The sequence below is a fragment of the Adelges cooleyi genome, unplaced genomic scaffold, assembly GCF_023614345.1.
Source record: "Adelges cooleyi isolate 19-005CV unplaced genomic scaffold, UGA_ACOO_1.1 ACOO_flye_CR_arks_rails_tigmint_CR_PRNA_651, whole genome shotgun sequence".
NCBI lineage: Eukaryota > Metazoa > Arthropoda > Insecta > Hemiptera > Adelgidae > Adelges > Adelges cooleyi.
In genome coordinates this window covers 12675991-12887379 of record NW_026096352.1, presented here as the reverse complement: position 1 = coordinate 12887379, position 211389 = coordinate 12675991, and the positions used below count along the sequence as shown (strand labels likewise).

Below are 211389 nucleotides of genomic sequence, written 5' to 3'. Positions count from 1 at the left end.
CTAACCACCGGCTTATAAATTGTTGAGAAACCGTCCCCTTGCGGAAGGAATTGTTAAATGAAAAATAATTGGCGGATTTATAGGTCAGCTATTTTTTTTTCTGACATTTGATCTGATTATTTTGTAAATATCGTCTGGATCTTTTCGTTCGCGAATCACACATCTCTTGTTGAAGTATGCATTATGTCTCAATATTAACTCAATGACACCTATGGGTGCTGGCCATTTTTTTGCAACTTTTTCCAGTCAAGTACGATGATATTTTTGTATTTATCACTGGTCTACACTGGTTTTAAATATAAGTATATGTAGTATTCTCATTTGATCATTGCCCATTGGTCCACGTATTAACTTACACCCTCGTTGGATTAATTCCATTGGGTAGCTAGCGAACCCTCCTCCACATGGAAGAAAAAAGTTTCACCCCTCTGCATTTAGTCGATGTCGAAATCCTTTGTTGGGCGTCATTTCCCTTTGTTCGAAGTTCGTATAGTTTACACTTTGCATTGGGCTTATCTTTTTGGAAAGTTGCCAATTGGAAAACATATCGTTGCACGGTACACAACGCGGTATACAGCATTATTGAATCGACATAAATTAACGACCGAATATTACATAGTACAGTGATCAGTGCCATAAGTTACCAGTCAATATGTTCTCATTAGCTCAACTTTCGTACTTCACGTGCTCAGAAAAAGAACAAGAGTACTTCGACAGTTTCACAGCATCGAATTTCAATTTTAAACTTTGTTGCCGGCTCGTGATGGATTATATGACAGAAAAATCAGACGAATTGGACGAAATCCACGGTATGATTTTTGTCATAAAAGATCCTCACGAGAAGTGCCTTGATTACATCAAAAAGAATGTGCAAAAACATAGCTATTCCTATAGTCCTATATTAGGATTACCACACTCATCGAATCCACCATGGCTGTTGAAATTATTCAAACATGCAAAGAAAACGGTGAACCAATAAAGTAGGTATAGTGAATAGTGATATCGAATCGGTGTTAATTACTTAAAATATTTTTAACTAGGCAGTTGTAATATTTGTTTTATGTTTTCATACAAAGAATGGGTTATATTATGGACAGGACAGACAGTAGGTTTACATCATTTGTGGGTCCAAGTTACGACCCGGGGTATATACTTTTGTAACCAATTAAATGTATTATCAAACTTTTTATTTTTTTACTTTGATTAATTCAGTTGAAAATTCTAGTCAGTATTGGCAATGATGAATGAAAAAATGAACAAATATTGGTTTTACAATTATTATAACTTGATTTGTTATAATAATCAGAAATAGTACATGATAAGATAAAATCATAAGTTAAAGAAATTCATCCTCTGTGCAAGTTGTCCCCTTTTTCAAATGTATGAAACAATCAAAATACTCTTGAGGGGGATATATAAGACGTTGAAACTTTTCCTATTTTTTTTGTGAAGTTTTGGACCTGATGTATGACTGAAGGTGGTGTGTATGTGTACCTTCTGTTATAATGTATAAAAATAAAAATAACAAGTTAGTTTTTTTATAATTGAGGTAAAATTAAAAACCAACAACTTATTTTCTTGACATTTATTATTTCTATAATCATCAAATTCGCATACAAGCGTTTTTTCAAAGTAAGTTTGTTACTTTTAGATTCTATCATTACTACAATCACTATGCCAAGTCCAATTGCCTTTATTAAAAATTATATTGAGTTTGTCATTTTGTTGATCAAATTTACCAATTATTTTCTCAACAGGAGGATATACATTAGAATTGTAAAATATAGATCCATAAAAAAGGGGGTGGGTAACCCAGTTTATCTCTACTGTAAGTCTCCAAAAGGACTTTTTTAATAGCACTACCCGTAGAAAAAGTCTGCCACGCCTACAACAAAAATATGTAATTCTGAATTATGTGTTTTTATATATAATTTATACATATATGTTTACCTTAAATTGTTTGTATTTTTATTTAAATAGAATAAATCTTTATTGATGACTTAAAATATTTTCTGATTGCAGTGTTTGTTTGGAAGAAAAATCCATCTACAGCTCTATAACCTCAACTCGATTTTAGATAACTAATTAGATGTTTTATTATAACTGATAGATTCTGTGCTCTGTGTTCTTATTTATATCAAGTGTGTTAACTCTTCCACCTCTTTGTCTCTGCTCCATGGTTCAAAGAATCATAATAGGAAAGCATTAATTTAAAAAAAATGTAGAATGTAGCTACTGTAGTTCATATATTTAACTCTTTTTAGCTTTGAATTTTGCCTATTTGTTTAAAACACTTAAAACCAATTTTTTTATTTATAAGAGCTATTTATAAAATTAGTCTCCAAATTGATATTAAAAGTAATAGATCATAGTATAAATGTTACGCTAACATATTCGTTTTTTTGTTCTTGTGAATATTTTAATGAACTTAAATAGTAAAACATAGATAGAAGTGTTTATCTAGTTATATACCACAAAATTTGGATTACTAATAGTCTTATTTAATTCAAATTTTCAATTTAATAAATGTTAAACACATTTTTGATACCTATTGAAAAAAAATGTATTATATAAAAATTACTTATACTCTAGTACTTATTATATTTCTTTTTATAACTGTTAAAATATAGTTAATTTAATCAAAAATTAAATTTGTTCGCATTTTTTGTCCATTTAATAAAACTATGATAAAAACAATGTATGTTTTATTTATTTATAAAACATGGTTAGTCTCATGCGAGAGTGATGCTAACATAATGCCGGTGCTGTGGAGTTTGACCGATCATAATACCCACAAATAGACGTTTACATTTTTTTTTTTTTTTGTGTAATATTATATTAATAAGAGGTACATTTAGTTTTAAACAATCTATAATTATAAAAACAAGTTGTTTCGAGTATAAGTTTAATGTTAGCAAGTTTATATATTATGTTATAATATTATACCTTTTTATTAATTTTAATGTTGCTTACGATGTGTGGGTAACATCCGCAACCAACTATTAAGGATAGGAGATCAACCCTATATCCACCTTAAAACTAAAAATATAATATCATGCACATTATTGTCATAAATGATTTTTTTTGGTATTAAATACTTGTACCATCGACAGATCCGCATCAAAGTATTTATTGATGCGATTTTGTCGCTTTCACTTATAATAATTTCTAAAAACATGTTACCTTCATGATCTCAATATGGTATGTCCCTACTATGCTTCGACTCCATGTACTGGACTTTTTTTTAGTAAATAGCCATTTTACTGCAATAATAATCAGTTATAACTCTTGAGGTGACATTTGTCGGCAAGAATAAGCTACTGGATGTAAAATCCCATCATCTCCTTTTTGCATAATAATACAGGCAACACCAACTTTAGATGCATCAAAATGAGCTAGTTTTAGTAGGATCATAAATGCACAAGTTTGGATAATGGATTAAAGTATCTTTTAACTTATTAAACGTATCTGCTTTCAAAGACAAAGTATACAGTTTTCAATAGTCAAATTAGGTATTTAATTAAAAATACATAATAGTTTTAAACAAATATGATAAGTAGTTTATCTATGTACGTCTTTATAACTTAATAATAATGAACTAAATCAAAAGCTTATCCAATTATTTTCTTCTACATTATTTTAACATAGTTTACTTGGAAAATATAAAAAGAAATTAATTTCTATAAAAAAGAATATTGTTATAATAACTTTAAAAAACACAATTCACTTAGTTTATCCACTTACAAATTAAAGTAAAACATTATTAGGTTGAACACTAATTATAGATTAAGTATTTGGAACTAATTAAATATAATAATTAAAAGTAGCAAACATTATCATTATTTATAAATATAATATCATCATAATTAAATAATGTTTGAAATTTCAAAAATAGAAATATTAAGTTATTTTAAGATTAAAATTTTAATTATTAATAATGGGAATTCTCAAAAACCATTTTAAGTTTAAAAATTATAATAACAGACCCCTTTTTAAAAATTGTTTAACTATATTGAGTACCAATAAATTGGTAAAATAGTTTTATATTCAATAACTTTTAAAACACTGCTTATTAGAGAACTTGATAAATACAAATTATAAAATACTAAAACTATAAATTATAACAAATAAAATAATTATTTAATTGGCGTTCAACATATTTTAGTTACAAAATTTTCGGAAACTATTTATAATTATATTTTATAATGCACACAGAAACATAATTCAATTTTCCTCTACTCCTCTTTTAAGCACTTTCCTACACTTTAAAATATGCAATTGAATATATAAGAGAAAAAATGTATTTATATATATATATATATCTTAGCACAATGTTTCTGATCAATCTAATATTATTCATTAATAATGGCTTTATATTCTGTATTAAGATATACCTAAATGAAAAATCCATCCCACGCTCTTTATCCAATCATTATTGAATTCAAATTAGATACAATCAATAGTAGAATTAACTCTTATAACTACAAGAGCGTCTGCCTAGTGATGGTTGCACTTCTGCTTGCTGTGCAACTATTGCATCCGAAGTTAATCTTGGTCTTGTTTTAGTCTTCAATTTATTTGTTTCGTTTTGTTTGTTAATTGAACGTTTAGGCTTTACATCTGCTGTGGATGACTGTTTTTCTACAGTTTTTATTTCTGGTAAAATAGGATCAGCATTCTGAAGCTTAACAATTTGCTTATCAACTCCAGATTTAGATTTAAGATCTCCTGATCTCAGGTTCGATTTTCTATTTGTCACATCGAGAGTTACAGATTGGTTTCCAATGTTACTTATCAAGTTTTCTGGAGTCACTGATCTGGAAGAACTATCCGATACATTAGCGTATGTGGTAGTATTTTTATTGTTGTTGTGTTGTTTACTAGTATCAGAACTAAAACTAGATTCTGACACATTACGGTTTTTCCTCTTTCTTCCTCTATTACTAGGAGTTCTATCTTCAACCTCAGTTTCCTTTGATTGATTTATTGGTTTTATGCTAAGAACGTTTGGATCTTTTGGCTTGGTAACTTCTGGTTTGACACTTAAGCGTAATTTTTTCTTAATAGTAGTATCTTCTTCTTCTGGTTCTTTATCATCAGATTTATCATTAGTGCGTAAAGATCTTCTTGTACTGGGCCCAGCTTCTTCATGATCAATTTCAATGGGTTTAACTACTGGGATTTCTGGCATAGCTGGAGTGGATTCCCCAAGACCATCTTTAGAATCGACTGAAGATATAGAATCAGACTTTGATCTAATTTTACCAGCACCACGAAAAGATTTTCTTTTTTTCATTTCTTCTTTTTTTGCAAACAACTGTGCCAACTCTTGTTGAGCTCTCAATCCTTTAAATACATTTTTATTAATACAATTATTTATTAACATTATTTTAAATAAACATACTTGTTTGATCTTCATGTTGCCTCCTAAAAGTTTCCCCTTCTTCAATTATGAATTGACCATATTCTTGATCTGCCAAGTCAAAATCATCTGGAGTAGCAGAAAAGGGTATCCCTTCAATTTTATCCTAAAATAAAAAATAAAAACTATAGGACATTTAATAAACTTTTTCTGTATTTTATTACAGCTTCTTGCATATCCCATTTTGAATGTAAGTATTTCCATATACTCTCAGATGGTATGTTCAATTTTAATTCTTTACTAATTTTTTCTCTGATAAACATCATGCTCAAATGTTTATTAATTCCTAAAATAAAATAAAATTTATTAATTAGGTACGTGTAATATAAATACATTATTTTAGGATCTTGATTAAAAAGTACATGTGAAACATCGTTAAGCACAATACTTTTTACTGTGTTACACAGCATAACATTAAATCTACCCCCTTTTGAAATATATGAGACAGAAACCTTCAGTGCTAACTTCACTTTTTTGCATATCCTTCTCCAATATTTTCTATATTGCTAAATATTGTCCTTTTTTTAGTTATAATAGTCATGTTAATCGCATTTCAAGCTTCTACGATAATCTAGATTTGAGAAGTTTGAGTCAAAAACTAAAGAAAGTACAAAATAGAGACAGGTTTAAACCAGTACAGTCCAAACCAAAGACAGTATAAACCAGCTCAGTAAGAAAGTATTTATATTATACGAAGTGAGTAGTAGTAGTAGCAGTAAGTGAGGGTGGTCACAGATAAAAATACAAATATTGATAAAAGCATTATACCTAATGATAATAATGTGCTTAAATATTTTTAGTATAAGAGTGGATATGGTTAGGGTTTTAGTAACCATCTCGTGATGGCAGGGTTGGCCCTAAATGGCCAGTTAAGCTCGCATGATAATGATGACAATTAGGGTTGATTGTCTGTCTATAAAAATATATTGCTATACCTATATTTATCCATACACCAAAGTTAACAATATAATGAAAATATTTTCATTGACTGTTAAATTCACTCACACAAAGCAACCAGAAAAATAACAACGATCAAAGTATAATTTTTCCTTTTTTTTAGTTTTTCCTTAATAAAAAAAAAGGTTGACTACAGAGTTTTAGGAAAATTGCACTTAGTTCATTCTAGATCTACCTTCAGCCTAATTTTCAGACCTAAATTTCTAAAACTTTGCTTGAAAAAGTGAAAGAAAGAAAAAATTTCTGTCTTTTCTAAGTGAAGGATGATATTTTTTTGTTTGTCAATTTTTATCGGTAGTACTATGTTTAAAAAATATTTCATACATATTTGGAACTAATTAAACTACTTAAAGTTTTAAGCATAGTTATTTAAAGTTGTAAAATTATGTACATATTTTATGTTTTCCTCGATTTTGAAGGGGTGACTTTTTTTATTTTTTGGCCCAATTGCGTAGCTTTTGTACTCAATACTATAACAAATCCGTTCAGCAGTTTAAAGAATAAAAACACACATCATTGTAAACACAATACAAGACTTTTTAAATAACAACACTTTTTAGCTCTGCATCGAAGATAAAATGAAAAATACTTTTTTTTAAATAAATTACTCAACTAGCCATGAATTTCTTAATATTATCTTAACAAATTTGACAGCAATCCTTCCCTGATACTTCCCAAAAACATAATTTTCAAAAGGACGATCATTGCTTCTCTGGATTTTTTGGTATAAATGCACTTTACTGGGCACCATTGGATTTTGAAATTTTTTTTTTGTTACCTTGTAGTATTTTTACATTGATTAGGAACCTGAAGACAGGAATCTTCTAGTTCAAAAGTAATGACTACTGGAACGGAACAAAATATTATTGTGCAAGACTCCCGCGCCTCTTGTGTCACCATCCAGTTGTAGCGAACTACGTGATTAAAAATTATAGCAATTTGTTTGATAATAATATATATTCATTTTCAATTGTTTTATCACAATACATTATTTTCTGTATCTATCACAATTTTATGTCTACTTCTAAAATTTTTTTATAGTTATTTTGAAGGGTTAACCGGAAGTCACGATGCAGGCGTAGGGAGTCCTTTAATATAGTATACATACTCCTACGCTTACATGTTCCTATAACTCAACAGTTACACTACGACTGGATTGCGAATAGCTGGTCTCACCAATGATAATTCATAAAGTTCTAGTAACTATAACTTCTAAACTAGAGAAGTCAGCATATTCCTGACTTCAGATTCATAACCAGAGTAAATAAATACTGAAAGATATAAAAAAAAAGTATACAAAAATAAGGTTGCCTGTAAAGTGTTTTTGTTCTCATTTTTCAATATGTCCAAAGCAACACTGAACCTCTAATGTAACTGGCCAATAACATTGGCAATACCAATTTACTATTATGGGACCCTTATTTCTTACCGGCCGGTTTCAAATTGATCATGTTAAGCAACAGACTTAGTTCTCGTGTTAGATTCCAATGGAACGTCTCTGGGTCGACTTCTGCATAGTCTTCGCCACTGTCATAGAATTCTGAATCAGTTCGCGAAGCAGAAGTGGTTAGCAGCACATTTTCTTCTCCCGACATAATGGCCGTTCGAAACGCAACAACGAGACAAAACCGAATGGGGATATAGTCCGTAGTTAATTAAGTTAAAGTTAAGAAACGGTAATTGAAATGCAAAGGAAACTACCACAACACACTAGACAGAACGCTTGCACACGCAAGTCGTACAAATGAGGGTACTGGGTAAAGCAAAATGCCAATGCGGAATTGTCCGTAAAAACGATTAATAATACAGCAAATCTTGAGCCTATATTAAATGGTCTACTGTGTGCTGTGTAGTATTATATACTACCGACTACATACAAATTATTACAATGACTGGACTCTAGAGCTGGAGGTAAACACTAAACAAGTAAACAACAACAACCGCTATCAATCGACCAATATTATTTTCTTTTCCAAGTAGACATTATGGCGCCAGTTAAATTAGTGTTTTAAATTGATGATCACTCAATTTTAGCTGTTTAATTTTCAATAATCACGTAGTCTACGAGTGAGTTCTATTAAATACAAAACAATAGTCAACGTCCAAGCTAATATTTAAAAAAATATATATTAAATACATCTATTATTTCCCAGTTTGCTTTTGTCGTAATCGTTCACCCTGATAACAGCTTGTCGACGATAAATATTTACGGCCGATGTAGGTACTTTGCCTCCGAAGCCCCACTGAATTGAATTTTTTGTCTCCCTAATTTATTATTCTAAGCAATAATAAAGTGATAAAATCATATTATTACAATGTACATAATTTTGAAATTATGATAACGAATGTAGTGGCGTGTTTAAAATATTGTAAGAGAGGGTGTATACAATCAATTATTTATAGCAGATCTAATACTCGAATACGATTACAAATTACATCTACATTCCAACTTTATTTGGAGCAAAATCAAAATATACACATTATATAGGATTTTTTTGTTGATCCCGAATATGGACTCGGAATTCCAACATCTAGCAACTCATTTTTTTTTCAATTTACCTTGAACATTTTAAACAACGTACAAAATAACATAAATAAAAATGTATTTCTAATTTTTTTTTTGCGAAATAAATTTTAGACAATCATTCAAAATTGCAAAATGTGCTGGATAGTTTCTAATAAATATATTATATTCAAACATTATTTTAAAGTAAGTTACATTATAAATCTCTCCAAATTAAACTTATCTACAGCGTAATTTCTTATTGTTTGCCTCCTATAACTTAAAAATTAAACAAATTCCCCATGTTTACTCTCAAGTGTCTATTCACATCTGTGCTCTCTCGTAGACCAGAGTTCAAATGCAAACCTTTTTTCCAAAAACTACTTTATGGAGCCACAGATTTTCCTATCCATCTTGCGGAAATTAAATGCATGTCCGGCCCATTGTATTCTTATACCTTTAATAAATTGTACAATATCTTTCTTGTTTAATAAGTTTTCCAACTGTGCATTCGTTCTCAATTCCCATTGTTGTGTTTCGGTATTAAATACTGGACCATGTATTTTCCTTACAAATCTTCTTAGTTTCTCTTCGTCACCTTTAGTTGTGGACCACGTAGCCAGCCCGTTATATAATAATGAATAAGTGAATAACGTTGGTTATAATTGTTTAGAATACATTTTATTACAGATTTCCATTTAGTTAACTACCGTAGGATTTTTGGTACAATAAAGAATTACAATAATTTGGTGATTACTGAACGGTGGTCATGTAGCATTAAGTGTATAACATGCAAGTTCTAGGGTTTTAAACATGTTAATAGAAGTTATATTAGAAAAGAAAATATCAAGTAATAATCATTTTTTTTTTTTTTGTAAATTTAATATTAAAACAATTTGTAAACTTAATTCTAGAAAAAAATAATTTGAAATGCACGTTGATATGATATGTGAATAATTTAAATAAAATATTTTATAAAGTATACATAACATTTCGATAGGCTGTGAACAAATGTCAGTATTTACTTATTATAATTAATTCAACAAAATTGGTAATTTTAAGTAAGAAATATGGTTTGTTTCCCATTATTATTTTTTGGTAAGAATTTGTTCATAATTATTCTAGTCAGTCCATTCTGTTACGTTACATCCAATATAATTTGTATTTGCCTTAGCTTGATTCAGTACTTTCTTCCAATAACTGTTTGCTAACATGTTCGTTGGATTTCCAATAATAATTAAGAGAGCTTTAGCTCTTGATAAAGAAACATTGATACGTTCCTTTGATCCGACAAAACCAAGACCAAATTTGTCGTCCTTCTCACTTCCAATTTTGGATTTACTTCTGACTATGGATATAATTATAACCATTCTCTCTTGACCTTGGAACATTTCAACAGTGCCAACCTTAGGCAATGTGATTTCTGGATGATACGTTCTTAATAATTCGTTGATCTTCCACACCTATATACAAAAATTAAATTAATTAAAAGTTGAATTAAAACTGTATGATAAAAAAAACTATTTTGCTCATAATAAATCACTTATATATTGAAAAATTAATTTTTTTTTAAAAGCGTGTTTTGAAATTCAAAAATTTACTTGCATAAAACTAATTACTGAGTACTTAATAATTTAAAAGAAGTGATCTGGAATTAGTTCAAACCAATGAATTTTTGACTATCTTTAGTATTCGCTTTAGAAAATTACTGGAGAAACGAGTCAAATAGGCATTAACTCTTAGCCCCGTTTTAAAGTAAATAAAATTATGATATCTATAAAATATTTAATTTAATTTAATTACACTGGTCTGTAAAAAAAATTGTTTAAGCTTTTAAAATTGTTTTTGTTTTTTTTCACCCTTGATATTTTTATCAATTACCTGAGCACTATATGGAGTGATAATACCAATATCTTCTCCCGATATGCCTGCTTTTAGTAATTTGGTAGTATATAACAAGACTTGAAAAGCTTCATGAGGGTTAAACCATGATGGACTAGAGGGCTCCTGAAAATCTTCACCTTTAATTCCATGCACAATAACAGGCCCTTTACAATTAATATTCCAGTGAGCGTTTTCATTTACACTATTAACCATTATTTTTTCTGGTACGTTATCGCTTAATTTCTGTTTCAAACAAGTATATTGATTATTTTTAAAAAATAGTACAAAATAATTTTAAGTAAATATATATTTTTTACTTACATTTGCTGTAAGCAACGAGTCATAAAACAATTTATTAAAAACATCAACAATTTCTGGTAATGAACGATAATTACGAATCAAGTGAGTTATAACTCTAGGATTGTAACCATTATTATGAGGAAAAAGATCTACATCTCTTTTATATGACGGATAATGAATAAAACGGGCTAACATAGATTGTCCTAGACCAGATCTCTTTGCTAATGTTGATAAAACAACAGGTCCCAACTGTTTAGGATCACCAGCCATAATAACTTGTCCATCTCGTAAAGTATCTAAAAATGCTTTAAACCCATAAAATTAAAGAGAGAAATAAAAAAAACAATACCAAAAATGGACACTTACAAATAGGTAATAATATTTCGGGTTCAGTCATTTGACCAGCTTCGTCAACAAATATATGAGTAAATGTTCCACTTGGAATTCCCATCATGTATAGCATCGAAGCTGATCCTGCAGTAGTAATTATTAATTTCAATTTGAGAACATCATTTCTATTAATAGTTTTAACTTCTGAAAAAAGGAGATATAATGTGTAATTATTGTTGTATATTGTAACACATTTAACAATTAATTTACCTGATGAACTATTATAATTGACTGCATTCTCAGTATCAGGCAAAAAACAATATTTTTCTATTTCTTCAGTGTAATTGGAAGTTGAAAAATAATTATAACCAACTAAACGCTTCATTATATTTGTATCAAACAATCCAGTTTCCACGAGTTTAATTAGCAATAAGTCAGCTGCAGAATTTGTTGGAGCACATACCAATAATCTAAAATGATATATAATGGTTAGGTTAGATTATAATACAAAATAAAACATTTTGTTGATGTTACATCTTTAAGTTAAGCATACTTGCTTTTGTGGACTTCTTTGTAAACTTGAATTATAGCTTCTGTTAATGTTATGGTTTTTCCTGTACCAGGTGGTCCGAATATGACATATGGCATTGGTCTGCTTTCGCCTTTCAGTATGTTTATGACAGCACATTTTTGTTCGAGATTTAGTTTTTGGTTAAACCACTTAATTTCCTGAATAACCTTAGGTTGCGGTAACATTTTATTTTTGTTTTGATTATTATCATCGTCGTTTCCTTGCTCATTTTCTTGTTCTTCATCATTTTCACATTTCATTATTATTTTAGGTGGCTGATATTCCATGCTTTCTTTGTAAGGAAATAAAAATTCCTCGCCTAAACTTTTTTTTTTCCATACAGCTTCGATGATTTCATGTTGTCTTCGATATAGTGTTCTTGAAAGGAAAAATGTCACGCTGAAGTCCCAGTTACCACATTTATTATGAAATTCTGGATCAAATTTTAACAATAATGAGTCAGCAGTAACTTTGTGTATAATACCTTCATATCGTCCAATTTCACCTACAAAACCAAAATAAATATATAATCCAAAATTTTCATATATTATGAATGTTTTAAGCATATTTTTTTTTACAAAAAAAAAAAAAAATCAGCACAATTCATAAATATAAAATACATCATCCACTAAGCATAAAATTAAAAATATTTATGATGGAAAAATGGCAAACGAGGAAATCATTTTAATAAACAAAGAAGTTTTAGACAGTAAGAGATGAGGAAACACAGGTTAAAAATTCTAAAAAGATAGCTCAGTGGTCAGAGTAGCCACTTATCTGGGTTTGATTACCTGTTAAGTGTGCAATTGTTTATTGGTTTTTCGCATTTCTAATAGTCAGGAGTAAGATTGTAAGCTGGTGTCCACTGGTGGGAGATTTCTGTAGGCGCACATTTATTATGTTCCTTCTTTAAGGGTCGAAGAGGATAACCAAGTCGAACATTCTAGAGGACTACGTGTGAAATTATGTTGCCTAGTAGATGGAGTGGGCCACAAAAGAACGATCTGATCAGAGAAGTCGGATGGCCGAACGTTAGTAATAGTTTAACAGGTATATGTATATTTTAAATGGTATATTTATGTTGGAATTTTTCAAAATGCTACCAACATTTTTAGTTAGTTTTAGTTGTTAAAAAAAAAGCCTTATATGATTCACTACTTTATATTAACCCGTGCCCGTAAGGTGGTGATGTTTTCCATTTAAATAACAAATTAACAGATTTAATAACTAATCATCTCTGTTGGATGTGGATATAATTTTTTCATTATTTTTATCATAGCAGAGTATATTGGTACATTTCAATTATAGGAATCAATAATTGTGACAACAAGAAAACGATAATTCTACTTACATGTTACGTAAAACAAATTTATGTGAAAAAACTTGAAACTGACCTTTAAAAACTCAATAGTTTCACCCTGTGGATGAATAAAGTGGCCAACTAATTTATAATTGGATTTGTTGTTTAAAGTATGTATCATACATAAGCCACTTCCATTAGCTCTATACTTAAACATTTTTTTTTTGCATCTTTTGAAAATATTTTAAAAGTTTCAATACTCACATATAATTTAAATGGAAAAATTCACAATCTAACTAGCATGGGTAAATATTGAGATGTACCAGTAAAACTTACAGGGCATTTTATTTTTACAAACTAGGATAGTTTGAAACCTTGAGTATTAAATTTTGAAAAAGTACAAAACAAGAGACACCCTTATATTTATAAATATATATTGTTTATGACTTTATTTTAATAACTAGAATAATAATTACTTAATTACCTAATAACTTAGTACAGTTTGGAGGGTCTGTTACTGCAACAAAATCTCCACACACTAATGAAGGTCGTTGTTCTGCGAGATCAGGTATTTTCAATGATAAATATTCACCACATTGTTCAAAATGAATTCTCTCCTTTGCATACTTTTGTAGTGCTATAGTAATCTAAAATGAAATAAATAATTAAAAAATAATTTGTAAGTGATTATATAAATAAAAAAATTCAATATACTTCAATTTCTTCCATGAATAAAAGTATGTGAAATTTTTGTTTATAATTTTGGTAGCACAGCGACTCAAAAGCAGCAGGATATAGGTCCTGCACTTTCTCTTTGATTTCGTGTATTTGGCTAAAAAAATAATTTTATAACTTTGAATTAGACGTGTGCAAAATAATGGACGAGCCTATGTTGATTTTAAAAGTTTTAACTTATTATTTTTATTGAACTACATGATTCATGTCTAAAATTATTATTAACTGAAACATATTAAGTTTACTTTATATAAGGCAGCACGTATTTTTTACGTCTTAGAGTTTTAATTTTTTTGTTTTATAATACTGTAATCAACAATATAATAAATATAGTTGTCTCACACCTTTTGACATAGCAAACTATAAATTTACTCTATTTATAGTCTAGTGTAGTTCCCCTTTCTTTGTTGATAAAACAGGGGGGGTTGGCTAATCTACAGATTTTCGAAAAATAAATTGGCTTTCCTCCTATTCAGCTCTAGATCAATGATAAAAAAAAATGTATAAATATCATTATTTATTATCTTACAAATTAGACTTTCCATCATCTGTCCAAAAACATTTCATCAATTCAGGACTGATGTTCCATTGCCCAATTTTAACTCTATTAAATTGTGATTTTTTCCCTGGACGAATCCCTGGAACGAATGTCTCATTTTGAATGTCAAGTAAAGCCCTGAATTAAAATAAAATATGTTAACTATTTACAGTTTTAAAAAGGCAATTGTACATACTTCATATCAACTTGGTGTCTTGTAAAACCTTTGGTATCTAATGGAATAATTATTCTTGAGTCCACTACTTCGATTTGTATGCCTACTTTATATATAATGTCTTTAAAAACAAATTCTACTTTTTCTGTTGATCTTCCTAGAAATCTGGATAAGAGTTAAAATGTAGATATATACATGTTAATATGTACTATTTAAGTAGAGGAAATAATTAAAAAGAGTAGAGTGATATTTCCTGACTCTGTCCATCTAGAATAGTGAATATTTAGACATATTTTTGTTCCAATGTCAAACTAATTCATACTGGTCATAGATCAGTATAAAAAAGAATCTGAAAACAGATTTGATTTTCTCAAAATCTTTACTAGGGGATAACTTTTCTACTTTTTAAAATTTTTTATTTTAAATTGTCCGCTCTTCAACTAAAAAATAAATATGTTAATAAAATATACACTAAGATAAAGAAAAATTGGAAAATTGTTCTTCTGAATAACTGAAGGTTTCATATTTCTTATTATCAATTCATATGTACAAAACGAAAATTTATTTAAACATCATACTGCGCTTTAGATGGGTAGAGACATGTAATATCACTGTCCAATCTTCTTTAATGCATTTGATCATTTTTTTCTTCAAGCACAACAGTCATACTCATTACTTATATTTTATTATAAATGCTGAATAACTTTTTAAAAAATTAATACTTTAATTATAACAGTATTATATTAGGTATAGAGTTGAATATATTTCTGTATGTACATACTTTATGAAACACTATTCTGACAATTGTTTAACAATAATTCAAAGAGTAAGTATAGTTTTTGTAAATTTGATTTTATAGCAATTTTGTACGTAAAAAACTACATTAATAAAAAATATAATTAGAAAACATAACTTTTTGTAAGTATTTTTTTTAGTAATTAGTAAAATATTATGAGTTTTGGTTTTTCTATTTTTTAGATATAAAACATAATTTAAAAAAAAATAGATAATAAAAGTAATCCAAGTTTATGATCTCATCTTGCACAATCCCAACTCACTTATGAATTTAAATAGTTTAAAAAATATGTAGTACTATACTAATATATGTAAGTAGCAATATAATAGAACTTACTTTCCTTCCAAGTTTATTTCAAAAATATATTGAGATTGAACATCAAGAATAATTGGTAACTTGGGTTTAGTAACAATTGATAACTGAGATTTGCTTCCAACTGTTGTGTAATAGTCAAGCACTTCTTGCTTTTCAACGTAACTGTTATTTCTAAATAATATCTAAGAAACTTGGTTATAATTTGATTAATTTTGTAAGATATCAAAACCAACCTGTACTGTTGATACTTGTTCAAAACCAATGATTTTTGGCATTTCCCCAATCACCTCAATTGTTACATTAGAATTTTCTTCTTCATCATCATTATTATTATTATTGTCTGTGTCATCATTTTCAACAGGAGGTTCTTCAGACTCTACATGAACTGATTTGTGAGCAGCCAGTCTAAAAGTAAAAATAAGATTATATAATTGTTTTTTTAAGTAAAATAAAGGTTATTACTTAACCTATTTGCTTGATTGTGGGATCCATTTTTCGATAAAACACAGCTAGCAACTTTCCATTCATCGTTTGAATTTTTTTTTCTATACATTGATACTCTGACATGGTTATTAACTTCAATATATGGGAAATTACGGATTTCTCTATCAGTTTTAGGCTGGTAATGATATATGTCATTGATTAAACATTTGTCAGTGTCCAATAGTTTTGTTACAATACCATTGACATATTTGATTTCTAATGTCGGATCCAAAATACAAGAAATCTAAACAAATATACAAAGGAGATTACATCTAGTTTGTTCTAGAAAATTATAGTAAAAACATGATGTAAATAAACCTTTGTAAAAACAATACTAACCCAAAAGTCGTTTTCCGATGATACGTCTTTTTCAAAAAATATATTGGACGGAAGCTCAACTATATCCGGTTTTCCTGTAATCCAGTTCCAGATTGCCCTTAAAAAATCCATAGTGATTTTAGGACAGTAAGGATCAGTATACAAAAGAATTAGAAACAAAACTGAATGTTAACAACAAATATTTAAACTCACAAAAAGCAATAAAAAAGTATTGTATAAGTAATAAGTACTTATTTAATATAGTATTACAACTACTTATTAGTCATACTACTGTAGACGATATAAAAAATAACGGACATTTACTCATCACATATATGGTGCCCGGTGCCGGTGGATAGGTTCGAACAACATCATGACTCAGCGCTGCAGCTGTCTGGTGTTCTTCAATGTCATTGGCCAGTATTTTATTGATTGTTTCGTTTGTAGGGGAAAAACAGCAGCTGTTAACCTAGAAACCTAAGGGACAATGACTAAGGGTAATTGATGTATACAGTGTACCGGCCACTATCGTCATTCCCTTTGAGTTGAGTGCGTGCATAGGTACTACCAACCTCGGTCGATAGAAATTATTAGGTACTCTATGATAGATTATAGAAATGGAAAATGCTTTTGTACTGGAGTAAAAAGTTAAAACGGCAACGAAGCCTCATCATATGGATAGCCGGGAAATGACCGTGGTTATTTACTTCGTAGGTTAGATAACCGCGGTAACAACGAATAGCCAATCGATTTTTCATTTATATTACCAATGTCTCTGAAGCGGGCAGTGGAATTTCGTTTTCATTAGAACGTCGAGCAAGTCAAGGCGCGTATAAGGATGTATTCCAAGTTATTTTGGACGCAAAATAATCTATAAAAAGAAAGAGCGCTAGTGAAGCTATTATTATCTACAATCTAGGAATTCGGGTTTGTATCAAAATGTATTATTATACCAACCATGTATACACTATAGTCTATACATATATATATATATATATATATGTAGAATGTTTTGTTACAAACATGGTTTTATTATGTGATTATTTACATTTTGTTTAACATTACATTTATGTATCAATTATTTTACAGAATTTTCAATAAATATTAAGAAGCAACAATATATTTTTTTTTTAATTCAACTATTAAAAATGAGCAAAAGAGGCTCAACGAGTAAAAAAACAAGCAAAGCACAAGCCAAGGCACAAACCAAGTCACCAACCAAGTCACCAACCAAGACACCAACCAAGAAACCAACCAAGACACCAACCAAGTCACCAACCAAGACACCAACCAAGACACCAACCAAGACACCAACCAAGTCACCAACCAAGACACCAACCAAGTCACCGACCAAGAAACAAAACAAAGCACCACCCAAGGCAGAACCAAAGGTAAATTACAACCCTAACTATATTAGTTTCGGTTTGTGATTAGTAATTCAAAGTTATAGGTATACTACTACACTACCTTTTACCCATATTATATAGTTAAATGCCTTATCTCAATTTCAGAGGGGATGGCTAGATATACTCAAAAAATCAAGTTTGAATTAGTAAATATATTAAATTAGTCATAATCAATAAATCTTACATAAGGTTTAGGCTTTAAATACAGTTTTAAGTGATTTAATATGTCTAATCCCCTAAGATTGCTTTAATGGTTAAGACATGCCGCTATTTTTTAAATAAATTCTGGATGCATATTTTACTTAAAATTAAATAAATACACTAATATTTTGAAAAACTTATTCTAAAACAACCTCAATATTTACAATTGATTATTACATTAATAACCTTAAACAATATTTTATTCGTCAAATACCTAATATACTACACTTTTTTTAAAAAACTATTAAAGTTATACAGTTACTTGATTTATATATTTTAAAGATTTTCATATTTTGTTTATTAATGGTAAAAATATTTTCAAAATTAACTATCAAATCAATAAATTTATGTATTTATTATTTAATATAACTATTGTTAAAGAGTAAAATGTATTTATAAATACACAAGTCTTTACTAAAAATATCATATAGTTAAATTAAAATATATAAATATATGTTTTATTGATGAATACTTAAATAAAAAATCATAAGGCATCATGATATGAGTTATTCAGAATAGAAGTTGAGTTTAAAATGGAAAAGGCCTTTATACCATACCGTGTTGTCCTTTGTCCAAACAATGAGAAATACTACAGTATTGTTTTGTTTCTCAAGCAGAATCAATGAAGTCAGGGACTTGATAAGTAATTGATAAGTCATAGCACATTTTGATCTAAAACCAAACTGGAAGTTTGGGATGTTATTGTTTGCATTTGAAATTGCTAATAGGTAATGCAAGAACTATTTTTCTAATATTTTCTACAAAACAGGAAGAATGCTAATTGCTCTATATGATGAAGGATTTTAAACCTAAAAAAAAAATAATAACTTTTATATTTTTATGCTTTAATAGGAAAATGTTCCAGTCTTTATAGATAAATGGCCTGAAATTCAACCAGTTGTACTAAAGCTTTTAAAAAAAGAACCTATAACACACAATGAATGGCAAGATTTGTTTTTTAACGTTTTTATATTATGTTCGTGGGATACTAAATCACCACTTAAGATGAGACGAGCTTTGAAATGGGAAATAGTGGAGTTACTTAGAGAAGTGCACGAAGTAAGACAAAGTATTTTTCAATATACAATGAACATTAAACTTAATACTTGTGTCCAAGGCAGTCCCTAGGGCAGCGCAAACTGCCCAGTTTAAGCTCAACATCCTTAATCTAAGCTCTGTTCTATTATAAAAACATAATATTTTCCTAACCAAAGTGCCTTGATGACAGTCAAAAACCTAAAATAGGATAATTAGTTTTTTATTAAATAATTAGGGTATGCTGTAAAAAAATAACTTATATTATTATAACTTGTTTTATTGGTAGTTTGGTGGAATGAGTGAAAATATCTAACTTAAGTATTTGAAAATTTAAAAAAACAATTCATAAATTTAATTAAAAATTATTTGAATTTACTTTTAATTTTTTTTAACCACTCAAAAAATGATATAACTTTTGATAAATGCTTAGGTTCATTATTATTATTTTATTTGTTTATTGTGGCAATCCTCAGCTATAAATAACTACAATTGTCCTGTTAAATTTTGCAGATTATAAAAATTACAATTTTGTTTGTATGCACTGGATGTTTGAGCCTCGTCGCTAATTTTGTCATGGCTCACTAGCTGTAGGGACGGCCTTGCTTGTATTCTATTTTCATATTTCAGGGGACGTCACACCACCGATTATTTAAAAACGCCCATGTCAAAATCTAGATAATCTTGATTTATTTAAATATATAATATATATGTACTTTTATGCTAAAACACTTAATGCATATTTAACTGCGGAGATCTCAGTGATATTTTTACTTGATGTGGCTCTTTTAAAGTTACCTAACTATTAACTAATTTTTAATTTTATTTATTATTAGCGAGTAGTAGTTCACCAAGAAGGTTATGCTTTACTTAAAGCATATATAACAGAATGGAAATCATTTTATGCTCAATGCAGTTACCTTCCAGCTCCTTTTCTGCATTTAGAATATGCATTATCTGGATTGATTGCTGCGGGTAGAAGTGAACCTATGAGGAACTCGGTTATTTTTAAGGTATAATTTATAGAATAATTTGTTTTGTTAATATTAATAATATTCTGCTTAATAATAGTGGCAGATCAGCCAGAGAACTTTAGAAGCCCTAAAGTTTTGTACATATTGGAAGCTCTCAACACAAAAATGCCTTGAAAATAATAGGTGGTTTTTAGCTTCTAATTCCATGTTCCTTTTCTATAAAATTGCAATATCCTCATAAAAAAAATATATATTTATATTTAGGCAAACCTAATTTTTTATATAATAAACATTATGATACATATAGTGAAATATATTTCATAATGATAATAATAATACAAATTTACTCGGTTGTATGTTTACAGTAAAAGTCAACTATAGTTAGATAGGTATATCATTTATTTATCAATGTCAGCAGAAATTGGATCGAATGCAGTGTAATATCAGTTTTCAATTACAATTATATTCTCACTTTTCGCAGTATGCCATAATATTATCTTATAAACTTAATGTAGATACTAGATATTCATATCATGACCACATTTAAAGTGAGTGTTTTTATTTTTTATGCTTTAGAAGCTAAGCTGATTAGCGGGTTCCATTAATGTTACGGTTAGGTGGTGGTTTTAGGTTTGGAAAAATTTATTATTGGAATACTTGGTGTTGGTTACATTGCTAAAAACTCGGTTGATCTAATTAAGTTGTCCTACTAGTAATACTGAACGCTGTAATATTAACTATATTGACAACAACACATGAAAACTATGGCTGACCACAGCGCCACACTGCATGCCCACAGTACTTTTTTTTTAATAATAATAAATAAACTTGTGTTTAATTATAAATGCATACCTTACTATTGTCTATCGCTTCTGATTGGCGTCATGTCTCTTGGGGACTTAAGAAAAGTCGATGCACCATTACGTCTCAAAGGAACCTTAATTTCTTAAAAAAAAAATATATATTTAACAATACTTAACATGAATGTTGAAGTGATATTTTTATTATGTTATTTAAAAATAGATGTTGTTGGATAGCTGGAGTCAAACTATATTTAATGATATAAAGCAAAAACTTCATGATTCGGCTATGGACCTTCTTTATCGAGAGCGAAATGGTGAAGCCTTTGACTCTCAACTTTTCATTGATTTAAAAAACTCATATGGCAAGTTTTAATTTGTTACCTATTAATATGTTATAAACTTAACAAGTTATAAATATATTAATAACATTTTTTTTTTCAGTTAATCTTTCCACTGATCCTAATAATAAACTTAATATATACCGTAAACATTTTGAAAAAGCTTATATGATTTCAACCGAAGCATTTTATAAAGTTAAAGCTCCCGAGTATTTAGAACTTCATGGTGCTCACGATTATATTAAGTATGCTTGTGCTAAAATTCGGGAAGAAGAAGTCAGAGCTCAAAAATATTTAGAATCAAGCACTGGGTTTTCTCATAAGGTTTGTTAATTTATTTTTATTTTTAAGCATTATAAAACATTTAATGTTTTGTTTATATTTATTTTCGAAACAATTTTTCTTTAGATAACAGACTGTTGTGTTACTGTTCTGGTTTCAACATTTCAGCATACTATTTTAGCAGAATGCACAAACTTGATTAAAAAAAATGATACTGAAAGTAAGTATAAAATATAAAAACGTTTAAACACCTTTTAATATTCATATTATTTAATTCAGTGTTGAAACATTTATTTAAACTTGTGGAACACCTACCCGATTGTAATGAAATAATACTAGAAGAGTTAGAGGAACATATTACCAGTGAAGGTCTTGCTTATATGGTGTCATCAGCTAACATAATAACTCAGGTAAGTTATATTTGCCATAAAAAAAGTCAGTGAGTATAGTAGTAGTAAGTTAAAAGTGTGATCGGGATCACTACAGGTTTCAGATTTGGAGGTACTGCTTAAGTGTTAGCCAAAAAATAAAATATATTTTCTTTGTTACAGGATTCAGAAAAATATGTTGAACAACTGCTATTTCTATACCGTAAATCGAGTAATTTAATTAAAACCGCATTTAATGATGACCCTAGATATCTTACTGCGAGAGACAAAGCTTATGAACAATTGGTCAATGATATTACAGTATTTCGTTTAGAGCTCCCTGTAAAACAGGCAAGTCTAATAATAATATATTTTTCTTAATGGGCGAATTGCATTATTCAGTTTTTTAAATATAAAATACATTAAAAAAGCAATCGAGGTATGTAGTATATAATACAATAATTAATAAGTACAGTACAATAAATCAAAATAGTTTATCCCAACTATTTTGCGTCAGCCACCCTTATCCGTTTTGGATACCTATTAATGCAATCTTTTGAATTATCATTTATCATGGACCTCCCAAAAACATTAACAAAACTAATTCTTTAAATTTTAGACACCCAAGATAAATGTGATAATTGTTTGTAAACAGTATATTAAATGGACATCCATTACGAAATAATTTTTAAAAAATAGTTATCATTTACAATAATTGTCTAAGTCCTAATAAAGGAAATAATACCATCTGTAACTTTTTTCGTGCAACAGCATTCTATATTTCTTATGTATACATATAATATTTGTTCACATATTGCCAGTCTCTTACAATGTGTATTATTTATTGTAAAAAAATGTTACAAAAAGGACAACATATAATTTTTGTTTATTTAAATTTATAACACTTTTTACTAGAGTAGACTTCAGGTGTTCAATATCAGCCGGAATCAAAGTGTCCAGAAATGTTAGCAAATTACTGTGATATGTTACTGAGAAAAACGTCTTTAAGTAAACGGTTAACTTCTGATGAAATTGAAGCTAAATTAAAAGATATAGTATGTATATAATTTAGTAAAATTAATAATATACTATACAATAATATAGTATAACATTATTTATAATGTTATATAACATTATAATATAAATTTATTATAAAATATTGTTTATTTTTAGTTGCTTATATTAAAATATATACAGAACAAAGATGTATTTATGAAAATTCATAAAGCACATTTAACAAGAAGATTGATATTAGATATTAGTGCTGATTCAGAAAAAGAAGAAAATATGGTTAATTGGTATTGTTATACACACTGTATATATTAAAATTGTATTTATACATATTAATACTTTTAAATTTTAGGCTTCGGGAGATTGGAATGCCGGCTGATTATATAAATAAACTAGCAAGAATGTTTCAAGACATAAAAGTCAGTGAAGATTTAAATCAGGAGTTTAAAGAATCCTGTAGCAATCTCAAGGGTAAAATTGCAGGTACAATATTTTTACTGTAAAATAAAACAAGATACTTTTTAATAGTGCACTTATTACTGTGTTAGTATTAACCTTACATGAAGTTTATAATTATATTTGTAGTAAAGAAAAGTAATTATTTTATAATTATTTATTATTTATTAGTTACATCATTATTTCCACAGCAGAACTCCACGAACAACTGTTTCTTTTTATGGGACGAGAGCAGTAAAAATTGTCATTTGTCATTAAAGAGCAAATATTTTAGTAGAAACTGTGATTACTGTAATTAGTGTTAAAATCAAATTAACCAACAAATATCACAATTAGACCTTCAAATATTATTGTTTCAATGTTAAAATTGAATAACAAATCTCCTTAGAGCAGTGATATCTTCAAAAAAAATGTTTAAAACTTCTGGAGTATAATTAATAGTAACAATATGTAATTAATACAATATAATTCAAGTCCTTCTCTTTCTAACACAAATTCTATTTAGTTCATTGAAATCTAATTAAAACTTTAATACTTATTTATGAATAAATACTAAGAGTAATTAATTATATAATAACAAAAGATACGGGGTACCCCTATTTGATTTTTTTACATTTTATCTTTATTTTTTAAAGGTTCATTAAATATTAAAATACTTAATGCTGGAGCATGGTCACGAGGAAGTGAACGTGTGACAGTCTCACTGCCAGTAGAATTAGAAGATTATATACCAGAAGTAGAAGAGTTTTATCGAAAGAAACATACGGGGCGTAAACTTCAATGGTACCATCATATGTCAAACGGAACGGTAAGGGTTGCATAAATAAAAATACCTATACTTTGTCCCACGTAAGAAAGACAGTTTGACATGACATAATCTGGTCTGTCTCGTGATCCCGCAGCCTAGTTCTATTGATATCAGTATTAATTAATAAATAGGCACGTAGAAGAAGTTTGAGGGCAGTGTTAAATGCCTCAATCGATATGTGCAAAACTCTGGCTTTCTTACGTGGGACAGAGTACATAATATCATTTTTTTTTTTTTTTTTATATATAATAAATCTTTTTAGATAACATTTAATAATGAAATTGGCCAATTTGATATTGATGTCACAACATTTCAAATGGCTGTGTTATTTTCATGGAACCAAAGACCAAAGGGCCATATTACCTATGAAAATCTCAAGCTTGCTACAGAACTGCCTGACCCAGATCTTCGAAGAACTTTATGGGTATTACATAATTCATTAAAAACTAATATAATTTATTTTGTAAAATGGCTATTCATTAATGTGCTTCATTATTATTTTGTTCATGTAAATTTAATATTTCAATCTAATTTATCTTGTTTTAGTCTTTAGTAGCTTTCCCAAAGTTGAAAAAACAAGTCGTAATGGTATCACCAGACGCATCGTCTCCAAATGACTTTAGCGACAGTACAACCTTTTGGATAAATGAACAGTTTTCAATAGTGTAATTAAAATTAAAAACCAAAAATTGTATTTTGTATTACACAAATAATACATTAATGTTTTTTTTTTTAGGAAAAATGGTAAGATCCAAAAAAGAGGAAAACTAAGTATGATTGGTAGATTACAGCTATCAACTGAGCGCAGTAAAGAAGAAGACAGCGAGAGTATTGTTCAACTTAGGATATTTAGAATTCAAGTAATAATTGTAGTATTAGAATGCTAATTGTGTTGAAAAATTATACAACTAATTTTACATTTCATTCTTTCATATTTACAGGAAGCAATAATTAAAATCTTAAAAATGCGCAAAGAAATCTCAAATTGGAACCTTCAAACCGAATTAGTGCTTATGTTGAAAAATATGTTTATACCAAATAAAAAGATGATTAAAGAACAAATTGAATGGCTAATTGAACAAAAATACATTAAACGTAATGAAGACAATATAAATACTTTTGTATACATTTCATAAATTTCTACTTTGCTGACAGTTGCGTTTTAATGAGTAAGTCGTTAACAAAAAATAAATATAAATTTGCCATATTTCTTAGTATTGATGCCAACTGAACGTAATGCATTATTATAAATGTTTTTTTTATTAAAATACTTGTTAAGAGGACACTGCACTACATTAGTATAACACAAATAACATAACAAGAGAAAAATACCAGTATTGGTATTTTATATTTGTTTCCAACTTTTACAATATAGTCGTTTTTTTGCACAAATATATGTCTCAAACGTGATGCATTTATCTGATTAACGATCAAGACTCGAGTACATTTATACTAAATTTAATATCAAGATTGTGCCTATAGTCACACTTGAATTATTTTTGATATAACATATGTAAGCAATGATATAAACCTAAGCAAAATAGTAAAATTAAATGTCCTATAATAATTAAGATTCAAATCTGTAATTATAAAAAAACACTCATGTCAAAATTTTAATAAAAAAAAAGTGCTTATTTTGAAACAAACACTGGGGAAAATTTGTGTGGGTCCTCTATAGTCTTAAGTATAATTTACGTAAATTACTGACTTTTTTTTTTTAGTGTGAATAATATATTGTATTTTTTGCCTTAATATACTACATTAATCAAGTATTAAAGATGTAAAAGTGGCGCCCTGTTGAAAGTGTAACATATTTTGAACTTGTATTAATTTGTCAGATAATAAATGTTGAAGGATAACGAGTATTCTAGTACTCGTACTACTAGTAAATTAAACTATACTTTAAATTTACTTACTAGTACAACTGGCGATTACACAACAAAAAAGGGCTTTTGTATAATTATTACATAATTTTGATTACTAAATCTGTTATGGAGTAAAATTATTGTAAATATTATTATTGTAATTAAAAGCTATCTTGAAAAAAAGTTTCTCTTTAAGAATCATTTACTTTTATTTTTTAAGAATGTAATATATAAACTATTATAATTATTATCGTCTTTTTTAATAATATATTGCAACACTCATTTCTTAATAAATAATATAATCTGTTTGTATATGTGATGTATAAATAAAAGGACCTGTTATTGACGTAGTTGATTTGAGAAAAACGGCAATCCATTCGCCAAGTTCAACAACTTGTCATTTTTTTAACTACAGAGAAGTGTACCAGGTCTCAAATTGTTCAAAACCAGTCTTGATTCAGAAAAAAGTACTAACTTAATTTTGAAAAATTCCGATTAAAGAAATTTGCATCACAAACATTGATGATAGCATAACGAATAGTACCTATTCATTAAAAATCGACAAATATTGTAAGTGTATGAAAAATTCATTAGGTATCCCTCAATGTGATTAACAATAACAATTTGTTTTTTCAAATTATTAAAATTATTACTTTTAAATACCTTACATTAAAAAAATCACAATATCATTTATGAATATTCAGTCAAATCTTATAACGTAAAAAAAATAATTTAACAAATCATTATAATTTTTTAAACACTTAATATGTTAAGTAGGTTAATTGTAAGAAAATTTTTTTTTTTTTTGATCAATTAAAGAAAATTTTTTAAAAAAAAAATTCTAAGAAAAAAGATGGGCGTTTATCAAAAGTACACATTTTATTTACCGCAATAAAACAATAAATACATACTGGAACATAATATAAACAAAAATGTAGTACCCACCTAAATATTTATTATTATGGCACTGTATCTTTTTGCGTACAACAATGAAAATAAAAAATTAAGGGAGTGTATTTTTTTGGATACAATCAATAATTCTGGTATGTGCAAATAAATATAAAAGCGGTTGGCTTGGTTTTAATATGGATAAAATATTTAGATGTACCTGATTACAATCCATTAGCTTTTTTCAGTATATCATAGTTTCAATTTATAAACCAAACCCCAAAATAGATTTATAAATTCACCTTGTTTAATTCGTAATTCGTATTGCTATAAATTAGATAGTAATTCGTTATATGAAAATCTTAAATCAGTCGAGAGAAAAATAATAATGATATGAAAATGAATGCTGATAGGTAAGTGATAACATGGTTTTAGATACCTACGGCGCGAAAATCTGTACATTTTTAACAATAGCCATATTGATAACTCCACAGAGATTAAAGAATAAAAAATATAAAAATTCCATAATATTACATCTTTAATATTTTCACTGGAATGACTTTTCTAATACTGTGTAATGTGTATCTTTAAAGATACTTTTGCCAGTTTGCCGAGTTAAACCAAGTCAACGGTTAATAGCAAGCTACACAAATGTAGTTTTTCAATTTAAAACCTAGGTATAGCATTCTGTTCACAGCTTTACATTAGTGGTCCTTATATTTTTTAGAAAATTGAAGTCGACGCCCTATATAAAGGCTTCAAGTTGTGAAAACATATTCTTGCTTGAATTTTCATCTTTCTCCCTTCGTCTCCCTATTTCAACGAGAGGTTTTACTTAAGAGTTAGCCACGAACGGCATTAAATATCTTGCCAGCGGACAAGCAAATAAGTCCTAACAATATTTCAAAATATTCGTTTAAAAATCTATAGCTAAATGTTAAAATCAACTTATTAATTTTTTTATGATAACTACTTATAAATAAGCTGAAGCAAGTTCTTAGTTCTGTCAATTGATGTATGCTTCCAATTTTAAGTTAAGATAAGTTAAGGACGTTGCAACTCGGTCTGCGCGAACTCATATCACAAAAATGTTCTTTTTTTCCCGAAACTGTAAGTAGGTGCCTGACAATCATCAAAAAAAAAAATAATATTAGAAATATTACACACATAAATATCTATAATACACTGTAAATTGTAGGGTTAAACAAACTAAAGGGATTCGATACCGGCTGTTTTTTTCAGTCAAAACATATCATTTTTTGTCCATCGCACAGGCCGAACCAGTGATCCGATTAGTAATATGAAAAAGATTTGAATTCGTTATGAAGTTAACTTGAAATCCTACGAGGCACTTTTTTCAATTTTTAATATCAACCCTTTACAAATTTGATTTTAAAATTTGAAATTGTATAAAATGTTCATAGTAAGAAAAAGATATCAAAAAAGTACCTCTTAGGATCCCAAGTAAACTTCATAACGATTTCAAATGTGTTTTCAGATTACTAATCGGATCACTGATTCAGCCTGTGCGATGGACAAAAAATGTACTATTTTATTTACTAAAATGGCCTTTACTTATAGACAAAATGATTTAAATTAAAAATAATACCACGATGCTTATACAAATTAACCTATAAATTAATTGACATGGTCGAAATTTATTAAAACCACTTTTTTATTAAATATTGCCTACACAAAACTCCTTAAAAATGGTCGGTATCGAATCCCCTTAAGAGGGCGTCGCACCTGTGATTTTCAGTAGTAAAAATATGTTTAGACCAACTGAAAATAACTCGCTTAACTTTATTTTTAGAGTAAAAGCACCCACTATAAAATTAAAGAGAACAATATTCCAGAGGGCAAGACGGTGCGTTTTTTTAAAAAATATCATTTTTTGAAAAGTTACAGTCATTTAAAAATGTTAAAATAGTCGTTATTTCTAAACTATGTATTGAACGTTATACTTGGAATAATGAAAAAAATCGCACCGCCTTGACCTCCGGAATATTGTTTTCATTTAATTTTATAATGGGTGCTTTTACTCTAAAACCAAAATTAAGCGAGTTATTTTCAGTCTGCTTAAACATGTTTTTACTACTGAAAATCACCGGTGCGACGCCCTCTTAACCCAGAACGGTTTCTAACCTATCAAGATTATATTTACATATTTTACAGCCAAATATGTTAGAAAAATAACTCAAGTAAAATGTCAAAAAACGTCGAAAATTGCGTGTTCTTACGTCAACCGGTTTTTAGTAATGAAACAATACAAAATTCATTAATAATTATTGTTAATTTGGCTTCCTATAAATTTTGTTTTTATTATTAGTAAAAGTATGGGCAGATAGCCCAATGGTAAACGTAAAACGATTACAATGATATACCTACAGTGAAACTCATAATTTACAAAATAGAGTATAAATAAGTACATACAGAAACAATATTAATAATATTGGAAGGAGGGTTGAATATTGACAATCAGCATCAGTATTAAGGGCTGATAGCGGCATAAAAGTAGTGTATATAGGTAAAAATAATGAATAATATTTGCGTGAAAAGTAAGAAGGGACTTTAAAATTGGTGTGATTAAGAATAGACGGCGAATATATTTTACCTGAGAGTAACTTGCCAAGGAAACCTATATTGGCTTAAACTCTTCAGTCAGCTAGTGAGCACAATTTTAAAGAAGTAAGAAAAGGAGAATAATCATGCTTATCGCAGGAGAAAATGAAATCTTTAGAGAGACCGTTAGGACCAATAGACTTAATATTACGTAACGGGGACAAAATATAACGCTTAGCATCACCAATGTCAAAATTACAACTATTGAGCGTCATAAATTAAATGGGTGGAAATACAGCTGTATTTGTATAAACTGACATGTTATCATACCTAGATAGAATTAAAGTGTTTAGGGAAAAATTAACTGTATCAAAAATTATTTTTCTTAAAAACTAAAAAAAATTATTACTATCTGAAATTGTAAGGTGTAAAGGATTCTTTAAAAAAAAATTAATGAGTTAATGCTGTATTCTGTAGTAGTCTGATAAAAATTAGCAATCAATAAAGAATCGGTCTATATAGGGTACTACCTTAAGGCTTTAAGTCTTATGTAATAAATATTATAATAATTAAACAAACAATTCTAGCTTTTTACTATGTTTTTTGTGAAAAATCGCCCACACTGAACGCCGTTTTTATCGACTAAAACGGATAATTAAAATAATCTCTGCTTCAAAGATAAAAACGAGTCATGCGTTTGTTTAACTTTAACATGAATAATAATAACAATAAATTGTTGCATAATTAAATTTTTAATAATAAAAAGAAATTTAGACGTTATCATAGCGGTCAACTATTGCCTATATAATAATATATTTGTTTTCCATCCTTGAACTGCGCTAAACCTAAAGATAATAATATTGCCTATTGGTTCATTTACCCGTGGTTTAATTACATTCATTCACCATAAAAATTACGTTATTTCAATGTGGCAATATTATAATAATTATTATAAATTTATTATAATTAATATTTTATAATTTATGCAAAGACTTCGGACGTTCACGCCCTGCTTTCTGAATGCCTTATGCCGAGTGGTTGCCAAATGACAAACAATATCACTATTATAATTACAAATTATAACATTAAAATGTAATATTAATAACAAATAATAATCAGTATTCACTTGTCGTAGTTCGTACCGTTATCTGTTATCACTGAATAATTATCAGTGACAATTTACAACTCACACGTCTAGTATACGCGATTCGCGACCAATTACAAGACTACGTCGTAATATTAATTACACGGTAATTTAATTTTGGTTATTATTATTATTTTAAACATAATCTTAATTATTTTTATTATTATTGTACATTCGTATGATAATATGTACGTATGACCACCACGTCACTTCGAAAAATAATTAAATACACTTATATAAACACTCGTAGCTAGTAATAATAATAATAAAATTACTACCGACGGTCTTTGTCATTGTTGGTCGAGTGAAACTTATTTGTCTTCGTCTAGCCGCCGTACTCCGTCGTTAGTATTTTGTTAGATAAAATATTTTGTTTTACTTCTATTGCTGTGTAAAATTGTATGCATAAATATAGGTATCGCTTATGCATAAAAAAAGCAACACTACTTAAAAAAAAAAAATTATAATCTTGGTTGTATAACTTTTTTTGTGCATTAGTGATAAACTGATTTATTTATATACTTAAAAAGAAATAATAAATTCTATAGCTGGTAAAATGTCAGAGTTGTCCATCGATTTGTCTGCCTCCCCGGCGATCAGTCCACTTGGTTTCACGAGTGGATCCACTAAAAAGTATTACCGGAAAACAACTCATAGGTATGTTTTTAAATTTGTTTTTTTGTGTGTTTGTAATTATAGTATATTTTAATAGGTTTGCTGTTTTGTTAAAATAAAATCTTTTAAAACCGAGTTAAATATATTTGAATAATAACATAATACTTACCTATGTATTTGCACACATTCATATTATTAAGGCTATCAACTTCTTGATAATCTTTAAATACTAGTATGTGTATTATTACTAATATTTAGTACTGATATTTGTTATATCCAAGCATAGGTACAAAAAAAAAAAATAAATATCATTTTAAAACAACTATAGGTACGTATGTATTTATAAATCTATTATCTGAATGTTATGCATTTTATAAAATTCAATGAAATCTACTTAAAAAAGGAAACAAGCTCATAATTATAAAGAAAGTTGGTAAATAATTAAATTGGCTTTAAATTAAAATAACTTATTATACTAGTTTACATCAATTGTTGAATAATAGCGAAAAAAATGCTCAATTTATTTAGTAGATCATATAATTATGTCTTTAGAATAAGATGAAATACCTTATTTATTTGTTCTTATTTCACCATAAGTTGTCTTACAGAAAGATAACTTATCATGTGTTTAAGTTCTGGAATAAACAAGTAAACATTTATTTATGAAAAGTTAGAATAAACTATTCGTTTACATGGAGATTTAAAGACTAATAGAAATTAAGTTATAAGTAGTATATCAATGATAGCTAGCTAGACTATTTGTTCTTTTAAAGGTTTGACATCAAGTTTAATACTAATAAATGTATTATCATCAAAACATTGGCCACAGCAATTCAACTATTTTATATGTATACTTATAGTACTATTTCTTAGCTATTCAGTATTGCAATCTTTTCTGATTATATTAACACGTTAGCTGCCAGGGGCCCAGTACTATTACTAATGAACCATTTGAACTGGGAACCCATTACATTTAATGGGTTAAATCTAATGGGAAATATAACTATCGATAATTATAATGTACCTATCTATCAATTAAAAAACACTACTACTTATAATTACTATTAATTTTTTTACTTGTCTAATTGTCTGTACTTGTATACCTACAATACAAGCTAATTATAATTTCATCAAGTACTGTATTACTCAATTATTCTATTAAATATTTGAAAAAAGTTTGGAACACAATAAAAATAATGAACTTAAGTACAATAGAATTGGTGAAACTATCTAAAACAAATATGTTACACGAGGTAGATCTGTAATAAACTATATAAATAAATCAATATTATAGTTTTAACTTGAATTTCTTCATTGATTATTTACTTCTAAATTTTGAATAGATATAGTTGAAAATGATTATAATGATATTAAGGAAACATAGATCTAGTAAACACTAAAATATCCAAATTATAATATACGTGCGATACGTATAATAACAATATTAATTATTTATAACATTTAAGTTAGTCACTTGGAAAAATAAATTTAATATTATTAAAAACTCTATTCACAGTAATCATTTACTTTTACTTTATCATGCATATTTCGGCGTTTACATTGCCATCTTCAGCGTTGATAGCAGACTGCTGAACATAAATTTTGTCCTAAAATTATAAGAGAGGGATCATGAAATGTCACATTTCATATTTTAAATTTGTAAGTACCTACCCAATTATCTATTGGGTACTGATTTTTTCCTTAAAGTACTGTTTTGAACGCTATCTGGATGTTTTTGTTTATATGAACAATATATAAAATATGCATTACAGTTTGTACATACAAAAATGCTTGTACGGCATTCAAAATGGTTGTACCATATTTTTCATTGTACTAAATTCGGATATTTTTAAGTTGGTTAAAGGTGTAATTGAAGTATTTAAGATGACGTTATACCCCCTATTTATTAAGGAGTTAGGTATAGGCAATTTTTTTGTAAATTATTTGTTTAATTATTAGTTAAGTAATCTTGACTCTTTTTTGGTAGTTAATTTATTTTTCGAAAAGTCACAGCATCCTTGACAGCGATTTAAAAAAAATAAAAATGTCATCTAAACTGGCTACGCATATTCTCTCTTAACAAATAAATAACAATTTATACAATTTTCTTACATATTTAAAATAATAAGAACTTTTTCTAGGTTCTCTGGTCGGCTTTTTTGGATATTATTAACCCAACATTCATAATTTATATTTTAATTCTGACATTTTTTAAACTTTTTTAAGTGCTTGTATTTAAGGTAAAATTAAAGTTTTCCATAAAACCGACGAGAGAACCTAGTTAAAGTTCTCCTCTTTTTAATTATTAAATGTGTGTACGAGTACAATGTCTAAGTAAAATTGTCAAAATAGCATGAGAATCACTGTAAATAATATAAGTATATTGGTGTGTGTGACGTATAAAATACATTATAAATGAATGTTCAGGGTTAATGTGCTATTTTAAGAAACCTTTTCTATAGAAAAAAAAAAAATGATATATTTTGTAATTTGTATAAATATTGGATAGTGTACAGCATGTTTGAGTTTGTTAATTTCACGGTTGGCTGTGTCTGCTCATTTGAAAAAGGATTTCTAAATTTAAAAACAAATAATGGATATATTCTGCTTGAAGTAAAAAACTATTATTATTGATTTCCATTCCAATGTTATGGCTTCCGCATGGTGTTATTTTTAAGGGGTGAATTGTAGTCAAAATATTATGGTAAACAATTACGGTTAATAAATTTCAATCATTTTTCAACATAATTTCAATAAAATCATAACCTAGAAAATTGTATGTTTTTTTTATCGAAATTTTGTAAAAAAGCAATTATCTTGACAATTATATAAATTGAATATTCTATTATTTTTATGGTACCTATATTATTTTATTATTTTTTCAAAGTAATTTTAAATAATTAAAATATGTTAAATCTTTTATTAAAATAAAACAACAAATTTTTCTTCAGTTCGCATTACCCTTCTAATTTTTAAAATATAAAAAACAATTTGTGAAACTCTTAACTAACATTTAAATTAAATTTTCAGTTAATATCTATTAGCTGCAAAAAGTGTGCCTCTAAAGTTAAATAATAATAAAATTAAAATAAATCCTATTTCTCTTTGATGAATTATTTTATTATATTATGTGTTAACTCCAATGTATTAAACATTGTTGTAACTGTTGTCACAAACGCTATGAAAACTGCATAATTATTATTTATTTTTCTATAGTACCCATAATATTAATGAAGTTTATCTAACAAATTTTCCGCTTTGTGAATTAGTGAAACTTATTGTTTGTACAAGATATACATATTATAATGATAATTTCAATTATAATAGGTGGATTTCACAAGAGTATATTGTTGTAGATAAATTACGCACTGAATTCTGTAGTAGGTAAAAATCTTTGATCATTAATTTTGTGTAAATATCTTTGGAAAATTTACTAACTGCGATCATTAACCGATAACTTATTGACCTATAGACTAGCAACGAGTTCACTGAATACCACTTGTCAGGTAAACCGGTATGAAGCTAAGTATTGTTTTAAAATAATTGCATTTAAAATAGATTCTATGTATAAATTACGTAAAAAAATCCAAATTTTCTTTAAACATTTTCTTCCAGTAACATAAAAAAAACATTTACTTTAGTTTGTAGAGAAAATCGTAATGTAATTGTTATGTTCTATTTTTCAAATGAGATCAATGTAAGTAAAAATATTTATACAACATCACGGTTATCTATTTAGATGATTGTAAATCTCAAATGAATCCAATAACTCTCTACTATAATGTTAGCTGCTCAATGAGCAATATCTTGAATATTTCCCTGAATATTTAGTGCGTATATTAAACATTTTTTAAAGTATCCGCCATCCGGTATATAGATATTATGATATAGGTATTTCATTGCCCATAATATAAGTCTAGAATACAGTACATTGAGAGTTTTTTTTTTAGGTATCTATCTTTGTCTAAGGTGTATCGGTATGTTTTATAATCCTTAACAGGTAGCAGAATTTTGATATTGACAAATAAAAATGTTTCCATAAAAAGCTAGTTTTGTATTTTTAATATATATTAATGAATTAATAAAATATTTTGAGTTATGCATATTACGTATTATAATAATTATAATACAATAAATTATGTATTGTGTTGTATTAAAATCGGTTCCACACTAAAACAATCGTGATAAAGTAAATATATTATGCCAGTTAATACATGATTTATACTCGTTTTTGGAATAATTAATTTAGTTTATTTAAAAAAAATATATATTTTATTGTTATATATTTATAGTCTTACATAGTAATGGCTCATTGTGGTAACGTATACAATTTAACTGGGACATTGAGGAATAATGATTGGAATAATCGGCTATTTAATACAATACATACTTGTCCGACTAAATAGGTGTTGCATGTATGGTTTGGTTTGTTACGATATAATTATAATCAAATGATATCGGCACCAATTGTTGTAGTAAACAATTATCGTTAATTATATAATATATATTCGGGACGCATCTGGCCAATATGTCCACTTTAATGCTTAAACGTGATCGCAATTAAAAATTGATTGTTTCGCTTGCACGGTCGAATCGTGAGTCAAGACGAGTACTCCGTTTGCATATTATTTTCACTTTATATTGAATAAATTATTAGTAATTGTAACTTTCAAGACCTCAATATTTGTTGATTGTATCAAGTTGTTGCCATTCAAATGTGCTATATGTATAATGTGCTGTTTTATAGAAAAAAAAATTCACACGTTTTTACCCATGTGGGAGAATAAACATTTCATCGAATTTAATTACAGAGATGCTGAATAAGTGACATTTCCAAACAAGTAAAACGTTACTTAAGGGGTTTCTATACTAATATTTATTAAGGGCCATAGTAAAGGCAATTTTCAATAAAACAAAATTAAGCTAAACTCATATATATATATATATAATAAGCTATCGTATTTATTAGTCGAATTTAATTAAAACATGGTAAAAATGTAACATAACAATTAATATATTGTATAATATTGTAAAGATAGAATAAAAATTGAATTTAAAATATAACTATAAAAGTTATATGATCAATAATATCACTTTTTTTTTTGTTACGCACTATAACAATTAGATCTTCTAAAACTCTTATAGGTTACGCCATGTTACATATTATCACAAATTTGAAATTTAAAATGAGATAATTAATAAAATATTTGAATTTTGTTAAAATTAAATTTTTTTCTTCTTAAGACTCATTTTAGAATAGAAAAAGTATTATTAGTATGTGTTTTGCTTATACTTATAAGGTAACAATGCTTTACAACAACCTCACAAATGAAAATTCAAGGGGGGGTCTATGATTTTAAAATGGATTTTGAATTTAATTTTTTGTAACTTGCAGAGGAGTTAAGAAGAGGGGGAGCTGTTAGAAACGCTAATCATTTTTTATAATTTGACAATCGTCGGTCGGTCGATGACCGATGTCTGAAACGATTTAGAATATTTATTTTTATCGGTCTGTGGGCATTTGCTAATTATTATTCACTTGTTGATTTTACTGCGGTGTTTCCTTTTGATCTCTCTATTTATCAGAATTTAAGTATACACCAGCCGCTAATTAACGTAGGTATTCGCTCCATTAAGAAATTACACATTGATATAGAAGTAACACATACATTAATCTACCGACTGATAATAAACTTAGGTAAGGTGTATTATTGTTATAGTTTAATAAACAAGGAAACAAAATGTTTGTTTAATTAACACAATGTATTATTGATAGATGTGACAATCCATTGCTTGACCTTATCTCAAAAACTAACTGGCGATATTATGTTGGATAATTTCAAAACTATTAGAAGAGTCCCAAGTGCATTTGAAACGCATGCTCGTGTCGATCAATGGCTAATCGAAACGAATACGATGAGTAGTTATTTAAAAAATTAAAATTACCGTTAGTTTTTTTTTTAATTTAGGTACATAGGTATAGGCAAATAATATTAATTATCGTTGTAAATACCGCATGCATATTTTGTAATAATTTTATCGAAATAAATTCGATATAACCTGTAAATTGTAATCTTCTGTACGCATTATATGGTCACAGAGTACACAGACTAATGCATATTTTAGTTTTAATTTTCACTCGTAGGCTTCATCGTAATGGTTTAAACCGTAAAATAAATATTATACAATAGAGATTTATAAACCAAAATTGGTTACTAATGTATTGGATTCCATTATCAATTAATGAATGCAAACGACTCCCATTATTACCGATTTCAAAGTATTTTTTAACGATTGTACCTAAACATTTTAATATTGTAACTTTCACTTTAAATCAGATAACTTGTTCCACTTTAAGGTCGGGTTTACACCTAGCCACCGATGTGTCTTGTAAACAAAGTACCTATCTAATAATTATTATTTACAAATCAATATAATTCCATGACAAATTACTTATTTTTATTTACTAAGTTGTTAAACGGCAAGTTATTTATTTAAGAAATATACATTTTAGAAAAAGGAAATTATTACATTACTCAAGTTATAAATTATAAAGTTGTATCAACTAAATTATGTCTGTACCTACTAGCATAGATTAAATATTATTTTAATAATATTTTAGTCTGTGGTACTATACTAAACGATACCATAATATACGATTTAATAATAATTTTGTTTTCGGTAAGGAATATTTTGTTAACATAAGTTTGTATTTCCGCAAAAAGGCGTTTCTTAAATGAACCACATTTTTATCCAATGTCAAACTTGTATGACTAATCTCGTTATGCGGTTTTTACGGAACATATTATATAATGGATGAAACAATGTCCATTCGTTAATAGTTAATATAAATTAATATCTGTTGTCGTTACAACGGGTGTAAGGTGGATTGTAGTACAGCTAAAAATTATTATGAATTTTGCAACAAGAATACAAAAACAATAAATGTATACGTTTTCCTGTTGAATCCCATCTAGTTCCAAACTTTATATAACACGTTAGTAACTTGCTTTTAAAGTCAACTAATTAATAACAGTGTATATTTTATAAATCGTTTTTTTAATTGGTTTGTTTTAAACAAAAATTTAAAAAACAAATTTCTCTTCTAAATTCTGAATTGCTTTTCAAATAATTATGTTCAGTGAGATCGTAAAATAAAAATAGTACGTGACTTCTGATTTCAACAGTAATGGGAGGTATAAGATACTGAATATGTTATAGTGTTACTTTTTAAGAAATTTTTTTTATTTTGAGCCAGTTTTGGATTCACTAAATCACATCTGCATTCCTTAAATAGTTGAAATTTGGTTCTTGTTATAAAAATAGCAAACTTTGCTGTACAGTTTTATTTTATTTTATTTTTTATAAAATAATACCTTTTTGAATTGGAAACAAAGGTCGGTAAATTAAACCATTTGTCAAAAATTAATTAGGTAAGTCAATAATTACGGGTTACTATTTTGAATTTAATGACTTTTGTAAAATACTTAGACCCTAATATTACTTCATGTACCTAACTAAGAACTATTTATGCATTCGGTCATTCTAAGCAGGTTTTAAAATGATTGTATTCGATGTGGTGTATATTTTCGTTTCGTTAACTTAAAAGTTACTTTAGTGTACATTAATTGTTTAGTACGTTTCTGTATATGTAGTATAAAAAATTGAATTGAATCGATTTTTAAAACTTAGTAAAACATTTTAGATTGAAAATCTAATGAAATTTAGATTCGAAAAAAAAGTCAATTTTTTTACGTATTGGACTGATATTGATTATCAATACAGCTGTGTCAATTTTTTTTATCATCAATCTATACTAGAACTTGTGCTTAAAGATATTTTTGTTAATGATAGTACGTTGTTAATATTTTATTGGATTTTTAAAGTTGAATCCTTGTACGAGGATGTCAGTACCGAAAGGGTTAACAATTTTGGTGGAATTATATTGTCCTAGAGTATTTGAAAATGTAGATAAGTATGTTCCTGGGTTGTGGTCTATAATTTGTTTTTTTATATATACTGAACTAATGGATGCACATGCACCCATGACCTGTCAACACTTGTGTTAGATGGAACGTAACCACGAGGTTCTGTCTCTTCGTTCATCTAACGAGTTTTGGTAAGATCCGTCCGGTTAGTCCACCTTTGGATGAAGAACTCCCACTTCCTACCAATCGCTAATTATCGTTCTATTCCTTTCCTCAGTTTTAACGGTAAAAAGTCGAGTAGCAGCCTTCTGATTTGGGAAACTTAACCCTCTCTTAAGTGAATAGATTCTACCGGATCATAATAGATTTTAATAGATGATGTAGGCCAGTATTAGGGCCCGTCGACAGACATCGGGCGGTACGCTCAGAGTTCCTATTTTTTGTCGTTTTAACCGGGTGTTACACCCATATTGGTAATGCGTGGAATCTTTTTTATGCACTAAAGAAATCTATTCGATTGGGACGTCTATATAATTTATGTATGTGTATGGACAGGGTTAAAAAATATACTCGGCGAGAAATCCTGAGTGTCAACGTCTAGAATTTTTATACGGTCGAAATCGATTTTTTTTTGTCACGCCGAACGGCGTTTAAACGGTTAATAATTAATAGAGACAATTATATAACACGTAGTATATATAATTAAAGTCCAGTGAGAAGCCCAGTGCTCCGGTCGTGTCTTCGAAACAAATACGGGCATGAGATCGGGCGAATGAATTATTCAACAGTCGGTCGTTCGTGACAAATTGGTGTTTATTAATTTTAATCGTGAGACAATAATAGTTATTGTACACGCTAATCGTCTGCGAAAAAATTGAATTGTTGTATGGAAAAAGGACAAAACGTCGCCGGGTTCTGATTTAGACGTTTTGAACCATAAGGGAAAGTATTTTGGGGGGCCCTACCCATAAATTAAATAAATACCTCCACCCGAAATTGTTTTACCCGTTCTATGTAGGACATTCATGATTATCCCCACTCCAATAAACAGGGCATTGGCCTCATGTAATAACATCAACAATAATGACATTCTTTACATAAATAGTGATAATCGGGATAATCTTCTAAGTTTTAACATTTATTGTTTCGATATTTTTTTTAATTTGTGTGTTCCCAATTAGTTTATGTGTTGGTAGTTTTATTTTATTATTGCTTACGTCTGCGTATTTATAGTAAAGTGTACCTTATGCCTTTGCCTGTTTATTAAATAAATTATAAATAATATATTGATAGTCATAACAATGGTATTGTTATGAATGAAATATATGAAAATGTACATTTGACGGTTTGCCTTGGGTTTAAATTAGCATTTTAGGTAATGCAATATTTTAGCTATCAAAAAGTCACAAATTTAATTTATTCTAATTTCAAAGTTATACAAATAAATTTGTATTGTATTATTAGGTAGATAATAAGGAAAACTGCTACTTAAATGTGTTACATTCATTTACATATTTTACCAGGTTACTTATACCTGCATCCCTATTTCCTACATATTTATAAAATGCAATGTCTCGCTGGCTGTTCGTTAGTGCGCTTATACATAACCAGAAAACCACTGAGCATTACACATATTTTTATTTTATTTTATAAATATGTTCCCTATAGTTTGTTATGTGAATACATTTTTTTGTGGTCCCTGTTTGATACAAATGTATTGTAAATTCCGAAAAGGGCCCATCTCGAGCTCTGATCAAAATTGAATTTTCCGCGTTTTTTCATTTATACATATAGACCGATATTTTATGAGCGAAAAGGGCCCAATTCTGTTTTCTATTGTGATGAAGAAAACATCCTATTTAACATAATTAAAAAGAAAATCAGTTTTTTGCATTTTCTGAAAATTTTTAAATTTTCGATATGAGCCCAATTCAAATAGTGTGTAATTGAAGTGAGGCACCTTTAATTTTTGGGACCACGGGCACGTGCCTACCTTGCCTAAAGGGAAATATGTTCTTGAACGTCACGACGGGTTGGTACTCAATTTTGTCGGCCCTAGGCCGTTTGTCTACCGTTTTTGGATCAATTCTGGAACTTCGTTCTCGCCTCTTGCGCGTTATCACGGCGTAATTATAACACAAATGTAAATTATAATATTGTATTTGTAGAGGTATTACCTATGTATAATTGAAAAAAAAATAGGGAGATTTCGTTGGTACTACGCTCAGTCGTTATCAATCGTTTTTTTTTTTTTTTTGATTTGTCCGACGGACTAACACACATACACACAAGGCTCAAAGTTCACAGTTGCCGTTTAAACAGAAGCCACAATTCGGTAGCGCGTTGAATCGCATTGGTGTTGTGTGCGGTGTCGGCCTGGACGAACACGTATGTCGTTGCGCCCGTTTGTTTGTTTGTTTAATAATAATATATTATTGATAATTGATTTTTATTTTTTGGCGGTATGCGCTCGTTACTGTTATAAACATTAATCGCACGCGCTCGCGCGTGTGTGTATGTGTGTGTGTGTGTGTGTGTGTGATTGCATTACAATGTCAAGAAATCGTAAACGCATACAAAACGTCGTGGACGAAACTGGTTGTCACTTGCGGACCGTTCGCCACGGCCGACGCTCTACCAATGTTCCTCGTTAACATACCTACTCGTGCACAGAAAATAGTTAATACCTACTAGAGTTTGAATTCGCGAAACCTTCGAACATATAATAATAATAATAATAAAAAAATATTCAATAATTTGCCGTCTTCTACGCGCTCACAATAGTGTAATATATTGTTATTAATATTATTATTTAATTGATTACCGAAATACTCGTCCGACCCCCCCGGAACCATGTCGATGAGGAAGTCGTCCAGGGAGGAGAGATCCCGTTCGGCTTACCGCACGCCTAAGATGTCTAGGTGCGAACTGTCCGACTGTGAGCTCATGTGTTTTTTCGACATGCACGAGCACAGCAACCAAGCAAGGGAAAATGCGCACAGGTACTTACCACCTTGTATCATGTATAGATACACATTTAATTTTAAAATACTCGTTTATATACATAGGAGAAGTTTTTTGGAAAATTATCCAATATTTGTATGAAGCATTTAAAAGTCAAAAAAGTCCTAAGCATTGTATCGTTTTTACAATTACTGTACCCGATATTCATTATTATTTATCGGTTGAATATTGTAGAAGATTTCACCCCTTAAAATTCCATCGACCACTGTCCAAATTTATTACAAAATACGCTGCTCCGTTACCTTCTCTAATTTTCAAAAGCCACGTCATAGTTTATATAAAATACAATAATCTTAATATAAAAATTAAATTATACTTGTTTTATACATTGTATTAACTGGCATTTACAATGGTCCAAAATAAAAATTGCCTTTTATTAAATACAAATACCTATAGCAAACGCCATACAATTTTTGAGTGTATTGCTAATTTTCTTCACATAATATTTTCCTGGAAAAAACGAATTCTTTAATGTAATCGACAATTTTATTTTATTTTAAAATTTAAAATTAAATTAATTGTGCAGTGTAAAAGCTATGCTAAGTTCTTCATTAGAGAGAAATGAATTTGCAAGTTCATTACTTATGAACGTGAAATTAATTGGTTCGGTTATAATATTAGGTAGGTACATAATGCGGACTAATGAATAAGGCAAATAAAAAAAAATAGTTCGCCATTAATAATGTGGTCAGAATCAAAATTAAATGACCCTGTCTAACCGATATAGGTAATTTAAATTTTATAGATTATTATTATAGATTAAACCTTGATCTTCCATATAATGTAGAAGTAATATTTAATGTGTATAAATTGTTAATAATTATTTGACGAGTGTAGTGTTTTATTGCTTAGATAACTAGGCGTGCTAAGAATCGTAGAATCGTACATATAATATAAAATAAAATACCAAACCATATAAGATAGTTGATTTATAAGAATAGCTCTTTTAGTAAAGCATACAATAATTATTCGTTAACAATTCATACTTGTGAATTATGTAAATTTTACAACAAAAGGAAATGTTTTATTTAAGATTAATTATAAAATAAAGGTTGTAATTATTACTAGTAATTTTCTAGACTCATTATATAAAGGGCCATTTATTTAACAATAATTCAAAATTTTACCTTAATAGTTGGATAAAATATTATGTTATTAATATAGTTTTATATCCGCACAAAGACTTCAATACATATATATAAATAATTTTGTTTTTTGTGTAAATTTGGATCTTATTTTTATTTCCGACGCCGTTTTCTATATAAAAAAAGATATTGTCTTTGGAAAAGAAAAATTTTTTTCACATTTAATTGAGTGTACTTCTATAAAAACATTATACAGATTATATTAATCATTAAAACCTAATTATTAGATATATCATTTAATTCATTACTTAATTACATAATTTAAACAGTCATTCTTATGCTATCACCGTCCACATTGTTTTACACATTCTACAGAACAAAAAATATTTTTTAAATCTATAATACGACTGTTAATATAACTTACGATTAATGCTAGAATTGGTGGAAGGAAAGAAGAATGCTTTTTAATTTATTTGTTGATAATTTCTAATTTATATTTGTACGATAAGAAAATATTATTGTACAGTGCAAATTTGTATTTTAGAATGGTTTTGCACGCATTGATTCGTTTTTAAAGAAAATATAAATGTATTATTATCTATAGGATAATCCATTTAACGCAGGCACTCATTTTTTTTGAAAATAATTATAATTTTGTAGTTTTTCTTTTAGAATATAATATTTTAGTTTATGCAATTTGATACTATTAGAGAAAATTTAAATTGATATCTTTTTTAATAAATTCTACAGGTCCATCAATTTTTAAAACTCAAGTGATAGCGTGCATACAGGGTGACTCTTTTATCATGGGCCACTCAATATCTGTTTTTATAAAATGTAAATATATAAAAAGGTTTTTACCTTTTAAGGTTTTTCAAAAGTAAAAACTAAAAAGTTGCAATTATTTTCCGAAAAAACGAGTGTCTTGCGTTAAATTGATCATCCGGTATATATTTTTGAAAATTTATCTAGGTATCAAAGCTATTGTTAGAACATAAAATATTTGACAACATTTTCGTCTACAGTTTAATAGTATACATACTATAATAGTTCAATATAAAAGTATACACTATTATATTTACTGGCATATTACTGTTAAAATTTGAAAACTGTTATTAATTAGAGAGACTCATGTTCAGTGGTGATCAGTGTTTTTTACGTTTATTAAAAAAAAAAACAGTGTTTACTGATATTTTATCTTACCTTTATTACATACAACAGAATTATGTGTAATTTGTTTATCAGGATGCAGTAGAGTACCTAATCTTTTAAACCATTCAGTAGAATAGTGAACTTGTACCTTTCTTGCGATTATCGTGGTTCGCTTACACATGGGCAGGGTTCTTTATAATTTCGGCGTTACACTTAGAAGATATTATAATGGTAGATAATATATTTATTAATTTATAGCAATGTTGCCAGCTGAGGGCGAAGATGAACAGGACAGGTTGTCCAAGACTGTTTATGTACACGGTCATTTAACACGTGCATTTGCATTTCCGACAGAGGTCGAACAACTTTTAATTATTATTGTATACCGGTCACGACGCGTTTGAGTTAGATTAATTGGCCAGCGTTATCATACAAATATCGTGTGTACACCATTTAAACATTTTTTTTTTAAATATTAAAATAATACTTTAAACTACAAAAATGAACAAATAAATGATAAAATCTTGACTGAATAGGTATAGATCAATTCATAAAAACTACATTTTACACAACAAACTACACATCCAAACGAGGCAGGTAAAAATGTATGTTATTATTATTACTGCCATCAAATACCAATTATTTCAGATGGAATGATTCATCACTATTAAATACAAAGTGATTTACTGACATTTAATGAACCATTTTATATGCAGATTTTTTGTAGCACTACACTGTTTCATAGTTAACTAATCACTTTCTTTATTGTTTCGATCATTTAATTGTTTATTAAGCATTATAGATGTGCATTAAAGCTTAAATGCGTTTAATAACTTCATTATTAATTTTTATATCCGCTTCTGACAATGCTACCTATGGATTAAATTATCGGCCTAGCCCAGAGACCTTTGGATTCTACTTTACACACAGTAAACTGTGCGACGTAACATTAAAGATGTAAACGCTTATTCGCCAAAGCTTACATAATATTGGCCGTTTTACTAATCTGTTTTGTGGTTTTGCACCCTAAGTACATTTTATAAAATATACCTAATGTGTATACCAATGTATGGTTGTGTTGCGGCTTTAGTTTAAAGAGGTCACAGTGCCTATAGTACTCAGTAATTTCTGTATACAAGTACATGTATAATGATGGACCATATTCATGTTGCTTAATGTGAAAAAAAAATGTGTAATTCATTAATTAGAGGAAGAATAGTCGGTGTTAAAATAATCTGTAAAATATATAAATTGTAGATTTACACTTATAATCTATTAAATAGCAGAGAAATTAAAAAAAAATTATAATATGTATTTTTTTGTTAACGGTAAAAATAACAATTTCTTAAATATTTAATCGTTAACAAGGTCAAAACTTCTAAACATTTATTTTCTTGTTTGTTTTGTCGTGTTGTTTTATTTCATTATCAAAACGTTTTTGATAATTAATTCACAATAGTACATTCTATGTTCAATATAGCTCGCTAATAGAGTGCACACGCGTAATACTGACCTATCGAGTACCCTAACACTTGGGATTAGATAACGCGAATCTTTTTATTCTTCATAAAGTCGAATTTGTCCCGTATTGTGTCGTGGACATAGCCGTGTGGTTAGTAAACATGTATTGTATAATATAATATGTTTTATCAACGTCTAGTTTAGTGTAATGCCCATAATAAGGTCAAAATTAAATGTTATTCATACTACAATACCTACGAGTATGAATGAAAACATTAAATTTACATCATCCTCTTGTTTCCAGCTTCATATTATTATGGAATGTGGCTGATACAATCACGTGATTCCCAATGGTAGTTAAAAATACCGTTCAGGAAATCGTTAAAAAAATCAATAAAAATATAATTTAATGGAACAATTTTAATGAGGCCAATCGTTCGAATTCTGTACTCGATAAACCACAATTGTTTAGCAATGCCAATATTTCTAGATCATAGAATTTATAAAATCATCGTAGTCATAATTATTTTGATAGTAATACTTACCTAACTTTTAGATTAATAATATTCTTACATGTTAAAAAACTCAAAAAAAGCGTTTACCAATTTAAAATGTTGATACCTTATTTCATGTAATTTTTATTTTGGACTGAACCACCGCAACGTCGTGATATAAACTTAAAACAAATAATTTATAAAGATTTTTTTTTTGCAATTTTAAATTGGCCGTTTCCAGCACATGTTTATTTTAGTAGATATTTACTTTTTTTTGCTTTATCAAATCTCGGAATGCCGAATGAGGGTAGTATGTATAGCAAACAAAAAGATTGATGAAAATTCAAAACTTAACAATTTTTAAAATCTTTTGTCTACGTATTAATGGAATTAAAAACATATTATTTTAAAAAAACGTTCATACTTCTTTTACGTATAATCGTTGAAGGTAAAAATCTTCTAGGTATCGAAAAACATGGTAAAATATGTACTTAAAGTATAGGTAAAAAAGTTGTTTTCAAAATATTCAGTTTCAACCTTTCAGGTTGAAGCCTGATGGAAATATTATTTAATGGCAATGATGATCAATAACTAATAATGCGGTCTTGTACTTTACACTAGATAACAACCTGAGCATAGAATACATTGGTAGATAGTAGAATTATTATATGATTCAAGTCTAAAGATAAAAAGGAAATAGTTAATTATAAATTGTAAATTTTATTATAAAATTGTTCTATTTAGGGCAATTTCTGGACTGAAAATTAGACTCTAGATCTAGTGTTTACCTAAAAATACACAACTAACAATGTGTTATATTATAAATATATATATGCTGCCGGTAGTCTGTGAATGTTATGCGCTTATATGGATAATACTACGGTAATTAACAGATTAGTCAAGTTCACGTTCGAGGTCTTAGTCGAGTATTTTATTTATTCTTTCATTTGCTTCTACATATAAGTTATTTACGGTAGCTAGTGCTCATTATTACCGCGGTAATAGCATTGTAGTTTACCTTATTCATAATTGTATAATATCTTGTATGTACAGTACGCGTGTATTATGATTATGTATTCCAGTTGTAATCAATATAGTTTACAGAAAAATATATTAGTTCAATCAAATTTTCGGTGATTAGTTTTTTTCCTGATAAACGAGAAAAATAATTTAAAAAAAAAGTATCTGATGAACAATTAGTTGAGAGTTTGTGTACAAAAGTATAAAGATCTAAAAAAATCAATAGAAGGAAATTTAATCTAGCCTTGAAAATAAATAAATGTTATTTATATAATGTATTAATGCAGTGATTTGGAGGTGTATAAAGTGTACATATGAGACCGCATCAGGTGGCTGTGAAGTATGAAGGGCAATGATTAGAGTGGCCATCCATGCTGGTATGATATATAAATATAAAATTGATAATTTATGCAATTTGACTTGCAAATTAGTTTTTTCCAACAAAATGTTAAATTGTTTGTATTTGTTATACTTAGACAATGTCGATTGATTATAATTATGAACTTGTTTAAAGTAATTTATTTTGGAACACAAATTTAAAAATCTACTAACGTCAATTATTGTTTATTGTTGAATAGGTTATGGTATTTCGTGCTAATCAACAAAACCTAATATAAGCCAATGTTTCATTTTTGGTTACATTGTACCATTTTTGTTGTTGTAAAAAATGTTATTTTTATTCTCAACGCTTCAGTTTTCAATTAAATCATTAGAAATTAACTCATTTTTATAACAATTGTTTCAGTGATATTGAAATGTATTTTTAATGTATGTATTATGGATAATGTAATGATTATTTTTAAATGTGTTTAATTGTTTAACTTAGCGATAAAAAAATTAAGTGAGATAAAAATTAACCAAAATATTTTCTTAACACGTTCACAGGGTAAGCCAGTTTATTATAGACAATTACACATTTATCCTTGTATTAAAACAGCAAAGGAAATTGTTTAAAACTAAGTGGTTGGAATTTTTTTTTTTAAATAGGCCATACTTCTTAGACCAGAGGCGTGCCAAGGAGGTGGTTTTAGGGGTTCAAACTACCCCCAAATTGACTGGCTTATTTTTTTTCCAACTTATGTTATTACAAAATCTGTTTTGTTTTTAAAATTAATATAGTATATACTTACATTTATTTGAATGATGTTATTCTAAGTTTTGATGTTTAACTTTAAAACTTTAAGGTTACACTAAACCACCCCTAAAAAGAAATCCTGGGCACGCCCTTGACCTAGACATTAGACTTACCAGTTAGCAAAAGTTAAACGATAGTAGTAGTATGTCGATGGTAAAATTTGTTAATCTTAAAATACGTGTTGATGCCGAACGCCGATAGATTTTTGTCGCTTATAGTATAAGTTAAAGTGACCTATTTAACTTATAGTCTATTCGTAAAAAATCAATGTGCTTGACGGCCTAATTGTGTCAGCTAAAAAATAAATGATGCGTGATCGCTGTATCCACCTTGAAGGCTGAACCTTATTGGGATCAGCGTTGATAAATTTGATAAACGTTTTTAATATAATATTACATTTTCAATTATATTTCAATACGTTTTGAATGTTTGAATCTTAAATATCTGTTCAGTTTTACGTTGTTTAGGAGAAAATGGTAAATGTGATACAATATGAATATTATAAATTACAACCATGCTATATTATAATTTTACTTAACACTTTTAAACGTTTACAATTATCATAATTTCGGATAGATCATTATAAATATTTAAAGTTTAAATTCGACAATGGCCTAACTGATAAGTATAGTTGGAGGTGACAAATAACGTATTACGCTTGTTATAAATGAATTTATGATAAAGATAACGTAAAAGCTAAATAGTGTTCGGCTTAATAAGACAAAATGAGAGCCATTTCCTTTATGGTGGGCCGAAGCAAAAATAATAATTTGGTACCATTTTAGATAAAATACAATTTAATGGGTATATTATTTTGAACGAGACAATTAAAAAATACCTGCTTGGATGGAAGTAATGATTTTAGATAATAGGAATCGAGTGTGAAAATTAGGTGTAAAATAATAAGACAAATTTGAGATGTGTTTACATTAAATATTTTATCAGGAATGTTCAAACAATAATTGTTTTTAGCTTGAAAGTTTACCAATAGCCAAAAATTGCGACTGAAAAGATTTGGACACACAGAATGAAGAGAGTAGAACGATGAAAAATATATTCTATTTTTAATATAATAATATTAGCTTTTTTCGTTTTGTTTATATGTTATTTTAGTCATTAACTGAATGACCCTGTCAGTCAATACATAAATGCCTAAACAATCATACATATTTCTAAAATACTGCCAAGTCTTGACTACAATTTTAAGTTATATTAACTAAGATTTGGTTTTACATAGACTTAGGCTTTGATGGCTTAAATCAATTTGGAAACATTGATTAGGTGTTCATAAATCATCCACTGTACCCAATATATTCAATAAATAAAATAATTTACACTATAATAATATAATAGCATACTTACTTTTCAGTATAACGGTTTTAATCCAAACTTATGATATTTGCGATTGGGTGAATCCCAAAATTTTGTTGCAAAAATGAAATATTTGATGTTTAATAAATTGATTCGCGTTCCTCTAACATATTCAGTAATATTTTTAAAAGTCTGGCAAACACAATCCGAAATAAATGCTACAAAAACGGTGCCAACTAAGTTTTACTTTCAGAATCACCCAATTTTTGTATAATTTTAATGTCTGACAATTGTTTCAGTCTTCACATTTCCTGTGGGTTGCTGTCCTACACTCAATCCTTATGTACGTGTTGGGATTTGTTGATTTTATTCGGTAAAACACTTGGCGTGATGAGATATCGGCACAACGTGCACGCGATCAGACTTGGCAGTTGTGTGACTTTTTTATTTGTATATTACCTATATCCATACTACGGTGCAGTGTTGTATCGAGTACCTGAAAAAAAAACATAGGCGCGTCCACGTATCGAGCGCAATATTTTTATCGGCGGCGTACAGTGTTTGTTAGTGTGTTAAACTTAAAATCCATTCTAGTCAACGCAAGAACTCGAGTGTATACTGATGGGTTTTGCTTGTGCTGTTTTACATTACGTTAACTGTAACGGTAGAAAATAGTATTATGAGTCTGAATAGAGATACAGAACCCGCCAATAGGTATATAACAGATAAATAATATTATGTGTATAGATTATAGATGTGCTTAGTTATAAAGTGCTTGTTGTCTTATATTCGGTTTTTTTATAACCCGGTAGTTAATAATTGATATCGAACATTTTTGTTTCAGAATTTTCGTCAACAGGAGTTTACACTTGGAAAACATAAAATTCTATGGATTCGATATGGACTACACGTTGGCCGGTGATTATTAGTTATTCTAATTATATTAGTTAAAAAAAACTGTTGAAATAATTAAATGTTAGTTTCAATTATAGCCTACTGCTATTGTATTTAAATTTTCGGCTTAATTTTTTGTGTTTAAAAGTCTAAAAAAATCCACATAAGCGTTTTAAAAACTCTCTTAAGTGCGATAAGTAATGTAAGATTTGACGGTTTTTTCAGAATACAAGTCGCCAGCATACGAAAGACTGGGATTCGCGTTGGCCGTGGAAAGGTTGGTTTCGCTCGGTTACCCCACGCAAATACTTCAGTTCGAGTACGATCCAACATTTCCTGTGAGGTAAGTCTGTGAAAGGTTTATCGCAGTAGCACTTGAGATAAGCCCAAATACTTGTACTTTTAGTAATATGACGTTTAGTAATACACGTTTCAACTAATATTAAAAACGTGGTCTACTCTGGCATTGCTTTAAGTACTCAAAAAAAAAAAAAAAATTGAATAATGAGACTTAACTTTGATGAAAGTTTGATTAAGTATAAGAAATATCAGAATTATTTATCAATTATATTATATTTACATAAATATATCAAATCACTAATAATATGTACCTACATTGTATATTATGTAGTATTATAATAATAAAGTTAGAAAAATATGTTATAATTGTTAACACAATTTCCATTTAACTATTTTCATTTCTATAAAATGGTTTTAGTTAACATTAAGCTAAAATTTTTAAACATAAATTAACATAGGAAAGAAGGATCTATTTTGATATTACATTTTTTTTTCAGTTTTTATAACGTAAAATCTATTTTTGTACAAAAACATATGTATCTACTTCAAACGTACTGTTCCTGAGATTATTTCGATTTAAGTTTTGATAAAATATTGGAATTCTTCATATAATTTGCAAAGCATCGATCTTGGTACAATTTTAAAACGTTGATTCCGAAAACCGCACACTTGTGATAAAATACAGGGCAAAACCGCACACTTTTTTAAATTGCTGTATTCAAAAATCGCACATTTTATAATCACGTATAAACTATTATTTATTTATATATTTATTCAAAGAACATTTTTTTAGGTACAATTTATATATTGAAAAATTAAAAATATAAAATCAAATCAAAATTTTACTTGATTGCTGACGTTTTTTAAAAATGTTAAACGATCGCCGTCCTTAAAAAATTCTTCCCAACATTTAAACAAGTGTTCCTAAAAATAAACTAAATTTAATTAAAAACCATGTATTAAAAATATTGAAATGTGCATATTAACCATATTTTGTTGGCAGGTTAAAATATCGCAATTTGAAACAAAATTTAGAGCATTTTCTGAACTTTTCGGTAATTTTGATAGAAGTTTCCTACTTTCATAATACATTGATTTCTTTATGAAGCTTACGTGATTACTTCCTATTATCGTATTATTTTCTATGGATGACATCTCTTTGCGTATTATTTTTCGCGGTGTCTCATGAATGTCATTAGAAGCCTTGCGTTTACATTTATGACGTACCTCTTGTACCTTTTTTTACCCAATAAAGTGTACGGTATTTGGCTGCAACCTTTTAAAATAATTTTTAGTTAATTAATTATTTCACTTTAAAAAAGTTAAATATTGCAGTTTCTTACATTGAAATAATTAATTAACTAAAAATAATTTTAAAACTGTGCCACGATCGATGCCTTGAAAATGTTATGAAGAATCCAAATGTTTTTTCAAAACTTAAATCAGAGTATTCATAGGAACAGTACGTTTGAAGTAGAACGAGTTGTTTTAGACCAGAAATGCGCAAGTGTAGACGCTCCTAAAAATATGAAATATCATTACGGTAAAGCTCAATCTCCCCCCTCTCCTTATGCGTTTTATGAAGCTTATTGCACCAATAACGTCATCACGATTTGATACAAAGTTGTTAATAATTTGTTGTTTTGCAGAGGTCTGTGGTTCGATTCGCTGTATGGCACTCTGCTCAAAGTGGATTCCTACGGTAACATATTGGTGTGTGTGCAGGGTTTCGAATTTTTAAAACAGTAAGTCTTCAACAATGTTTTGCAATAAACAACATATTGTAACCTCTAATCGATTCTGCGTGGTGTTCGTGTTGTAGTTCACAAGTATACGAATTGTATCCAAACAAGTTTCTTCAGTTGGACGAGTCCCGCGTTTACGTGCTCAACACGCTGTTCAACCTTCCAGAAACATATTTACTGGCGTGCCTCATGAACTATTTCACTACTTCGCCCAACTACATTAGGTAAGTACTGTATAGCGTGCGCACCAAATTCGGTCTTACTTATTTTGTCGAGTACTCGTCCCAGAGAGAAAACCGGCGTGCGCAGCGGAGACCTGTTCATGTCTTTCAAATCGATTTTCCAAGACGTCAGAAACGCCGTCGACTGGATACACATTCACGTGAGTCGTGTTGTGTTATTAGCACCGTCAGAAACATATTAATCGGGGTTTTTTTTTTTATACAGGGTGATCTGAAAGCGAGGACCATCCAAAATCTGTCGGACTACGTCAACAAAGATTCGAGACTGCCCATGTTCTTGGACCGTATTCGTCAGAGCGGCGCCAAAGTGTTTCTGTTGACTAACAGCGACTACTGGTTCACCAACATGATCATGACTTATCTGTTCGACTACCCTCATGGCGCTTCGGTAAACCACAGTTTTGCCCTTACCACCGACGGACTCGATTTCTTAACGATGACAGCTAACAGCAATGGTTTTGAATATTTTCAGCCGAACGAGCCGCACCGAGACTGGCAGACGTACTTCGACATAGTCGTCGTGGACGCCAGGAAACCTTTGTTCTTCAGCGAAGGCACGATACTGCGGCAAGTCGACACCAAATCGGGAGCCTTGAAAATGGGCACGCACATCGGACCCCTGCTCAAGGGTCAAGTGTACTCTGGAGGTAAAATTTGCCTCTCGACACTCGTCCGCAACGGTTTTAAGGTATCGTTTGTCCGTTGTAGGTTCGTGTGACGTGTTCACCAAGCTGATCGGCGCCAAGGGCAAAGACGTGCTGTACGTGGGCGATCACATATTTGGCGACATACTCAAGTCTAAGAAGATCAGAGGCTGGAGAACGTTTTTGGTCGTGCCCGAGTTGGTGCAAGAGCTGCACGTGTGGACCGACAAGTGTCAGCTGTTCGCGGAGCTGCAGAACTTTGACATAGCCTTAGGCAACATGTACAAGTAAGTGTGATCCATACACGCTCATACAGGATCACAGTCGTATTGAGCTAACGAACTGCGCTTGAGGAAAATAAGAAGCCTTATAAGGGGATTTATCGTGTTTGTGGTTCATTGACTTTTCGATTGAGTGCATATTGTGTCGCGTGTACATCAGTGTATTGTAATCTTTTTGCCCACAGAAACTTGGACAGTAGCACCAACGAGAAGCCGGACATATCGAAATTGCGCATAGCCATGCGGGACGTGACGCACAAGATGGACTTGTCCTACGGCCTGATGGGCAGCCTCTTCCGGTCGGGCTCCAGGCAGACGTTCTTCTCGTCTCAAGTCACTCGGTACGCCGACATATACGCCGCCTCGTTTCTCAATCTCATCTACTACCCGTTTTGCTACATGTTCAGAGCGCCGGCCATGTTGGTAAGCCATCATCATCTTACTTAGGCACAAACGGTAATTGTAGGATTCGTACGTTGGAAATTGTCGGACGATGCATAATATTTGTTATCGGTTGAACCGACGACCTACTAGTTCTTTTATCGTTTGTTTTGTGCGCCAACAGACGGTGCACGTGTCGAGCTTATACACTAGACGTGTTTGAGATAAGCCATTACTACTTGCAATAATTGTAGTGCGAATATAGTTAGTAAACTGGTTAAAAACTTTGTGCACGAGTACACCGCTGAGATTTGCTGCACAATATCTTAGGGTTTCACGTGAACCGAAACAATGCGGCCGTGGGTCGCATTAGAGATAATAGTAATACACTGCTCTCGAGTGGTCGGTTGAAGCAACTGTCCGGGCCCTACAATCAAACGACCTTATATACAATTTATTCAAAATTAATTCACATAGGTATTCACTACCGTATTTCCTATATCTAGATTTTGGTTTGATGATGATGTCATTTCGTGTTTCGAGCGAGCACGTCTAACTGTGTAGTTGTGCATGTTGTCTGATCCAATACTGACCTGTAAATATACCGGATGTACTACTGTCTTGATTTGCCCTTCGACAGTTTTTCATGCATAACGAGCATCACAAATAATTAAACTTATTATGGTTATACCGAATCGGCGTTTTCCGTTGTCTCGTGGGACGTCTAGCTCAAAAACATTTTTGGTTTTTTAAATGCACGAATTTTCAATCGAGTTTATCAATTATTATCGACGTTGTTAACCCCTGCGAAAGAAGTTCAGGACTATTTAACACACAGTCGAGAGTTATTAGACTAAACAGGACATATACATAGGCGAGATACGACAACGTGGAATAGGGTGCGCACAACGGACCTACGGGCTTCAGGTCTGTAGTACATGGGCACGTCCTGAGCCCACCCACTATAACTAAACTCTGCAAGTTTAATTTACCGAAAACTGTTCTCGAATAAAGCTACTAACTCGATTATAGGGGGAAATTGAACTTTGAGAAATTGGCTATGATGAATTTATCATCTTATATGTATCATACAAATACATTATAAAAAATTCAATTTCTTCTAGTGGATATTCTGTACTTTGGTAGGCATTTTAACTTGTCGATCGTGGTTCTCGGTAATTTCTCCAGGGCAATTATCCTTTTCCGTCAAAAATAAAATCTAATTCAAATTAATCGATAAATTAAGTATAAGTAGCCTATTTCCAAAACTAATTATCAAGACTTTTTGAAATTTTGGGAAAATAAGAAAAATTTGATTAGACATTTCTAAAACAACTAGAGGTATAACATACAATTATTTTTAATTGTTCTATATTTAATGTTATTTTTCTAATTATGTTCAAAATTTTAAAATTAAGCAAAGTGGAAAAAATCAAATAAAGATGTGTTATTAACTTACTAAACATTAATAATTTAGTATTGTCCTTTATTAAAGTAAAATTATTTCTTACTTGAAATATGAAATTCGTTATATTGATAATATGTACATTGTACACAATAAGTTCTGACTCAACAAATGAATAGTTTATTATGTTATGTTTATTACTGCTGATAATAACTTTTTAAATAAATTTCAGTCAAAGCTGATAAAATACTTAAGCCAAACAAGTTTTTTTTTATTAAATCGTAGTTAATAATAAAATAATAATAATTAAAACATTAAAAATAGATAAAACAGCCATATACTCGTATTATCAATTTTGTTTCCTAACTTTATAATGACTAATCATATTTTATTGAAGTCTTTAAAAGTAATCATAAGCAATTTAACAATACAATTTTTTGTTTGAAAAAACGTAAGAAATGTAAAATGTAAAAAATGTATAAAAACCATATAACGCAAAATATTTTTAAAACATATCTTGACTATATTTTTAAAACAATGAAAAAGTTTAAAAATGTGTAAATATGCACACGTAAAGAAACATACTAGATTAAGCAACACAATAAAAATGTCACATGAATTTATGTTGTAGATAACTTGTATATACTATATTATACTAGTGTAAAATAAAAAAACTGTGTTTAAAATATGTTTGAACTTTTGTGTTGTTTGGCCATTGATACATATTATTATTGCACGCTGTGCTATCATTCTTAATTTGTCGATTAATTTGAGTTAGATTTTTTTTTTTTTGGCGGAAAAGAGAAAGGTGCGGTTTTGCGACATTTGCTGTAAAAGATAAAAAAAAACAATTCGCTCTTTCTTGGACTTGGAAGTTAAGTAAACGGACCTTGGCAATGCCACGTGTTCTTCGAATACTTATGATCTAAGTGCTATCCATTTGCATTGTATTATTAATATAAAGTGTATTTTCAGATGCCGCACGAGTCGACTGTAGCGCACGAACACGAACAGAGATTAAGCAAAGAGGAGGCTTCTTCGATTAATGCTATTAATGAAGAAAACACAACTCAAAAACCAGAGCTTACAATGAAACCTCTGGATTCCGCGTTGGATCAAGTAATATATTAACAATATACAATTCAATGAATTCCAAATAATACCTGTTTTTTTATTTTTATTTGTCAACATATTTTGTGTTATACATTTTAAAAGTTTATTTGTCTATTCGTGTCAGATTAGGTTAGAATTTTGCAATTAAAGACTATACTTCTCTACTTATTAAACATAACTATTAACTTATTGAATAATTACAGTATTGAGTTCTCAAATAAATAAAAGTGTTATGTTAAAAAAAAACATGAAATCACATGAAACCCATTTATTTTGTTTTAAATAGGTTTCTTTGGTTATAAAAAATCAGACCATAACACACCAATTATTATATTGTACTATCCCTATGTTTTGTTTCATTGGAAACATGTTTTAGAACGCGTTAGCTATGCTGTTAGCTTAATTTCTAGCGTTAAAATTGAATCGGTTTTTTGTCTTGTAGATTCAAAATGCAAACACTTTCACGACGTCTAGGCCCGTTTCAGTGACGCACACCCACGACGAAGACTGTTCGGACGACGAAGATATAGGTGGCCAAAAACAATAGGTTTAAGTTTTTAAATATATATGGTACTTATGTATACACATACTCGAATACATAATATATGTATATATATATATATATATATATTAACTAACTGTCATTTTCATGTAAATCATAAAGTTCACGTCATGACAAAATATGTTTTTGTCACAGTGATTAAAAAAAAAAAAAAAAACTAATCTAGTTATTATAAGGTATTATTGTTAATACGGTACAACAAGGTTTTTATTTGTGATGACAATAAAACAGTGGTTTTTTATTCATTTTACAGTATTGACTATAATTTTTTCAGCAAATATCAATTTTAATAAGTACTTGTCGATATAATATGTATTATTGTTGTTATAAATAAAAGTTTTACTTCGCTAGTCTCTACTATAAAGTGATGAAATTTTACGAAGAAAAACATACATCGTAACATTTTGAAGAAACCTTATTAAAATATATTATTATAAATAGTTTATGTTACGTGTATAAACTTGCTCATAACAAAAAAATTTAAAGATAATCATTTTTTTATCGGTCGTCCAACAATGAATTACAATATTGTAGCAATACCATCAATGAACAATATTATACTGTATAATCAATATTTTATTAAAACAGATTATTTTATATTTTAAAGACGATTAACAAGACGAGTAGTGTATGGAGTAACCTTTGGACATTTTTTTTAGCATACCTAAAATTATTATGTGTACTTTGTATATTGAACGATTAGTTTTTATGTAATTTACCTAAAATATTATTATGTATGTAATTATATATATACTTTTGTTTTTTAACATACTAATTTTTTTATTTTTTTTCCTTTTTACTAATAAAATAATCTTACCCGAAGTAATATTGTCGCTGTATTTATTAGATGCTAAAAGTTCTAAGTGAGATTGTACTTTCGAGGTCTACTAGCTATTTTTCAATTACTTCAATGCTAGTCAAGTTCCTTAGATATTACTCAACAGCGTATAGCACGTTTTTCAAAATATGTGTAGACAATTAAGCTACACTAATGCGTATTAATTGATACGAGTTTTTAAAAAAATTTTTTTTAGAAAAGTAAACTTAATGTGCAACATTAACAATTATTCAGAGTCGTTATTATGTAAACTAGAACTGGGTGGTTACTATATCTGTCAATACTATTTTATGCTAAGTAGATGGATTATGCTGGGTGTCCAGAGCGTTTTGTCTAATCAATTACAAAATAATTTTTGTGAAATTACACTACACTCCTTAATGTTGCTAATATAACTATTCGTCTTCAATATTTCCAATATAGTATTTTTATAAAATATGTTTTGAAAAAAAAAACCAACACAGTTAGGAGACAACGCTATCAAGTATTAAAATATATTTATAAAAACCTTGATCTATGATCTAGTTTTAAAACATTATTTTTCTTATGTACCTACGGTAATTACTGTTTAGATTCCTTAATATTATGTATATAATTAATAAAATAAAGGTTTTTTTTAAAGGTCAATAATAATAGTACAAACAAAGGTTAATATTATTTTAAAAATTTTACAAGATTTCTTTATTTTCTTAAGTTATTACATATGGGCACTTTACACGGAAAACGACAATAAATTATAACACTATGTGCGACGTTGAGTGAGCGCTCTAGTGTAAGATTGTTTTAACAAAAATTGAAGAAAAAAAATCACAAAGTAAAAACAGAACAGCACGGTTAAATAATAAATAAATATATATATATGTATAGATATAAAAAAAAATCATTTAAATATACCTCTTATAAATGTCGAAAGTTATACATTTTTTAACTATTGCAAATGGAATTAAAATTTTTTTTTTTTTAAAAAGAGAAAAAATTACTACACAAGAGATCGTTAGACGTGAAATAATAAATTAAAAAAATATATATATAAATATTAGTAAATGGCAATCTTATAATACATGATTTGGTATAGTATAATGTGCATTTACCATCAAACACAGGAAGAGTGGAGAGTGATTTCTTTGATAAAATTTTCACAATAATAATACTTATAATTAGTAATAGAAAAAGAAGAAAAATAAATTAATTGAACCTTATCACAATTTAAGCGAACAAGGAGTACAAAAGTGCACAAAACGTCAGTCTAAGTTTCCAAATAAAACGATTAAGTACACAGGACGGAATAAAGATAATAAAAAAATTAATGTTTAAGTAACAAAATAGAAAATAATAAAGATATATCTAATAATATTAATTATATATTTTTTTGTACTTTTGAACACGGTCGCAACGATGGTTACATACCGTTTGTGTTCTAATACTATACTAACAGCTAATCCTAATAAAAATATATTTTACGCATTTCTACAATGCACGTTAAAAATAATATAAATATTCTTATTTCATTACTTCGTCAACCCTGTCAGAATATTGAGCTGTGTTGGCAAACATTGTCATTTCCTATAAGAAATGCACCATTCAAAGACGTACGCTTTGCATTTCCGATTCTGAAAGATAAAATAAAATAACTTTCATTAGTTAAACAAAAAAAATATGGCCTTTAAAAACTAAAAATACAGTTGCTACTTTTTTCAATGGTTGCTATGAACTGTACATACAATACAAAATATGAAAAATTAGATAATTATTTTAGCAACATTAAAACGAAATTATTCAGAATTAACATAAATAACTATAGTTCGCAATAATTTAAGAATATAATATAGCTAAAATCTATAAAATACTGGTAATCTGTTTTATGATATAAACTACAAAAAATGTATTGTTTTAGGAATTCTAAAAACCTTGGCTTTTATTGTTGTAAAATAAAATTGATTAACTCCAGCTAATATTTCACTTAATACATTTAAGAAATATTTAAGAACAAAATTATTGTATTATAATCAACAGCTGGTTTAATCAATAAATACTAATAATATGGCTTTATTTCTTTTAATATATCTGCAATAGTGTATTCTATAAGAAACATGTATGGATTTAAAGCGTATAAAACAGTAAAAAATGAAAACAAAAATATTATTTTAGTTTTTTTTTCTATGATAAAATATTTAAGAAACAAGTTATTTAAACAATAATTTTATAATTATACTTATTTTCACCACACAAGCATAATATAATGTAATATTCAAACTACAATAGTTTGTATTAATTAATTAATATAATTTATAAATAATTAAATTGATATTTTTTAATAATTTTATTGTAAATATTTATATCAAATAGAGTAGAAGGAAAACTAGTGGGTTAATAGTAAATCATAAAAATATGATATGAGTTTACTTCAAAATAATCCAAATAACTGTTGTTTTTATTTAAATTATGGGTAATAATTCTAGCCCTAAGGGCTTCAATAGTAGAATAATAATTATGACAAAACACATGCAATTAGCTATAAAAAAAACGTTAGACTATACTCTATTCCAAATAAGAATAAACAAAATGCGTTACTTCTGACTACACGAATGCAATAAAGCACAGCCGTTATTAGTTGTTGCGCTGGTTTATTCTTATTTAAAATATAAACTACATGCATATGTTTAACACACATCTAAAAACAATTTATTTGTACCAGTCATTTAAATTAATCTATTGCATTTGGTTCTGGTGAGAACTTAATTTCTTGTAGGGCCTAGGAGATATTCCGGCTGAAATCAACATATCCATATCGGCCCCATTCTTCATTGACCAATCTATTGACATACCTAACATATTTTGTACGTTTAAGAACTACGCTTGTCTAATACTCTGTCCACTCGTGTGTAAAACCACCGGGTTTTAAATATAAAATGTTACCTTTGGTACTCCTACTTCGGTGAGAGTCTATAAGTGCGGAAGCCAAATTGGATGATGACGAACCGTCATCAGATTTGAATTTGTCGACTAAAAATAAATAAATGTTGGGTATACATAAAAAAAAAAACTGTGCATTTCTTTAATTAGCTACCTGAACCTCTTGAAGTTGTGTATGGCTGTTGGAATGGCGATATGGTTTGAACTGGTGAATATACATTACATATAAACTCTTCAAAAGTACTCGAGTGTTTGTAATTTTTCATTACCATATCTAACGACCTCCATCTTTCTTCATAACTATATTTTATACATGAATGTATTAGAAGGCTAATGATAAATTATTAAAAAAAAAAAACTTACTACTGTTGGTAAAATGGTATCATGCTACGCTTAGCACATGATGCATTTATTGCTGTACACCTAACGACATTGGCCAGTATAGGCTTCTGAACTATTATTTCATTATACAGTGGTCCAAAGTAAGGTACCTAAATTTGTATTTTTTTGTTAACATGATTATCATATTAAAATATACACCATTTTACCAAACGTATAGGACTTACTTCGGGTTTTCTAGAAACCTGTATTCTGAACAAATCATTAGGCAATGGATATATCACAATCAAAATGTCACAAAATTCTGTGGGGATTATGCCACGTCTGTAATCTTTGGAATGCTCCGACCAGACAATGTGTACCTCGTCATTTCCCAAATGTCTCGCCTGTTTACACAAAAACATGCTGTTATGGCACCATTAAAAATGATCTGGATAATTTATCATTTATCATAAACTTTGAAGTAACCTTTTGGATATACGCCTCTTGATTAGTCGTGGTAGGCATTCGAGTGGCTACGTGAAACACGACTTCCAGGAATGATGTTGCGTAATAAGGAGTTGTAGTTCCAGCATTTTTGTTACGCTGCAGTCCGCCCATGAAACCGTTATGGGTTTCTAGCTCCACCTATGTATTTAAATAGACAAACCAATACTTTAAGAAGCTTTCAAAAATTATAAAAAAATCAAAAATCAATGAATTACCTCCCAAGCTAGAGCCGAAATAAAATCTTCATACGCTTGACTTCCACCAGTATTAGATATGATAGACACCTTGTCTTCTTGTCCGTCGGCCACATAAATAATTGCTATTTTGTGAGTATCTCTGCAACACTGTGCATCTAGTACTCTCAATTCTCTTAAAACTTTCTCATTGCGCTGAAGTTGATAAATTTGGCGTCTTTGATCCCAGCTAGTAAAACCCAGCTCAGAAAACAGAGCTCGGCCATTTTGGAATGGGGATTTATGCACACTGCATTGGGGTCGTTTCTCCAAACTTGAATAAAACAAAGACATTTTTTTAATTTAGCGTTCTATTACAATCAAATAACGCGTTAGTTTACCGGTTATAGTAAGAACATAGAAGTTTTTCAGTGTAATTATTATCCATGATTTGCTGCCCCAAAATGGTGCTCATTACATCTTGCTCCAACTGAGAAGACATAGGAGATTTTGATGCAGGATTATTCAACAAGACTTCCATGTCTTCTAAACATTCTGAACTCGTGTATCCAATATACTGTAAAAGCTAAGGTTCCCGAAAAAAAAAAAAAGTTAAAAAAAATCAGTACAAATAATTGATAATTACATCTATTACAAATAACTGATAATTACATCATCTAAATTGTCAAGATCATCTGCAGAATTTTCAAAAGTTGGTAATACGTCAGGAGCTCGATGACGCATAGTGTGTTGTGTTTGAAAATTTGTGCCGCAAGACACCATAATTGATTCTTGGTTTCCACTATTTTCACGAATTGTGTCTTCCAAAAACGTTTCACTAAAATCTTTAGTCAAACATAAAATATGATAAATAATTAGTCAGAATGGATATCTAATTTTGTTCATTTACCTTTATCGGGATCAAAGTTTGGTCCACAGTACAAAGGAGAAATATCCCAACAAGACTTTCCAATTAAATCTCTTTGTAAAATGCGAACCTGATTCAGCCCAGTTCTTAGTCCTGCCGTAATACCACCGCCTGGCACTTCTAACGCGGGAAGTTCAATTATGGATGTAAGCAGCATATTAGTCACAGACATGAACAACTATAATCACCAGTTATAAAGAGTTAATTAAGATATTGAACAATGACAAACAAGTTTAATGTATTGTCGAAATGAATCAAGGTATAAATTGCAAAAATATATATTATATGCAGAAAAAAAATAAGATAATATATTTACACTATAAATTGTCAATGAATACTTATAAAAATGAAAAATTTTAAGTATGAAAAAATACGCATTATAAAATAGTTATAATCGGAATCATTAAAGAGAAATAACAATTTGTTTAGTCATGTATTGGTTTGGACCTTATGGTAAAAACATAGAAACTTCTGGGCCCTATTCATAATAAAAATGTTACCTGTATGTTGGGTACAGCAAAAATGTCAATAGTGAGTTGATCAGTGATAGAGTTTAATATGTCATCGTGTTCCGATACCATAGAACATAATCGAGCAGGACCGATCAACATAGGAAATTGTCCCAAATGATTCAATAAATGATTAATTATCTATAAATTATAATTGAATTAATTAATTTAGCGTTTTATACATGAGTATAATAAACGCTAACCATCCTCGAAGCAATTTGAAGGGAATGTCGACTGCTGTTCAAATGCGTAGGTGCCATGTTGTGTTCACTAAACATGCTGTTATTTTTCAATTCTTCAGTTTTTAAATTGTCCAACGTTATGTCAAATAAAAATTCATTAGAATATTCCAAATTAATTTCTGTAGCTTTTCTGAGATTTTCAATTGTCTTGTCATTACAGTTTCTGCTCATGGCGTCAATGATCTACGGAAAATAATAAAATAATAAATAGCCAAAATTTAAATAAATTGATATAACTGATGTAGATAATAGTATAATATTTATCATACCATAAATACAGTCATTGATAAACTTTGTTTTGGCCGTGGTTCTAACAACAGGGGTATTGGTATTTGCATGGTCCATTCAGCTAAACAAAATACTAACGAGGTAAGCAGCCTTTTGTTCCCATCACCAATTGGTAGCATATTTGCTAATGTTGCAGACAACACCTTCAACATTTAATAATTAGTTATTCTGGTTGTAGAATTTAAAAGAAAAACTAATGTTAAACAAATACCTCTAACACTTTTGGTGGGATATCTGGATAATATTTGAGTAAATGAGGAATGTAATCGCGTAGTAGCATTACAATGTCACAAGCTACTTGAGATACTTTCTCATTCTTAAACTAAACAGAAATAATTGTTAGTAAAATATTGTTTTTTTTTTTTTTACAGAATATAATATAAATTACTTGTAAGGCAAGCAATAATGTGATGATTGCTTCTTTAATGCAGGGGTGCTTGCTGTTGTTGCCCAATTCTTGACATAAAAACATGCCCAAGTTGGACAAAGTGATGCATCTAGCTAGCCCTAATGGTTCTCGTTTAGCTACTTTCAACATGATCATTATTACTGTATCCTAAAAAAAAAAAACAAATAAGTTCAGTATTTTTTACAGTTAAAATAATATTATAGTCATATTACTTTGATATCGGGACAATAAGTTATGTCAAACTGATGACAATCCGGTTTCAGATAAGGCACTTTAGTCAGGTTTGGCGGAAAGCTTAATATTGATCCTAATATGGAAGCAGCTTCGGCACGCGGAGCCTAAAGTAAAATATTGTGAAAAACGTATAAAGGAAGTTAATAATAACAATAATAGTAATTAAATTAGGAGTTCTATACCATAACTACATTTGTGCTACTTAAGACTTCGTTACATGCATGAACAAAATCCAAAGTTAGCAAAGTGAAACCAGGAAGCTGATGAGAAAAAAATTCAGGGCCAGTATTTTTTAATATAGTATTGACAATCTCCTAAAAATAAAAAAAAATAAAATAATAGTAACACAAAATTATTTAATAAACAATAATTTAAAATACCTGATCACTGGATGTCAATCCATAATGCAACACTTTAAAAAACTGAGTAATATATTTTTGTCCTTGATGTGTTTCCCTATTACTCAAAGTCATTTGGCACAATAACTTATAAGCGTGAAGCTTACCATTTCTATATGCTTTTGGTAATGTTAGAGCCTATGAAAATAAAACAGATTAATAATATTGTGTACCTACCATTTGATATTTCTTTAATGGGCGTTTACAAACAGAGTCAATTAAACAGTCCAACTATAGGAAACATTAGATTTTAACTGTTTTGGATTCAGAAAAAATCAGATTTAAAACTGTTAAAACAGTCTTAATTTTTGTTAAAATTTTTAAACAAAATTGCTAAACTTTGTATATTTACCTGAAAACACCAAGGGGAAATTATTGATATGGGTGGTACTAATTCTAACGATACAGAATTTTCTTCTTCTGCCATGCCTTGGTTTTGATAAATCTACAAATAACAAAAAAAATGAGGTTATGATTTTTTTGGGTGGTCAATACATGTGACGATGGCTAATAATTACTTTGGTCATGGTAGCGTTGAGATCTAATAAATACTGGAAAACTTGTTCATGGAGAACAGGGTTTTCTAATGTATTTACATCTCCGAGAGCTCCAAGCATCCTGCGCCATAATATTGCTGCTACATCTGGCGTCCACCCTCGTACGTCCCCACCAGACATGATTGATTTTTTATTTGTTACTTTTTCTAAGAACAAATAAGAAATATTTATAGTTTTATACATTTGGTTACTGTTGTACCAACTTACCAGTAGAAGGGTGCTGGGAAGACATAAGTTCAATTTGCATGTGAGCTTCTTTAAATAGGCTACTTTCCATTCCAGTCGATGGTACAGGTGAAGGCGATCTTGAATTACTGTCTCGCATTCGCAGTACTGTATTATAACATAAAACATTAAAATAACATAGTAATACTTATTGAACAGCCACAAAGTTATAAACCAACACTTACTTAAAAGCTGAGTTAAATTTTCTAATGAATGACATTTTCGGACATTAAAAAAACATTTTGATGACGACACAGTATCTTCTTTCCAGTTAAATTTGTTATTATCATCAGCTGTTGGAGTTTCTTAAAGAAAAAAGAACATTTTGGTAAATTATACATAATTATAGATTAAATTCTAATCACCTGTAATATTGAATACTGTATCAGCTTCAGTGTATTTTTGAAGTGAAGAATTATATGATATGTCTGTATCACTATTAGATCTTTTTACAAATTTTCGTTTTTTGTTCAAGTTATTCAATCGTGTTTCTACATCTAAAATCAAAATAGATAAATCAGTTTATATTTTATTCTCATTCATCATACCTAAGTCAACTACATTATATGTATATTTAGCTTTATACCTGCTACTGAACCCTTTTGCTCACTAGTTCGTGACGACGACAGATTGCACATGTTGTTTCCTAGTTTTCTTCTAGATTTTTTATCTGCTACCCGGTCTAACGGTAAATCTGCTAAATCTAAGTTGTAAACATGCCTTGCTAGTACTCGTGTTAAGGTTTCCAATGTTTTCTAAAAATAAAAATAAAACACGTGTTAATTAGTAGCTGATAAATATTGCACATAAATGTCGAGGAATTGTATGCGACCTTAAAGCTTCGTCTAGACATTTTAATTTTACTTAAACAAATTTTTTCTACAGATTTTAAGTATGATAATTTTTTTGTCATCTTACTGGCTTATTGAATCACGACCACTACTAATGTTGTAATTTTTATATTGCATATTTAAAAACAATTGTTCAATTTAAGCAAATTGTGATTTGTTTTATTTTGTCATTTTGTATTATTTTGTATTCCATAAATCATTGTTGATAAAAAAAAAAAAACAAATAATTACATAAAAAAAATCAGATTAATATGCGGATTTTTAATTACCATAAATTCAATGAATGTTGAATTTTCCATGGAAAACTATTGTATTTTTATGTTGTTATTATTATAGTGATAGTGAATTATAGTGTTTACACAATAAAATAATAAACAATTTGAATTACAGTGAACAAATATTTTTTTTTTAAATTGTACATGTTAAGAAAACTGCATCGTGTGTGATAATACAGTTTCATACATGGATTACAAATTACCAGAAATAACAATTATATTTAATTCACAATTCATATGCTATTACTGATAATATAACTAGTAAGTATTTAGAAATATATTACACACACACATATACTTATACATATTATAATTATTGATAATGCACCTAAACGGTATTTGTTATGATCAAAATTATTTAAATAACACTAATTTTTATAAGAAATTATTAGCTGATAAGAGTAATGCTTAGTGAAATATTTTTTAAGTTGTGTCTGAGAATACAACGACAAAATACTTTGGTAGGACAAGTAATTTATACATCCACATCCACTGTCGTTCAGTTTGTGATTACAAATAATTATTATTACTCTGCAATGCGAAGTGCAAAATTACTGTATATACCAACAGTTACAAAGTGGTCGTTTTTTGCAATATACTGTCAAGTTAATATTAAAATAATTTATGTTATATTATAATTATTTATTTGAAAATTATAAAATTGAAAATTATATTGGCATCTTTAAAAAGTTTTAAAAACTTCTTTCAAATTGGTGCTATATTCTGTAAGTATTGGGTTATAATATTATTTTCATCTATCATAAAACAATTGATTTCATTAGTTATGTATTTAGTTGGTTGCATACAAATTAAAAAAATAACTATAGAACTTATACATGAGAAAATTACTTGTGTGTTAATTTTTGATTTAGTAATTATGACATATTGGTTACCATTAATTATACTCACCGACCATTCCTTAATAAGTTCTTCCCATTGTGTAAGAGAACATAATACAGTCAAAAATTGGTCCCACAGTTTTTCCGTAATTGGAACGTTCAAATTAGCTTTTATCCAGGTTACAATTAAAGTCTATAAAGAATAAAAACATGAGTGATTAATAACACATTTGAATCTATAAATGGCCATAGCATGCTCAAGTTCTTATACATTACAATGTAAATCTGTACCTTGGGTCTAAAGGGGCCAATGTCAATATTTGGTTAAAATGTGTTACACTACTAAAAATGTAAGCAATTTTTATGTTTTGTACAACATGGTATTCCTGCGACAAGTTTTAGATAATTAAAAAAAAATTACATGGAATCAGAAAGCAACAAAAATCGAGATTGGCTTTTTAGACCCAAGTTACACATGTTCATTTATTAATAATACAGTATACACGTTGTACTATAAATAATACATTAATCATACACACATCACAAGCAATCACTTATAACTAACCGTGTTACACACAAAGATCATGCTTTTGTGTAAGTGTCAAAAAAGTTTTTAATTTTTGTTTTTTTTTATATATGTTATTGACACAGATTGTTCAATTATGAGTAGTTATAAATTTTGTTTTGTCATGCTACAATTACAGGCAAACTTGTGTTAGGCTTTGAATGAGAACGCGAATCAATCAAATGTAGTTAAGTCATATACTAGGTTAACACTATATTAATCTTAGTAATGACTTTAATTAATTTTACATTTAAGAGGTAAATGGGTGAAGTATAAAAAATCAGAAGTTAAACAAAATACCCTCTTTTACATACTTAACAAATACTTTCATGCTCTGGTAACATTAATTAATCATTGACAAAACATCTTTACAACATCCAAAAAATGAAGGTTGAGCTACCTGAGAAATGGTTGCCTGCAATGGTAATTTCCAGCAAAAGTTGTCTATCAAATAACAGTATTTTTATGCCTAAAGAAATTTGTAAACTGATACAGTCAAAATTATGATACGTTGGATTAATTATTATTTAATCGAATTACACGTATTCTTAATAATTTTTTTTTTTTATCAAGGTTAACGTTTCCAATTAATAAAAAGTATTACTAGACTCGTTAATCGATAATTGTTTATAATTTATTTATTTGAAGTAAATATTCTAGAATAATAATTGAAATAAAACCAAATTACGATTGGTTAATTACTTGAAAAATAGCAGGTGACAATTTTCCAGATAGCGTGTCTTCTTTTCGTCTAGGCGGTTTTTTATTTAACACGAGAGTGGTTATCCTTAGTAAAACATTTAATAATTGTTCCCTGAAAAAATATAGAACAAAATATGTCTAGATGAATAAAAAGTAATATTGAAATAATATAGTTGACATTGTCAACTGTGCATATTCATTGTTTAAAATAAATATGTATGTAACTTTTTTACTAAATATTCTTACCATGTTTTTACAGACATGTATGTATGCATGACCATATATCTATAAATGTTTAGAACTCTTTTGCAGGTATCAACTTGTTCTTCTAATAACATAGGGTATTCAGTTCCACTTTGTGCCACAAACACATGGAGAGCGTTTGTCATGAATAATTGCAAAACATTCTAACAATAAATAGTATGTTTCAAAGATTAAAATAACTGTACAATTTATACATTATGAAATCACACTTAAGTGATAACTTTTTTTTACCTGAAATCCAGCTCTTATATCACCAATTTTAGGCTCATACTTTTCGGAATTATGCTATAACATAAATATAATTAACATTTCATTAATGATTAATACATAGTTTATATGTTATATCTTATTATTAGTTCTTTGAACTTCTACATAACTTGGATCAACAATATAAATTAAAAAATATAAATAAAAACTCAATATATATATATATATATATATTTTTGTACATACATCTAAACTTGACATGGAAGGTCCCTCTGGTTCCAACATAAACGGTGGTTGTTGGGGAACCTACAAAAGTTAAATAAATGAAAAAAGAGTTAACTTAAATTTTTTGAACCTTTTGGTTATAATGAGAAATCACATAAATAGTTAGTAAAAAACAAAATAATTGAGTTATAATAAAAAAAACATGTACATTTTTTTAAAGATGTTTAAAATGTGTGTAATTGAAAAAAAAAAATCTAATATGAAAACAAAAATCTTACACTTAGTTGAATCCAATCTTTGTATACAGCTATGGTTCTTCTGATTGCCATTGCCCAAGTAAAATTTAATAAAAATGCTTGTCGGAAAACTTCGTGAATTAAGTTTACATTTTCTCTTGATTTGTACAAAGTATCTCTGACAATTTCAAAAGCCACCAATTGCGATTTATCCCTTAAAAAATTTAAATGTATTAATACATAAGTGTAAGAATCATAATATCTTATAAAACTAAAAAACTGTATTTTTACAGTGTATCAAACATTTTAAACATTGTTATTTGTTTGTATTTAATCTACATGTATGTATAACATACCCAATAAGTTTTGATATCATAGAGATATTTGGATAGTTAGAACTTTTTTGTTTTATGTCTTGAGTAAATCCTGCAAGCCATTTTATTACACAAACTCGACAACTGCTATACGCATCATTTCTGTTTTGAGACAAACAATTGGGTAGTTCTAAAAACAAGGAATAATACATTACCTTTGATACTAAATTAATTAAATAGTTTGTTATGACTAACCAGCTGTAGGTTTATACACATTAGTAGATGTTGAGTAATCGGGAAAAATAACAGGTAAATAATACTGTTTAAATTTTTCAAATAAATAGTTAAAACATCGTCTTTGACAATTTCTTTGGTCTTTCCAAATTATTCGAGGAACCTGCAATTAAAAAAAAAATTGTTTTTATCTTGAAGGAAACAAATTGGATCATGAATATATCTTATGGTATCTGTAAGAATAGATTCATGTTCATTTTCCTTAATAATCTCTTATCAACCGATTCTTTTATCAATAATCTTCTCTGTTCTCCTCTCTTCTTAGCTCTGCTCTTATCCATCTATCACTTTTCTCTTTACTCTTTTTTCTCTTTCCCCTCCCTGCTCTTCCTTTGATGTCGAAATTCAAGTTAGGTCAAATTTATGAAAGAAATTTTACGACCAGCCATAACACATATTCATGTCAATAAATAACAATACAGTATACAGACAATATTAATTAGTAGAATATAACATAACTTGTTTAATAATATATAATTAATAATAATTTTTTGATTAAATTAATGAATAATTATATTGAATTTATTTCATAATTATTTAAAGTTCAAATTATTCAAAGGAAAAAAAAAATTGTACAGTAATTTAATAAAAATGAAATAGTAATTAAATATTTGAAACATTTACCTGATTAACCATAAGTTCAAGTAAAGATTCCAAATAGTATTTGATCGTGTCATCTGGTTGCTTTTCGCCAATTTGTGGACCATACAAAGGTGTTGTTTCCAAAGGTCCAACAGGGTCTTCATTAATGAAAAAACATTTTATAATAGATTTATATAATAAACTTTAAACTTAATTGTGTAGTACTTGGATCCTGTGAACTAGTTGGGTTTGACTGGCTTGCCCATAATGCAACCAATCCTGGGTGTTCCGGTATGGGACTAGAAAAGCTTGGGACAAGAGTGGCAAACATTGCATGAACAGAATCTGGAGCATTGTGTCCCAAAATTTGATACCACAGAATAAAAAACCTATAAGTTCACATGTATATGTAAAATAACATTTAGTTTGTAAAAATATATTTTTCAATAATAATTACTTGATTCCTTCACGTCTTAAACGCCATGAATTCTCTGGGTGCAACAATTTAGTAATGATTATACACATACTGTGGCACTGCCATCGCTGTGCTACAATTTCTGGACATAATGTCAACACTTTTTCTAAAATTATTAGTATCGTATCCAACTCATCTCTATGGATTTTAGTAACTTAAAAAAAAAATATATATACATATATAAATATAAATGTAAACTGTCAAGTTAATTTACTATTCTATACAATATGCTGTACAATGATTGTAATAATTCTTATTGTGCAGTTCAAAATTAGACATGCACGCTTTTTTGTCAATAAATTTAATGAACAAAAAAAAAAAAATCAAGTAATTTTTAAGTATTTGAATAAATAAAAAATTAAAATATGGTAATAAACAGTAAGCAATAAAAACTTATAAACACAATAACATTTTTTTTTTTAATAAGTACTCACCTCTTTGTTTTAAATTTGTTTCAATGGTCGTGAAACTTTCATAAAATATTTGGTATACACTGCTGTAGTTACTTTCGAATAAATGTTTTGATTCGTGATCGTCATTGTTATCTAAAAGTCGGCAAATGGAAACAGAAAGCACAACGCCAAAAATTAATTTACAGCCATCGGGAAATATTGTAATATTATAAAAGTACCATAGATTAAATATAATACTATAGACGTGCAACACTAATGCAATGACTGGCAATACCATACCATACCTACATTTTTGCATTTTAAGTGCAATAAGACTATTATGTAATGTGAAAAGTTTATAACTTTTTTTACGTACTCCCAACTATGCTATGTATATTTAATCTATGATAGTATGTACTCAATTTTGGTGTAAACTACCACATTACACACTTACCCAGTAAAAATTTGAGATGTTTAAACCTAGTGGCGGCATCTTTTTTGGGATCCAATATTTTATGTGCCGATTTCTTCACGTCCGCCTGCACTTTCTTGCTAAACATTTTCCCGGACTCTACATGCGAACATAGCTGTTTTCATCTGTCTCGTCTTTGCTGGTCGGATGTGGACCCCGACACGAGTCCATTTGGGGAACACGCACGGTCTCGCCGTTTCGACGCAGTAATTGTAAACGCCAACACCAGCTAAATAAACATGTATGTCAATAATAATTTATGTTGTATACTACGCACGGTTCGCGGTAAAAAATGGTTTACAGTATGATTTTTATTTAAAAAATATTCTAACTCACGAACACACACCTACGGACAATTTTATTATAATTTAATAGTTTGGTGTGTGTTTTTATCAATAGTGGCTGTTGTGGAAATTATCATTTATCAGCCGTGTTATCAACAAACGAAATGAGATCAGTGCCAGACGTGGGTACTCGATCAACGTTTGTGTCCACCGACCGCAACCGCGTTCATCATAACAGTATACCACGCAATAGATTAAATCTATTCCGTTATTATACAAATAATAGTATATTTTGTTTTGCTTGAGTTTGGCCCACGATGTAGAGAAGTGACGCCACTCCAACTAAATTAGCGGGCCAAGAAACGGTATTTTGGTAGTACCATTTTGTCACGTAGATAGCGCCACCATTCGCCCGGAGGTCGACTTTTACACGGAACCACAGATATATAATAACTAGATTGCCAACTAGCGATAAGATTTGAAGCCGACAGTCCGCCATTCTGGTGGGATTTTTGTGTGTTATGAATGCATATAATATATATCGGCATATATTATTATATATATATATATATATATGTGATTGTTATACACATATATTATTCTCGCGTGATAAGGTTCTAATTCCCACCAATATGGCGGAAAGTGGCTGCTTCAATTTTCTCTATTGGTGGTATATACAGTTAGCAATCTAGTTTATTATATATTATATATCTGTGCATGGAACTAATAGGGTTTCTTACATGTTTTATACGGTACTTTCATTTTTATTGTTAAATAAAAATATATTACATATAATTTAATTTTAATACAGGACTATAGATTATAAATTATTTTAAAAACCACAATATTCGTATATGTAGTCTAATTAAATGTATTATTTATTCTAATTCCTATTCGACAAAAGACGTTTTTGGTCGAACGATGACTCCTTTTATAACAATATATATAATATAATAATACGTATTATATACAAGAAAAAAAGTCCTCAACAAGTACCCCCCCCCCCCCCCTATATCGAATTTTAAGCACTAGAGAAGTTTTTCAAATTGAGTTTATAGTTATTGAAGGTCTAAAGAATAATTGCACATAACTTGAGCATTACTTAAGAAAAATGCAGTTCACTAAAAACTCTAAGTGAAACTAGACATTTTTACAAGATAAAGCTTATTATATGGTAATTAAATGGGACTTATAAAGTAGGGTATATTTAAACGGGGATCGGAGAGTTATTTAGGATAAAATTATTTTAATACCTCCGACTTAATAAACGGAGCCTTATCCATTTGAGTGAACACACTTTAGTACTCTTTTACATAACAATAGACACATTTTTTCCGATTATTTTAATTTCTCCCTGAAAAATAAGTATCGCTTGTGTAAGGTGGATATTTATTACATTAATAAACCCCAATTAAGTGTCTCCAACAGCCCGACTACCGTGTAATTCAAGCCCAACCATACGTGCAATTCCTAGGGACGAAGCAGAGATATATTCTCTACATTGTGTTCCTAAGGATGATATTTGCATCACTAATAATTGTTTATATTTTGTGTCACGGCACATATAATTATATAAAATACTGTTGTTTTTATTCATTTTTATTGGTGCCTATGCCTTATGAACTTAACTTACGTTCATCATTTAAGGAAATTATCGAATACTAAGTTTTATTAAATGGATCCACGACGTCACTGATTAATTGTTCTATATAGTTAGACTTTAATATAAAGACTGGCGTTTCAAAGTAGGAAGAAAACTAATATTCGAAAATTAAATTTATTCCCTTTTGAAACACCATACCTCATATACAGTATGGATAATTCTTATGAATGCTACTATAGTTATTAAAATGTATTTATATATATATATATATTTGAAGTACAATAATATACTTATCATTAATTGTTAGAACAATTCTACACATATTTATTATTATTCCTAATATATAAAATTTATAATTAAGTGTACCTAATGTTATGTTCAGGCTATTGAAACCTCTTTTCTTTCACTATCAACATTTTTCAATTCCTACTTATTCCTTATTCGATTTAATTAACAACTATACATTTATCCTAATATACCTATTAATAAATTATATTCAGATTATTGTGTAATTAGTTCTTAGTTATTATATATTTTACAAATAATTAACATAAAAAAAAAAAAACGTTTATCGCCCATAAGCCGCATAGAAAATATCGGCCTCCGGTATAGCCTTTCTTTACAAAGATTATACGAATAGTACAAACGATGCCTTTACGCAGTTTGCTGGGTATCTTTCAGAGCCTTATTTCAATTATTAAATCATTAATCTTGTTCATTTATTAAGTAATTATTTTTGTTATTTTTACAGTTCCTTTGCACGCCAATTTAAAACGAATAGTCGGTTGATAACATAGAACAAGAAAGTCAAATTCAAAATGAAAATATAGCTATGAAACACACTAATCCAATTCACTTAGGAGGGGAAGCTGAGACTTATTCTGGAGATCTTCATTTATTACCCAAAAAAAAACGTTCAAAGAACCCAGATAAACGGAAGACAAATGTGAAAAAAATAGCAAAAAACCGCGGTGAAAAATATGTAAGTGCATCAGGGTTGATTGTCAAGTCAAAATCACTCAAACCTTCTTGTGAAAATTGCCGTTCTAAGTGTAGCTCTATATAGAAATCAGAAATAAAATTAATAATAAGTTTTGGGAAATGGGTGATAAAGTAAGACAACGTGAGTTTATTGCATGATATGCAGTTCCGGTTTTACCTAAATATAAAATGAAAACACCCAATTCTAATAGAAAACTTAGCAATATGGCTTATTTTTTGGAAAAATTAGAGTATGCAAGAAAATGTTTGAATCAACCCTAGTAATAAGTGACAAAATTATAAGAAACTATTTTAATAAATTGAATACTGCAGGAGTATTGGAACCAGCGAAACAGGGTAAACATGACAACCATAGCCACATTTCAGAAAAAATGAAACAAGATGTGTTAGACCACATTGATTCATTTCCTCGATTAGCTCTCATTATTTAAGAGCACAAACTCAAAGGGAGTATATCGATGGTAGCTTAACTATTGTTGAACTGTACAGTATTAAATTAATCAAGAAGAAAATAAAAATAAATGTGTACTTAAACATACATACTATGACTTGTTTAATAATCAGAGAAATATTTCTTCCAACCAAAAAAGGATCAGTGTTCTATATGTCATATGCGAAGCATGGGGAAATAGTAGTGATCCAGAAAAAGAAATAAATTGTTCAAATTATGTAATTAAAATCACAACAAAGTTATAATTATTTTTTGTTCAGTAAAAAAATTATTATATTGTTCTAATTTCTAATATTGATTTCCTGAACATTTGCTTTTTTTTTTAGTTTTATGGCCTTAGCCCTTATTGTAGTGACAGTGCGATATGTACCTGTTGGTTTTGTCAAAAATAGAGCTATCAAAATTAGATTATTTTATTTGTGTACCGTCAGTTGACGCAGCTGTATCGCAAAACAAAAATAGATTGTCCTCAACAAATTTAGTTAAATAGCTGTCATAATTTACTATAGGGTACAAAACAATTGCATCGGCCTGTGTTTTATCACTCTATTTAATATACGAGTAAATACGGAAATTACAGGAAAAACCAGTATAAAACATTAAAAACAACTTTGAAAATTAATATATTTGTTATTTATGTTTTTCTATACATATATGAATTCTGTATCCAGACCTGCGATAACTTTTTTTGCCGCTGGGCCTAATCCAATTAATAGCAAGTCCTTATTATAGAATGTATGCGAAGAAGATGAATAATCTATTATTGATTTTCCTGGTGATTACTTTAAAAAGTTCTCTACCAAGTTATGTATACGAGACAAAATATTTCACAGTGCCGGTAAGTTAATAGAATTACTATTCAAAATTAACAATACAAGAATTTAGTTCTTTTTTTTATGCAATACTTTTTAAACAGTGGGTTTTTAATATAAGCCCATCAATCGATTAGAAGTCTCAACCAAATGGTTCTTCTCATCAATCAGATTCAAACCCTTAAAACTTTCACTCTTTTTAAATAATAAGACATAGAAAAAATGAAAAAAAAAAACAATATACCCTAAACTACAAATTTGGCACACTTTCCAGTAGCCTCTTAAATCAGTTATATTAATGCGTGCTAGTATACAGTAAATTATTTTTTCATTTAAGGTAAAATTTTAGCTTGTTGTTTGATTTCCTATTAGCGGCAATAGTAGGAAGTAATCAAGTTCATTAGTTTTTTCTGATTGCTTAACATTTAATTTAATAAGTAAATGTCAGTACAACTTGATTTTTATTTTTTTAGGTTGACCATTTTAGTTTTACTAAAAATGATACATTTAAGATGAAATATCTGATAAATGATTCCTACTGGGATTCGACCAATATTTTTTTACACCGGTCACGAAGAGGTGATTGAAATGTTTTGCAATAGCTCAGTAAGTATTGCGAAGAGATCAACCGCAATCGTTAAAAGCCAAATACTGACATATAATATTCTATTTGAGTTGGTAATGAATTGGTTTTTTTTTTAGGGTTTCATGTGGGAGATTGCTGAAGAGTTTAAAGCGCTTCTGGTATTCGCCGAGCACAGGTACTACGGTGACTCTTTGCCGTATGGGAATGCTTCGTTCGACGACAAGCAGCATATAGGTTACTTAACGTCGCGACAAGCACTTGCCGACTACGTGGATTTGATTGATTACTTAAAACCAAAACCACTTGACAAACCACCCTCGATTGATTTTGGCGAGTACGATACTCAAACGGTGGACTGTGCGGCCACAAGCTCCAATCCGGTTATCGTTTTCGGCGGATCGTATGGGGGTATACTGGCCGCTTGGTTAAGGATGAAGTATCCCGCTTCCGCCGAAGGGTAAGTATTCAGTAACAATGTACTAAAGCGTACTTTATTTATAATGGAAAAGTGTAAGCGCCATTTAATTATCCCCAGGGCTATTGCTTCGTCAGCTCCGATATGGCTCATTGAAGGAATGACACCTTGCAATGCATTCTACAGAGTAATCTCATCTGTCTATATGACAACCAGCAAAGAGTGTGGTCAAACAATTCGATCTTCGTGGAAAGCCATCGATGACGTCACTGCAACAGGTGAATATATTCAGTTGTATGGCAAATATGGTTAAAATACCAAATATGAACAAACTAGAGGTTACGGTTTTGAACGGGTAATAAAAATACACGGGTACCCGTGTTTGTTACCCGGGTATTAAGAAATTAAAAACCCGAGTAATGTTATAAACCCGGGTAATAAAAAATCCGGGTACCCGGGTTCTATTATGTACACGGGTATTTAGCAAATGAATTTACAAATTGAAATTTAAATACAAAATATTGTTTATACCTATTGAGTATACTCGTTGTTCATTAATGTTTTATTAGTATGCTGTAAAATGTTTATTAATAATTATCATTTAGTACAACTATAAATTATGAAATAAATGTCAACTGAAATCGTCGAAGCCATCGTGGTTTACGAATATTTTCACATCCATTTTCGGCGTAAGTTTTTAGAAGCGTGTCGTATTCCGTTGCCGACTAGACCGGTCGAGTACCGATTAACGCGATTATTAAATATTTACTAATAATAACTTACTATCAGTGGTCTGATCAAAATGGCACCCATTATAGTCTATAGATGACAACCTGTGTAATAAAATTATTAACTACACTTGCATATTATTGCATATTGTACTGACAAGTTTTGCCATTTACAAAGATATGTACACCAATGCATCGAATGCATATATACAGGGTGATTCAATAAGAAAAGACACTCATTTGCTCTTAAAAAATTGCAATTTTGTAGTTTTTCTATTTGGAGATACATAAGTTTATGTTATTGTACAAAATTGAAAATTATTCTAATTTTGATAGTTTTTAATTTTTTTTCAGCGCTGTTATCTTTTGAAACTGAAATAGAAACGTAGGTATATATTAATTTAACTTTTTAAACTAAGAATAATTTGCTGAACATTTTGAATCGTCGATAACCAGTTTTGGATAATTAATTTTAAGGTTTTTAAAGTTAAAAGTTTAGGACGGGAGGAAGGATAGAGTGTAATATTATTTTTATCTGCGTGCATTGCTCTAACTTTAGTAACATCAAAAGTAACTATCCAAAACCGGTTATCGACGAGTCAAAATGTTCAGAAAACTATTCTTAGTTTAAAAAGTCTAACTAATATGTACAGTCCCATTTAATTTAAAAAATACCTACTAAAACATGTAAATATTTAGTAATTTTATAATATTGTAAAATAACAAAAACTGCAATGTTTTCAAAAAGAAAAACTATAAAATTGCAAGTATTTTCGAAGGAAATGGGTGTCTTATTCTTAATGAGTGCACTTTGTGCAGGATGCCCCACGATGATTATACATTGCAATGTTCCCTAGGTCAATCGTGATTTAAAGCTTATAAATACATACGAATAAATAAATAAATACATTATTTTATAGTAAAATTAAGAACACAAATTAAAAAAAACCCAGACACAAAAATAGGAAAATCTACACTATTGTAAAAATATTACGTTTTCAGCTCTAGATTTGCAGAAAATATCTAGTTTTATTAAATATGTAGGTATTTTAAAATTATCGATCCTGTCAATTAATATTATAATTAAATTATGCGTGATACATAGGACTCTTAGGATGTTAACACCCTACATAATGATTTTGTTTAGGATTTGGAATCAATAATAAGCATTTAAAACTATAACGGGTACATTCGGCTACCAATTTAACATAAGACAATACAGAGCGGACACACACCCGGAACAATTGAGTGTTGACCTAAATTTTAATAAAAATTTGAAACTCAATCATCTGCGGCACGCGATCGTGCTCTTGATTACTTGTGCCAGTGCCACTTAAATTATACATATTATTTCTGTTGTCAACATTCCTTTTTCTCCCTTCATATTTAAACAAAATCGACAGTCTCTAAATACTGGACTATATCAGTTCGATAAAATATCAATATAGTTTTTACTACCACACTGCGCGTGTTCAATACATATAATTATTTAAAAATTTATATTTCGGCGAGATGTACGTTTGATTAATTGACAAATAATTGTACTTAATAAAATGTTTTTATTAATGAACTACCCGGATATACCATACTTTTTATGTCAAACAAAACTTCCATAATTTACTTATAATAGTCATGTAAGTAGTAAAGATTGACAAAGTTGGGAATTTTTCGTATAATAGTATATTTAAAAATTATACAATATAAATCTTGCATTGTAAAAAAGTATAAACTAGTATTTACTGAAAACAAATTTTGTTAACTACTAAAGTCCAAATACAATGTAATAAAATAAACATTTAGTTAAGGTAACTTTAATTTTGTTGGACTAACCAAAAGATTATTAAAAAGAATATTCACCATATAAAACAAAATAGGAAAACGATTTTTTTATGGATGCAACCTAACTAGTTAATACGACAAATTTTTGTTTTCCTTGTAAAGTAAGAAGTTAGTAAAGCGGAAACAAGGCAGTTTTTCATTTTGAATGTCGATGTGCATACTACTAGGACCCGATCAATATGTTATCAATAGTTAATTTACATTCCTCAGAAATACAAACCTCGACAGCAAAATATATAATTAGTATTAAAATTAAAAATACTAGATATTTATGTATACATTTAAAATTTAATATAAATAATATATTTAAAACTTGTTGTTAAAACAGTAATACCGTAAACATATTTTAGACGACGGTCGTTGATTTTGAGGCTTATTATTTAAATGAAAAAAATAGATTTCTAAACATTAGTACAACTATTAGAACAAAGTTTAGTTAATACCCGAATACCTGGTGGTTTAATACCAAGTAGTCGGGTATTTTAACTACCTGGGTATCCGAGTAATTAAAATACCCGAGTACACGGGTAGTTAAAATACCCGGGTACATGGGTAATTAAAAATACCCAGGATTAGATCCGGATTTCTTATTTACACGGGTACCCGTGTAATCGTAAGCTCTAGAACAATCCCCCCTCCCTCCGAATTTTTTGAAAAATACACTGCATGTCTCTTACTTGGTAACTCTTGTAAATCAATTTTTTATAGCAGCATCTTCGGCCGTCAAAAAATGTATTAAAAATTAGTTTTTTATGTAAAATAATTTCAGTTTTCTAAAAAAAATATTATTAATATGAGTTTATAATCTGTAAAGTTGTTTTTTTCGTATTAAAAACGGTCAAAAAGAAAAAGAAAGAGGTAAAAATGCATAGAAGAGTAGGAAAAAACAACCAGTGTTCAAAATATTTGAAATAATTAATTATGTATAAAAGTATTCCGTTTTTTAATTTTTTCGTTTTTTCGACCTTTCTATGTATTCTTACCATTTTTTGTTTGTTTTCTGACTGTTTCTATGGAAAATTTTTTCAGTTTTCTGAAAAAAATATTAGGAAAATGCTCAAATTTAGGGCAACACGAAAATTATTTTTTCGGTTATGTGCCAGAGCTAAGACATGAAAATGTCAAAAACTACTTTTTATATTATAAATTCAATTTTAGTGACTATATTATATTCCGAGAAAAAAACTTTTTTTCAGAATGATGCGATTATTTTACAGAAGAAACTACTTTTTACGACCATAGCCAAAATAATAAAAACAACTTTTTTTCATCGAAACAGACATGCATTGGTTTTTTGAAAAAAGACGGAGGGGGGGTCCGTCTAAACGTTAGTTTATATGTGGAGTTATGACCAATATATATTTTTTATATGCAATCGCACTGCAATAATATTTCCTCGTAATTTTGATCACAAATAGTGTAATAATATAATAGGTAACTTTCAGATGAAGGTAAAGAATGGTTATCAAATCAATGGCAACTTTGTTGGCCTTTAAAAAATTCTACCGACGTTTCAAACCTAAAAAAATGGACTAAAAGAGCATATGAAAATATGGCTATGGCGAATTATCCGTATCCTGCTCAATTTTTGGTGCCATTGCCAGGAAATCCTGTTAAGGTAATATCTCGAGTTTTTGTCAAGTTAGTCCAACATCATAATTGTTGACCGATAATATTGAAAAATAAATACAAATTTTTTTACATTCAATACGTTTCTGGTAAATTTTTAGGAATTTTGTAAGCCATTAACAAATTCTCATAGCGACTGTTATACACTTTTATCATCGGTCTTCGAGGGTTTGAATGTGTTTTTTAACTATACCGGTTCTTCCCAATGCCTTGATGTTCGTGTTACGGATAAACCTAGTAGAAAAGCATAAAATTACCAAGTATGTAATATATTTTTTTAATATTTACAATCTGTTAGTTCAAACAATAAGTAAATTTGAAGACATAATATGTACATTATATACGACATGAATGACTGAAGAGGGGGCTGTTCACTAACGGAACCTCAAAATTTAACTATTAATAATTGTATAGTTTTATTATTATTATATACTCTTTTTTTAGATAATCCTAAACACGCCTTTGGTCGGTGGTACAACTCCGTTGTACTGTTTTTTTTTTTTAAATCTATAAAACATATTGTATTGTATGCAGGTTTGCACCGAATTGATGGTGCCCTTGTGCACTAACGGCATCAAAGATATATTTGAGAAGTCTCCGTATAATTATACAGAAGACGCTGATTGGTGCTATAAAGAATACGGCGGTAAACACCTCATTGCATCGTCAAACATCATATTTAGGTAAAAATAGAGCGTAACAGCTGACATTTTAACTAGGCATAGAGCAGGTACACCATTGGCGCAACTAGAGGGGAACGGGGCTAGGGAAGTTACAATCCTTTTTAACTCATTCAGGATATAAACAAATTGTCAGCAACCAATCGAGCACAGCCCCCGAGGGTCTGAACTTCATAACAAAATGTTTAGAATAATTACATCAAAATGACACTGCCGTACAGAAGTCTGGGCCCAAGTCCTTACTTAAGTCCCTAGAAAGTAAATTACAGTCTGTTCTACCCGTGCCCACGGGTAAAAGTTACTTCAAAGTTAGTCATTTTATTAAAAAGCAGTGGCGGATCGTGGTGATTTCACACAGAAGTGCGATAAAAAATTAGAAAACCATAACCCAAAATGATATATGATCTATTTATCTGAGGAAAAAACGTATAAATATGGAGTAACTTTAAAAACAATAGACTTCTGAAAATGTTCCGTAAACTTGGGTCTAAATCTGAACATAAGTTATCAAACCACGAAAAATGCCGTGATTTTTTTATGAAATTTTTTTATCGTATCCACATAAAGGTAATTTGTGATTTACACAACATTTTACACAATTTAACATTTCTTTTTAAAATACCTTGATTTTTAGAAACTTGGTGATTATGACGTTTAATCCCTGAATTCACTAACAATTTGACTTCTTAAGTCAATAGTTCCGAACACTTTAAAATTTGCCTCATTATGTAGATGTTTAAACGAATTTTCATGTTTATTTATTTTTTACACCAGTCTTACTCCAAGATATCTCACCTCCAAAAAAAAAAAAAAAAAGGGAAACAAAATAACGATACAAAGTCATTTGAACTAAAGCCCAGTATTTAAATGACGAATGTATTTATTTGGTCCTTTATATGAAATATTAGTTAAACTGGGTAAACTTGGTAAAGGTCTACCCACTAGAGCTGAGACCTCGAATTGAATTTTTCTATTATTCGAATTACTCGAATAATCAAATAATACTATTCGTATGAAAATAGTTCGAATATTCGAATAGTAATCGAATAATTCGAATAATTCGAATAGTAATAAAAAAATTCGAATATTCGAATTTTCGCATGAAAAAACTAAAAAGAACTTCTTAATCTAAGAGGTAATATTTATTTTGTCAAATTTATGTTTGTTTGTATTTATATATCTATATAAATTGTTAAAATCTTATTTGTTGTAATAAGTAATAATATTTATTTTGTCAAAAGAATAATTCGTTATAATTATATTAATTTTGTTAAAAAATTATTAAAAATAGATCAAGGGCACCTTAGATGTCTCTTAATTATTTTTTTTAATCTAATTAATCCTGCAAAGAAAATGATAAAATATTCGAATAATCAGATCGAATATTCGAATAACACATCGAATATTCGTTATTAGAAATAACGAATATTCGTGCGAATAAAGTATTCGAATACTCGAATTTTTTTTATTCGAATAGTCTCACCACTACTACCCACATTTTTTATTTCTACTTTTTTTTCTAATAAAAGAAATGAAAATTTGAATTTTAAAATTTCTTGCACAGAATCAATATTAATATAATATAATATTATATTAAAATAGTACTTAATATTTAATAATATTATTACGTTAATAAAACATTAATCAATCATAATTAAAATTAAATAGTCTCCGTTTTCCCGAACGTATTTTCTGATAAAATGAAGACAACGGCCGACGCCGCGCCGTCATATACGCTGCCGCCCGAATTCGTGCGGTACGAAATTAACGCACATTATAGTTTATACGGCCGCCGCCGCCGATAATCTAATATTATATTTATATATACTACGAAAACCTGTTTTTATATGCGCGGTTCACAATATAGCGCACACCACGATACAACCTAGCCGGAAAATTATTATCGCCCTAGTCATAACATATAGTTTATACGGCCGCCGCCGTATGATATTACATTTATAAATCATCGAGATTCTTTATCTTTATTAATTCTTTATAGATTTCGCATGAATTGTTCAGCCACCACAGGTTGTGTTATTATTATTGTACAACTAATTACACATTAATAACAACTACTGTTGTAATAAAACATAATGACTTGCGGTATAGGTTAGTAAAAAAATATATAAAAATATAATGTTATACCGTCGCGTCGTTTACTCGCAGGCCATGCGTAATCTCACAACAAATATTAACCCTGTTAAAAACATTAATGTAAAAAAAAACCTGGTTTAGGTCTGGATACACTTTGTAAAGGGCATAAAAAACAATGTACATTTTATTTAGTTATTATTTATTAATTTCGGGGGTCGGGGTATAGTGGGGACGCGTCGTAGGTTTACAGGATTTTTTAAATCTGAAAGTGATAAAATCACTTTCGAATAAACGTTTCGATGTAAATCAGTAGTTAGTATTTTCAAGCCAGTACAGTCAAAACCAAGTACAGTGTAAACCAGCAAAGCTAGAAAGTATTAAATTGAGGTGCTGTATTTACAAATAAGAATCAAAACGTCTATTTGAAAGTGATTTTATCCGAGAGGACCAGTACAGTAGAGTATATGCATGATGGAATCAAAGCATAGAGGGACGGAGAGGTCACAGGTCTTATAAATAAAAGTTATAAAATCACTTAAAAAAAAAAAAAATTAAATTAAAACCTTAAAGGTGTACTTGAGTATCAAAACTTAGTAGTATAATTCTGCATAGATCAAATCGAATTGTTGTAATGATTTGATAAATTTTTTTTTAAATTTTAGGTTCAAATATACGAAATCTGCGAAAAACAGTTTTCCGGCAATTAAAGAAAAACTGTAGTGCCGAATTTTTTTTCCATTTAATATGTTATGCATACATATGAGTTCTAACTACTGACAAATTTTCAACTTAAAGATCTTAACATTACGGCTAAAAAACCCAAAAAACAAAACAACTTGCACCCCCTCCCCAGGGGAATGGGAAATGGGTATAATTTAAATTTTATACAACTGACGTGTGCGCACATACCAACTAAATAATCCTAAGCTTCCTGCTTTGCATCGAAGCTAAAATATGCACAACTGCGTCATATTTGGTTTAAGTCTGGATACACTTGTAAAGAGTACTAATGGATAAAAAACATTGTACATTTTATTTTGTTACTATTTATTAATTAAATTTTGTTTTAATTTTAGACCTTAAATAATGTGTTGTAAAAAGAAAATAATGAACCATTTATTTTAAAAATAAACATTGAGGATATTTATATTGGATTATAGGTACAGCCACGGTACAGGGTGACGGAGAATGAAAGACCACATTTGTAATGGGCACCATAATTTTAATTTTTGAGGTAGAGGGGTGAAACAAAAAACAAGCTGTTGCAAATTTAGGGGTATTATTGAATATGAAAAAAATATTTTTTGTGTCAATGGTACCATTCAGAGCCAATATCATTAAAAATACATTTATAATTCATTTTAATATTGTTTTTTAAATACTCTAAAAAGTCTACAGGTAGTAAAAAATATATGTAATAATATACACATTTGTATAGTTTAAGGGTTAGTTTTTAGCGGGTTGCTACTAGTATCATCAAATGTTTAACTGAAATTCGGATGCAATTCGGTTATGTACCTGAGCCTGGAAGTCAACTAGTGCAAAATTTACCTTTTTAGCTGTTACATTAAGGATTGAACAGAATTAATTCGACGATCACACTTTCTGTAACCATTGCCAGTTAATGAGCTTTGTGGTCTGTAATTTTTATTTCCCATAGGCTATGTTAAATTTGATTACATTTTTGAAAACTTTAATTCTTTTTCGAGTCAGTACCATTTTTCACACAAATGTTGTTTTAATTTACATGTCTAGCGGTTTAACTATTTTTTCCAAATATTTATAGTAACAGTATTATTATACTTATATTACATATGAAATAATGTGTACCTAGTATACCTAATAGTTGTAGTCTGGCGAGTAGCAGTGGAACGAAATAATAATGGGATGTTGTGTGTTAGTACGATAACAATAACTATAGTATTAACATTCAATTTAAAATAGTACCTACCTTCCTAGTGGCGGTGAACAAAAGAGCTGATAAACAAAACAAAAAATATACCGTCAACTTATTATATTACCTACATATGTACTTGCTGTATAAAGCGCTGTTTGTCATTGAAATAAAATCTGAATAGACATTCATTATGAATTGACAATATTACTACGGTTAAATATAATATATTTGTTTCTACTGTTATAAAGTCATTAAGAATATAATAGATACTTAATGTAAATATTTATATTATACGACGCCGTCTATGTACAAATATTTTACCTCCGTTCAACAAGCGCCCATAGTTGACAAATTAAAAATAGTAATGTTTTTGATAAAACAAAAAAAATGAGAAAATCGACAGTTTTAAATTATCAATATATTTTTATACTTATAGATAATGAACGTTTGTTTTATATTATAATGAATCTAAGCTGCTTAAATCCGCCAAACTATCAGAATTCAGGTCATTTGCGCCAGTTTGGACACTCTTTTCTAAAACGCCAGAGGGTAGTAAGAACTCCATGTACTCTAGGTTGTTCCATGCTAAGACCTCGCGCTCGTTGTATCTCCTGATCAATTCGTATTCCGTATTGTAATAGTATTTAACGAATTCCAAGTACAAATGTAGTAATCTCTCATCCGAAATGGCATTACTGTTGTAGTATGTTTTAAGTTCTGCAAATAAAATCTTGTTATTTATATAAGGCAAGTGGTGTTAAATAATGACTTACATAAGAATATATGACGTAGCTAGAGATTGAAAGAAATTTACAAATTATAGGTAGTCCAATTTTTAATTGATTATTAAATTTTATTAAAAAAAAAATAAATAAATAATCATAAATTACACATTCTTATTGGTACCTATCGGCTATTATTGGTTTTTCGTGGTACACACACAACACTGGTTTGTAATGTTATTAATTATAAAATCTATTTTATTACCCGTATCCGAGTTGCTGCCGGTTTGCACGGATTGGTCTAATCTCATTGTTAGAATCGGCTTTCCTATTCCAAATATGAGGTTGTCATAATTTGCAAGCATCACGTCCTCTCTCTTTCCCGTCATGGAGTCCAGCATATTAGTTTCCAGAGAATACGTTAGATCGGGAACCCATCGGCTGGATGGCTCGAAAGCTGAGGCGGTACGCTGTGAATCAGTAAACATGCAGTCTTATGGTAGACAATCAATATGGACATATTTTGCAAGAATTTATAATTATTTTTTCTGTAATTAATGAAACTGGAGAATAACAGTATTGTTTGAATGTCTCTAAACTTTAACGACAAATAACGATTAACGGTAGAGACCGTCAGATCTGACAAGTTACCTCGTGAGATACAGCCTTCATGAAAGTCCAAACAGCTGTGCTTAATATAATTAAAGCCGTGATAGAAGCTAATATCCAGGCTGATATATAGGCCGTCCTTGGATACGTGACGTTATGGAACGTTGGTGAATTCCAATGGAAAAAGCTCGCCAACATGATATGCTAGTCATTGAGAACATTACATTGGAATTAGTCCTAGTTTTCAGTGAATGAAGGATTTTGTTGTAACTATTATTATTATTATTATTCTGCTTACGACGACGAGTATAGGCCCTCCAACAAAGAGTATCTTCAACATGAGCGAAGGCCGCCGGTCTGTCATGAAAGACAAATCGGCAAAGAACTCGTTTATGCCGTAAATGCAAAATATAAATATTGCTTCGGAAGTGGTGATCATCAGTATACCCATTGCAGATCCAATGTCGTCCAGCAACGAAATAAGCGCATCTCCGCCCTGTTCAATAAATTAACAGTAAGTATGATTATAGTAGGTCCGGGAAGTATATACACTAAAAACATCCGAAGTATGAAATTGTGATTTTCATTGCTTTGATCAAACTGGTTGAATACATTTTCCTAAATAAGTTGTCAAGTTCTACATAATGTTGATGGTTTTTTTTTATTATTATTATTAATAATTATTTTGACTTACTCGAGTTACCGTCACCAAGGATAATAAGAACATAACAACACTCATGCTCACACAGTAAATCAAATTGCTGTAGTTGAATTGTCCAAAATAAGCATTCATCAAATATAGCACGGGACTCAAAAACGATAACTATAACAATACATTTATAAACAAATAAAAACGATTGTTTTTTAGATTTTTTTCATACAAGTTATATGATAACTTATATAGTCTAAACATAAACTAATAATCCAAAAATATATCATTTTACTATTAATTATGATTGTACTCTGTAATATTGTTGAGCTATAATGTTTTTTTCAAACAAAAGCTTGTAATAATAAAAAAATTCCGTATTGTCACTATTTTTTTTAATTGATAATGTATCTAATTTAGGTTTTTAGTTTTAATATTAAAAGGTTGTATGGGTTTTAAGCTACATGCTTAGAAACATTATGTCAAGTTTGGATAGTTAAAAAAACGGATTAAAATCTGAGGCCTGATAACTTTAAAATTAATATTGTTATATACTATTTAATTTGTTTTTCCTATTTAAACGATTAGGGTATTTATTATTTAATTATACATTTAATATAAATAGTTTGTTTGTATAATTAATATTTTTTAATTAAAATAATAGAGAATTTTGCAGGGCAACCTAATAATTGGCACGTGCGAAAGCAAACGTTTCACAAGTAATACGTTTGTTTAATATATTATGCGGACTATAGACGGATCTTACTGACGATGTATAAGTGCAAGGGGGCAAATTATTATCTACACATTTACTAACCTGTGTGAGTATAGAAAGAACAAACATAACAAAAAAAGCAACAAAATTGAAGAATCTTGGATAAGGTAGATCTATTACAGTTTGAGCGACGGCCAAAAAAAACATACCGGGACCTACAAAAAAAAAAAAAATTTAATATACATGTGTCATCATTAAATTTCAATAAAAAGTATTTTCAATGTGTTACCTGACACAAAGACGAATTGGAAGAGTATGTGGTACCTAACAGCTAATTTTTGTATCACGCCATAGATGACAATGCTTGCCGACACGGCGCAAACCATGTCCATCAAGGCGATTATGAGAATGTTGCTAAGTATATTAGTGCGGAAACCACAGTTTTTACCGAAAAGTATCAGATGGCCGGTGCCCACGTCCAGCGAATAGAATACTTGTTCAGCCGCTCGGCGCCATCCCTAAAATGTACAACAAACAATAAAACACAAACTATATGATTATTAGTTCAATGTAAAATTATCAGAGTTAAAACTATTGGATTTAAAAAAATCAAAATCCGAGTTTTGGAGTTACTTTTTTTGGAAGTTTGGACTTGAATGATTGAAATCTTACATTTGAACAATTTCTATTAAAACATAGACTATGTTATATAGTTAGTATGCAGAGGAGGGTTGGAGGTAATAGTACCTAATCGTCCTGCCTAAATTAAGTTGTTACTAATATGACCATTGTAATAATTATATTACAATTTATAATAATATTATTGTTATTATCGTATGCCTTGTTTTGGTCTACCCAGAGAAGAATAAATACCTAGGTTGAACCGGTGACAATGAGTGCCAACACACTACCACCTTACCCAATCAGCCATGTCATTTCATCACCAAACATATTTGTATTGACTTGTTTCTAAATTTTATTTTACGAGTACATGTTCTTCAAAAATATTAAACCTTCAATAAACTATATAAAATAAAAAAAATTGAATACAAATTGTTTGGAATGTTTGGATAGTAAACCCCTTTGATTTAGATTATGTGGATTTTGCCCAAATCTGATTTTAATTAAGTGCTTTAAAGTTAATATTTTCCGAAACGTCAGCAGCAAATCAAAGACCTGGAGATATCTGAAGACACCTCCCCACCCCTCTATAGGCCATACATGGGTAGTATAAGCTGGTTCCACTCCGACAATGTAAGTTGTTCCAGTCTTGGTTATAATATAATGTTAAATATATAGTTTTGTTGTGCAACTATAATAAAGTATAATATACACACGTGAAGATCCAGCATATTGATCGTTGATGGATCAAATAGATTTTTAACGCCAAGCCAAGAATCTTCTTGTACAATTACCAGAGCTAACAAAGTGATAAGAAAAACATATGGAGCAATCGAACCAAATATTCGGATCTAAGGATATGAGTTGATTAACAAGGTTAGTTCGATAAAAATATACAAACAACTAATTCATATTGAAAATATTATATTTTCTTACATGTGTCATGTATTTATCACCAACAAGCAAGAGAAAGTTGATAACCCATGAGATGGCAAGGCCGTATAACAACGGTGTGTAAAACTGGCCGAGCCCGTCATTCAGAATACTTTTTTCCATGTCCAAAATTCTGTTTCTACAACATTAGAAATAAACTTTATCAAACAGTTATCCATAGATTTCGAAATTGAACATAATTAAAACATATTTTTTAGTCGGTTGTAAGTCAAAAACCGTTAATATTATGTTAGTATTTGTATTTTGCATTTGATCAAATACACGAGAAAGAATAGGGTGATAATGGAACTGTGTGTGGTTAATTCAATAGTTCTCTTCGAGCTAGTAATACAAGTTAATCTTACCACGGAAAGTTCCTGTTTAGGTCCCACATAAGTAACTGAGAAGAGGATGTAAACAGTTACCTAGTATTTTCATACTAATTAAGAAGCAGATCTTATCCCACCCTACTATGGACAATCGACATTCGCCAGGTAGTTTTTAATCGACTTTTCGAAGGATAATTGGGAACTATATAGAATAACTGATATAGTTATCAATCAGCATCATGGATCAATATTGTTCTCCAAGTTAAAGGACTAATTATTTTCCAATCTTTACCAACGCGTTTTAAGAATAGAATAAATTCTTACAAGTAATAATTTTCAACGGGCACTCTCAGCTCTATTCCAGCAGACTTTGTTACGGTACTCGTTAAGTTCCTCGAATCGTCCATGCACAAGGTTTTGTTGATACATATCGCCCACGGCAACTCTTCCAAAAACGACATGGACATGTACACCAAACACCTGGACTGGATGGGACTGTAGCAAATTACGTTCAACAAGCATATATAACCCATTGCTAAGGCTACACCTAAGTAGAAACACGAATAACGTCAAGATGGAAAACATAACAAATTGATCTTTTCAATTAGTCAACCTTTTCCAGCCGGAACCATATCTCCTATTGCCGTAGGTCCTCTTCCAGAATACTGACCCAAAAACGTTTCCATAAAGCACCATGGAATGCCGGCCATCACGACTAATATTACGAATTGTACTATGAAAGAACCTGATGAAAACGATTGAAAATATAAGCACCACAATCATGCACTGTTCACAGCTTTATGAATGAAATTAAACATGATCATTTTTTCGGGGAATACATTTGGCTAAAACATTTAGAACGATAATAATCTATATAAACGTAACATTTAATTTTATTAGCCTATGGGCTGGTAAAATTTGTATTTTTTTAAAACATGTTTAAAACTTTCAAACACTGCAACTCTGGGTCTATGTCGAATAAATTTCTATAGATAACATTACATCCGTTGTACGAGTACGCCAAGTAGGGAAATCTGGTCAAATTTGCAAGGCTCCCGGTTAAACTGAAACAATAAAGCCAGTAATCAGCTGATCCCGCGAACCGACTTCTTTGTTCTTCTTCTATCAGCTAAACAAAAAAAACAAATGTATTTAATTATTTCGATTTTAGTATTTCATTTCGTTCAGTTCAACTCCTACACTATACTCAAAGTGGATTATTTTCCATAAAGCTATATAAAAGTTTAACTTGTTTGTTGCTTTGCTCTAGTTTTTTTTTCTTCAAAAACTACACTATTGTAGTTGGTCGGTTATTTAAATTTTCCTTTATGATTCTTGTGATCTTGTGTCTATAATTCACTTCCTTTTTTAGACATTTCTTCGGCTTCACATTACATCTTGTCTCTTAAACTTTTATAATTTATTTCTATCTCTTTGTTTTATTTTATTGCATAACATAATTAAACCATTTGGCTTGTACATCTAGCAGTTTTTCTGACAATTATTGAAATTTTCTCCGAAATACTTATTTCTAATTATATCTAAACTATTGTATCTATCTTCACAATATAACTACTTTGATACACTAACTAGCCATTTGTACTACTTTTATTTGTCATAGCTGACGGTTTTGTATTAGTTGAACACAATTTTACAAGTTAAAACCTTTTTGACAAGGATATCTTATGGCTGGGGGTCATTCTGAAAATAAAGTTAAGAGTATCCACACTTCATGCAGATACATCAAGTTGCAGGATTTATAAGGATATGTCGTAAGACAAAAAGAAGAAAACGATAAACTTCTCGGATTACACTGAATGTATTGTTGCCGACAATATTCGGCTAGCTGTCCGGGTTCTTCATGGATGTCGAAGGCCGTTGTCACACCGTGTTAAAATAGAGAATAACTGGAGATGGGATAGGTACAAGGTGCGACAACCGAATACTCTTGACAAAAAAGCATAGAAATTTGTTGTCTTTTACAATGATTTAATTGTAAATAAATCATATAATAATGACGTGGTCATTATATAAATGATATAAGGATTAATTAGGATGTATAAGGATATAACGATATATATAATATATATAAGGATAGTCAAATGAATTTGTTAGGTAAGCACTTGCTTACTAGCTAGTCACGGAAATTAATTTATAAAAAATGTTAAATATTGATAAATGTTGCCAGTAAATCGATTACGGCCAAATATTACAAAACTACTAAAAAACGTTTTGCCAGAACATATAATTAAGACTGATTGAAATATTAAAATATGCGGTAAAACGTCATTATTTATTATACTTACTGGACGCGATTTAACGTTTTCATAAAGTTTAAACTTTAGGAATATGTCGTCATCGGCAATTCTAGTTCTTTCTACCATGCCAGGTCCACGGGATATAAAGTGCATAGTAGTTCCTTTTCCACTCGCCATCTTTGTATTATAAGACTACTAATAATCAATTAATTTACACAGTGCCAACGAATTGGGCCGAATAACTAGTTTTTTCAATATTGTCATTAATAAGTTGACAAACTATATGTTATATTATGAAAAGAACATCAATAAAATCTATGGTTACTATTAATACATACATAATAACATTAAGTAGGATAGGTGTGTAGTTGTTTATATACTTGTATCACAGAATAGAATAAATAGTATATTCTGTGCTTTTATAATAATAATAAATATCAGCTATATTGGGTTCTAATAATGTACAGGATCATCTCACAATATCATTGTAGACACCCATTTGTCATTTATCATTTAATATCATTGTAGATTTACTATGTTGTAAAGACAGCCATATTCTGTACACAAGTTCTCAAAAAAGTACTTGGTGGTTTTTTACTTTTTTTTGAAAATGTTAAATTTATCCGTTTTATGAAACTTTTATTGAAATACTTTTAACTGCTTTTAAAAAACTTGTATATTCGGATTTTGTCATTTAAAAGTTATTATACATCTAACTGGTAAAATAAAAATATTAAAAAAGTTCCATAGCTTTTCAAAACCGGAATGTTATAGGTATTATACTCCAAGATCGTTCTGTGTAATTAAAAGCAAAAAAATAGGCATGAGCTGTATATGAGAGAAAAACTTTATTTCAACATGAACCAAATAAAATGGTAAATTTATAGATCCAGTAGTATACAATACAATACTCTATGAGTTTACAATAAATGCTTAAATTCGAATTTAATACTATAGAAGAAAAACAATATAATATAATCATAATAAATATAATAATAAATGTAGCAATAATAATAAAGTTAGTTATTAGATAGTCTTATTTAAACATTTTTTATAAACATTATAGTTATTAATAATAATAATAAAAAAAAACTTATTGTGACTAAAGTTGAGCAGTACTATAGAAAATCTAACGATTGAACATGTATATACGTATACATAAATATATTTATATTTTATAAATATGTGGACGTATTAAATGTACAAATGTTTGTAAGTCTACTAAAAAATAAAAACCTGATGCATTCTAAGTACAACTTTACTAATGGTAAACAAACAAAAATACAAGCGACGAACTTAAAATCAAAACAAAGTTTAAGTATAACAAAATAGTTTGTATAGTTTAATAAATAAAAATGTCTACGATTTTTCGTAATTACAAAACAATAACTTTAAAAAATCGAAAATACTATTTTATCAAAAATGTACGTGTTCGAATAAAATATTAATTACGTTTAAATTCGAATCAATGTGGTAAAATATATGAAAATAAAATGAATAAAATAGGTATGCCAATGGAATAGATTCAAAGATGATTTCAAGAAAAAAAGGAAAACTATAATAAGTTATAAAGAATACTATTGTTGTCTACTGTTGGACATTTTTCGATATTGTATTAACCCCTAAAGGATATTTTACAGTAAAACTTTGAAAAATAAAAAATAATATTTTGTCGACGTTTTTAGTGTAGCCACTGAGTATCTTTGAGTAATTCACTACGGTTGAGTCTTGCTAAAAGACAAACATGGTTTGTTTAAGTAGGTAAAAATTAGTTGAAACCTATATATATATATATATATATATATATATATATATAAATACAATGTTTCAGCTTAATTTTAACAGCAACATTTTAAAAATCGTAATGCATTCAAAGACGCTTAATCATTATTATAATATGATATTTTTAAATTTGCGTATACAAATTTGGCAGGTCTTCGTCAAGGAACCAGAATCTGGAATTTGTAAAACTAAGGTTTACCTATGCCAAAAATAAAATACTAAAGAAGTACAGAGAATTGAAATAGATAAAGTTTAAAGAAATGAAATTACTCGAGTCTCTCAAGCGATCGAATAAATCAATTTTATGACATAAAATGGTCCAAGAGTCGAAAAGTAATGAATCAATTAAATCGGCACAGACTTTACTCAATTACCGATCACGAAATAAATATTTTACCATTTCTTAAATAAGTTCCATTTATCTTTTCAAATGATAGCTTAACTATATGTGGCTTAAAAGTATTGGAATACTAATATTATTAATGTATACTTCCATCTCAATTGATAATACTTAACTATAATTATGCACTTCAGTCACGGCCGGATTAAAAAAATCGTTTAGGTCATCAAAAAAGTGTACCACCGCCTAGTATAGTAAATTTTATTATAGTTAAGGTTTTTTGGATGGATTTTTAAAATGGCTCAAATATTAAAAATTTGGTCAGGTTATTTGCCATAAGAGGCAAGTCGACGATGACGGTAAATATTTTTGTTATTTTTTGTTTATGGTTTATTTTATGTAGATATCATATTTGATGATTTATACTTGGTAAATAACGCTGGTCAATAAGCGGGCCAACAATATATTTAAAGATTAAACTACTATAAAAAATTAGTAAATACAAATTGCTATGCTGTCTATGTACTTATTAAAACTATACAACTTAAAAAAGGTTCCAAATAAGAAGTTTTTCATACTACATCAACTAAAGTTAACATGTTTAATTTATATTGATACATTTAAAGTAAGTTTTTTTAAAATTAAACATTCTAAATTTATATTCAAGTAGTTTTACAATGCTAACATAAATACTTTTAAATGAACACAACAAATATTATACAACACATAACGTTTATAATATATATATTACTCATTACCATAATCATTACAGTTAGTATATTTTGAATGTTACTCAAAATATAGAAATATTGTTAAGGAATGCAAATGTTTTGTCGAGGCTTGATTGAGAATATTATAAGGATAAAATTTGTAAACGATTTTGAAAATAATTTACGAATGAAATATATTAAATGTATAAAACTTTTTTGAACCGCTTGTGTTATTAATATCTTTGGTTATCTAAAGTAAAATATCATGTATCATCTGTTTTGACAATATTACAAATATTGTATTATATTTTATATATATTTCCCAAAAGGAAATAAAAACAATTTTAAACTATACAATTAGTGTCTGGATTTTAGCAAAAGATCGTTAATGGCAATGTGGTTGATTTTTAGCTTACTTCATAGTAATTACTTTTTACTTAGAGTTTCGTTTTTTCTTAATCCAGCATTGACTTCGGACATTTAAATGTAAAATTATTCAAGCCTTGTTGTCAATTAAATTATGTTGTTGAAAAAAAACATTTCTAATTAACAGTCTTGAAAATAAGTTTGTGATGTACACGTTTCGTGTAACCTTGTAAGCCTAATAAAAATCAATATTTTAAAATGTATATTTATTTTAACTATGTCGACTTTATAATATGGTCACGTTTTACAATACCAAAAACAAAATCGTTATTTTATACTGTATATTGGTGTAATACCTATGTTTTATTAGTATATAACTTCACTGTTTTTTTTTGGCGAAGGAAGTTGAAATAATTTTATGGTTGAGTTTAACTTTTTATTTCCAAGCAACGGGATTGTTTATAATTATATATACCATAGACCATGTCAATGAAATGTATAGGCGACAAGACGATGGCTTTCGAAATTTGTCTTGAGAATTCGCCCATTAAGATAATTTGGCAAATAGAATTAGTCAAAATTTATCAACATCATACCTAATAACTATAAACTAAGGGGAAAATACCTAGCAAAATCAAAATTACAGACAAATTAATTGGGGGGCATACATTTTGGCAATATCTAGCAACGCAATCAGTATTTATATCAGGAAGTTCGAGGAAATGTCACTGCGTTCAAAACAGTATATTATTTATGTACAGATGAAAAGCTTAAGCGTTTAAATAAAAAAAATCCATAACGTCAATTCTCTAAACGACCAATGATGTATGAGAAGTCATCAATATCAATATTATAGAGACGCACACGGATTTTGAGGTTACTTAAAAACACTACATTTTAAATTGGTGTTTTCGATACTAGTAACAGCCTGTTAAAACGTTGGAATGCAAAATTGTTAAAATGCAAAAATATTTACATCGACTGTAAAATATATGAAAACAGTTCGAATTAACTGGAGAGCGAAGCAATAAGTCAGATGGTGGACTTAGCCGATGAGTATTGAGCGGCTTTGGTCGGCATATTATACTTCAGACTATGATCAGTATTATCATCTCTTTCGTGGTAACCATAAGTGTGTTCAGCAAACTGAAATCAGAAACAATGAAATGTGACGTATATTGAGATGAATTTATATGATGTTAAGGAGTAATAACTTTAGGTATTTGATAATTTTTATTACTTATTTTATTTTCTTATATTTTCTTGTATTAAAATAATAATTTTTACTTAAACATGAAAATTATTATTGATAATTTAATATAATAATAATTTTACTTAGGACATTTTTCGGAAACCTCGATAAATAGTTAAGGTTTACATGGTAAGTATTTCAATTTGCTGTGGATCCAATAACATTGGTAAATAATAAAACCACAACTAACTTAAGTCCATTATTATTACTATTTAAGTATAAACGTTTAAAATATAAAATCAATTAAATAATTATCATTGACATGTTAACTTACATTTACAGGAGGAGGCATACTGTAAAAAAAACATAAATTAACTAATTTAATTTTAACAGAAAAATAGTATGTAAAGTGTGTAAATAATTAATTTAGGAAATGTATTGAGAACAAACCTCTCATTGTTATGTCTTATAAAGTGTTGGATTTTTTTGGCAGCTTGATTTTGACGTTTCTGCGTTTGATTTCTCCTATTTAACAGTTCAATTAAATTTATATAAATATAATTTTATAAAAAAAAATTAGGGTAAATACATAATTAAATACTATTGAATATTATGCTTAATAGAAAATTTTATCTATAAATCACAAAAACAAATAGTTCGACACCTTTTTTTATAAAATTATTAATTTAAAAATTATATTTTAAAATTTTAAATTAACTCATCGGGTTGACATTACATAAAAACCGAAACAATTAAAACTAAACAGTTAAGTTAAATGCGCTTTAAAAACTATACAATTTGAATTAACGAGTTTTCAATTACTATTAATACTAGTTAAGAGAGTTTATTATAGTAAGCTTGGTACTATACTACTAATTAAGTAAAAGAGTAGAGATAATTTTTAAATTTACAAAATATACATAGCTGTATTTATAAATTATTTAACTTGTTAGTTTGTATTTTACACTTACTTTATACTTCTACATGAGCTTTTTGTATAATGTGATATTTCTTTTTTTATTCGTTTTTGTCTTTTGTACGACCGGAACTGGTTTTGAATGAGAACGACGGCTTTTGTTATTTGTTTATAATATGCAAACTAATAACACAAATACGAAGAATATTTAAGAGTATTTCAATTGGCAATTATTGATTAACATAACAATATTTTTGTGTAATATTGTTTTTGGATACGCCAAATTAATGCTATGTATGTTGTGTACTATATTGTTATAATTATTAGTTTTTAAGTTACCTGTTTATAACGACGATAATAGTTTTGAATGACTGAAGCGGCTGATACTTCTTTGTATTCTTCCCGTTTCTTATAAGTCCTGTACGCTTTTTGGATGGTTTTAGCCGCTTCGTATAACTCTCGTTGCTCGTAGTCTAAAAATAATCCATAAAAAACGAACGTTTAAACGCGAGAATAAGAAAAAGAAGCATTGTAGTAAGCTTATTGTAAATAAATGGAGCAAATACAAATGCAATTATTGAATAAAGTAACCATACATAGAAATGTTTTATCGTAAGATGTTAAATCATTAAAATAATCGAATAAAGTATAAAACTCTTTATAGTAAGTTGTATTTAAAAAAAAAACCTTTTACATTTTTTTTACTATTTCGTTACATTTACCCTACTTAAACCTTAAGTGAAAAATTTAATATTTTGAGTTACAGTTATACGGTTAGGTTATTGCTGATGTTTACCCGACAGTGTGAGATTGGAAAAGTTCTTTTCAACGTATTGGTTGTTGGCCGATGCATGAAGGAATTCGCTCAAATCCGCCGCAGTAGGAGGTGGTGAGATAGGCGAACACTGGGAAGCACTAGACATCGGACTTAAACTAATATTTGTGCTCGACGTTGGCGTTTCTATTTCTCTTTCACGGTGATGTCTGTGGAAAAGAAATCAGTTTAAGTTTAAAGTTAAACAAATATGATCCGGAGTAAATTTTTGAATGTTGGGTAAAGCACTCTGATGTTTCATTTATATTTTACCGGTATGGTTTGTCGTTAAATTCTGTACTGATATCCGAGTTGGGATCGAAGCAACAAGGCGATGCTGTCGATGGTGGATCATCAATTATTTCTATTATTGAAGTGTCAGATAATTGTCTGTGTTCATTTTCATTCTGCAAAAAAATGAAAAAAAATATTCAAAAATGTCGTTTTTGTTTAAAAAATGGTAGGTACCTGCGGTATATGTGGGTTTATTTTAATTGTATATTGTATCTGATGTAATGTAAATAATTCGAAAGAACTTAATATTAGAGAGGCAATAGAAATGTTGATAAATAAGAACAACTTGTTAAGTTTCGACTTGAGGTTTATTAAAATTATTTTTCGGTATGACGTCGCTGAAGAGTTTACCTATAATTGGTCACAGTCTGTTGTGTGCTCTGATGATGGTAACTTGTTGCCAAAATACGTGTATACTAAAGAGTATCATTTTTGTGGTTAAGGGTTTATTTAAATGTTTAATAATTTTATTTCATTCAAAACTGGTTATCGACTAGACATTATTTTCATTACACCATTCTGACTTAATAGTGAATTGAATTGTTGTAAATATAATTTTTTTTTTAAATATGATAAAAATTGTATTGTGAACTCAATTAGCTGACATAATAATATTATATCATAGACAAAATCACTTTTACATGAAATTTGGAAAACACTGTATTTATTTTTTACAAATGTTTGAAGGTCCTACCTGAAATGACAACAATCTCCGGGCGAGCGATTTTCTACAATACATTTCGTTTACAAGACAACCGTGTTGTGTTGAACTAGTGTATTATGTGTTAATTAAAATCGTATAACAGTCGCAGATTAGAAAAGTGAAAAGAGATCATTGTTTTTTTATGTTTTTTAATTCGTCATGACGGACAAAACAGTATTAACCAATACTATTGAAAATGCCACCGAGCTGACGGCCCGTATAAAAACATTAAATAAAATTATTGTACAAATACAAAACGTCAGTAAATGTCAATGGTAACCCGCTGACAGGTTTGTGATGTACTATGTTTGTACTTAGGCCGAGAGTACGGCGGACAACTCGGACGAACTGGAAAATCTGAAAAACAATTTGAAAGACGCTGAAAAACAACTTGCGGTAGCCTTGAACGAGTTAGGTTCGGTACTGAAAATAGACTTGGACGACTTCAAATGCAAAACGACTGGACAAACTAGTACTAGTACGAGAGAAGTAAATAAATAACATTGCCGGTGCAATAATGTTTTTTAATAATTATATAAAAATTAATTTTAGCATTAATAAAAATAAAACAAACGCAAAAGTTTTTGATTTTTTTGAACTAGTGTATTGCCGTTCGGCAACCGTCGACAGAGGGCAAATTTGACGACACTGGTGAAAGTGCATATGAACATTTAGCCGCCTTAGGCCATTTAGATAGTATGGACAAAGAAGAAATTTCGAATGAAGTTATCGAAAACGTTATAGGCGAATTAAAAATCAAAATGAAAGTGGCAGAAAAGCATAACTCCAAACTTCGGTGCAAGTTAGACGAAGAAGTACGGTCCGAGTTGATAATTTTTTTTTTCATTGCTTGCTATGGATTGCTTAGTTTTAAATGTATTTTTTCAGAATAGAAAGAGTTTCAAGATGGCCAAGATGTTACGCAACAGAGTATGTAGCATATCCGCATGTACACAACACATACCCATTATTATTAATATTAATATTGTACCAAATTAATTAAGAAGTGTGAATTCTCTAGACGCCATTCAGCAAAATGAAAACTGGTGAAGTGGTATTCCCGGGGAAAAAACAAATGGTAAATCAACTTCGTTAAACTAAACAAGACTTATAGTAGTAGATACATATACAAATGGACTGCGCGGTCGATATACTTTAACCACAGCAGCTTGCTGGTATATCAACGCGTGAGAGATACATAATTATATTTACATTGATTAAGTTTAGTTTACCAAATGATTGATAACAAGATATTTGATTTAAGTAGCAATATTAAAATTATTTGATACTTTTAAACATGAATAGAACATCAATTTTGGTCGATTTCTATAAGTCTATGCTTAATTGGTAATACTATATTATAATATACACGTATCACTCTAGGAAACCAAAATTGACATAATGACCAACGAGATAAAGCGACTGAGACAAGAATTTTACAAACTCCAGATGGAACATTGTCGTCTAGAACTGGCTAGAAACGCAATGATAGCCGCCGACTGTCCCGTAAGAAGATGGTTTTTGCATTTTATTTAACTCAATTTGCGCCGTAAAAGAATAATAATTGTACTAGTGATTCCTTCAGGAACCCCCGGGAGATGATGACGTACATGTTAAAACCGACAACATTCTACAGCTCAATGTATTTTCTCAGAAATTACAAGACAATTTCTAGTGAGATACTTTTTTCGCAAATCGTAGAATTATACATATCTTATAGATAGTAATGTAAGTAGTATTAATGTTGTTTAAAGCGCCACGCTAGAAGAAATATCCAAGTTCCGGGTAATGTTGGACGATACAAAAAATGAATTAAGCTTCAACAACAAACAACTATCTAATGCAAAAGCGGAAATTTCAGAAAAATCTAAGGAATTGACTGCGTTTAAAAAAGTAAACGGCAATTTATTAGTACCTATTAAGTTTTACACGGTACAGTACAATACAAGTACAACATCTGCAAAACACTAGCATACTTTCACAAGCACTAACATAATTTTCTAGATGTGTACAATTATTTAGTGAAGTTAATAACCAAACATAAAAACAGGAAAAAATATGTATTAGCCAAATTAAATATTCGCTTATAAATTAAATAATTATACTTCGTCGAAAATAATTATAGAAACAGAAAGTGACTCTTTAGAAAATTTAAATTCACTAAAAACGTATTGACTTTGTCGAGAACTATATTTTGGCCCAATAAAATGGTATTTAGTGGGAACCAATAATGCATTTCTCGGAAAGTAACTACTAGTAGGACATTAATGATCAAAGAGGTCAATTCTAGTATTCATCCTGCAATAATCTATGCATAGTGTTGATGAAAGACTACTGAGGTATCGTTGTTAATAATAATATTACCGTTTGTTCCTTCCAAGTTGACCGAAGACCCTAGTAGCATGATACACGTTTATAATAATGAGTTGAAAGACGCTAAAAATCGCGTGGAAGGATTGGAAAAGATTATCGAAATGCAAAAATGCGAAATGGAAGCTAAAAACGAGAAAGTAAATACTCGCATAAACTAATTGAGTGCAAAAGTCGAAACATAAATTTTAATTCGAACTCAATTTCCCAGTATATGGAAATGCTACAGAGAAAAGAATTGAAAAAAATTCAATCCAACGAGCTGTGTCAAGAAAGATGCAAGCGGGAAGTGGAAAACGAACAACAATTTGATCGTGTTAGGGTAAACATAAAATAATTATAATAATAATAATAATAAATATAAAATTGCATGTGACCATTTTGTGCTAGGAGTACTTTGATAAACGTTTAGAGAGTATAAAACATTTCCCTATTGCCTTCCAAGCCGCTAAAGAACAACTATTTGAGCAAAAAGAATTGAAAAAGGAAACGGATAGAAAAATTGAATGTTTGAACGATCTACTCAAAAAGATAGTATGTATCGTTGCAGTAAATGTTAACTAAACGACAGTAATACATTTTTTTTCTTGTATGTGATACAGAGAGACAAAAAGAAAAACATGCACACGGATAAGTTGAAGACTCCCGAAGTTTTGGCAATGGAAGCCAAAAATGCCGAAATGAAGTAAGCGTTTTTTAAGAGTGGTATAAATTTAAAGAGTTGAATAGGTATTAAATAATTAAAAAAAATATAGGAGTAAATGTAGGAGTTTAAATAAAAAAAACTGAACAATCTAATAACAGGGTGTTCCATTTAACGTGAGACACTAATTTAAAAAAAAAAATTACGATTTTGGAGACATTTTAGATTATTTTATTTTTTCAGTATTAAACAATATTCAAATGTTTATTTTATTTTTGGAAAATTTCAAGGTTTATCAACTTAAATGGTGATCTATATATTTGATTAAGTTTTTGTATAAAAAAATAAATCACAAAAATTGTTGACTGGTCTATAACCAGTTTTAAACAGTTATTTTAAAAGTTTAAAAATTAGGATTGGAGGAAAAGTAGATAGCAGTATTACTTTTATCTGACCAAATTATTCAACAGTACTAAATTTTAAACTTTAGTAACTCTAAAAATAATTATTCAAAAATGGTTTTCGACCCGTCCACATTTTCAGTAAATTATATATACTTTAGAATGTACTTTAGTATTTTATACTTGAGGAATTAAGTAACCATTATGTAAACGTGACTCAAGTTTATGGACAAATAATTAAGATAATATTTTTTCACCTCGTTAAAATAATAAACACTGTTGTTAGATTGTTGTTTTCATGTTATATCAATTATTTTATAAGCAAATATTTTTAAACAGAAATGAGTTAAAAAAATTGGAAAAACAGTTGGCCGAAACCGAAAAACGTGGCTACGAAACCAAAATTGCCGTAAATCAATTGAAGTCCGAGTTGGAGAGAATTAAAAAAGAATCAAGTTCCAAAATTGCTGTAATGAACAAAGGATTGAAAAAACAAATGGACAAGTATTTGTGCGATATTAAGGAATTACAACAGAGGATATCCGAAACCAAGGCTTATGCTTGTTCGGAAACCGTACAATTGGAATTGGTAATTATTTTTTTATGACTATTGCTCGAATAGGTAAAGTTATTAACAGCAATTGCATCAAATAATACGTAGGTGTCAGCAAAGCTAAAAGAACACATGGACAGTTTGGAATGCAACGTAGAACAAGCAAAAGACAACATTACTGACATCGAAAACACACAAAACTACGTACAATTTATAAAGAGAAACTTATGCTATCCGACCATAATTGTCAAAGACTTGAAAAAAGATAAAAAATGCACCATGTGACTGTAGATAACCCTAGGTGTATTGAAAAAAAAGTAGAAAAATAAAGTTTCAAATTGAAACAATTGTTACTAACAGCTTATTATTTTCTTTATAATAAAATCCAAATAAAACCAGCTCACATCCAACAACAGCAAGGCCGGCTATTCTTCATATTTCTCTATGAAATACGATTTCGGAAAAAAATCTTTAATGGAAAAGCTTATTGTGGTCGACAAACATAAAATATACACAAAAAACAAAATTGTTTTCAATTTAAAAAAAAAATTCTACAAAACTTAAAAATCTATGTGGTATTTTGTGATAAATTATGTTTTAGCAAGTAATAAGTTATCAATTTTTTCTGTTTCAATGGACTGTAATATGATAAAAACAATATCGTGAAATATTAAGAAAGTGATTTTAAAGTGCTATATAATTAAGCTAGGGATTTGAAATTTTGGGGTATTTCTTATTTGAATAGGCTACTATTGATTAACTCTACAAACTACTGATTGTCTATGTACAACATAATCGTCAAAACCTATCAATGTTATAATTTAACATATACATTTATATAGAGTGATGAATCATCCGGTATATCTGGTGTTAATTAGTTTCTAACAATGATCAGGTGTTCCTATTGTATTTCTCTTAGAAACGCCTTGCTTATTAAATACTCTATATTTAACTATCTGAACTATCTCAACTTTTTTGACTTTAAAAAGTTTGAAAAAAGGCTCACCTTGATGTGTTCAGGCATAGCGGCTATGAACTGTTCAGCCAATGTGAGTACACAGACATTTTGTTCCCCTAAAACAAAAATTACATAATTCGGTCGTTTATCTATATTTAATCTATACATTTGTGTTATCTGTTTACTTAAATGTGTTCTTACCTTAAATTGATGTACATAAGTATGTAGTATACATAATAAAAATCGACTATTATTTTAGTTAACTAATAACATTATACATAGTGTGTTCGTTTTATGTGTGTTTTGTGAAAGTAAAACGTATACTATAATACAAATTGTGTAATTTTAAATGAGCATCCAAATATATATATAAATATATATATATATATATAGTATATATATATTATTGTACTAATGGTATAGACGTGTGTTTGTGTGTCTGAGAGTAAGCGAGAAAGCGAAAAGACTGTTTTGGGATTTTGTTGAGCTTTTGGTAGGTACTGCTAAAATGTAGTTTTTCATACCGTGTCCTGTGGGATTTTGGGCCTCGTGGTCAGTGGCTTTGTGGATTTTTGCGCCATCAGGGTCCTGGTTTGATTGATTCTGATTCACAACATCAGTGGGGCTAACAACAACACCATTACCACCGCCATCACTACTACTGTCTTCTGCCGCTACAGCTGCTACAGCTGCCGCCGGTTTCTCCGACAGCGAGGTCACCAAGCCTAATGGTCAGCCAATCAAATTCTACCATAATAAGCTAATCAAGAAAAGCTATCGGACACTTAACATTTTATAAAATGCGCATTTTATACTTAACTCGTGATATAAAATTAATTGTTAATAAGTAATTATTTTACTATTAATTTACCAACTCTGTATTTGAGAGTCATCCCATGTGCCAAAATATTTTAATATAAAAAGTTAATTTTTAAATTTATCCAAATCATTTATGCGCAAAAGTGTATACTAATTAAAATTTAACTACTCATCATAATAACCAATGTATGACTCTAAGTAAGTATAATACCTATTAATAATAATTATAATAAAACGTAAATATAACAATTATTACTCTACGAATGGCTTATCTATATATGTAAAGTTTAAAATATGAAGTAGTACGAATTTATTCCGTAGTGCGTTTATATCAATAATTATATCGATTGGCTATAGTTTAAAAGTAATCATACTTAAACTGTAAGTAATAAAAAGTTCTAAATTATAATAGTGTACGAATAAAACATTAATAATAAACAAATTAATTATAATTATACTTCAATTTGATAAACATATTGTTAGTGTAAATGAATCGACATGATAGAAATAATAATGATAAATGATTGTTTGTTAGCACTTATTTCACAGCATACTTACAAATAATAAAATTAGACTTGTTCAGCACAGGAGATCGGTCCAGTGAAATCCCGCTGTCCGAATTCGGAGATTGCAGTGGCAGTGTAAAACTTTTTTGGAACCTAACACGCAAATGTATTCAAACGTTAGACACATTTGAAAAAATAAAGTCTTAGAAATCAAAATTGTATGAGACCCATAAATATGTTTCTAGTGGGTAACTATGTGCGTTAATATTTTACCAGGTGCTTTACGATGTTGAGGTATTTTCCAGTTTGTAATATAGAATTCGTTATTCAACTTATTTTTTTTTTTTTTTTTTTGGTGGGGGGTACTGAATACTTAACTCAACTGACCCAACTAATTCGACACTTACTGGTTAACAGAAGGGTAATACTGTATGGGTTTGCAGAACTGATTGTAACATTCATCATTCTCTGAAAAACTATTTGGGATCGGTCGTTTGACATATTGCACGCTTTGAAGATTCAATATATTGTTGTCACTAGGTTTATTTTCGTTTCCAGAAGCTAAAAAATTGTTTAATGATAAAATTAGACAAGTACTAAAAAATATACCGTATAACATAAACAGCTTACATATTCTGGTCAACGAATTGTCCATTTGAACAGCTTGAGAATTGTGTCCGTCAAATTGTTGAGTGTTAATATCTTTTTTAACGTCACTGTAAAGTAATTTTTGAATATTTAAAAATGCATACATGATGAGTTCAAAGTAAAATTCTAATGGATTTTACCAAAGTATTTCGTTGGGGTTTGTAAACATATTTTCATTGGTCAAGTTTTCGCTGGCGTAATACTCGTTTTGATCGAAATCATTGAAATCTGTTAATAATAATTTACTGATAATTAATAATAAAATAGAGACTTGTCTAGATTAATAGATTATTTTCGAAACCAGTAGGTACTTTTTGTTATTCATGTGACGTTTATGATTAATACTAAAGATCGAACAATAAGACAAACGGTCTAAGATAATGTTAAAACTATTTTTTTACTTAAATAAAACTAGGTTTTATAACTAAAATTTGAAATAAACAAATCGTTCTTACATTGATGAACGGATTCCAAAATGTCTGTTTGACAGAAGTCTAAGTTAAATGTGTTATCAGCACTATGGGTCGTCTGATACCATTGGCAAAGTAGAACTGCCGTGTCCTTATGACCTTTCTTGCACGCCCACATCTTTAAGTCAGGGCCATAACTAAATTAGTTTGAAAGTATTTTTAAGATATAAAATGATTTATTGTGTTTACCAATGGTGTGTATCCATCTCTGTCTTGCTTTGAAACATTTACTTCTAATTCCAAAAACAACGATGCGTTTTCTAGTTTCCATTGAAGCAATTTACACACAAGTCTATAACAATTATTTTCCGTTGTTTACACAGCGATTAACAGTAGCCGGTAGACATAAATTATTATAAAATCTCTCTTTGAGTATGTTGAAATTATTTTTATACATACAAGATACATTTAAATAAAACGAAAAATTAAATGTTTGTTGTACCTCTGTTTTAGGTATTTAATTTTGTCAGATTTTCCAAAATAATTATTAATACCTACTCAATTATAAATAATTACTATTGTTTATACGATTAGACAAAATACATTTTATTATGAGAAACTATTAAATGTATATTTCAGAACCAATTCACATCTCATTCAAATCAAACTACTATAATTGGTTTTTACATGTAAATCTAAAAAGACATCCTAAACTCAATTAATAATAAATTAACAGCATTTAACTCAGACGCAACTGTACTATTTCTTGGAACTTTTAAGATTTCCAAGTAAAATTTTCTATTTTTTTAAAATATTTATTTATATTACTTGGAGTATCCCAAAAATGCGGCAATGTGCAATAACGTCGTCCCGGTTTCCAGTGGTTTGATGTTGCATTCCGATTCAGATTTCCACGTTAACTGTTTCTTTTGGTCACAGTAGTCGACCAGCCAGTTTTCAAAGTTGGATTTACTCAACATAACTGCGCTGTCTTTCTGTATCTGTCAGATAATTAAAAAGTGCAAATATGATTATATGTATACGGATCAAAAAATAATTTGAATAATATCAATAAGTATATAAACTGAGGTTAAACGATGGTTCAGATCAGCAATGTTGGGAAAAGATAACTAAAAAATTATTTAGATAAGATAATATGAGATTATTAATGAAAAATGTATCTCCACAAAGAAATATATCTTTTTTTTTTAAAAAATTTAAATAATACCCTACTTACAAATATTAACTAATAGAATTCACATTACGCTCTGTAAAAAAAAATATCTTAAGAGGAAAATGAATGTAATAATATATTAATATATCGAATTTATTTATCACAAGTAATTTATTAAACTGTATTTTCTCTTTATTATTTTTATTTTTATTCATTTATTCTACTTATCTAACATATTATATTAAAAAATAATAACGTCAAATGACATAAAAAAAAAAAAAATTTCAACAAATTTGGAGTATTTAAATGTTAAAAAAAAACGAAGATGTTGTTATCACTTATAACAATTAACAACTACTACAAAACACAACATAGAAAACATATAACAATCAACAAATATTACAACATACATTTCTATCTAGATAAATAGTCTCAGATAACTATTTTATTTATTTAGATAAGATAATAAGACGATTAAATATTTTTTATCTAGATAATTATTTTATCAATTCCCAACACTGCAGGTCAGCATCGTGTATTTCTAAGAAGTAGCAATATGTATAGAAAATTTCAACGAGACTACTAAGAATAATATTGTGTTTTCAACTTGCTATCTTAGGAATGATAGACATTATAAACGTAGTTACCTAATGGGAATCGAGTAGAACTGTTAAGGAAAATGGAAGGCGCGTCCTGGATGCGGGAAAATATGTATAACTACGAGTATGACGTTATATTTATAAAATATGTACAAAAATTAAACCATATGGTCAACACGTACAAGTAGCTGATCGGAGTGCTGGCTGTTGGTCTGTAAGTAATCTTCGAGCGTGTCGAGCTTTTGCAGTAAATACAATTTGAGTAGTGACGGCGTGTGTGGCATTGTCAACGAGGATATGGTAAGCGGAATCTCGTGTTGACGGTACTCGAACATGGCAGTGGTCGATACGGGCCTGCCGTCAATGACTACTTGCAAGGTAACCGTACCTATGTCGTGCGCTGCATACAAAATATGTCACACAACATAAATATTTAGATATTTAAATAACATGCTTTTGCTCAAGCTTCAGATGACAGAGCTGCACTGAATAAAAATATTTACTTTATCATCTACATATTTTACAATAATTGCTTACTCACCCGGGCAATAGCAGCGTAGAACGCCTCCTTGGACCAGAGTGCTCGGGACGGCGATCGTGTCGAACATGACGGTGTACGAAGAAGAAGAAAACCACGGTCCAGTAATCAGCACTTTAACGCCTCCCTGATAATAAACAGTAATAATAAGCCATTGAGAATGTCCTCAATAAAACCGAAAGTTCGCTGAGGATTTTCCCCAATGGTTTTCCAAATGAGACTTCCGTTTGGAACTCAAGCGACCAACCAGAATCAACTATGATACCCGTTAAAGTATTTTAATTTCGGAGTTCTTGCCCTTGTTCCAACTAGAGAGTCCAAAAACTAAATTATAAGCAAATAAGAAGACAACTTTCTGTACTCCCGGATTGATAAACCTGTAGAACGACCTTTGACCTTTGAAGAGTACCATTTAAGAGTTTGCTATACCTGCATAGAAATCTCTAGGGATATCATCTAAACTCTTTACAACTTTAAGGATTCTTTAGTATTTAACTGAAATTGAATCTAGCCTAGTTCAGTACAACATAAGTGAGCAACATTGTAAGAGGTGTATAAATTAGTTAATAGGTTATACAAATTTTACGTATATCGTGTGTTTAGAATTTAGTTCATCCATTTTGTGTATGTGCAAACTTATTAATAATAAAAAAACAATATTTATAAAAGTAAGTCATTTCGGTCTATAAGCCGTACAATAAAGAAACAGGGCCAGTTGAAACAAATGTAATTTTACTAAATCCGGCAAAAAAAAAAAGTTATATATACCATTGTACTAGTTTGAGCCCACTCAGCTCTGTAAACCAACTTCGGGACGGTTAAATAATGTGTGACAAAATATGTTACTCGATGACTTACCTCGGGAAACGCCCATTCTGGACAGTAATCGGTAATCTGCAATACGTCCACGTCCATTTGGGTTTGCCCGTGTGAATGTTGCAGGTTTTCGTCCATGCCCGTTACCATTATGGCTGCACAAACATATCATATATATTAGCTATAGTACTCCAATAGATGCGTGTTGATTTTGAGATTTAACCGTCTCGACCGGGTCACGTGCCATACCTGAGCCTTGTTGGCCAGCGTTTTCCAGCATGTCGAGTTCTTGGAGATCGGTGAGCATGTCGAAAGCGTCCAGGCTAACGAACACGTCATCGTCCCCCGTGTCACCGGACGTCTTGTTGTTGCGGTTGTCGTCGAGTCTGTCGCAGAATCGGCGATATTGCATTACACAGTATACACAACGAAGTGCATTTTAGTGATGATTATATATATTTTTTTACCGTAAAAGTTGATCGGCGCCGGCACACGACACGGGTGGCATGTTGGCCGACAGGGTCTGCTGTATGTCGTCGTGCGACAAGTCCAAAGTGACGTCGTAGAACTCTGACTTGACGTGCTCGTCCGTATGCTGTTGCTGTTGTTGTTTCAGCCGATGGTCCTGTTGGCTCTGGTAAACGTGCACGTGTTCGTCCGCCGCATGGGAGCTGTGATAGGCTTGTGACTGCTTGTGGTCGTTGTACCCCAGCATAGTGTTGTCCACCACCGGCTGTTGCTTGTAAACGCCGTTGTTTTCGGGTACGCCGATCATCGGGTGTTGTCGATTGTTCAAAGAGAGAACCGTTGTCTCTCTGTAACGATAACGAGAGACAATACATTCGCAAAAGATACTGCAATGCAAAATCAACGGGTCTATATGCCGATAATCCGAGCTGTTTTTTCAAGCCTCGATCGCCATGTCAATAGTTTCAATTAATGATTGGCAATTGCCAATATTGTTTAGCAATTTATGTCTTTGTTGTTGACTTGGGGATCATAGCCTCCCGAAATATTTGAAGAGGATTTAAAAATTAACATCTATTTTATTTTGCGAAAAGGGCTGCTTTTTTATGTAATGGGTTTAACATTACTTCTATATGCCAAGGGGAACAAAATTGATAAATAGTTTTGACATTTTGTTATTTTATAGTTAAATGTTAGGCACTAATTGAGGAGTGGAATAAAATAAGGCTGTAAGTGCCAATCGATGAGGAGATTTCAGCCTTATGGCGTTACATTGGCGTTGGAACATACATCCTTTTTGGCTGAAAAAATCGTTTTTGGAAAAAATGTCACTTACAGCCTCTTTTGATTCTTTTGATTTATTTATTTAATTACCATCAAACTCACATCATATTTAGTCCAGCAAATATTATTTTATCATTCAATAGTTTTTTAATTGAACAATCGCCTAAATTTGAATTAATTTTAGTCACAAATAATTATATTAGCGATCGGCTAACCTCACAATTAATAGACAGTGATCAATTTACCGGATATCTTATTTTACACGACATTGCAAGGTGTACAACTTTTTTATAAGATCTTAACTTTTGTTCTCGTTGGTGTCTACAAGAAAAAAAAACTTTGATGAATCCCAATGGATTACGATTTAATCGCTGTAATTTATGATCCTAAATACCCGATCAACTTAATTACAACACATTTTATTTATTTGTCCTTCTTGTAAATATAAAAAAAAAGCATAATTTAAAACTATAATGTAGTATAAATCTATATTTGTATTGTCTAGGCTTGAGCTAATTTTAGTTTTACTATATTCAAAGTAATATTTTAATATGAGCAATACAATACAGAAACTTATTTACATCACAACATAAAATAATAATTGTATTACTTAACTCTATCGTATTTTAAATATCCGATTATATAACTTATGCAATTCTACTCAAGCTATGAATAATACTAATAATATTACTGTAATCGGTGTTTACTTTTATAGTTAAAATAACCAATAGCCAATAGGCATTTATAAATATTATGGATGTCTAAATGAAAGAAGCATAATATGAATTCGGGATAAATACTTACACTGCAGTCATTTTTAAGAATAATTTGCTGTTGCTGCGGTTGACTGCAAAAATCCTTTGTAGAATTTGTTAACAAATTATTGCCTATCGTGTTCACGGTAGATTGTCCATTTTGAGCCTATGGCATAATTTAAAATATTGTTAAGAAATTATATGTTAGCATAGTTTGCAATACGATACTTAAAATAATTGATTTATTCGTTTACTTTAGTTTTCATTTTAATGTGTCAATATTTGTACAATAAACTAAAGTATCAAATTATTAAATAAATACTACAAATGCATAAGCTATAAGGCAATGCATTATATTAACTATCAAGGACTATACAAATGTGTTCATTATGAGTTTGACGTAGAATATATTGAACCGGAACCGTGTTTGAGTAAAACTTAGTTAACGTTAAGAAGAATAAAGTTATAGGTTAGCTGTAAGTAATTTGATGGCCCGAAGGTATTTTTTAAGGTAACTAAGGTAACTATGAGACAGTAATAGACAATAGCCTAGAATGAGATGATTCTAATTTGTTAAAAAGAGTCAATTGAGTCTAAAAAATAAATGCCTTTTACCGAATGGTTTTTGACTAGAATAATATTAATCATTACCGTGGTTATAGTAATCCTGGCAGGGTTCACGGGATGAGTGGTGAATAACATTGTGGTGGTTCGTGCACGGGTGCCTGTTGTTGACGACACCTACAACAAAAAATATTTTTTTTTTTTAAACTCAGTATCGAACATCTTACATTAGACTTAGGTACTTGATTGCTGTCTGATGATAATATGCGCCTGATCGGTCGCGAACAAGATTGGCCATCTGCACAAGTGGAATCGGGACATCCACACTCGAGTGTTCGACTTAGCAAAGAAGCCCTTGCGTTTTTTTGCCATTCCATTAACTGTGTGACCATAGCCGACACGCCATCTCCGGTCTGACAAAAAGGAATTTTCTAGTTGATAGTTTTCATTTTCACACGTAGGGTTGTAAAAAATATATTACTAAGACCATTGAGGTCTATTAACGGGACCTTATTTAGTATAGAATGTTTACATCACTGCCAGAAAAGCTAAAAGGTATTTAATAAAAAAAATATCATGTTTGGTGGGTACAAGTAAACTAAATGGTTAGATATATTGACATAAGCGATAGTGCACCAGAGTGCAAACATTTAACTCAAAGTAACTTGCTTTAATAGTCAGAATAATAAAGTAGTTTGCGACAAATCCTAATGAATATAAAATCTTAATGGAAAAAAGTCCAAATGATTTATTATTAAATCAAAACTATTTGTATCTTGAATTTCTGAATAATATGGACTTTTTTTAAAGTCAAACCTGACTTTGAGTATTATATTAAATGAAATTATTGTTAAAAGTTATAGTTTCCTACTAACATTCGACTATAGTACTAAAGGCCAAATTTCAGTAGATCCTGTATTTTTTGTGAGGTAATTGTGGGAGGGGGGATGCAAAGGAGACCGTATTGTCTCCCTTGCACTTAGTCTTGGTTATGACGTTGTATAGACTAGAAATAAGTTTATGACTTTGTTTCTAAACAAAGTAATGTAGTTGTTTTGAAAGAAGATATTATGGCAGTATTAAAATGCACTAACGCATAATGTTTGCAGCTGATCAATTTTTAAAAAATGTGTTGTGAACAAAAAATTAAAATAAACTACAGAAGATTGAAGAGAAGCGATGGGAACAAAATCATTGAGCATAACTATTCAGAATTTGAGGTAGAAGTTTAAAAGAGAGAATATTAAAATTACTGGAGTTGATGTACATATTATGTTTGAAAAATAATTACTTAGAAATAAGAAAATAAGTTATGTGTGCGTTTGAAATTTGATTTAAATATAAAATCTAATAAAGGAATAGAAGCCGTGGTAGAGTAGAATAGAGTGTAACTAAGTAGCTAACGTATAAGAGGTAACATACGTTTTGTTATGGTAAAAATGCAAAATGAAAGGCAAAAATGATTTTTCCTGTCAAACAGAAAGTGTGATTGTTAATGGTGTGTAAAAAAAAAAAATATTGGACATCGTTTTAAATTATTTAAATATTAGTTTTCAAATGAAAATGTTTAGATAAAGTTGCGCCTAAACGAAAAATATAGAAAAAAATGTTGATACGTTTACTTGTGAGTGTTAAAAGATAGGAGAAAGGCACAAAGGAGGCGAAGAGAAACATAAGAAATTGAAGTTTTCGGGAAAGTCACAGTGAACATTTGGCTCAATAGACTAATGAAGTTGTAAAAATTATGATTTGACAAAGATGGTTAATACCTGCTAATTATGAAAACACACTTTTTTGTTTTTACCGCTAAAGGTTTTTATTTATTTTGTCAGATTTTCAGTGTCTTGAAATTGATAGCGAATAAATTTATGCAATATATACCAGATGGTATCATTGTGATGACAAACTTGTTCTCAACTTGTATGTAATTTGAAAGTCAAAACTTTATTGCATTTTTTATCCCGAGATATCGCCTTAGATGCAAAAACGTGATCTCGTTAACGCCGGACATTTTGAATTTGAAATTGACCCGGCCCGTGATTTTTTTTTGTCTTGAGCTCAAAAGTTACTTTTTAAATGTTCGAAAAAGTGTAATACTGACGTCATCCAATGTTATTGCATGACAACTTTGTAAACATCTTGCACTCCTGGGGAAACGCCGTTGCCGCAGACACAACAACAAACAAAGTTTCTCGGTGGTTTTAACTTTGAGTTTATTTGTCGGACAAGAAAAAAACGAGAGAGAGAGGGGAGAAAGATTTGTATGCATGCATAAGCCGAGCACGTTCCTTTAGTTTTAATTAATATTAAAATTTGTGACTAGGCACAGAGGAATCTTCGATATAACTTAGCAGTAGTTGGCATTCTAAGATTATTACTTCGTTTCGAGTTTTTTCTTCTAATATCTTAAGGGACAACAGTACGGCAACAAAGTGCGCACTTCACTGTTACAAGATTCATACATTTTTTCTTAGAAATGTTAATTATTTGCCGTGTAAATAGTTTATTTTTTTCAACAAATAGAAACTATCTGTTTTGAGTTGTTCGAATTAAAATGTACAAGTATAGCTGTCGCACGTGTTCGAAAATGTCAAAACATTATATAAAGAATTGAGTTTAAGTTTTGTCATTCGGTTTTTTTTAAAATATCACATAACCAAAAGAATTACATTGACATTTAAAATGTATTTATGTTCCTGTCTTTCAAACAAAAACAATATTTTCTTAGCGAATTTGGACATTTAAAACACCAGGGACAAAAAGTACAAAGTTGGTTTTTTTTAAATGTTATGAATTATCGTATATCTGTGATATGTTTTACCCCCCAAAAAATACTAAAAAAAGGCATTTTTTTCAACAATATATTTCAAATGGTCACTATAGTTTTTTGAAAAAAAAAAATGTACTGCCAACGAACAATTCTCATTAGTTGATATACTAAAAAATAAAACTAAAATAAGTCATAAGTTAAATTTTTGTAGAAAATTGCCAAACAGAACCAACTAAAAAAAATTATTTGTTAAATAATTAAATAAAAAACACGTTTCCGTTATTATTTCATGTATACAAGTTTTCTCAGTATTTTTTTTATGAAATTTAATTTGTAAAATCTGCGTTCATGCTCGACACTATGTATTATTATGATTAAAACCGGCCAAGTGTATTCAATTTTTGTGTTATAAATAACAATTGTTTGTTGGCAGACTAAAACATACTCGTACCCCGTCCAAATCGTACAGTATTACAAGTACATGCATGACACGTCGGCTAAAACAAGGATTTGTAAGATTAAATAATTCAAAACGAGCTAGTCGGCTTGAAGCCTGCAAACACATCAGATTAACATCCGACTTCCGCTCTGATGCCATTTGAAAATATTTGTTATTAAACCTTTGTGCATGGTTTTATTTACATTATAATACCTACTTAGTTTTTGTCTTATATAAACTCGCATAGTAAAGTAAGTGCAATTATTAGTTTCTATTGGTCTGTCCTGTTAGAAGTATGTAAAATACACTGTTTAAAATAATGTAAAAAGAATCAAAATTTAGAGACGTCCATATTTTTTGTTGTAAATTTAAAATCAGTCAACAGTGTACTAATAATATATAATATTTATGTATGTTGTTTGCAACATTACTAATAGGTAGTCTGTAGGAGTAAATTAAATAAGAAATAAAGTTTCAATTATTTAACTTATGTCTGAGAAAAATAGGTACAAAAATGTCATCTCAGTCATAAATGTTGAATTATACGTCCTAATTAAGTATGCATAAAACTAATTATGTAACGCTATTAGTCAGAATAGATCTACGCTCGAAATAATAATAAACATAATTAAAAACAAAAGGAATATATAATTTTCAATCATCATTATTATACGAATATTCGTATAAGTGTTGTATCTATGATCGATAAACCTATTATGGGGTTTCCAGTAATTTTTATACAACTGACACAATGGCCCAATTCGCTTCCTGACGTGAAGCCCTCAAAGTACTCACCGCCACTTCCATATCATTGTTATGGTCAGGGTCTTCCTCGTAAACTGAAAAATACATAAAAAATATTTTTTAATAATTTAGCGTATCCGGTCAGGTTATTATGTACAGCTAGGTCGGCTAGGTTATTATGTGTACGTCTGTGTTTCTTACACATGGGCTTAAGTTGTGACACGAGTTCGTCTTTTGTCCACTCTTTTCGGTCAGCCCACAGCGCCAAACTTGGAGAGATGACCGACAATTTGTTGTCATCTGGGTATGGAACGTTCAGGTAGTGCACCAACACCATATCCGGGTTCTAAGACATTAACGACAAGTTTATTATATAAAAGCCTAAGAAGTAACCCTAGAACGGGTAAGTCACGGATCACGACAAAGATGGTTGTGCAGGTCGAACGAAAAGCCAAACAATAAAAGTCATTGTAATTGTTATTTTTTGTAATAAAAGTTATGTTTTCTGAGACAGCCGCGATTTAAATTGTTTCAACTCACTAAAATACGTATTATAAAACGTTGTTTAAATTTTTTTTTTAAATAGTGTTTCATGACCGTTTAAGAGGTGTATCAAATGCGTTGCACGAGTGTTGATTTTATATGAAACAAACATATAAGACAAGTTTATTTGAAACATAATTAAATAATAATTATATATAAATATTACACACCTACACATAAGTATTAATTTTTGTTTGAACTTAACAACCATACTGATCGAAAAACACTATTTATATACCTATCTATTTAAAAAATATAGATATTAAGAGAAAACCGCATTTAAAATTTATATTATCGGATTTTGAAATCATATACATTAGAAACAATACACAATTTTTTGCTGTTCAAATGTTTAATTGATACTTTAAACTATTATGTATACATTATTATCATATACCTATAGTGCTTCTCATACCACGTTTCTTCTTTGGAAATAATTACTACGTCAAAACTGATTTTACATTAAATTAAGATTGATAACATACCTGTAGTAACCAGTAGCAACGTCTGTGAAATGTCGGAAGTATGGCTGAATGGACATAACACCCGTAAATACACTAAAACAATATAATTAAATAATATAAATACCTACATAATATTGATGAAAATTATGTATAGTAACATTTTTTCAAACATATTTTAAAGTATACAAGGTTATTTGTTCATCTCGATACATTTATTCGTTTGAAGATTTTTGTGTTATATTTTCACATTTGTTTTAGCCAAAATAGTTACCTACATATACATGAATAATGGCGTCCATGTTCAAAATATTGTTATAAAAGGCTCCTTTAGATGACTTTTAAAATTAATTCCATAGCAATACTGCGTGTTAAGTTAATTTATGATAATTAGAGTGATAAAAATAACGACTGTTATCTTCTAGTTTGTAATAATTAACATTAACTTTAGTATAGCAAGTTTGGGTGAGTAGTTATTTTTACCAGCACACGCCGCTCGTCCACACTTTACAGCTATAATGTAATATACATTATAGATAATATATACAAATTATTAATTGTATAAATTTTAAAGAAAATGAATTAAAAAAAAATAATGAAAGTAGAATGGTTTACTCAACGAAAAGCCACTATAAGAAATATTTAATACAAAATTGTCTAAAATATGATTTTATTAAAATGAAAAATAGTTTGTTTTATGACAAGTAATTTGTTATGAAAACTGAAGTATTTATATTAAATGTATTAATAAGTTAATGCCCCTGTGGGTGGGGGCCAGAATACACCCACGGCAGTCCATGCCCGTCGTAAAAGACGACCAAAATGGACCTAGCAATGGGCAACAACATTGTTAGTACCAAGTATAGATTTATCTATACTCGAATTACATCCCTTAGTAATAAGAGATGCAATTGCGATGCAGAAGTCAACGGGAAACCACTGCATTAATTTTCCCAAACAAGCAATGAAGGTTAAACATAACAATGAGGAGAACCAGATTTGAAACGACAAGGCAAGGTCTTTAGTAGAGAAGAAGAGAAGAAGAATAAGTTAATACATTGCGCTTACATCATGATGATGGAATGTGTTAATAGTTTATAGATCAATATCAGTGATGATTTTATTGAATACATCGTGGTATGATCTTTTGTTATGTATTGAAAAACATCATAGAATACAAAAATAATATATTATATATTAAATTAAATGACAAATAAATTAAAACCTTTAATAACATTTCAAGACATAACATATTAACTTACTTTACAATACAATTAATACAATTTCAACCTAATCAAAGTACTCTGGGTTAATCCTTCATAGCTGTTCTGAACTTGAAACTCAGGTTATCGTCTCAAAATTATTGAACTAAATGCCAAGTAAAGAAGTTGACATTTGTATACATTTACATATTTTAAAACCATCCGGATATGAGAAGCTACAATTTATTATTTCATCTTATGTTTACGGCTATACAGGACATTATTATCAAGGAGAATGGAGATTATTACATTATGGAAGTCATTGGCATCACCGACCAGTCCAATACTTCTAGTTAGGTATGCTGTCTGTATAGCTTGTGCGTTGGATGTATGTGGCCAAGACCCAAGTATAATGGCAGAGTTGAAAGTAAGGGGTTAATTTGTATATGGATATCTCACCAGCATAACCAGCATGTACCTTGTAAGGTAAAAAATACCGTTCGGGAGGTGACATTAGTCAAAGAGAAAAGTAATTAAAATGTTTTACGTTCCGCTAACGGTGTACGATTCAACTGCATTTACTTAATTTCTATTTGTATGAAGTAAAATGGGCGATCCGCAACTGTGGCTAACCGAGTCCTTAGCTACTTTCACGGGCAATTAAATGTTAAGCATCACGTAAGACGCACTTCGTTGTCTTATACTGTTAGATATACATCTAAGACAAATGCGAACGAACTTAGAAGACTGCCGTTTCGCTCGTCAGCTCACTCCTCTTAAGAACCAGTCGGGGTGGTCAGCCGGCCCTGAGATTGCTTTCTGATTCGTCTTACGTTTAATTTGTGTTCTTTCTATTGTGCACTCTTGGGAGCTGAATCACAAAGTTTAGTGATTTCTCGGATCGACGGTCGAGGAGTTGCGAAAATAGAAACAGTTTTTGGAAGTGCTATCCCGACAAAGGACACAAGAACAAAATAAAAAAAACGTTTCGTATAACAAATCTTCCAGCCCAGTTGGTGGACTGTTTCCAAAAAATATATTCCATCTTAAAGTATAAGTGACTTTCATAGTATTTTACAGGATAACAAAATAAAAATGATGGTATTTCTGTGTGGGCGTTTTAGGCTATTAGTTTTCTTCAATATATTTTTCAACAATTTTAAAATGAATTACATAAAGAAAAATGTTTCATTATGGCGAATACTGTAGAATTAATACCTTTGTTTAAAAAAAACATTAGATAATTTGTGTTATTATACCTTACTGTTATTGGTCTATACTAGTACCATTTAGGTATGCTTTTTGATCTATAGATTTGCTACATTAAAGAATAGATTTATCGAATTGAAAGATGTCGTGAGCCCGGCAAAAAAAAAATTAAATAAATAAATAAAACCACATCATTAAAATATAAACTGTACCTTTCACATCTAAGCTAAACTATGGTAACGGTTTAAAAACATTGTATATTTATATATTTTTTTGGTATTTTCACCACGTCGGCGTTGTGATATGTTATTACATTTTTTCTGTCACTGAACGCAAAAAGTTTTGCGGCGAGACAGTTTTTCTTTTGAGTTGTGTTTCAGTTGTCTAGGCGGTAAAAGCTACAACTACAATATTCCGAAACGTCTTCGTACATATTTTATAACGAATAAAGTCGGCGACAATACATTATTCACAGAGGAATAGAACGGCAAGCTGCGAATAGTACACCAAAGTAGTGTTGTCAAAACCAAAACATAATATTGTAACTTAAGTAGTAGCGTTGACACTATGTGGAGTTTCTAAATACTTATACTGTTCTAGATTTATTATGTTGGCGTCTAACTTCAGTAGGTACTCTGTACTTAAGAGTTATAGTTAAGTGTAAACGGCGAGTAAAATCAGTTTTCAGAACAGATTTTTATATCAAATTAACTCTGCTTTAATAACAATTTATTGAATAAAATATTATTGGTTTTAGTTTTTTCCAAACGGAAAACCCAAGATATTAGAATTTGTACGTTTGGAAAAATAATATTATCAGTATTCTATCACAATACTATTTCTAAAAAAATATATGTATATATATTGTAACACAGCATGTAGAGAAAATAGAGAGCTGCGCCATAACGGTTTTAATAAAATGCAATCAATCAGAGTGAACGCATTACCTGAAAAATTATTATATTGTTCCCAGTGAATTTTCTTTAAATACATTTTTTTAAGTTAATCATATTCTATTGCTAATTAATAGTATAAGCCAAAAGACCCATTTAAAACATTGGTTTTTAACGAGAACATAATAAAACAAAACAAATAATCGCATGGTTTAAAGATTGCAATACCTTCCTTAAGCTAAAATTATTAAGAAAAAAAGTTTTATTTGTTTTGTTCTCAGTCCGTTTTGTACTGAATTAGAAGATATTTGATGAATTAAAAAACATTAATGATTGCTACAGCTCCGGCTTAATTCAGGACCACCAACTTTCAGCTTAAGTTCAACGAAATTAAAAACAATGAGAAACTAATAATCCAGCATTAGTAGATTTGATTCGGTATAATATATTTTAATATTAGTTTTAGGAACTCGAAAGTGCAGACTGATATATTTAATATAAATATAAATTATAAATGTATACCATGTTAACACAATAATTTTATGAATGCGTTCTCTTTCCAGGAAAACGTTGTACCTAGTTATCGAAACTTGATTAATGTTTTTTTCCCTGACAAATATCATATTCAAATATCCTGTTTGACCTTTTACAGTCGGTGATATTAAATTACATTTATCGAATAATAACAGCAATAATTTATTGCCCAGTTTTTTTAGTATAATTTTTTTCTAGCACATTATATTATTATACTAGCAGGTTCTCCGAACGGGTAAGCATAAAAAAAACGATTACACCGTTTTCTTGGAATATCCATTATCAGTGCATTACCGTACGTTACTAGAGAACTATATGTTATACACAATTATTTGTCTTCGGAACCATTGGTGCGTTAAATGATATTAAATAAGATCTTCATATGAATATACGTTAATTATGAAATCAAGCGTGGGCATCTAGATTTCGTTAGAAAATATACAGCTGCAGTAGCTAGAAAAATAGTACAAATCAAATTGCTCAAGGTCCTTGACCCAGATACAACACCCATTTATTTTTCGTTTGAAATTTGGTATAAAATGGCTCTTTTTTTTCTACGATGATTTTTCTTCTATGATTGGCAATCAACTTGTATTTGTTCGAATCAAGTATTTTGAACGTATCTCAAAATATAAACACAAAATTTCAGTTTAACGCAATTATGAATTTAGCAACTCGGCGGCTGTTGGCGAATATAAGGCGCATCGGATAGGCAAAATGGCTACACTAACGTTAGCAAAACTCTTCAATGGCCTAACCGACCACCAGGGCAAGTGATATTATAAAAAGACATAGAGTCTGCACTTGTCTTCTTATTCTTTGCTTGCTAAAATCATAATACCGCATATGCGTTTTAAAAAAGACAAATGATAATTGTTTTGAAAAAAAAAATTCGAAAAACTGTCAGTGTGCAACACAGTAATAATTTTTTTTCAAATTGTATGGGCGCTTGTAAGACACGATTCGATATGAGTTTTGCATACTTCGGATGACTGTTCGCCCAAGTCTATTGCCACACTTTGACGACCACCTGGTATACATTACGATTTTTTTTTTTTACTCGTGTCGCTTTTGAAATGCTTGTCGTGCGATATTATGAACCTGCATAGGTGTGTTGTTATTATTATTATTCGATAACAGATTTGCATTTTATGCTGAGACACGTCTTGGCGGCACCGTGTGCGATCCACAGTCTACATAAATATGAATTATTCGGAAAAACCCGAGACGAACACACCGGCAAACCGCTAACGAGTCACGCTTGTGGAGCACCTCTCTAACAACCGAGTGGTTGTACCGAGTACACAAATATATACCAATTCGTGGCAACGGTTTGGCGGTATTCAAATAATTCATAAACTATATAAGTTTAGCTTGTTTTTGCGGTATCGGTGAACATGTCTCGCAGCAAAACTCGCGTTACGATAATAATGTATTTATATTATATTATAACGGAGACGGTGAATAACAATCGGTGAATATCTCTTAGTAATGGAACGGGTAAAAGATTTGCAAAACCAACAATAATTTCGTGTTTGTGCACCGAATCTGCCGACAATATAATATGCCATTATCGTCGTGGCATGTGACGACAAGACAATCAATTGTATTTTTTCCTAAAGGCGAAAAATCAACATCACCAGGTTAGTGAGACGATGCTGGTTGCTGGTATTACTTATTGTATACATTATGGCGTACACGTGGAAAATATAGGCAATCGGGAATTAACGGACCGTAAAAGGCCCAGGAAGAGCTTTTACTTATACATTACGCTTGTCAGCTTTTCAGAAAATTCAACGGGTCTCATTATTTCCGTAAAAATCGATTAAATTTTGTGAACCGTAACCGCCTGTTAAAAAAATTCTAATAATAACAACAGTGTCGAAATAATATAAATTTGTTCTAACCTTACCAAAATACTACCAACAGTAAACTTTTCGTTCAATGTTTCTAGCAAATTAAAATTCTAAAAATTATTAATAAAATAACCGGACCAATAAATATACTGCATGACTGCATAACTACTGCATGAATTCTATGGTCAATGTACATTTTTAAAAACAATGAAGCAGTCAAACAGGTTATAAAGTTAAACACGTTAGCAATTTAACACCAAGCCAATGGAAGTTAAAAACTTTTAAACTAAATGAACGTGAGGTCGGTTTCTAGTCTCAAGTTTGGTGTTGAATGATTAATTGACTTTCCTTACTTCAGTTCCTTGGACTTTTAACTTCATGTGATCTTCTCGCGTTGTCTTCCCGTCCTTTCTTTTTTTCCAGCAATATCCGTCGCGTCGGTACCGCACCTTTTTCCTGCTGTACAATAACATCGAACCGCTTTTCGGTCTGAAACATAAAAACTTTATTGAATTTGATATTATTCACAGAAAAAACAATACAAATTTAAACTACAAACCATCTTCTCATCAAACCAACTCTCAATTTTAAGTCAAAATATAATTTCTATAGCTTCAAAAATGCCAATACAGTAGGGTTGGGGCATATTAGCGACATAGCATATTATTGAGGCGGGGAAGTCAAAGGTCTACAGGAATTATTAAAACTGAAAGTGATAAAATCACTTTTAAATAAACGCTTTGATAATAAACTGTAGATGGTAGGATTTAAAATGTCTATGAAAGCATTGTGATGACAATAATGTGCTTAAAATTGTATTTTTAGAGATCAATATATACATCAATATATCGTCAGTCTATAATAATTTATTGCCGTTGTTTCTTATACATATTATATTGTAATTAACATCATAATGGAATTATATTTAAAAAAATTGTTGACTGAATATTTAATTTCTCAAGTAGTATTTTTTCGAGCGTTATTTAAAGACAAACTTTCATTATCACCTAGCACAAGTTTAGCTTTTAGAGGGTGTTGCAATATTGTTATCAAATAACTTAAATGATGTATATTTTGTATTGTTTCAATCAAGTTATTATTAATAATATGTAGAAATATATATATATAGCCACTGTTACCAAAACTACTAAGTATTATAAGTATTTTCGGCAACATTAGCAAATATATTAGTTAATTAAATTTGAAATTTTATCTAGGTGGGCCTTTTTAATCCGAAAGTTTTGTAAATAGTAGTTTATGAAGAAAAATATGGTACGCATACAAAATGTAGTACGATATATAAACATATCCGTTCATATTTATGAGCTAGCAAAAAAAAGGCACGCGAGAAAATAGTACTCATGAAAAATATTAAATTACATAAGCAACATTAAAAATGCCATCTGTTTTTGAAATGAGTACAAATGAATACGGAATACCACATTTTATTACTAGGTTACCTACCGAATATAAGTTATTGCCGTCAGCGGTATACACCTATTAGCCTTAAAAATATAGGTGTACTAAATTTTGTTTGTAAATAAATAAAATTATAAAACTAAATTTGTACTTTTTGGTACGTAGAACGTTGGATAAATGCTCTCTTAATGTATTAATTACTTCAATATTTTTTTAATTATATGCTAAAAATGTTTAAAATGCAATACCAATTCATATGTACCATAAAATGTAATTTGTTAAATTCATAATCACTATGGCATTCTAAAAGTACCTGTTTATTATTATAAAGTTGTAATTATTCTGTCTATAGACATTTTAAACATGGCAGGTTTTTATATATTATATATTAGGTTAGTTTATCAGCCATGTTAGAATTTTATGATTACTCATTTTTGACACGATTGATTTATATTTAAATTAAAAATATTTGCTAAAAAAGTTATTAAAAATTCAAAGTTAAACGAAAAAAGTAATCAAATTCATAAATTTATAATAATTAAGAATTTCAAATTTGATCGATTTTCTCTTTCAGTACTTATTGTTGTACTTAAGACATTTTGACTTGGTGTTGTATTTTTAAAGACTTATAAATATTAGGATCCATCGATTCGTGTAAATTCAGTTTTAGAGAATGTCATCCTTTATGCATACTTTTTTAAGAAATATTGTTTTTAATGATTAATAACCAAGTGACACGAGTCAAAAATGGTTATATTTTTGTACTCTGTATCTAAATGAAAATATTTTTCTGATATTCTATTTCATTGTCTTTATCCATCTGATAGACATCTATCCTTTTTCTCTTTTCTGAAATTGTCTAGTGTCATTAAAAGAATCATTTCATTTAACCTGGAGGCTGACTTTGTAATTTTATTTTATTTGACATTTTTTTTTTTTTTAGTTTTTATTTCGTATAAATTCTTAAAATTAATAAATTGTTATGGAAAATCTATTATATTTTTTTGTACAGTATTAAATATCAGATAAATAATCAAATCTTATAATTATTACTAAAACATAATACTGTAATTATATGGTACTTAAACGTTGATTCAATTTGTTATCAATTGTGTATTAATAATAAATATAAAAACTATAAAAAACACAAGATTAAATCTTCAAACCGTTTTTTTAACCACAGTTAATTTTTAAAGGTCTGCGTGCTTTACGAATCGTATTTGGGTCATGCCATTAAGCTCTATTTTATTATGATTATTAAAAACATATGGTAGTACCTCGCGAGCATTTTCGAGATTCCCATCAGCCAATTTTAACATTTGACTTATCGATTTTTAACCTTTGTACAAGAATTTGTCTGTGACTCTTACTAAAAAAGCACCCGGTTAACGCCAGGGTATATGCATTTATACACACACAAAAACAAAACTTCAAACGTTTTGTTTTTATATCTTATGCAAAGGTGTATTTCAGTTGCCAATGTTAAGCATAAAAGTAATACCGCATTTCTAACGTTTTTTTTTAGGCGTTTGAAATTTATTCAGAATAAGTAGGCATACGTAAATTACACTTATCGTTTGAAACTCAAAGATAAATTGGAAAAGCCTATTCATATATACCACCAACTGTAATCATTGTTCTTAACTGTAACTGACAACAATGATAACAGGTGGTGGTATATAAAAGCATTACAAATTTTAATGACATTTGTGTATACACATTAATTTGTGTGCATAAAAACCTATACTACATCAGTCATGCTATTACTTTCAAAAGAGACATATTTTCCATTAAGAAAAATAAGCACACGCCTATGGCCTCCAAATTAAAAAGTTACTTACTTTACTTCACACTCGTTTTATTTCAAAATAACAACTACAATCTATATTTTTATTTTTGTGAATTATTAAAAAAAAACCTGCAGTGTGAATACAGTTCAAAACTTTACAACATAGCTGCTACCCTTTTAAAAGAATTCGGTATTATTATAAATTGGAGTAGTTCCTAGTAGTATCTAGTATTAAAATAATAAATAGAGAAAAACATTTGGGGAGATATTTATTTAATTTATGAGAAGGAGCAGCCCTAAAGAGATTTTGTCTTATGTCTAAATTAGGCACTGACATTCAGACTAATAAACGTAGGAAGGAAAATGTATTGCTCTAGAATACAACAATGCGCTGCTAATTGGCTAACTTTTAGTATGCAACTACTTATAGAAAATGGCTAAAAAATGTATTTTCTTTTTCTCTTTTCTATTGCACTCACTTTCGATTCTAGTCATTTCTCCTCTCTTTCCTAGCATCCCAAATCACAGACTTTATACTTTCTTGCACAATAAGCATATTAATTATACACATGACAATAATTAAAATAAAAATGTTTCAAACATTTTATCATTAAGGTTTAAAATTTATTTGAATTAATTTTACTTAAAAATTATAAAAGTCGTGTATATGCTTTCATATATATGTCATTTCACCGTCATCTATGTCAGTATATACAGTTATTTGAATATTCTTGAACATATTTTTCAAGCTCTTCTGCCTTGGCGGTGCCAATCCAATTATTCGTCTATTCTAAAACTTTTCAATCAAGAGTCCAAAGGAAACCTGGAAACGTCAATACCACTCGCAAACTTGATTTCAAAACTTTTCGCGGCTTTGTTGTTATCATCGTACGCACTACAAAACGGAACCACTCAACGATTACACTTTTACCGTATAGTTGTTAGCTATTCAAGACTAATTGAATAAAATCCAAGTATAATTATTAGATACCATTCAGTTTATTAAGAAAAGCAAAAGAAGAATAATTACCATGAGCCAACAATTTCTTTCTTCATTTGCCGTTACCGAAATAATTATTATGGTACAATATGGTACTTGAGTCAATTGTTTTGATGACATTTTAAATTAAAATAATTCTAATTGGGTATCTTTAAAAAGCCACCTGAGCCAAAGTATATTATAAACTTTTTATCAATCTGACATATTTTAAATAACTTAATATTTCGATGTGTAAGCCTTGGTAACACAAATACATAAACATGTATACAATTTTATTTAAACATAAATCAAAATAGTATTAGCTAAAATACTTTGAAATGGGTAATTTTCTAAGAGACCAAAAGTAAAATACATTTTTTCTAAATCAATAACAATTTTTATCAGAACAGTTATTTTTAATGCAGGATTATTGAACGAACTTTGTTTGCTGTCAAACAAAATCGACCATTGAAGTGACAAAGTTTTCGTTGCTCTAATGTCAACTGTTTGACATCTGAAACTCGTTTAATTAATATTATTCGATGCGAAGGAATTCAATATCTATACCGTTTAGCTCTCAAACTATCGAAGCTCCAAGTATAAATGTACAAAATAGTGAATACTGTTTTACTTGTATTTGATATCAGAAACAAAATAAACTTTATATATCGTTTGTCTGTTATTAATATTCAGTAGCTTGAAATTAACAATGAAGAAATGTTTCGAACCCTTTAGTATTTTACCGGTGTTTACACAGACAAGAAAATAATGTCTGTCGTTAAAATGTCAATATTAAATTCATTATACCATAAATACAAAAATATCCTTAATTTATTTAAAAAAAAAATCAAAGTAGTGAAAGGGTTGATTCCAGACACATTTAGTATACCAATAAAAATGTTTTTAGTAAAAGTATTTTGGATAAAATAATTTCTTGCTAAGAGAAACAAAATGTATGTGTGCCAAATGGTTGCTATTCAAGTTATTAGCTCTTGAAACTAAATCCTAACATTTTTTTGGCGGTTTAATGTTGATTTTACAAAAAATAAACAACTTTTCTTGATGTAAACCGCTTAGAAATGATTTAATAGAATGTCATTGAATTAAGTCCTTTATTAAAGGAACGCTTTCATGTGGTATAATTTAATGTTATTTTTAAGCTCCAATCAATACAATAAAATATTATGCGTTCAAGGCTGTTGAGTTACTAAACCCTTTTAGTTCCATGTAACTCGTTTAATAACTAATCTAATTAGAATAACTATTGTGCAGAACAATGTATTGTTACAATGGAACAATTTTGTGTAGAATCCGGATTAAGACAAGGTGGTGCACTATTCTTTGTATTATTATTCATTATAAAATTCAAGTATGTAGTCAGAAAACAGCTTGAAATTCAAAAAAACTCTCAAATCACATAGTTACATATGTAGATGGCATTTAATATTGAAGCAGAGTCAGAAACAAACTTAAAAGCGACAATACTGGATCTTATAGAAAACATTAAAGAAGACACGGGTTTAATATTCAACGAAAGTAAAACATTGTACACGATATGATCACGTAGAGACTACAACCAAACGGAATTAATAGCAGAGCAGAAAAAGTTACTTCTGTGTATTATAGCTATATAATCAGTAAATAAGATATTCAAGAAAAAAGAATCGCCTTAATCTCATACAGATTCGTAGTAGTACCAACACGTTATATTTATTTAATTCGTTTTGTGAAGAATTATTTTTGCTTTTATGTTTTACTCATAAAAAAGGTGATAGATTTTCAATGATGTGCGTTTCTATATATAGTATAGTATATGTAGAACCACTGGACCGACTTGTTTTTAATCAGTACCAACATGGATCAGAAATTATGCAAGCTACAAGCATTATACTATACAAATTAAAATATATACTATATACTATAGAAATGTTGTAACTTTATTTACTGTTAGATGAAGTTGTTATAAATAAATACTTATAGGACTCCCTGCAACGTTCAAAGACGACACATGATAATTATTAATAATGATATCCCAACAACATTTATGTAACCATAATTTTACACTATCAGTATAAACAAATGAAATTATGAATAATATATTTATAACAGAAAAAGGGTATAGATTAAGCACTGAAAACATTTGTTACATAACCATCGTTAAACCTGTGACTGATTTATCTATTTTATTATTGTGACAGGCATAATTCAAGTCAATCTAATGGAACTATACTAGATGACCGCCTCATGGATCTTATTTGTCCATAAAGTATTAGTTTGTTATAAAAGTTAATTATAAATTAACCGCTGTCGGGGAAAACATGGTTAATCTAGAGTGGCGATTGGCTGTTTACCCTAACCCTTTACTTAGGTCAGGTACATCGTGTCGTGTCGTTTTTCAAAGAAATGTGATCAAGTCAATTATTAAACGATCTGATAATGTCCAACAGAGTAACAAAGTGACGGATCAGACGTGGTAACGCTTGTTTATCATTTTTAATATTCGTCTGTGGACAACTCGACAGGGCATTCTTTGAGGATTTAAATTGTTTATGTGCTTATACACGCATAAACTTCAGTTTCCCATGTTATACATAAATGTATGGTGCTGAATTCAGAAATCCTATGCGAGTGATACATGTGTAATGTGCACATATCGTAGACATTATTAATACTGAGTCGTATTTGAAGTGAAAAACAGCATTGTTAAAAAATGGTCAAGTCGAATCGAAACATTATTGAAACACTTATTATGTATGGCTCTTATATACTAGATAACCGTGGTCTCTATCCAACAATAGTTCTAAAATAGAAGAAACATTTTGTTTTAAATGAGAAATTTAAAAATTTCAAATATTTTTGTTGTTCAATGTAAACTCTGTAAATTAAAAGTCACAATAATTATTTTCTTTTTAGATGTCTACGCTAATCCAACAGAAATAGTGTACTGTGTGTTTTCCGTAAGGACATTTTAACGTAAACAAAATCTTTCACAACAACAAAAATAAACTAAAAAAATAAAATCGATGGACTCGTGACTAGGTATAAGAGATCATGGAAAACGAATCGTATCTCCAGAGACATGAAAATACTTTTTCTGCCACAATTCCAAACAGATCCTAGGTGTCAAATACTAAATAAAATCGGTTGCAATAAGTTTTTTTTTAAATTAAATTACATTTTTTTAAATAACATTTACATCTGTACATACAAAATATACAATAAGAAAATATGCTAAAAATGTAATAAATGACTTGTAGACTATGAGTAGGGAAGCTATCCAGTGATAGGACCCTATGACAGGTTTCGGCTAGAAATTAAACTGTAGCATTACAATTTAGGAGGTCTCGACACCAACGTCTTTAAAGACGACGAGGGGGGTTGCAATATGTTAACGGTCAAAAATTACTATTTTTATAGTATAGTATAGTACAGTACAGATTAACTGAAGTTTAAATTTACCGAATGAAATACACATATATTGTGCACACCACCGAATCTGTTCTTACTATAACGCTATATTATACAAAAACAACTTAAGTATTCCCATGATGTAATTTCCAAGTTTTTTTTCCACTTTTTGTAATTATTAAAAAATAACTATGAACGATAAATGATCGTTTAAAATCTTTTACAGATACATTTTTAGTTATCTAAGTTCAGCACTGTTTCTAAAAATATATAGTTAATGCGTTTCCAATAATATAAGTTTTTCAAGTCAAGTCTCGTGCGATTTTGTCTCATTGCTCTACCATGTCATTGCCATAGTACGCTATTGATTTCACCTAGTTCTTTTGAGTTCATCTACTTACTTGCGTTTCGTTCGACGTTATATTCTTATTTCGAGTTAGCCGACATAATAAAACTTACCTGACTTTCACTTCTTTTGACTGCCATTCGCCGTGTCTTTCGAAGTTGATTAGTATAGCAGCGATTTCCTGAAACAAACAAATTGTATTTATAAATCATAATAATGGATATTGTGACGTACCATATACATTTAAATCACAAAGACTAAAATCAAATTTTAAATATTATCAACAAGTACTCATTAAGATTTTGTTTATCTTGTTTCCAAACCATTTTATTGTAAAAAATAATACAAACAAATACGCGTAGAGAACTTAAGTATTAACATATTCAATGTATTTGTAAGTAAAACAAAAAAAATATTATGTCTTGTTAGGTTAAAATTTACTGTGTATATAGCTCCTAAAAGCAAAGAACAAAGACAACAACTTGAACTCCTCTCTAGAGAAAAGGGTAGATGGGTTTTATGGTGTTGGTTAATAACCAAACAAACTTTAGATAGTTTTTAATGAAGTTTGAGCAGTTGTTTTAAAGTTAAAAAACTCGGAAACGTTCAACCATCTATATCATTTAGTTTTGTTATTGTTAACGCAGCATAATGTACAATTTGATGCTGTAACCCTATCATCATAAACGCCTCGAAAAGTGTAAACTATTAGCAGGGGATATGTACAGTATAAACAATGTGTGGGTAGTCTCTATTCGACGGTAAATATTATCACTATAAGTTAGGCTACAATGTATTATAACGTATCGAACGTATCGCGTTGGAGCGGAATGGCAGATAATAATAGAAAATTATTCACAGCACTTGCAAATATTATCAAATCGTGCAAAACCGATATATATATTTACAAATTGTGACATAGCTAAATTGTGTATGACAAACACCGCGTGTAAACTGACAAACGTGTTCGGTGAAATTGTCTTTACCCGTATTGCATTTCGTACAGCGCCAGTTAAGGTACAAGATAAAATTATCAGTTGTGCAATGGTTAACTTGTCAAATTCAAAACATCTTTCGACAACCGGAAACCGCTGACTGAACTCGCATTATTTGGTGTAGACAGACATAATATTTGATGTTATTCATACATATTTAATGATCACTCGGTACCTATATAATATATCCACCCACTCAAGATTAAGTTGATCTCGACAAGTAAGATGATAATTCGGTGGCCGTCAAATTCTATACATATGATAGAAATGTATGATTAATATATGCATATTATTAATTACCTTTTCAGAAAACAACACTAAACATTGAGACGTCTAGTCGTGTTTGTCATCTAATACACTGTAATATTATGTAAATAACATTTAATTCAATTACACCAATGGTCTTTGACTTATTGTACGTTTTTGAGGTGACTGCAAAACAAAAACAAAGCAAACAGCAAATCGGATAAAGTGCCTTTTATTCGGCTAGAAAAATCTGGGAATCGATTCAGACAAACGGCTAAATAATATCAAATAGGGTTGTCCTGCATACTCTACACGGATAATCATTATTAAACAAAGGCGCAGATTTAAGTCTCTATCAATTGTGGAAAAAAAAATTAATAAAATAACTTAATGTAACTAAGCGTTTTCCAAAATATAAATATGTTTTTTTTTTCGGTACAACCAAATTATAACTATGTAACAAATAATCGATATATAGATTAAATGAAAATTAATTTAATCCGTGGTTGCTAAAAGTCAAAAATAATAAGTTGTAAAATTATTTAAAAATATTAAAATTTAATTCAGTCATTATAACCACTTATTTGTAAAGTTATATACTAAAAATGATGTATGAACTAGGCTTGTTCTATTTTATAACTAATTTTAACTTGCTCGAATCGAATTTAACACTATTACTTTTTGTACTAGTGCCGTACATTAAAAATACACTACATGAAACAAGATCAATACATACCAAGTTCTAGTGAAGAGAAAAAAAAAAAATTATTTTTTTAACTTATAAAAGACTTATAAAGTTTTACTGTCGAATGATATTATAAATAGCTTAATTTAATTGTTTCTATAACGTTCAGCATAAAGTCGACAATAACTTGAACGCATCGCCTTTAGGTACTTGAGTGTGATTAAATAAACTATAAAAAAAAAACATCAGGCGTTTAAACCAGTAAGCTCGTTTTCTAAACCTTCGTCATAGGCTCGAGGATGGTATATATATATATATATATATGTATTATTATTATACAGCAAAAAAAAAAATGTGTTTACCATTGTCGTTGCATTGCCTTGCCACCGTAGCGTTGCAGTTATTAACTGTTAAATAAGGAAAATTAACACAGTAATAAATTATATAAAAACCACTGTCTGAGCTCTGTGTGAAAGTAATAAAATACACTAGCTCCGTGCTATGGCACTAGGGGAAGGGGAGGGGAGGGGTCACGATGCATTTCATAGGGATTATATGCCTGTGTGTGTGTGTGTGTGTGCGGTGTGCACTATGAAAAGAAGAGGAGAATGTCCACCACTGTAGTACACTGTACAGTATATTAACTAAACCGAGATAGGGTGTGTTTAGGTCAGCCTGCCATTCTGCTTTTGGATAAATTTGTCCAACGGCCAAAACATGTTTTCATCTGACACGCGCCATTTATCGTCGTTTTAAACCCATTTACTTTACATCCGGACAGTGAACTTTGATTAAACTTTTTTTATATATATATATATATAAATTAAAACGTCTATCTGGAAATAAACGGAATTATTAGCTGTTTGATAATTATTACCTGTTCACAGCTGTTAACAATAATTAAGTATTCCAAAAAAAAATATTACATGCAATGTTACATGTAAATACATTTTTATAGCGTTTTATTTATTGTGTGTACTCGTTATAGTAACGTTGTTGATAAAAAAAATCTCTCAACTAGTATATTTTTTTCTGTAAGAAACTCGTTTTGCTTTACGGGTGTTCCCTTTAAGAAAATAACGTTTTCCTAATAAAAGTAGTTTTTCTGAGTAACTATAGTCCGTTTAATATGCCACGACTGTTATGCAGGTTGTCAAAAAAATACACCATTCTTTTTTTTTTACATTTTTTACCGTTTGAATTCTCAAAGACATTTTGTGGAAATACAATTATTTTTAAACGGTATGACAGCGTTAAAAACCCTGTTACTAGCTTTTTAACTTTGACGTCGACTTTTTTATACACATAAATATTCAATAATGGAAGTGTTGTATGTACTGATGTTGCGTCAGGATACTTTTTATGTTGTTAATTTTGAGAGTCAGAAAAGCTGACTTTAAGTAGTTAGCCGAAGTTTCAACGAGACTAAAAAAGTTTTTTAACTATCAATGGTTTATTCATGTTTTTAATATAATTAACGGCACTTTATATGCATCATGCTTTTGTGACTTGTAAATACAATACATATTTTTGACCATTGGATAATTAATTCTGGATATATTGTAATATTTCAAATAATTATTAATTAGACAAACGTATCGTTATACACGCAAAGGAGCATTTAAAGTTATATTGAATTGAACAACAGCTATTGTTTTGGTAAAAAAAAGTAATGTATTTTTAATTTTTATGTAGGTAAATACAAATGATTTTTAGAATTTGAATTAATAATATTGAAAACGTATAATTAAATATCTTTTTTTTTTTTGGTTGTTTAAATTTATTTAATTGGCTGTATCATCTAAGGTTTTATTTTAATAATCTAGATGTCTATACCTGTACAGAAAAGTGTGGTACAGCGCAAACGAATTTTTTTTTTAATATTTTTTTTTCTATTTTGCACTGTTTGGGTACGGATATTTTTTGTTTCTTTTCATCCATACTTATATTTTTCCAACTACATGAAATACTAGCTCACGAGAACCCTCTCGTTTTACACCCGATAAAACACGGCATGCACCGAAACCGCACACAAATATTCATTACACATTTTCCTAGGTCGGATAATAAATTGCACCTGGACTAACGCATACGCTTATACAATTATATTTCATATGCGACTACTATATATACATTGTATAATATAGAAATACGACTTGTTATTCTAGCGTCTAAAACGGCCTCGTATAATGAACGTTCGTTTATAATAATATCGTTAAGGGGCGAGGTGCTAAGAAAGGAAAGACTCAAAATAGATCCTATTAAAATCGCGTTTTAGCATACAAGTATCACGCCGTGCCGTTCGTTTGCGTTTCCAACGGATTAAACGCGATAATTATTATACATTGTTCGGATTAAGCATAAAAAATAAAATAAAAATTGTGCGTGTTTTTTTTTTTATAAGACGGATTACACAAGCAAACCCATTGTCGTGTCAGACTTGTATACAAAATAATAACAATAACAATATAATGGCCGTTAGGATCCGGAACACACAGTGATATTAAAGAGCTCGCAGACGTCTGGAGCTCGTTCAAGATATTTAAATGAGATGCATCTATCATTGTCACTGACCATAACGTGCCATGGCTCGTGTGCACTGTCGTTTACTGCATCTGCAACGTTTACATTCAAACGGTTGCGTTGGGCTAAATCAATGGTGTATTAACACTGGTCAGGTAAGCTTATACATATTTCTAACAGATATAAACGACGTACACGAAACTGAATAGAGATATTATTATAGAAATATTATTTGCTAAAAAAAAATCAGCAACACTAATACAGCTGTTGTCATACACGTTAAACAAATATCGTTAAGAGGTCGGTACATTTCTATTGCCTGTCAAAGACAACAACAATAGTTTTTAGCAAGATTACATTTATAATATTTGTATATACATTTAAACGAATAATTTAGATTATAAATGTAAGCGGAAAATCCGATAGAGCAAAATTAATAAGATAAACATAATTGAACTTTACACACGATCGATATATATTATTTAATGAAAGTTACATTGTAACAATTAAAATTATTCATGTTAACATATTTTATGTATAACATTTTAAAAGGTAGCACAATCACATTTTTATTTAAACCCATTAATTCTAGCATTGATTATAGACATATTATACACACACACACATATATATATTAATTACATTTTTCAATACCAATAACTTTGGCGGTACGAATTTGAATTAGGCAATATTGTTCCCCCTATAGTATGCCAAATGTTAATTTATCATTTCGACATTTAATGTATTTTTGTAAAAAAAACTTTTTGATACCTATATCTAAAAAAACATTGTTAGGAGTTTTGAATAGGAAAACACGATACTTGTGTTTCCCTAACAAGATATACCTACTTACTTAACACTTTTTTTTTATAGTAGTTATTTGTACGGTTATCAAATAACTTACTTAATTATTACCCCAATCTATGATAAGGTTTCGGTGCAATAACCGGTCAACTAAACTTTTTCAAAAAGTATTTTTGTAATTTTTTAAAATTTATCTACAGGTTTCCTTTTTTTATGTTTAGAAGTTATAATTTTTATGAGAATTTGCATGTTTTATATAGGTATACACGATACATGTATTTTAAAATATCTATAGAGACTTTCCCAAAACGTAAGCAACGCATAATAATGATTATTGAGTAGATAATTCTTTAGTATTCGTCTCTGTTTTTTTTTTTGAGAAAACATTTTTTAAGGACTAGTTTATTTGCTTTTGTCATCAGATAAACAGATAATAAAAGATATAATATTTGATCTAACCTTATTGCTGTAGAATAAAATGTTAGGAAGTGCATAATAATATTTTAAAATAAAGTAATAAAAGATATAATATAATAAAAATAACAAAGTAATAAGTAATAATATCGAAATTCCTAGTAAATAACCTTAGGCGGTATTTTGACCGAATAGAAAAACTTCAAAAGGATAAAAATTAATATCTCTATATATTAAAAATATTTCTGTTATTTCCCATATTTTTTGCTGATGCAAACTCAATTCTTTTTATATTTTATACCAATGGAATGCTAGATATTTAGAAAAACCAATAATGTTAGGTTAAAACAGAATTTTTATAATTTTTTTTTGAAATCCAATCTTCTGGCGGGGTACAATAATATAACTTATAGACCCTATTAGCCTAGTTTACCGTTTTAGTTTCGAACAAAATAATGCATCAAAATATGTTGAAATATGTATACTACTACGATTGTATATTTTGATAACAAGTTGGAAATAAATAAGACCGGCGGCCAAGTTAAACAACGCTATCATGCCTCCTTCCTTTCCGGATGCAAGAACTTGGCACCACAGCTGTAGTAATCAGAAAACCATTATAATTTCCTTACCTGTCCAATGGCGAAACTACGCAATATATCACACTGCTCTCAATAGAGATGCCAAAAATGTAGGCTAAATTACTAACAAATACAGTAAAACCATAAAAAAATGGAGTACGCCAAATTCGATTTTGGCCCTTAAAGCGGTAAATACTCAGATAATATGTAATTTGGTATGGCTTATACAAAAATTGTAGATGACCTGATGTAGATGTATTATAACTTGAGGCGTGAAAAATACTAGACAAATTGTTTGTGTCCCGAAGCCAGGTAGAGCCAAATATAATTACAATTACTATTTGTGTATCCTATATCTTAGAGGCAATTGAAAAAGATCAGAGCTGGTTATGTTAATTAATCTTATGTTTTGTCACACTTGGTGTTTACACCAAGCAAGAGTTTATCATAAAAATATAATAATATATCTTAAAAAACTCTATTCAACTTATACAATTATATATAAGCTTTAAATTATGTGTGTACACCTTTAAGTGCTGACTTATCTTTTGTTACGTATTCAGTTTGAGAGTTTATACAAATACATATATAAAACAATAACAACTTTAAAACTAGACATATAAAAATATTCAAATACGCCTTACTTTTTAAAATAAAAGTATTGATTTTAATGATTCAATATTTTTCATAACTTTTCGGAAGCCAAAAAAAAAAAAAATTTATACATCTTACAATTTGAGTTACCATTTATTAAATGATTGAAAATGTTTCTGTCGGCTCCCATTTATTTCTTTTCAAAAGGCTTTTATATAATATTTTTATTGCACAAAGCCATTTATTAATTTTAGCCCTAGCCTTTAATGTCCTCACGTTTCCAAACCCAGCCTTACCTACAATAGGTAAGGTAGGTAAAACGCAGATTTCATCGTGTATAATACAATAAAGAAAATTATTTTTTATTTACATAACTGGTTTTGGCATCAAAGGCCTTTGTCTAACATGTTTACATGGTTATAGTTTCTCAATATTTCCTAAAGAAATCAAAACTGAAAATACTTTATATTTTATTATCGAGGTTTTGGTTTTTAACGAATGTTTAGAAATATTTGTTAGCAGTTTGTCCGTTGTCTAAGATAGGGTGATGCTTGTTTTTTCTACGTATGTTCTACAGTCGAAGGATCTTCTTTAGCTCTTCGTTAGTCGAGCTAATTACCATTGTATCCCACTGTTATTAGCCATAGCTTCATCGCTATTAGTTTTTGAAAAGTAAAACCTAACCGTGTAATTTTTTTCTTCCATGTAAATTTAGAATAGGTTTAATAAAATATTTGTTTTTAACTTTTATCTTTATCAATTATATCTCAAAAATTATTCCGTTATATTTTAAAACGTTTTTACTTTTATATATAATAATAATAGGGGTATACAATTTTTAAAAACTGCAATTTTTTTTATCTAAATTTTTCATGTAATATAATTTGACTATGGTGTTTTAAGGTATTCGTTAATTACAATAGGTAAACATTTTTTTTAAAAATAAATTAAATGATTTAAAAGAACAATTAGTATTGGGATGCTATAGTAACTCGAGCGACAACTGACGTTAAACGTTTTGTGCGACTAACGAAGGGCAAGTCATTAAATATAATAATTGTTGCATGTCTAATTTTCAGTCAGTTTAAAATCGTCTCTTGTTTTTAATTGTAAGAATTTATTTTGCGCAGCTGGGTCTTTTCGCCAATTTACTGTTAACCAACTTATTTGAACACAGACGGAGTAGTTGAAAGCTCTCTCTCTCTCTCTTTGACGCTGGTTTCTTCATATTGTAAGTGCTCCTAATCAAATAAGCTGGCATATTTAATAGGTAAAATATAATATAATAACGGGAAGCGCGACACATAAATCAGCTCGGTTTCACGAAATAGGTACCTACCTAAAAGTTTATCGAGTACAAAGGATCTTTTTGTCTCTGTACTCTTGCACACAAAGCGTTGGTTGTACACAGCTTGAGTATAAAGTTACACATATATACAGTGTGTGTGGTCGGCACCTATACGATAAAACGTCGGTGTTGCTTCCAGACGGTGTTATATTATTACTATTATTATCGTTACTATTATATGAATAATTGTATTTTGCGTTCAACCGCTTTCATCTCGAACACCTTTTACACTCGATAAAACGACGGTAGATAAAACCGTAATTATTATTACTCGTAGGACGGTATGCACACATCCATTTTGGTATTCATCAAACGAACATCGTAGGTCCCGGGTTTTGGCAGGAATAAGATAATAATATATTTATATAATATTACACAAAACGCTTTCCGCGGATGGAAAATTTCTGGCAAAAGCTAAAAACTCCAACGGCGAGAGCTTGAACAATCAAATGCGATTAAAAAGCCATTACAAACAAAATATATTTCCCACCGTAATGGTTCCCACCGTATATTCCCACCATATGTAATAATATAATGTGCGATGGTCGCCGTTCAGATAACAAAATATAGTGATATGAATTTCTTAAACGAGAAATGGGATTTGTATTAATTATCGCGTTGACCTACTGACTTTCGAAAAGTGCCAATAAATCAATGGAGATAGTATCAATCAGGATTTTCGTTCTTGGGTTCCCAGTGTTCTCACTATTTTCCAATAGGATAAAACATGACAAATGACCTTTAACTCGATCGAACGTTATTGTTTCGAAATCAAAACGATAATTACTTTAAAACCAATTTAATGAAATTCAAGAGATCGCCGAATAAAGTATGTTTTCCTGTAATTATGAGTTTTGAGATTAAACGGTTTTTTTTCAGTGCATTCTACGTGCAATAATTTTCGATTAAAATATTGTTTTTAATATTGTTTTTCCTCGCTGCGGTTCTTTACTAAAACTGGTTGAAAGCATTCCACGCTATTCGGTTGTTTTGTATGAAGTAACTAAATATTATGTTGTAAAAGTGTGAATAACGGTGAAAAATTAAATAATACACAGCACTCGCGGGTATTATTATACCCGAACCGATGCATATTGTATTATGATATATTTAAATAGGATCTTATAGTGTACAGTGTAAATCGGAAAGTTATCGATGCGAACTGGGAAACGATAATATAAGTATATAGTACTTGATATAGTATCATATCAAAGTGCCGACATCATCGATTATCGTATTGAAACTATTTTACCTGAAACATAGAGTCTCATAACTTGAAAGCTCTCCAAGCCCGTCTTATAAAGTGTGTAACTAATTTCGAATATTCTTCAAAACATCAATATCTAATTTACTCATTGCTATTACGGTTAAAACTATTCATCAGCGTTTCCCTGTGCTACAGAGCAAACAGATAAAATAATATATTATGTTATAACCTTTACTGTACACCATTCTATAATATTTTACCGGATAATATTATGTTCAGTGATGCGCACAGAAACAATAATACAGCGGACGCGACAGGGTGAGCGGTGAACACCATATTATAATAATTAATAGACTTCATTGCTGCAAGTATCGCCTTTTCATTTTATTCACGTTTGTCCATTCGATTTTTTAAGCCGGCATAGACCATCGGGGCAAACCCGTCGTAATGTCCAATTATTTTTGAGGTTGTACTTCAGAGCTGCCATTCGCGTCCTAACTGCTAAAACAACCTCTCCCACAGGACGTCCGTCAGGAGTGTATGGCAAATGATATGGTGATCCCACGGGAAAACAGTAGTGTATAACAGTTCTGACTTATGTCGTTGATAATAACTCAACGAATTGTGGTAAAATTGTACATCGGCCTACATCGGTTTTTATTCAACTCGAAACATTTTATATGATCACACGTAGTTTATTAGAATTACATTTTGTGTTTTAGAATTCTCCAATAATGAATTAAGTATCAACCGATACTTATAAGTGATCTACAAAGCGAAATATTTACTTAATATTGATTAAAAAAGTCGATAGCTAGTTTAGACAAATGATTAAAACCTATTAACCAGTTAACAGTGGTTTTAGTTTAAAAAACGACATAAAAAACACCCAAACAAGACGGAAATGTTGTACCACATTAAAGACACGTATATATTGTCTGAGCAAAGCCAGAGCAACGCAACTAGTAATGTAATATAATATAAACTATTTTTACTTTTGTTACATTAATAGCTATGGCTTTTGGTGTATGTTATTCTTATATTGCACATGGTTATAGCTTATAAGTTTGACAACTATAAAGAAATAAACTAATTAAATGTATATTGTCTAATTTTTAGGGACTTAATTTAAACAAAACAACTAAGCTCACTACGACCTAACTCCTTAACAAGATGCTAATTATATTATTACCTAAAATCTGTATTTATATAAGCTTCTTCGAAATTATCATAAAGTTTTCTTAAACCTCAAACAAATATTATAATTTTACATTTGTTCACTAAGTATTAACAAATTTTTTTTTTTTTTAATATGTTTACTACATGATGTATGCACTACAATACATTGGTTGTCTACAATCTAAAGAATGATTGAAAAAACACAAATTTCCTACCAATTAACTAGGACAAAGTATAAATCCTCTAGGGATATCCTATGTACTTTATTTTGATTGAACTATAAAATTAATTTAAACATTTAACCAAGAAAATCAAATTCGTTAGAGTTAGCAAAAAAAGTACTTCTAACAGACAACCGTTTGTTAGAACGGCTAACAGACAACCGTCTGTTAGAAGTGTCTACTGAATTATTTGTAAATGAAATTCGTATTATTGTTTGTCAACAAATCCCAGGCAAAAACGACGGTAAAGTTTAGCCCACATTATAATTATTTCAAATTGACTAACTGAACACTTTGTAGTTTGTGTATATTTAAGTAGTCGTACCTTATATACTTGCTTAGAGAGTAGACTCCAGCAAACCCGTCACCGAAGTGCTAATAGGGGCAGTGGCGGCGGCAAATTGATAAATTATTCTTGACTAACCGCTAGAAAATCCGCGGTCTACCTACTCTAGACCAGATTGGTTCTTCGGCAATATCGAGTTAATTTATGGTTAAAAAATATCTAAAAAAATGTTTTCTGTCTCCTATCGGTTTACTTGACACCAACCGTCGCCATTGCAATACAAACAACTTTTTCATAATATGTCAAAACGCATTTATCCTTAACACAAGGGAAAAAAAATGGAAGTTGTCATCGAGTTCCCATGAGGGTCCAAGACTGTCTTATAGATTTTCACTTTAATAATATATACTAGATTTTTAACGTTTAAGTCATTGCAAAATGATTATTATGAATAATAATTATGTATGGCATTATTATTTCTGATAATATATAAACTTGCTACATGTCGGTTCAGCGTTCTAGAAGACATTGTTGGTCGAGACACGCAAAAAAATAAATAAAAATAAATTATACATTATTGTTAAAACAAAATTTCATAAATAGATTAGTATGATGTATTGATTTTTAATTTTTCACCGATACAGAAAATATGTTGAAACGGCGTAGCTTCTCAGAGAAGTGCATTATCTGCAATATTTTATGTTTTTATAGAAAAATAGTTAAACTACTACTAATACATAGCGTTAATCTCAAGTTTATAGCAAAAAAGTTTCAACTTAACTGTTACATTAGAATACGTGCGTTAATGATAAATATATTTGTACAAGTCGATAAGGACTTTAAGAAGGGCGTGTGAGACGCATCTGTTCATACCACTCATGCGATGCCTAAAAAAGCTATTATAACATTAAAGGCGAGTACTTAGTAAGTAAAAAAACAACTATTTTTTTATAAGGTTTATTATGTCAGAAAAAAGTTTTTTTTAATTATTCATCAACTATAGAAACATTAAAAACCCGCTCAACTAAATTATTTTTTTAGTTTATAATGGAATGTACATGTGAACCAATGAAGAATGAGTATAGACGATTTTTGATAATCAACGGCAAGAATATTCATTTGAACAATTTTATTTTGGACGGAAATCTCTTGGATAAAATTCTGCTAATGTTGAAGGTGGGACTCTCTTCAACATTTATTTTGGGAAGATACGCAGTAACTGGCAACCGATATGCAAATATTCAAATACTGTACGATTTTCATAGTTGCCTTGAGCAATGAAATTTTTCTCGAACTTAGTCAAAAACTCAAGGTATAAAAAAAGTTTTATATGTAAGACGTGGCTGGGAAATAAAATCCCTCGACACCGCCAACACATGTTCCTTATGAGCTTGTTGAGCATTCATGATTCATGTAGTTAAATGTTTTACTTCATAGTGTAGTTATTATATAGTATTTATATAATAGTGTAGTATAATTTAAAATAAATGGTCTGTTACTATAGCAAGCGTCGGAGTTTGTTATTTTCTTTACGAAAGAAATACGTTTTCCTAAATACACAAAACTGTCGGTACAAAATATACACCCAGCGCACGTGAAATATTTAATTTGAATGTTTATTAAATTATAATATATATTGATAGTCTATGTTTGTGTGTTCTAAGTACTATGAAGGTAATTAATGCATCTATCTAAAAATTAGGTACGAACCGAACATAATTATATATGTACTTTTTTGTTACAAAAATTAATTTACTTGTCAATATGTCCAGTACAAAATTCGTTTTAATTAATCAAAATATTACATAAAACATTTCAATAAACCATTTAAGGCAATTTAATAATTATTTTAGATAAATGAGAACAAGTTAATAGGCAAAATTTGTTTACTAAAAATTGCGTTTGATTTGATAAAATCATTATTGACCCTAATTTGTTTTATAATTATTATAAAAAATAATTATTGTTGTTAATTTTTTATAATTTATTATATTCAAAACATTATTTATATACTTTTGGTAATAACATACAACACATTATAAAATATTTTATACATTTTATAATAATTTTGTTTAAACGATGATTATACCTACGTGAAATTGAGTATTATGTCAGAAAACAATACATTAGTATTGTATGATTTCAATAAAAACAATAACAGAAAATTGTCAAAAAAGCTAAAAAGTATAACTTAAAAATTATCGATTTGGTAAATATTTTAGGTTCTTGTCATTTGAAATAGTTGTTCATGGGATTCAGATCAATTTTATATTAATAATATCTTAGTAAAACAGCGGTTCATCAAACACATGCCGTAGGTCAATCCTTCTAATCCTAGACCTACTCAACTAGCGTTGCTAAGAGTTAGATAAACAAAAAGATGTAAACCTTATAGTTTGGTATTTGTGCATGTGAATGCATAAAATACCAATACCATAAATATTTTCTTAACCGCATCGTCAATATCTTGTCTTTTATAAATTAAATTCTAGAATCATATGATATTATATGATCATATAATATATCATATGATTAAAAATGTAATTTTACAAAAGACATTGACGATAGGGTTAATAAGTTAAGAACAATAACAAACAATGAAACTTTTCATGCAAACTGGCTCCGATATGGAAATCGAATCTGAGTTAATATTAAAAAAAATTGCTGAATGAGCTCGTTACGAAATAACAATAACAAATTATTATTAAAAAAATATAGTGTAGATGTGAGGAGTCGTGTAAGTAATTGTATAATGGGATGTGATTTAGATAATATACTTATTTAAAAAGTCATATCGGTATTCGGTGTATAGATATGTATATAGAGATAAAAAAAAAATAGTTGCCAGTATACGAGCCGTTTCGTTTTATGCGTGCCATAATATGTTTATCGCGTGCCACCTTGGGGATGGTTCGAAAGTCGTGTAAACGTGCTATTATTCTTATTGTTATTCTTATTACTTAGCCTATAACTTTAGTTTTTTATGCTTACATATTCTCTTAGATGGTAGTTAAAGACAGAACAAATAAAAAAACCGTTTAGATCGCGCAGTACGCTTGTATCTGTATACATTAAAATAAATGATGCAAATAACGTGTTAATCAATTACTATTGTTACCTATAGTTATTATTAAGTTGAATTGATATTGAACGTTCAAAACAGTAATAGGTATCAATGAAAAATCTTTATTGATATTGAAACATGATCAAATTCGTAAACTTTTATGGGTTTATTTTATAAACGCCAACTATTAAACTACCGTATTTTAAGACAATGAAAAGTAATAATAATTGTATGGTTGCATTTAAATAAAAATAAAAAAAGTAATTATTCGAAAACTACTTCAAATTTCTACGTACAGGGCGGTATGTAAAGGATAGACTACTCATTTTTTCTTAAAATAAATGCAATTTTGTAGTTTTTTTTTTAACATTTTAGTTTGTGTTATATTTCATACAATATTAGATAATATTTTTATATATTTTTTTCAAAAGTTACGGTGACGCTATGGTGACGTTTAAATGGTAATTTTTAGATAAAGGATAATTTGCTGAAAATGTTGACTGGTCGATAACCAAATATGGGTATGAATTACTTTTAATGTTACTAAAGTAAAAATAATAAACTCCACCATTCTTTTCGTCTTAAATTTTAAAATTTAAAAGTTGAAAAAATTATTTTTAAAAGTAACTATTCAAAACTAAGTAACTTTTTTAGTTTGAAATTTCATTTATTTTTATTTTAAACCATAGCTCAAGTAAAGTAAGCAACACCGGACACTTGCTTTTTTAGTAGGTCGACCGTTTCTGACCTGACAAAAAGCTAGTCTTACTGTAATCTCCCCATCCCTGATACCGAGCTACTAGTAAATTGATAAAACTAAAAAAAATATTTATCGGTTTTGTTATTGTTTAACTGATAATTACTGTGTAACGGCTTGTATTTGTATACAGATGTGTTTATGCCGTTTGTACAAAAAAATAAAATTAGTGATGCTGTGGGGTGGATGGGATGAGAATAGATAATTACCCCTAATTTTCATCCAAGTAATTATTCTCTCCTGAACGGGATTGCGATTAAGAGTGAAAGGGATACCTACACACCCCGTGCAAAACCAGGTAATCTAGCTTGTTATTAATAAAATGAACTTCTATTTCGAAATACTTTACGAGTCCTCTTGTAGCCTACTAAAAAACAAATAGAATTAATTCATACTATTCATCTCCCATAAAAGACAACCAATTTTACTTGTGTTGATATTCTTTATGCTCCACTTTAAAAAGTTCAGTTTTATTATACTTTATAGGGAAATCTGAGACAGATAACAAGATCATAGTGGACAATATTGTTGTTGAATTCTTTTTGTGTTTTCAATGAAAAAATATGTATAATATAATGTTTTTTTATTATACACCTAATACTAAGTTTTTATTCAACCAACTAAAGTTTTTAGAAAACATTTTCTTCGTTGACACAGGTGATAGGCTCCGCATTTAAAATTAATAAAGAATGTCGTGACATCAAAACGAAATTTGTATTGTATTATTTGGATTCAACACAAAAACATATTCAAAGAATGTCAACAGGAAATGAAAAAAAGTAACACCTTAAGAAATACTTATTAAATTTTATATTACGTATCCTAGAAAATAAGTACGATTTAACAAAATATTATTATGTAGGCTAAGATTTTTGTTGACTACGTTAAGAAAAAAATATCCGGAATCGAATTCTTTTTTACTTATTTGAGCTTCGATGCGAAAAAGCGATGCGATTGGTTTTACAATGATGTGGGTTTTTTTTGTGTCTGTACACACTGTAACTTTTTTAATACTGGGTCATTTCCTTCGAGTAGCAACTCTATAAAACATTAATTTCGTCTAGTTGGTACTTTGGGGGGGGGGGGAATTTATCACTTTTATTAATAATAATTCCTGTAGACCCGTGACCTCTCCGTCTCCTCTATGCTTTGATTCCATTATGCCTCGACCACACTGGTCTTCTCGGTTAAAATAACTCGGTCAAACAAACGCTTTGATGCTTATTTTTTTTAACACAGAACCTAACTTTAATTCTTTCTTACTATTCTGGTTTATACTGTGCTTGGTTTGGACTTTACTGGTTTGAAAATACTAATTACTGATTCGCATCGAAGCGTTTATTCGAAAGTGATTTTATCACATTCAATTGTAATAATTCCTGTAAACATGTGACCTCCCCGACCCCACTATACTGGCATTTTTTTTATGGACACCTGTTCTCTATATAAACATGTATGACAATTCAATGGCTTCAAGCTATACCTAACTTTTTGATTAACACGAGTACTTCAAAATAATGTAAATTTTTAAGCAATGCTTTCAAGTATTATAAGTTTTGTTTCATAAATATATCAGATAAATCTAATATTTAAATTTCAGTAACATAATTGTATCTGTTCACTTTACTCAAGTTTATATATATTTGAAGTATGTATATTGTTCGATTTCGTCTAATAAAATACATATTAAAAATATGAAAACTGTTTGATGTGATAATTATTTTTAATGTTTCTTTCTAACGACATTATAATATACAAATGAAACTTGAAACCCGTTGAATGTTAATATTGTGGTACATTTTTTACGATTAAAATATTATGTATGCTAATAACTAAATCTGCATCTTATTTCCTGTTTTATGTTCAGGTACTACTATAGTTACGGTGTTTACAAAAAAAAAAAAAATGACTTTAGTACCTGAACAATTTGTCATTCTAGTTCGGCTGACCTAAAAAATTATTATTGACAATGTCATATTTTCGACAAAATAGATCTAAGATGGTTTTTATTTGTACACGTATGAAGTAGATAACAATCATGTGATATTATAAAAGAAATACATATAGATCAAAAGAATTGCTTTAAATTTACAATTTAACTTTTGCGATAATCAAAAAGTGCTTGCAATTGGATCATTCTACTCTAAACGGACGGCCACAAAAACACATTATAGACATAACTAGAGTAGTAAAAGATCCGTTGGTATTGTTGAAGAAAATAATTACGATTTCCTACATAAAATTGTATCTTGATATATTTTAAGAGATAAAATAGTATTGGTTCTGGATTTCTTAATGAGGTATGCTGTGTTAATAAATCGTAATAGACGAATAAGACAACAACTGTCTAATGGACACATTGATCTCAAAATTTGAATTGATTTATATCTTCAAAATGTTTAAAAAACACACGAAAATGACGTTGTACACCGTTCATTTTAATTTCGTTTTAACGTTGAAAACGTACAAAGTAGAAACTAACATGGGTCAATATAAAAACGATTAATTTTTTTAAAAAAATACACGATATGCACAAAGAAGCTCTTAAGGCACTCCTGACGAGGTTTAAATTGGATTGTTCTGTGGAGGAATTTCTAGACGAACGCCAATTTAAGTACGAATTGTTCAATGATGACGAAACTAGAGAATATGACCCGTCAGATTTGCTGAATAACAAGGGAACTTCCTACAAAATATTAGACCATGGCATTTATGAACGCTTTCAGTTATTATTAAGTTTTTTTTCTTAAATTAATAGATAATGTTAATTTTCCAACGAATTGTATAAAATATAAATTGTATTTGTTGACTATAAAATCTGAAAATAACAGAAACAAAACTGTCTCCCAAAAAGAAAAACTGCAAAATTGCAAAAGTTATTTTAAGGAAAACCGAGTGTCTTATCCTTCTTAATGAATCGCCCTGTATATTATTATATTTGCAAGGATATACTGTATTTACAGGTATTGCATTTAAAATGGAAGCAGTTCGGTCGGTATTAAAAAAATAAAAATGTCGGACCATCGCAGTGTTTTAAAGTAAGTGCCTTCCGGACATTTTATAACCAAACGTCACGCACCAACGGGCGACGGTGGCGGCAGCGAAAAATAAGTAAACAAAGAGGTTCGCACACAATACTTGCCCATACACGCCCCGTTTCTTACATATATATTACCTACCTATATAAAGACAAGCATAAAAAACCATAAGAAAGTAAACAGATTGTATATACTCTGTGGAAAAATACAAAAATCATTGAACGTCGTGAATCGTTTGGTCTCTTCGGTTAATATTAATTTTAAATTGCGTACCTACTCAAAATCAGTGATCTAAATAGTGTTTGGGTAAAAGTATATTTGAATTTGAATTTGTGTTGGTGTTATTACTCTTTTCGGTATTCTCGGTAATTATTTTCAAGTTGGTCTTAACGACGGTGCAGAAATTTTAGTGCTGTTTTCGTTTCATTTCGAATACATTAAATAATTTCTCAAAAAAACAAAAATTATACATATATATATATATATACAATTTTGTATTAATTATACGCCTACAAAAATGACTCAGAACCGTTGGGGGTGAAATCAGGCCAAGGAGATGCGCTATCACCGACTTGACATTCGATTCGGCACTTAAAAGAATAATTGTAAGAAATATTAATAATCAATGAGAAATGAAAATAAGTGGAGAGTCAGCGCCTTGTCATATTACACTGACGATTGTAGTTATGGCAGGAGCTAGAGAGGAAGTGGTTCAAAGAACTGCGAAACTACTTAAAGCCAGTAAATCAATGAGGCTATGTGTTAATTTTGAGAAAACAAAGTACACGGTGATGTCAAGGAACAATTCAAATGCAAACGATTTGAATTTCTGAATAGTGTAACATTTTTAAATACCTGGGAGTGAACTTTGAACGTGAGACGAGAAAAAATTAAAAATATTTAAACGTTAAGTACTTTGTAACATACCAGTCCCTTTTACAACCAAGAAACAAATAAGTTTACTAATTAACATTTTAATCAATACAATGAAAGTCAATTTGAAAGATTCTTCCAAGTTATGATTATTTTTCACATTAAAATAAGTTTATATCACTCTGTCATTGGCACTCGCTTTGTTTGTACAATTAACTTATGAATATCTCTTTACTCGAATTGAATTTTAAATTGTTTTCCACAAAAGCGAAAATTGTTGGATTTAATTTTACAAAGTTTTAGCTGTTTTCATAGTGATAATTAAATAAAATAATGCGCGTTTTGTTTCTCGGTTTCGGGTTAGAATAAATTTGTATCTGTAAGTGGTCTATAAACACTTTCGCAAGGGCTTAGTAGCGTTTTAGAGTACAGAATAGCAAATATAGTTAAGAACAAAAATACTCTCTCGGTGTTATTGGCGTGAATAATTACCTACTATTATCTTGCTAGCCACTAGCTTAAAGTTGGCGCCACTGCATTTAGTTTCAGCAACATAAGCAAACAAATGTGTGGATGGTTCTATTAAAACCTTATACTAGCATCAATTCAAGATATTTTTCTTTAGCACAGCTTTTGTCTGTTGGTTAACTAGATTTAACTAAGTCTTTATGGTTTTAAACAACCATGGTGCACTGTCCTATAAGATAAGTAGGCATTTTTACTATGAAGCTATTTTTTTTTTCTAATAAAAGAGCAATAACAATTAAGGAATTTCTACTCGTTCAAATATTTTAACTCTTCAGTTCTAACTAACTTGAGATTTATTAATGATTATTAAGGGTCATGATTAACGCCTTTACTACTAATGTCCTGCTCTTAATGTTGTAATTTTGCGTTAGATTTAAGATGACTTAACATTGAATAATAGTTATATGGTCTCACTAAAATGTTTTATATTGGTATTTATAAATTTAGAAAACGCATATCACCGCCCTGGTAGAACAATGACTCAACTGCAAAAAGGTGCCAAAGGTGCATGGAAAACTAATTAAGGAAATGTATAAAGAAGCAAGTACTAGAGTGAAGAGCGTGTGTGGAGAAACGGAAGATTCTAGTGAAAGAGTAGGTGCGCATCAAGGTTCAGCGTTGAGTCCTTACTTGTTCTCTTAAGTAATGGACGATATTATGAAAAAGATATACAGGGGGAGGTACCATGGTGTATGAGGTTTGCGGTTGACGTGGTGTTAGTGGGGGAAAGCCCGGAAGAATTGGGTGAGAGACTTGAAGAGTGGAGAGAAGCGCTTGAAGGGACAGGACTGAGGATTAGTAGGAGTAAAACGGAGACAACCGTGTTTGATTTTGGAGAAAGTTATAGAGCAAGACAGGTAATGCAGATGGGTGATGATAAAGTGTGTGAGGTTGATAGGTTTAAGTACTTTTAGGATCGGTGGTACAAAAAAATGGTGGGTACGAGAAGGACGTGAAAAATAGAATAAATTGTGGATGGATGAAGTTGAGGGGAGCGTCGGGTGTTTTGTGTGACACGAGAATGCCTATAAGATTAAAATGTAAATTTTATAGGTAGGTAGTGAGGATAGCAACGTTTTATGGGTCGGAATGTTGGGCAGCAGATAAGAAAACTGAACAGTGAACCGAGAATGAGTGTAGCGTAGATAAGAATGTTAAGATGGATGAGTGAAGTGACTAGGGAGGATAGAATAAGAAATTAATACATAAGGAGGAGTCTAGGAGTTGCATTACATGTGGAAAAAATGAGAGAAAAAAGGTTGAGAAGGTTCGGTCATGTTATAAGAAGAGATGAGGCAGAGACAGCGAGAGGTCTTATGAAGATAAATGTAGAGGGAAAAAGAGGAAGAGGAAGACCGAAGAAAAGATGGATAGACGGAATAGAGAGTGATATGAGGTTAGCTGGGGTGATTGAACGAGATGTAGAAGACCGAGCTCTATGGAGATGTAGGACTAAGGCGGCCGACCCCATGAAGTTGGGAGTGTAAGGCGAATATAAAGAAGAAGAAGAAGAAGACTAAAAATGTTTTACATAAGTACAATCCCAAATTTTTAAGAATAAATTTATTTTTCAAATGACTCTATATAAGTATACAACTTACCAATATCTAGGACAGACGGCTTTTCTTACCCAGGCCGTCTCTAGGTACATAACATATAAATCTACTATATTTTTATTTTAAATGGTGAACGTATGTCGCCATAACGCTTAAGAAACACACAAAATATCTACAATCTTATACATTTTATAATAATTCATTAGTTTTTCTATATTTCGAGGAAAATAAGGTAGAGTTTGCCACTGTATTATATCCTTTGTGTTGGATAGTCTGAGTCAACAGACGGTGTTTAGCACCAGTGGTCAATAAATAAATTTAACCGGAAATCAGCGGACAGAGGAAGTCGAGTTTGTCTCGGTACACATACAATAATGCCTATTGCGAGCAGAGGGTGGGAGGATATGATGAGTGAGAGGGAGGTATTGTGGATTTTCTAAGTCCATACAGTGTCTGGTATTGATTAGGGTCGGGAGCAAGCCGGATTGCATGTATGTGTGCAAGACAGTGGTAGAGCACTTGCCATGTGCTCTGTCTGGCATATCACGTTTTTACCCTTCACTCTCTCTTGCCCTCTATATCTCATTATTTGTATCCTACTCCCTCGATTTGTATATGACACTAACCGTAAACGCGATTCAAGGTCGTAACCTCGTGACCTAATACAATAACGTTTCGTCAACCCTTCAACGGTAAGTAGTATATAATGTGTAAATGTGCTTTTTACACAGTTTTCTCTGTCCGATAATAATATAAGCACACGCGTTGCTGCCAATTAGGACCTACCTAATTGATAATAACTCAATAAAATATCTATTGCGAAGTAAAACCCAAAAGTCACCGAACCTCAGAACAGTCGTTTTCTATTAAAAAGTTCTCAAGTTTCAATATTGTCGCCAAACAACGAAGCTTTCGTGTACACACTATTGACAACAATAAGGAAAACCATGGAAATTCAATACTAGCCTAGTATGAAGCGGCGTTTATTCTGCATGCAACTCAACATATACAAGGTGTGAACTTTAACCTTTGAAATCCGTGAAACTTTTCGCCAGGCGATACCAAAGTGGAAACAAAACACGCATAACATCAAACAACTAAGCTACAACATCGCAAACAATTTTTGAAGTTGTTTATACCTATAATATGTATTTTTTAAATATATAAACGGTTGCAGGTGGTTTTCGAGCGTGTTCAATAACAAAATAAGCGACCCGTTAAACGAACGTCAATACGAATCTTTTGAACCGTTTGTAAAGTTTATGGCCTTTTGTTTCATAAAACTTGGTAAGGGCTACGCAGTGGAAAACTGCTTTTGATGTAAGGTATTTATTGTTATAGAGTTGTAATTAAAATAGAATACTTATTATATAGACTTCGATAAATTGCATTGATGATAATATATTGATTACACCTAACATTTTTAGGAAAACATTAATGGTTTTTTTTTTGTATAAATTAAATCTACTGGTTTACACTTCGCTATTATAGTTTATCAAATAACGACATAGGTACCTCTATTAGGCAAGCGACATCCAAATTTCTAAACATTAAAAATGTAACTTCAGATATAATTCAACACCACATTGAAACTGGAAATTGGTATTTCATGGAAATGGGTTGCTTATTCAAATAAGACATAAAATACAATTCATAGGTTAAATAATAAAAAAATGTTTATAATATTTTATTCTATTTGTTCTAAGAAATTAATTAAAATGTGGTATTAATATTATAGGTTAAATAATATGATTTAGGTATATGAATGCAAAATCGTTATATGCCTTTAAATAGGTTGTCTAAATAGAAAACCAACCCTTGTTGTCAAATCATATCTTGATGTGTTATTGAATAATATATAGACAAAATAATAAGAATAATACGAATATAGACACTATATATTCTTAAATTCTTCCATGAATATGTGTGAAATACTTCGGCTACTGCTTTAAGTATTTCGCCGATCAATGTAAATTGTGGATTTTATATAATACAAATAAATCACCTAATTAGTACGCATAACATAGTGGGGGTTTTAAAAATTATTCATAAATGTTAAGTGACAAGAGATTTCGTTCAAAGGCTACGCAATTAAAAGAAACAACATTTTAAAAAAACGCAATATAATTATATATATCAAACATATTTTAGTACAAGCATACCTAAATATTGCAATAGATTAACTCGTGATATGATATAGACGTTTTTCACATTAAAAAACGTTACTACAGGCCGTACTTAAACTGCAAAAATATATTACATGCCTGTCATATTAGCTATACTAATACTATCATAGCAGTATCTATTGAGTGTAATTTTCACAACTAATATGTCGTCCGCATTGTCATCTAAGTAGGTGCAACAAAAGACAAACGACAAAAGTTATCTGTATATTAGCAGGAAAGTTTAGTTCATCCCAAATGTCGGGTTTGGAGATATTATACTTACGTAGGTACATTTAATTTCATCATGCATTTTGTATGCGACAGACAAATACAATTAGTGAAAATTTTCCCACTAGCACAACGTTCTAATAATAAAAGCACTAAATTTTCTATATTATAATAATAGTATACTAATTACATGCAGCTAAAAAATAGCATAGATGTACTTAAGCTATCGTTTCAAATGTGCACCGTACATAGACTTTAAAAGGGTATATTATTCCAAAAACCAAAATGTACCTATTTAAGAGCTGATGTGCTAAACGAAAATTGTATTTTTGTTTGTATTATAATTGTAGGCAGTATGTGGCAAAAAAATGATTCTTTTTTGTAACTTTAGAAATAAGTGTTTTTTTTTACTATTATCTAAAGTTTTCATTAGTGATTTAAGAAAAAAGTTGGACCGAATAAACAATATCCGGTATTAATGGCGTTTACAAATAAAAATGCGCTTATAAATTATCAATATATCAATAACATTTTAGTGTTTATTAAGTTTGCAACTTCTCCTTGAGTATAAGCTATTATACCCTGTGGCTATTTTTGAATCGATTTCCAATGTGAATTATTTAATATACATAAAATGTACATAATATTGTTGAGGTAAGAAGTAGAACATTTTCTAAAATATTTGTATTTCATTTATGTAGTAGAGCTTCTCAGTATTACGGTAATAGGCTGATATGAATTTATAACATACGAGATGTTAGAATGAAAAATGTAAAGAATTTTTGTTTATATTAAATTTAAAATCTGCTGGTTTAATATTATGTCAAACACGAAGAGAGTAGCGACAGGTCAATGACTTTTTACATGGAATCAAAACAAACAGGTGAAGAAACTCCATATAGACAAAGCGGTGGGAAGTGTATATTTTTATCTAACCACCAGACCAGGCTTAAATAACCCAATTAATATTAATCATGTCGTTTTGTATTAAATCAAATTGAGGCACATTTAAGTATAATAGTGAAATGTACATTACATTATAAAATTAATGTATTGGCATGAGTTATAATTTCATAGCAGGATACCATACTGTAGTGTAAATCAAATTATAAAGACATTTTACGAACAAGAAAGTCAACAATGGGCTATACACTTGAATTAAGATACTGGCAGTAATCTCGGCAACAATCTGAGACAAAACAAAGTGACATAGTTAACAACGGAGTAGAGTTAATCGGACAAAGCAGAACTATACAAAATGCCGGACCGTATTCCGGGAATTTCCATTATTTTTGTGCCATCAAGGAGGATAATATTAAAAAAAATCATTATTATTTAAATTTCAGTTCTGGACCAGTCATGGCAGTTTTATAGCAAGTGATTATTCGTTTAATTCGATTTGATAAAATAAACAGCCAGACATATTATTATTATTGAAATAATATTATAACGTTTATATAGAATCAACAATATGTATTAAAATAGTACATAGTAATAAAATGGCTTTTCGGATTAATGATTATTTGATGAGTTCGATAATGGCACGAAAATTATTTTCAGCAAATAAAATATTGTACGCGGCTGTGTACAATAATAATGTCGTTATTGTGTTGCATTTGTACGGTTGATATCGATAATATTATTTTTAAAAAGAGTAAACTGTTTCGGTTTATTATGAAATCGTCCATGGAAATATAACTGATGAGTGATGACATTATGCAAAGCTCCGTGTTCCTATCGAAACGAGGAACAATTGATTGTTTTTATATATATATATATTGTGTTTAAAAAAACAAACAAATATTCACATGACATGGCAGGAAGGGAGGCGTGCAAATAGAACTATTTTATTACAATTGTTTCGAGAGACGGTGATATTTCCGGGTGGGCTACAGTTAGGCGAGGGGAAACAATTTATTTCCTCTTATACATAGCTATATCATTGCTTTCGATCCTATCAGCGATTTTGATTTATTTTAAATATTAACTTTTTATACTCTACGTCGACGTAGATTTGACGTTCTCGACGTACACAGGGTCGGTTCATAAACTCCTGTTAGCATACTCAAAGATTACAAATCAATCATTCGACAAATCAATTTGGTATGATTTTTATATAAATATATATGTATATAAATCATACCAAATTTAACGTAAGTATTGAATTCGTTTTTTAAATAACCAGTTAATAACCAATTATGGAATATATTACTTTTAAAGTCACTGAAGTTTGAAATGTACGACGAGAGATAGATTGCGGTAGAGCAATGGGCACAGATTAAAGTAATATTACTCTCCACCCTTCTTCAGTCTTGAATTTTAAACTTCAGTAACTTTTAAAAGTAATTATCCAAAAATGGTTATCGATTAGTCGAAATGTTTAGCAAATAATTCTTTTTTAAAAAGTAAATTAAATAAATACGTTAACATTTAAGTTTCAAGAGTAAATATTTTAGTAATTTTCAAATATTGTAAAATAACACAAACAAGGCAAAACTACAGCATTTCAATTATTTTATGAGAAATAAATAGCTCGCTGTACCATTACACAATATAGGAGTGGCCAGTTAGGAGTAAAGGCTGAAACGAGTAAAAATGTGGATCAAATAAATTTGCTTATTGCGTGCACAGTATTGAATCGTATACACTGAAAATGGCTGTACACAAATCATAACGATGCACAATTACAATAATATGAGATTGCATAAGCCAACGATAAATCCGATGTGCATTTGATTATCATAATTTCAGTGCACATATTATACATAATATTATTGTGTTTCGCATTCATGGCGGGCAGGCGTGTAAGGGCGTCATTAAGGAAAGGTGGGAGTAGGTGAAGCCTGGCGGGTGAACGACGGCGGAATTGAATTGTATCGAGAGCACGTCAGTCACGTGATGGGAGCGAGTATAAGGTGGAATAGGGGAGGGCAAAAGTGTAATAGAGTATGAAATCCGATAAATTTGATCGTTTTATATTCAACCGGCGGAACGACACAGGAAATAAGAGGTCCATCCCTTATGTTCCCATTTTCGAGCCTGTGCCCATTTTCAACGACAACATCAGCTAGTGGTCTATAAGATCCAGGGAAACATTTCTAAATTGGCATTCCACCTGACCGCGGTCGGCAATCTTTGCATCGCCTCGGAAATTGTATTAAAGGAGAACATAACAATGAGACAGTTAAATATTATATATATTCAACCGGTGTAACGACAGCACAGCGGTAACTCAGTCATCTGTATCTACCTAACCTATCCCTTATAGCCTTTCTTAAGATATTCACTTTGGATAGCAGTTAGTGGACTAACCCTAAGAAAACGCACTCTAAATTGACATTTCGTACGAATTGTGACAGCACGGGGTAGACAAGCTGTGCCTCTTGGGCATTAAATATAATAAACCTAAATAAATAATACAGCAACTTTTTGAGAAAAAAAAATGTATAATATCAGATTACTAATCTGAAATTACAAAGAATTTTAACTGATGTAAGAGTTAAATAATGTAAACAATAAATAATATGTTCCATTATTTTTCTAAAATTTGTTTTACAATGCTATTAATTGTCATCAAGACATGTTTAACGGAGAATAATACATTCTTTGTCTAACATTATTTTTTTTTATTTTTTAAATAAAAAAATAGTTTTATCAAATTAGGAATGGGAAAAAAGAAACGTTTTGAATAATTGTTTTTTCATTCCAGCAAACAGTAAAAATAATTTTCAATAGAATGTTTTAGAGAAATTGAAATTTCTAAAATACAGAAAATATTATGAATAAATGTATGTTTTTTTTTATTTATCACTTAATACTATATTTTCTTTAATAAATTCGGTAAATAATTATTCTAAGATGGAATCCTAAAACACCCTGTAAAAAAGTATAAGCTAAAGTATATCTTATTCGATAGTTAGATTTGAATTACACCAAAACAGTTCATAAATATCATTAAATGTCTCAAATAAAATATTAGAATAAAGATTGTGCGTGATGTGTACATTATATGAGTCGTTGTATAGTTTTGACTAGCAACTAGTGTTCTACTATTAGCATAAAACTAACTATGTTCAAACGCGACTAAGCCTAACTTACATGCGATTATTTATGCGATTTTATTTCAAGAATCATTCCATGTACTAAAGTTAATTGGTTATTCATTGTAAAGTATTTTGTAAGTTCAATGAAACTATAAAAATAAACCAAACCAAATGGGGTAACCGTTGAAAAGTTGTTAAGTGAAAATCGCACGATGCGAAACCCTTTACTATAGAGCTACGGTGTCAAATATTTTTATTTGGCTTCCTCGTGTATAGTATAAGATGATCCATTTAAGCCTTAATATAACATTCAACTTAAATACAATCAATAAATACTGAATAGTTATTTTTTTTTTACAATGCGAAAATAAGTTTTATTAATATATTGTTTCGTTCGTTTTTATTTTATAAACGGCGGTTTACTCAGTTCATTTATTTTATGTTAATAATACTAGTCACAGATTTACTTAATGTCTTATCATTTATATAATCGTATAATAATATAGTTGAGTTAATATTGGTTTGTTTAAAACTTTACCCGCTTAATAACCGTATATCTGGATGAAAATTCTTATACTGTTTATACACGTGGCGTTGATGACTTTGACAAACTACTAGAAATAATAATTATAATATCTCGGAAAAAGCTATCCCCTCCATGGAGAAGGATTCCTAATGAATTATTATAAAATACTTTGATAAAATGTAATATAATTTCATATTTTGATACCTAGAAAATAACTTAAAAATTCTTTTAATAACTGTGATATTATCTTATTATAATAATATTATGCGCATTCTTTTAATAACTGCGATGTTATCTTATTATAATAATATTATGCGCGTGCATACTGCATACAACGAGAGTTATCCCAAGTATTATTGTTTAAAATATCGAATCACTATAATTTTAATGCATATACCAGAATATGGTTAATAACATAAGTATAAGTGGTTATTTTTTTTATGGTAGTCGGTGCGGTAGGTATAGGTAACGATTACAAAATCGTGGGAGCTATTATTGTCTCTTTAAATGCATCAAAAACACGTGCTCAATATAAAATCATTTTGTATTATTTTTGGCTAACTAAAAGCCACTTACCTCGTTAGTGTTCCAGCGATGTCTTTGGATAGGAAAATGTTCGGCTCGTGGCAAACTTTCCAAGTTATCCGGCAATTTAATTGGTTCCCCTTCTGAAAATACAATTAAACGGTCGTGATTTAGTTAAACGACACGTCTTGGACACAATAAAGTAAAGCACACAGCCGTCATTTTATACTCCACTGCTATTGTATTAAATGACGCGTTCTAACTTCCTACAGAGAAACAATAATAGCTAATTAATCAATATGTTCGAAAGAGAAAAACCTACAGTTATTCATAGTGCACATCGTATAAATAGTATTGTGACGTTTAGACAAAAAGCACACGTACAAACATAAACTGCAATACCTAACAAATCTACCTAACCTAACCAGCACAGTAAGAAAGTATTTTACGTAACCGAGTAGTTGAAGTAAGCGAGTAAGTAAGGAATGTCCAGTGTTCACAGATAAAAATAAAAATATCGATAAATGCATTATGTCTAATGAAAGTTATGTGCTTAAAAATAATTTTTAGTATTAGGGTGTATACCATTAGGGTTGATCGTTTGTCTATAAAAATGTATTGCCATAGTTACCCATATATTGTACTTGACAATTTAATGAGAATATTTTCATTGTCTGTTGACTGTTGATTGAAAGGCTGAATTTTTTTAAATTGTTGGCTCAATAAAGTTCTATTTTTAGTATAAGTTTATTATTAAGGGTAAAGTCTTAATTGTGATTAAAAATTGAAATGGTATTTCCATTTTATTAGTTTAAATTGTCAGTCTTCAAGCAAACTTTTACCTCTTGGTTTACCTACTTACTAAAGTAATATCAACACAGTATAAATAATGTAATGTTTTAAAGCTTACAATAACAACAGGTATTGAAATTATAATATTATTAATACCGTTTCTTGGAAGGTTCAAAAACATAACGAACTTACTTTGGTAACGTTATCCTTTTTACATAGAAATTCTATCTAAAATAATTGTCAAAACAGGGTTCTTCCTGTTCTTCTTTACTTTATTTCAAATGGGGTTTTTGAGTTAGATCCTAACTCGAGTGAGCTAATCTTTACAAAATCTCGCATACTCGTATACTTTTACTTGTTTTCTTTTCATCTCTCTAATTCAATACGACTACAGTTCGACATTCGCTTTTATGTTACATTACTGCCTCAGACAAATATAACGATATTATATATATATATATATATATATATATATATATAAGTACACTCTATATTATGGTAATGGCTATATACTTACAAACTTTAAATACACACCAGAAGTAAACTAAAACAATACTCTAGAAATTCATATTTTAAGTTTTAAAAGAAACTTTAAGGTCCGTATAATGTAATGCGAGCTGCACACGTGTAATTTCAAAATCTCACACGATTAATTAAAATTCAAGAATCGCAGAGATGCCGCTTATAGTATGTGTACAGTGTACACACTGTGGTGAATAGCTAATAAGGGTTAAATTGCCAAGGCGAGCGTTTCACAGAGACAATAAAAAACCATTACATCATTCATTACTTCTATTTATTGTTACATTGTTTTTAATTAATAAAAAATACTGACATAACTTGTCTTATCACCTGCATACTTATAGTATCGAGTGTTTTCAAATAAAATGTTAGTAACGAAGACTTTAGCAGTGATTGTGATCTATATTAAACGGTTACATAATGAAATGTGTAATGCATGTATGAATTTAAATTTATGTATGTGGTTCAAATGACAACAGTAGAATCGCAGTAGGTAATTTGTAAAGTACACATCATTTTTCACAGTCATGCGTTCATTATGGCGAAATCCCATTTGTCAATAAAGTCCTATCTTGTTCACTACGTTTGTAACTTGTAAGTATGTTATTTACCCGCCGATAGGTATCTACATTGCAAAGGCTGGCGGCTCATAAATCTCACCGTGAAAAATAACCTAGGCATTATCTAAATCACGGGCTGTGTTTGGCGTTTTACGAATACCATTTGTTCAAATAATAATGTAACTTGTCGTGAACGATTTTCAAAATATACTCACAAGTAGGTATGACGGTATTATTGTATAAATGTTACATGCGGTAAGTTTACTAACATTCGATTACTGGTTATACATAATATTAAACGAGTGGCATGAAACGTTTAATCTAATACATCCTAAACGAATTTAAAATCCGAGGTTGAAATGAAGATACATTTTCTTCGAGACGTAGCTTTAATATTTTCTGAAATGCGTTCTTGGTATTTTGCCTTTAAGCAAAGAGCCAAAGGTTCTGTCGACGCACACTTGGGTTTCGTTCGTTATAACTGCTAAATTGCTTTCAATTTCCTGTAGAAATATCTCGTTTGTCCGCGTTATGTGTTTAAGTAACGGAATAACAATTTGTATTAATAGTTTCCGCGATTTTGTTACCCAAAACCAACAACTTAATTGTCAATTCCGTTCCACGAACAATATAATCAAATCTTTAGTTAAAACCAAAACTCAACACTAAATGCGTTTTGATGAATATTCGTGTACGATTAACGTGTCATGATTATTTTTTATGATGATAATTTGAATACTCATTTGCTTGCCGGGTCAGGGGTGCTAAAACCCCTGGAATACTACTCGGGCAAATTAGCAAAAATTAAAGGCGCTTTATTGAAAACTTGAATAATTCAAGTCAGGCGACACCTGAACAAAACGTAGCCCGTTTCGAGGTGGAATGGATATTATAAAATTTAAGAAAAAAAAAAAAATTACTTTGGTTCAACGGAACATTGCTGATGTTAGCGTGCGTTTGAAGATGGATACTTGTCTGTTGCTGTTGGCCGTACAGCGTGACTGTTTCGCCGGTGCAGTATTCAGCCGTGAACGATTCGTGTCTACCAGTCGACATGGCCCCGATGCTCAGCTGTTATCCTTGAACAAAATTATAATTTTCATATAATACATGGTGTTCAATAATAGTATAGTGGTATAGTGACTAATTTCAAAGAGATGACAATTTATTAACACTATCGTACTTAGTAAAATAAGTAGGTATATTTATTATTATAACTGTTTATCTAATGTCAATCAAAACAATTTTCTTATAACAATCTCATATTCTTCTTCTATGTTTTCTGTATATTTTATATTATTTTTTAGTTAAGTAACGTTATTAAAAATTGGAACTCTCGTCTCCGACACGCCCGGCTCATTTGGATTTGGAAGTTATCTTTGAACTTTGAATGATTTTATATTAATTACCCTAGTATATCATTTGTTCTTGGAAAATAAAGATATATTATTATTTTATTACCTAACAATACGCCAACACTTAATTTTGATTATTTTTATAAAGCAAAAAAATGATGTGTTAGCAAAACAAATTTGTTACATAAATATAGGTTGATTCACATTATGTAAGACACTTATATTCTCGGGAAATAATCACAAAGTTATGTGTTAATAACTTTAAAAAGTTAATTAAATATACGTTCCCATTTATATTTAAAAAGTTGATAGTGCTCTGGAGAATACTAAAAAAGTAAATATTTTGGCCACATATTTATAAAATTAAAAAATATGTTGTTCTTATAATTGTTGAGCTATAATATTTAAAATAAAAGCTATAAAAAAAAAAAAAATAAAAATGTTCTCATTTTAAAAAAACGAAGTCCATATAACTTTTGCGGTTAAACAACGAAGACGAAAATTGTTTAAGTACTTATTGCAAAGTATAGTAAAAGTATAGAAATAAAATATTCATGTTTTCCAAGAAAATGAGTATCTTACATCAGATGGATCACCCTGTCCCATCGTGTCATATTCTTTATAATATTTTTACCAAGAAACCTTTTAATCATACTATCACTATAAACACAAAACATATTAAGAGCAATAAAATAACACCAAAAAATAAAAACTTTAAAAGCTATAATAACACAAAAAGTTACTCGGAAAAACTGATGTATTCATTTCAGTACAGCGTTAAAAATACGTTTTATTTTATATTAACCGAGCTACGGTTTGAATATTTATCTTGGTACATTTTCAGAAACTAATAGTTTACTATAAACCATAATAAAACAAACAAAAAAATGTTCATTTAAAACAACTACAGTCTATTTTTTTTTTTTTTTTTTTTTATTAAAAACGGAACTGTGCAGCAAATAATGATTTCCATTGTTTTTATTTATTTTGTAATAATTTTTCTAGTAGGACACCAACACAGTTTTCTGAATTTCGATTGGTTGGTATTATAACAATAGCGATTTTTATAAATAAAAAAAAACGTGTACAAGGTACTTCATAAGATCTTAATTTTGCGGTGGTTGATCTGTTTCAAAAACCAATATCTCTGTAAAACTATTATGATAATCATTATTGTCATTGACATGTGGATCATTATGAATCGTGTAAGCAACGAAATGAGGTAAAAGTAACCTATAATACATATTTTAATGGCTGATATTATTTAATAACTTATAAAATACAATGAGAGTGTGCCGTTATTGCCGTCTATATTTTATTAAGCTATAAAACTGAGACTCCAAAATCGATATATTTACCGTTATGCCCTTTTATTTATTTTATAAAAAAAAGTCACTACCTACTCACACGAATGGGCTTTCTATCACCACTTTTCCTTAATACGTCAAAAAAAAATATTTATGTAGGTAAACGATCTATATAAAGCGGAAATTTGTTTTTTCAGTAACAAATCATACTTTCCAATTTTATTATATAACATCGACTCTAAGGAATACTTTGCTGATGTACTTTTAAAAAATGCACAAAATTACCTCGCCACAATTTCATTAGCGTTTAAGATTCTTATAAACTAAAATTAAGACCCATTAGAAAAAAAATCGTTATTAATTTAATTACAATGAAAGTATACGTTTTATTAGCTTAAAACGTACCAATTAAAATATTATTATTTTCGAGTAAAAGTATAAAAACATTGTTTATTGAAATAGTACTGTTAAACAGACCAAATACAAAATTAGTAGTCTATCAAACATCTATTGATCGCAAGTTGTTATTTGGAACTCATTGAATAATAATTAAGAAGTTTGCAAAAATTCCGAATCGATTAACTTAGAGCAAAAAATAAATTATACAAAAAAACTTTTTTGTGACACAGCTAGAAAATGTATAGCATGACAAATATAGAATGTAGAGAAAGTCCTATATTTTAGTATTCTAAATCAACCCTATTATAATATTATATAAAGTTATGTTACATGTTAATGATAAATAATATATGTAGTATTGCAATATTACAGATAAGAAGATAACTGGTTGCTACATTGTACAATCCATTCTAAAGTATGTAACTATGTACTATTGCCTAGTATACATATGTGTATAGCTGTTAATACGTTTAAATAGTTGTATATTTTTGTCAACTTGACCATTTTTTAATCAATACTCTTGTACTAACTACTCTGTTTTGATAACTATAACGATTTTAATACTTCACACTACAAGTCATAGTATTAAAAAAAGTTTATTTTTTAGTTTACTAATTTTAACAAAATTTAGGTTTTCCAAATACCTATGTCGGAATTAATAAAAAAAGTATGTTATTGTTTATTGTATAGTCGGGATGATAAAAAAACGTTTTACCTATAGTTAATGAACTATATTGTCGTTATAATTTAGAACTGTTTCTTTATGCAAAATTAAGCATGATCATATATCACATTTTAACGTCGGCATTTACATTTGTAGAAAGCTACATGCAAAATGCCAACACTAAGAATTATAAGGGTGATTCGTTATAGATAAGATAATAACTATTTCCCCGAACATATTTAAAAGGAGATAATTCTTGTTTAATTCAGTATTTTTAAGTAATTGCATTTACAAAGATAACGATCATTAGGAATATTTATACTCAAACGAATTCTGAGACGGCAACTCCTTTTGTTTATCTCAAAATTCACCTCTATTTTGCACCCTAAAAAATTATTATACTTACTATTATCTTTGTCCAATATAATACTGAAAAGAAAACTTATTATATATACCGCATTATATAATATATTATATATGTCTGTGATAGCGTTAAGCGCACTATTTCACGTTCAGTCAAAATAAAGCAATTCTCGTCCCACCTGTTTTTACAATAAACATTAAATAAGTCTCCTTGATTGGTGACCAATTTTAAATTAATTAAGAAAATATTTTCTTATTTGTAGTGTTTAAAAATGTCATGAAATACACAATTTTGAAATGATTTATAAAATATTAATAATGTGTAAAACGATAAAAAAAGTGATAACGTTTAAGGAAAAGACATAACTTATGTTTAGTAAACATTATTCATTAACGTGTTAAACTTAATGTTTTTAAGTAGTAGTGTATTTATTTATTTTATTTATAATTAATTTACTTAACAATAATAAGTAAATAAATGTGCGTAATTTTTTTCCTATTTCAATTAAAATTTAATTAATTCAGACGAGAAATTGTTAAACAAAATATTTGTTCTGTAAGTATGTTTGAATTATTTTTGAAACGATATCACTTCCTTAGATTAGATAGTTGTAATTTTATGTTATAATAAAAAATGGTAAGGTTTATACAAGGGTTCAACATGAAAGGTTGAGAATATTTTGTTTTTTTAACATTCCGGAAAACTTTAATTTTCCGTATTCACTATAATACTATTGACAATACTAAACACAGCAAAAATAGCGTATTCCGCTAATGCATTTTTTTTAGGAATAATTATTTTTTTAAATAATACTATGGTTTCACGGCGGCTGTCGGTTGCATCGAGTCGTACACTCGAAAAAAAATACATAGTTGGAATACCTAAATAAATAGTAGGCCCAACTAAACATTTAGTTTCACCAACTATTTACTTAGTTATTCAAACTAGAAAATTGTTGAGTCCCCAAATTAACCATAATTTTAGTTGGATCAACTATGTGTTTTTTTCTGTGTACTTTAAGGGGGGATAACATGCAACAAAAATAAAAATCATTGAAAACTGATGACAAGCATTTGTTAGGAAACTCCGCGAAAACAAGTAATCTCATATTTCAGATGTGAAAAGTCCGTAGCCTGATATTCATTTGAACTGCGTGGACATGACCTATCCGTTAAATAGTATGTAACCATCATCTTTATTAAATAACGATTATCATTAACATAATAACGATTACTAATATTTTACATTTTCGTTTCAATCTAGTTGCAGCATAATTGTTTTTTATTTATTTTTTACCTTTCTTAATCAGCCGGTCGTCCGCATAGTGACTTTCACGTGACCGTCTTAGTCGTTTTTTCCAAGTAGGTATAATTTTTTTTATGACGATCTTACGTATGAAAAAACCACACGGGTGGTGAAACGTGGCAAACGTGACTGCACCTGTAACGCGGTCGGACGAATGACTGCCGTGGAACAGACAGACGGGGTCCCTTTGGTCGGCGATTGCGCCCCGTGTGCGCCGGACAACCGCCGGTCCGTCGTCTCCCTCGTCTTAATGTTTCTCAAGGCTGAGACTACAAAAACACACACACTCACACAAGAGCTAGACCCTTAAGCACACCCGGCGGGGCCATAAAGAATCTCTTCGGCGTTTATCATTTTTGTGTATGCCGACAGACACCGCAAAAGGTGTGACCGCTATACATAACCTAACTCTGGAATCTTACATGTGTAAGAGAATAGTCGCGATTACCGATAACTGCACGATATCTCGTGTTATCCTGTAATTTCGCGAACCCCCGTGAGTCCGACCATGGCCAAGACGAAGAAAGAAAAGAGCTGTATAACATATTATATCTAGATTAAAGAACATCCAAGAAAGCCTTTGCTGTGCTATAAAGATAAGTATGTGATAGGAAAAATTGCCCTTATGTTGATTTTATAAACATAAAGTATGCCATCGACGAAGGCAGAGTTAAGACCCAACCGTCTAAAGTTTTACTTCAATTTTTAGTATAAAGTTTTCTTTAATTTAAAGTTGATGCAAACGACCATTAATCATTCGACTTACATCTCTTCGGTAAACTTTAATCATTGTGATTATTGTTTTGTTTAAATTTTAATAAAATATGGTTTATGTGATATATTTTATTATGTCTGTGTAATTTTGATTTATTTATAACATCAGCATATAATACCTATTTAGTATTTTTTTTTCATTTCAGCGGTTTTGAAATACTTTTATAGTTCAGTAGATCAATAAAATACAATTCACTTTATAGATGAAAGCAGAAAACGCAACCCCGTCCGCTATTTTTATGTAACTGGTTTCACGTTTTTTAAAACAATCTTATTTATAGAAAAAAAAATAAAACAAAGTACATAAATATTAAATACTATGCACTACAATAGGTGTAACATGTGCCTTTTTTAAAACTGAATTCTTTAGCTCTATGAGGAATAAAAAAACTGATAAATCTACCTTTTACTACTCTAGTTTTACACTTCCTGCTCGTAAAACTTAAACGGCCAATAAAATATTTATATTGCTGTTTATACAATTATCGGAAAGGTTTTTATTATGAGCTGCATGTTCTTTCACAACGAAATATATTATGTAATAAGAAACGATCAATACACATTTTATTATTATATTAAATTTATAATAATATCTTAATGCTAAAAGGAGTGTTGGGTAGAAGTATATTTATTTGTTGGGATTAGTTATGTTTTTGCCGATACATGCATGCTCACAAATTAGAAACTTTTCGATAATGTGATGGATATTGAAAGGTAAACGGTATAATGCGTCAAAAATCTGTTTTTATTTTGCACTAGATCTTTTTGGGCGAATGATGTATGTTTTGTTACCGTCTTTGAATTTGCCGATGCATAAAGACAGAAAAATTATATTTTAGCAATTATACATATTATGCAGAATTGTCTTGGGCTTTAACTATTCGAATAACGATAATGCGAAAAAAGTCTCGCCACTCGTGTATATAAAAGACATACACAAAGATTTATAGACGGCGCAATGTATAGGCAAAATGCCTACATATAAGCATTCCAGCAAATTATTATATAATATCACAATAGTTTAATCCATGCTTAATCATATCGCTATGATGCCGCTAAGTGAGAAAGTTCTTTTAGAAGAATTTCTGAGGAACTTAAGTATGTTTTCAGATCTTTTGTTAAAACATTTTGACTATAATTTCAAAATAAAATTATATATATAAATATATTTTTCTTATAACGCTTAGGAATTTTTATCATTACCTTTTAAACACAGTATTATTACAAACACAATTATGTTACTCTAGCCCAATAGTTTTCAGTTATCATATTTTTCTTGTAAGTATCACAGTTTTGAACAAAAAATGTAATAATTATATTTATTATCTATTGTTGATGTTAAATATGAACAATGAACATACTATACAACTAGTGGTGCAAATAAAAGCCTCCGTTACTTATGTAAAGCCCACCCAACATTTTAAAATACAATTTTCAGAAAAAAATGTTGTTATGTGGTTACAACTACTCTTGGTAAGTTTTAGGGCTTAAACACACAATAACGATAACATCACTATTTACCAGAAGATATCGAGTAGTAACATTTTTATAAACAAACATTCAATTTGAATCAAGTATACCATGCGAAGGAACTTGACTGAATTTTGTTACCAAACGTTACACAACGGATTTAGGATGTATGTTAAAAGTTGGTAACGCATAATCTATAAATTGAACGGGAACTGTTTTTCAGTTGAATTAAATGATGTTATTACTATTTTTTTAAAAAATTAATTATATACAATAAAGTTGTTGATAAAATTCTATCAATATTCAAAACGGTAATATCATTATTTGCTTCTGTTGTCAAAATTCAAAACTTACCAACGGTCGAGGAGAGAAAACGTTAAAACATTTGTTTTGGTTTTCGTATAAATCAGACAAACTCGCCGTTTCCGGTTACATTATATTATAATAATTTAAAGTAAAATATCGTGGCATCGTTCCACTTGAGTTAAATATGCATTTCACGTTTGCCTTTGTGAAAAATAACATCGTTCTCCGTGACGTTTAGCAACACATTTTTGTAATAGTATAACCGAATCATTTCAACACAAACGCTTAGCATAGGCCCAATATTCGGACGTCACCGTTTTGTGTTCTACAAAAAATAGTTTAGGGCATATGCTGACATAATAGCATTTCATTAGCATTCAGAAGACACGGCAAGAGAACCGTACGCGAAATTTCGAGGTAATTCATCTTGCTTGTTAGGTTACTGTGTATATAATAATATGAAGTCAAAAATAGTTTAAATATTTTATTTGATCAAAAAAAAAAAAAATAAATAAATATGATAACCAATTCCTTGGATTTTTTAGAAACTTGCAATTAGTTTTGATTATCCAGTAAGTTTTTTATTAAAGTGCAGGACTCTCAAAGGTGCGTTTTTTATCTGGTCTTGCGGCATTTAGTATTCGTGTCACTGACTTTAAAATATAAAATTTGTACGGCACTCTTAAGAGTGGAGTTTTCCCGGAATGGTAAACGGTAATGGAGTCAACATCTTCCTATCCTTTACCGGTTCGAAAAACGTCTTATGTCCTGACATACTGTGTATAGTTAGCCGGACCTCGTTATTAGTGTACTATAAAGCCGACCGTGGTAACTGCAAGCAAAAAGAGATAAGAGATGAAAAAACGTGATGTAATAAAAAGTGTAATGATATTCGCTTAAAGCTCTTCCTCGAAGCCGTAAACATTATTTAACATGGATTTTTTGACGTTTCGTTTTTTACCAAACCTGGGCATTACATAAATCATTTTTTTATTAAAATACAAATTAAAATTATTATATTAAAAACAAAAGCGACCAACTGAAAATATAGTAAAGCCAATTTTGTTTTTATTTGAGTAGAAATTCAAACAATAGTTTCAAATAGATGTATTTTAAATATTAAATAAGTAAGTTTTTAAATTCAGTTTCAATTAGTAAAATAATTTCCACATGAATATGTCTTGTGGATGAGGGTTAATCCAAAATTAGAGTAGACAATGCGGTGCCACTACTTCTGTTATGTTTTAATGATACTCATCCCCGCGATTGAAGATGATATCATCTTAATCGTGCTTGTCGCGTGTAGTTTATATGAGCAGGTTTTCGAAACATAATTTTTTTTCAAACTGAAAAAATTAGATACTTCTACAATGTGTAGTCTATATTACTCTGTGGAAATAATTTAGTTTTGACGGTGTAAACAATTTAACCCGTCTTATCACTAATTTCTAGTAAAAGTAAAAGTGAAAGCGAGGCGAAGAGAAAGAAGGAACAGAAAATCAGGTAAGACATATGCATGCCTTTTCTTCAAGGGAGAGGTTGATCAAAATTTATTTATATATCCTGACTACATACTGTACAAGGTAAGGAAACTGATGTCAAAAGCTGGAATGTCTTCGGTCTGTGGTTAAAAACGGTCCTCGCAAAGTTGTCTGGGCAATGTAAAAAATTTATATTAGTAAATACTATAATTTTTACTCTTCACCAACTCGTTAACAAGGAACAAAAAAAAGTAATGTTTTTTTTATTTTTATATATTAGGGTCATCTTTATTTTATAAGCCTCAAAATTTGACGTAAAAGCCCCTTTAAATTTGTTCTATCACATATAAAAACTTTTTTAAATCATGCTTTTCTGAAGAATAGTAAAAAATAATTTTACTACAAGTACAATTTACCAATCAATTGTAAGACATTTTTTTTTTAATGTCAGTTACTTTGAAAATAATCGAAAATCAACTAAAATCTAAAATAATATTAAACATCTATAATTGTTGACTAAAAAGAAAAGCGTGGGCTCTATTCAACTAGGTCCCTAATACATTTATCAGATAATGTTTTATATTGGAAGTTTTTTTGGAATTTAAATTTGGTTCAATTTTAGTGTGTGACCAATACATTTTATAATACTTAACTCAATGAATTTGGCATTTTCTAATTAAACAGTGTCTAAGCATGTTCTGTCGTACACCGATGTACACTTACAGCTGACGGTGTTTGTACAGTTTAATGTTCACAATAAAACACAAAAAGTCGTTGTACTCCGAGTGTGGAAGAGTCAACGCAATATGTTTTGTCTACTATTTCAAATAATGTAATAACAAAGGAAAGCTTGCTAGATGGAACAGAAACGAGACATATGCTTGCTCCCACTTCACCAACCGTTTAAGGCCAAAGCGAGTTAAACACTAAAATTTTCAAAACAAATTTTATATAAACGTCTTGCTGGCGTATGTGTGTATAGTGTTAATGTAGGTATTATATAATGTACTATTATTAGGTATCGTCACTCAAGGACATGTAAAAGCCTTGTTACTTAAGCGCGTTGATGAGATTAACTGAAATTTAATACTGTTCCCCGTTGTGTTAAAGAAACTCGATGACGATTCAAAAAAAGACGTTAGCACGTCCACTTGAAATATATTATTTTTATAGACTTTAAATAAAACCATTATAAAAATATTTGTGATTTTTTACAATTTATAAAGAGTTATAAGTCCATGTCATCCCGAATCCTGTTAGAGTAAAATAGTAAACATAATGTAAAATAGAGTTCTAAGTTTCACTACCACAAGTTATGCTTATTGGGGAGGTGTCAATTTGTCACATTTATAAAATGTATGCTTGTATTGGTGTTATTATTGAGAAAAAAGTTATTATTATTAAATAAAATAGTTGTAGATAAAATTCTGTAAGCAACTATTCAATAAGTATAAAAAACAAATAAAAGCCAATGTAATTAGTTAACCGGTTTTCTTTTGACAATATTCATACATTGCATTATGTCACTCTGTTGATTATGAAGCTAATACATTATTTTACTTTAAAAAAACCTCAATTCAGTAAATAATAAATAATAATAACAACAAAGAATGAAATTACAATAAATAATAACACAGCAATACTTGTAAAATCCACAAAAAAAAAATAATATGGTTAATATTAATATAAATATTAATAATAATAAAGTAGTTTGTTGTCATCTATTTTTACTAGTTGACTAAGTGTAGTTATTTTTCTATTTCAGAATCTCCTTCTTTTTTAAGTGTACTCCAGAACTGTTAGACCTCACAAAGATACCTATCTGTAATTAAGATCAAATCACCAAGCAATTTTTTTTTAATGCATTAGATGGTCATTAACATATTGGTACACGTTCTCTTAATCAGGCGTTATTTAATTTATTAATCATATTATCGGGTTAAACCAAAATTTGCTTTCTTTACTAAGAGTTTTCTGATTAATTATATTTTACTTGCGTCCGAAAAAGTTAATGTAATTGTATTGTAAAAATGTCTTTGGGTTTTGTTCTTATTGAGTTTTTTATTGCACAAACTGTGACTTAGCCATAGCAAATATAACCTTTTTTAACGATTTGTTTACTGAAAAAGTGATGCCAGATGTTTCAAAATTGTCTTGTAGTAAGTTAAGCTCTTTCATATTTGAGTCAACTTGCATAATACAGATTGTAGAAAGACATTTTTACGCTCAATTTTAGCCAGTTGAGGTCATAGTATTTTCTCAGTTGTAAGATCGTTAACGTTATCACAGCTGAAATTTGATTGATTTGTTGTTTAATGAACGCTTGCATACTAACTATTTCTGATGGTTCTATGTCAAGTGAATTAGCCGTATTACTTTCGGATTCAACAGATAGATAAAACTTGGGTTTATACACTCAGTTAGAAGAATGCGTTCTAGGCATTTTTAATGATTTGCCTGAGTCACGTTGCCAATATAATTAAGATTGTCATTTCATTACAAACTTATAAGCAACCGAGGTCTAAGAAAAGTAAAATTACAAACCACCAATTGCTATTGTCACCCTATAAAAACTTATAAATGTTTTATGTATTTTATCGGTTACTACGTATACTGTTGTGAGACGTTTCCTATAATTAATGACACTTAAAACTTACTTAAAAGAACTTTAACATTAATTAATCGATAGATAAGTCATGATAAGTACTCTTTGGGACAGTTACTGAAGTTATACTACTGACGGAATAACTCCTAAAGCTCACGAAAAAACTAATCAAAATAATTTTAAACAAATTAAAGCAGTTTTAAAAAAATATAATGATTTTACCTAATCTCCTCATATAACTATTACTTATTAATATTATTATCCATAACTTGGCCTTTTAACACATTTTTGGGTATGCTTATGAGATTCCTCAAACTCTAGTAAAAAAATACTAAATTTTTAATAAAAAAAAAACAATCAATTAGTTATAGATAAATATGGGATAAATATGGGATACGTAGTTCATAATAGGTCCCAGATAAAAATTATTAAGTAAATTTAAAAATTATTTTTAAATTTATTTTTTTAACTGACTTAAATCCTTTCTATAAGTGGCCAAAGATTTTTTTGATTTTTTAAGTATTTTCAGAAATATCTATATAGAGAAAGTGTATGCTAATTAGTGAGTTAGTGCATATTACACAATGTTGGGTGAAGTGTCATACGAAAAGTATGACCAGATGTATGGTTAAAGTTTGGAACAAAAAAATGAGTTTAAAAAAATAGTACTATCGTGACATAAACCACACTTTATAATATGTTATAAATAATTCTATAGTGAAATTCTATAGTACAGAAATATTATTTTTGATAACAAAAATAAAACGACATCGTATGGATCGGTCAATCAAATTTATTTATTTTTTAAAGATATTATGTATACATTTATGGAAAAAAAATGATGTTTCCTTACGCTGCCATTTTGTGAATTGATAAAATAATAAAGCGGGGGTACTAACCTTGTATATTTAAGCTGTTAATATGGTCATATAAATTTATTATGAAATTAATTGGTTTATTATTTTATCAAATTTTTCATACAATAATCCATACAATGTTCCAATCAAGCTTATGTGTAAATAATTTATTCTTGAATACATTTATGTTTGAAAATCATTTGATTTTCAGCTAATAAATAATATCCTACATAAATGTAAAAAAAAAGGTTTTTAACATTTTAAAAATATTTGACCAGAGATTTAATGTTTTACAAATATATATTTAAAATGTTAAAATATTAATTATTTTTCAATATAGGTACAGCAATATTTGAATAACCATTTTTGAACTGCATTAGAAATATAATGTAACTTTTATAAAATGTTATTTGCCAAAATATATTTTTTATTAAAATTTATCTATATATTTCTATTTAAAATGGTTATAATTTCCCAATTGCCGTTTGGGATAAACCGGATTCCCGGATACATGTTGTATTTTATTTCCATAAACGTATACAGATTTTGCAGGACGCTCGAGTGAATAGTGTATAATATGCCGGGATATTATTAGAAAACAATTTCATTTTTTTTACAATACTACATACAACGGCCGTACAACTAGGTCAATGTTGTTGGCGCATAAGGCGTATGAAATCGTTTAAACGAAATACGTTTTGTAATATTGAATATATATATATATATATATATACTTTTTTTTTCATTTTAATACCGATCCGATCTGTTAGCTATGACTTCGTACAATATACGTTATATTATTATATGCAAACCATACCTATACGTATAGCGACCAGCTATGGTATGTATGTATAATGTATATATATATATATATATATATAAGTACATTATATCTATATATATAAAATATAATGTCCATTAGCGGAGACGTGGAATTTATCCCGGATTGATGCTTTATATATCCAACATTAAAAAGCCATTGCCTTCCAGTTGGCCGCACGCCACTGTTATTGGTACACTGAAACGACATTTTATAAACAAATCGACCTAAAGAATATTGTGGAGACCGGAGAGGATTATATACATTTATTTCCTTTGACCGTAGAAATAATAATAATAATAACGAAAGGATAAGTACGGTAGGTTGTGCCTGTTCAGGCCTCGTCCGCGTGTGAGTGCGCGCGACCTCTATTTTTTATCGACCCGACCCGACACTTTATGCCTAATGTTTAAACACCAACGACCTAAACAAACAAAATTTGCTTTTAATGCCAATTCGTCAGGATGGGAATTCGCACTAATTTACTTTTTATCGAACCGATACTTGTCCGTTTCTTAGCAATTATTCAAACCGCTGACTTTGATTTAGATGCGCAGCGGACAGCGTATTGGTTTTACAATGATTTTATCTGTAATATATTTTGTGCGTCTTGACCAAGGTCTACAACCAAAGACACAGCCAATATATAGATCACATACCGTACACCGACAAAAGTATAACGTAAAAGGTAGAACGTCGATAAGCTTCATCCGCTTCCCTTCGAAATCGAAAAAAAAAACCCACTAAAAATGATATTTTCACATTTTAAATACGGCACGCTAGATCTTTTCAAAAAATAGTAGAATTTATTCCAAAATTGTTTATGATTATCTTTAGATATAATAAAACCCTATATCAATACATCAACCATTTGATTCAGAAGATATGGAAACTTTTATTTTTATCTTAAACTTAATAAAAATTAACAAAAAATAGCTCAGTGACCAGGATATGAAATTTAGACTGGGAGTAGATGTAGTGAGTACCTACCTACCTGTAAAATATATATAATATCAATATTTAGAAGTCCAACTATTTTTTTAACGAGTCTAAATCATAAAGCCTAATAAGTTTTTTACGTTATTTAATAATTTATTAAAGAATAATTTTATCTTTTCAATTATAATAACATTCAAAATCCGCTGTTAATTCTCATACCAAACTCAAAATCATTCTTCTTCCCACTATGCTGACTTGTAAGCATGGTCTGAAAATTACACTGTACCTTTTTCACAACATTTGTAGCCCCGATTTCATTCTTGGTCTATAACAATAATAATGTGTGCTCTTCTGTTATGGGTAACCCCATCTTCATTGACCGCATAGTGAACTTTAGTGGTGTGCTGAACTTTTGAGCTTTTCCGTCTTAGAACAAGCTCCACCGATGTTGTTTGTGTAATAATGTTTTCAGGATGGATGTCTGCAGTGGCAACTGCCCTCCCCCGGACTGCCTGTTGCGCGGTCTGACATTGAATTCATCGAGACTTTGATTGCGTTAGTCCATTTACTGCTGTAAAGACCAGCTTCATTCGATACACATGGGTCTGACTCGTACATACATTACCAATAGTCTCTGATACCTTACTGCCTCAGGTTATTATATTTTTTAAATTCAGACCCAAGTAATTCGATTAGGATGGCGCGTGTCGTGATTCCTACCACTCCACCCAATTTAGCCGTTTTTCTTGGAAATTTCGTACTTATTCCAAAAGCCCATAATTTAATTACCTAATACAGCTTCTGGACACTCGAATTATATTGAATTGAAGCCTCCAACACCTCTCTCAGCATGTCAAGACCTCCGTGTTTAATTCGTGAAGCATAGTAGGTATACTCCTTGGCACACTAGCACGTCCATCTACTCCAAAAATTACTGTTTTGACTGAATCAACTGGTATGTTTTGCAATTGATACCATTATTAATGTCTTGTTTACTGATGCGGGATACCACCGTAGGCGATTTAAGTTACAATCGTTTGTACTCAATAAGATCAGATACATTTCCATAAGCCTTTGTGATCTGAACATAACGTATCGCCGTAACAGTCAGCTACTTTTTCGAGTTTCAAATAACTGAAATTATAACAGTACACTGTACCTACAGTTTATGGACACTTTTTACAACAAATGTTAATGTATTTACAAATAAGAGGCGTTAAATGATATCAAACGAGTTTTTAGTTATATGCACAGTACACACAGCAAACCACACCGCAACAATATGGTACCATTTGGGAAAACGATAATATCAACCGCAAATTACTGTTTTCATTGTGCACATCTGGTATACCGTGGACGGTTTTGAAACTATTGCCGTAAAGGGGCACACCAAAAAAACATTTCTTGAAAAAAATCTCACATCATAGTAAAACCAATCAGCCCCGCATCGAGGCTAAAAGAGACAAATTACACTTTGACCGTGGCCAATTCTAAGCTGCAATGTGTAGTTATTTATAATACACTATAATTATACATGTATGTATAGTACGTAAGTCGTAACAACCCTGGTTTTAACACTTTCAATTATTACATACAGCTTCAGCACTCAAGTACAAATGACGCGACGTGTCCAAATAATCCATTTTATTTGTTTTTATAGTTTATTAATGTATGTATACAAAAATGTTAATCAGTATATGAGAGTGTTTTTTTTCCCTTAGTTGGCTGTTTTGACAAATAAAGTTTTGCCCCCACATAATTCCAAATGGTTTGCGCCAAAGTCTATAGGTAAGTGAAATCTATACATACCGGTAAGTTCAATAGAAATAGGCGTTTCTTAAGGATAGACATCTTACATAGACTAAAATTATCATATTAAGAAAAAGATTCTCATCCGCAACAAGACACGCACATCTCATATATGCAATACTTGAGCTCATATAAAATCCCTCGTTACTTATATAAACATTATATATGTATGTTTGTATTGTAAACATACCCTGTACATACACCATATTATCCTATCCATTTTAACTCTTTATTCTATTACAAAAACAATTAGAGCTCTCATTTCCGAGGGCTCAATAATTTAACAAATCGGTCCGCGATCCTTTAAAACCCCTTAAACTCAGGAAATTTGAAAAAAAATGGATAATTATACAATTTTTAATCCTAAAACTAACCCTTTAAAATGAGAAATATAGAACATATGTATTATTTCTTAATACTTTGTAATTCAATTTTTTCTTCACAGTAGTTTCCCCATTCTGTAATATATTTAAACTTTTTATATTCGACAGTACATTTTGGAATATAATAATATATTTATAATACATATAAATCCAAATTATATTTATATTTTATTTGACGCCGGATTGGCAAATGTACAGTTACCTAATAATGCCTAAATGTTAGTTTGAATAAAACTATTAATAATTATAAGTATTTATTATTTGTATACTCTATACAGTGAAAATATTGGATTACGATATCACTAAACAAAGTTACACAAATAAATAGTTAAATTTATGTATTTATAATTAAAGGAAAATACCATTAATAATAATAATAATAATACAGTAGGTATTACTGTTAAAGTATTTATTAAAAAAATATATAATACAATGAAATAATGCTACATACAATGCTTGTGTCTAGTAATCTTATAAAATATTTTAATTGTTAAGTATATGATATGTTTTACAGCAATTATAAAACAATAATATGTATTAAATTAATGATTAATATGTATCTTACCAAAATTATTCATGTTTTTTTTTATTGTTAAATTAACAATTAAAAACGAAACTTTTATACGGTTACAAACGTCTTTTCTTAAATTTTTATTGTTTTTCATAGATTTTTTAATTAACGAATTCAACAATAACATTAAAGATTTTAATCAACATTATTGTATTTAAAACCTAATTGTGAATTTTGGTTTGGTAACCTTTACAAGACATGGAACTAAATATTGAATAAATTTTGTTACACATTACATAAAAGATACACATATTCATTTCCTGTATATTATACAATGGATTTATTAAACATTTAATATACTTATATAAAACTTTAATATACTTTTATATTTAATATACTTTGTCTTATAAATAATCTAATGATATAGCAGTTGAAAAAAATAGCCACATACCAGTCATATTTCGTATTGTCTCACAGTTAAACTTCAGATTATAGTTCATAGAATAATACAATGTACTTCAATGTTAGATTTTGTTATTATCTTCTTTTAGCTGATAATTCTGTACTGGGATAAGATGTACATGAAAACTTTTTAGACTATTATATTAAAACTATTAGTTTTTTGTCGATGTTTTAATAGTTAATTTATAATATTCTGTTTACAGTTTTCCTACACAGTCATTTTTTTTTTATATGAAACTTGAGATCTTTTTGATAAATATTTATGTTATTTGTTTGTTAAAATTATTTTGTGGTATTGTTGTATTAGATTAAAGTCAGAATCGTACCCAAATCATTTGAGTTTAGTTAATTCAAAAAACATTATACATATAAACTATATTTGGGTTGTATAGATAATAATAATATTGTGTCTAGATATATTTTTAAATAATTTATTATTTTGGCTACTGAGACATTAAAGCTTGAAATATTTTTTTTCGACAGCTTAACGGTCCAAGTTTTGTTATTACTAAGTGATAGCGATCAGTCTGCAACTCCATAGATTTTGTCTTTGTTAAAACATCCTTTATGCATATTATGTTGATTGTTACATGATGGATTTGAATTTTTCACTCCATTTCAGGCATGTCTGCTTATAATAGATTTTTTTGTAAGTACAACTCGTGGTAAGATATTTTGCTCTGCAAAAGGTAATAAATATTTATGATCAAAGAAATTTATACTATTTGTTTGTCGAAATCATTTTTGTTTTAGTATTTTCTTTTTGCGATCTAAACATTATATACCAAATAAACATTCTTTATGAATTTCATGTCAATCCGACCATTTTCCTCGAGATAAGTAAAAGTAGAAAATTTAAAACTCCTATAGTTTTTTTTTTTTTTTTTACCCAATTCCAAGGGCAAAGAAGTAAACTTTTTCTACTTTTACCTCTCCCCCAGTTACCTACTAAATAAAATTTGTGATTTATACAGTTTCTACTCGAAGAAATTGGTTAAGTATTAACAATAGCCTCTCAACTCCGCATCGAAGCTAAAATCTGAAATAATAAATCCTCAAAAATATTATGGCTTAGTCCCTTAATTGTTTAAAAACCTGAAAATACTAAAAATAAAAGATAAAACGCATTGACCGACATTCGTTAAACTCAGATGTGCAATTACCACAAAAATGTAAAACTTTAACTCGCGCGCAAAGGTTAAAAATACATATTTAATCAATGGATTTCATTTATTTTTAGTATTTTAAACAAGGTTTTAAATAATAAAGGAATTATAGTAGAATATTGATGAGGCATATATTATGTCAAGGTTTTTTTTTGTTGCGGGTTACTTTGAAGGGAACTTATTTTTTTATTAATACAAAGTTTTTTAGAGGTTGTCTCAACTTGAACATTTTTTTCTCGGAGACGGGACGCGCCTAGGATAATTTTCAAGACTGATTTAGATTCCTCGTTAAAAAATCTAACGAATAGTAAAGTTTCATCTTTTGGACAAAATCCACCCTAAATCTTGTAGAACGGTTTAATTTTTGTTAAGTAAAAAATAACAAAGGATATCTACATATTTTTATTTAAATAAATACGTCCTTAAAATTAACTGCTTCATAGTTTCGCGTCAAAGGTAAAAAATATTATTAAAAAATAAATAAATGCTATTTAACGGTTACTTGGTTTTTCACTTGCAGCTGGATTCTCATTCTAGTAATCTGTTAGAAACTCTAAACCATCTTTGAATTTATCAATATACAACCAACACCCATTCATTAAAATATTGTATTATCTGATTTTCCCAATTATTTTCTACAATCATCGTACGAATCTTCTAGAATCTGAAATTTAATTTTATTAAATCTTTATATATTTTAATTATATAAAAAAACCGATTATATAATTTTAATACGTATAACTTATAGACTTTTTAACCATCAAGGATTTTTTAATCATAAAAATGTTAAGTATTATCCGCTATCACTCTGTCATCATAGTAAATAAGTAATATATCACTTAATAATAAGAAAACTTGGTCCGTTAAGCTGTTGAAAAAAAATTACTGTCATAAGCTTTAATGTTTCAGTAATATAAATAAAAATTATATACAAATTAATCTAGACATAAATTTTATTTTTTTCTATACAACACAAATATAGTTTAGTTCAAAGTCAATCACTAAGGCGAGGCTTATGCAAATGTTGCCTAAACGATTTGAAAATCTTTAAAATTTAATTTAAAAAACATTATATAATACGATATTTATTTACAGATATCATTAATTAATTATTATTAAATCAAAAATTGATAGACCTTCTACTACTTAATAATTAAATTTACAAAGTAGCCAAATAATTAAACTTTTTTTAGCTAAAAAAAGTTTCAATTAAAATATTTATTATATTGAATTAACTTAACTTAAATGATTAGGTTATGATTCTGACTTTAATATAATGGATATTAATTTTAACAAACAAATAACATAAATATTTATCAAAAAGATCTTAATTGAAACTTTCATAAAACAAAATGGCTGTGTAGGAAACCCGTGACCTAAATATTATAAATGAACTATTAAAAACATTGTCAAAAAACTAATAGTTTTAGTGTTATAGACTAAAAATAATATCATAGATTACTTCATTTTCATGTACATCTTTTTCCATTACAAAATTATCAGCTAAAATGAGGTAATAACAAAATATAACACTTGGAGAACATTGTATTATTCTATAAACTGTAAACTGAAATTTAACTGTGTGACAAAACGAAATATAACTGCTGTGCAGCTATTTTTTTTTTCAACTACTATATCATTTTGTTATTCATAAAACATAGTACATCCAATGTTCAATAAATCCAGTGTACAACATAACGATAAACACTATTTGTACCTTTCATGTAACGTGTAAACACAGTCTTTTTCGTTGGTTTGTGTTTTTCTTCGCAAAAATGTGTTACTTTATTTGTCGCGAATGTGGGTCATAGTGTATTTTCACTATTGTTGTTGTGAGATTTTAAGTTGTGCTGTTTACTCAATAGGTGTATTACGTTCACAACAAATGTGTTTTTTAGTAACAGCCTAAATCTCGAAAAATAATAATATTTCCAAAGTAATATCGTACAAAGGGTGCTCATCAACTTTTTTTTTACTAATATCCCATTTGTAAAATAATAGGCTTACATTACACTATCAAAAGATTTAAAATACATATTTAAATTGTCATATTATAATACAAAATGAATTAATTGTATAAAATGGAAATATTACACATAATATTATGTAAAAAAAATAATGGTCCCTTAAAATTATTTATTTATCACCACTGTTTAAAAAGAAACTACATCAATGAGCTATCAATATATTGATTTACAACATAAACTACATGTTAGACTTAACTCACATTAACCCAATAGCCAATACATAATTAGTATGTTTAACTGTATTTTATATCAAAATTGCTAATCGACAACAAAGCTTGCAAATTTCCTACTTTAACAAATAATAAAAAAATATAAAAAATGTATAGAAATACAATCCCACTTGAGTTCGAATGGAATGTTGAAACTATAAAGTTGTTTATAGTTTGTGTAGTAGTGCTACACAAGTAATTTGATCCACAGGAAAAAAGCATGTGCAAGTAATATAATCACTTTGAAATAAAATAATTCCTACAAACTTGTGACCTCTCTGACACCACTGGGCTAGTTTTTTTTGTATGTAAGCCATTGTTTAGGTGTTGTAAACAACAAAAAAACACTCGAGAGAGAGAGCGTGAATCTGATGTTGAAGTTTAGTACTTACGGTATAATGAAAATTCTTATTATAAAGACAGACATTTTTTTTGTAAATTATCAAAGTAATACTACCGATTTTTTCACTGGTCAAACACCATCGCTGGCATATATCACCAAGTGTAAAGATTATTGTATTTATTATTGGTTCGATTATCATGTAACCGATCGTTATAGTATAGGTCTATTCGGATTGCTTGTAATATCATTACTCGCTTGTCTTTTGATCAGTCGGTACCATTTGCATGTTATAATAGGCAGATAATAATGTGGCGTATAGTATGAAAACTAAACGCACAATGACCGTTGCAAATTGCAAGCACACAAAGTTTAGTTTTATCTGTTCAAATTTTAGCTCGTGATAAATGCGAACACCCATAGTAATAACTTGTGTTGCGGGATGACCATAAGTGTGTGTTCAAGCGCAAAATAATAAAGCTTTTAATTGGAGTACAGTGTCGGCTCAGTGGAAAATAAAGACGTAAAGTTTCAAGCCCCATTTATCAACCGTACTTAGTGCAAACGGTTCAAAGCGATTTAACTGGCTGTTAAAAAGAAAAACCCTAAAAAAACATACACCATAAAAAAGAAAACTAAATGAGAATAACTATCGTTCTTCAAAAAGTGCCGGAATCAAACAGAATATATTCCAGAAGAACCAAGTGAAAAATTTGAGAAATTTTGTATTTCTACGTAGAACAACTTAGTTGTTTGAAAATAACTACACCAAACCCAAAGGTTAACGGCTTTTTGCACATGAATGTTTTGAAAAATATGTGGGAAATGTGCAGTGGGTAAGCGACGGTGTCTTTCTCATTAAACTATATAAATCACGAGTCACAGTGCTACAGGCAGCAAAAAAAAAAACATAAACATACCTACATAATACATACCTACCACGCAAACTATTGTAATTAAAAAACTAATTATAACATTTTATGATAATGCATCTATGGCGAACTGATAGAAATATTTTTTTAACTTTACAAAGATAAACAAATTAACAACAAAAAAATACCTCTTACCACTCTGAACCTTAGAGGAAAAAAATTAATTATATAAATCCGATTAGAAATACATTATTCAGTTTTTATGAAACTTAAAAATCGCATATTAAGTAAATTAATCATTAGCGTATAAAAGGCAGTTGTTGATAAAAACAACATTTTAATTAAGTATAAACCAAACCACATTTATAAAACTTCTTTTGACCCGCTTATGAGTTATAAATAATATAATATAAAGGACCACACAGGGTCTACTATTAATTATCGATGCTTAAATGGAAACCATTTTAGATGGTATCATACTCAATGTGAAGTGCGTTTTTGTGTTGTTTATTTTAATAAATTATTCAAAATGTATTTAAGTTTGATCAAAAGTAAAAATTGGATAGCCTTATTTTTTTATTGAAGAGATAACAACAAAATAAAATTTAAGGATTATCTTAGTTCTTATTTTTGGTACTTACAGCGAGCTTGTGAGTAAGAATGATAATGAAAATAAGCATACAAGGAAAGAAGAATTCCAAAAAAAGTTGAATGGGATTGCGAATGATATAAGGACTGCTGATGTATGCGAAGATGATGTGGAAGATCTTGTCTAGTGGAGGCTTAAGACAAAGGCAAAGGACAAGAAGAAGAAAATTGGGTGCTTGTGTTTAATTTTGTCGAGAATTTTTCGTGAATATTATTATTAGAGGAAAAGAGTTAAAGTAACACTATAAAATTGCAATTATTTTAAGAGTAAACTAGTGTTGGGCGTTAAAAGAATCACCCGTTATTTGTTGCGTGCACGAAAAAGGTCGAAACACGTGTCTTATTCGTGTCTTGTAGTAATAATGTAAGTCATACAATCCGTTGCAGTTGAAGTAAAACTAATGAAAACATTTCCACGCAGTTTTAATACAGCTAACAAATTAAAGCTTCTTACACTGGTCTACAAATATTAATCTTCGTGTATGCCGCAAGTCGCAACCTAATTTCTGCCTTTGGTCGTAATTCTGAAAAGGTATTGATAATGTTTTTTTTTATCAGATTAGAAAACCCCATTTCAAGTATAGGATTTAATCATAAAAAATATATTTATTTTATTAGTTTAATAATAAGAAATTTATGTTAGGTGACTTTAGTAAGAAATTATGCGACGAACAAAGCACATTGCAATAATTAATATTAATAAAAGTACAGTATGTACATGTATTGTTATTAACATACAGATTACAGGTGTTCAAAAAGTTTGGTAACGCCTGTTTTTTAGAATCACTTTATTTATTTATTTTTAATGTTATTAGGTGTAGTCATATTTTGTTATTTGCATACTACAATATTATAATTTCTTTCGACAATGTGTGCCTAAGTTTTAAAGTATTTTTCTGATACAATTTCTGATTCATAGACTTCCCACGCGAAGAAATCGGTCCGGTCGTTTAAAATTTACCATCGTTGAGAAACAAAAATAAAAAATAAACCAATTGAAACACATCATCACTGATGAACACCACCTTCTCGTTGCGCAATGAAGCTCCCACAAACAGTTAGCTTTCCCCGGTGCTCGCTCCGGTATGTTAACGATATGTCATTACTCGTCGCGCAGCAATGCTTATGCCGTCTAGCTTAACTTAACCCTATGCGACGACCAATTCCCACAGGATGAACAGTCACGGCGGCGGCAGTAGTGGAATAATTATTATCATTTGGCGTACGTGTGAGGGATTAGGATTTACAGAGGAACAGACATAACAGGGACGAGGCGGGTCGGGTCGGTAAGACGTTCCTGGACGGCCTCGGACAGTCGGTATTACATGGCCGTCGGGTACATACAATCGGAGCAAATTGACAGTTTTTACGCGGCGATAAGAGAGCTTAAGGAGACGGCGAGGGCAGCGCAGGGGAAGGTCGGAGATGCTCGACAGGCTGAGTGTAAGTACGTGAGAAGGCGTATGTAATTCGCTGACGTGGTCGTAGGATAGTCGCCGTCGTCGTCGGCGGCGGCAGGCCGGACGCGACCGCCGCTGCTCGACCTCTTTATCCTTTGTCCCTTAATCATCGTTCTCTACGGGCTCTCCACACACACACACACACACACACACAGCACACATTATCTACGCCGTCGTTTTTCGATAAAGAGCTGCTCAAGTGGCAGCTCGCACGTCCCCCAGCGCTGTCTGTGGATGTGGCTGCCGAATCATTTCCATTTCGAGTCATCCGCACCTTATTACACACACACTCTCTCATTCTTTTTCTCGTCCACACACACACACACACACGCATGTACACACGGTTAGTATGTTTGGTCCGAAAGCGGTAAAGAGCACACTCCCCGGAGTGCGAACCGGCTGACAAGCGAATTACAATTTCGAGACACCTCGACGAGTAGTACGTTTTGTCTACGAGATTGGATGCACCGAACAAACACACATACATATTGCACACGTCTGCGCTTATACGCGGTGCCCTCACTATTTGAAAGTCGACACCTCGTAGAATAAGTAATTTTTCGCTCCCCCAGAGGAGGGGGACTAGCAAATAAAATAAAACCGTAACACCGTACGGTATTTGACCACGGTGTTCAGTACTAGTCTACCCACAGTCGTTCCCTGGGTAGGTTAAACACTGATTTTTAATATGGAAATAGCCTTTTTATAGCACTGTACACGTGGTTTTTGTGTACAGAAAGATAAATAATACGCAACAAACAATAGGTATTTACAATGTCAATAACACATATATGAAATAATATAAATAAATAAACAGCTAATGACTAAGTTACCGAAGCTTGTATAAAAAAAAAATTAAAATAAACTATAATAATAGTAATAACAATTATAAGCAAGTATGATGGTAAGATTACGTTGCCAACTTAGCCCTTCCTGATCGCCCTAATGAAGACCTGTAGTTAACAATTAATCACGTGTCATTTGGCAGGGACAATTATACATATTTTTTTTATTAACATTGTAAATTATTTTAGTACACTCATTTTGTTCTTCAATAATGGCTTTGAAATATAAATAAAACACGAATGACTAAGACATTTTGGTTCATTGAGGCTATATACAGGATGATTTAACGTAAGCCATTCATTTTCTTTTAGAAATTGACAGAGCTCTAGGAAATACTAAAAAAGATAAATATTTAGTAATTTTGTTATACAGGGTGGCCCACAATGATTTGACAAATGAAATAACTTTTTTTCTAGTGAATATTTTTAAGATTTTTTTTTATACATTATTTGCGCTATAAGCACTACGTTTTTTATTGCACTCAACTATTTTACTTTTTTTAATTATTTTTTTAAAAAAATTCAAAATAGCAATTTTTTTAAGAATAATTTGCTGAAAATGTTGACTGGTCGATAACCAGATTTGGATAATTACTTTTTAAGTTACTAAAGGATAAAGGGTAGGATGAAAGGTGGAGTGCGGTAGAGTAAGCACGTAGAGCTATTTTTATCTGCGCGCATTTCCTCCACTGTCATGTATCTTCCTAAGATCTTTCTTTTGAAGATCAACAACTTAAGCCTTTCAGTTTTACATTGATTTCCAATCCTATTATCTACCTGTAACTATTAATTACTTCGCTATTTCGCTTAGACTACTCCCCTTCTCCACTAATAACACTATAAATTATCTGCGTTTGCGAGAACTCTAATTTGTGTGTTACCCAAACGAATTCCTTTTTGTACTATTCAGCTTTCTCGGATGGCCTTTTCTGACGACACGTTGAATAAAATGGGTGACAGAGTGTCACTCTGTATAAAACCCTGAGGTCACTGTAGTCGCGTTTGATATGCCATTACCAATATTTACTTTGATCTCTGTGTTAATAGTACTCGTTTTCAACAAATAAATTAGGTTTAAAGGTAATCTAAATTCTTTTCATACCTTTAAAAACCTATTTTTTTATATCTTTACCTCTATGGATACAAGTATAGACCTTTTGAAGTCTATAAACAAAACAACAAATTTCCTTTCAAAATTTACATATTTTTTGAAAGATTTGTCTTAGAATAAATTTGATCATTAGCTGTTGACCTATTTCTTATAAACCCAACTAGAATCCTAAAAGACGCTCCGCCCATGGTTCAATTCTGTCCAATATACAGCTCGCCACATTTACCGTTGCACTAACCTAACCTAACCTTTGTTTAAAATTTAGGACAGGAGGTCGAGTGCGGGTGAGGAACGCAGGTAAAAATAATTCTACTCTCCACCCTTCCTTCAGTCCTAAATTTTTTATTTTATTGACTCTAAAACTGTTTATTCAAAACTGGTTATCGACCAGTCAACATTTTCAACAAATTGTTCTTAATATAAAAACTTAATAAAATATGTACATTAACTTAAATGGTTTCAAAAGTTGAAAAAGCTTAAGAAAAAAGTAAAAAATTTGAACATTGTCTCTTATGGTAATATAGCATAAACAAAAATGTTTTCAAAAAAAAAAAACACTACAAAATTGCAGTTATCCTAAGAGTAAACTAGAGTAGGACGTTGAAAGAATCACCCGGTTTAGTATGAAAAAAAACTTTCGAATCCGTATAAAATCTAAAATTTAAATTGACAAAAAAAATGAAATAGGTACACAAGTATTTTCAAAATAGTGTACATTTACCACGAGCTCATCGGGTAGGTCTCGTCGGCTCACTTTTTGCGAGATCCCTGGTCATGTTAAAAGACCTGATTTCCGGCCTCTGTAGATACTAAACTTTACTCCTAGCGACGCTTTACTGTTATTCTGCGTTCGTTATAAAGATTGAGAATAGACAACCGAATGATTGTTGTCGAGGTTCGGATATTGCAACGGCCACCGTTTACGTTTTGGTCTGTTGGGAGACATTCGAAAACGCCCAAAGGCAATTTCACACCCACGACCTTTTGTGTTGTAGCGCGCAACAAAAAAAAAAATATATATATATATATAAATATGGCTAGCTTACACGCTTTGGTGCGTTTACGTCGTTGAATGAAATATATTAATATATATATAATTTTTTTTCGCTTCTTCTCGTTCTTGAGACGCGGCCAATTTCGCTTGCTATCCAAAGATGGTGCTTACGGTTTTTGTGTGAATGTGCATAAGGATTTATAATATAACAAATGCGATAGAGACGAAGCTACTTCGACCGGGCAACAGACGAGCAGTACAGACAATTTTTCACCAGGCCACAATAATAATATGTATACCATGGCCGCCGGAATCATTTACAAAACGGCAACTTGAGGCATATAGTGCTATACATTTAATATATACACACACACATATATATACATATATATATATATATATACATGCAGTCGACCGCCGCGCCGGTGGGAAAGAGAAATGCATTCTGTTATACGGTAAGCACACACAAAAGATACTATTGCATTCTGATGCACGGCTAAAACCACATATATGTATGTATACAGGCCGTCTGCAACAACGGGGGTGTATATGTATATATATATATAGGCACCGGTGTCCCGTAAGGGATGGATGAAAAATATACCCCGTCGGCCGAGATACAATCTGGCATAGACCCATTTATAGTTTGGACAGACCGGTCGACCGATAGGGTGTGCATGTGTATAATATAGTGTAGCACGGCATACACGTCCGACATTTGGCAACCTCACGCATAACTCCTTTCGATATTATTACTATTATTATTATAATATTATATTGTCTGTTTCGTTTCGTTACGTTATTTTCCGAGCTATAGTCCCGTCCCCTTCCGACGTTGCCCAGACTTCCACCCCTATCGCCCCTCCTCTCGACCGGAGCACCACTATACATATTAGTATAATAATTTTATATGCAAATTACCTTGGACCGAAGCATTCGTGATCGCCGCCTTGTCGAGCCAAAAGGTTTTCCCGGCCACGGAATATAGTAATAATAATATGTATAAATATGCATGTAAAGAGACGACCAAAAGGGGTCGGCGTTTTTGTTTTCTTCAATTATTTTTTTTTACCATTGTATATAAAAGCTGAGAAACCTAGACGTTTTCTCGACGTCACAGAATATTAGGTTTTCTATTCAGAATAATACACGATCAAGATACAAGACGAACGCCAAAAGATTAACTAAGAAATCCATTAATTTGATTAACTTAAATAAGTTCGCTCGTATCAACGAAAGCACATAGTATAATGTATAGTATACTATATAGCGTATACTTAAAGACCACGGGTCTTGGGTATTTATGAAGGAAGAAAATATAGTCAATATTTGTTTAAAAAAAAAAGTAATTTTTATCAATTTTGACTATGTCAATTTTTTTTTCAAGTTATCTCGTACAAGCTACAGAATATTATATTAAACATATACAATTTTTTCTGTAAAGAGTAGCCATTTTGATGATGAAAACTTACTTAACAGGAAAAACGCCGTTGCCTCGTAGAGTAGCTGTGATTTAATTTTTAATTCAATTTTCAAAAAAAAATAATATATTAAGAATTCGGTCATCTCAAATTTACATAGTGTTCAGAAATTTAATTTTAGAAGTCAACGTCCAATACTTGGTGAAGTCTTCTTATTACAAATAGTAGGCAAATTATAACAATCAACCATTAAGCCCAAAAACATACCGCGACCGGGCGGACCCCAATAACTAAATCAAAAAATTTTGTTTTTACTTTAATAGATTTAATTTTAAAGTTTTGCTTATTTTAATTCATTAATTTTGGTTTATCGAACTAAGTTTCACAAATTTATTCAAATAAGGATCGCATAAAACTTTTATAGTGGCGAGCTCCAGTTCAGTTTTAAGCACTATTTTCTCAAACGGTTAGATTTAAAAATTCTTATATAAATTTTATTTGCTTTAATTATTATGGCCTAAAACAAGATGTATAGGTAGTAACTACAAAGGATTTAATTATTGTGGTACGCGCTGTTGCACACAGTTCTTTTACATTTTTTAAGCAATTGTTTTTTTTTAGAATTTAAAACGAGTAGTATAATTATAAAATGCATTGCATGCTTTAAATGTTCAGCGATCCGCAATTTCAAATATGTATATTTAAAGATGTATTATGTTCCCATACTCCATAATACTAATATATTCCTATACTATTTTAAATGTATACAATGTTAATGCCCACAAAACAAACAAACTGCAATTACAATATCATACACGCTTTCAAAAGCACACACTTAAACGAATTACATTTTTATTAACATTTACTAACGTAATCATTTTATGTATTAGCTTCGATGTGGAGTTGAAAAGTTATTGTGTTTACAATGATGTGTTCTTGTTTATTTGTTTTTTTGTGTCTGCATCTACGATATTTGTTAAACTGCTGAACCGATTTCTTTATGTAGCAAGTCTATAGGTCAGAAATCATACATGAAAGGTACTTTAATAGACAAAAAACTAAAAAAGTTGACCCCTTCCCGTTAAAAATTGTGAAGAAAACCCAAAAAACGTACATCTTTTACCCGTATAAAATTAAAGCGCTCTATGACTTTTTGAAAAATAGTCAATTTTGTATCAAATGTTTTAAGGAGTAGGTAGGTATTCTTTAGATATAGTACTACCAATAAATATTGACAAAACAAAAAAAAAATTATAAATATAGAAGGAGTGGATAGTTTTTGTTTTTACAATGATGTGTTTTAATTTTTTTTTATTTTTGTGTCTGGACCCACGATATCTTGTAAACCGCTGAACCGATTTCTTCATGTAGCAACTCTATAGATTAGAAATCATACCTGGAAGGTACTTTATTGGACCAAAAATTAAAAAAAGTCACTCCTTCTCCATCAAAATCGAGAAAAACACATAAAAAATTTACAAATTTTTCAACTTAAAATTACGATGCTCTATAACTTTTTTAAAAATAGTCGAAAATGTTCCAAATTTATATGAATTGTTCTTCAAACATAGTACTATCGATAAACATTAACAAACCAAAAAAATATCATAAACCCTTCCCTTAGAAGGGATAGAATTTTTTTCTTTATTTCACTTTTTCAAGCTAAGTCTTAAAGATTTAGATCTGAAAAAAATACCAAAGGTAGATCTAAAACGAAACTATAACATATACAATTTTCTCAAAAATCTGTAGTCAAATTTTTTTTTTATTAAGGAAAAACCACAAAAATAGGGTAAATTTACACTTTGGCCGTAGTCAGTTTCTAGGTTGGTATGTGTGTGTGAATCAACAGTCAACAGGTAATGAAAATATTTTCATTAGATTGTTAATTACGATATATGGGTAACTATGACAGTACATTTTTATAGACAGACGATCAACCCTTATCGTATCCACCCTGCACAAGACTAAATATTAAATTTTAAGTACATTATTGCTGGTCCCACGATATCTTCTAAGCCACTATAACTAGTTTGAACATACTATGCACAGATTCGCATCGGAGCGTTTATTTAAAAGTGATTTTATCACTTTCAGTTATAATAAAATTTGCAGACCTGTGACCTCTCCGTCCCCACTGTACTGTTTATTTTTTGAGTGAAGTTTATGGACTTAATGTCCATATTATGTAGATCTAAAATGGGGCTATAACATATACAATATTCTCAAATATCTGTTGAGTTTTGTGGAGGTCGTGTGAATATTATTATTGTATGCTTCAACAGCATATTATGATTTCAACTCTCAATAATAAATAATATCAATGTGCTTAAACTTTCATGGATTGAAGTATTACTTTGATTATTCTCGGATTTTTCCATGTTGTCATTATTTGGCTGACGTTTCGAACCCATTACAGAGTCCATCTTCAGATCTATAGTCACCTTTTCAAACCAACTGTTTAAACAGACATTTTAAGTAACGTAAAAAGCTTGAACGATTTTTAGCAAACGAATGTGGTATATTAATTTGACATTTTACATTTTTCTTTGATTTCTTTTTATGAAATAACAAGTAAAGAGTGTAAAAGTTATTCGTTTTGTCGCTCAGTTAAGTTTTAGTTTTTAGTAGTTAGATACAATATGGCCTTCAAGCTCAGTATTTTGATACTATCTTTTATCATAGTTGCAAATTCTGTATCGGCACAAACTGAAAATAAAGTAATATTTGATATTATATTTAGATTATTATTAAGAAACTATAAGTTTTTGTCATTTTTTTGCTAGATTAGTTTTAATATACAGCTGATTAACTTAAATAAAATAGGTACTCAACATGTTTTCCTATGAAATAATTATTTTTTAGCTCGTTGATTCTCAATTAAATATTTACCATATTCGTGTATATTAAACAAATAATATAAACAAAACTGCTATTACAATTGAAACACTGTAAATTAGTTAAAAAACGGTCAGAAAAAATTTTTAGGCATGATTTTTTTTAGAATAAAGCAACTACGACGTTTAATTTTATACTTTAAAACAAGGGTTGTTTTAAACTTTTTTTTGATGTGTAAAATAATTGTCCGATTTTGTTTTATATTATTTCTAGTCTTTTCAAATTTAAATTTTATAATCCAGCGACACGATAGTGGCGCGGAGCCAAGTAAATAAGGAAAATACGGTATCAGTGGATTGGGAAAGTTTTGTGGATGCGTTGATCAAGATGTTACATACTGACTAATTCAGTAATTCAAAAACCTCATTTTAAAATCAGAACAACATTTAAGCGTAATTCAGTAAAACAATCAGAAAGATATAGCATCATCAGTTTTTTAATGTGTAAAATTAAACGTTGTAGTTGCTTTATTCTAAAAAAAATCATGCCTAAAAATGTATTCTGATCGTTTTTTTAACTAATTTACAGTGTTTCAATTGTAATAGCAGTTTTTTAATATTATTTGTTTAATATACACAAATATGGTAAATATTCAATTGAGAATCAATGAGTTAAAAAATAATAATTTTATAGGAAAACATGTAGAGTACCTATTTACATGAATCAATTGATTCGCTAGTTTAGCAGTGTTTTTTTAACGGAGGCGATAACCGCATGGAGCGGTGGAGGTACAAAAGTTTACCTGTTTTAAGTAAAGTAAATTATATGGAAATAGCATGGTTATATTAAATTCGCCTCTTATTATTTTTAGTTATGCGCCGCTCTTTTGAATAGTCTTGTAAGCTAATTAGGATTATGAATGTTATATACTTGTCCCCGGAGATTCAATGTACTCAGGACGTGTTTATCATTTATTATCGATAATAGTTATGATAATCAGTGCTCGAATTGGAACAAAAATTGAGGACGGACGCTGGTTTTAGTACAGAGAACACCGTTCCATAGCAGATAAATTGTATAGTAACGGAGGACTTCGGCACCCGCACTCCTTACACATATAGTAAATTAAATAATGAACACAACAACAAAGTTATTTTACATTTTCTTTACAAGAATGAAATTTCGGAAAATTCTTTACACGACTTTTTACTCCTTGATTTCAAAAGCAATTTTGCATTTGAAATTCATTTTGGTAACTATTTTGTCCATCTCTAATAATATATTAGTTAATAAAAATTAATAATCACAATAGTTATTATTGTATTATCAGTTATGTGTACATCTTCTTAAGGCTATTGAGTACCGGCAAATTTTTCCGTCAAAAACTACCCATTTTACTTTAATCGGTCCGATCATTGTATTGAAGCGATAAGACCTCTGAAAACAGATTTAAATTCGGCATGAAGTCTACTTGAGATCGGTCAGAGTATTTTTTTTATTTTTATTTTAACCCTTACCAAATTTGATTTTAGTTTTTTTTTTAAATTTGAGTTGACATTATATTGAAATAAAAGTAATATATTTAAAGTGACAAAGTCACTAAACAGTTAAAACAGTTGTAACAAGTAAAGGTAGGTAAAACTGACACGATTATTACTAAAAATTGATTTCCAAGTTATCATCGACCGTCGTCCGTCGATTTTTTTTAAACAACACAGCGACTGATGCTATTATTATTATATTTTTGGCGGCCGACCTCCGAGTGCCGTTCTGTGGTAAGGTCTATTGAAAGGGTGGGAAGAGGAGTTATCATAGTCATAATATTTTTCTTTATCCAGCGTTACAGTATACACTACTACTGTAAGGCTAAGTATAAATAAATAAAAACGATTAAATATCGATGATATACTTAATACTGGGGAAAAAATGTGAACGATAAAAAAAAGATTCCTGTAGCCAGAACTATGTATATAGGGTAATATGTATGTAGCTATAATATTAATGGTACCGTCTCGATTGTCGTCGACGATACTGTTTTCTGGGAAATAATAAGTAATAACCATTACTTTGCTAGAAATAAAAGAATTTAAATCCAAATAAACCGTTTAAAAGTAGACATCCGTCGAGGGGACGCGTTTTTAGCGTTCCTCGCTTAATTAAATGAAGGGGAACGCTGAAATCTATGAAAAAATGAAAGCGGACTTCCCCCCTGCGCCCCCCCCCCAATTCGAGCACTAATGGTAATTATGGTTGATGATAAATATATGATAGGTGTAAATTATAATATATATTAATTAAGAATTATATGATATTACAAATACATATATCGGTATAGTGTTAAAATTGTTCAAAATTATTTTCAAGAAAATCCTAAAAAACGCATTTACACATCTGTGCATTATTATATCTACATGTTTGTATGATTTTTATACAAAAAATATTAAACTGTTCAAATAGACGTTTAAAATAAAGACAAAGCGTGAACAATGTTTTAGCTAACAAATGTGGTATTTTTATTTAATATTTTACACTTTTGTTTCGTTTTTTTATATGAAGTGGCAAGTATAGAGTGTAAAACCTATTCATTTTGTTGCTCAGTTAATTATCAGTTTATACTAGTTACATACAATGGCCTTCAAGTTTAGTATTTTGATACTATCTTTTATCATAGTGGTTAATTTTGTGCCGGGACATACTGAAAAAAAAGTAATATTTTAAATTATATTGAGACTATTATTTGGCAACTACAAGTTTTTTTTTCATTGTTTTGCTAGATTATTTTTAATAAACAGGTCAACTTTCAGTAAATTATTCAACAGTAATTTGTTTCTATGAAATTAATATTTTTTTAGCTCGTTGATTATTAATTAAATATTCATCATATTCATGTATATTACACAAACAATATTAGCAAACGTGATATTACAATTTAAACACTAGAATCAGGCAACTTAACGTTTCATTTTACACATTTAAAAAGATATTGTCATAAACTTTTTTTTTTACTGTGTAAACTAACTGTCCCATTTTGTTTTAGTTTTACATTATTCTCTAGTATTTTCAAATTAAAATTATATAAATAGTATTATCATGAAGTAAAATATAATACAAATAACAAAAAAACTTTTCAGGCTATAAAAGAAGCTTACCTTTTTGCTCTAGATGGAAACGATGATAGAAAAGGTTTAAATGAATCCCAATTGATAGCATTTTTGGGTGCAAATAATTTACAATTTGTAAAAGACTATTGGAGAAAGAATTCAGTTCCACCAAAAAAACAAAGTAACCAATAAATATACTTACGTACTTAATAAATATACGTATCATTTTATGTTAAGTTTATATATATATAATTTAATATATTTACTAATCTGTACATAATTTTCAATATATTAGACAAAACAATTTGTTATCCAACTTAATGTTACCAGTTACAGTAAACTGTAAAATGTAAATGAAAACGAAAAAAATGATTAATAAACAAAAAAAATAATTAATTTTAGCTAAAAGTTGTTTTTTGATCAATTCTCTCATAGCTGTATGTTATTTTTTTTATCGGTTGTCTCTAAAAATATTGTTTTAATATTCTTGACTACTGTTCACTTGCTTTACATATTATTAAAATTTAAATTCATCATACATCATGATTTTTTTAATAAAAATACATTTGTTGAATTATTTTGTAGATAAAATATCCGTGAAGAAATTTAAGAACATTGTGTATTGGATTTGCAAAAAAAATGGGTTTGATGTTAAAAACTTCCTTGAGTCTATGCAAAGTACAGCATTAACACCTAGAGTAATGTAGCTATAGATATAATATCATATTAGTTTTGTTTAATTTATATTGTAATATTATTAGACATATTGCATCTTTAAATGATATTAATATAATACCATTTAGAATAGATTGTTGTATAAAATCTTATGATAATTCTTATAAATATTCTATCAGATTTGTTCTGTCAGTTTAATATTGAGTCTAGTCTATACAATTCTAAATTTATTCTTAGTTTTTTATGAAAAAATTAATTAATCAATGAAATCAAATAATATAGTTAATTTAGTGAAATTTACTTTACAGGTTTTAAGAAAATCTTATGATTTTGTTCGTGAACATTATGATTTTGGTTTTTGTAAGTCCGAATTTTTAGATTTTGCAGGTAAAGATGAAAATTTAGAATGTGTAAAAGAATATTGGAGAGAGAATTCAGTTTCATTAGGAGACCAAGGTAACCATTATATATACTGAACGTGTCACTTTATGTAAATTTTAAAATAAATATTTATTATAAAAATAACTTGTTATAATAATTTAAAGTTGAAACTCAAAAAGCCTGGCAATATTTATCCAACATTTACCAATACTTAGGGTGAGCGCGGGTGTTATTTCAATTTTAGTACTAATTTATATTAGTACAAAATCTAAACTCCATTAAAATACCTGATTTTCTTTGAAATAATATACTGGAATAAAAAAAACAATGTTAAATTACTCAAAAGTTTATATTTTTAGTTAAAAATATTATATACAATTAATAAAAAAAATTGTAAAAAAGCATAACTAAGAGAAATTTCTAATTGGACAAAACATATTTTCTTAATTTTTATTTTAAAGCACATTGTTTTTTTTTACACGTAGGTGTTTCTACAAAATATTTTTTATGCCATTTTTATTTTAATATTTTTGACAACTGTTCACTTGCTGTCTATATTGTGAAATTTTTTAAGTGCTATTAATTTATTAATTAATTATACATTTTTTGTTTTTAGATGAAATAATGCCAGACGAATTTATGAACCTCGTGTATTGGATTTGCAAAAAACAAGGGTATTCTGTACAAGAATTCCTTGACATGAGCATGCGAAATATGATTGTAGCAGCTGAAGTAATCTAGCTTTAGATATAATATCATATTCATTATGTTTAGTTTATCATTAGTCGTTACGGGATTGAAAACGTTACCAAGCCAAGTTATGCACTATTTGTTGAAAATGATTAGTAGTATGATAATAGAATAAACTATTTTTTTATTAATATGAAAAATAATTTGCCGATTTTGTTTTAGTTTAATATTGTTCTCCAGTCTATTAATATATTAATGTTATATAAGTATTTTAATGAAATAAAATATTATAAAATGAACAATAAAACTTTTCAGGTCATACACAAAGCTTACAATTTCACTCTAGAGAAATACAATGGCGGAGAAGGAATTGGTGAATTCCAGTTTATAGAATTTTTGGGTGCTAATAATTCACAATATGTAAAAGAATATTGGAGAAAAAATTCAGTTCCACCAAAAGATCAAGGTAACTATTATATATACGTTTGTATCATTTAATAATAATTTAAAAATAACTATTTTGTTTAAAAGAAAAAATTTCAAAATAATTGAAATTTAAGACAAAAAAAAACCGGCAATATTTATTGAAGTTAGGTATTATTTTAATTTTTGTACCATCTTAATTCTTATCGTATATGATTTATAATTGATATAAGATGTTATCTGACACAATAATAACAAAAAATAATATCTTCGAACATTAAAATAAAAAAATATTCTTTTGAAAACCAGTACAATATTTTAGTGTTATACAATAGAACAACCGGAAAACCATAGCATCTACGCTGAAAACATCTATATACATAACTTGGCGATATTATTTAGATTTTTACAAATAGTTACAGCAACATTATTGATAGTGTTCGTCATCAACACTCAGTGATCTGTAAAATGTAAACTATTGCGAAATAAAAATGTATAATTTAATATATTTACTAGTCTATATAGAATGTTCAGTATATTAGACAAAAAAAATGTTATCCAACTTAATGTTACAGTTATTTTTTTAATGAAATAACATGCTTGTTTTTTTAGCATGGAACATGATTTTGCCTTGGCCCCCAGCTCGAAAACGACACAAAATAGCCCCACGAAAGTAGCGCAAAATTGGTCCGATCTAGTGGTTAGATATCCGGAGAAATATAACCAATGGAGGACAGAAGAGAAAAAAGTAATTTACGGCTGGGAAGGTGAGGGGGACAGTTGAAAAGGATATGGGAAATGTCAACATTTCATCTCAGGTAGGTGCAAAGGACAAAGAGGGGCAGAATTAAGTGAGAGACGATAGTTCCATTCCGGAAGGGTACCAGATTATGACCGGTGCTAGGTGATAAGGTGTCTAGGGATATTCAGCCCCAGAACCACGAGCGAGTTGTAATAGCAGGTGAATTATTTCTATGCCAAGAAGCATAGTTAAGTAGAAGGGTGGACCATTTGGTTTGCTATGTACGATTTAAAGCGAACGGTGCTTAGAAAGCGAACCGGATGAAGAAATTTTAAAATGAGAGGAGTGCAAGGAAAATTTTGTAGCAAAGGCAAGACGATCGGCAATTTCATTACCTAAAATTCCGACATGGTTTGGAATCCAAAAGAACCTTACAAATTTACTATCAAGACTTGAGTCGATAGACAAGAGATTTGATTAGGAGGACAAGAGGAGATAATGAGGAGTTAAATGGATTGGAAGAAATAGCTAGAAGGCAAGATTGCGAATCATAACCCCTGAGGATATTGTATTGATCAAGGGAAAAAATAAATTGCAAGGCACCTATGATAGGATAACATTCGGCGGTGAAAGATAAAGAGAGGGCAACTAATTTGTCAGCAAAGGAAACTTTTAGAGCTGGAATGAAAAAGGAAAAAACTGACGATCTGAGAGAGACAGAACCGTCGCGTCGGTGAAACAAGTAAATAGTTGGGGAAATTTGATGAAATATAACCATTAAACAGAGAAACAACTAAAGAATGGGGCAAACGGGAAAGTTCCTCAGAAGTATAATTAAAAAAGTTAGAAAAAATGGTAATCTCTGGCATGTTCGTAAGTGCAGGAAATGGTGTATCATAGATCTGCAGACAAAGACTTGAACGGTAGGTTATTGGAGAGAAGGGAGCAAAAGAAGAGGCGATAGAAGCGGGTATATATCTCCAATTAAGTAAAATTAAGACTATACTATCATCATATATCACAAGGAGATTATAGATCGGAAATAATCATTATTCAAGAGCTATCAGACCAAAGCATGTTCCATGTTTTATAATTTTAGCCGTGAGGCTCTAAGTAGACTGTAACTATTTAAATTCGGAGGTTTCTAAAAAATATTTTTTGTGCCATATTTATTAAAATATTCTCGAATACTGTTCACCTGCTGTCTATTTTAAACAAATTTAAGTAGATTATGATTTTTCTAACAAAATTACTTTTTTTTTGTCTTCTTTTGTAGATATGATATATTTTAAGGAATTCAAGACAATCGTATATGCGATTTGTACCCAACGGGGTTTTTTTGTATTTGACTTTCTCGACAAGCGAATGAAAGTAGCAACAAAAGATCCCAGTCTAGCTGTAGAAATTAGTATTGTTTAATTTATACTGCAATGTCAATGGATAAGAAATTCATGATACTTTTAAATATTAAAGATATTACTTTGATACAATTATACACGTCGTATTATCTTTTTTTTATTAAATAAATCTATCACACACACACACACACACTGGTATAGTGTGGAAGTTATCTTACTTGTATATTTGTATGCATTATGAATTTTAATATAAGATAAAGAATGACTTTTACATAATACATAATCAAGGCCGGTGATCGTCTGTATGTTTGCGTGTTGTACATAATGATTCTTAAATCCTTAAATAAATTACTTAAATGAATTCCTTAAAAAAATGTTGCGCTTGTACATTCTTGTTTGTGTGTAGGAACCCTGCTTTGTCGTGGCTCAAACGTTAGTCTTGATCGCAAACGTTTTCGAGCAGTTAGTTCAAGGTATGTACCGGTTTTTATGTCTTCAAAATATAATCTATAGTTTGCCACATTTAAAGTGTAAAACCTACCCTTAATTTTGTCGAACCGTGTAATTTATTAGCTACCGAAATATTGCACGCGCTCTATCAGTAAAAGCGGCAACTAATAACAAGCGCAGCTTAAATTCATTAACATCGTTTCTCTACATAATATATTTTACTCAATGATAATATTAAATACCTACCAAAGACTGTGCGTTTGAAAATTTTGGCTGTTGCCAATTGACTGAGGTAGGTTTATCATCGATTTTAATAGCGGTCAAGTCTCTAGGAAGCGTAGCTAGTTTGGTGTAGTTCTCAGCATGCTCACTCTCCAATTCACCCTACGAGTACATACATTCGGTTAATGTTGCAACAGTACTTGTGATAATGTCAGAAAGTATATTATTATATCAGTATAAATTGTATTTTGTAATATAATATATTGATTTTTTGTGCTACTTTTAAAAACAATAAACGACTTATTATAATCCATATTGTCTCAATAAATCTGTGGTACTCGGGTATAAGGTCTTATGTCCAAAAATTGCGAAATGTGGTCTAATAAGAGGGATGAATTGTTTTTTTTTCTCTTGTAAAAGTATATTACCGAAATTAGTTATTTTGAACATAAGACCTTTTGCCCAAGCACCACCCAATTACTAGTACTATTTTTATACTGGTTAAATAACTATGTTTGCTAATTTTCATTCATTTGTTTTCAATATTAAACGAAGTACGAACTATGACTACAGATTAGATAAATTTTGGATATGATTCATGGTGATTCTACATATATCTTGACAAACAATCGAAAACCCAGAAAATTTCTTTAACACTCTTCTCCCTCCCAGAAAGCAATGTAACTCTTTTTCCTTTTTTAGGAGCTGGTTTTTGCATACCAATAATATTATTATGTAAAATAATATTGTACTATTGAGAAAGCTGGAAGTACCTATTGGCTTTTTGTTTTTATTTGTAGAGAACAAAATTAAATGTTACCCGATTTTACATGAAAATTGAGTAAAACATCACAACGGCAAATATCGTTAGTCGGCCCCGTATAGTTATGTGTTCGTCGTGTCCACGTCCTTTTCCTTGACCGTTGTAGTCATACCATGGCCATTGTCAAACAGATCACGTGCTTAGGGCAAAATTGCAGCCGTGCAACACGCACTATAATTCTTGTAGGTACAACTCGAATGCAATTGGCAAAATACACGCCACTGTTTTCCCTGCTCATTACAATCAGCAAACTGCAAAGACAAATCCGAATAAACTGCGCTCATACAAGAATAAACATAGTAACGTCGATATGTAAGTCTTGTTGAAGTCAGGGATTGGGGCGGAATGAACAATAACCTATTTAAGCGCTGGTATTAGAATGTACCGGTTTTGTGTTCTTTGTTTGAAAAAAATAAAACTTTTTTAACATTAACATTATAATTTATTGCAATTTACAACGACACCTACTGATATAATACTATCACAATACATGTAATTTTAATATATATAAATATATTAAAATTAGATAACTAGTTAGAGACCGGCATGGTAGCATAATAATGTATAGATATAATTATAATAGATAAACATCGAATGTATTTATCATAAGTATTTTATAAAACTATGTATATGCATAGAATAATACAATCGCTCTTTAAGTTATTAATATCTTAAATCATAATATTATTTTAAATAAATCGAAACGCATATACACTGAGCAAGTTACAAAGTACCGTTCTTATGATTCACCTTTTCCCTCTTTTACACCGATTAGTGAACAGAACCATTTCCGGGGACGCATACAAAAAGGGTCATCCGACCCCAACAACCATTTTTTTTACTTTACTTCACTTCTCATTTACTTACCATTTCTTACGCCCAGTCATTAGTCATACTTACCGGCTACTCACCGGTTTCATAGCTGATGAAGCATGTACCTATTGTTAGCGATTTCTGTTTTATTTATTTTTTTATTATTTGAAGGCTGAAGATTAACTTAGTGTGTCTGTAGAAAGATTAATAACATAAACAAAACATTGTATTTTCTTGCAATAGTCCAATAAAAGTTATCCAGTTACGATTCCTAGGAAGCCACAGTTGCAGCCCTAAGAATTCAACAATTGCATTTAGCGTACCTACTCGATACTGTCGGAAAATTTAACAATTATTGTAAAGTGTCTGGCAAGGAAAGATTTATATTTTGCGCAGTCGCCTAAGTCTGCCTAAGAACTACACTTCAAGAATGTAGCTGGACCAGAACATAGTACGTGGGAATAACATATCACAATAATATTAGAGTAATAATAGAATTAGAAGAAGTTAGGATATTTCAAAAACACACCCACATACACCTCACACCACAAACACTATTTTCTCCATCCTCCTACCATTTTCTTATAATTTATTATTATTACATAATAGGTATAGTAATATACAAACGAGAAATGACCGCCTCGTTTTTGTATCTCCTCCGTGTTAATTTTGATCATTGTTCTGGGCCTGGTAAAATTAGCTTATTCATTTTCTAATATAAATAATTCTAAAACGAATAAATAAAATTATTGTTTATAGTGTATATCGATGGTCTAGCGCACATATTATTTGTTAAGTGACATTTAGCAAATTGTTTAGTAGAAGCATTTGAAAGTTCACATTTAAATAAACCACAGTACATATCTCAAACAATAATGTCATCTAATGGATAAAATATTAAACAATTCACAAACAACATTTGCGCATCATATGAAAAAAAACATGGGACAGTTTTGACTTAAGGGGATTGCATGCGGTCGATTTTTTCAGTAAAAACAAAACATTTGTACTCCATTGCACAGGCCGAACCAGTGGTCCGATAAGCAATTTAAAAACAGATTTGAATTCGATAGGTCGGGGTACTTTTTTCAACTTATAATTTTAACCCTTTCCAAATTTGATTTTAAAATTTGAAATTTTATATAATGTCATAGACAAAATTATTTAAATTAAAAATAATACCATGGAGCTTATACAAATTAACTGGTAAATTAATTGACATGGTCGAAATTGATTAAAACCACTTTTTTTTTAAATATTGCCTATACAAAACTACTCAAAAACAAACCACATGCAATCCCCTTAACTAAAAAAAAAGCCAAAAATGTCACTTTTAACACATCTGTAAACTGTGCGCTAAACCATCAATATAAAATGGTTTAGCGCACAGACTTGACATTTGTTAAATTATAATCACAAAAATGGTCCGGACATTAAAGTTGACTAAACCACTGTAAAATCTTTACAAGACATAGTTATATCAACTTACTTTGAGAATATGTTTTACATTAAGTAAGGGGCCTCACACTAGCATTTATTAAGGCGTATTATATGGGCAATTTTTTACTAAAACTTTACATTAAGCTAAAATGTTTAAAGTTTAAACATATATATTACCATAGGAAATAAGGATCTATTTTGATATATATATTTTATTTTATTTTTATAACGCACGTAGGATCTATTTTTGTACCAACACATATCTTTCTACTATCTTCTTATGAAATACATAAATAAATAGTAAAATTCTGCTCTCTGCCCAACTTATATTTTGCTAACGTTTATGTTTTTATTACTATTTTATTGTGGTTTAATCAATTGTTATAAGTTAAACATTAATATAATGTAAATTGTAAAGCTAATGTAAACCTAAGTACCTAATAAGGGTCATCATCTAAGTATACTAGAGAGACTATTTCAAAAGCTAACCTGACTTGGTGTTAAAATGTTGGGTTAAGAAATAGTAATCAAGTTTGGTGCACAATTAGTATACTTGATATTTTAACAAGTTATCCAGTTACGATTCCCTAGGAAGCCACAGTTGCAGACCTAAGAATTCAACAATTGCATTTAGCGTACCTACTCGATACTGTCGGAAAATTTAACAATTATTGTAAAGTGTCTGGCAAGGAAAGCTTATATTTTGCGCAGTCGCCTTTAAATTAATCTGCCTAAGAACTACACTTCAAGAATGTAGCTGGACCAGAACATAGTACGTGGGAATAACATATCACAATAATATTAGAGTAATAATAGAATTAGAAGAAGTTAGGTTAAGTCAAAAGAATTGTCATTTCTACTAATTTACTCTTATAATATTGCTTAGGTTAGTGTACAATTAAATACATAGCGTAAATGGTGAATGGAAAAATGCTTATAAGTTAATAATAATATTATTAAATGTATTTATCTTTTTGTTTATATTTTTTACACCTTACATCGATTATTAAACATATGTGTAAATAAAATATAAAAACTAATTTATTAGATCAGCCTTATAAAATTGTTCAATATTTTTTACAAAAAAATGTTTGCACAAAAAAAAAAAGTTAAAAAATATAGAAATAAAATGAAGTTTGTCGAAACTACACTAAACTAATTAGTTATTTAATTACAAGTCAACATTTAATTCATTGAGTGATTCGACTTCAGGAACCGCTTCTGGCAAAGGGCAATACATATTAGAACAAAAATGTTCAATAAAATAATCACCACCCATTTCTTCATACATCTTAGGTGTAAACAAATATTTATCAATATCTTTTCTATTAGCAAACATTTTAGCACCAAACCAACCGTCCAGGGATGGATTTTGAGCCAAATAAACATTTATTTGAGACCCTATTGGCCTCATTTCTCTAAGTTCTCTACACATCCTATTTGTAAAACCTGGTAATTTTGCTGGTCCACCCGTAAGGAAAACATTTTTCACCAATTGACTCGCTGTTTCTGGATTCAATTTTTTCAACATGAATTCTATTGTATCTGTTATACCTCCTTGACCGCAGCCAATCATCGAAGGTTGGAATAAAACTTCGGCACATCTCATGCGCTCAATACCGAAGTGAAGTTGATGGGCTTCTTTAGGATTTAGTTCTTCATTTGCATTTGAGCTTACAAACGACGGATCGTAAAATCTTAATATATCTTCAAGCTCTGTGATTTTCTCTTGTTCTTCTTCACTATCGGTGTCACCACCTTCCTGCAAATATCAATTATAATTAGAATCGTTACTACAATGGTACGATAGAAACACACTTACTTTATTTATAACTTTGTAAACATCCCAGTCTTCATCTCTGCTACCAAAATCGTCATCTCTTTTGTCTTTCCTAGCTAATTGACTGATTATTCGCATGCGTTCTAAAGATGCAGCAGTACCTCTCTTGGCCATATCTTGTCTTCGTTGTTTTCGAACTGCTTTTCTATCTATTATGTCTTGCCTTTTTTTATAAACATTCTTGAGCCAGCTTTTCTCAACTGATTCGTCTTTTGGCAATTGAATTATATTTTTGAACAACCTCAGTTTAGGTTCTTCATTAATCGATTCATCAATACTGGGAGCATTGGACGCAGCAATTTTCGATTTTGTTCTATCAATTCTAGTTTGCAGATCAAATATCAGTTTCTTTAAATCTTTTTCGTTTTTCAATCCATGTGATCTCAACACCTCCTAGATACATAACAAATATTTAAAATTAATTTTTTATTTTAAATCCATCCTAGTGGAACGGGGAAAGTTGAGGTTGGAAAGCTCACAACTCTTCAGGAATTATATACTTGTAATATTATAGCTGAAAGTGATAAAATTAATTTCTAATAAACGCTTCAGTTTAAAATTTTTGAATTTTATAATGTGTAGCCTTAGGTTTTCATATATACAATTTATGTGACTACAAATTTTAAGTTTGAAAAACAAATGCTAGCATATATTATATTTCACTAAAATTAAGAATAATCTACTTATATTGTTATCAGCAGATTGGGAAATTTACAACATTATGAAGGAACTGACAAACATTTATAAACAAAAACTACAAAATTACTGTTATTTTCTGAAATAACGTGTCTTACATTAAATTGATCACCCTGCATTCCTGACAAAAAATCAAATATTAATAAAACTCACAATAAGTAAATATCTCGAGATACAATACATCAACAATATTCAATTTAATAAGAATTATTGTACTTAAAATTGTATAAGTGTGGATTTTTATATGTATGTAAAATTGGAAGTATTCTATATTTTTAAAACTTGCAGCATTATGGCATTATTTTAAGTTAATAATGTGGACATTTTTAAGGTTTTTTTTTCAGTTATGTTAGGGAAGAAATAAACTTTTTTTTTATCCTCATAGAGTACCTTTTAGATACGGTTTCTATCTATAGGCTTATTACATGAAAAAAACATAATGTCCAGTGTTTTAAAATATATCATTCAGACACATAAGCAAAATAAAAAAATTAAAACATATACTTGTAAAAACAATACCTTTTCAGCTTAAAATTAAAAAAAAAGTACCTTACTAGCAATATTTAATAACATTACGTACTGTAATTTCTTTGATTGGTTCTCCGTCTTCGATCATCTCTTTGATCATTAACAATTGATGTATTTGTTCTTCGTCTTCTGCTAACTGATAAACAAAGAGTTACTTTAATAACATCAAGTAATATACAATTTCTACTCCTACTTTTTCATCTCTCTTTCTGGCATTCATTTCAACTAATTTTTTAGCCATTTCTCTACGTTTATCTCGTTGTTGGTCTGGTGTTAAAACAACAGCTGTGGAATATGGTAGCTGTATTCTTTTCACATTCAGATCGTAATAGTCAGCATCCGACCACATCTTCAGCGTATCCATATAATGATTGGCCAAGAATCCGTGTTCATACAATAATTCCTAAACAAAAACTGTTGTAGTTACTTAAATAAAAATTAAATGACTATACATGTATAAAATTGTACCTCTGCTCGGCTAGGTGTTATGGCGTTGTAGTGGGCTGGATATTTGAGCTGCAAGAGCTTATGCAAATAAGATGTAATATGATATCCACCAACATCAATTCGACGGCTATTGATTAAATCAGGAGTGCCATTGATTACGGGTATAATGTGTGTCGAGTGATAACCACAACTGACTACAAGTCCAGTGTTTTGACATTGACTATTCTTTGAAAAACTGAACAGTCCATCGATACCGTAACAAATGCCAGGAACATGATAACACTCAAATAATAACTCTGACATCACTGCAATATTCACAATTTTTTTTTATACTGTTATCAATAAATAATTTTAATTTACTTACATAATCGAGAATAATTAGGATTGGCCAAGGGCTCTGTGATTACTATTGGATGATCGATATACCCCTCAGTATCGATGCCTAAATGTGAAAAAGTATAATCGAAAATCTGTTCTTGCACATTGAACTGTGTAACGATATTACGGTCGAATTGTGATTTCAACTGGAACCTAACAGCTTCCAAGTTTGAAATATCATTTCCAATCAATGTTTCTCCGTCCTAGAATAACAATACTCGAAAATGGTTATTTTATTTTAAAAACCTTAACAACAATTACTTTTTTTCCTCGTTCCTTTCGCGGCCTAGCCAATATGTTTTTGAATATAAGATTAGGGCTATTTGATGTCGCCCAACCAGCTTTACATGTAAACGAACCTGTTGAAATAAGTTTAATGTAACAATCAAGATGTAACATTGAATTCTGGCATAATAATTACCATTGTCAATTACAATAGGCGTTTTCCAAGTACGCAAAGCTTGTGTATACTCATAATACTTGTCTGGAACCGACCTGAGGTCTTTGAGAATAATTACTTCATCAGACATCGCATCAGAGTATTTGAAATGAAGAAAAGAAAAGGGAATTTAAAAAAAAATTATATTAATTATTGTTAGCCGGTAGGTTTTTCGATTTGATTACATTGGTTCAGAAAAAATTATTTTTGATAAAAAAAACTAATAAACAACCGTTAGTGATAAGAAACTACAACAACAAAAACAACAACAGATACATGCTGCCATGGACTGGCATAATGTCTAAATCATTTAATGTATATAATGATTAATGACATAACGGTCTATATTGCTTATAATTATATAGGTACTTATATAGTCTATGCATCACGAACTAAGATACTAAGGACTATATACCTATAAAGAAATATATAGGTCTATGCTAAGGACTGGTAACGAATGGGCTGGCGGGTGACGGGGGTGTGGTTAAATGTTTTTACAGAAGCCTAAGTGCGGCATGTAAACATACCGCATAAAATGTTATAGCAATTATAAATCTACCTACACAAGTTATTGGTAGGAATTTCTTTAGCGAATTTAGTATTCTATATTAGCCTATCCGCTATCTCTGGGGGGTAGTGTATCAGATAAGGCTATATTGGACCAAAGTAATTTAATAGAAATGATGCAAATACCATATGCAAAAACAATCAGATCAAAAATTGTTTATCAAGCAATCTTTCACAGTAAAATTCATCAATTAAATAACTTAAGATAATACAGTTAAAACAAAATAGGTATATAAAACAATTAAAACCTGAAATAAATGATAACAATTTTTGGGAAAAATGAATAAAATATTAAAAAAAAAATTACGAAATGAACCTAAATAGGTAGTGAAATGTTTTTATAATATTTATATTTTATACTATATAAAGCAAATATAAATACTATATATTATTATAATACATTTTTTAAATTATTTACTGAAGTTTCTTATCTTTTGAAATATTTATTTATTTGGCATAAATGGATGAATACTTTAATTTAATCAAATATCACAGTTCTATACATCACAATTTATCTGTCGAAAAACATAACTTATAATAGAACTAGAAACTATATAAAACATAAAAATTCAAAACAATTTATAAACAAAATTAATGTTGTTAACAATCTTAAGAAATATGTATTAAAACAAAAGAAAAGTAAAATCGGGTACAAATTTAACCTACTTGGTATATGTACATACCTCATGTAATATTCTCTCAAAATAAATAATGTTTAAAATTGAAAACAAAACTTTACCATAAATATCATCATAGTTTACCACATTATTGTTTTTAAGACTCAATGAACCATCTGGGTGCTTAATAATACATTTTTAATATTTTATGAGCTCATTTAAACAACGAGTTTTACCTATAAAAGAAAATTTTTTTTTCAATTATTTTCACATCACAAAGTTTCTAGTTTAGCATTCTTGTTTCTAAAAATAATTAAATTATGAGCTCACAATAATATACTTTAAGATTTAAAATTATTTTTTTCCCCTGTCAAATGTGTAATTTTATGTTT

At 29.6% G+C, this 211389-nt stretch overlaps 10 protein-coding genes across 22 annotated transcripts; 5 read left to right on the top strand and 5 right to left on the bottom strand.

The window, feature by feature from the left end:
- Nucleotides 1–3818: 3818 nt before the first annotated feature.
- Nucleotides 3819–8289, bottom strand: LOC126844906 (uncharacterized). Its single transcript, XM_050583392.1, has 4 exons — nt 7809–8289; nt 5587–5708; nt 5405–5528; nt 3819–5346 (listed from the first exon to the last, which is right to left on the bottom strand). Exons 1-4 carry the CDS (start codon nt 7972–7974, stop codon nt 4469–4471), a joined length of 1290 nt encoding a protein of 429 aa, XP_050439349.1. The 5' UTR covers nt 7975–8289; the 3' UTR covers nt 3819–4468.
- A 550-nt stretch (nt 8290–8839) lies between these two features.
- Nucleotides 8840–26253, top strand: LOC126844899 (cullin-5-like). 4 transcript variants are annotated; one of them, XM_050583378.1, is made up of 20 exons: nt 8840–9089; nt 12882–13017; nt 17342–17554; nt 17717–18018; nt 19087–19293; nt 20106–20282; nt 21267–21408; nt 21488–21708; nt 21793–21886; nt 21946–22076; nt 22218–22385; nt 22955–23089; nt 23208–23332; nt 23398–23528; nt 24137–24309; nt 24572–24733; nt 24856–24974; nt 25046–25169; nt 25251–25478; nt 25589–26253. In XM_050583378.1, exons 4-19 carry the CDS (start codon nt 17776–17778, stop codon nt 25443–25445), a joined length of 2547 nt encoding a protein of 848 aa, XP_050439335.1. In that variant the 5' UTR covers nt 8840–9089; nt 12882–13017; nt 17342–17554; nt 17717–17775; the 3' UTR covers nt 25446–25478; nt 25589–26253. The 4 variants fall into 4 exon arrangements, with proteins under 4 accessions (XP_050439335.1, XP_050439334.1, XP_050439336.1 ...); XM_050583377.1 differs by having other exon boundaries at nt 25251–26253; XM_050583379.1 differs by lacking the exons at nt 8840–9089; nt 12882–13017; nt 17342–17554; nt 17717–18018 and adding an exon at nt 18883–18962 and having other exon boundaries at nt 25251–26253.
- Nucleotides 9604–27412, bottom strand: LOC126844898 (probable RNA helicase armi). Of its 5 annotated transcripts, XM_050583372.1 has the most exons (17): nt 27283–27412; nt 21096–21188; nt 17147–17498; nt 16649–17096; nt 16294–16553; nt 16060–16231; nt 15848–16008; nt 14737–14880; nt 14532–14678; nt 13982–14099; nt 13752–13914; nt 11950–12472; nt 11667–11866; nt 11433–11600; nt 11088–11371; nt 10764–11009; nt 9604–10345 (listed from the first exon to the last, which is right to left on the bottom strand). In XM_050583372.1, exons 4-17 carry the CDS (start codon nt 16757–16759, stop codon nt 10004–10006), a joined length of 3039 nt encoding a protein of 1012 aa, XP_050439329.1. In that variant the 5' UTR covers nt 16760–17096; nt 17147–17498; nt 21096–21188; nt 27283–27412; the 3' UTR covers nt 9604–10003. The 5 variants fall into 5 exon arrangements, with proteins under 5 accessions (XP_050439329.1, XP_050439328.1, XP_050439330.1 ...); XM_050583371.1 differs by having other exon boundaries at nt 16649–17498; XM_050583373.1 differs by lacking the exon at nt 17147–17498 and having other exon boundaries at nt 16649–17104.
- Nucleotides 27413–30748: 3336 nt separating this feature from the next.
- Nucleotides 30749–58327, top strand: LOC126844904 (cytosolic purine 5'-nucleotidase). 5 transcript variants are annotated; one of them, XM_050583388.1, is made up of 13 exons: nt 30749–30874; nt 31317–31425; nt 50838–50911; nt 51113–51230; nt 52837–52932; nt 53010–53156; nt 53221–53314; nt 53380–53562; nt 53647–53821; nt 53883–54105; nt 54285–54522; nt 56861–57004; nt 57441–58327. In XM_050583388.1, exons 2-13 carry the CDS (start codon nt 31325–31327, stop codon nt 57543–57545), a joined length of 1698 nt encoding a protein of 565 aa, XP_050439345.1. In that variant the 5' UTR covers nt 30749–30874; nt 31317–31324; the 3' UTR covers nt 57546–58327. The 5 variants fall into 5 exon arrangements, with proteins under 5 accessions (XP_050439345.1, XP_050439347.1, XP_050439344.1 ...); XM_050583387.1 differs by lacking the exon at nt 30749–30874 and adding an exon at nt 30906–31112; XM_050583390.1 differs by lacking the exon at nt 31317–31425 and having other exon boundaries at nt 30779–30874.
- A 652-nt stretch (nt 58328–58979) lies between these two features.
- LOC126844896 (ral GTPase-activating protein subunit alpha-1) lies at nt 58980–73179 on the bottom strand. Of its 2 annotated transcripts, XM_050583365.1 has the most exons (38): nt 72778–73179; nt 72366–72476; nt 71914–72085; nt 71682–71845; nt 71499–71614; nt 70836–70977; nt 70623–70770; nt 70309–70480; nt 70052–70111; nt 69830–69883; nt 69581–69741; nt 69335–69446; nt 68138–68260; nt 66689–66857; nt 66468–66599; nt 66288–66407; nt 66085–66210; nt 65839–66023; nt 65673–65765; nt 65303–65458; nt 65105–65236; nt 64901–65026; nt 64668–64835; nt 64491–64601; nt 64261–64422; nt 63953–64174; nt 63741–63890; nt 63223–63418; nt 62985–63157; nt 62714–62898; nt 62355–62646; nt 62119–62277; nt 61878–62036; nt 61675–61802; nt 61466–61611; nt 61315–61401; nt 61091–61223; nt 58980–60008 (listed from the first exon to the last, which is right to left on the bottom strand). In XM_050583365.1, exons 1-37 carry the CDS (start codon nt 72881–72883, stop codon nt 61108–61110), a joined length of 5334 nt encoding a protein of 1777 aa, XP_050439322.1. In that variant the 5' UTR covers nt 72884–73179; the 3' UTR covers nt 58980–60008; nt 61091–61107. The 2 variants fall into 2 exon arrangements, with proteins under 2 accessions (XP_050439322.1, XP_050439323.1); XM_050583366.1 differs by lacking the exon at nt 61091–61223 and having other exon boundaries at nt 58981–60008; nt 72778–73178.
- A 3507-nt stretch (nt 73180–76686) lies between these two features.
- Nucleotides 76687–82395, top strand: LOC126844830 (lysosomal Pro-X carboxypeptidase-like). The gene is made up of 6 exons (XM_050583253.1): nt 76687–76973; nt 77421–77553; nt 77650–77990; nt 78069–78226; nt 81961–82133; nt 82246–82395. Exons 2-6 carry the CDS (start codon nt 77476–77478, stop codon nt 82393–82395), a joined length of 900 nt encoding a protein of 299 aa, XP_050439210.1. The 5' UTR covers nt 76687–76973; nt 77421–77475.
- LOC126844903 (cytoskeletal protein Sojo-like) lies at nt 82378–105020 on the top strand. Its single transcript, XM_050583385.1, has 16 exons — nt 82378–82404; nt 82679–82827; nt 100753–101026; nt 101087–101257; nt 101371–101583; nt 101657–101698; nt 101790–101846; nt 102152–102274; nt 102354–102442; nt 102523–102661; nt 103150–103278; nt 103350–103460; nt 103529–103672; nt 103741–103823; nt 104522–104771; nt 104844–105020. Exons 3-16 carry the CDS (start codon nt 100928–100930, stop codon nt 105018–105020), a joined length of 1827 nt encoding a protein of 608 aa, XP_050439342.1. The 5' UTR covers nt 82378–82404; nt 82679–82827; nt 100753–100927.
- LOC126844911 (calmodulin-binding transcription activator 1-like) lies at nt 97717–168156 on the bottom strand. Its single transcript, XM_050583397.1, has 32 exons — nt 168011–168156; nt 163546–163704; nt 160803–160894; nt 132479–132546; nt 124778–124913; nt 118755–118826; nt 117928–118072; nt 117778–117821; nt 114016–114186; nt 113861–113950; nt 113261–113375; nt 111671–112016; nt 111453–111589; nt 111246–111358; nt 110391–110514; nt 110032–110249; nt 108905–109077; nt 108326–108428; nt 108122–108254; nt 107807–107894; nt 107649–107734; nt 107426–107579; nt 107071–107171; nt 106218–106418; nt 105742–105809; nt 100045–100178; nt 99754–99941; nt 99297–99430; nt 99013–99140; nt 98492–98566; nt 98376–98394; nt 97717–97995 (listed from the first exon to the last, which is right to left on the bottom strand). The coding sequence occupies exons 2-32, from the start codon at nt 163679–163681 to the stop codon at nt 97882–97884; spliced, it is 3906 nt and encodes a 1301-aa protein (XP_050439354.1). The 5' UTR covers nt 163682–163704; nt 168011–168156; the 3' UTR covers nt 97717–97881.
- Nucleotides 168157–196995: 28839 nt separating this feature from the next.
- Nucleotides 196996–201798, top strand: LOC126844829 (uncharacterized). The gene is made up of 5 exons (XM_050583252.1): nt 196996–197073; nt 198452–198599; nt 199141–199256; nt 199530–199680; nt 201656–201798. The coding sequence occupies exons 1-5, from the start codon at nt 196996–196998 to the stop codon at nt 201796–201798; spliced, it is 636 nt and encodes a 211-aa protein (XP_050439209.1).
- Nucleotides 201799–206466: 4668 nt separating this feature from the next.
- On the bottom strand, nt 206467–210099 carry LOC126844901 (actin-related protein 5). The gene is made up of 8 exons (XM_050583381.1): nt 209796–210099; nt 209636–209733; nt 209361–209577; nt 209018–209301; nt 208743–208952; nt 208602–208685; nt 207308–207718; nt 206467–207247 (listed from the first exon to the last, which is right to left on the bottom strand). Exons 1-8 carry the CDS (start codon nt 209902–209904, stop codon nt 206657–206659), a joined length of 2004 nt encoding a protein of 667 aa, XP_050439338.1. The 5' UTR covers nt 209905–210099; the 3' UTR covers nt 206467–206656.
- Between the last annotated feature and the right edge of the window lie 1290 nt (nt 210100–211389).

What these genes read in the sequence shown, in the direction of transcription:
- LOC126844906 (XM_050583392.1), bottom strand. Translation starts at nt 7,974, where the DNA reads ATGTCGGGAGAAGAAAATGTGCTGCTAACCACTTCTGCTTCGCGAACT. An exon ending in AATGGGATATGCAAGAAGCT is followed by an intron (nt 5,529 to 5,586) that starts GTAATAAAATAC and finishes TTTTTATTTTAG; the next exon opens with GATAAAATTGAAGGGATACC. An exon ending in GCAACATGAAGATCAAACAA is followed by an intron (nt 5,347 to 5,404) that starts GTATGTTTATTT and finishes ATGTATTTAAAG; the next exon opens with GATTGAGAGCTCAACAAGAG.
- LOC126844898 (XM_050583371.1), bottom strand. Translation starts at nt 16,759, where the DNA reads ATGGATTTTTTAAGGGCAATCTGGAACTGGATTACAGGAAAACCGGAT. An exon ending in AACAAGTATCAACAGTACAG is followed by an intron (nt 16,009 to 16,059) that starts GTTGGTTTTGAT and finishes CAAGTTTCTTAG; the next exon opens with ATATTATTTAGAAATAACAG. An exon ending in AGACACCAAGTTGATATGAA is followed by an intron (nt 14,679 to 14,736) that starts GTATGTACAATT and finishes ATTTTAATTCAG; the next exon opens with GGCTTTACTTGACATTCAAA.
- LOC126844899 (XM_050583378.1), top strand. Translation starts at nt 17,776, where the DNA reads ATGAGCAAAAGAGGCTCAACGAGTAAAAAAACAAGCAAAGCACAAGCC. An exon ending in TAAAAAAAATGATACTGAAA is followed by an intron (nt 21,887 to 21,945) that starts GTAAGTATAAAA and finishes TATTTAATTCAG; the next exon opens with TGTTGAAACATTTATTTAAA. An exon ending in ATCATATGTCAAACGGAACG is followed by an intron (nt 24,310 to 24,571) that starts GTAAGGGTTGCA and finishes AAATCTTTTTAG; the next exon opens with ATAACATTTAATAATGAAAT.
- LOC126844904 (XM_050583386.1), top strand. Translation starts at nt 42,165, where the DNA reads ATGTCGATGAGGAAGTCGTCCAGGGAGGAGAGATCCCGTTCGGCTTAC. An exon ending in TCGACTGGATACACATTCAC is followed by an intron (nt 53,315 to 53,379) that starts GTGAGTCGTGTT and finishes TTTTTTATACAG; the next exon opens with GGTGATCTGAAAGCGAGGAC. An exon ending in TCAGAGCGCCGGCCATGTTG is followed by an intron (nt 54,523 to 56,860) that starts GTAAGCCATCAT and finishes GTGTATTTTCAG; the next exon opens with ATGCCGCACGAGTCGACTGT.
- LOC126844896 (XM_050583365.1), bottom strand. Translation starts at nt 72,883, where the DNA reads ATGTTTAGCAAGAAAGTGCAGGCGGACGTGAAGAAATCGGCACATAAA. An exon ending in TATCAATGACTGTATTTATG is followed by an intron (nt 64,175 to 64,260) that starts GTATGATAAATA and finishes TATTTTCCGTAG; the next exon opens with ATCATTGACGCCATGAGCAG. An exon ending in ATACCATTTTACCAACAGTA is followed by an intron (nt 61,612 to 61,674) that starts GTAAGTTTTTTT and finishes TATAAAATATAG; the next exon opens with TTATGAAGAAAGATGGAGGT.
- LOC126844830 (XM_050583253.1), top strand. Translation starts at nt 77,476, where the DNA reads ATGATTCCTACTGGGATTCGACCAATATTTTTTTACACCGGTCACGAA. An exon ending in AAATGTTTTGCAATAGCTCA is followed by an intron (nt 77,554 to 77,649) that starts GTAAGTATTGCG and finishes TTTTTTTTTTAG; the next exon opens with GGTTTCATGTGGGAGATTGC. An exon ending in TGCCAGGAAATCCTGTTAAG is followed by an intron (nt 82,134 to 82,245) that starts GTAATATCTCGA and finishes GTAAATTTTTAG; the next exon opens with GAATTTTGTAAGCCATTAAC.
- LOC126844903 (XM_050583385.1), top strand. Translation starts at nt 100,928, where the DNA reads ATGACGGACAAAACAGTATTAACCAATACTATTGAAAATGCCACCGAG. An exon ending in GGTGCAAGTTAGACGAAGAA is followed by an intron (nt 101,584 to 101,656) that starts GTACGGTCCGAG and finishes GTATTTTTTCAG; the next exon opens with AATAGAAAGAGTTTCAAGAT. An exon ending in TCCCGGGGAAAAAACAAATG is followed by an intron (nt 101,847 to 102,151) that starts GTAAATCAACTT and finishes GTATCACTCTAG; the next exon opens with GAAACCAAAATTGACATAAT.
- LOC126844911 (XM_050583397.1), bottom strand. Translation starts at nt 163,681, where the DNA reads ATGTCGACTGGTAGACACGAATCGTTCACGGCTGAATACTGCACCGGC. An exon ending in TCAAAAGAAGTGAAAGTCAG is followed by an intron (nt 124,914 to 132,478) that starts GTAAGTTTTATT and finishes TTTATGTTTCAG; the next exon opens with ACCGAAAAGCGGTTCGATGT. An exon ending in TCTACGCTGCTATTGCCCGG is followed by an intron (nt 110,250 to 110,390) that starts GTGAGTAAGCAA and finishes TTTTGTATGCAG; the next exon opens with CGCACGACATAGGTACGGTT.
- LOC126844829 (XM_050583252.1), top strand. Translation starts at nt 196,996, where the DNA reads ATGGCCTTCAAGTTTAGTATTTTGATACTATCTTTTATCATAGTGGTT. An exon ending in CGGGACATACTGAAAAAAAA is followed by an intron (nt 197,074 to 198,451) that starts GTAATATTTTAA and finishes TTTACTTTACAG; the next exon opens with GTTTTAAGAAAATCTTATGA. An exon ending in AGTTTCATTAGGAGACCAAG is followed by an intron (nt 198,600 to 199,140) that starts GTAACCATTATA and finishes TTTTGTTTTTAG; the next exon opens with ATGAAATAATGCCAGACGAA.
- LOC126844901 (XM_050583381.1), bottom strand. Translation starts at nt 209,904, where the DNA reads ATGTCTGATGAAGTAATTATTCTCAAAGACCTCAGGTCGGTTCCAGAC. An exon ending in GCCTATTGTAATTGACAATG is followed by an intron (nt 209,734 to 209,795) that starts GTAATTATTATG and finishes TTATTTCAACAG; the next exon opens with GTTCGTTTACATGTAAAGCT. An exon ending in TAACACCTAGCCGAGCAGAG is followed by an intron (nt 208,953 to 209,017) that starts GTACAATTTTAT and finishes GTTTTTGTTTAG; the next exon opens with GAATTATTGTATGAACACGG.